Source organism: Bolinopsis microptera, chromosome 5, assembly GCF_026151205.1.
Source record: "Bolinopsis microptera isolate Bmic1 chromosome 5, MBARI_Bmic_1.0, whole genome shotgun sequence".
NCBI lineage: Eukaryota > Metazoa > Ctenophora > Tentaculata > Lobata > Bolinopsidae > Bolinopsis > Bolinopsis microptera.
In genome coordinates this window covers 9,770,971-10,000,836 of record NC_087076.1, presented here as the reverse complement: position 1 = coordinate 10,000,836, position 229,866 = coordinate 9,770,971, and the positions used below count along the sequence as shown (strand labels likewise).

Here is a 229,866-nt window from a genome sequence, read left to right as displayed (position 1 = left end):
ACGCCCATTTTCCTTACCGAGAAGAGATTAAACAAAATACGTCTGGAACTTAATTTACTTTAACCAATTTATTCATCCCGGTAATATAAATATTGAATCCTACATTATATTTGGTATATAATATTGGTCTATGATCTAACTGCTATCCATGATGGGTCCCATGCTCGTCATGGTAACAGCAAAATAAATATTCATAATCTTTCAGCTTAGTTTAAAACAAGGCGATCGAGCAAACGTTAAAACGAGAACATGCAAATTAGGTTGAGATGGCACAGTAATATCGGAGGATTTTGGTCAAATTATCAAACGGCCCGTCAAGCAAACACTGACTGGATGCGTAAAGGAGGAAATACATCGCTGTAAATGAAATGGGATTAAACTGATTAAGTGAGCCACATGACAAGGAGTTATCCAACCGGACGTCATCCGACCAGTCACGTGAGTTCAACCAACCAATTATCCAATCATACTCCAGATAGATCCACCATCAGCCAATGGGAATCCAGGAATAGCATCACAGGAAGACATAACTAATCAAAGACAATATAAATCATACACATCTATGATTGCAACTGTGACCGTATAATGAGGATGGGTGATGGCAAGCGCCCGATCACATTTAGATGTGGAGAAAATAGCGAGTTACACTTGTAATTGAGAGATGACATATTTGTGTGTGTGGTGAGGAATCCTGAATTAGAGTCAGTGCAGGTCATTTGAGGAAAAAAAACATGATATATTGTGTTAGGTATGTTGGCAGGCAAACGGATAAAAATTATGATTTTTCAACAAAAAAACTCGACAGCAAACTCACTAGAGGAAGCCATTGTGAACATATCAACGGTAAGAGCGAATAAATGGCTGAAACCATCCAGACAAAGCGCCCAGTCTACAGTATACAGACACAGAATCAGACCATGGAGATTGTTATTTCGGTGATGAGTCAGATGAGTCTAACCATCTGTCAAACTAATCTGTCTGCCAAAACATGTAACAGTATTACTGAGTCTGGCAGTGTTAGTAACAGTGTTACTTACACTGTTACTAACACAACATGTAACAGTGTTACTGATAGTGTAAGGAACACTATACAGTATACATGCATTTGTAACACTTATTACTCCCGATGTAGTAGTATTAAGATACATTATGATATCATTATTAGATTAATAAGTGCAACATAATCGTAGACGATCCACGCTTTGACATCAGAAGTAGTCAGAACAACAGATCGAGTTAAAGAGTATACATCAAGGTATACAAGGTATACAAGGTATACAAGGTATACAAGGTATACAAGGTATACAAGGTATACAAGGTCTTATATATTATGTAGCTATACGAAAGTAAAGGGAAACTAAGAAGACGCCCGTGTGAACTGTGACAGTGCCACTTTAATAAGGGTAGGATGTACCTCATAAAACTACTTGAACTTAGTTAAACGGGGGGCTTGGTAACTGCAACTGGAACTCTAAATGCTTAATAAATACACTTGCAGGTACCACCCGTATTTCCACTCGGAATTGAGTTTAGTCATTTTCCAATACGAGATTGGGGACGGGTTCTATGGACAAACAGACAAACAAACAAACAACTGCAACTGGAAGGACTTGGTAAATCGAGGAACCTGGTAACTGCAACTGGAAGGACTTTGTAACTACAAGTCGAAGGACTTGATAACTGGATGCACGGGTAATAAAGTTTGACTTTAATAAGAACAAGCTGAAAAAAAAACCAGAAAAAAGCAGCATACACACAGTACACACGCTACAAGATTAAAATAGACCATACATAATGACTAGCGATCATAACGTACAATTTGCATCAAAACTATATACAACAAACTGAAAAAACACACCACCAAAAGGGAATTGTAAAACCCAGCAGCGCCAACACACACACACACACACACGTACATGTAAAAGCAGACCGGAGAGGTTTGAACTTGTCGTGTAGTTAATACCTTTCGTCAACTACTGCTTCGTATTTCAGCACTATAGGTTCAACATCACACTCACTCCCAGAGCTAGAACGGTACCTCCACCAATACCCGACCAATTATATACAGGTCCGGGTTTCTGAACGTGCGGGCTGGCTACCGGGGGAGGTTAGGAACTGAGGAGTGTTAAAACTGATCTTAACCCTTCTAGGTCGAACTCGGATTGTATTGATAGCTGCATTTGGGTTGTTAGAATATTGAATATTTTGCTAAAAATATGAATGTTGCGTTATTCCATAATATTTTCATAATATGTACCCAGTACCGAACATATCGTCATGTTAAAACTTTGCCAGTTTTTAACTGAGTTGACGCTTAAAGATCTCTGCAGTTTACGGGGAGGGCTTGTAGTAATTAGAGCCTGGCAGAAGGAGAATTATATTTCAGTCAAAAGTGCGCCGGATTGGCTGTCGCCTGATCATTTAATTGCTTGATTGTTTATTTACAAGAATGTAATTTTCTAACAATTTGTTGTGTAATTTTTAATTTAGAACTAAAGATTATCTTTACGAAAAGCTTTGACCTGTGTTCTTTACCGCAACGTGTCATGATCGTAATGAGCTGTTATATCATTAAAGTTGAAGTAAGAACAATAAAAGAAACAGAATTGGCAAATTCGTAATATATTATAGAACGATATTTCATGAATTTGATCATCAATAAATTATAAAACGTGATCATCATAAAACGTTTAAAGTATATAAATATGAAAAGCATGACCTGAAAATTAACAGGCAAATTCCGGTAGATACGGTATATAGTGTCAATACCTTCGTGCAAAATGTACACTTGGGGAAACCTTAGTAACATTACAATGTTATCCACAAAATATAACGTTTTTTTATATTGCTGAATTCCTAACAGCTTAAAAAATGTACCTTGGATAACGGCACATCAAATGGTCAGTGAAATAACCGCAATTGCGAGGAATGCAAAAAGGTGCACAAGAACGACAACAACTCATGGCGTAGAAAAACTACCCTCGTAAAAATGTTAAAGTTTCGAGCAAAATTAACATTCATTATCACCTCTTCTGAGGTGATATGTCAATTGATAATAGTCCGGCACTCTACGCAGGATAACAAATAACCCCTCCTCTGAGAAGCAGCACAGCCTATCTGTGTCTATCTGGCGGGCTGACCCCGTGGCGCTGGTACAGCTCCGTCACTGACCTCGTCAGTTGGCTCTCTATCTTGGTGCAGATGGTGGCGTTAGCGGCGTTTTGAGCTCGTTCATAGCTCCCCAGCATGCCCTCCAACCGGTCTAGATGCGCTGAGATCTCAGCTTCGGAGGAACCACGTGCCTGGTACGGAGGGGTGAGTTTAGCTTGCTGTAGTGAAAACTTCCCCAGCCGTCCTACCCACGCGGAGTAGGGTGATGAAAGAATCTTTTGGTAAAATTCCGGTTATTAGGGGGTACTTGCAGTTTGCACTATATTTCTGACATTCAATCAGGGGTTACTAAAACTTTGATGTGACTTTCGGAAGCAGTCATTGATTGAGGCAGTTTTGCGGAGACACCGACGTAGAATTTCATATTCATTATTCACTGTCACCGCGCTGTACGCAGCAAATTTAACAACTAGTATTGGAAACGATGAGAAATACAGTACAGCTGGATCTTTTGAGACAAGTTAAATTTAACATATTCCAAAGTATAAAACCTAATATTCAGGTATCTGTAAAGATAAAAAGTAAGATAACTGATTCAGATAATATCTATATCTCGTACCTGGCTAGCTGCCAGGGAGTTGTGTTGGAGTTCCCTCTGCAAAGTATCCGTAAAACCACGATACACCAAATCCAGCTGCTGCTGGAAGCTGGGCAGCAACGTTACTTGGATCATGTTCTTCAGGGTCTCGTCAGAGGCGAGCCGTTCTGCCACTGAGCTTTGGACCTCATCGTTCACAGCCTGGAGCAGGCGAGTTTTAGATAAAATCTCCGGGGTGAGTGAAATTATTTTATATATTGTGCAACTTATAACGTAGATCAAACCATATAGTTGGATTATATATGTACATATTATATAGACTAATGTTATTAGATTAAACCCAAAAATCATACGTGAAATCGTTCAACATTTTATTAACTGCCGAGGGTAAATTACCTTGACGATATGGGTCACATTTTTCTGGACAGATTTCTTCATTTTATCGGTAACTACAAAGTTCATCTGGTTTTGCTTGTCTAGTATTTCGTCTAGATGGTGTTGAAGTTTCTTGACAACTTCCTCTCTGAGATAAATTGATTATTAGAAAAAATCTTAACCTGGTAACTGCACACTGCACCTATGACCTAGTGCACATCCACATATCTTGTGAACAAACTGATATGAATCCTATCAGTACAAAAAACTAACTTTTCTCAAGGCATGGATCATTGAGAATTAATTTTGTATCCGAAAGTGCCGTAACGTTAGAGTAGAACCTGTCCGGAACCTAGCAGTGTTCCTTAAGGAACTGTGTTTACTTTTTAGCAAGAACGTTCAATAAATGTAGTAGAACAAGTAAATAGTCCCCTCCACAACCCAGTGTCTACCTTGTCTAATACCCATACTAGCTTCATTATTAAGATGTTTTGTATTCAACCCAAGTCCTGAATTTTTAAGAAACAAAATCAGATGCTTTATTACTTTTGTTAAAGCATCAATCAAGTTGTTCGATATGTTTTGTTAGTATGCAATTTTATGCATTTAAAACGTTCTCTAGTCAAGATTTACCAGCAAATCCATCTCATTATAAAGTTATAACGTGAAAAATGAATGGAAATAATATGTTTGCATGTCAGTGCAGAAGCTTTATTGACGAATCCAAGTAGGCAATGAACCGGGCTATTGATTGATGTGAAGTTCGTACTTTAGTTGCTCTTGCGGCACCGGGCACACTAACATTCATATTTACAGCAAGGATCATACTATGCTGGCAGATTATTAGCACAATCTGGCGGAATATCAAGATGCAGCAGAGAGAGAGACTGAGTAAACTTGAGTAATCAAAGTATATTAATTAAAGCATGCGCGCACACAGGGATAACGAGTACAAATAATAATGAATCCTATCGTGTTTAGGAAACATTGGTGTTTGTAGCTTGGTCAGCTTCTCTCTTTTCAGCTTTCGAGTTTTTGATTCAAGAATCAAGCCTCTTCAACCGTCTTTTATCATGCCGCTGGACACTGTTGCCCCTATATTAGAAGCAGCAGTAGTAGTACAGGAACCCAGACCCCTGTCAAACAGGAGGGCTGTCCCGTTGTTATTTGGGATACAATCAGACCCTACAACTACTGAGCAAGTACTGAGCAAGGTAAACTACATGCTTACAGCAATCCCAATCTCTCAGCACAAATACTACAAGACGTTATTGGAACATCTTAAACGAGGGCTGGTAGAGGAGGAGGAACAACCCCTTAATTCGCAAAAAACCCAGGTGAGTTGGGAGATTATTATGTTGTGGAAGGTTTCATCATAATTTTGAATTTTCGTACATTTTTGGGGAAAGAACGACAATATAATGGGGGGGATGCAACGTCAATTAATGTCAATTAATGTCAATTAATGTCAATTAATGTCAATTAATGTCAATTAATGTCAATTAATGTCAATGTCAGTTTTGCAAAATTTTGGAATACTGACATTAATTGACACGATATTTTTCGACCAGAGATTATGTAGTTCTACCATATTTTTAGCACTTTAGAACGTTTATATCATCAATTTATTCACTACTATCACATATGGAAATGTGAAATGTGAAAAAATTCAGATCATTAAACAATAAAACTAAAATAATACGGTTTTCCGAAATTTAATTTTCTTAAATGGGCGTGGCCATCCAAGGGCGTGGTTCTCAACATCATCAGAACTTAAAACCCACATTAAACGAAATGCCTTCATGACATTTATATTTGAATAACGAATCTGAAACAGCTAACATTACTCCTTCATACTAAAAAAGCCGATTCTAGATATTTTACCTGTATAAGAAACCAATAAAATATGGGCGTGGCCGGTGGGGACCGAAGATGGAAGAGTTGGAAGCTGAAATTTTTGTGGTGGTCTTTGAACCTAAGGATCAACAGATAAGAACATACTCATAATTATTCAAGGACATTTTGTTTTTTTGAACCGGTCTAACTTACATAGACGTGAATATCTTGAATATTTATCGAATAATGATAATCTCAAATTTCAAGACAAATTAATGTCAATTAATGTCAATTAATGTCAATTAATGTCAATTAATGTCAATTAATGTCAATGTCAGTTTGGGGTTTTTATGGAATACTGACATTAATTGACGTTGCATCCCCCCCAATATAATATGTCTAACAGTAACTGTTAATTCTCTCTACAATGCCAATTTCAAAACTTCAGAGAACTCAGAGCAGTTACCCTAAGAAAGAAAACCACAGAGTAGAGAAAGGCCGAGCGTACACTGCACACGTGACCCGACTATCAGACTCCTGCCCATCACCTGCCCCACTGAGCCGCATAACCAGTGCCCCAACCACCCTCCAGGAGAGACGGCAACTTTACAGTAGGAACCAGGAGTACCGTCCCCGCAGCAACAACAATAACCAGAGGATTGGGAGACCTAAATATGGTGGCATCATGGAAAGTGATTGTGAATATCTGATGAAATTGAAGTCTGACTTCTGCCAATTAACAGTTTTGTCCCGGATCAAGGAGGCGGTCGCTTTGACAGAGTTCAGACTTTATAACGCCGCGCTGGAGCGACTACAACATTTATATCTTATCAAGGATAACATTGTACGTTTTCTGATTGGGAAAGTGAGCTACAAGCTGGGTAAGAGTAACGTTAGAACTGACTTGTCAGCCTGGTATTTGGACCAATCAGCGAGGTGCTTACAGGCGGTACTGGCATCTCAGCCTGACTATCTGGCGGCAAGGATATACCGGACCAAGTCAATTAACCGGCTCTACGTTCTCAAGCAAAAGCTTGTCCATTTGATCACGAAGAAGTACACCAAGACTTCTTTACAGTTACGGGACCTGAAGAGGTCCGAGTCTAAGTTTAAAAACGCTGTGGCAGTTGTATTGGAGTTAAATCGACAGTCGTTTCCGAGTTGCATAGATGAAAACTACTCCAACTTCAAACTGAAGACAGTTCCAGAAAGAATGGTGAGGACTTCCATCTGGGCCGTAATGAAAACCGCTGGAGAGTTAGTGAAGTATCAGCGATATCTAAAGGGACTGGAGATGGTGACATGTGCTCTTAAACTGTGTACAAACCATTCACTCTACTTCTTGAAGGCGAAGTGTTTGGTGGGGATAAGAAGTCATCAGTTGGTCGAAAAGATTCCGACTCTGCACAACGTCCAAGCGACAAATATTTGTGATGTTATAGCAAGCAATTTGACTATGTCCTGTAGATTGAGCAAGAATTGTAACTTTAAGGTGCTGTTCGAATTGGGAAGATTTCTGGGGACGACCAGCAAAGTTATCGAGGGAGTTAATCAACTGAAGGTAAGGATCACTGTACTGTCGAGCCATCTCATGTCGTAAGCTGAAAACTAAGTTCCCCCAATTTTTACGTCCAATTTCAATAACATTTTTCGTCGATCCTAACTTGATCCCGATAAAAACACAATTTTGGGCCAGGATTCGTGAGTAGAACAATGATCACCAAACTCAATATTTAAATCATATTGGGACCTTCATTAGCCTTACCATATCGAAACCCGATTCAAACCAACTTATTTCAGAATTACAGCTGCCCCTACTGCAGTATATATAATCGATAAATACAACAATATTATGAATAAAACTTGTTAACTTTCAGTCGGCACTGCAAACGGAGGAAAAGCACCTAAAACAAGATATCTACGTAGAGCTAATAAAACTGCTGCTCCGGTACGATGTAACAGAAGCTGCCAAGACCTTACAAAACTTCGCGACCGACACCAAACCAAAGCCCGAGCAGATCCTCTACCATCTGAAAAGAATCAACGAGAGGTTTATCGCCAAGGGGTTGCGGAGCGAAGCTGTTTACTGGAGCAATGTGTTTGTCAGTGCCGGGATTGTTGCAGCTGAGGATCTCAAGAAGCATAACCCCAACCCGGCTGCTTTGTTCCAGAAATTTCGCAAATCCAGTCTGGACGCGTCTACCCAGACGGACTCAGTGTTTGGGAGTTTGCGGGGGAGTGACCTGCTCAAGGCGCTCACTTTGACTGAGGTTAATAAGATTGGGGGTAGGAAGAGAATGCTGAGTAGAGGGGTCTCCAGGACAATGTTTAGCGCGGAACATTAGAACCAACAGTAGGGGTCTCCAGGCCAATGTTTAGTGCGGAACAGTATAATCAACCGTTCACATGCGCCGTGTTTCCATCATCCATAAGGTGAATCAAATAAATTTGAGGCTCACATTATCCAGTTTGTTATCTAGTTTGAAAGTTGACATGAATTATCAATTTATTGAATGAACTTTGTGATCGAATAAGGCATACCAATTAGATGTTGCCACTTGCCACTTAATATGTGAACAAATCATTTCGACTTCTGAGTTTTGATTTTCGTAAAACTAGACGGCATTACCCGAGGGAGACGGATGGCGCCGCTCAATAATCTTCGACTCGTTTTACTGTTTGCATCGTGAGAAGCTGATGATGATACAATTTGCTGCTCTCCTACTCCTTGTAGGTTCTGTTGTAGCCCTCACTGATGATCGAGGGAATCTTACTGACAGACTAGCAAGTTTCCATGCAATTCTGGAGAAGCTACCTGGAGACATGTTCGAGATTGAGTTAGATCTGGAAACATACAAAGAGGAGGATCAGGACGAGCTTGTCGCAGAAGCAGACGAACAGGCTAGTGCGATCAGGAAGAAATTAGGTGAAGCCTCGAACGAGGTATATGAGTTAAGGCTCCTAGCGGAACTACTGATACGGAGAAAAGAAAAGAAGCCGGAGGAAAAAGAAAAAGAAGAGAAGGAAGAAGAAGATAGAAGATGTGGGACCTGGAACCTAGGAATGAACCTAAACCCCAGTGACGGCCACGTGATGGGTTACGAGACAGGATGGTCAGACGACAGCTCTATCGGCTCACTAAAGGAGGCCCTGATAAAGGATTATCTCAACCAAACTGTCTGGGATACACCTGCAAATCACATTGCTATAGTGCGACACCACCAGGGTGCCCTAGATGCTGTTAAAGTCTTCACATTCAAACACTGGGGGCTGTCTCTGTCCCACAGGTTTAAAGACATGGACCCAGGACGGAACGTGGTCTCAGAGGGAGGACCAGTACAATTTTACACGACCCCTGGTGCTCATAACCTGGTAGATGATCCTATCTTCTCTGTTGGAGGAGATCTTGCCTCAACTGGGGCTACTCAAGAAATGGAGCTAGACTGGTGCTAACTGGAGGACATCTTAGCGGTGCTGATGTTGATGACGACAACACTCATGGATTTGGTAATAACTTCGCGGTCAGGCCAAAGATGATAGAAGACCCAGAAGCGTATCCAGGTTGGGCACACGAGATCTCAAACATTCAAGATTGTCCATATCCGAGCTGCACACAAGTGACAGGTGTGAAAATACAAGGCACAGACCACGGTTCCGGTTCTACCCTGAAAGGCGGACTGGTCTATGGAAACTACGCACTGTACGTCTCTGACAGGGACAAAAGGAAATCGCGGCATGTACGGAATCGCGATTTTTCCCATTATTTGCGACAAATTTTATGTATAGTTTAATGTATAGTCTGTTAAAAATCGCGGTATCGCGATTTTTGGCCAAAATAATCGCGAAATCCTTTTGTCCCTGGTCTCTGATGACGTTACTTCCTTCCCAACTGATGGTCTGAAATTGGGAACCACCGTGATTGTGTGTGAAAATGAGGACTAAAACTCATATGGAGAGTTCGGCATCATTGTAGAATTCTTGTCAAATATTAACCTTTTTACGAATAAAGATGTTGCATGTTTAATGTTTATTGTTTGCTGAGACGTACTTTTGAAAGTGATTAGAGAAATATTCATCTTTGGTAGAGAAATATTCAATAAATTCATTGTGTTCATTAAATTTTTTAATCTTCACCTTGCATGTGCTTGTGACGTGGACTGTGGTAACTAACTACGACTGACAGACTGAGGCTAGGCGGTACGGGAATCAGAACCGTCCAATTACATAAAGCTGCCACAAACTTTCCAGTAAAGTAAGTTTTTGATAATGGAACCTGAACCAAAACGGTTAGGGGGATTCTCAGCGCTGACCAGCCTAGAGCTAGTCGACAAGCTAGATGAAGACCAGATAATGAGGGAGAGCAACCTCATTTTGAATCCTGAATTTATCAAGAATCTGCCACGTAAAACCCGTAGCAAAAAGAACATTGACGAAGCTCGTGTGGCCCTAAGAGAACATTTCCAACAATTTATTGGCGAAGAACAAGATTCTTTATTTAACTTGTTATCTAATTGCGTTGATAATTTAACTGAAATCATTACGAGGCACGCGGAGGACGCTAGTAAGCAGTTGAAAGGACTTCAAAAAGACATTGGCCAAACTCTCAGTTCAACAACTACCACAGCTATTCAACCACCCTGCAGCCCTCAGCAGACGCCTACCCCCCCACCGCCCAGCCAACGACTACACAGCCCAGGATTACACGGTAACTCGACAAACTCAGGTACACTACCGTTTGAGACACTTGATGGTGCGCATTTTGACACATTTTCGAGTTCTGCGCTGAACGATGACGTAACTTATGACCGTACTTTTCCTAATAGACGTGTTGCCTACTATGGTCAGTTCTCATATCGCTATTCCGGCGGTTCCCATCATGCTAGAGACATTTCAAAATCGTCATATTTGAGTGAAATTGCTAATGTTCTTAAGACCGAATATCCAGATCTTAATTTCAACTCAGCCATGGTCACCTCATACGATTCTCCCCGCTCTTGCATTCCACCCCACTCAGACAACGAACCCAGTATCAGTAGGGATAGTAACATCATCACTCTGTCACTCGGCTGTCCCAGAGAAGTGGTATTTCGGAGGAAGATCCCTGGAGAATACAAGAAGGAGACATTCACAGCTACTCATGGTTCTCTCTATACCATGTCCAGACAAAGCCAGGATGAATGGGATCACTCCGTTCCAGGAATCCCTGAAGAGAAATTTGAGGGGCCCCGATTGAGCATTACCTTCAGACTGCTAGAGGACCCCGGTACAGTCAAGAAGAGCAGACGTCCCCAACGAGGCTCCTTGTCGTCAGGCCTATCATCACCACACAAGGACCACCCAACATCGAAACGACTTCGGCGAGTTCTTATACTGTCTGACTCCAAGAACCGTACATTCGACTGCTCTCTCCTCAAAGAGCCGATCATTGCGTTCAGAGAAGATCTCTTCCATCTGAGAGACTTAGCACAACACCAAGCCTCAATAGAACAATCTGATCTAGTCCTCATCAGTGCCGGAGTGAACGACCTCAGATTCGGTCATGCTGATCCTATGACCTTGCATGACCACCTAAAACATTTCACCTAAATTTGTATTTTCTCCGACTAACGATAATTCATCACAAAGAAATTCCCGTCAAAGATTCCACGATTCATAGTAAAATAAACTAAATCAAAGTAAAAATGATTTTAAACTAATAAGAAACAAAAAGTTAAAGTTAAAAATCTATAAATGTACTAACTTGTAAAAGTTCTCGATATTCTCCTTGAAGATTCCATACGCCCTATCAACCATAAGGGTAGCACATTCTGCTAGATCATCTTGAAGGTTTACCCCACGCTGGAATCCTCTGCCTCTGCTTCCGCCTACTTCTTGTAGTAACTTGTCTACCTTCTTTTCCATATCCTCTAAAGGCAATAGTAGTTTAGTTTTATGTCAAGTATTCAAAAAAGGTGTCAAATATGAAGGAAGTATTACCTTATTAAATTTTAAAACATGTAGTTTATTGGTATGCGCATTTAGTTTCGTTTCCGCCTCATCCACCGTCCTTTAAGGGGGCATACCCCAAATCTGTCCAGACCAAATGACCTCATAGGCAGTTCAGTGACCTTCTAGCGCACCGTTTCCACACCAAAAAAAATCATTTTGAGAATTCCCATTTTTGTAATCGACCAAAAAATTAGTAAATATTAAAAACGAAAAATGTGCCTAAATTTGTTCTTTGGCTTTGAGGTCCAATAGATCAGAAGGTGAATGAGTAAAACCATTTTTGAGGGCATCAAAAACTGCGCCAGAATTTAGAGAAAAATTTGATGTCAAGCATCAAATCAATCCGATCTTCCCTGACTGACTTTTTGTTAAAATTAGCCTGAAAAGGACAATTTTAGCTTTTTGACTTTAAAAATTCATAACACACCAGCCTTTTTAGATACGATATCAAGATTTTACACACACCTTGACATGATGTGAATAAACGGCGATTAACTTATAGCGCCTCAACCAAAAAATAATTTTTTCCGAAAATTGAACTCTTAACCAGGAAATGGTCGATTACAAAAATGGGAATTCTCAAAATGATTTTTTTGGTGTGGAAACGGTGCGCTAGAAGGTCACTGAACTGCCTATGAGGTCATTTGGTCTGGACGGCACAAACCACTGTTTTGGGGTATGCCCCCTTAAGGCTCAATAAAACACAATTTGGTTGTTGCATTATCAACTGACCTTTGTTTTTCTCTACTTGTTTGATGCTCCGTTCCAGTTTCACAATGATGCTCTTCAACTCTGAGCCACTGTCATCAGCTACCTGAACTCGTGGTGGTAGCTGCTCTGGTTCTCTCTCCTGATGATGCTGGGCAGTAAAGGTTTTACATTTTAATACTATTTTTTTTTAAGAACAAGTTAAGTTATTTGTTAACAATAATTAAAATCTGTTAGTGCGAAAAATCATGAGTTGAAAATCATGCTAGGATTCATGAAGATAAAAGAAACCCCACCTTTTCTCGGATATCCAATGATCGGAATTGAGGTATGATCATGTTCTGTAGCTCTGAGGGGGGCTGAGGTTTGGGTGAGTGAGGTTTGGAGGAGGCTACACTGGAACCAGTCGACTGGGGTCGGGAGTGTAAGTTGATTTGTTCTGATATCGGCTCCTGAGAGAGTATCTTCATTAAACGATATGTACGTAGTTGGGAGGTGGGTCACCCATCTTATTAGTTTGTCGACTATTTCTATAACAGGTCTGGTTAAGGAAAGGGCATAAAATAGTTGCAGGTAAATAAGTGGTAGGTGGTTGACACGGTAGTCATGACAACAAGACAATGTAGAGTGTAGACGTGCCTGGGCTGTAGCGAACTGAGCGGAAAGTGGGAGAGTTTCCACGGTGGGGGAGGACGGTATGGGTGGAGAGGCGGAGTCGGGGGAGGAGATGGGGGCGATACTGTTACTCGTGGAGGGAGAGGTCAGCTTCTGATCTGGAACATCTTCGTCGGGAGTTTCTAAAAGAGAGGATATTTAGAGTTTTAGTAAGGATTCAACAAGTTGTACAATTTAAACAAGTTGATTATTATTCATTGAATTTTAACGAAGAAGAACAAGATTGTGATCTAAGTTACGATAAGAAACTCGAAAAATGTTTGGACGCGTGACAATCACGTGCGGAAATAATTAATAAATAGCTCCTCCCAAATGAATTATCATGAAAAAATTGATCCTGAATTCAATTTAGTCTGAGATTTAACCAACCAAACATGTGTACAGCAATTGAATCAGCTATAATCTTCAGTTCCTTTTGATTAGGAATATCGTTAGTACCACGGACGTTACTTAGGTAGAAGAGACCAGGATCGAGCTGTCCGTTGAACCCCATGAACCCTTTCTTACGGTCGAGATAAGAAACACGATCATTAACAAACGACTTTAAAATAGTGTTGAAGATTTCAAGTCGGTGCTTTTTGTTCACTGGTACAAGTGTTTCACCCAGCAGAGTTATTTGACATTTTTGAAACTGTAAAAATACAGTATCTATCATCAAACTAACTCTTTCCCTAAACTCATTCCAATTGATATCTGGAGTAAAATCCAAGGAGATAAGAATCTGTTGAACATTCCCCCGGAGGCTATCAATTATCTGCTCCTTCTTCAATGTTTCAATAACTTTGCACGGTTCCACCGGTCTAGACATATCTGCTTTGTTGATAACAAGAATATCACCATTATTGGTGCCTATCCTTGCAGATATCTTTGTGGCAAGACCATGGAGATGATATCCCCCGTAGACAAGAACAAAACTTTGTGTAAAAGTTGAAGATTTAGGGCGAGTAATGTGGCTTCTCCTTCTGTTACTCGGACGAAACTGTGAGGAGAAGTGTCCATTAAATGATGTTACACTTGAGGGTGTAACATTTGAGGGGGGTGTGGTGTTGGCATAGTACGGTGTTTTACGAGGGTGACATTGCCTGGACACTCTTCTTTCATAGTCCAAAATTTCAAACTCTGTCTTTTTGATCGTCAATCTTTGGTAGTAAGATTCATCTTTACAGTTGTTGTGCATTTCGTATAGGCTGCTTCAAAGAAATTGGATATAAGAAAATATCGAAAAATCCTTACTGCATAATCAGAAGCACATGATAGTAATTGAGCATAATTAGAAATAAAGAAGTCATTAAAATGACAAGGAAATAGCACTTAGCATTCCTTATAGTTTGAGTAAACAGCAAGGGTTGGGTCAAGCTTGAAATATCATTTTAAACGTTTTAAATTAGTGTCCAGTAGATCGGAAAGGAACTACTTTCATAAATTGTAACAGGAAATGATGAACAACAATTTGAAAATAGAATCGCCGTGTTTTGTTTACGTAATGACGTCTCGTATTGTTTAAATAGAAAATGAAGAACTGGAAGCTCTTAGGAAAGGCCGAATTCCTGAAAACACCTGAAAAGCTACTCAATTCGCGGTAAATCTGTACAATACATGGAGAGAAGAGCACGCCCGTTTGGGGCATAGATATGCCCCGCTGGACTGTGGTGTTCCTTCAATGATAAACAGTATGGTGGCCAAGTTCATAGTTGAGATAAAAAGAAAGGACGGATACCACTATGCACCTGAAAGCCTAATAAGCATTTTTTCATGGAATAAACAGATACTTAGTCGAGCAGGATGCTATAATGAACTTAAGCCTTGCTCCAGAGTTTCTCACTTGCAGGGAGAAAGTCTACGGTTATATCAAACATCTGCAGAAAGAGGGATAAGTGTTTGTCTTAAGATAACCAATGAGACACTTAGCCACACGACGAGGTAGCCACAGCAAGTAAAGCGTCTGAGGTGCTCCCAGGTCCAAGTTCAAGCACGACTGCTCATTCTACGAATATCATTGAGACACAAAAAACATCACGCGTGAATACTAAGAGAAAGGTGGATAAGTGTGTGTCCCCTAAAGAACAAATTGAAGATCAAGATGTAGGGTCAGTAAATAATTAGTCTTAAATTCTTAAAAATTGTTCGGGCAATTAAATTTTATCTTAGATTGTAATCTAAGATAAAATTTGTATGTAAACATACTATTTCGTAGACTAAAATATTTTAAAGATACCTTAGTATTACTGTAAATTAATTGAAACGTTCTCGCCTACTAATTTGCCTGGGAAACAGGCTAGGACTGTCATCGAACTGAGGGCGAAACGGCCGTTTTAGTGGAGTGTAAATACTGAAACATGCCGTGAAATGGTACAAAAACTAAGGTTTTTGTTTTCTGTTTCGACCCTGCCGTCTAAAAGCTCGTTGACAGTCTCAGCTATTTTTTGTTTCACGTGAAAGTTGTACTCGTTAAATATCCGTGTAGTGGAGCATTTGGACAGGGCCATTTACTTTGTACTCAGGTCACAACAGAGATATTTTAGTGGTTCATCGGCTCATCTCTTGAGTGTCGTTCATGTAGAATCATATTATAGACCAGCTAGTGTTTTGGTCGAATCTATGAATCTGAGTGCACGTATTTCCATAATACTCTCGAGACCTTTAATTCGAGGGGATTTCCCTCCCGCTCAAATGGGCGCTACAAAGAAGCAAAGAAATCTATATTGGATAAAGAACTCGCCGAAGCATTTACTTGGCTAAAAACATCTGAAGGTTCACAACACGTTACAGACTTTGACGACTTTGAAGTAACCAAGTACAATCAAAATGGATGGAAACGGCTTCAATATATACAAACACTCTGCTTACTTTGCCTAACCAGATAGGACACGTCGAAATAAGTATGAGATTTAACAGAAACAATATGTTTATTGGAAAGCTGCCAAATAAAATTAAAGAAAATGATAAAAATGTAGGAACTGAGCTGTATTTTCCTGCGAGAGCGGAAGTTCATTTTACTGTGAACTATTAAAATATCAATGCATACTAAACTATTTTATTCTTTGTAACATAATATCTTACTCCTATTAGAACGCAAGTGTCTTTTTTGACATCGATACTTATTTAGTACTGTACTCCATAAATTTGATTTATAAAAATACAGTACTAAATAAATATCAATAACCAAACCGTCGATTTGGTAGCAGCATGGCAGGATGCTCATTAGACAATGAACACTCTTCGGCACTGGTTTGGTCAGGAGTTCTATAACTTACCTTAGTCCGTATCTGGCGGAATTGTAAACATTCCAATTACAACAGTCGGTGCCTATCGATAGTATTCGATCATTTCCCATATCTATTTGATAGAGCAGTTTCTTCTGTCATATCAACGTAAACAAATATCTAAACTATAGAGTTTGAAGCGGCACTTGACAATGAGTGACCTACTCGACGAACAGTAAAAGGACGCCCTCTATAAAAATACCAATTTGGCTCTGAATATCTTTACGATTAAACGGTCAAACGTTAATATTAATAACCTTCCAGTTTTACGGTTTTGGAACTATGGATTTTGTTACAAGTGGGGTGGCGAAGCATTGCTTATTGTTGCATTATATATTTTCTTCCCTTTTCAGTTTTCAACGATCAAGGGGATCAAATGAAAATCAAAAAATCAAACAACCACGACGATTAAACAGATGCTTAAGATTTCAAGCCTCTATAAGAGTATAACCCCAAACAACATATTGTTGTAAACTAAGTAAAGATTACGATGCGGATCGGGTATCAAACTGACTTGATCAGTAAGCGAACCCTAACAAAATGACTCTTGTAATCATGGTTACTAATTGAAATACGTTGATTTAGTAATTATTACACCAGGTGTTTGGTTTTGGAGCAAATAATTCCAGGATCGAGATCAGAGTATACAGAGTGGCCCAAAGAAATTAACCACCCTGCATACCGGACAATTAGGCAGATTGCTAGTATATGGGACACACTCAACTACGGCCGCCCCTATTCCTAAGAAAACTAGAATCCATAAATCTTCTTAGAGAGATTTCAAGAGAGTGTGAACCATTGAAGCCTGACTGAAATGTGGAGATAGTACACATTCTTTGGAATAAACTCCCTTATGAATTAAGGAAAATCTCAAGGCCACCTGTGTTTAAAACTCATTTAATTCAGCACCTCTGGACAGTTCTAAACGACCTTATAACATCTTCTGACAATTGAACAATTATGTCGTCCTCGTTTCACTCAAATTAAACAATATACATATACATTACTTCTCTACCAATACCCAGGATTCCTAATATCAACCTAAAACCATGATGCCCTATATCTACTTAAACTTTCACGATGATCCGACATACAAACTTTGATAATAATAGGGGGGGGGGGGATAACGTATTTTTTTGTTTTTTTTTGTTTTTTGTTTTTTTCAAAAAACCAATTCTACCTAATAAACAAAAAAAAACAAAAAAAAACAAAGAATTGTTTTTGGCTATTTCACATGAGATAAGGGTTAGATAAGGTTGACAGCACTGTAACACAAATAGACACGATAGTAATGAAACTTGAAGCGACAGTAAAATTAACAATTAAAGAATACGGTCTGTTGTTTTCACGAATTCCGAAATACAAATTCAGTAATATGAGGATTCTTCAGTTTTTGAAATTTTAGATAAGAAGGCGGAACATAATTTCAATTACTGCATCCACAGAACAGTCAATTCAACTATAATAAGGTCACATTAATGCCTCAAAACAAACACCGTACATATTGCTTGGTTTTAAGATCGAAGATCCACACTGTGACACCTTCACTGTTGTGGATTCGGCAAGCACAAGAAACTGGTGTCAGATTCTTAGACATAAACCGGACAGTACCTCGTACACGGATATTTGTCGCACGTCCTCTAACGCACTTCTTCGGGACTGTAACATCTCCTCGATTGAGGGCCTCATTACAGCATTTGGTCGGGTCCAAATATTCTGAAAAAGCAGTATCTTCAAAAAGACGCCTTCTTGATTTGGTCGCAACTCTACCCTTTCTAGATTGATTATTGAAGCGGATTCCACCAGCATTCAAATATAGTCAAGGCAGCTGGCCTAATGGGGTATTAGCAGTAGTTGTGGAATCTTCCTCATGCACCGGGTCGTCATGAGACATATCCTCTTCCTCACTGAAGTCATCCTCCTCCCCGTCATCCTCCTCCCCGTCATTCTCCTCCTCCTCCTCGTCGATTCTTCTCCGTTTTCTCTGTGGGGCGTCGGAAACATCGTGATTAAAAAAGGGAAGTCCTGCTTTTTTGATGTCTGCCAAGCAGTCCCTGGTTCCCTGGTTCAATGCATTAAGGAGGATGAGTAGGAGGACTGAGGAGGGTAAGAAGGAGGAGGAGAAAGCATTTAAATGTTATTTCCGTAACAGTTTTTGTCCGTTTATGTCCGTTCTAATTTTTGTCTGTTTTGAAAATATAGGGTACCAAACGGACAAAAACGGACACAAAACCTTTTTTGGTTTTTTTTGTTTTTTTTGTTTTTTTTGTTTTTTTAGGTTTTTTTGCTTTTTTTCCCTTTTTTGTTTTTTTGTTTTTTTTGTTTTTTTGTTTTTTGTTTTTTCCAAAAAATTAATTCCACCTAAACAAAAAAAACAAAAATACGTTATCCCCCCCCCCCCCCCCCCCCCCCAATAATAACGAAACAATACTTTACTATCAAAACGAATTATGATTAACCTCGAGCGGCTTTACAACTAAACACCTCTGCACAATTTCACTGTCATTTTACTGATTAAAGATCTGTGCGCATTCCTGGCATTAATCTCGCGAATTATGTATTTTTTTGTACTCTACAATCCCGTACAAATGCCACAAATCCTTAATCAGTAATTATAATCTCTTGTTATAATAGATAACGATATTATATATTTTGATAATTGAAAGTCTTTGTTATCTTTAAATTAACTATATCTAAATATCAAATAAATATAATATGTAATTAATAAAATATGTTTTATAAATTGTGTTTATAATTATGGTACATTGTTATTATATTTATATTTTAGGCTGTAACCTTATTAGTCCAATGGAATAAACCTAGCATGCCTTGGTTGCAGCATCGCTTCACTTATAATAGGTGCATATAGGCCCCGATGTAATTGCTATGACCAGTTTACTGGTCAACTGGTGTTTCGCAGTTTCGATGTCCCTAATTTTGTTTACACTCGGTCACTTGTCAAGGCATGTAAGGTCATTCGGCGAATTTTCTTTGAAATAAAATGATGTATTTGTAAACATTTTGAAAGTTTATTGATACAAAAATGTATTGCTTTGACGTCTGATAGCGATGAGTGAATTTAAGTGTTCGCTGCTGTTAGCTGATTGGTTAACCGGTGCCATTTGACAAAATAAAACTTTTAAATTTGTGCTTTAATGAAATGTCCGGAACAGTTGACTAAAAGATAAATTAATTCGCTTTGAAACACTCAATTAAAGCGTTTTGCATGTTCGATGAAAGGTTCAATGTACATGATCTGAACTTCAGTTCAAGAGACCAAACACTAACAAGTCCCAAAGTAAGTCAAAATAATTGCTAAATTGAGTTATGATCGACTGTACTAACCATCAGATTCTTCAACTCCGAGAACTCTCCGTGCCTGAGGGAACGGATCTTTCATTATTTTGTAAACAATTTCTAAAATGTAACCTTAAGAAGAAGAACCTTTTTGAAATGTAACCTTAAGAAGAAGAACCTTTCTAAAATGTAACCTTAAGAAGAAGAACCTTTCTAAAATGTAACCTTAAAAAGAAGAACCTTTTTGAAATGTATCCTTAAGAAGAAGAACGTTTCTAAAATGTAACATTAAGAAGAAGAACGTTTCTAAAATCTAACCTTAAGAAGAAGAACGTCTCGAACTTCAGGAGGAAGCTCACTGCCACGATATTTCTGGACGGCCTTTACAGTATCAACAAGGTGAAGATGGTGTACTTGTAGCAGTGATTCATCTTGGATCGTGAGTAGGGGATCTGACAGAAAATAGCAGGTGTTAACAATGGGATATTAGTATTCAGTATTCAGTATTGATATCCAGTAGTGATAGTCGTAGTCGTCCCGAATATTAACTAAGGATTTTGTATAAGTTTGACAGATAATGTGCCGAGAGATAATTGAAATTAATGCAGTATGATATCGGTACGAGTAACCTGGGGAGAAGGGTTTCTCCGCTGAAAGAGGATTAGTCTCAAAAGGATCGCTGAGGTCTTCAGTCCAAGCTACATGACCACGCAAACTCAGAACCTCGGCCAAGTCTTTACCATCGGACAACCTAACCCACACGGGAGTGAACCCATCTTGATGTTCCCCTGGAACAACCCTCAACTCCTCATCTCGGAGAATGTTCTCGAAATCCTGCATAACCCGATCTGAGTGCTCCTCTGGACAGGAGACGCTCTGGAGACGGACCTGAAAATAAATTTTAGTATCGCACCTAGTGGACCACTCTTTTAGTGACATTTTAGTAAGCTTTCGGAATAAACGTTTCCCATGGTAATTAAGTTCCGCTAACATATAATTACAAAACTAAGCGATAGGAAATGTCAATGACTTATCTCTCAAGTAGGAACTAGATTAAAATATTAATAATGAACTGAAGAACAAACCCTTCAACTTGGCAATTGTAAATTATTAAACTGGACTTTAACAAATAAACTTGCTTATCACCCTAATTACTTGCTAATCACCTGGTGTGCTTTACCCGGTACACCGTGGAAAGTGGGCAGGGCTCTCAAACAGGCCCGGTTAGTGGCGATCACCTCACCATAATCCACCAGTTTTACCCGGACATCCTCATCTCCGTGCACGGACACCACCTCCCCTCTCCTCCACTCCTGGTAACCCTGGTAACATGCCACCAGACCCCCCACATAGGGCACCACCCCTACGGTACCAGGTGACAAGGGTCCGGAGTTTCCCTGAGCTGGTTCTCCTAGCAGAGCTGCCAGGGTTGTGTTGATGAGGGTTAGGAGGGGCTCTTGTTGGGTACTTCGGATGTAGAATTCTAGGGGGCTGGTTCCCGAGGAATATTTGTAGAGAGCAGGGGTTAGATGTGGTTGCAGGGGTAGCTTCTTGTCTGCGGAAAAGTGAGGCTTAGTGGTGTGGGATTTTCTGATTTATTTAAAACTCAATCCAAATACTGGACACTGAGGTTAAAATTAAATGCGATTTTATGAACAACTTTTCTGATCGACAGGTACTTACTTTTATTCATAGATTCATTCTGGTAAGATGAAATCCATTGAAAGATTTTGTCGGTGAGACTTTCTATCAGGACTTCTTTCATTCGTGGCATACTTCCGCACAACTCGTCAATAACATCTTTATACCAGTCTGAGAAGAATGGAAATAAGCGGAAAATTGTCACAAAACTTAGTGAGGGGCGGTTCGTGAATAAAAAGAGTTAAACATATTGGAATTTGGATCTAAAGAGGATAGCTCCAGAACAAACATGACCCATCTTTAGGGTAGTGATTGTTGAGAATAAAACCCACTTTCAGGGTAATGATTTTTAACAATAACACCTTGAATTACCTTTAGGGTAATAGTTATTGACAATAGCTCCAGCCAGACTGCCCATACCATCCTGATCAGCAGTCCCAGTAACCTGGTCCACCAGCCTGCACACCTCCTTCAGAGACACCTGCTCCGTGTTATCCAGGTAGGACAGCAGGGTCATCAAGGTGGTGTTGTAGGTGGGCTGGTAGGTGGTGGTGGCACCCTCACTTTCTGAGGACGGTTCTGGGGTTTTACCAAGAGGTAGAGATAGGTTAAACACTTTTAATGTGGTATTCATTCAGTGCTTATCATAGAATAGTAGCTTAATATCGGTTGTTGTGCAGTGGTGCCTTCTAATGAACAATTGATTTACTGCCAAAAATCATACATTCTACACACTTCAGTCCTAATAGTAACACCGATAATGATTTTACCATGCCAGCTGTTTCACCTAAAAATATCTTAAATAGCAATTAGTAATTACCAGGAACTATCCTAGAACTTTCCATGAGCATTCTCAGTTTGTTCTGTCCCTCGGGTCCCTTGAGAGAACCGTACTCTTTAGGGAGCAGGTCCTTGAGCGGCTCAATGATGTCACGTAGCTTGATAAGGAACTCGGAGTTTGTGCTGTCTTTCTCTATCACGAAATCTCTCAATATACCGATCTGAAACAAGAGTGGGTGTTAAGTTTACAAGAGTGGGTGTTAATGTTTTGAAAAGGGGGGATTTTATCGCCATTTTTGTCTTATCGATCGACAAAACGTCGATACATCTCTGTACCAATAATGGTAGGATTCATTAATTGGGCTGAAGCTCCCTGATCCCCACCTTGCTTTCGTTCTCATCTCCAAAAAAATTGTGCATACCGTACTCAGCCATTCTCCTTACACTACAGTCATCTTCTACTGCCAACTCATGATTGTTAATTACTTTTGCCAACTAATCAAGGTAAGCCACGTGATAGTTCCACTTTTATATGATTCACAGCTAATTTGCCTTTAATCAGCGCGACAATAGCGGTGAAAATTAACTGAAGCTAAAGTATTTATATTGAAATTAGTCTTCGCAGAGCTTAAACAGTAGGCGGAGGTTATTTTGTTCTTTGGTAGACTGGCGTGCCATATTAAACACCAAACTGATTGTACTCACTGTTCTGTTGGTCGAATCCGCATGAAATGGAAGGATTTCTATCGATCTTACGAAAGTGCTCTCCTACTATTGCTTGAAATCTTACAAAGGCGCTCTCCTGTTGTTTCTTGAAATTAAATTAAAATATTCTCACACGTCTCCAACCATTAATTGGGCAACCCTCAGCATTGTTTTACAAATTGTACTGACTGTTTATTTATAGATAAGACAGAATGTTGAAACCCACAAAACAATTCGTCGATAAAATATGTCGACAATTCGACTTGCTTGAGTGATCAGTTTGTCATTTACCGAGCAATTTTTTGTAACTTTCCCAAAATTTTGACCTTGATCTTTGACGTGCAATGAAGCATTTTGCTTGTAACTGTAAGTAACTTGTTATCATTTTTGGCTATATCATCTTTTAGTATAGGAGATACGTTTGAGTCGCATGTCCGATTGTCAATTTACTCTAGGCCTACGCTACTCTTTTATATGTTCCTCATTTTAATCTTATCTAAAGTAAATATGATTACTGTCACTGTTATGTTTAATAACAACATAATATGACATGCATATAATTCTATGCAACTTAAAGCGTTATAATGTTCTGTCTGTGGATAGCAGGTCTGTTTTGCCTATTGATATAAACATTAAACAGTGCTGTAATAACACGGTTCCACCAAGCTTCCTGGCTTCACGTCTTGTTAGAATAGTCTTAAAAGTTAAAACTCTCCAGTAAGTTTTACTCTTTTGGGCCTGTTACTTCTATAATATCATTTCTATGGTTGCACCAATTTAAACATCAGACACACATAGTTACTGTCTTAGAGTCTTCGGAAACAGTTTGGAGAATGCAATACAATGCTATAAATAGTTACTGTTTTAGGACTCTGATTTGAATGCCGTAGAACGTGCCGTAGAATGCCGTACAACGTGCAAGACCACTCCTGTTCTGGAAATAACGGGACGGAAAGCTGCTACTTCAGATATATCAATGTGAGTAAACATCATGTTTCATTAGATCACATGTGGCAACAATACAATCAGCGTGGCAACAATACAATCAGTATGTCCCTATTTAATATTTCCCTTAGATTTATAAAACTTGCCAGCCCTAATATCTAATCTTCATCTTGATGTGAATTAAATTCTTTATCAAACTGTTAAACAGTAAACTTAACTCAAACAGGGCGGAGTCTTAACCGGGATAAGTGTCATAGGTTTCCTTCTAAATGCAGCAGAGATATACTTCCTGAGCTACAATATGGTGGCTCTGTGTAAAACCCAGGTATTGTTTTAATTATTCAGGCTACCAGTGGTGGCTTTTAAAGTCACAGTCATCATAACAACTATCAGGTATCAATTGTTGACAATCAAAACTATCAATATAACGATTATTGAGATATCTCTTTTCTGGTATATACCAAGCATATCGTCTGTTCACACTTGTACGCAGCTAGATATTGAATATCCCTCAGAAAATATTCCTGCTTAACGTGGCTGTAAATGATCTGCTCATGTCAGTTGCTGGAATGTTCAGAGGTCTTGGTGTCATAAGTCCTGTTTTCCTGGACAACTCAGAGGATGGTGTCAATGCTTTCTGTCATACCTATGCGATATTCATGAACTCGGTCACGTGAGTTCATTCAATGAACTCAGAATTTTGATTCCTGCAGTTAAACTGTTCGACTGCAGAAAACACAGTTCTGCACAGCAAAATTGATGATTGTTAGTAAAAGTGTTCTTTGTATAACAGATGTTGAAGTTGTTCCGCTACATTGTCTTAAATATTGTATTTTTGAAGTACTAAGCGATAATAAATACCAAGGCAATATTTAAAAGAAACTGACACACTCCTTAAACGATGTTGTTGTTGTTGTTGTTGTTGTTGTATTTAAAAGACACCAATACACTCCTCCTCCTCCTGCAGGTCTGCGTGTATGCTTGTCCTCCTACCACTAACAATTGACCGCTTCCTTGCTATAGTGTTCCCCTTGCATCACAGATACCTTATAACTAACGAGAGGAGCAGAGTCCTTGTCATGGCAACATGGCTTCTTCCCGTCTTCTTACTGATTTTTGACACTTTCACTTTCCTGCTCGGACAAAAGAAGGTAACCTTCTACTTTAAATTCAGTGTTTCTATCATACTTTTATCTTAGTCATATTTTCAGTGTTTCTATCATACTTTTATCTTAGTCATACTTTTAAAATCGTTCTGGTAACAAAATGTGGAATTTGAGCTAATTCAAGTTATAACCTTTTAACAATTGGAATATGTATCCGTTTCAGATTGTCTTCGACCCAAAATACCACCGCTGTGTAAGCAAAGACAAGGTGGAATCTGCCGTGGTACAGGTTCTAGCAATCATCCTCCCACTTATCATAATTCCCTGTATGTACACCATAATGCTGGGTACCATTTGTCACCACAAAGTTAAGTGCAAGAGGTTCTTCTTAACTGCCACTGCTATTGTGGTTACTGGCCTTATAGCCTACCTACCCTCAGCACTTGCCAGCATGTTCGATATTCCAATGAGCTACGAGTTTTCTCAGGTGGCTACTGTCACGTTATACTATTCCAGTTCCAGTGTTAATCCGCTTGTTTACTTCTTTTTTCACCCTAAAACTAAGGACGCTATTACTGTAGCATCAGCAGGAAATGGACTTGTAGTACCGTCTAGAAGTTGTGCAGCAAGTCCAGCACATAGTCCAGCCATGGGGAGGGCAATAAGACTTGAAACTTTAGCGTGTAAAGAGGCAATATCAGTGTTTGATAAAGTTTAATGGACACTATCATGAAACAGTCTGACAGTTAATCATGCAGTTCATAACTTTATGTAGAATGATAGAGTTCAGAAAAGCAGGATATAACAGAGATGATATGTAAGATGTAAATCCTCATTTTGAGGGATTATCATTTATCTAAGTATATTTTATGATATATCATTACAATTTGATACGTTATTTGCAAGGTCAAACGAGATATTCTTTTAGGTACTGCTCTTTTAATTTTTGCTCAGCCAACCACAGTAAAACTCCGCTTTACCGCGGAGTTTGGGGAAAGGAAACAGCCGCTGTAAATCGGGGTTTGCGGTAAATCGGAATTTTGTTTATTCGCATTATGCAATATGCATGTTAAATGTTAATAATGATTGTTAAACCATATTTGTGGAAAGGAAATGGCCGCGGTATATCGGGGTTTGCAGTAAATTGAGGTATTATTGTATGTAAACGCCACCGCCAATTATTACTACTAACTCATCTGTAATCATGTGTTCATCAAACCTTTCAATCTCTTAATCAAATCGGTGTGTTTCCTTGTATGCACTTAATGCTATTTAAGTTCAGAGAGGGGGTTCACCCTGATTTTTTTGTGAAACTTGGTTTCGAGATAGCAGTTGACCAACAAACTATGACCAGTGACCAAACTTTTGAGGGGGTTCCGGACCCCAACCGCCAAACGGTGCCCGCGGGGCAGCCACGCCCATATTTGGTCCAAATCAGGCCCAATTTAGCCAAATACCCTGAACATGCCCAAAACCCAGATTTTAGGTGCTCTACTTGTAGCTAGTGGTCCCCTGAACTCGTATATGAATTTTCATCAAGATTGGACAAAAAAATGACTGAGTTATGAGCTAAAAACTATATGCCCATATTTGGGCATACGCACGAAATTTGATCGATTTTGGCCCATAAATTGGTCAAATATCAATATTTTTGAATGAAATTAACTTTATATGAAAGGTAAGCCTAAACTACACATTCTCTATGATTATCAGCTCAATATCTACCTAACTGTGGATTCTGTGTTCAAATAATCGCAAAAAATGAACAAAATCGCCCATATTTCAGTTCGCGATATTTGCAAAAGTGACTTCGCTCAAAACAATAGAACTCAATAGGGTTTCAATATTTTTTCATGAAATTTTCAGAATCAACGTAGAATCGCCTCATGACCTTAAGTTTTGTATTAGAATTTTGAGTTAGGCCTTTAAAAAAATTTGGCGGCCAAATTCTGAAAAATGCCCGGCAAATTTTGGAATTTGGCCGCCAAATTTTTTTAAAGGCCTAACTCAAAATTCTAATACAAAACTTAAGGTCATGAGGCAATTCTACGTTGATTCTGAAAATTTCATGAAAAAATATTGAAACCCTATTGAGTTCTATTGTTTTGAGCGAAGTCACTTTTGCAAATATCGCGAACTGAGATATGGGCGATTTTGTTCATTTTTTGCGATTATTTGAACACAGAATCCACAGTTAGGTAGATATTGAGCTGATAATCATAGAGAATGTGTAGTTTAGGCTTACCTTTCATATAAAGTTAATTTCATTCAAAAATATTGATATTTGACCAATTTATGGGCCAAAATCGATCAAATTTAGTGCGTATGCCCAAATATGGGCATATAGTTTTTAGCTCATAACTCAGTCATTGTTTGTCCAATCTTGATGAAAATTCATATACGAGTTCAGGGGACCACTAGCTACAAGTAGAGCACCTAAAATCTGGGTTTTGGGCATGTTCAGGGTATTTGGCTAAATTGGGCCTGATTTGGACCAAATATGGGTGTGGCTGCCCCGCGGGCACCGTTTGGCGGTTGGGGTCCGGAACCCCCTCAAAAGTTTGGTCACTGGTCATAGTTTGTTGGTCAACTGCTATCTCGAAACCAAGTTTCACAAAAAAACCAAGTTTCACTTAAAATAAGTCTGAAAAGGACAATTTCAGCTTTTTTAATTTTTTTGACTTTAAAAATTTATAACACACCAGCCTTTTTAGATACGATATCAAAATTTTACACATACCTTGAAATAGATGTGAATAAACAGCGAGCAAAATTTCAACCCGATACCGCAAGAAATGGTTAACTTATAGCCTCTCCACGAAACAAATTGTGTTTTTCAGAAAATTCCACTCTAACCAGGAAATGCTCGATTACAAAAATGTATATTCTCAAAATAATTTTTTTAAATGTGGAAACGGTGCGCTAGAGGGTCACTGAACTGCCTATGAGGTCATTTGGGTTGGACGGCACTAACCACTGTTTTGGTGTATGCCCCCTTAACATGTTACCTGCTTAACTTAAGAGCAGGAAACGTTGTATTCATAGCCTTCTGTGTGTATTGTGGCCAATATTAAAACAGGCAGTGCAAGTTTAACATAATTTTATTATGTAGTTTTGAGTTTAAATCGCTGCCGCCGCCTACAACATATTTCCAATTTTAATCAGGCATTAGAACTATCTGTATCTTGCAGATAGATAATAAATTTAACCAAAGACCTATCAAAAGTCAGACGTTTTCACTACAACGCATTTCTCCATGCGGTGGAACTATTGTAGTATTGTGCGTTAGTGTTACTGTAATGCTGTAATACCATCTACAACGATGGTTCAATGACATTCCAGAACGTTCTCCGCTGTGAAGCTCTGGACGTTACCCTTGGCAACCCTTCGGCCTGTGATCTCATCTCATCCTGGCACATCTCAGATAGCCCGTCTCTTTCCGACCACTCCCTTATAAACTTTACCATAAACCTTCATCGTACTCCCTTTTCTCCCTCTCCCTCTCCCCCAAGAAGACGAGTTATAAAACAAAACACCACTGATGCAGCTTCCTTTCAAGAACACCTAGCGGACCTGATTACCTCCTTCTCTAAACACCTCTCTGCAGAATGCACAACAGTCAAGGAACTCAATGATAAGACGGAACTTATTAACACCATTATTCACAAAGCCGCTAAACTCTCACAATCGCATTACTTCATTTCCTCATCAGCAACAGCAAAGAATTTGAAATCTCCTTGGTGGACCAAAGAACTAAGGATTGCTCGAAACAGGGTTAGGCGATGCTGGAACAGATGGAAAAGATCAGGTGCGCTGACCGATCTAGCGTCTTATAAAAAACACAATAACAAGTACGTCAAACTAATAAAGAAAGCCAAAAGTACTAGTTGGCAAAAACACTGCTCCAATACATCGTCCTCTCGCCAAAAGTCAGCTAACCTCATCAAACGATTGAAACAGAGCAAAACCTCCTTGTCATCTATAAAAAAGGACAACGGCTCCTTCACTCAAACTCCCCTAGAAACATTATCTGCTATCACCAGCAAGGACACTATGTCGAGTAACCCCTCATCCCAGTCCTCTCGAACGTTATACTGTCCTAATGTATCTCAGTCCTCCAATCAACCCTCTCCTTCCGAACTTGCTTCTCTTATCTGTACAAAGAAGAGAATCGATAAAGCCTTCTCCTTCCTCACTAATAAGAAAGCCCCCGGTCCTGATAACATCTCTAATAACTTGATAATCCTCTCCTGGCCTCAGCTTAATACATTTTTCTATGATCTTTTTAAGGACAGCCTACGCTTGGGTTTTATCCCCCACTCATGGAATACATCTTCAGGTATCTTTTTGCCTAAACCTGGCAAGAAATTACACTTTCTCGCCCAAAACTGGCGAACTATTAATCTTTGCTCCAGTCTCCTCAAACTTCTAGAGAGAACTGTGCTTCTTTACCTCAACGATGAACTTGACATAGACAAGTCTCTTAGCGACAACCAGTTAGGATTCAGAAAAGGGAGATCTACGGACGAAGCGCTCCACCAGATAGTCTCATTCATTGAAGGCTCACTCTCCAAAGGCCACTTTGCACTAACGTGTTTCGTCGACATTAAGGCAGCCTTTGACTCTATTTCCTTCAGAAGCATCATCACTGCCCTTGAGAGATCAGACATAAACAATCACCTTATCAAATAGATCATTAACCTTTTGGGAAATCGTAAGGTCCTCTTTACATTGAAAGGGGTTTCCCTCATCAAATACATGCTAAAAGGAACTCCTCAAGGCGGGGTACTCTCGCCCCTTCTCTGGAACCTCGTTATCGACTCCCTCCTCGTGTCTCTTACCACATCACTCCACAAACCTGACTTCACACAGGGTTTTGCGGATGACCTAGTCACAGCAGTCACAGGTGACCACCTCCCCACTCTTATTGAACGGATGCAACTCTAGTTAACATTATCAACAACTGGTGTAAAGCCAACGACTTGGAACTGTCTCCCCTCAAGACCTCATTAGTACTCTTTACATGGAAACGGAAGTTTGTCGTAGATACCCCGATAACGATCGATGACCATCCTATCGAATACTCCTCAGATGTACGTTATTTAGGATTGATCCTGGATCAAAAACTGAACTGGAGTAAACACGTCGACCAAATCATCAAAAAAGCTACCTGGTCCCTCCTCGCAACTAGTAGAACTATTGGCAAAAACTGGGGTTACACAACAAACACAGCACGGTGGATCTATAATTCAGTTGTAGTACCAGCTGTGACCTACGGATGTCACGTTTGGGGAATTAACCCTAAATCACACATTAACGCAAAACTGTCCAAAGTCCAGTCCCTTGCTTGTCGCACAATAGTCCACTGCCCTATTTATACGTCTAGAAGAACCATGGAAGTTACCACAGGTATCCTGCCACTCCAAAGCGAGATTAAAAAGACTGCCTGCTCGACCCTTTTCCGTCTGCAAGGTCACCAAAGGTTCAACCTAGTCCACAACCCCAGAACAAAATTCCAACCGCATTCATCTACCTACTCCGATTGCCTCACACCTAGTATCGAACATTGGGACATCACCCGTCCAGTGAGATTTAAGACTCCGATGTTCATCGCAAATTTGGCCTCCGAACAACAATTGAACGAACTCATCTCCTCCCACAAGACGGTAACAGATCGATACCACTTCTGCTGCTTTACTGATGGATCCCGCCTCAATAACAAAACAGGCTCAGCACTTGTGGTATACTCCATGCATGACGTAGACCCCTTAGCTACATTCAAATGGAGACTGGATGACCACAACACCGTTTTCCAAGCCGAAATGATGGCCATTAGAGAAGCTTGCGCTTGCCTTCGCTCCCTGCCCTGTCAGAACGCATCAGTAGCCATCTTCACAGACTCACTTTCTGCAGTTCATGCCCTATCTGCCGACGCCTCGTCTAGCCCATTATGCATCGAAACAAGAAAAGAACTAGATATGCTCACATCATTTTGCTCTTCTGTTTCCCTAACATGGATAAGAGGACACTCAGGTATAAGAGGAAACGATCTGGCTGACACTCTTGCGAAGGAAGGGACCACCTGCAGCTCCATTAAAACAGTACCTCTTCCCGTAAGCCATTACAAGACGACACTGCGTGATAACAGCTTTACCTCCAGAGTCAACAACTGGTCTGACTCCACTTCCTCTAACCCTCTACTCTCCCTACTTACCCACTACTCCTTACCACAGCACATTAAATTCTTCAGGTCTCTTAACAGGCGTAACTCTCGCATTATTACTGCTTTTCTGGATAACCGTGCACCACTTCAAGCCTTTCTGAACAAAATAGACGACACGATCAACCCTAATTGTTCGTACTGTTTCTCTGGACGCCAAGACAATTACCACGTTCTCTTTTTCTGCCCAGCCCTGGAGTTCGATCGGCTACAACACCTTGGCTCCTCTCCTCACCTAGCAGATTTTAACAGCATCTCACCCCATTCTTTACTCAAGTTCCTCCTTAGCATTCCCCTTTACCTGAGATTCGCAGAGTGACAATGTTTTGACATTACTTATGTTTACCTTGTGTTCATTTATATTATTACTCACTAAACCATTAGATACCCCACAACTATCACTTGCTAAACCTCATCTCTTATCCATCATGTAATTGCGCCTATGATCCTACCACCTCCCACAACAAGAGTTTGTAACCAGCAACGTGGTCAAAGGACTCACAGAATCTCAACAACACGGAAGATACTCTCTTCTATTCTCAAACCACAGGTAAGTCAGGCAGTGGTTCACACTCTGTTGATATCTCACTAGTGAGATTTATGGTTTCTCACCTTTCTTAAAGTCGAGTGTGTCCCACAACCAAGCACTCTGCCTAGAAGTCCTACATTATGTAATTTTATATAATGATCTGGACATAAGTGGCAAGTAGCTCTTGAAAACAAACAAACAAACAAACAAACAAATACTGTAATGCTCTGATAATTCGTTTATAATTATAATTATACCGTTTATTTGTGAGTTCGCGTCTAAGTCGACCGTTTTGGCCTTATTGTGTTTGTTAAAGCAACACTTCTCTTAGCTATAAACTCTCTAAAATGATGACTATTTCCATTGCTTAAAATAATTTGTATTTTGTAATCACTGTTTAAACTTAATTAATTTACCCAACTATTGTATTTATCACTAGATATGTGGAACAACTCTGACTTCTCCAACAGTACCCTATTCGGGGACCACAACAAGGGTGGACGCTACATCTGGACTGTCTTCCTAACATTCGCTCTTCTCTCATCCCTAATCGGAGACACAACAATCTGATAGCGTCCATCAAGTACAAGGCCTTCAAGTTGCACAAGCTCATAGTTGTGATTATCCAACACATTGCAGTGGCAGATCTCCTGGTGTCCACTACGTTTCTCTTCCCCAAGGTGGTGTCCCAGATAGCTGGAAGGTGGGTGTTTGGTGGGCTCCAGTGCAATATATCCCCCTATCAGACTTACTACGCTGCTGGGCTGGGTATACAACTGATATGTGCTATGACCACTAGTAAGGTCTTCATCCTTAAGTTTCCGCTCAGGTGCCTGTCGTTTTCGGGAAGGAGAGCTCATGTTGTGTGTGCTGTTTTGTGGGTTTTAGCTGCAAATGTTCCTGTTTCATTTTTACTCGTTCAAAAGAGTGATGTGTTTTTTGACTACAGGATTTATACATGCGATTATGGTTTCTCGGCCGACTCATGGACCTGGTTAAAACCACTGACCTTTATCCTCTTCATGGTCCTCCCCAACGTTGTGGTTGTAACAACCACAATATACTTACTGGTATTTGCCCGGTCAGTGGCTAAAAGAGGCAGGAAAAGTCTGAAATGGCAAGGAATAACCACAACCGCCTTAACAGGAACTGTATACTGCGTCTCTACACTACCATACGCTATCTTTCGTATAGGAGAAACTATGATCAACACAGATAGCAAGGCAGAGAGCTTCTTCCATACTCACTATCTTAGTCTGGCTAATGACTTTCTCTTTCTAAACACTATCAGTAACATTTATATTTACTCTTTGACTGTGGCTAGTTTTAGGAGGTTTATTATGTCCTGTATTCGGCCTGCCAACAAGCGGGTACCTTTAAGGAGACTTCCCACAAGAACTACTATTCTTTTCGGTAAATTTACTCTGTTTTTAATAAGTTGTGGTGCACCTTCCCCTGCTTTTTTTCTTTTTTTAAAAACTTTAAAATGTTTTTAAACCGCGAAAATCAATAGAAATACACAAAAAATGACGTCAAAACTACCTGCAGGAGCTCACACAAACGAGGAAGAAATAGAGATAAAGCAAGAAAACACAGATACTCGACAGTTTTCAGTGTAAAGTTCACAATCAAGAATGGAAATTTGCTGCTCATCTACCAGCGGACCAGCAAGATATCCATCATTTATATTGGTATATAATATTAGATATACCTATATATATAGGTATTGGGCCTTTCCAATGAAGACCAGCAATTAAATGTAATTGGACATCAGAATAAATTTATAACACGAGAAATTTTATTCATGTTTATTAAATATTTTCAGCCTGTATAAACCCTATTACTAACTTATGTTAATTTGTATAATTGTCTTCTTAAGGGGCACGTCATTATTACGTCACTATTACGTCACTATTTATACTCCAAATATTGTAACAAGATAAAAAATACTCACGTTTGACCGAATAAAGTCATCCCAGTCAGCTTCCAACTCAGGCTCTCCTTCGTCCATTACGTCGAAATGGCTCTTAACAAGCTTCTCAAACAGCTGCAACATCATGTCTCTTGTGGTGAGAGCGGTGGGTATTGAGTGCCGGTACAGCTCGTACACCATGTCCCGTACAACTGAATGGGAGCTGGATACTATCTAATATCTGGATACTATCTAATATCTGGATACTATCTAATATCTGGATACTATCTAATATCTAAATAAACAATTTTATATGCAGTGCATTGTTGATCAGATTAGGAATAACTGTATAAGCGAGGATGTATGAGCAAAATATAAACAAAATATGACATTAAAAATTTGTCACGAAGTCTCTAAGTCCATATAAAAACTTTGACGATGCAGGACAGCAATATCATCATAGTTGTTGAGTGCCAATGGATCTACCAGAAGTCCAAGTCTCTAAGTCCAAATATATGTAAACTTAAGCCACAATTTACCGGTGAACTGGTTGATTGTGATCCTCCAGGAGGGTGTTGAGAACATGCTGCTAACTAGATTCATCAGCAGGATGCACAGGTCCTCTCCAAGACTCTGTAGCCTTTCGCATACTGCTCCGATGAAGGCTGAATAACGGGAACAAAGAGTTTTAGCAGAGTAACAGGAACTTAAAACTAAGGTTAACACTATTTAACATACTATCTAGTCACTGGGAGTACTTTGCAAGTGAGAACACTGAGTTTATTCTTGGCCACTCGGTATTTTAATAGTTAGTCGAGACAAATTTATTGTTTACTGTAGGATCTGGAAGAGCTTATGAAATCGAAAGAGAAACTCCACAGCAGTTAAAATGTATTTTAAAGTTTTAATTAGTAAGTATACATACCTGGATCTGAATTAGCCATGATGATGTGTTTGGACAGTATCTGGTTAATAACAGAGGGATGAATATCCGGCCACCCCACCATCGCCTCACTATAAAAGTTAGCTAACTTCTCCAGATACTGTGCATCACCTGTAACTGCCCGGAACAGCGGGCTACCGTACAGTGTGGCATCGAAATCTTCCACCAAGACCGAATCTGAATGTTTTGTATGTTAGGACAAGGTTTTTGGAATTTTTTATTGGTTTTGGGTAAGGTTTCTTTCGTGCGATATCTTATATTTTACAAAAATGTACATCTATATTACAATGTAGATAATGTCAGATTAGCGACATACTAAAAGTAAATGAAATCCAAAGAAAAATTGATAACCAGTGAAGGAGTTCAAAACAAAAATTATCAATACCGGTTATTAAGAAGAGTGAAAAAGGATCATGCCAATAGCTTCCATAAAATAGAAAGCTTTTATAAACTTATCAAGTTTTTCCAAGAAAATATTACTCTATGTTTTGTATGATTCGATCACCCATATTATTATTAATGCCCTCTCACAATAAGTAATATTACAGGTTATTTCGTTTAGTTTCTGAAGATGTGTTTATTACAAAGATTCTATCCCACTGTGCTGGCAAGTGAACATTTTTGTGGGATTCGTGATGTTTTATGCTTATTCATGACTATGAGCAATAACAACCTTTTGTTCAATTACATTTTTATTTTGTATGTTCCGTCACCTGGCCTAAAGACTGAGATATAGCTACGTAATCAATTTAGGATTGTCGTTAAGGAGGTGCAATTAATTAACGCTTTATTTGATAATTATTCGCTAGCTGCTTTTACTGTATGAATGCAGATTTATGGCTTAGTCCAATAAAATGCGCCTGCAAACGAATTTGCGAGGTGTCTGCAATATTTCTAATAGCAACGCTTCCAGTTAATTTCGCAGCAGGAAAAAATACCAAAATTACTTATTTTAAATTGAATTGTGCAATAGGTTGTAATATTTAAAATTTGTTTTCATATGTAATAATATTTTGATAGTTAATCCATGATATGATGGCGAGTCTTTAGTCAAGGTACATTCTTATAAGTTTTATAAGCTTATAATAATAACATTCTTAGAAGTAAGATGTATAAATAAAGTACGACAAGAACGTTTTGAGCCAACAACAAATTCTAATTCCACCAGCCCATCAGTAGTTATTGTAACAGTAGTAATGGGTGGGCGACAATTGACCCCCCAACAATTAACCCCCCGACAATTGACCCCCCGACAATATAATTTAATACTATTAACCCTGACCCTGACCCCGACCCCGACCCCGACCCCGACCCGGACCCGGACCCTGACCCTGACCCTGACCCTGACCCTGACCCTGACCCTGACCCTGACCCTGACTCTGACCCTGACCCTGACCCTGACCCTGACCCTGACCCTGACCCTGACCCTGACCCTGACCCTGACCCTGACCCTGACCCTGACCCTGACCCTGACCCTGACCCTGACCCTGACCCTGACCCTGACCCTGACCCTGACCCTGACCCTGACCCTGACCCTGACCCTGCCCTGACCCTGACCCTGACCCTGACCCTGACCCTGACATTACCCTTATAACCCTCCAAAAGGAAAGCCAACCTTGTCACGTACCAAATTCAATATTTTTAGTTTTCTTTTCTTTCCGCGTGAGTCTTGTATTATAATTGTCTGAATTATTTCGGTAATGTGGATACATAGTCTTTTATTGCTGTAAAATCTATTAAGGTAATTATACAAATCATGTATCAAAGTAAAATCCCGATTTACCGCTGATATTGCCGTCTATAATACCCAGTGACTCTATCTAATGGTAATCAAGTTTAATGATATCGAATCCTCATTTTGAATCGTAATAATGAAATGAAAAACGTAAATATCTAACTCGATACTGTACCATGGCATAATGCCGAGGACTCTCCTTAAAAACTTCATAGCTCGAGTTTCAGAAAATCTGTTTATCTCGAATAAAGTAGTAAAATCCAAACCGAGCTCGGGTAGAATCATTAAGGGTTCTAGCAGTTACCGTACGTGTAAAAGCGTCCGCTCTTAGATTAAATTTTCCGATTTACAGATATAATGTCTACTTTTATTAGTTTGTAATCAGTTAAGTAATTAAAAGACATATCACGCGATACACACAGCCCTCCTTAGTTGTTTATAAATTTGGAGTTTAAATGATTTGTGTTTTTTTTTGCGGCTTGTTTCGTCAACTTGTCCACTATCCCTACTTCAATCTTTACGTCATGTCTCAGTCTATGCCAGACATTCAGCACTATATTTTTTCCATAGTTTTAGTCAATTTTAATTTTAGCTACTCGACTTTTGATAGATATGGTTTATTTTTACCACAACCTATTTTGTTCAGAAGATGCCGTTGACATCAAGACTGCTTGGACTATGGCTGTTATTTATGTTAACTGTTCAGAATACTCTATCACGACCATCCAGAAAATTGCGACACCGAATCATCGAACGTAAACAGAATCCTGACTTCGACATCATCAACGACAGACTACGAGTGGAGGGGATGCCTCTATTCCAAGGTGACATGGTCATGGACGAAAACATGATCGCTAGAATCCTGGAGGATAAGTCAGTTCCAAGGAGAGAAAAAAGGAAATTAAACCAACTTTGGCAAGCCTCAGAAAAGCGTCAAGGTAGAAGCAAACGAGCGGCTGTTAAAAGCGAGTACAGGATTTGGGGAGACGGGGAGTTGAAGAAGTTCGAGGACGAGGACCTCACAGGAATGAGTTACGGTGTTATACCCTACGTGTACGATCCACACATGTCAGACTGGAAGCTGGAGATGATCGGCAATGCTCTGAAACAGTGGGAGGACAGAACCAAGGATCCCGACAGTGACAGGTACTGTTTGAAGTTTGTGCCCTGGGCAGGCGAAAAGAACTATATCAGCTTTACAAGCACCAAGGGTTGTTGGTCTAAAGTCGGTAAAAGTGTATCACGTGGGGCACAGACCGTGGCTCTGGGACCCCAGTGTGGTTCTGTGGGTCTCATGGCTCACGAGATTGGGCATGCTCTAGGCTTCTTCCACGAGCAGAGCAGACCGGACCGGGATGATTGGATCCGGATTATTGATGAAAATGTGAGACCGGGGAGAAATTACAACTTTGTGAAGTATGGAGATTATCTGGTTGATACCCGAAACGTAGAGTACGACTACAGCTCGATAATGCACTACAAGACAGATGCGTTCTCCTGGAATGGTAAGGACACAATGGAGCCAGTGAAGGAGCTGGAGGAGGGTGTTGTGATCGGACAGAGGGACGGAGCAAGTGAGAAGGATGTGGAGCAGATCAGGAGGATGTATGGGTGTCCGGGTGTTGTAATGCCAGTCACACAAGCACCTACTACTACACCACCAGAGGTTCTGGATGAGATAGTGGCCCAGGGGAGCTGGACTTGGGACTGGAGAAATGCAGAGTGGATCTGGGTCGTGGAGTGAAGATACTGGGTGAGTCTGGGTCGTGGAGTCAAGAGACTGGGTGATTCTGAGTTTGCACTTGGGTTATCATTACTTGGAGAATCGCGTGATTTTGAGGGAGTGCTGGGAACACTCAAAATTAAGAAATTGAATAACAATGTTATCATTATGATTAACAATTGAATTACAACTTTATACATTTATAATTGTTAATGACACGTATTTTGATAATATTTGATAATGATATAGCTGTAGCAACTATATTTGATTTGATCATTCCCAAATATCTAAATCTCTCGCTATTTCTGTTAAATGAACATAATGAAAGTAAAAATACGGGTATCGAATGAATAACTTAAATTTTCATCGGATAAATAAAATCGTTAGTTTGACCGTTGGTTAGACGTGATGCATGAAGTGATTATCAGCTCAGAGGGTAACATGACTCCTGTCCGACAGCGACTCTTGTCCGACAGCACTATTTTCTTGTGTTTGAAGTGATAACTCAAATTTGGCACATTGAAATTCACCCAAACTTGCACAGATTATTCGTCTTAAAACTATCTTACTATCTGGAAAGTTTTAAGAAAATCGTAAAATGGGATCTCCAGATAGTAGATACCACTGCAAACCACTGATTTAGAGATATTTTTAATTTTTTGTGTTTAAGCCTTAAGGTGATATCTTAAATTTGGCACATAGATATTCGCCCAAACTTACACATATTATCCGTCCTATTATAACCATCATACTTTATGGAAAGTTTCAAGAAAATCGTATGGTAGGATCTGACATAAACTATTGTCCGAAAACCCTATTTTCGGAGTCGGACAGGAGTCGCTGTCAGACAGGAGTCGCCCAATCGTAAAATACTTGATATCTAGACTCGTTTTAAATATAGCTGGTTGCTCTTTCATAGATTGTTTTACAGATGTTTCGTGAACACTCTTTAGTTATCGGCCCAACGTATAATCAGGCTATAAAAAAAAGTTGCGCTGTTGCATTATTGTACCAAAAGGATAAAAATGGATGTGTTTGTTTTAATTTAAAACTTGATCACTCTCATCGATTGGGCGACTCCCGACTCCCGATAATCTATGAAAGAGCAACCAGCTATATTTAAAACGAGTATAGATATCAAATATTTTATTTAGCTCTCAAAATTTCGTATATTTTGCTGCAAGGCTCTTCAGATATGCTATTGTAAAATTTTCAGAGTCAATATAGAATCGTATTTTTATACTCTTGATTAGATTTTGACACTCTTGATTAGATTTTAGATGATTTGATTTGAAACTTTTACAAAATAGCAAATATACAAATGTACAGCAAGTCGAACAAACATATAAAATGGGCCGAAATGTATAAATGCTATAAAGCGTGGGTCAGTGAAACAAGTACAGAGGACAACTTTCAAAACAGGAGTTTTATGGCCGCCCAAAGTCTCAATAACATCACCTCCACCTAGTAATAAAATTATGAAATATGAAAAGTGTGAAACAATCAAATAATAAAATATTCAAAATATATAGTTGTTATCTGTATTGATAACGTCTGAAAATTCTTAAAATAATCATCACTCCTTCATATACTGATCAGTGTCCGAGAGTGTAACTCATGATGACTTCTTATCACGGCTACATACCTTCCCGTACCGGATGTAGTGGTCGAGATGAGTCTGTTCCGCCCTCTTCTTCTTCAGGTCAGTGACCAGATGCTTCCTTGTTGCTCGTTCTTCGCTGGATCTGTCTGGACATATCCATACATCTTTGTGCGTCTCCCTCATGTCAGTCTCCCTGTTTTCATCAGAATCTGATGAACCGCTGTTGAGCTTGGGACGGTGATCTTGACTGGTCGGATAGCCGTACTACCTGGCCTCTTCCAACCGACTCTAGTCGCTTCGAAGTGAGGTTTCTCCCCGATCTCCTCCAAAACTGCGGTAACTAGCGCTGGAAGCTGTTCTTCCTCCTCTTCTTTCAGCCCAAACACGATCAGGTTCTTGCTCCTGTCCTCCTCTGCAGCCACACTCTTCATCACCTTCTTCAGGATTTTACTGTTGCAGACCGTACCACTTGCACTGTTCTGTTGAACAGCTGCACTATAGTTCTGAATCCCTGACTCCGCCGTTGTTTGGACTGTCTCCTCAACAGACGTCTTAAGCAACTGTAGTTGTTCGTCCTTCTGCATCAGCAGCTGGCCCTGCAGTCTGATCACCTTTTCTTTGTCTGCTAGTGCTTCCGTCTTGAAGCACTCGATGATCTCCTTCAAGAGATACATCTGACTACTCTGCCGACGAACAAGGTCCACTGCATCCACAATCCAGCCAGACAGAGTCTGTTTATCCTAAGTCTTGATCTTTTCACGACTTTCGTAGTCAATTTCACGGTAGTCCATATGCAGGTCTTTTTCTAACTGAATGGACCAGCGTGCAACACAGCCTTCCACATCTTACTGTTGATCATAGTTGAACTCCTTAATCAACTCCTGGGATCGGGGCAAAGTTGGGTCATCCCCCATAGTGTACTTGTATAGTAATGTACAAGTACACACGCAAAGGTAAACTACGCGGTAGCAGCAAACTGAACTTGAATAATATAATAATACCAAATTTAGCGGATTTATGATTTACAAGTACAACCCCCATTCCTAAGTGTTTTTTGAGTTTCCGTTTATTTAATTAATTGCTGGGCGGTCGAACTATTCGATGACCCAGTAGAGGAATCTACGAATCTCTCCAAAGTATATAAAGTAGGTAATTTTTTAATTTGTAAATACTTTCGTTAGGTAAAGTTTAAGGTGAGCGTTTTCGGAATTCTATCAGGTTATTAGTCGTATTTATTTTCTATCGATAAATTTCTTTAGGGTTGAAACATTTTTGCAAAGAATTCATAATGAGGTTTTTGTTCCTTTGTGTGTCGTTACAAATTATATTACTTACTTTACTTTATGTATGGTGATTTTAATATCCGCACGGTATCAAAAGTGGTATATAACTGTTTCTATTGTCCAGCTCTTTGCGTATAACAAAATTCTAAAGCTCTACAGATTAAACACGAAATGTGAAAACTAGATAGGTATTTATAAGTAGTAAGCTACACAGCAGTACACAGGACAAGTCACATTTGTAACAAGTGAAGCCGGATACGGGACCACTAATTGAGTAGAAAACTTTGGAAATTTAATAGTACAATCATCTTAAATAATCTTTCAATCGACAGTTTCAATCCGAGATGTAGATGTAATGAGTAGGTTAAGATATGGCATTCTGATAGTGATAAGTGAAACCTTGTTGAAACGGTCTTGTTAAACACATCGACCGTATCAGGAGTCTAAGTAAGTGCTTGGGAATCTGCCAAGCTATATCTATCATCATGGGATTCACTGACGAATCATGAAACCTACAATGTCCTAAAGTCTAAAAGAACACGGACCTCATTCCTCCACATGACACGTCATAGCTCACTTCCTCCCCAGTGTCATGATGATAGTACAGCGTAGGGTTTCCAGCACTCCCCTCGACCAGACTTCAAATATGCGGGCCGCTTATCTTACCAGTCACTCATAGTCATACATAATTAATTGTTTATATGCAGCCACGGAATAATCTTCTTCTGTTGATTTAGCTGCCTGATCCTAGATTTGCGGCAGGTATTTGTTAATTCGAATTTCTATCACACTTAGACTTAATCTTTTCGATATCATTTTCCGCGTTGATAATATTTTCTGCAAGATTACCTTACTCGGGATTATTATGACCGGGATAAAGTGGTGGGTTTAGGGTAATTTCGCCATATTTTTCCAGAACCACATTTTCACCGGTCGTTAATAAACCCGCCTACTCAGCTTTTAGGGTTCCCAAGGGGTATGGGTGCTCATATTTTAATCGTTGTCTTATATTCACTAAAGAAGACTATTGGGACACTTGTTGTAGGTTTTTCGACTTCATTTGGCTAAAATTGCAAAAAATTCACCCTTTTGCCCAATTCTTGTCATATATCCTTATTGTCAAATTTGATTTAAATAGGCCAATTTTTAATTTCTTATGTATTGACTATCTCTACATAATGAAATAGGACTCAAAGTAAAAGTAACAGTTAAATTAAAACTTGAATTAATTAAAACTGATGAAAGGGATGATCCAGATGAAGATAACGAAGATGATTACAACTTATTGGAAGACTAAACAGCTCTCCCTTTATCTTAATATCGATCTGGTTGTTACGCTTCAAATGTTAAAAATTATTTTCCATCTAGTTTGATTAACCACGAGTCATTATTTCTGTCTACTTTCAACAATTATTGATAATTCGACTTGTTTCACAAGTTTTAGCAATGCGAAAATTTCTAAACTTGCTTATCTCTAATAAGGAAATTTACATCTGAGACAAAACTTTTGAATCTAAAATTGAAAGGTTGGACACCGGTAAAATGGCGACCGGGAAAATGTGGTGGGTTTTGAGCAATTTCGCCATATTTTTCCCGAACCATATTTTAACCGGTCGTTAATAAACCCGTCGTAATAATCCCGAGTAAGGTAGTTACCAAATACACCACTGTGAAATTTGTCAATTTGTAATCAAACGTGTTATCTCTATCATCAAATCTGTTCAGGAAACAATGACACAGAACCTTCTCGTCTTTTGCCCCCTGTTCCTCAGTTTTATTTATATGGGCCTTTGCAGACCAAGTAAAGGCCGACAATCTATCAGAAAAAAATGGGATAACGACTTTGATTCCATTAACGACAAGTTAAGGATTGAAGGGCTTCCCCTCTTCCAGGGAGACATGGTAATGGATGAGAACATGATAGCAGAAATTCTAGCCGATGATTCCGTTCCCAGTAGAGAAAAGAGGAGAATAAGTAGACTTTGGGAAGCCTCAGAAAAGAGAGAGGGAAGAAGCAAGCGAGCAGCCGTTAAGAGCGAGTACAAGATCTGGGGAGACAAAACGTTGCAGAAGTTCGAGGAAGATGGGGTTTCTGGATCTTCCTACGGGATAGTTCCTTACGTCTACGACCCCTACCTGGAAGATTGGAAGATGGACCTGATCAAGAAAACCATGAAACATTGGGAAGAGAAAACCAAAATACGCGGAAGCGAGAGTCACTGCATTAAGTTCGTACCATGGACTGGCCAGGACCACTACATCAACTACGAGAACATCGACGGCTGTTGGTCTAAAGTTGGAAAACGGCACAAGCCTGGCCCACAGACCGTGGCTCTGGGACCCCAGTGTGGTTCTGTAGGTCTCATGGCTCACGAAATTGGGCATGCTCTAGGTTTCTTCCACGAGCAAAGTAGACCAGACCGGGACAACTTTATCAAAATCAAGGATGAGAACGTGCGACACGGCAGAAGTTACAACTTTATCAAGTACACTGATTGGTTTGTAGACGCCCGTGATGTGGAATACGACTACAGCTCGATAATGCACTACAAGACAGATGCATTCTCCTGGAATGGTAAGGACACAATAGAGCCAGTGAAGGAGCTGGAGGAGGGTGTTGTGATCGGACAGAGGGACGGAGCAAGTGAGAAGGATGTGGAGCAGATCAGGAGAATGTATGGGTGTGAGTTGATCACAGAACCAACAACACCGGCACCAACTGTGGCAGCAGGATACTGGAGTTGGAACGGGAGGAGAGGGAGAAGAAGCAAGTGGACCTGGGTCAAGGGTTGAGCACTGAGCAATGTGATCTGTGCTTCAGTTAGATGCAAGTCTGGTAACAAGTTTTAAGCAACGATCGAGTTTAAAATTAGGTTTAAAATTTAAGAAAGACTAACGATAGAGGCGGAATATGTCAATGTACTTTATGCAGCGAGGATTTTTTATAATGTTTGAATTTTAAGTGAGATAAAGATTGTTTGTCTTCATGTTTTTATGATAATTTTATGACAAAAATAATTTTCAATACTTAATTCATCTTTATTCGTTCTGTCATCTGTACCAGAATGACAGAGCAGATTTTACTTACGAAACGAAACACTGTATTTACTACCCCACTATTGAAATTATAATGTAAAAAGCATGAGATTGTTGTTAATTTTCTAATTTTCCTCACATCACGATTTTTTAAACTTTTAAAGAATATTTTTCCAATTTATAAAGCTACTGACAGTGAGTATTAATTTTTAAGATATAACTATAATATCTTATAATTATAATATTTCTGGGCGGTAGTAATCTAACAAACCTTGAATAATTACTCTCTGTATAAGATCCAAAAACTCATGATTCACCGTAGGTCGAACAACTTCACCCTCGTCAGTATGGTCACGACCTTGAATTAGTGTTGTTTGTGCCAGTTAAGTCTAGCATACGAAGCATCAACTAAACATATAATATGCTATTATCTCAAATGAACCGACTTAATTAATAACTTATAAAACAGACAGGGTATATTTCAAAGGAATTTGCGGGAGTATTTTTCAGCACTGGTGAGTATTTTTAGCACTAACTAAATACAAAACTGCAAATTTTCGCCAAATTGGGTAATCATGGGCTCACAATGGAGCCATATTTGTTCGTTAAGATTTGTGGGATTTTTTCTTTCCTCTAATAGTCTTGTTATGAGTGCCAAAATTTCCCGGCTGCAAATACTCCTGCAATGTTCTCTGTCTGTCCCCAAACATTAAAGACTTAATCACAAAATCATCTTGGTTAAATTTCAAGGGTTCGGATCTATTTCTCATCAAAAGTTTCGATTCTCCCTTTTCGATTACATGCTAAGCATACCACAGAGCTGAGGTGAATGGAACACAGCAGTGAAAAACAAACAAACTGTTAACTGACAATACAAGTTACAATTACCAGCTGGAGTAGGAAGCGGAGTGGGAACTAGCTCATCATCCTGGTCAGGAGCGCTCTGATAGCTGCTGGATCTGGGAACCTGTTTGGGCAGATCATGACTGAGGGAGACTAGGGTAGGAGCAGCCGGGGCCGAGGTAGGGATAGAGGGGAGGAGTTTGGATATGGGGAGGGGAGTTGCGGTGAAGGAGTTAGGGGAGAGAAGCATGGGGTGTGACGGGGAAGACCGGGAGATGGGTGATGAGGAGAGGAGAGACTGTACCGCTGGAGCCATTGAGGATTGATCAGGCTGGGAGGGTGGCTCTACGGGCTGTCTCGGAGATGACTGCAACTCTGCTGAAAGGTTTAGGGTGAAACTTCTTGTAATAAGGGCGTTAACAGGGGGTCAGCTGAAGCAAATGAGTTGAAAAGAAAGAAGTGATTTATTTTCTTAACTGAACAATTTACTGACCGATAGTGTGTGTAGTAGTATAACTAGTCTCAAACTTCACGTTACATTTGAGCATCCCACCATTATTCACGGCTATCAGAACTAGCATGCACGTCCCAGAGTTAACCTGGAACAAATTTAAAATAATTACAACAATCCAAATCAATAACATCGATTTAGGATGTTACAGAAGAAGTATATTTAATTTTGTTCGAAGAATTTTAATCTTCTTCTCTTCCAAGAGTGACTTTTCTCGTCTCTAATACACAGTACACACCTTCAGCAGGGTGTTGGACCAGTGAATTTAATTGAGTCAGAAGTATAAATTGTCTGGAGGCTACAAGTTGAGCCTCGTGGAACTACTGTCTACTCGATATGTTTTCCTATATTATGCGGTAGTGTTTTAATGTCCTCATCTTACTATATATAAAGCGAGACGATATATATATGGATCCGTGCCATTTTACTGACACCACGGCATCAACTTTAACGCGACTTTCTGCCAAAACCGTAAAAGATATACAACTGAAACTTTTTTGACTGGGTCAAATGCTTTTATGCTTTTCAAATCAGCATGAAAAAAAAAGAAATTGGCCAAGGAATAAGAATTTTAGTGCCCAAAATTTGGACCCCCAAGTGGTGTCAAAAACGCGAATTAAATAGGTACTAATTATTTTAGTCTCTTGAGTCTTGACACCACATTAGAGTTAGACGGGTTCCTGCTAGTAGTATTAAATCAGGAGGGGATGACGTTTATAAATAAATATCAAGAATATAGCTGCTAATCGATTTATGTCATATGAATTATGAATGTATGTGATTAGATACATTTTTCAACGTTTCAATTATTTATTTTTAACGGGAAAGTTGTCTTTGGATAATTATTCCTTAAATGGAAGATTAATAAACCATATTAACCTCGTATCGGCCTTGGATGTGTTCCTCCTCTTCAACTACATGGCTTATTGAAAGATCAAATAGTCCACTTTTCATCGGGTAGCAAAACATTCTGGAGAAAGCATCAGGGGCTAAATGACCTTGAGTGGTGGTCAGCTCCAAGACGTATAGATAGTTAGAGCCCGGAGAAGAAATAACAAGGAACCTTCCCCGATCATCTAAACTGTATATCATTCTTCCTGATAGATCCTGAAATTGAACTCATGAGACGACCCAGATTTATCAATTTGGCAAAATGTTTCGTGCAGAGAACAGCCTTACAAAGTAACACGTGTTATTTTCCGGATTAAATATTTCGAATGTTTTACCTGGTCCTCAGGGAGAACCAAGTCAAGCCGGTATGTTATAGTCCAGTGTGTAAGGGATAGTATGAGAATACTGGTGTCTGTTGCCGCAACCAAATTCGTCCACACACGTGAGCTATCAGATTCTTCGCACGACCCGTCTTCGCAATCGTCTGATTCAAAATTAATGTTCATTACTGTTAATTAATTAATTGGATTAAGGCTTAAATAGCGATTCAAACCCCAACCTAAGGCTCTTGTCTGAATCGCTGAGAGCCTTTATGGCTGAGGTTGGACTTGGATTTCCTGAAAGTGTTCGCTATTGTCACCCTAAAGTGAGAACACTTTCAGCTAGGAACTTCAAAGTTTCTAGACATATTTGGTTTTATAATTGAAGTGCTTTCCCAGAATTCCAATTTGTTTGTTCACAATTTAATCGAGTCTCGGCACTTAGGCAGTGATTTCGTCACCCAATCAGCATAATAAATAGTAATATAGCGCGCAGGTGGTTCAGCGTGCGCGCGCGCGCGCGTACCACATAAATGTTATAGATTGTTTACTACCTTTCGAAATAATAAATGGCAACCGCGCCTTCCTGCAACTTATCGGTTTACTGGCAACTTGACGCAGAATTTTAACCAGAGAAGCTGACTGTGAAGTCATTTATAAACCAAAGCTTCGACCATACCTTCGATGCCTTGCAGCATGACATCACCCTAATGTACACAATGGATATCGACATTTATTCAGAAATACACTCTATCTATGCGTATGTAGACGATTAATCAATTAAAAGGAACAGACTTACCAGGGAACCCGATCCAATTGACACAACCAGTTTCATCTTCATCACCCAACAGTTTAAAGGGACCATCAGGATCTGCCATCTTATCTTCCACTGAAATTCAACCTTTTGTTAAATGGTATCCAGGCCAACAGACATCATGTCCATAAGTCAGATATCAGTGAGTTTCTATATATTATTTCAAACACTGTTATTGGGATATTATTTATGTTCTCTAAATTAGTTAATTATCATTAAACTTTCACGGATATGATAAAGATAAGCGGGTCGGGTCAGAACTCTAAATAAGGGGTAAACTAGTACAGGTGGTAATATCTAATTGTATAGACTCCAGCCACCATAACCGGTGGGTAATTAAAATTATTCTTGTCATTCCTTTTTTAATGTTTGTATAGCTAGGCTGTCTGTAAATTGGACAATTTATAACATTATTTTCAGAACAGTTGCCAGTCTAAGTAGAACAAGTTTTCCTTTCTAAACCAACACAAGTCACAAGCCGAACAAATAATTTGAGGACAACATGACACTACAAAACTTTGAACATAACACGAGGAAATATGGACAGAACTGAACAAGAAAAAAAACACATTCAAAGGCTGAGGAATCAAGAGGACTCTGCAACCCAGGAATCAACTACTTAGCTATCATCGCTCAATAATCGGTTTGGTATCGACGTTAAATACTTTGGTTTTCTGACTTTAAAGCTGACTAAAGAAACCAGGGAATTAATTTAACTTCTGTATCACTTTTCTTTAAAAAACATTCCAGTACATTGCATTGTGCAGAAAGTTGGTGATTTAAATTTTGGAAATATGTAGGGATCGAGATCTGATATCGATCGCAAATACCAAAAATACTCTAGCACAATAATTGTAACTGCAGATTTACAGAACTCTAAATGCTTAATGAATACACTTGCAGGTACCACCCGTATTCACACTCAGAATTGAGTTTAGTCATTTTCCAATACGAGATTGGGGACGGGTTCTATAAACAAACAAACAAACAAACATGTGTTAAACTATAAAGCAATACGGTACGCATTCAAGCCAAATTTCAAAACATCCCATTCCTACTTGGATTGTAGAAGACCAGGGTACCGTCCCTAGCACAGGCACATAATGTAGCTGACTCGTCAACAGCAATGTGGAGTGTGACTATGGGGAGGTCAACTGGCAGGGTGAAGTTGCTGACACATTTGTAACATCCACTCTCTATCGTAACTGTAAGGGGTCATTAATTAAGAAGTATCAAGTGGTCGGAATATATTTTGAGAAGCTCGAATTTATCACAAACACAGCATTATTCAATAGTCCTCCTTTCGAGAAATCATTAAAAATCAAATTGATTTAATATAAAGCCAGTTTCAACGGCCAGGTAGCGCAGTTGGTTAGAACGCCTGTCTTACAATCGTTAGGTTGCGAGTTCGAAACCCACTGACTGCCTGGTCGTGGGGTGAGCGTCGTCGACGTTCAGCTAAGGATCATGAGTGGTCTATGCAGCCCCCCGGTCTACTCAGCCGAATACTCGAGAAATCGGGTGTGAGGGTTAAATGAGGAGCTGCACATTGCAGCAAAGTCTCGGACGAAGAAAGTATGGTACACACTACCTTAACCGTCACTGGCCAAAAAGATCCTTCGGCTTCCTGTAATTGGCTGGTTGCACTTGTGTAACATTGTGGCTGTTGGAATACACCGAAGTAAAATAAGTGTCTAGATAAAAAAAAAAAAGCAAATGAGGAACTACCTCAGTACTCACCGAAATACACTTTATCAAAGACCGCCACTCCAATGTAGCAGTCAGGGGTAGAGGGCTGGATGGCTAGGACGGGTGTGATGCCCGCCCTGCCTTGTGGCACGTTAGTACTCAACAGCAACTCTGTTACTTTAGTGTTACTGAGCTTCCGAGTCAAGGAAATATGTATTTTAACGAAAATGGAATGTTTATATCTTAATCATGTGATTCTGTATGTTAAGTAGTTACTAAACAACTATGTAACTTACTATAGCAGAAATGTTAAAAACCGTATAAACTTTAAGACAACAAACAAACAAAGAAACAGAACGCTACAAAAGGATACTCCAAAGCGCCCTTATCATTGAGTAGAATCTCATAAACCGTCAGCCACAACTTCCCCGTCTCCTCCTCCACAGAGATAACAGCAAACAGCTCATCAGGCCGCTCCTCGCTCTCTGAAGACGGGGAAACATTCCTGAACATCATGTTAACCACCTGACCCTGCACGTTTTTAATTTTAGTGCTGTTGCCGATGTTCTCCTTCTCTATTATCTTGATGATAAAGCCAGTTCTGATTGCTATTAGGGAGGCTATATAGTGGAGGGAGGTACAGAGTATGCGCTGGTTTGGGGCGGGTTCTGGGCGTTTACCACTTATCATCTTGTCCATACACACCTACAAAATAGGAGTTAGAGCAGGTTTATCTAAATGGAAGATTCAGAATATTATATAGATTAAACTTGAAGCATTGTTATCAATCAATAATATGTTACGTGGGTTCTACACGGTTATATTAGTAGTTCAACTCGCGAAAATATGCTACAAGTCCTTGGATCTAAGTTGTGTAACTGATCAAAAAACTAATTAGTTCAGTGCTAATAAACTAAACAGAAGACAAGCCACTGAAGAGAGTTAAATAAACTAACCAGTTTGCTGGTAGCTGAAGATATCTCTGGTAGTTTGACTGAAGCTCGTCTCACATCATGAGAGACAGGTAGCACTAGTAACTCATCCTCCCCCCTAAACCGTCTGCAAGGTTATCCACTTAAATTAAATAAGTAAGCAAAATCAAGTTATATCATAAAGCACATTTTCGTTAATTTATGGAGCGGGTAATCATGCGCTCCTATTAAAGATCTTCATTTATCTAGAATCTGGATAATGATTAATGATCGCTATCTAAATTCATATCTTATAACTAAATATCTCTATCTTGATCTTTAAAAATTACAGTTTTTACTCAGGGGAAGTTGGGAAACCTTCACAAGCGATTAAAAGATGTAGACTTACTGCGTTTGTATGACTGTCATGGCTCCTAAGTTACATCCACATTTGCTACAAAGATAAGCCATGTTAAATATTTAAATTTGATCGTATTTTTTGGTTTGACTGCCAAATTTGGCAATGGCAGTTACAATTAAATGTTTGCTTTCTTGTGCAACGATTTCAAAATGTTCGCTTCCTTGTGCAACATAAGTAAGTCACAAATACTACGTATCATTACTTCATTACCGTAAAAATAACTTCAAACCGATAATAAATTATAACGCATATTAAATTAATGCACACAAAAAATACAGATAAACGTGAACTCTCAGTCTAGACTCTTAAACTAAAATATCAAAACCATACAAAGTACAAACCCTAAATTTTCCTAAAAACAGTCTTGGGTATTTTGACGACAGCTTTCTCTTTGAGTTTCCTCTTACCTTCCCGTTGTCGAGCTAACAGTTTCATAGCCCTAGTCTTGTCTCCACCGTACAAATCCTTTGTTACGTCCTTTCGGAGCTGAAAATATGATTTAATGGAAACTGGTACCTGCAAATTTGATATTTTAATACATGGGTATAACGACAGCAAATATACATTTAGAAATAAAACAAAATTCAGATATTATAATGAAAGTGACTAGCAGTTGAGTAACTTACTGGTGTAACCTCTGCTCGAGCCTGGACTTTCCCTCCCGCCACACACTGGATAATAATCTTAAACAGTTCCCTGGGCATCAACTTAGCAATATCCTTAACAGTCCTCAAACAAACATCTTTAACAACATCCGACCTTACAATCATTGACAAACCATCAACTATATCACCATTAACCACAACATCAACCTTGGAGATGTCAGTCTCCCAGTAGCCCGCATCCTCAAAATCACAAGTAGCATACCCGCTACTCAGCTTCTTGATCGAACTGTAGAAATCAGTTACTGTCTCTATCAGGGGTATCTCGTATTTCAACAGAAACCTTCCCTCTCCCAGGGTTGAGTTCTCCTTCTGATTACCACGACATGACATGCAGTGGGAGATAACAGGGGAGAGGTGTGTGCCTGGTACGATAAGGGTGGTTTCAACAACTGGTTCCTCCCATTTTATCACGTGGTAACTGTCGGGCATATCCTTAGCACAGTTGAACTCTGTTATTTCGTTGTTGCGGAGAAAAGCTCGGTAGGTGATGCTAGGTGGGGTCATGATGATGCTGGTACCAAATTCTTGATAGAGTCGTTGAGCAAATACCTCTCTATGGAGAGTGCCAAGAAATCCCAGATTCCAGCCTTGTCCTAAAATTTGATTAGAATCTAACTGCATGGATACTGAAGTGTCATATCTAACTAACTTTTCCAGGGACTCTTTCATTGACCTGAAAGCAGTATCTTCGTCAGGAAAAACACCAGAAAAGATTGACGGCTTGGGTTTTGGAATAGTCTGAAGTGGCTCAACATTAGAATCAGGCATACAGATAGTGTCACCAATTATAACATCCTCAACACCCTTCACTTTCAAAATGAAATATCCCATTTGCCCAGCAGACAGACTGTTGGTGGGTTGTAACCCAGGTAGAAATACACCCATCTCACGGACAGGGAATGTCTTGCCAGACCTCAGCAGACACACTGAATCTCTGGTGTTCACTGTTCCTTCTTTGACAAAGACAGTTAAGATAACGCTACCAGGAGAAGATAGATATTGGCAGTCATGTAAGATAGCAACAAAATCTGAATCAAGCTTCCCCTGAGGGGCTGGCACCTGTTCTATCACTTGTGGAATTAGCTTTTCTACGTTTTCACCTGTCTTAGCAGAAATTTCTGTAATGTCAGTTTCCTCAAGATCAAACATGCTGGACATCTCCAACTTACACGAACTCACTTTCGCATTGGGCATATCAATTTTATTCAGCGTTCCCAGGATGACAAGCTCATTTTCGAACGCAGTGTAAAAGTTGCTAACAGTTTGTGCCTGTACCCCCTGGGTCGCATCAACCAACAAGATAGCTCCATCACTGAGAAAAAGAGACCTCCCCACTTCGTGTGTAAAATCAGCATGACCCGGGGTGTCGATCAAGTTGAGCAGGTATTCAGTGCCTTTGTGAGTGTAACGTAAGGAAGCGCACTGTGCTTTTACGGTTATCCCCCTTTCTCGCTCCACTTGTAGACTGTCAAGTTGTTGAGGTTGGGATGTGTTGACTTCTCCTCCTCCTCCTCCTCCTATCTCTATGAGTCTGTCTGCTAGAGTACTTTTGCCGTGATCGACATGAGCTATAATCGAGAAGTTTCTGATTTTATCAGGACGAAATTTAGGGAAGCTGTCGTTGCCATCTGATAGTGAACGATGTAGAACGTTTGGTAGTCTATGTATAAACCGTTTTGAGTGTCGCCATGCGTTCATCAAACTGAAATAGCTACAGGTTACCTATATGAGAATAGTCAATAGGGAGAAAAATCATTTCGATTGCGAAATTGGTTTCGCTTTCGAATAATTGTGAATATAACTTTCTACGGTAGTAGGTGCTGATTAAAAATTAATTTTTGTGATTTTGGTTTAGTTAAATAAATTTTTGTAATCTTCGTACATAATGATGTGATATTGCATTAATTCATGTTATTTTACACTGAGCCTTTTCACAGTGTCATCTGATAACAGGTGTCTTATTCTCAGCTGAATCAGTCCGTTTAGTTATTTGGAATAGTCGAGACAATGGGTTCTCCGTACACAATAGAATTACTTGATTGATTGTAATCCGGACAGTTTAATTCTTACTTACGTTATGTCACATGTAGGTTTGGCATGGATCACTTCTGGACAACAGTGCAGTATCAATACGTCATCCAATCAGACCAAAATTAAAATTCTTCTGTGGGCTAACATGAGCGAACTTTTTTGTTTTAATCAAAACATTGTTTGTCCTTGTAGATATTAGTTTGAGTGATTTTCAAGCATGTGTCTGTCATCGGTTTATCTAGAATGATCACCATGGTTACCAGACTGGAGCTCTTGCTTGTAACTATAGTACATTGCGCACTTTCATCATTCCAGAGTGCCGGATCTTATCATGAATCAGGTGAGACTAAGTTCACAACAGAGATACCGGAGATAAGAAAGTCGTTCGGTATCCCAAAAAGTGCAGCACATCTTTATGCACAGAAGGACGAAGCTGACTGGACAACAGTAAAACTACCAACATATCCACTTCAAAGAACAGGGCAAAGACTTAAAGACGGACCAACTAAACATAATAGATTACTAATAATACCAGTCAATCAGATTAAGGAGACACAAGCTACAGAAGGCAGCTACATTCCAGTTGCTACAAAAGGCAACAATATTCCAGTTGCAACACAGGCAACTACCAGTCTCACTGATAATTATTCTAGTTCTTCCAGTTCTCATAGGGTACACTCTATAGGGTGCTATTTCGGCACCTTTTTCCCTTATCTGCTCACCAGTAATCATATTCCACATATTCAATTAGTGAAAGACTCTGACAAAGTCAGCTTGATCACTCTGACAACAGTCAATATATTGGTCTCCATCTGTTGTATTGTCCTCAGCATCATCATAGCATACTTCAGATTTATTAAATCACGTGCCAAACTGGGGCTGATACAAGCCCTCTATCTCCGAAATGGCCTGGCTGACTTCTTCGTAGGATTAGGAGTTCTTCTTCAGAGTCCCCTCTTGTACCTACTGATCTTAAAAGGAGATGGAATATCTGATGTGGTGGTGCCTGTCTATATCATGATCAGCTATTCTTTGACCGCCATAGCTGTAAAGATGAGTGTCTTCATGAACTGTGTCTTGGGAATAGTCCGGTGCATTAACATTGCTCAACCGTTCTACCAGATCAAAAGATCAGCCGTTACTGTGTGTACCCTTATGTACATGTTCATTTGGATGATCATTCTTGGGATTGACCTGTGGCAGTTTGCTGAAAAAAGAGGGACGAAAAACCAAGTTCTTATGGTGAAGACGATGATTATGAAGGGTCAGCCTGGATTTGGGTTGGTTCTTCTGACCATGGAGAAGGAAGATAGTGGTCCAAGCTATCTTGCCTACCAACTTGGCAACCTGGTTCAGTTCATTGTACCCACCGCTTTGCCTATATTGTTTTGTTTTGTGTTGATGATAGTGCAGCTGTGTTCCCTTCACAGAACACGTGCTCGCCGTGGATTGAACCACCTCAATGCGACAAGGCAGTCTAAGGAAGTGGTTGATACTGTTTCAAAGGCCAGCTTGACCATTTTTCTATTGACCAGCATCTACGTGAGCACATCGGCAGTGTCCTTAATTACATGGTTGATAGCTGATGGCCAAAAAGGATACCTTGGCTCACAGTCCAACTACGAAGCCTTGCTGAAAAATAAAAGAACGGCAGAGTCCTGGAGTAATTTGACTGCAATATACTTCTCCCTGTCGACCTGTGCGCTGATCTGTTCCACACTCACCCCTCTCACTCTTCTACTGAGAGGAACTGGGGAGACATTTGGCGCTGCCAGGCAGTTTTTTACCGGGATATCTTCTACTAGTTTATATAGTATGTCAGGGACAATCAGATCAGCTGGTAGATTGATAAATCGAAGAAGAGAAGTTTTCACAGACTTGTAAGCCCACGATGTGACATCTTGATGGTCTAACGGTTGGACCAGCAGTACTTGATACCTTCCAGCCTTTTAGGGCTAATTTCTTTTTTAATGCTGTACAGTTCAAGGCTACCTCAGTAATGAACTCTTTAAATATTATGGTCTCTTACCATGGAAAGGCAAATTAATAGTGTCAAACAGAAATGCAGCTGGACAATGATGAATCTAAGGACGATTGGGCGCTATCTGGATGAAGGAGTGAAACTAATGATGGTAACACAGTTTGTAATATCGAAGCCTGACTAATGTAATTTTTGTAATATCGAAGCTTGACTACTGTAATTTTTTCACATGAACCTACCAAAGACACGACTAAACAAGCTAAAATCAACATTCAACCCTTAATGGTGCCATTCGGTTCATCTACAATATCAAAGACCGATCAGAAGACCTACTTCCCTACTACAATAGAGCGCATATCCTTCCTCTTGACTGATTTTCTTTAAAGTCTGCCTCCTTACTTATAAAGCTGTACATGGAATTTCACCTGACTACATAACAAAACTTGTACAGATTGAAAAACCACTGAAAAATACAAGATCGAAGATAGGAGATTGCTACAGGTTAAAGATCCCCAAAAATGACGAAGAACAAGATTGATAGACGGCGTTTTACAAACTACACACCAACTGCATGGAATTCACTTCCTTGGGAGATACGATCACTACGTATAAATGTAGACAGTTTCGAACATTATTTATATGACCGTATTTGATTAGTGCTGTTGTTTTTTGTTCTTATTATTTCTCTTTCTCTGGATCCTTGAGTCGTTGGTGATAGGGAGTTTTGTAGATCCTCGGGTAAGTCAGTGTATTCTCTTGGTGACTTGCTTGAAAAGTGGTGGGGATCCGTCTCCTGCTCCGGTATGTTTCAGACATATGGCCAAGGTTCTGTCCCTTTGTGTCGAGACGGTGGTGGGCTTGAAGGGATAAGTTTCAACCTGGATTCGCTTCACTAGAGAATTCAGAGAGTACTGAGTTATACCACTGGTACCCAGTCTGGTGGCCTAACTAGACGCTTGGTACTGGACTAGTGGCTTACCAAGGTATACTTTTAAAAACGGTCGGATGGCCTAATCCTAATTTAGAACAGATTTTAGGCCAACAGCCAATTTAGGTCGCTTGGCCTAACTGGACTGACAGAGCATGCTATCCGAGCCCGATGACGTGGACCAAATTAACGTGCTGATAGGCCAAGAGAACTAGAATCACTTAGGCTTGAAGATAGAAATTTGTCAAGGATCTCTAGGGGGAGGCATATCTCTCCTGTTACCGATGGCCCACTGCATGTGCATCGATCCTTTTTGGTGGTGTATCTTTATTTTTATTGTGTAATATATCAACGTGGTTAGTACCTGACACTTGTGTAAGTTACTTATCATATGGGCGGTATGCAAGTACATTATTTCATTTCATCTCATTTCATATGTCATGAAGTACGGAAAGAATAGTTAATCTTTTAGTTAGTTTTTACTTAATAATGACTTTTAAAACTGAAAGAACTTCCTGCTGTGAGATATAGATAGTATTTGTTTTTATGCTGATTGAAGAGTTTTAAGGCTATGATTGAACCCTAACAGTTACTAATACGTTTACATCTATTATTATATATATCATCTAAAAAATGTTGATTGAAATGGATATTGAGTTTTGTTTTACAGTAACTATGATATTATACATTCAATACATACTAGAAAGCTACTTGTATTGTTAAAACGGAGCTTTGTTCGAGGAATTTCAAAATCAGTACTGTCGTGATTTCTTAATTTCTAATATCACTACTGTTTTATTTCTATTTATTTCGCATACAAAAAAGTACCAAGTATTTCCAAATCAGCACTTTATACGACACGTATAAAAGTTGAGAGCTTTGAACAGCTAAACTTTGTGAGAGGTGTCTTTATTTACGGCAGGTATCCTAGATTTAGTAGACACAGTACGGTAATACATCAAAATTTAGCACAGAAACCTGCATCAAATTTATGTTGATAAAAGGACACAGTAAGATTCAGTAGCGATGACGAAGCTCTGCCTTGACAATCAATTAACTTTTAAAAGAAACCAAACCAATTAACGATTAAAAAAAAGACAAATATCTTCAAAAATTACGTTAATTTTTTAGCAAACAGGTTATTTTGTATCCAAAATATACGGTGAAAGCATCGTGAATCCAACAAATACCTAAAAACTTTAAAAAAGGAAACACCCTGTCAGCTCGTATCGTCCTCATATCCCTCTGTCTTCATATCCGATATCCCGAGATCATCATTATCTTCTGCTGTTCTTTCAAACTCCTCCACCGTCAAATTGGGGTCTTCATCCGGTGCATAAACGTTTTGAATGTAGCTGTTTCCAGCTGGATCCTTAACGATCAGCTCAACAAGTATTTTGTGGTCGATGATATCCTGGATTCCTTGGATAACACTGGACATCGCGCCACCAGATTTTTTGTCACTTGGAGTTTTGCTGTCTCCAAAAGAAAATGGATTAATGGACTCTAGTTGGTCTTTAATTTGGTGGAGTAAACCCTCAATTGTAGTGAACCTGCCGCCCAACGAACCACACGTTAACTCAACCTCTAGCTCCGGAATGTTGACAGTGGCAGTTTCTGATTTAAGGATGTCCCGATCTAGATCCATGTCTGAGTCTGTCATCTTTAAAGTTATTCTCTGCCCCTTTTCAGAGATTCCACCTGCACTCTTTACTTCTGAATCTCTGTAACCACAGTGGTCACAAACGTTAGCCATTAGAAGAATCTTCTTGAAAAATGGTATCTGGACTTCCTTCATGTTGCAAACTGCTTCTTTTCCACAGGCATTACACATGGCCTCGAATGTGATAACTTCAGATTCTTCATTTTGCACTACTTGTGATTTTTCCTCTTCGTTTTCCTCTTCGTTTTCCTCCTGGGCATTTTCCTTCATTTCTGTGATCCCAAGTACATCCTCATCGTCTTTTGAGCGAATGTAATGCTCCATTTTTAGATGAGGATCTGGTTTTGGAGCGTTAGGGTTCTCGATAAAACTGTTCCCGGTCGGATCCTCGAGAATGAAAGTAAATTGTTTTTCAACAAGCAGCAGATCGTCTAAACGACTACAAAACTTGTCGATTTGTTCGGCTAATTCAGGGCAAATTTCCTTCCGTTCTGGTTGCTTGTCTAAAAGTCCATCCCTGGTCTTGGTCAAGAAACCCTCTACCGTACTGGACGACCCCTTCTGTGCTTCTCGTGGGATCTCCAGGTCTATCTCCGGTACGGTGATGGTAGCAAACTCTGACTTTATGACCTGTCTGTTTAGTTCCTTTATATTTGTAACAGTGAGAGTGTACTTGACTCCTTTTTCTGCAAGAGAAGACGCCGGCTGGACTGAACTGTTAAAATTGTGACAATGCTCACAAGAGAACGAACTTATGATGATCTCTTTGAAGTATGGTATTTTAGTGAGCATGAGACGGGTCATACCTTCACTGAAACAGGACATACATGCGCTTGGCATTTCGAACACTGGGTTCTCTGGTGTCAGGTCTACAACAATGGGATCCATCCTGGAGAGATATTGGTTAAATACATGGCAACCCAGGATTAACAACATTTCAGTTTTCATAATATTTCGGATATTGTGATCATTATTTTTGAAGAATGTATAATCATGTTGTGAAAGTATCATGGCTTTACTTCAGTAATGGTATAAAGTAATACACGATCCACCACTCAATAAAATAGAAATTCATAAAATATAACTATAAGATATAAAGTCACATCCAAATAATATAGTAAAATTGTTATCGAATTTCATAAACTTCAAGTCGAAATGACAGACCCAGTTCGTTACATAAAACAGCTTCATAATATCATATTATTTTTAAACTATGGCTATTATTAATCTTATTTGATCGTCCAAAACAACACTATAACTTAGTGATACATAATAACACGATATAAACAAAAATTAAGGTTAACCATCTTTGTTTTAATATTAAGAATACAAAAAATATCATAAAAATAAGATACTGTAAACAATGTAAATTGAATGCATAATACTATTATATAATAATGATAATAATTGTCGATAATGTCATTCTTAAAATCAACGTACCCTTGATAAAACTTATAGCAGTAAATACTAAATATACTAGCATCTAAATTCTAAAAGTTCAACCTGAATTCCACTGATTATCCCATATTATACCGTCATATTAACAATTACATAATACTCCACAAGTCTCACAATCCCATAGCTGCACTGCCTGCGTTCTTTCCCATCATATCGGAGTAGTTTAGCATGTTTGAGAGATCATCCACATCGTCTTTGACTGGGTTTGTTGTGTCCCATATGTTTACCAGACCATCTTCTCCCGCAGTGGCTAAGAACCTGCTGCAGGGAGAAAAAGAAACGCTGTTTATTCGCCCTCTGTGTCCACTGGTGTGTGTGAGTTGTTGACCCTAAAATTTTAATTTATGAACAAAAATATACACATGATATAAATAGGAAGCAATATAATTGAACAAGACGTATAGAGTACAATAACTGAACGTTCTATTAGACCCACTAGATTTGAGGGGTGTCTGAGAGTAATATTAGATCTGGAACCAGCAGATACCAGATACTCTCCATTGGGGGAGAAAGTGACACAGTTCATTTTAACAGATCCGTCCGACAGTGTCGCAACCCTTCCTGAACATAATGTTGAGATTTTAGAAGCAATACTACATTTTATCCTGAACTTATGATCCACACCAACATCTATCTCAGTTTAAAGCATAAACAACATCAAAACACTATCAGCTCCACACAAAATAATACAGTTAAAACAACTACGTGACAAACTAACGTGACTATTGACTAACCTCCCATTCTAGTGTCCCAAATGGAAGTGGTACTGTCCCTACTGACGGAGGCTAAGACGTGTGCGTTAGTGGGACTGTAAGCTACACCCCACACTACATCTATGTGTCCCGACATAGGACATGACACTCCTTTGCTGATGTCCCAGATTCGTATCATCTTATCCCACGAGGAGGTAGCCTATATGATAGGTGAATGATACATTCATTTCAGTCAGGAAATGTATGTAACTATGTGGCCTGCTATCAAATTGTAATGATAAAACGAGAGAGTTGTCATGTTGTCGTAACAATTGATATTATCAAGATTCATAATATGACAAACCAACTGGCCAGAGATGCTGAAATCAGCTGAAGTGACAGGGTTTCTGTGGCCCAGTAAATTTCCAACAAATCGTCCAGTTTCAGCACAAGAAAGAGCAATGCTATTATCCCAGCTGCATGTGCACAAAACTGCACTGTCTGGCGAGAAGGTGCACCAGCTCACTCCAAAGTTGTGATGTGTGATCTGGCTGACTGCCTGAATCATTGAAATTTAGAATGATGATGATTTTTATAATTCTCATTATTCTGCAAGGCCTAAGTTGCATATAATATTATAATGTACAATAATAGATAGTATTTATTGGTTTGTAAAGAAAATTAATAAAACAAAAACTTAGTAATACTAATAGTTAAACAAAAACTGTATTTACAGTATGTTTAAAATCAATAATTATCGTACATATAAAATTTAAAAATAGGATCATTTAATTTTCGATGTCTTTGATCAACAAGTATTGCATATATTTTCATTTTAAATAATATAAGCTCAACCACGTTAGCGGGATGAAGCAGCAATACTCACATTTTACTAAAACTTCCAACATACCTTACCAGTTTCAAGAGAGTACACTATTGCAGTTTTGTCATTGGAGCATGTGGCAAACTTTTTTCCATCATAACTGAAATCGCCATGATTGATGTAACCCCTGTGATCGTGAAAACTGCATGCCTCTTTCAATTCCTGAAAAAATGAGGCTGATCAGTGGTTGATGTGATATTTTATAGAGAGACTATGATTAAGGTAGGTTGAAGTCAATTTAGAAATTTCTTAAAGAAAATGATGAAATGTGGAACAGAGGCACATATTAGGTGCGATGGGTGCGGGATCGCGTGCAATTTACCGTTTTCCGCACATTTCCGCATAATTTATTGTTTTCCGCACATTTCCGCACATTTTGTAATTTTCTGCATATTTCTGCATAATGTAGAATTTTCCGCGTAATTTCGGATAATTTTGAAATTTTCGCGTTAAGATTTTCGAGTGTAAAAACCAAAATATTTTAAAAGTCGGGCTCTTTTATGACCGTGACTCAGGCCCTTTCGGGACCCTGACCCAGGCCCTTTCGGGACCCTGACCCAGGCCCTTTCGGGACCCTGACCCAGGCCCTTTCGGGACCCTGACCCAGGCCCTTTCGGGACCGTGACCCAGGCCCTTTTGGAACTCATACCTAGGCCACGTGACCCAGGCCCTTTTGGGACCCTGCCCCAGGCCCTTTCGGGACCCTGACCCAGGCCCTTTCGGGACCCTGACCCAGGCCCTTTCGGGACCCTGACCCAGGCCCTTTCGGGACCGTGACCCAGGCCCTTTTGGAACTCATGCCTAGGCCACGTGACCTGGTTACCACGTGACCCAGGCCTTTTCGGGACCGTGACCCAGGCCCTTTCGGGACCGTTACCCAGGCCCTTTCGGGACCGTGATCCAGGCCGTTATGGAACCCTCGTCGTTACCGTACTTCGATTATAGTGTATCAGTTATCATTCGTAACTTCACCACATCATCTGATTACTCTATATCACATCACAACGTCATGGACCGTTTCCTAAAGAAACGAACAGCTATAACAGACAGTGACCCATCATCAAGCTCACCACACAAGAAACAGAAGATACCTGCATGGGATCTGATCAACTCTATCAAGAGGCGTCTTCAAATAACTGTCTCCTGATCTCTACCAGATCAAGTCACTGTTCTCAGATAACTGAATCTCAATATTAGGTTCAATCATGGTCTTAGTAAAAAACTACACCCTCAGTAACACATAAACAGACCTATTTTTGATAAGAGCGGCGGTTATACGTTTAGAATTTCCAAAGTCCTTGAGAAAATGCAAAAGAAAACCGCACAATTCCCGCACAAATTTCGAAAAAAATCGCCGCACATTTGCCGCATAATTGGTAAAAATTTACCGCACCTTACCGCACATTTAACCTTTATAGTCGGGTGCGGTACCGCATAATTTCGATTTTTTTACCGCACCTAATATGTGCCTCTGATGTGGAAAAATTACATTCTAAACCAGATGAAGATGCAAGCTAAGACTTACCTCATGGTCAATGGATAACAGCTTTGAAGACTCATCATCACTTCCAATCAAAATAAAAGATGATCCAGCAGTGGAAAATTTAGCAAATGAGCACCCATTGGGATGGCCACAAAATTGCTTTACATTACTGATCCCTTTCATTCATCATACACCTTGAAATTTGTTTTTAAGTTATGATCAAACCACAAATTACCGAGCTTCCCTTTACCAGGTTCCCTTGATTTCCTTTTCTCCCAGCACTGGTTTAAACTTAAGAGTTAGGATTAGAGTTAGGGTAAGGGTAAGGAGTATAGTTAGGGTTAGGGTTTAGGTTAGGATGTTGGTAAAGGTAGGATTAAGGTTTGACCATTAATTGTACACAAAGCTTAACCGTTGAAACCGAAATCATTAGGAAGAATTTTGTCATTACTGACAGTTTAGATGCAAGGATAATTGTATATCAATAATTGTAGCAGCCCGAGCAGTAAATCTTTAATCAAGCTATCGCATTGCTTTTTTTTCTTTTCTTTTTTAAAACGGGGGACCCCCAACCCATGTAGCTGAGACACCTCACAGCAAGTAGACCAAAGTGCCTCTTGCTTGTGAAAGGTGCATCAACTACCCGTCAAAGCAGTGGGTTGGGAGTCCCTCCTGGGAACATTTTCTTTGTAAAATGTTACACAATATAAAAGCTGTACAATAAATTATCTTAAAAATTTACATAAACAAATTTAGGAGACCTCATAGCTCGTCTTCTGAGGGATGAGATTGAAAAATACGTCATTCATTCCAAGATGCTGGGCTGTTTGTCTTCCTCTGATTCCCCTGAGTGCTTTGAGTGTGCTTCATAGCAAATCAAACCTTAATAGTGTTCTGATGTGATTTTTGACCTGGCTGTTAGCTTTTTTTTTTGTGGTCAGCTTTCATCTGACATCTCAGAGATACAATCTACAAACACAGTGGAGAGTGGTATTTATATTATACCTCCAGATGTTGTAATGACTAATGGGACAAAGGACCCTTTCTCTGACTGAAGTACTCTCTCCTCAAGAAAGAGATCTTTCTTCTCTTTCTCATGTGCACTGTAAATTTTATCTAGTGGCTTAAACTTATTTGAGTCGCAATTAGGATGGGTGACCCTGTTGTCAAAGAATCTTCTTTCAAAGCCCAGCTCAAGATTTATGCGAGATTGCGAGCCTGACTCATCGCACAAAATTTGTAAATAAATGAGGAAACAGAAAAAGTTTAACTTAAACGTTGAGGGAATTAGGAACTTAACATGTATTTTATACTCTTAACGTGTATTTTATCACTTGTTTATAGCGTGAAAACTTCGACGTAACGCGCGCAAGATTTTGCGAGTTTCGTTTAAATCTCATAGCTAGGCTCACAATATCGTGAGATTCTCTGCGAGATTTCGGCACCCTCTTTCAGCACTACATATTCGGTCGCGCGCTTGCATTTTCATCGCTTTTCAGCGTGTTTATTCACTGTACTGTCTAAGTCTTAAAGGATACTAGTTGTTATAAGATCAAGATTCACAGTGGTTAGTACTATAGTTACCATGGTTACCATTAAACGGTCTAAATCTCAAGGTACTATTCCTGGCTACAGTCATAGGCATAGTGAATATTTCTTCATTAAAAGTTTGAGAAAGGGTCTCTTCAACTGGAGAACTGACTTATTAATCCTAGCAGGTAATTAACTCTGGATCCTCATCACATTGATTCCATTCTAAATTCTAGCCATAAACAAAACAAGCATTACCAGATAACTCCGTTTACAATAATTTGACATGTTCCAGTGTGAACGAGGCCTTCCCCGGACAAATCCTTAAATGCCAGTCTTCTCTAGATGAAGTACGAACAGTATAATCTATCGGATAACGTATATTACAAGGTGCTCTGATGATAATTTTAGTAAAATAATTAATAATTGCCAAAAGAATGACCTCTGACGAGACTCGAACCCGGGTCAACTGCTTAGGAATCGCGCTCTGAACTGGGGCGCTACTTGAGGCTTATCACATTTACAATATGTAACATTATATACTTCATAAAAATACGCACGTAAATTTTTCGTTATTTATGGATCCAATAACAGTGACATACTTACAATTCTGAGAAATAAACATCGAGCGACATAAAGCGACATACTTACAATTTCGCTTACAAAGGGACTCGCGAAATCTTTTTAAATAGAAAATAATTTGTGGGGCAAGAAATCTTGCAGGCTGGGGGGGGGGGGGGGGGTGGGGAGTACATTTCGCCACTGCACGTGACACGTGAAAATCGCACTTTTAGTGTCAAAATCCAATCTCATCGCACTTTTTTTAGAATCTTGATAGGGGTTTCAAAGGAGCCCAAACCTCTCTTACAGAACGAAGAAAATTAATGTTTCATTATTATAGACAGGTGCGAGTCTCTCCCGGACACAGCAAACCTTGAAACGGAAACTGAGTTTCCGGTGCAGTATGATGTTGTGGTGACAGTGATCTGTGAGACTGGATACTATCTATCAGGAGCTGATACCATCACTTGTATCAAGGGTAGGATCTACAAGTCACATCGCGATCCTGGTTGTATTGCAAGTAAGTCGTTAGTCGAAAATATTGTGATTCATCAATCAATATAATGACAAAAACAAAAACGTTACCTAAATACAAAATATAAAAGATACAAAATAACATCTAATAAACTAAAATGATTATCTGATGAGAGACCTGCACGGGGTTGCCCCCGGAGATTACACACCTACAGACGGACGAGCAGTTCCCGGTGAGTTACGGCACCATAATACCAGTGCAGTGTTCAGAGGATAGGCACCTTAGGGGAAACGTTGTGATCACTTGTGACGAGGACACTGTGTTCCTCTTCCAGGACAAACCTCGCTGCAATGATTAAGGTACGTGAGATGATCCTCTCAGCTTCAAATGGTTTACTTTTTTAGCACGTTTAAACAAGCTTGCTGGAATTTGTCTTATTAACATTGTATTTCAACGTCAGCTAATATTAACTCCGCTGTTCATGATCATGCTCAGAATTACCGCCAGACAGTAACCTCTACATCGGCTCCCAGTTCCCTGTGAAGAAGGGGACACCGGACAATAGTAGATGTGAACTGTGTGGCTGGGTACTCCTTAGCTGGAGACAGAACCATCACCTGTGTCCAGGACACAAAGTTCAGCTCAGCCAGAAACTTCCCTAGCTGCTCCGTTGATAAGTGCACTGGATTGCCGGATGAAATCTTCGACATGAAGACAAACATCCCACTTCCAGTGGACCACGGAAAAAGAGTGGAGCTGGACTGTATCCAGGGATACAGTCTGTCTGGTAGCAGTCTCATAACCTGTATCAAGGGAAACAACTGGGAGTACAAGGATACACCTCACTGTGTTTTAGGTGAGATCCCAGGAAACTGGCGATAATATGTTTGAATTTACTGGGCCGCGCTCAGCCTGTCATTCCGCCTAATCTCTATTCTAATGAACATAATAGCCTGGGGTCCCCAGGTAACTTCGGCAAGAGTAGGGAAAATAATTAGTTAATCAGTTGACCAATAATAAGTTATGTCTGATTTTGTTGAGACTTTAACGTGAACGTCTAACAGACATGACAACGACCAGCACCTTCCCCTATATAGTAGTAGTAGGAACAGTGGTGGAAGTTTCCTGTAAGCCGGGTCACACTTTGGCTGGGGACAATACTATCACATGTGAGAGGGGAGTAGTCTTCACTATGGAGCAACGTCCTACTTGCACCATAGGTTTGTTAATTCTTTAATTAGTCATAATGAATGTAGATGTTTAGGCACCATTATAGATAATTTACAGGAATAATAAGTACACTTCTTGTTACTTTCAATTATAGAAATCCCAATCCCAGAATATGAGTAATTTCAGTCACTTTATTTTTAACTTTAACCTTCATTATGGCACTCAGATCAGTGCACAAGATTGTTGACAGAAAACTATCTCATCACTGACTCCAGTTTCCATGTCGTATACGGAACCATGATCTCAGTGTCCTGTGAGTCAGGCTACTCTGTGTTGGGGAGTGAGGAGATCACCTGCGAAAAGGGAATATTGTTCTCTCACCAATCATACCGTCCTAAGTGTGCCAACCCAGGTGAGACTTAATTCATCACTGTCTGTTAATCACTGTGAAAGTTTAATAGTTATATTGTAATTTATGATTCCGACTTCCGAGCAATTACCGCTCAAAACTTAACGACAGATATGCTAAAGTTCAGCGAGGGAATTGGGAGGAATTCATAAATGGCAAATTAACAAACTTTGATGAGACTGAGGTTGGTGTTGAAAATGTAAACAATAATGAAGCCAACACAACCAACAGCTTGTTTCTATTATATATATAATAGTCTGTTCTAGGAACCGACCGGATATCCGGCTGAATCTGGTTCCGTGAAACTTCCTAGCCGCGATGCCAAGCACCTTGATAAGTAACGTTTTATTTCGCGAGCTAAACGCGACGATACTCCTTGTAAACGCGTAATCTTCTAAAACAATGCGTAAAATACTGCGCTACTAGGAAACGATGGCAATTGGGTAATCGGGCTGGGCACACTTGGGGCACAAAATTGTATTTCCTGGGGCACAGTTGGGGCAAAAAGTTACTTGGGGCACACTTGGGGCACACTTGGGGCAGAATCAGCTGGGGCACACTTGGGGCACAGTTGGGGCAAAAAAGTGACCTGAAGCACAGTTTTTGTAAAGTAAACACACTTGGGGCACACTTGAGGCACACTTGGGGCACACTTGGGGCACACTTGGGGTTACTGGGCCGCGCTCCGCCTGTCATTCCGCCTAATCTCTATTCGGTTGTTTACTAACATTAAAGCCTGGGGTTGTTTACCAACATTAAAGCCTGGGGTCCTCAGGTAAACTTGGGGCACAAAGTTGCTTGGGGCACACTTGGGGCACACTTGTGAAACAAGCGCGCCAGCAGTGTTGCGCAAGCACTACATGGTTATAGTAGAGGCTCTTACGGGCAAAAAGACGTGTTTTCTGCTACGAGTTTAGAGACATAACCGCTAATTGGACACAATAGTATGATGTCTAAGGATCGATAATATGTTAAGAAGTATACATTTGGCCTTATTAGTCACGTGCTATACCAATGCGCGTTTTAAACTTTGACAGTCTATTACTCTAAGGCAAATAGAGTAATTATATTCATATTTTGTCAGCAATAAGATCACATTATTTTCTATTTGGTGTAAATTTACATTATATTTATTTTAAAATATGAGCTAGAACGGACATAATCTCGCTGAGTTATAGCTGTTTGAAATTTATGATGAACGCGCGGGTGCCAATTGATAACAACTAAATACTTTTGCGCGTAGTGCGCGTCGAAAATTTGGCAAAAACGCTTGCGGAGTGACAATATTCAAACTTCGATAAAGTATATGAAGTGGGTACTTCTCGGAAAGGAAAAATTTAGGCAAACACGATGTGACTATTTTTGAGTTGATTTAATACAACTGCAAAAAATTATTCAAACTTCAAGCAAAAAAGTCAAAATTTTTACCACTTTTTTGGATTTTTACCCGCGTAAAAACAGAGGGATTTTAAAAATTTTTAAACCAACTTGTGCGGCTGTGTTTTAGCTATTTCCATGCAAGTTTTGCCGACATGCCAACAAAATTAACTTGTTCAAAATATCAAAAAACATGGTTTTTTGGCCTATTTTTGGCCCAAAAACCGGTTTTTTGCAATTTTACCCGCGTAAACTCAGTCCAATCATCTCGAAACCACTTTTAATCAATTCTACGGTCAAAAATACGTCTAGAAAGGTGTATCTGGGGTCCCTAGCGTATCGAGCAGACAATGCCCGTAAGAGCCTCTACTATTAGGTGAACTACTCGCACGCGTTTTACACTTTTACAATTTGAATTCAGCCGCCATGAAGTCATGACAACCAAATTAATTTGCAAAGTTATATAGCTGCGACCTTTTATTAGTAGGTTTATAACCTACCAGGACGCGCGCCGAGTATCACTCGTTAACCTTTTATTTGGCCCAATTAAATCATACTTTTCGGGATAACTCAAAATTTACAATGTCCCTAATTTTCCTCCTGGGCCGGGGAGGTAACGCTACTTTTACAAGGCGACCATTTTGCAAAAACCGCGGACGCGGAAGTCTCTTGACCATTGTTATTGATTTGGCCCGGCGCGCTACTTCGTAGCTCGTGCCATTTCGAGAAGAAAGCGGCGCGCGCTACTTCGAAGAAATTTAGACGAGTAACATCCGTCAAGGAAGTCTCTAGCTCTTTTACTTTCGAAGTTATGCCCCAGATCCGGTAAGGTTTCCTGGAATAGCTCCCCGATAGTTCAAACTTTGATTACTTCGAGTTCGACATGACGGTCGAACTATCATTCTCGTTTCGCTTTACTGTTACCTATATATATAGCTTTCACATAGCCATGTTGCATGTGTATACGCCGTTACGCGTACTGCGTGACGCGCTACTGCAAGCGAGAGGCCTCTGGTTATAGCAATATATAGCTCGCTAAGCCTAATTAGTCATTTATTTTGCTTGCTGGTCCGATTACAAATTAGATTTTGACCGTTCTATGTATATTTGTAAATGCGGATTTCGAATTTAATTGACGGGTGATACTCGTAAAATATCTGTTCCATATATTGGACCGTCGACGAGTCCAACTCGGCGCGTGTCCTGGTAGGTTGTAAACCTACAAGAATTTAATTACTGGGCCGCGCTCAGCCTGTCATTCCGCCTAATCTCTATTCGGTTTATAAATTCATGATAGCCTGAGGTCCCCAGGTAAGAATTTAATGGTAAGTATTTAAAGTTAAGGTGCACACATGCATGACATTTTTACTTCAAATTTGTTTCTTATATTCAGGATTACTTTATATTATAATAACCTAAACTATAAACTTGAGAGAAGAAAGCAGCACGCGCTACTTCAAAGAAATTTAGTTTAGTAACATCTTAATTGACGATGTCAATTCACCGCGCAGCTCGCAGCACGGCACAGTACGTCAGTAGCGCATCTGATCTCGCGGCCGATCTACGGTGTATTTTTGGACGCTGATTCCGAATCACCCCCCATGACGTAGGGTTAAAATGCTTCCCTGGAGAGTTATGGGCAAAAAACCGTTTTGGTCACGTGACAGGCTAGTAAAACGTGAATTCGATTATTTAGGTGTTAGGGCTCGGGTTAGGGTTGTGGTTAAGATTATGGATAGCTTCGGGGTTATGGTTAGGGTTAGGGTTGGGATTAGGGTTTATGTAAAACCGTTTTGTACGGCTGCAAAACCAAAAAACCAAAGTCACGTGAAGTTTTTGGGCGAGCGATTTAGTAAGAGCCACTTCTTATTCTAGCGGCACAGTTGTAGCGCGATGCACTACTGGGTCGCGCGCGCATCAAATAATGCTTCTCGCAACCACAAATGCAGATCGGCGAGATGCGAAGGATTGATTGCATTGACATCGTGAATCAAGCGGCACAGTAACTAAATGCATCGCGCTACAAAGTAACATCCGTCAAAGTGATTTATCAGATCATCCGATTACCTCTTTACTCTTGACGTATGTTAACTAAATCATATATCATTTCAAGTCCAAGTTAACAGTTATGAGTTAGACACATTCCTCATTTCGAAGTGATGAGATAATTGGTTTACAGCTCTCCCAGACCGATTATAAAAGTCTAATATTTTTAGTCAGGATGGAATGGAGTGACGCCCCCCGCTAGCAGAATGGCAGTTGTAACAGACGTGCTCGCTAGAAGTCTACCTTTGCTCACCTTACTTCTCCTTATGCCGATGTCTTCGACTCTGAACATTTCAAGTTGGAACCTCAATGGTATTAAAAGTAACATTCTTAGGAGAGAACATTTAGTAAGTGACGCTAAACGTTATCATTTTGATGTAGTGTGTCTCCAAGAGACAAAATGCCGAGACTTCGAGGAAACAATTATTGACGGTCACAAACTTGTAACACTAGCCCAATCAGACAATTGGTATCATTATGGTCTCGGTTTTCTAATCTGCCCAGCCCTTGTACCTTCTATTGTTGCATGGAGATCACTTAGTAACAGAGTGGCTTTCATTGATATAAGACTCACAGAACACAACGGATCTCATCGTATGATCAGGATCGTTAACGTGTACGGACCAACCAAGAAGATTGTCGATGATGACATCAGTAGGGTCACAGGTAACTCCCCATTGTTACAATCATATTTCAATGATCTGAAAACTGCTATCAATATCCCAGCTCGATTCGATTTGTTTGTTGCTGGAGATTTTAACGCCCGTCTTGGGAGATGCAGTAGGAAAGAGTATGATGCTGGCCTTAATAATCATATTGGTCAGTTCGGTAATGGTCTGAGAAACAGGAACGGTGAGTTCCTACTGGACTTTATTGTTGATAATGGTCTGTTTGCGTGCAATACTGCATTCCAACACAGAGCGAAGCATATTACCACCTGGAAGGCTAGATGTGTTCCCAAGGGTAGACCCAAGGGTTCAAAAGACACTGTGAACTATTTTAAACAAATTGATTATATTTTATGTCGTACTAACTTTAAAGTCTGTTTAACAGACTCCCGCTCTTTTTGCGGTGATTTTGTGAAATCTGACCATAAACCTGTGGTCGCACGTTTTAAACTTGGTTGTGAATACATTGTACATAAGCGGCCCAGGTCTGACAAAATAAGGTTTGATGTCAATCGCCTTAATGATTCTGATATTAAGTCTAAATTTTTTGATTCCTTTAAAAGTAATATTGATTGTAGAGTTTTAACTAATAATGCTATTTCTGAAAATTCTGATATATTTGGTATATTGAGTAAATGTGCCGTCCAGGTGGTTGGTAAAGTGCCCCCGGGGAAGCCTCATCAGTACAGCGACGATCCAACTGTCGTTAAACTTTCAGCAGAGAGAAAGTCCCTTCAGCAAGAATGTAGTCTCACAGGGATAAGCGACAGGAGTGACCTCAGAAAAAGAATCAACCATCTCAAACGTACCATCAAAAAGAGGTTGAAATCCATCAACGAGGCCACTGCTAACGCCCTAGTAGATGTCATCAACAACACCGACAGCTGCAGAAGCATGTTTGAAGCGAATAGAACTTTGGCCCAGTGTAGGATGAAGAAAGACGGAGTGACTGTCCACGATGCAGACGGGAACACCTTAGGTTCTGACTCATTAAAAGCAGAAGCTATTAAAGAATACTTTAATAATGAGTTCAATGACAAAGATGAACCCCACCTCCCAGCATTCATAGACCCTCCTGGAAGCCTCCTCTGTCCCATAACACCTGAAGAAGTTGGCTGTGCTGTTATGAAGCTGAAATCCGGTAGAGCGTGTGGCCCTGACGGTATACCTAATGAGCTAATGAAAGCTGCTGGATATCCCCTCCACTGTGAGTTGGCTAGGATCTATAATCTCTCCTTTGAGACCAACACATACATCCCAGCTATTGGAGAAGGTATCCTGACACCCCTTCAGAAGCCAGGAAAACCCCGAGGTCCGATAAAGTCTATCCGGCCCCTCACATTGCTAAATGGAACTAGAAAAGTCCTATCCCTCGTAGCCTTGAACAGAATCAATTACCACGTTGATATGTACACTGGACCTTGGCAGGCGGCATACAAGCAGGGTCGCAGTTGTGCTGACCTGGTATGGTCTCAGAGAATGTTGACATCAGTGGTTACCAGGCGCGAGTTTGAGTATAGTAAAATCAACATTGACATGACCGCTGCGTTTAATACTATCCGCAGACAGACCATCATCAACCTCCTCATTGATGCAGGATGCTCTAGAGACGACATTCGCCTAGTTCAGTACCTCCTCTCAAATACAAAGCTCAAGGTGACGGTCAACAGATCTGAGTCTGGTGAATTTGTGATTAATATTGGCGCTTACCAGGGAGACAGTCTGGCAGGTAAAGTGTTTACATTGACCCTTGCCGGTGCCCTGAATCACATCAGAGCCGTGATCAGTGTCACGATTCCTAGACCGAACCCCCCAGTCTCTGATAGAGGCCTCCCGTTAGAGTCCGCCTATGCTGACGATGCTGAGCTTCTGAGTGAAGATAGTCAGAGCCTGGTGAAGATACTAGAGATTGCCAGTGATATACTAAAGGACTGGAGTCTCTTTGTTAACGAATCAAAAACGGTGTTTACAAGAGTGTATTTGGCAGATACAGATGCTTTAGATGCCCATGGCAATAAAATTAGAGGAGATGAAGAGTGGCGAGAGTCAGTGCTATTAGGATCAAAGCTCTGTTCAGAAAGAGATATTGTCAACAGACGCAACAAAGCCAATGTTGCCTTCTACACCTACAAGAAAGTCTGGTTGAATAGTTCTGTTCAGATCAGTGAGAGTAGAAAGCTGAAGCTGTACGAAGCTCTTGTCACTTCAGTGTTGTTGTATAACTGTAGCAGCTGGGCTGCTCCTGAAACCGTAATGGCATCTGTCGACGTTCTTCAAAGGAAGCATCTGAGACAGATAATCAACACCTATTGGCCTACGGTTATCAGTAACGAGAACTTATATAAGAGATGTAATGTCAGTCCCCTTACTGAAAGGATCAAGAAAGCACGATGGAAGATGCTTGGGCACGTTCTCAGAAGCGGTGATGACACTCCCGCCTTCTTATCATTCAGATTTGCATGTTTAGGATGTTTTGACTACAAAGGAAGGAGGGGCAGACCTCGTTCAAATTTATTTGATTTATTATTAAAAGACATTATGACAAAACAAATTATTGTGATTGTAAATAAAAGATTTAATTTAAGTAATTTCAACGATTTAGTGTACAAAGCTCATGATAGACGTCTTTGGAGAAGTTATGGGTGAGTCGAGACTACTCGGCCACTCGATTTTATGATTTAATTTCTATTATCTTGTGTTTGCTGTATTTAGTTGATTAATAATAATAATATTTCCGTCGACGAGTCCAACTCGGCGCGCGTCCTGGTAGGTTGTAAACCTACAACAATTCCGTTACAAGTCTCCAAAGGGGCAAAGGTGTGTCTTATTCAATTATAGTTGCTAGCTCTTCGTTGGGTATTATATATCCTTGTTGTTGCTATTGTGGTACTGAGACGTCTTATAGAGGGTGTCAAGAGTCGGAAACTGCCAGCTGTTCTGACATTTATAGACTTTAAGAAGGCTTTCGACAGTGTACATCGTGGGAAAATGCTAAAGATTCTAGAAGCTTACGGCATTCCAGTCAAAATCGTGCAGCTTATACGGCTCATGTACGAGAAGACAATGGCCAAAGTCCTAACTCCAGACGGAGAAACTGAATTGTTCGAGATACTTGCAGGTGTGTTACAGGGTGATACCTTAGCACCTTACCTCTTTGCAATAGTCATCGACTACTGTATGAGGCAAGCCATAGGCGATGATGCGGAGCGACTTGGACTCACCCTCGAACGTAGAAAAAGCAGAAGAGTGGGGCCCAAGATCATCACCGATGTGGACTTTGCAGATGATATAGCACTTATATCTGAGGACATGGACAAGGCTAACGAGTTCCTGCTCAGAGTAGAATCGGCGGCAGCAAGCGTGGGACTACACATAAACGAAGGCAAGACCAAGGTCATGACACTGAATATGGAGGATCGATCTAGCGACCTACAAAGTCGATCCGGGGAAGCCATAGAAAATGTAGATGATTTCATCTACTTAGGCTCCTGGATTGAGAGCACAGATAGGGAGATAAGGGTTAGAAAGGGAAAAGCGTGGGGTGCCCTACATAGACTGAAGGATATCTGGAAATCCAAACTCTCAAAGAGCCTAAAGATTAGATTGTTCATAGCGGCTTGTGAATCAGTACTGCTCTACGGATCAGAAACCTGGACACTGACAAAGGCTCAAGAGAAAAGTTTGGACGGGACATACACAAAGATGTTGCGTATGGTGCTGGGTATCTCATGGAAGGACAAGGTCAGCAATATAACTTTGTATGGTAGCCTCCCAAGGCTGTCAAACAAGTTACGAAGCAGGAGATTAAAAATGGCGGGACACTGCATCCGACATCCTGAGCTACTTGCCAGTGATTTAGTCTTATGGGAACCTACGCACGGTAGAGCACAGCAAGGCCGACCAAGACAAAGCTACTTGTCTATGTTACTGAAGGAAGTTGGGACAAACTCTAAAGAGGAACTGCGAACCCTGATGCGGGACAGGGATATATGGAGGGGGTTTTCTGGCGTAGATCGGACTTAGCTCCGACATAGTAGTAGTAGTAGTAGTGCTATTGTGTATTGGTGACGTGTCTTTAGTGATAATAAAATATTTAGATATGAGAGCGAGCGCTAAAAGTAAATCATAAATACGGTTTTTACTCATTCGATCCTTGATCTTAAATTCTATTGATCACCGTTCAATTTTGGTATAAACATGACGTCAACTTAGTGCAGATTGCAGAATAAAGCAAGTTATATACAACTATTTCATACGTATCAAATTGGATGTGCTTTCGGTGGAGATATAGCACGGGCCGTTTAGTTATGGTTAGAGTTTTACTTTTAGCATATAACTATAACTATAAGTATATACTTCAGATAAGAATCTGGCTCGGCACATGATTGGGGTCAGATCAGTAGAGGGTGTGGATCTGAATAATCCCTCGCATGAGGGCCATTTATTTCTAAAGAACGCGTTAAAGTAAGTCACAATATTTAATATAATCTTGTGTGAGGTTTTGACTTTTAATAATAATAATTATTATATAATATATATATTGTTGAGCAAAAATTGCACATTGGCTGGTTTACTAATACTGGGCGGCGCTCAGCCTATAATCATCCCGCCGAATCTCTATTCGCGGCGGGTATTTATGAACAATATAGCCTGGTGTCTTCAGGTAATGACTGGTACTTTGGGCCGGTCCCTAACAAAAAACTTGATAGTTGAGTGTAATTACTTAAAGTGATTCATCAGGTCATCCGATTACCTTTTGACATATCTTAACTACTTCATATATCATTTCAAGCCCCAGTAAACATCTAGACACATTCCTCATTTCGAGGTGATTAGATAATTGGTTTACAGCTCCCAATCCAATTATAAAGTCTAATATTTCCGATCGCTTCAATTACCAGTCTATACTGATACAGCTGTCTTATATACTTATAGTTGCTAGCTCTTCTTTGGGTATTATATATCCTTGTTATTGCGATTGGTGACGTGTTTTTAGTGATAATAAGACTTTTAGATATGAGAGCGAGCGCTAAAAGTAAATACGGTTTTTACTCATATCATAGTCATTCGATCCTTGATCCTTTCATAATTTTGATTATAATTTCTTTCACATTTAATTATAATTATATATACACAGTATAACAGGTTGCATTGAGCAATCCCACATGTTCCTTAATTTTAAAAATGAATAACGTGATCCATGATCAGTTATTTCAAATTTTTCCCTAGACGGTTATACTTATATAATATATGTATTATATTAATGTCTTTTATTAGTATCCTTTAATGAGATATTTTTTATTAATATATTTGATTGGTTGTTACTATCATTATATACATCTGACGTGTACCGTGTCTCAGTAGCAGAGGTTAAGAAGATGAAGATAATATTAGCTATAATAGCTGCAAGTTGTATTGTGGTTTGTACCAAGGCTACCAGCTGTTATCAGTGTGACTAGGCAGCCTTAAAATACGACTCCGATGCCACGAAGGAATATATGGAAACGAATGGTGGATTGTTTGAGCCTGAGGACAAACCTGCGGGCTGTAACCCAACCCACATGATGGCTTGTGATGGCGAATCGGACTGCGGAACTATAAGCTTAAGTGTAAGAGGTGAATCCATGTCAGCTGACATGGGCGTCAGGTTGTGTGTGCCGGGCGGCAGCACTGCGGAAACCATGGAGAATACATATTGTGAATCGTTTAAAAAACCTTTGGACCAAAGAGACTTCGATATCACTTCCTGCAAATTGGATGTCTGCAGTACTGATAACTGCAACATGATCCAGGACGCGGACGACGGAGAAAGGGAGAACTATGTATCCTCGGAAAGTAAACTAACGTTCTCCTTCCTTCTCATCCAGCTTGTCTCTTTCCTTGCAGTCACTCTATTTTAAGTTCAAAAAGACTGTAATGTGACATAAATGATTATAACTATCGTTACGAATTATAAGGCCTACGAATTATAAGGCCTACAAATTAAGGGTAATATGTAGAATTAGAGTTAGATTATTCTATGCATGTAATGATAACGATAAGATCTTTATTCTTCACGTCCTGCAATTTTAGTTTTAGGTCTTTAAAAAATCAGCACAACACGTTTACTATCATGGTGGTCGATTGAATCGGAATTTTTATATGTTTTGGGTGCTCATAGTCATAGCAAAATATGTTTTCTTTTTCTCACAACCCGACTTTGTTATAAATATAACTATATTAAAATTAAATTTTGCGGAATGGAAAGTAACAATGGTAACCAATTGTACTGAAGATTTACTTATGTAGAACTTGTGAAAATGGTAAGATTTGTAGACTTCCGAAGCTTTTAAAACCTGTATGCTATATTTACGAATTTCAATTTGTTATAAAATACTTCGAAACACGAAAGCATGTCAAAATGCTGTGTCATAGTGCATAGCTTGATCATGACGGGCCATTTTGGCATAATATGTTGCTTCAATATATATCTGTGGAGTGTGGCGGTGTTACTGTTGTCTAAGTCTAACTTGTCCGGTAGTTGATAAAATAAGTGCTCCTCCATAAATGTAATTAAAATCGTATTCATGGGCTTCTCAGTCTGTGCTGGAGCTCAATTTAATAGCTGTCAACCGCCCGAAAACAGGCATTTTTGAATCATGTAAAATCGATGTTATGGTCCAGAGGCAAAATTATGGTTAAATTAAAATTATTGGTTTAACACTGTGTTTGTTAAGAGCCAATATTCATAGCTCATACGAATCACAAGAGATGATCGGAGGTATTCAGTTTTGCTGACGCGAATTACGTCTTGTCTATTAAAATAACTCGTTATAATTTTTATGATCAACAGCGTTACGCCACTGTGATCAACACTTTTTATGGTGCACGATTTAAGAGTAAGACTTTGTCTTTAGGGGGGGAGCCAAGTGGATATTTGTAGATATTTGTAGATTAATGTAGAATGGATAATCCACGAAAAAAGTGGATGACATTCTACAAATTTATACATTTATCTCCAAAAATTCAGTAGAATTTCTGGGCACATATTTGAGATTACATTTTTTGTAGATAAATGTAGATATTTGTAGATTATTGTCAATGGATAATTCACGAAAATTCTACAAATTCTACAAATTTATACATTTATCTCCAAAAATTCAGTAGAATTTCTGGGCACATGTTTGAGATATACATTTTTTGTAGATAAATGTAGATATTTGTAGATTATTGTAATGGATAATTCACGAAAAAAGTGGATGACATTATCCAAATATCTACAAATATCCACTTGGCTCCCCCCCTCTTTAGTACAATTAATAGTAGCTAGTAGCTAAAAGTTGACTACCTTACTCGGGATTATTATAACCGGGATAAAGTGGTGGGTTTTGGAAGATTCCGCCATATTTTTCCCGGTCAAAAATTTTACCAGTCATAAGAAAACCCGCCGACTCAGATTATGGGGTTCCAAGGGGGTGGTGATCATCATATTTTACCTGAAGTCTCATATGTGCTAGAGAAGACTTTTGAAGCAGTGGATGGAGGGCTGTAACTTTATTGGCGGTTGCTACCATAATTTCGTTATAAAAATCACAATTTGGTTATGGAAATCAGATTTCAGGGTGGACCGTGATTCTCACTTTTCTTGCCCATGAAGTGAGTAAACTGTGCCACTATTTCATGGTCCACGGTGGATTGATTACTGGAGCAGTTGAAGATGCAAAGCCAAGACGTTCCCCAATTGCGGGGGGGGGGGGGGGCCAATGGCATAAAATGGCATAAAATGGCATAAAATGGAGACTTTTTCTATGGAGAAAATGGAAAAACCCATGAGTAATTCTCCATTTTCTCCATTTTATGCCATGAATTTTGTCTTCGAAATTTCATCTTTAACACCATTTGACACCTAAATTGGACATCCTAACATGTTTATTTACGCTTACTAGGGGCGTAACAAGCTTATGAAAGCTCATAGTAGGCTACTAGATGCTTATACTAGGTTGGTAGAGGCACACTTCAGGCAAACTCATAATTACTCAAGCCTAGTGTAAAGTTATTTCTACAGGCTATATACTACAGCAGGAGTAATAGGGGAGAGTAATAGGCACTGAGAAGTGAGACCTACATCCTCGACAGTCGAAACAAGCTCGCACTGCAAAGGGGAGCCCTGTCTTCCGAGATCGCATTACCAGGGGGAAGCCTCGAGTCCAAATTTGTGTATCGAGGGGTAGGTGCAGACTTCGATAAACCGAAAAACCAAAAAAATATTTTCGGCTTATAATGAAGAGGGTAGCATGAAACGTGGAGAAAAGTGGTTTTGAGAAAAACTTTGAAAAATTTTGACTTAGAAAATTTTCGGCCCGAGTCATTCTCGATACGTACCTCTCGTATCGAGAGCTCCCGATTCCGAGCTCGTGTTGCAAAGGGGAGGCCTGCCTTCCGAGATCGCATTACCAGGGGGAAGCCTCGAGTCCAAAATTGTGTACCGAGCGAGGGGTAATTTTCTAAGTCAAAATTTTTCAGTTTTTCTGAAAAACACTTTTCTCCACGTTTCATGCTACCTTGTTCATTATAAGCCGAAAATATTTTTCGGTCAAAATTTTTCAAATTTTTTCTGAAAACCGCTTTTTTCCACGTTTCATGCTACTCTGTTCATTATTTGCCGAAAATATTTTTTCGGTTTTTCGAAGTCCACACCTTCCCCTCGATACACAATTTTGGACTCGAGGTAATGCGATCTCGGAAGGCAGGCCTCCCCTTTGCAACACGAGCTCGGAATCGGGAGCTCTCGATACGGGAGGTACGTATCGAAAATGACTCGGACCGAACATTTTCTAAGTCAACATTTTTCAAAGTTTTTCTGAAAACCACTTTTCTCCATGTTTCATGATACTCTGTTCATTATTGGCCGAAAATATTTTTTTCGGTTTTTCGAAGTCCACACCTTCCCCTCGATACACAATTTTGGACTCGAAGTAATGCGATCACGGAAGGCAGGCCTCCCCTTTGCAACACGAGCTCGGAATCGGGAGCTCTCGATACGGGAGGTACGTATCGAAAATGACTCGGACCGAACATTTTCTAAGTCAACATTTTTCAAAGTTTTTCTGAAAACCACTTTTCTCCATGTTTCATGATACTCTGTTCATTATTACGAAAATATCTTTTTTTTAAAATAATTTTTCTCGAAATTCTAAATTTTTCAGGTTTTCCATGGCATAAAATGGCATAAAATGGCATAAAATGGAGACTATTTCTATGGAGAAAATGGAAAAACCCATGAGTAATTCTCCATTTTCTCCATTTATGCCATTGGCCCCCCCCCCCCCAATTGCCAATACCAAGCGGTGGGCAGGAAATTAAGCTCCGGCTGACCTTCAGAGCAGTAGCCCCATTAGCGGACAAAATGAAAGTCTTGTTAAGACAACAATACAACTTCGAATTTGACGGTCAGCAGCAGGGGGATATCAATAATGATAATGGAGGGGACATTAGCGATAATGAGAATGAGAATACGCTTTAATGAAGATTTGACTTATTATTGCTATAGATTTATTTTCCTTTAAATACTAGACGTGTCTTTAATTTTCTATTTCTGAGTAATATCAGTAACTGTAAATTGAAATAACTTCTTTAACAAGTAACAAAAACAGAAATTTCGGTTGAAAATTTGTTGACCTCTGAAAAAAAACTTGAACGGTCGGCCACCGGTAAATACATGACCGGGATAATTTGGCGGGTTTTGGGAAATTCCGCCATATTTTTCCCGGTTATTAATTTTCCCAGTCATAAATTAACCCGCTATAATATTCTCGAGTAAGGTAAGACCAATAAACGCCGCCGAGGTTTAGGATTTATAAACCATAAACTCGATCGACCCAATTTTACTACGTATGCACTTGCAGTCGCAGTATTTGATTCATTGGTCTGGATTATCGAAGGGAACATTTAACTTCCTGTAGGTGTTCTTAGATCACTGATCAGGAAATCCAAAGGAAATGTAGGAAAGGAATGTGTCGTCGATTCTGCTCACAACTTTCCGGCTCTTACTTATAATTCGATTGCCCAAAAATTATCACGTGATTTTGGTTTTCCAGCCGAAGAAAATGGTTTTACATAGACCCTAATCCCAACCCTAACCATAACTCCGAAGCTATCCATAAACCTAACAACAACCCTAACCCGAGCCCTAAACAATCGAATTCGTGTTTTACTAGCCACGTGGCCATAACAGTTTTTTGTCCATAACTTTCCAAGGAAGAATTTTTACCCTACGTAATGGCGGGGATTCGGAATCAGCGTCCAAAAAGTACCCCGAATTAAATCACTTACCTACTATACCCTCAGGGCCTCTTCAAAAGAAAATACTTAAAAGTTGGGCGAGCGATTTAGTGCCAGTCAGGAGGTGACCGGGACATGATTTCAGGCCTGACCGGGACCGGGACTGAGATTATCAATTTACCGGGACCGGGACCAATAATTTCCATCTTACCGGGACCGGGACCAACAATCCAATTTGACCGGGATGACCGGGATTTGACCGGGACCAAAACTGGTATTCTCATATTGAAAGCTGCAACTTTCATTTACATTATATAATTGAACAATTTGAATAAGTAATAACTAGAATATTAAATTTGAAAAAACTAGAAAAAACCCGTCAATATGGGGTATGGGCCTAATGTACTACACCAATAATGTTCATGTACTGATTACTCAAGTTCACCCTCATTCCTCATTCCTCAATCAATGATCCCTCAAATTATTCAACAGTTTCATTCTCCAATTCCAATTGACAATTATACTTAATTCATGATCATAATTTATTACTCAAACTTGTTTAGCAATTTTAAACATTGTTTTATTTGGCTCAGAGGTTGTTTAAAGATGAAATTCACAATGAATGAAAGTAAAAACTTAAAATCACAGTGAATGAAATTATGTAAAAGATCCCGGTCAAAATCCCGGCAAATTTGAGTGATTGACCGGGACCGGGAATCCTGAATTAACCGGGACCGGGATCATAAATCAGCATTTGACCGGGACCGGGATGAAAACTGTGACTTGACCGGGACCGGGATAGCTCAAAATTGCCAATCCCGGTCACCTCCTGGTGCCAGTACAGTGGGAGCGCAACTTTCCTGCACACAGGAGCATATGGAAGATCAGTTCCCAGATAATTTTAATATCCCGTGATTTAAGTGATTTATTGGGCAGGCAATAGGAATATCGGAATATGTGATCTCAAGTCTGCTAAGAGTAAGGTCGACGGTCGCTGTTTTATATTCGCCGTGTTTTATCATTTATATTGGAGAGTTGTTGCTTTGCAGAATTTTATAACAGGTACCCCTCCTCATTTTTAAACCCTCAGTTAAGTTTCCTATCATTCGGCTGAGTCGACCGAGGAGATCGCATAGATTCAATGGATTCTTAGCTACCCCCTAGTCTAGGTGACACTGGGATTCGAACCCTGAACCTTCGGAAGGCGGATGCTCTAACCACTAGGCCACCAAGTGGATACTAAACGGGTAGCTGATTTTGATAAAATAACATCGCGATCCGGCGCGATCAATCATTTTAATTGAAGTACAACAGCTGCACCCCTGACTTTTTAACTTAATAAGAGACGTATATATTAGGACATTTGTAATTTGATAAAATTTAAAGTTTTGGTGTGTGAATTAAAGGTCTTTAAACAAAACATATTACATGTCAGGATTCATCAGAAGTTTAGAAGCCTAGCGAGGATAAAATTCGGATAACATTACTGATTACTTTTTTATGCCGTGGGAGTAAATTAGCAGGACACAGTTTGCCCCTTGTAGTCCAAATTTACATTAACTCATTGATAGAATTCATTCCTTAAAACAAATTTTCCAAGAATTGTTCCAGTTTCTCCCTTCTTGCATGTTGTACCCTCTTAGAGAGTGAGACATATTACTGTAAGAATATTTTTCAAAATTTGCAGGACTTTTCCTTTGACCCTTAAATTAATTAAATAGGCACAATAAAATCTTTCTGGATTTATCATTTCACATTGCTAGATTTCAATTCTGGGAGCAAATTTCCTGAAATTCTTTTCGAGAGAATGCAATATGCATCCCTTTTTCGAACTACACTTATTTCGCAAGAGCTGCTTGCAGGCCCTAATAATTAATATGCATTTAAAATCGTATTATTTTAATCGTTCTTGAAACTATGTTTGAAAATGATTGCCAAATTGCTCAGCTAGGCCTTTTACATGTTTTGCTGTTTTTGAAATTCAGACTGTGGCCAAAGCGCGTGTTAAATTTGAAAAACTCTAAGATTTTGGCCCCCTCATGAAGAAAATCATTCCTACACCCCTGCCGCCCCCCCCCCCCCCTGTATACATATATCGTCTCGCTTTATACATATTAATATAGAAATAGACTTATCAAGAAGCAGTATTCACAAGATAATTGTTAAAGCTATTAGTAATAGTATTACAACATCACCTAAATTTATAATACCAACTGGCAATATATACATTAACTTTTCAGCAAAAATATTCATCGAATAAGAGTTGGGCACTTTGCACATTGTGATTATATTGCCGTTTCGAATCTTTAGAGTTGAAGAATCTGATCTTTCAAATACACATTTGAAAACTCTTGGTCCGGTCTGCAGACACACAAAACCAAACATTTAGACTCTTAACAGTTTTCATGGAATAGTCTAATATAAACGTTAAACACACACTGCACGTATCATCTAAAATCAACCCGAGAATATACTTAACGCGTAACTTAAACAGTTTTTAAGTACTTATAAATAGATGAGCAGACGCTACCACTTAGAATATTTCCATTGGGATCACGACACAAGAAATAGATTGCATTGTAAGCTTCCTCAATCTTAAACACAGGCGAAACCAAAAAATCATATCCAATATCGCTCAAAACCGCGCCCATGAGAAGTGACCGCGCGCACAGCGACTGCAATTCACCGAGCCACGACACTTTTAGTACTAGACTGCTAATAAATATCACTAACTAAACCTATCAAAAGCAAGCCCCATATATACCATAATATACTGCTCGATAAATTTCCCCAGCAATCAATATACCATGGCACGTGTTACTATTATGGTTCAAAACAGCTCGAATTAAACTGAATTAGACAACTTTAGTGCTCCTTAAACGTTTACAGCTACGCTCCTGAACTTATCTATCTCATATAATTTGTCGATAAACTAACTTTATTGACACTATCACAAAGTGTAACAAGCTCAAGCCTCACTAATCAGTTTTAAGGGAAAAAAGCTCCACAGAGAATATCAAGGGAATTAAGCTCGTATCTCATAAATAGATTAAAACATCCAGAAAGTTAATGGAAATACCACAGAGTCTGACAGCTGACTGTCACCGGAATTTAATTTCCGTAGTGTGGATTTTTCCATTAACATTTCTTTTGTTTACGAAAACACATATTCTTAAAGTTAAGTTTAAACAAATGGAAGAAAATCACACTCCTCATTTTAAAACCATATTCAACCCAAAATCACGATAATCAATATCAAATATACCATGACCATTAACCGGAACTATTTATCCACACACCGTTTAAACAATTTCACTTATAAAGATACACCACACAATTTACACAATAATAAATATACGAGTTGTTAACTCGAGAGTCTGAGGTTACATTGTGCACTATGCACTATGCACTATGCACTATGCATTATGCATTATGCATTATGCACTATGCACTATGCACTATGCATTATGCACTATGCACTATGCTCGACAACTTTGATCGTTTAAGTCGAGACGATCTTCTTTTCCTGCCAACTGGTTTAGTAGTACGCTCGTCGTGGGTTTTTCTGAAATTATTGAAATTAGAGGGTTTTTTGTTGTAAAACGATAAGATATCAGAACAAGTAAGTGACAGCTACTATAGCGAGTGTTTACCATTTATAAGCCAATTTTAAGAGTTTATTGGATTATCTGGCTTATAAATAGCATTTAGTTAGGCGGTCAATCTGGTATATATACCTTCTTACCATAATGTGACCATTTCATTGTCATTTTGCACTCCCTATGGAGTATGGAGTGACCAACTCTATAATTGAAATGAGATAAATTCGGGAATCCGGTAAATCGCTAAAGATCGTAAAGATCAAGAAAATGTAGAAACTCCGATGCCATCATGTTTTGCAAAGTGAAATGCAAAAATTCTCATACTTAATGTTCTTTAGAGCAACAAATATCCTTCGATAATAGCGATCGAGAATAACTTGTGGAGGATTCTCATTAGATTGGAATGTAGATATAAAATAATTTCGTGAGTAGTTCACTTATAGTGCAGATCACGCGATTACACAGCACTGTGAAGCAGATAAGTATCATGATACTGCGTTTTTAGCTCAGTTTTGTTTTTCCTCTGGTAATTGGTATGGCTAACAAATACACTTTTTTGCTTGATGTACATTTCAATATAGATTCGTCCGGGTTTTTGAGTGAGAATTAGCGGGGTGACCCGGGTTGTCACGTGACTGAAAAATACTCTCATTTATAATTCATATACACTTCTCATAAACTATCTATTTGAGTGTAAACACTCGCTGCGTGTTTACACAAAGATATACACCTCGGGCCCGCGGGGTCCATCTGAAATGGATACGTTTGCGTGCTGTGTCTATATAATTATAAGTATATACATTGTAGATTGCAGGCTATATATTTTGCTTTAATTGCAAGTCAAATCCTAAATGAGCGAAGATTCCTACTATCGTCAAATTCCGTACATACCATGGGGTTGGGGCGGTATTTGTAGGCGAGCATCATCCTCTTCCTGTAAACATCAAATTCGTCGTCACCGGGCAGAGGCTCATCCGGCTTTGTGGCTCCAAGTCCAGCGTTCCCAGGTTTTATCATTCCCCTGGAAAACACAAATAGTTTAGTTATGTAAATATCTCGACCTATTATTTCTAAGCTAACTAAAATTACCTCTCCCCATATTTAATTAGGAATTTTAATCAACTAACCAGTCCCGACCTATAGTGCTAAACTGAGATCCCCATTAATTGAACTCTTTGGGTATTCGCCGGGACCTTATGTTACTTTCTAGTTGACTATTTTACTTCCACTTAATTTCCAGTCATGACGTTACACCAGGGGAGGGTCTTGTTTGTGCGAGCATAGTATTAACAAGGTGGTGCGTTACACTACAGTAGTGTTACACTACAGCTCAGTAGTGTTACACTACTGTAGTGATTGAACATACGATAGACAGAGACCTCATCAAGCTACAGGAAAGAAAACAGCCGCGGTAAATGAATTTTTGTAGAATTTGGGGCGTTCACAAATTACGTAATCAGCCGACCCCAAACAAATCAAATCCTGGACAGTAGACTGGGGGGGGGGGGAGGGGCAATGGCATAAAATGGCATAAATCGGAGACTTTTCTATGGAGAAATACCAGATAATAGATATACCAGGCTACTAGTCCGAGACGAAAGGGAAACTCGTTAGCTTTTTGTGAAAAAACGGATTTTTGCCGAGCAAACAATGACAATACTCAGTCATGAGCAACATAGCTTTGTATATCGAAATAGTCTCTACTAGGCGGAAGTGCCAAAAATCACGGAAATTATGAACTGCGTCGGGCTAAAAACCGTTTTTCGGCCATATTTCCGAAAATAAGCATTTTAAGGTGCTATTAGGCACATTTTGGTGTATCGGAATAGTATCTACTATGTTCCTGGGCTGAAATACAACAATTCGAGTGACCGTGAAACCCTGAAAAAGGGTGTGGCCGAAAACGCCCCTATGCTCAAAAAATGTAGGAGAAGATAGATTTTAAGACTCGATTTTCAGGGCGCGCGATTGAAAATCGTTCGCGCAATACAATTACACACGAGCGCTGACCTTTGACCGGCAATAATTTCGGCTAGGAACAAAATTTTTCCATGGGACCAAAAACATCTGGTAGATATCACTCCCCTCTATCAGAAACAACTATAAAATCAATTTCGAGAGAAATTTCATAAAGACCCCCCCCCCCCCTGCCCCTTAATGCACATTAATGCCCATTTATGCCCATTAATGCACATAAATGACCACGAACTACTACAAAATTTGCAAAAAAACCTGGTCATTAATGTCAGTATTATAGAATTTTATGTATATGTTAATTTTATAGAAATATACATATAATACATTAATGCACATTAATGCCCATTTATGCCCCATTAATGCACATAAATGACCACGAACTACTACAAAATTTGCAAAAACAACCTGGTCATTAATGTCAGTATTATAGAATTTTGCTGAAATATACATATACATTAATGCCCATTTATGCCCATTAATGCACATTAATGACCGTTGTATGGCCCCCGTTGTTTCTGATAGAGGGGAGTGATATCTACCAGTTGCTTTTGGTCACATGGAAAAATTTTGTTCCTAGCCGAAATTATCGCCGGTCTAAGGTCAGCGCTTATGTGTAATTGTATTGCACCAGCGATTTTCAATCGAGAGTTCTGAAAATCGAGAGTTCTGAAAATCGAGTCTAAAAATCTAACTTCTCCTACATTTTTTGAGCGATCACCCTAAAACTTTCAGGATATGTTCTAGGGACTATTTATCGCTCATGCAAAATTTTGAGATAGGCTTTTAAAAATTTGCTACTCAATTTTGAAAATCTTGGACCTCGTTTTTTACGATTTCTTGATTAGCCGAAAATATTTTTTCGATTTTCGAAGTCCGCACCTATCCTTCGATATACGATTTTGGACTCGAGGGTGAGGAATTCGAAAAACCAAATAATATTTTCGGCTCATATCTTACTGGGCCGCGCTCAGCCTGTCATTCCGCCGAATCTCTAATCTCTATTTGGCGGAATATATATGTTAATGAACATGATAGCCTGAGGTCCCCCCCCCCCCCAGTAGACTTTATTTTAGTGATTAGTTTAAATTTGTGTAAGGTATGGGCTCTAGAGCTGTACTGTACTTAATGAAATCACTTACGCAAATCACGAACCGAGATTTGGACAATTTTGTTGATTGTTTTGTTGATTGTTGTCGGGGGAGATGAATGTTACGTGATTTATACGTCGTACACCCTTAAAACAAATACGCTATGATTTCTTAAAAGCGCCATTCATACAATTTAACTGGCTCATGTTTTACGAGTCACCGACATAACTCGTGTATTACTTCAAGAATCAAATGGAGTTGCCTCTTCAGTCTAGAGTAGTTCTCAAGATCCTGATAGCACCTTCCTCAACTAAGCTATGTAAACCAACATCACACTATGTGGATTGAGGATTAATAATAGATGTAGCAAGCAGTTCCACCTATATTTCTCTTCTTCCAGCTCTCTCTTTTGTATTGTAGGTACTTTGAACATCCGCAAGTGTACCGTTATATTTACCGTCTATATCTGTAACATGTTTTCATTTTTCAGGCTCTTCATCTTTATTGTTAGATTAATTGTTGAACTTCATATATGTATATATCACACATTTTATATCGTGTTAAACACAACAATCGAAATCGTGTTAGGCAACGTTATATACTAGGCTGTTGAATAATCCAACCTGAGGGTACTTAAAAGCTTAAAGGCTACAAAGTGGCGAATTGTTAAGCTTAATTGCGGTGTTTTCTGTCTCAAAGTTTGCTGCACATATAAGAGTTTTAAGCAGGTGTGGAATCGCACTATTTACAAAATATTACCACACCTACCAGTTTCCTCTGTACCCTAGCTAGCTGAAAAGCTCGATGATACTGATAGGTATCCTATCACCAATAACAAAGTTTTTGAAGATATCACTCTTCCCATTCGTCGTGAATGCTGCCAATCCGACACGCTCAGTGCTCACCATCGAGATCAATATGGTAAAAGCTTTCGGACAGTCTTTTCTGTTACCGTTATGAAACATATTAGGGTATATAAGTAATAAGGATATGCGAAAGTGTCAGGAAGATATAAGTTGAGCTGATCGATGGAGTTCGCATTTTGATTTTCGAGTAGTTGCCGTTGTTTCATTTTGGATAAATTTCCAAACGTATAATACTTTGAGAGCAGACAAATCTCCCTTCTAGATCACCAATGGCACAACAAAGCAACATGAACAAAGCAGTGGAGGAAGCGCTGGAGGGTCTACAGAAGAACGGAGGGCCCTTTGGGTGTGTTATTGTGAAGAACGGTAAAGTAGTGGGGAAAGGACATAACATGGTAACATCTACTAATGACCCGACCGCTCATGCTGAGGTCCTGGCCATCAGAGACGCTTGTAAAAAATTAAGTACGTATTTGTAGGACCAGTATTTATCCCTATAGATGTGAATTCTGGTGGAGAGGTGAGGTATGTTTTTGATACGTGATTAACGGTCAATAGTCAAAGCTGATTGGTCAATTTCTGCCACGTGTTAACAATACGCCTCGCCTCTCCACCAGACTCCAAATCTATTGAGCTGTAAAAAGTTTTGCTGATTACAATTAACGATTGTATAACGGTACTCACAATACTGATTTCAGATACCTTTATATTAACGGACTGTGACCTCTACACAACGTGCGAACCGTGCCCCATGTGTTTTGGAGCGATCTACTGGTCACGGGTTAAAACAGTGTACTACGGAGCTGAGAGGAGCGATGCAGCTGAAGTAGGTTTCGACGATAGCATCATATATGAAGAGATCAAGCAGGGTGTGCATGATAACAGACTGATTCCGTTTAAACAAGTGGCCAGAGTGACAGCTTTGAAGGTGTTTGAAACGTGGTCCAGCGACCAGGATAAAATCATGTACTGATTTGGGGTTTTGGTATTTCTTGGAGTTGTGAAGGTTAAACCGGACAAAGGGTGGACAGTAGAAAACGGAAAAGCCCCGAAATCATAAACAAGTTAAAGAACTTGTTTATAGTTATAATAGAGAAAATTCAAAGTTGGGGTTAGGTATGCAGTCACCAAAACGGACATGTAAATGATCAGATCATCACTATTCATATCACTAGCAATTATAATACTTCTAAATTATATTAGGTATAATGCAATAGACATTCTATCAGTGTTTTAATGTTTCATTTGATTTCAGAATTATATTTCGTTTGGATAGACATATCAAGCAGTGAGCTTGTCACCACTTGCATGATTAGAATATTGACATTGTTTAATTGTAAAGTAAAAAATAAACAATCGTTTAATTTTTCATTATGTCGGGTTTGACTGCTTTTCTACTCCTTCTGGCAAGACTTCACGCAGCTGAAGTGTTGCTACATATCTTTATTGTTGCTACAAAAATACAACACCTTCGGTGAAAACATGCCCTCTTTTCAACACTTAGTATCAACTATCGTGCAGCAGAGGTCAATTTCAAAGGACACAATGCAAAGGGTGAGCTAATGTTCAATTTTATGTATCCGTTGAGAGCAAGAAATTACTGAAGCTGCAATTGATCAACGTGTCACATGTGACCTGTCACGTACAGGCGGATACCTGAAAAATTCAGACTTTTCCCAGCTTCATTATATATAAATCAAGAGGCTTGCATATAATGAACATATTGACACGGGTGCAGAGTTGAGTCTGTACGGAACCTAGTAGTTTCAGATCCTTGTTTAACTTGCCGTACAGCAAGGTCATCCACTACTTATGGCATGCATAGCCATAAGCCTTCATCTGCGCGCACGCATGCATTGACTCGATCGAGCGCATGCAATACACGCGAGTTCCTGTCACGCTTGATGGTATGGCGCCTCAGATTTTAATACAAATTTGTCATTCGCGCGTTACGTTAGGTGATGTTTCCGCGTCTTTGTCTTCAAGCCTTTTTACGGATAAAGTAGCTCGTCCATAAACGACCCCATTACCAAATGACGACATTCTGGTGGTACTGAAAGTAACCATAAAACGTATGCCGCTTTAAAATCAATGAACACGTCAATATATTTCTCGGAATACTTTCTTTAGTTCTTGGTGACCTAAATGGACATTCAAGTTGCATTAGTGCTATTTTTCTATTTTTCTTGCACTATTACACGCTCCATCGACTGGGCAAGGTGGACGGCGACTCTACCTGTCCATTAGTGACCTTGATTAACAACAATATTGAAAAGTATTGCAATCTAAGAAAGTGATATTGCCCTGACTTAGGGGTGTGAGTGCTAAAGTGACCGTACAGTGCACACGGTATAATATCATATTATACTGGCGACAGTTTATATTATATTATACACGTCGGGTATATCAATGAAATCCTCAATATTTAATATGCAGAGAGGACACTCCGGTGACCGTATTACATTCGGGAACATTCGCGAAAGTTACGTTGGCGCGTCTGGGACGGACCGTTTTACTGCGAATCCGGACAAAACGCAACTACTCCTATAATTCAGAGTAATTTTATCATGCCTTCACTTGCTCATCAAATGTCACCTATCGGATATTGTCTTATTCACGACATTACGTAGTGTTTACAATATTTACTGCTCGGTCCTATTGACCGTTTAGTAGTGGACACCACAGGTACCGTGCAGCATATAAAGGATGCTTGCACAATTCAATGCACATAGGATATATACTGGCACGTTGTCAAGACCACTTATATTTCAATTAATGTCAACATCTCCAACGCCTGAAACCGACTAATTTCTTCGCAAAATTTCTCTAAATGTATGACATTCAGCTTGAAGGGTTCTCTTATATGTCTGTGATGGGTTTAACCCGGAAGTCTACATTTTGGGGTTAACTGTAATGACTTTGTATTGCATGTCATCTTGCTTTTACACTGTACACATGAGATTATAATTAAAGAAGATTAACTTAGTGAAGACGACGAAATTAGCCTCAGTCCTTCCCATGAATTTATAATGTTTCAGGAATCAGTCAAGGAATGATGTACATTCCTAGGACATTTTCATTAACAAATTGATTTATTGGGATTCTTTATCAGCTTTGGTCCTAGGAGCAGGGTAGGCCAAGCTGGAAGTCTATTTATGGGCAAAAAACGTCTCTCACAAGTCACATTCCATAACACAGAGCTCTGTAAAATTACAAGTTTGACAGCGGGTTAGGTGCTTTGTAACAGAGGGAATATTCGGCATAGTTAGACTCTAGGTATTTTAAACACCTCCCCACTTCCGGGAACACTGTAGGGCAATTATTAAAGCTTTTGTTTATTTCCAAGTTTTATAATTTGAAGTTAAAACAAGCGACTTATCGTATGATAATTCAAAGAAATGTTTGAAACTTAAACAAAAATAAACCCGGCCGTGTAAACGTACTTAATGTCTGGCGGAATAATTTAGCCAAACAGGTACAAATATTTGACAATTTGTTGAGACCTAGTGGGCGGCTAGCTGCATGACCCTAACTCACAAACCTTGAAACTAAAGAAAGTGTCACAAGTTTTTGTCTAGACGTTAGAGCTTCATTACACGTGTTACCACCATCTAGAAGTTTTGATACTTGTCGTAAGCACTTAGCAGTTTTCTCGATATTATATAGCTTTCACGTGTGATAATCGTGGCAAATACGCTGCCTTCTATAATCTATATCACTGAGTCTCGCTTTAAAAGCTAATAGGTTGCAATATATACTATATAATATATATCAGTTATATTAACATGTCTGGGATCTCCCTACGACTTACAGAGGTTCTTGCCAGGAAAATTTACAACTCGATTTTGAAATACCTTTTTGGTTATATCATAAAGTTTACTTGGTCGAACTCGACCGGAGCGTAACTTTCAGATGAACAACTTAACTGTTTAATAGTGTAACAGCAGGGTAGCCAGGAGAACGCCAGATATTGAGAAACACCAAATCTCAAATGCATTTAAAAGACAGACAGTATGATTTGTTGTACTCAAGCTTAGGATTCTTGCTGTAATTAATGCTATATTCTAGTTATACTCGGTACTGATATTCGAAAGACCGTATCTTAGTGCAGATTACCAACCAAACCCCCTACCCTGACAGGTTTGCACCATCCCTCAGAGGTAGATGTGAAATTAGAAATATTTCATTGCCGTCAGTTCAGAACGGAATAACTTCAGAAAACCTGAAAAGTTCTCTCACGAAAATAGATAATCTCAAGTATTGAAAAAAGTAGCTTTCTAACATAATATTTTAAAAGAAAGTTACCTGTCAATAGGCTGAACTATCCCAGAACTGGAAGCTCCCAGTCCAGTTCCTTCCTTCCACCCAGCTTTCTGCAGCATCTTGAACCCAATATTATCCTCAGTCAGGGCATCGGAGTTGTCGGGTAGGAATGGAGGTGGAGTTTTACCCGCTTTTATCGCAGTTGCCTGGGAAATAGGTCGTCAAGTGTGAAGGGCTAATTCTGGGAAATTAGGTGGTGTGGTTAAGTGATCGTGGAAATTTGAGAAGCCGTTCTTAAGTTTGTGTTGAAGATAACTACTTAAGGTAGCCGCTAGTAGAGTCTAAGTGTGGTTTAGGTTTACGAGAAGATCTCATGTAAATCATACACAGTTCCTCAAGGTCGAGACATGAGCCATATAACTTTAAGTTTAAGGTTGCCGAGGCAGGTAAATCAGCCTCAAGCTCCACATTAGTAAATTTCACTAGTGGAATCAGCAGGAAAGTGGTTTCCGGTTCTCACCGTTATGTGTCTGATAAAGCTCAGTCGAACGCAGGGTAACAACAATGTTATTACACCGACTGAATTCAATTTGACACATTTCATAAAACCACAGAATTATGAATAATATTCAAACTTTGCTTTTCAATTACCCCGATACACAGACCGTGTAGACTGTTATTCCAACATTCTCCCTTACCCTCAATACCAACGACTCCCTAATACACACGTCCAGGACCCAGGTAAGCAGTCAATCCCCCGGAACTGCAATATACACCCGAATTCCGATCTGACTGACTTCGTAGAGCATGCCCGGTGATTTGTCAAAGCGGTTATTCAATCTCGCGGTATCTTTATATAGAGCTAAATATAAAGCTTACTTTAGGTGGTGCTTGAAGAGTCGTATTACACCTTTCTTTACACCCGATCTAACATTACATGTTCCAAAAAAAGATGTGAAATTTTGTGTTATACGTGATTTGTTAACGGTGTGTGTCAAGGTACATGATGTTCAACTTCCAATTTGATTGATTCTAGTGTTGTAGAGTACGTTTTAATGTAAATGTCTGAACTGCCAAGAATTAAACATGACATGTACAGAAGGTCATACATCAGTATTCCGACGGCAGTACGGCGGCAGTACGGCGGCAGTACGGCGGCAGTCCCGCGGCAGTACGGCGGCAGTCCCGCGGCAGTACGGCGGCAGTACGGCGGCAGTACGGCGGCAGTCCCGCGGCAGTACGGCGGCAGTACGGCGGCAGTGCCACGGCAGTATAGTGACAACACTTATATCAGACTTTTGATCCAATTATTTCATGAGTTTGATGATTAGTTCACATTGATTTGTCAATTAAAGAGACGATTTTAATGATTTGTCAATTAATATATTTGGATAAATCAATATTAGTTGTATAAATAAGTTCATACAATATCACTATAACTTTAAATCAGTAACTGTCACCCTGGAGCAATAAAATAATTTACATTTAGAGAATCTTTCCAGCAGCAATTGCGAGTTGTTTCTTCTCCAGAAAGTCACTCTGCTTGAGGATAGCCCCACATCGGTCAGAGAGAATCTGCTGGTTGATCCTGTCAGTCCGCTCCTCCATGAGAATCTGTTTGATGAGACTGCCGAATCGTGGTCTATCAAGGATAATCAGCTCTGCTATCTTCTTCTTGCGGTAGAAGGATCTTTCAGGGATTCGTTTCTGTTTCAGGAACTTTGAGAGGCTGATGGAGGTATCAGGACGGTTGGCAAAGTCTCTGTGCACTCTGTTGTAGGAGGATAAGGCTTCGCCAGCTACAGAGGAGCGGGAGTAGGTTTCATCAGAGTTCAGACGGCGTCTACTAGGTGGTGGTGAGGAACTGGAAGAGGGTCGGGTAGGTGTAACCACAGGTCTTACTAGGCGAGCATTATCAGTATCTGGCGGAGTAGCTCCTCCTCGTCTAGAAGGTATAACAGCTTGAGTGGCACCAGGAAGGATAGTAGGATCTTTGGTAGGACTAGGAGAGAGGGGACGAGATCTACTAGCCAGTAGTGTCGTTCGATGTAAACTGCAGAGGGATATGTTCAGCTGTAGTTCTCCACAAGGTAGTCGAGTGTAGTCCTCCGTCCTGCAATCTTTACAATCTCTGAGTTTGATTTCTGAAAAGTAGACGGACTAGGGATACTTGGGGATGATGTAGTAGAGCTGAGAGAGGAATCCATTCTTCAAGATTTAGGTGTTCAGATGTTGACGATAATCAGATCAGAGAAATACAAAAGATACCAGAAGTACTTGCAATGAATCTGAATTATTTTAATATTTTATTGCTCCAGGGTGACAGTTACTGATTTAAAGTTATAATGATATTGTATGAACTTATTTACAACTTATTGATTTTTCGAAATATATTTTTAATTCACAAATCAATGTGAACAAATCATCAAAATCATGGAATAATTGGATCAAAATTCTGATATAAGTGTTGTCACTATACTGCCGCCGTACTGCCGCGGGACTGCCGCCGTACTGCCGCCGTACTGCCGCCGTACTGCCGCCGTACTGCCGCAGGACTGCCGCCGTACTGCCGCCGTACTGCCGCCGTGTTGCCGCCGTACTGCCGTCGGAATACTGATGGGGGGGGATCATGTTATTTTTTGTCCGTTTTTGTCCGTTTTTGTCCGTTAATTTTTGTCCGTTTTGAAAATATAGCTGCCAAACGGACAAAAACGGACAAAAACGGACAAAAATTGTAACTTTTGATTTAAATTTTCTCCACAATTTGTAACAGGCTATCTGCAGAAATGGGTAGCCCGGTTAATGACCATGGTCCTTTCTCAAACTTTTAATCTTCAATTAGGCACAAAGAATAGTCTACACATTTTTTAATAACATAAAAAGGGATGAAAAGTTTTATTACTGGAGAGTAAAACTTTGTTAAACACAAAGATTCTTGAGCACATTTTGAGTCAGACTCAAATGCGCTTAAAAACATTTTAGTATACGGTATAACAATAAATTATGTTAACAATAACACCAACAATAATTATAAATTGAACAAATTATTGAGAGATGAAAGAGAGGAAAAGGAGGAGGGGGGACTGAGGAGGGAGAGGAGGGGGGCTGAGGAGGAGTGAGACTGAGAAAGAGAACTGAGGAGGAGGAATGAATAGGAGGAGGAGAAGAAGGACTCAAGAGGAGGAGGACCCAAGAGGAGGAGGACCCAGGAAAAGGCCCCATGAGGAGGACTGGGGAGGAGGAGGACCGATGAGGACTGATGAGGACTGATAAAGAGGACTAAGGACGAGGAGGAGGAGGAGGAGGAGAAGGACTGAGGAGTGAGGAGGAGGACTGATGAGGAGAAGGAGGTGTATGAGGAGGATGAGGAGGAGAAAGGAGATAAAGGATGAGGATAAGGAGGACTGAGGAGGAGGACTGGTGAAGAGGACTGATGAGGAGGAGGACTGAGAAGGGGAGGACTTAGGAGGACTGAGGAGGGGAGGACTTAGGAGGAAGAGGAGGATTGAGCAGGAGGAGGACTGAGGAGTAAAAGGAGGAAGAAGACTGAGGAGGATCAGGAGGACCCAGGAAGAGGAGGAAGAGGAGGAGGACTGAGGAGGAGAAGGAGGACCCAAGAGGAGGAACCAGGAAGAAGAGGAGGAGGAGGACTGAGAAGGAGGAGTGAGACTGAGAAGGAGAACTGAGGAGGAGGAATGAATAGGAGGAGGAGGAGAAGAAGGACTCAAGAGGAGGACTGAGGAGGAGGAGGACTAAGGAGAAGGATGAGGACCCAAGAGGAGGAGGACCCAAAAGGAGGAGGACCCAGGAGGAGGACCCAGGAAAAGGCCCCAAAAGGAGGACTGGGGAGGAGGAGGACTGATGAGGACTGATGAGGACTGATAAAGAGGACTAAGGACGAGGAGGAGGAGGAGGAGGAGGAGAAGGAGTGAGCAGTGAGGAGGAGGACTGATGAGGAGGAGGTGTATGAGGAGGATGAGGAGGAGAAAGGAGATGAAGGAAGGAGATGAAGGATGAGGATAAGGAGGACTGAGGAGGAGGACTGGTGAAGAGGACTGATGAGGAGGAGGACTGAGAATGGGAGGACTTAGGAGGACTGAGGAGGGGGAGGAGGAGGAGGAGTGAATAGGAGGAGGAGGAGGGGGACTGGGCAGGACTGAGGAGGAGGACTGAGGAAAAGGATGAGGAGGAGGACTGAGAAGGAGGACTGAGCTGAGGAGGAGAACTGAGGACTGAGGAGGAAGAGGAGGAGTAGAAGGAGAAAGAAGATTGAGGAGGATCAGGAGGACCCAGGAGGAGGAGGAAGAGGAGGAGGACTGAGGAGGAGAAGGAGGACCCAGGAGGAGGAACCAGGAAGAAGAGGAGGAGGAGGACTGAGAAGGAGGACTGAGAAGGAGAAGGAGGACTGATGAGGAGGATGAGGATGAGGAGGAGGGTGACTGGGGAAAGGATTGAGGAGGAGGAAGACTGAGGAGGAGGAAGAGGAGAAGGACTGAGGAGGAGAAGGACTGAGGAGAAGGAAGAGGAGGAGGACTGAGGAGGAGGACCCAGGAGGAGGAGGACACAGGAAAAGGCCCCAGGAGGAGGAGGATGACTTGGGAGGAGGAGGACTGATGAGGACTGATGAGGAGGAGAAGTAAGTGGATGAAGAGGATGAGGAGGACTGAGGAGGAGGACTGGTGAGCAGAAGGAGGAGGACCCAGGAGGAGAAGGAGGAGGAGGAGGATAACTGAGGAGGAGGAGAAGGACTGAGGAGGAGAAGAGGGATCCAGGAGGAGAACCCAGGAGGAGGAGGAGGAGGACTGAGGAGGAGGACTAAGGAGAAGGAGGACTGATGAGGAGGATGAGGAGGAGGAGGGTGACTGGGGGAGGACTGAGGAGGAGGGTGACTGGGGGAGGACTGAGGAATATGAGGAAGACTGAGGAGGAGGAGGAAGAGGAGAAGGACTGAGGAGGAGAAGGACTGAGGAGGATGACTGAGGAGGAGGAGGACTGAGGAGGAGGAGGAGGACTGAGAAGGAGGAGGACTGAGGAGGAGGAGGACTGAGGAGGAGGAGGAGGAGGAGGAGGAGGAGGAGGAGTGAATAGGAGGAGGAGGGGGACTGGGCAGGACTGAGGAGGAGGACTGAGGAAAAGGATGAGGAGGACTGAGAAGGAGGACTGAGCTGAGGAGGAGAACTGAGGACTGAGGAGGAAGAGGAGGAGGATGAAGAGGAGGTGGACCCAAGAGGAGGAGGTCCCAGGAGGAGGACCCAGGAGGAGGACTCAGGAGGAGGAGGAGGATGACTGAGGAAGACTGAGGAGGAGGAGGAAGCATCTAAATATTATTTCCATTTTTGTTATTTTTTGTCCGTTTTTGTCCGTTTTTGTCCGCTCTATTTTTTGTCCGTTTTGATAATATAGGGTTCCGAACGGAAAAAAAGGATAAAAAACAGGATCCCCCCTGGAGGAGGAGGAGGAGAAGGATGACTGAGGAGGAGGACTGAGGAGGACTGAGAAGGAGGAGGACTGAGGAGTACTGAGGAGGATCGCTGAAGAGGATGGCTGAGGAGGATGGCTGAGGAGGATGACTGAGGAGGATGACTGAGAGGGAGGAGGAGGAGGAGGACTGAGGAGGAGGAGTACTGACGAAAAGGATGAGGAGGAGGACTGAGGAGAAGGACTGAGGACTGAGGAGGAAGAGGAGGAGGAGGACCCAGGAGGAGGAGGACTGAGGAGGATGATGAGGACTGCAGAGGAGGAGGACTGAGGAGGACTGAGGAGGATGGCTGAGGAGGAGGAGGAGGAGAAGGTGGAAGAGGAGGAGGACTGAGGAGGACTGAGGAGGATGGCTGAGGAGGATGGCTGAGGAGGAGGAGGAGGAGAAGGTGGAAGAGGAGGAGGAGGAGGAGGAGGAGGAGGAGGAGGAGGAGGAGGAGGAGGAGGAGGAGGAGGAGGAGGAGGAAGCATCTAAATGTTATTTCAATTTTTGTTATTTTTTGTCCGTTTTTGTCCGTTTTTGTCCGCTTTATTTTTTGTCCGTTTTGAAAATATAGCTGCCAAACGGACAAAAACGGACAAAAAAACATGAGCCCCCCCCCCTACTGATGTATGACCGTACAGAACGATAATTATCTAATCAGTTATAACTAGATTAAGTAATGGGTCTGTTTGGTGAGGGAACTAAAAAGTGTGAAGGATACGAGATTGCGAATTTACCATTCTTGACATACCATCTAGATTCCTCCTACCCCGAAGCTTTAAATTATGAACTCTAGAGGTTAAAATATGCAGTATGCACCGGAATGTTCGCATGAATACAGCGCATATAATGTGCATTTCTTAATTAAAAAGAAGAGATGGTAAGTGGAACTGTATAACAATATGAACAGACTAGTCTAAATTGGGCGTCTTGCTCGTTTCTGTGCAACGCTCCCCACTTACTGCCGTAAATTAAGCCATACAGCAGGGCGGTAATTGGCTTGGCAATATTTTGTCCGATCCAACCGTTTACATCGATTTCAGAGACAGGCAAAGCAGAAATTTGAGATTTCAGTTACGGTGGCATGTTAGGCGCGACATTGACGAACAGGTACTGAAATTGGGCGTAATGTGATCACGTGATACCGATATAGGAGATAATAATCGATTTCTTAGCAGTTATGTTATGACACATGTTCACTTGCATAAGCAAGGAAATTTGCAGAGAGTATGGTCAAATTTACAGATATTTAAGGTTAAACTTACCCTCAGCATGAATCGTTCCAGTTCTTCAGTGGGTAAGAAATCTCCCAAGTGGTGCTTTCCCTCGTTCAGCGTATTTATCTGTTCAACTTGAGCTGAAAATGTAACGATTTAGTCTTCAGTAAATGGTACTATTTATAGTGGCCGTGTGGCTATGTCTAATCTTCATTGTTCATGACAACTGGTTTCGCAGACTCTAAGTTCTTCCTAAATTTTGTAAGTGATGTTTCAGTTGGTATACAAAGGCTACAATACAGAGATTCAGCCATTACAAGCTATTGTGTCATCATCATCCTGGTGTGAATTAGACAGTGTGATTTTATAATCAGCAACGCTGCAAGGACTTAGCAAGCCTTCGTGCGTCCAAATTCTGGCCACAATTACAAATAGTGTAAATTTACTATATTCATATAACTTGCTGGAGGAAATCAAGGATAGTTCAGATTCCATTTCTCCAACCTTGAATTGGTTAAAAGAAATGAAAGTATAGTTAGAGGGCATGATTTTATTCTATTATACGCCACTATCTCATATAATTGTTCGTGTTACAGGTAAACATTAGCATATGCAATATGCATTATGCAATATAATGCAATATGCAATATGCATTCTGCATCCATTACTCTCCAAGTGGCTCTTCAATTTCATCATACATTTTAAGCTCGCTGAACGTTTACTCAATAAAGATATGAGTGATTAATCACTCTAAATAGATATACTCACATCTACCAGAACGAACAGGTCTGACTTAATTGACAATTTTAGGATACGAATCATGGCATGCACATGGTCACTAATTTTACGTGAAATCTTTAAAGAAAGGCAGTGTTTGATTGCACGAAATTTGAAGAAGCCCGGACAGCTAAAGAAACCCAACAATGAATCAAGGTATTAGATAGATTTTCAGTCCAGACAGACAATACATATGTCTGACAGCGGCATTGTTAGATGCATTATTCTCCAACCTCCATTGGCTCAGATAAGATCAGAAAATTGGACTTGTGGTTTAGTTGACATTGTTGCAGTGCTGCTCAACATTACTGCATCGCTGATGATGTCTGGTAAATCTATTAGCTATTGTATGTCGACCTCTTACAGCCAAGAAAAGCAGTTGCTGTCGGGATCTGCAGCGAATTAACCCAAACCCATGATAGGCAGCGGCATGCTGTAGTTCCAGTGTATTTGTCAGGGAGACGTCAGCCTTGACGAAGTTACGGAGAAAAAACAAAACAAAAAGGAGATAAAATAAGTGCAGCTAGAGAGATAATTGTAACCAATGTTCCAAATATTCAGATCTTAAATCTGCGGTCGGTACGGCTCTAGTAATTGTACTCGCCTACTGATGAAGATCACCAGCAAATCGAATCGGACCGCTCAGAAATCAAAGACGAAAGACTCAAGCTCCTCGAACAACACATGATACACAAGACTGCAACATAACATCCCTACTAGAGACTACTTAACAAGTTCCTGTCATTTGTCACAGTAACAACATGATCCTATCACGTCTAACCAACAACAACAGAGAACAGCAGCAGTTAGAGAGCTGTCTGTCCGGTAAGGTGATCTGAAGAGATGACAGGTTGTAGGGATATAATGTAATAGAGTGCCGAATAGCAGGTGGCGTGTTAGCAGCGCTGACCAGGGCACACCCCCGCTACAGACATAATACGGTTACTCTACCCGGCTAGCTGCACATTAGTGGACTTTAATTTCTAAATCTGTTAACCGTGTAGCGGGGAGGGTTAGGTGTGTTTGGCTGGCCATGTTTTTGTTGGATGTGAGCTGCTGGATTTTATGTTTAGGGGAGCGGGTTGTTTTGATGTTTTAAATGATAGCGTTCGGCTTGAAGCGAAATCATGGTAAGTCACTAGCTAAACTAATATATCAGTTTCTACTTAGTTTAAGTTTCTACTATAGAAATATCTCACTAACGATCCTGTACTAAGAACTACGAGCTTTAAATAACATGACCACGTACTTAGCACTACTGGTAACACACCTCTTCTATTTGATTACTCCTGGGAGTTGTGCAGTATTTAACACACCATCTACCCAATTTCACGAACACCACCAATATAATATATGCGCATAATACCTGCACTTCACACACACTCATAAATCATAATATGCCAATATTTTAACACGTGACACATGGTAACACACGTGACTGATTATCAGTAGGTAGAGATGATGACCATGTAGCCGTGACACTTGCACCTGTTCAAGCAGCTGGTCAACTGTGATTGCTGTGAATAGTAACCAACTCAACTGCTAGGAGTTACACCGGGAACAGCCAACAGTGACCTGTGACAGTGTCATGACTCATGATCTTGTAGATTAGACTGTATCACGTTTAAAAGCGTGTTATAGCTAATTTTTATACTGATATTAAACAATCAGTCTGGATAATTTAATATGTAAGTTCGATAAATTCTATTGAATGTGGAGACGTGATTCTCAAAACAAAGCCAATCTCGTGTTTTCAGCGCAGTATTCCTCATGATGATTTGACTGAAAAGCATAATTTGACGAATAGCGTGCTGTAGCATATTACGTTTTCATCAGAAATGTCATGTGAAGCTCTTGAGTATCAGATAATTATAATGTATTATCTGTGAAGCTGTGAGATCAGTCGACAAACGTGCGCTAACCTTGGAAAATGGAAATGACACGTACCAGTCAGTTACTCTCACCTAGACTCTATTGACACACATTGTTGAGGAACAATCCATGAGCTGCACAATTACGCTAATTCACAAGGTTTTAACCAGGTTTAATTAACTACACTATCTGGCTCACAACTCAACCCGGCTAACTGGGGTTGCGCTGTACGTACCACGTGACAGGAACATTCTAGAATAGTACAGCAACATTCTAGAAATAGTAATGGTATTTACCCGGTACCTCCGGTACCATTGCCGGTTTCAGCACCAACTTCAGATGTTAATCAGGGCTGGTTTAATATTATTTTTCTGATTCTGAGCTCAGAGCATGTTGTTAAAAACTGCAACACATACGTACGTACCTATCAGAGTAAACATATATCTTATATAATATACTGTATCTTAACATCAGACTCAAACTAAGCTGCATTTCAATTCTGATTTGTGGCATTCCTATTAGTTACTATCGGGTATATCAAAGAAAATGCCTCTCAATATCAAAGGAGGACAGAAGATTCCTCATTAAACCTTAATAATTTAATCGTTACCATGGCCGTAGTCTCGATATTAGATAGTGGTGGGGGGGGGGGGGGGCCAACAGCTAGGGAAGCGAGCTGATATCTTATCCAATCTGTTCGCAAAAACGGCATACATTACTGCATACAATATAACGTACCCTCCTACGATATTGTTTAGACTTTATATTATCTTATCAAAGAATTACCGTATCAATTCCTACATTATGTCTAACAGCTTCAAGACAATAACCTTAGATCAGCGACTATAGAGCGAATACTTTATGTGCCTTTTCCTTAAATGATCTGAACATTTCGTATTTCTGTAGAACAACAAGATGTACGGTCGGGGTACAGCCGAACAGGGCCATCGTCTTCTGACAGCCCTAATATCATGACATCTAGATTCTAGCTGAGTCCTGTCTGGAGCAATAGAATATTTTATGGTAGCCAAATGACAAAGCGAAAGTGTACCGGTCACCAGAAGTGACGTAACCCTCTCTCAAAGGGACTCCTTACTCCTTACCCCCTAATCCCGAGCCGTCTGATATTATATATCTGTCTGTCTGGCGTACAAAGAGAAGGCGTGCCTGTATATGAGCTTGTTAGTGGGTAGTGAGGCCGAGAAGGAGGGTCTCTGTCTTGAACCAGTACAATATAATACACTGTGTAAGTGTTCTGAGGACTGCAGTTGGAATTGTATTGATTCACTGTAAGTACCGGGGAAGAGGCCAGTGTGCGAACTGCGACACCGACTTTATTCAGACTGTACAGTGTACAGTGTACAGTGTACAGTGTACAGTGTACAGTGTACAGTGTACAGTGTACAGTTGATAGTGATACACCTCTTCTTAGTCAGTAAAGTAAGGTATCTAGGTCAGTAACCGGGGGAAAGAAGGAAGAATGTAAAGCTAGTATCGGGGGAAAGGAAGAATGTAACGTTTTGTAAGTCAGCGAATGATAACCTCTCTCTGATTAGGTACAGGAATTAGGGAAGTATCTACTACGACGAGATAAAGTATAAATCCAGCTCTCTCTCTCCAGCTCTTTTGTCCAGTCGGACAATTCAGATTAGACAGATAAGGAAAGGTATTAGCAAGGTACTATTAACGAGACATGTGACTATAATGAGACACGTGACACGATTATCGAACAAAGTAATCGGGCAGCTCTTGACAAAGGACCATCGTAACACCCTCCTGCTGACTGCTGAGTGCTATATTCATATATTGATTCTTGATACCGGGCAATTGGGAGGCTCAGAATGAGCCTTTCTGTTATACTCCGGACTACAAAATATATCGTATCTTAGTTACAGTAAGAATTGTTGGAGTGAAACTTGTATCAGTGTTTTGTCCTCACGTCCTCAAGTTAAAAGTTTTCAAGACTAACCCAACTTAACTCGACCACAACTTTGCGATTTTCCATGCGTCACATCATCATAAAAAATGTAACTTTATTGACAACATGAAATATGCAGAAACCCGGCGCCGTAACACTTTACGGGTATCTAGATGGTGTTAACATTACCAGATAAATAGGAGAAGTGTAGTTAATGTTATAGTCCACTACGTAATGTGCCACTCGCGCCAGGCACCTCAGATCTAATTGTATTGACCCACACTTTAACTAGCTTCCACCTCAAACCTGCACTGTATTATATCTAGTGTGCACCTCAAACCTGCACTGTATTATCTAGTGTGCACCTCAAACCTGCACTGTATTATCTAGTGTGCACCTCAAACCTGCACTGTATTATCTAGTGTGCACCTCAAACCTGCACTGTATTATCTAGTGTGCACCTCAAACCTGCACTGTATTATCTAGTGTGCACCTCAAACCTGCACTGTATTATCTAGTGTGCACCTCAAACCTGCACTGTATTATCTAGTGTGCACCTCAAACCTGCACTGTATTATCTAGTGTGCATCTCAAACCTGCACTGTATTATATCTAGTGTGCACCTCAAACCTGCACTGTATTATCTAGTGTGCATCTCAAACCTGCACTGTATTATCTAGTGTGCACCTCAAACCTGCACTGTATTATCTAGTGTGCACCTCAAACCTGCACTGTATTATCTAGTGTGCACCTCAAACCTGCACTGTATTATATCTAGTGTGCACCTCAAACCTGCACTGTATTATATCTAGTGTGCACCTCAAAGTACGTTATGTTATGTAAACTTGACAGGAGATCAGATCGCTAGATGTGCTGTTCAGTGAACCCTTAGCAGTGCTACAAAAACTATTTAGTGCGTCAAAATGAATATGCCTGCTCATTGGATTATTAGCTTGGTTTTTAACAGAGGTGTTATTGCTTCAACTTTCAAACATTTCTTCTGGACAAGTTGTGGAGACTGAGATATCAGATTGATTTGAGCCCCCCCCCCCCTCTTCAGGTTTGATAATAAACTATTAAAGACCTCCCTCTCTCTCTCTCTCTCTCTCTCTCTCTCTCTCTCTCTCTCTCTCTCTCTCTCTCTCTCTCTCTCTCTCTCTCTCTCTCTCTCTCTCCTCTCTCTCTCTCTCTCTCTCTCTCTCTCTCTCTCTCTCTCTCTCTCTCTCTCTCTCTCTCTCTCTCTCTCTCTCTCTCTCTCTCTCTCTCTCTCTCTCTCTCTCTCTCTCTCTCTCTCTCTCTCTCTCTCTCTCTCTCTCTCTCTCTCTCTCTCTCTCTCTCGGTGAGTGTGGTATGATAGGCATGTCGAGCAAACCTTGGTGGGGGGTAACCGACCTCCCGGCCAGCACAGTTCAACTTAGAGCTCATTAATCTACATTGCTTGAGTCATGATCAGCTCTCCTACGGCCTCTCGCTTCATCAAATAAACACGGAGCCACAGAAATCATGTGCTCAATCGAATAAACAGGGAGTATACTCAAGTAGAGGGAGATTATAATGTGCACCAGATAATATGGCTGGCTAAGATTGAGCGAGTCTGGACGTTATTGTTAACTGAGTTGGAAAGGAGAGCTCCTTTTGCTGGGATATACAGATTTAGATCTGGTATTCGAACTGAGGGGAATTGTGTTATGGAATGAAGGAAATATTTCACGATAAATCGTCTCATTGTCTCTGTTCACGTGGTGAGTATCACATTCCTTGTCCAAATATTATCACAAATATTGAATATTGTTTAATAAGGGTAGAACTATTCCTGAGTGAGCTGAACAGCTAGACAATAAATATTTGCTATCGTATTGTATAAAATAAATGGGATAAGAAATCTTGCATGTATAATATAATGTACACAAGCCTGAACTCATCCCATTTATTTTGAAGATTTGTTCGACTCACAGCTAGACTATATAATATTATAATGTATAAATTTGTTTGTTGCTTCAATAATATATAAGTTATAACATTTATGTTATTAAAATACAATGTTTTACAACATGTAACTAAAACAATGTGTTCTTCTTCTTTAACAATGTTCAATAGTTCTTTAACTACAATGACTTTAATTGTATGGTACAGTGCACACTGTGTAAAAAGTCTTTAATTTCCCAAGAGGCATAGCCAGACCAAACTAATGGTGGTAAAAGAGATAGCGTTATTTAAAATCATGAGGTTCACAGTACAAATAATAATAATATAGTTAATACTATATTACTAAAGATATACCGCATAGTTCAGTAAATGACAGCATTTTAAGCTAACTAACTAAACCTATTAATGCTTTTCAAACAAAGTTACAACGAATTCTTCATGTAGTGCATCCTGGGTTTAGCTGTTTAGACAGGATATGCCCGTTTAAAATTTCCATCACGTTACATTACATAATTCTCAATAAATGTAATAGATTTGCAGTGTTGTAATTAGTTTACAACACTAATTTATGATCTGAATCTCAGTAACTCATGAGCATACTTCTCATACTTCGCCAACATGTTCCACGACCCAGGCACTATTTCAACTTCCATGCGGTGAAATAAATGAGTTGGTGCAGCTAGTCAGTGATTTTATACTCCGACACAATATGATGAATATAGAGGCGGGCACTAGAGGATAGAGTATAGACTACTAAAGCTAAGGTTAAGGACGGATCAGAGTGATAGGTCAGCTTCCATTATGTGACAAACCCTCTGGTGGGGGGGGGGGGGTATACTCTGCACAACATTGTTATTACAGTACACAGGAGATGCAGTTTACAGTACACCGGTAACGGTCTAGCTACAGTTTCAATACATCTCAGGTGGGAGAGTGTATTTCATATAATAGGAATACCATACCTTTGATAGCTTTGTTCACGGCTATGTACCAGGAAACAAAGAGAGATTGTAATAAGACAATAGGTTAGGTATAAGGTAATAGAGTCCACACAACAAAGCGACCTCCTCAGTGTTTGTCAGTGTGTGGGTTGTTACAATTATTGCAGGTCTGAGGGGTGACTGGTGAGCTCAGGAGATGTTTTTATTGTCAGATGTATTTGTTAGAGTGAAATGAAGGGATTGTATTTAGCGCCCACCCATATATATTGTCAATGTGTCAAGGTGCAGTATGCTCATGTCAGAGCAGTTATTATTTTGAATTACTCACTAATAACATGAAGGTAAGATGATTGGGAGTATTAAGAACTATTATAATTTTAACTGTCAATTCTAGGACATCATGTTTATATTTTTATAAGCCTTCTGAAAATTCTCATAATTGAACTGGAAAACCAATTCTACAGTCACTAGATGGGGACCATCACCATTGTCACAATAAAATATTTGAGATCAATGGACAATTTTGACTTAACCCGATCGCGGATCGTGGCCCTAGAGAAAACTTTTTCGACATGTACAGACAAAATGCTTGATCTGTCTTAAATCTGGATGGCGAAATTCTGGAGAACACCATACTGCATCGTAGTAGCGTTGAAGTTGTGAAAACGGTCAGCATTGTGCACATTATATTATACTGCACTGCTACAAATCATACTTGTAATGTCATGCACAGCATCCAATATAATATTATACGTTTTCCGTGGGAAAAAGATGTCAAGTTTGGTTTGCTGTGAGCGATTTATGTTTGCAAGACATTACGTGAACCACTTATTATACATGTGGTTATAGTACAGTGTTATATAGATACACTTACAGGGTGTGTTACAGGGGTGCAACAAACAAAAAAAACAAAAAAAAAAAAAAGGGGTGCTACAGGGGTGGTGTTACAGGGGTGGTGCTACAGGGGTGGTGTTACAGGGGTGGTGCTACAGGGGTGGTGCTACAGGGGTGGTGCTACAGGGGTGGTGTTACAGGGGTGGTGTTACAGGGGTGCAGGGTGGTGTTACATGGGTGGTGTTACAGGGGTGGTGTTACAGGGGTGGTGTTACAGGGGTGGTGTTACAGGGGTGGTGTTACAGGGGTGGTGTTACAGGGTGTATGGAAAACTTATTTTAATTGCGGTTCTATTGAAAATGCTGTCTACACCTTGGGAAAGAGACGGAGAATTAATTAAAACTAATTGAAATTAATAATGTGTTTATAGCGTACTATAGAACACACAAAGATCAGCCATCGTGTACTGATCTAGTAGTGCGGATCAATGGAAAAGTTGTATCTGTTGTTCGAAACGAAAAGTTTATTTTGAGTCTAGAAAATCTGCACATGGCACAATTTGTACCATACTTATTCAGAGTCAGAGTCAGAGTCAGAGTCAGAGTCAGAGTCAGAGTCATGTCAGAGTCAGAGTCAGAGTCAGAGTCAGAGTCAGAGTCAGAGTCAGAGTCTGAGAGTCAGAGTCAGAGTCAGAGTCAGAGTCTGAGAGTCAGAGTCAGAGTCAGAGTCAGAGTCAGAGTCAGAGTCAGAGTCAGAGTCAGAGTCAGAGTCAGTTGAACAGTACTCCCGTACCAAATCACCACTTAGTAAGTAGATAATGAAATATAGCACAATCAATAATTATAATTAATAACTGTATCACCCTTGACAAATACATCCGTTTATCAGGTAATATTTATTAGATATTCAAATTTACTAAATTTGAAAAGTATTTAATTAAAAAAAACACGTATCCTCAGTCCTATAAATTCTGCAAATTCCACTGGAATGACACAATGCATTCAGTAATAAGGACCATTTATGTGATTAGGGGTCTGAAACATGACCGGTGATACCAGTGATAAGGGACAGTGACACTGGGTGTGAAGTTACTAGTACTTATACAATTGAGTATGTGTTTCACACTGTTCCACTGATTAGGCTGAGCTAAAGCTTCACGATCTTAGAGGATACATCTGAGTTTCCTTCGTGTGTAAATTCTAACGGACATTGTGATATGTTCAATTACAACCATGTTTTTCTCGGAGTTCTCGTATCGAACCTTCTAGCTCAATTTAAAGATTTACGAAAGTTGCTTCATTCACTTATGACTCAAAACTGAAATCGTGCGTATTTCTAAGGCTAAATACTCTCAGTAACCGCTTCCTTTCCTCATTTTCTATAATTTACCCTCTTGAGATTCCTGTTCTCTACCGTGAAGCTAACCTAAACTTACAGGACAGAATATGTAACAATAATACCGACAATTTGAGATACAGAGAGGTAGCTGCTGCACTGAGCACAACAACGTACGTCCAACAATTAGGCCTTGTTACAAAACTTAGTTCATACCTCACTTCACCCTCACATACAATACAAGTATTAAGTATACAATATCATCAGGCTATATCTATACTTCACTTAGATATATTATTATGCTCCTCTCATCATTTTCTATGTTTACTTATCGCTCAACAGTCAACAACTCAGATAAGGTATAATGAGCATCATAATATTCAGGTCAAATGTTGCAGTTCATGACCTCTAAATGTATTGCTGTTGCGACTGAGAAACTGAGAAACGCAGTGTGGTCACAGATAATGTGGTGCACTGGTATTGTACCATATAATCTTGTTAAATACGGTCCCCCGGCCCCCCCCCCCCCCCCCCCCTACAGTAAACCGACGGTGTACACCCAAATAGTCAAGTTATAAGTGGTGAGAACGGTACACCACCCCGGCTTATATAAATACTGGTGATCCAACCTTACAGTCACCAGGAGGAAAACTCTTACTTCTCAAATTCCTCCAAGAACCCTCACATTTCTTGAATTCCTCACATTTGTGTGGTTTAATGATTATAAATATAATTTAAGCAGTCTATCACTATCCCGCCACATCAGTACCACCTTTCCTCCGCCTATGTGCCGTTCTGGCTTCTGCTCACGTACTACTGATCTAACGGAAGCCGTATATAAAAGACCACAATTTCTCTGGAGCCCTCTAACATGTACTATATGTTCAGTGATATCACTATAGTAATAGTATATTATTATGGTAATATATTACCTGCTCATATTAGCCCACGTGATATAATCATAATAGCCAGAATGGATCTACTTTACTTATTTGAAGAGAGGGAAATTAAGTGGTACTTGAAGGTGATGATATTCATTATAATAGTGTGGTCTCCGTCTCACATACCGCAAATTGTTGAGATATAATTTCAGGTCTAACAACATTATGATCTGAATATAATACCACTTTTATATGGTGGTCTAACTTTCACAGTCTACTCACATACACGTCACATATTATTATGGCGTTAAAGACATTAATCTGCACCAGACCAGGTAAATAGACATTATAGACATTATGACTATAAATTCTCCCTTTCTTTAGCGGAGTATTAATCATGATAATAACGTATAACTTAGTGAGGCTTTATAGCGGGCTCGGTAACCTAACAATATTGCCTTTTTTTCGAAATTTGAGATGATAATTGTTAGGATATGTTTGCAGCACAACTTGAATACATGTATTACATTATGATATATATTTGTGTATAAGAGCGAGAAAACGGTTCATTGCATTCAGCGTGCAAACTTTGCACTGATCAGGACGTCACGTGACTGCAATTCATGTGACACGTGATCATGGTACGATATTGAACTGTAACCTGAATTTAACAATTTTAAAGGACCAGTTAACTGAACAATTTGTAGTCTCCAATTTGGCTAAGATTTAAATCAGCTGTGACAAACTGGTAAAGAATCGTATCGCCGAAAGAACCAACTCTCTAGCGTACGTATAACGCGTGTTATTGCAATAATAAGCTGTGGCCGCGTGACGTCATAAAGTCCCTCAGTGCGCGCTTGCATAGCGTAATACAATGCACAAATGTTTATCATCGTCAATAAAACACGTGTAACTCACTCAAATTTTAGAGTTATGACTATTTCCCTAGTTCTACAAAATCCTTATAGTTTTGGCTATCACCCTAACTATATGAATAGCTGATTGGATGTACAGTGCTCACGTCAGGATTTTAAACAGTGACATAAGTTCTTGAACAGTGGCGGGTGAATGTACGGTTAGAAAGTCTCTGCTATTACAAGTTATGTCATATGTGATAATTTTGGATTGTTTTCATTGCTTCATTACAAACGAAGGGAGACTGTACCGATTATTTTTCCCCAGTACATGAAACTAATACACAAAATAATGTGCTATATATTAAATATAGCTGATAAGAGTGTAACTCTGTAATATAATATTACAGTTGTTTGGAAGAATGCGAGCAGTCGAATGGTTCGCTGTCCTAAAAGACATAGTTCCGAGAGCAATTATATTTTTAGCATAGCGAAATTTCTTACTATACTTTAATCCACACGTGCCAGACAGTACTGAGTACAGGAGACAAGAAGTCTGGCTATTTAACGGCCGTTCCCATGGGACCATTAGTAGAAGTAGCTCCTATCAGAACGGTGCCGTGGGAACCGAAAAATACCCGGTCTACTAAATACTGATTGGACTGTACAGTGTGCGGAGTGTTTTGAATTTGACTTACCTAGTTATCGTCCTACTTGTATGATCATAAAATTAAATACCAAGTGCAAACGTGTTCAGTCAATCGACCCACTGAACAACTATAGAATTTCCAAGACCCTATTATTCTTTGGCCATATATATTACGGCACGATCGATTCTTAGATGGCTAAACGACAAACTTTAATCTATACAATTCTTAAACTATGAGATAGCAATTTAATCTAAAAATACACTTTTTATATTACTCCTGATTTTTACATTTCAATTTTCACGTAAAACATTGTAGCCATAGGTTGATCATGGACACTGACAGCTTAATTTTAGATAATAATGATTTATGAGTTTCTCTAAAGTTAACTCTAAACTTGTGTAGTCCAGTCATTTATGGACATTTATGGAATTGAACCTGCAAATTTTCGTATACTCCCGAAATTTTGCAAAGACCTTCCCAAAAGTATGAATAAACGATTTTCGGTTGGAGACATATTGACCACGCCGATATTGACCCAATAACGTAACCGACCCTTTGCTTCTGAAGGTCGTGGAGACTTCAAAATAGGCTTAAACGAAGCCGCATATGCAAGTTTATATAGGAGTTATTGAGCAACACATGGCCTAAAATCCTTACTTTTCGAGAAATTCGCCAAAAACCATTTTGGGCGTGGTGCTGAGCCCATTTTCGATAGGATCGTGATAGAGTCTTTAAACAGGGTGCAAAAGAACCGCATTTAGCATATTAATATATGACTTACGAAGAAACAGATGCCTTAAAGTGCTTACTTTTTCAGTTATTGGCGAAAAACTGATTTCCGGTTCCAGAAATCATGCAAAAATATGGGTGTCTCGTAAATTGGGCTATGAAGGCCCTACAGATTTTTGAATGGATGCAAATTGTGCAGAATGGCCATGTTTATATACAACTTATGAAGCAACATGTACCCTAAAACACTTACTTTTCGAGTTATTTGGGGGAGAAACATTGTATTATGTCCATTTTTACCTGTAAAATACAGTCTCACGAGCTGCTCTGTGCGCGCAAGGGACTTTATGACGTCATCGCCAAAATAATACAAACGCTAATTACACGCGTTAGAGAGCAGTTAGAGATTTAGGAATTTCGACTCGTTGCTCAGTTTGCTATTTGTCACAATCTGTCAAAATATGAGGATAACTTTTTTTTCAGTTAACTGGTCCTTTAACAACTCAGGAGTGTATTACCAATAGGAACGGTACTTCAGACTTTCAAAGCTTGGCCTTAGCTGAAGTGATATCACTTCAGCCCAAAACCGTAAAAGATATATTGTATATTAAACTTTTTTGACTGCTTTAAATGCTTTATTGGCCTTCAAATCAGCATAAAAAAATAAAAAATTGGCGAAGGAATAAGAATTTTAGTGCCCAAAATTTGAGTGGTGTCAAAAACGCAAATTAAATAGGTAATCATTTTTTTAGTCTCTTGAGTCTTGACACTACTTTAGGGTTAGACGGGTTCCTGCTAGTGTAAATAATGGTTATTTAGAATTATAATTGTGGCTCACCCGGGCTCACTGTAATTTATTCTTACATTATCTATATCGTAACCAGTTCAGCTGTTTGCGGGAACTGGCAGAACTGATCGCGGTTTTTATCAGTGGGAACTGGGAAGTGTATAATTAGTAATTAAGAACTCACTTAAACATGTTAAGAAGATTTTTTAATTGATCAATTAACCCAGTCATTGTTATCAGGAACTCCTAAATCTTAGACAACTCAAATCCGTTTTTCTCTAGCTATGGTTCATTAGTAATTACTAAAAGGAATCTCTCTGTCTCTCTCTTGCTCTCTCTCTCTCCCTCTCTCGCTCTCTGATTCTGAAACATGTCATCCAAGCTGTTCAGTATCCACTTAAAATGTTGGCACTAACTAGCTGTGTGTCCACGTAATCTAACTGGACACTTGCGTATCGAGAAACAATGATTTGTTGAAGGCTTGTTTGTCCAACACACAATTTAATTATTTAATTATCTAATTAAATGAGCATTTACTTTAAATCCGGGGGAGGTCACGTGCTTTTAAACGATCGCAAACACATCCACTCTCAACGATCATATATAATTATGAGCCAATCCCACAATCTTTAAATCTCAACGTTGGTGGTCCCCTAGCTTTAAACTCCATTATCTTCCGGATACATTAAACCATCCTCCAGTAAAGAGCCTACATGTCACCGTATATCTTTAAAACACCGCGTGTCTGCTTGAGAAGGAAATACTATGGTCGTCCAACGAGATTTGTGGAGCTCGCCTACATAGTTAAAACTGAGAATACGCAGGGTTCTGCAAACATTATTCTATTATTATATAGCTCAGCTAGGAGTTATCAGTAAATCCATAATGTGGGAAATTGGGGTGAAGAGAACCTCCAGACAGAGAATTCTGGCTAGTTCCAGCTTGAGTTCTAGTCTACTTCTATGATTATGTAATAAAGAATCCGGGCAGTAAATCGCCAGGTTGCAGTAAACATTATTACTACATAATTTCTTATCCAGTTGCAGATCTACAGTACGTGGTATAAAACTTACGGTGTAAAATAATTTACACGTCAAGATGTGTTAAAGTCATGCAAAGATCGCTGATAGGCTGTTACTGTTGGTGAGATGCTGGTGCTAGGTGGTCCCCGGACACCAACAACCAGCCAGGAGACACCACTCTACAGAGAACATGTTCCAAAACACCTCCCTCACCCTGCTCTAGGAAAGCAGCGGTGAGTGACGTCACACACCACGTGACATGACGTCACGCACCACCCCTGACCCTGCTCTCTCAGGTGATAATTCTCGCCACACTCTCTTAAGGAAAGCAGCGGTGAGTGAGGTTAATTTCCTATTATTGAATGAGATAAAAGTAAGTGACCACTATTTTTTGTGCGAGTGTAAAATAGGCTTACACGTTGTATTAGTTATCTAACACTAAATGTTGTTAGTATTAGTAGCAGTTTTGTTTAAATTATACATGAGCAGATTTTGAGGCTGACCAGTTTAAGTCATGGTGTAATCAGGATGCGTTACGTGCGTTCGTGCGGTAAAAGCAGGTTGTGACCTAGTTCGCATTGAAAAACACCGTACACAATAAGGTTACACATCGCGTCGGTACAGACTCTCCAGGACTAAGGACGTTTCATTTTGTTTCATATCTGGAGCACAATATGCACCCATTCATAATCATTATTCCCCATTCCTCATATCTTCAGAGTATACACTATACACACTCCTTGAAATATAGAATTCCTACACCAGGGTCATGGGTCTAGATAGTATGTTTACAACTAAATCAGATTGAAAAGCAGAACTGTTATGTAACGTAAGATCACACAACATTGCGTCTCATTCACTTAGCATTCACAATTCCTTTCTGATACATACTCACATACTTGTAACTAGTAATGGGAAACCAGCTCTCCTCTAAATATGAGACATTACGAGACACTACGGTAGTTAATCACAAAAAATAAAAGTATTTAGAAATAATTATTACCCACCCTTTTAGAAATCAGACACACATAATTATAATAATACCAAGCTCGACTGTTCTGCGGTCCAGCCATGAACTGAACAGAAATTCCCGAAATTCCGATGATCTGGGCAAAAAATGCTGATCCGTGTCCCTACCATACATATGGCCAGCTATTTCAGCTACTTATAAAACCAAATACCGACCACCTTATATATCAGAAGAACTGGCGGTGATATTATACTGATATATTGTTGCCATATAAAGACTAATGAAAAATACCTACCTTTTACGTGAGCATGCGCGCGGCAATATTTAGTGTGACCACCACCTTTTTCACAGTTACAGTAAGAATTTAAATCCCAAACAAATTTGTTGCCGGACCAAAAAATGTCCGGAAGATCTTGGTAGGGGTGGATACTGGATATTAGTTGTAATATATTGTTAATAACTTTATATTAGTTGACAGTCATTCCGGCCCTCTAGCGTGTCGGACCTTTTAAAGTTCCAGACCTATGAATAAATAAATTTGACCAGCAATATTATAATGTAACAATTTAAAGACCATTTGAATGACCGTTGGGCGTTGTCTCAGTTTTAACGAGACTAAATTAGAAGCTGTAATTGCGTCTTGAAGACTACGAGTTATTTGAATTGCAGAATGATGTTGATAAAATGAATATTGATTTTACGTATCGAAGATGGAGATTTGAAATATCGTCCTGACCCTGGGCGGGCTATCACCAAGCTTGGTTTCAATTGAACCACCGAGCAAGAGCTTCCCAGATTCACCAAGGTGACATGGCTAGAACAGCACGTCTCAAATTGCCAAATAAATGGTGTCTTTGTGGTCGTCTCTTGGCTCTCTATTTCAACACTACGTGCAGTACAAACTTTCTTGATGGGCACGAAGATAAGTGTACGTCCGCTACTACTAAATTTCGCACTAAAAAGGAAGTGCTCTTTCTTAAAAGTCTACCATATAGTAATAAACGAAAAAGAAGTAAAATTAGATACTAAGAAACAGTAGAAACTAACTTTCAGTAGATTCTATCTCAGCAGCCCGCTGTTTGTGCTCCCATGTTCCATTCTCGGTCTCCTCGTCACTGTCGTACTCGTACTTCACCTTGTTTGGGTCAGCTGTCTTGTTCTTCAGCAGGGTAGACAGCGCTTTTAACGTTACCTCTTGAGGTGTGTCCGCCTGATCGTGGTACAAACATTACAATTAATAATCAAGACGGAATGTAGATCATGATCAATAATTGATAATGAGAGTAGATTAATTATCATTAATTATTAATATTATAGGGCTTTTTAAGTGGTCTGATCTGCTCCACAAAGTTGGACAATGCACCTTATAATTGCATGTCACTGAGAGAACTCTTTAATTAAGATAATTATATAGACGGCCCCAGTCATGTTCCCAGCCATGTTCCCAGCCATGTTCCATTTTATTCATATGCTCAGTCAGTTTTACCACACATAATATAATGATTATAATTATGATAATTTTTGCTTCGCATAAGACCAGCACAAAAGTCATTGTTGGCCAATCACAAAATATTTTTCCGTTAAGCATGCGATATTGCTCGTAGAACTGTTCGTTTTTACAAGCACAGTGCACACAGGCAGTACGCACACATGCACATGACGCCCTGGTCACATGGTGGTCATGGCAACACACAATCAGGCTGCTCAGACAAGGTGGTCAATGGTGAGGGAGAAGAAAAAGAGAAGCTTCCAGAAGAACGTGTTACAGCAAGTGTGCATGTCAAGGATGCTTGTTAAAACGACCACACACACACACACTACATGAGTTATTATATTAGAGAGGTGCGGGTGGTGGGGGTCTTTATTAGCGAGAGAACTGGAGAGTAATAATGAGACTGTCAGGGTATGGGAGAAGAGAGAGAGGCTTCTCAATCTCAATGGGAAGTGTGGTGTGAGAAGTCGGAATGTAACAATACAAAATAGTATCGCTATGTGGAGGATTCGACGCACGGTGACATCGGTCTTAAGAACGGTAGAAAATGTTCACTGGCTGGGTTGAGAAAAGCCGTGCCACATAAACCACTAAAGATTGTGTTATGTAACCCTTCACGTTATCTTATTTATGCGAGACAAGTTTTAGAAACATGAATTCTTCAACTTTAAAGTGATCATAAAATCTCCTACAGAGACACAATGTTTAAAAAAGTGACATGCTGATTAGAATAGGGCACTCACAACAGTAGGAACTACAACAGGAACTCCGTTTATCATAGCAATGACTGGTTTGGTGGGGGTAGCTGGTGTCGTTGCAGCAACTACCTCCGCAGGCTTCTCACCCCACCGGGACTTTCTCTTCCTCTTCCTGGTTGTATCTGAAATGGTCTGTTTATTATAAGCTGAAGGTATTGCACAAATGAACTATCTATAATACCATTATACCTGACCAATGTAATATGTACTACTTCTAACGGATTTGTATTAGGAGTCGCATAATTTACCTGACGTGGTGGAAGTAGTGGGTGAAGCACTCCCCGTGCTGTGAGACTTCTCTGATGAATCAGGGGTTTTTTCTGAGGAGGAGGAATGCCTCTTCTCAGGAGACCTATCACTAGATTTCTTCTTCTCCCTTGCAGGCGACTTGTCGAATGAACATTTCCTTTCTTGCCCAGGCGACCTCTCTGAGTGTCGTTTCTTTTCTGAGCTTCTCGACCGTCGTCGATCCAAGGATTTTGACCGCCGTCTTTCAGGTGTTCTTGACCGCCGCCTATCTGTACTTCTAGACTGCCGCTTTTCTGGAGTTTTGGACCGCCGTCTCTCTGGGGAGTGGGTTTTCCTTTTCTCTGATCTTCTTTCGGGGGACCTGGCTGGACTACACGCCTTGGGTGACCGGGCTGGACTACGCGCCTTGGGGGGCAGTGCTGGACTACGCGCCTTGGGTCTCCATTCCTTGGAAAACCTGTGGTAGATATAATAATTGAAATGGAGAAAAGGTATCTTTTGTGAAAAGCATAATAGTTAACTCCACCTGTTAATACCCGATTGTGCCAAAATATAAATCCTTTTTAATTAATTACAATTTAATAATTTTAATTAATTACAACTTGGTGAAATTTATTTCAAACTATCCCATTGACTAATTTTAAAAAGTTACTTTATAAACAGCAGAGTAAAACCTAAAAAATGTAGGATATTTTATCTAAGTTACATTTTCAGGGGCTCTACAAACCATTATTATTGCACCATAATGCAATAGTGCAAAAGTGCATTGGTGCAATGTAAAACGCCTCATGACACGCAGTATAGGCCTAGGAATATTGATATAAACGAGTTATCAACATTTTACACAATCGCGTTTGCATCTGCTTCAAAAAGTTGACACTACCCGAACTAATTGATAAACAAAAGGAAAACTAATGACTAAATGAGGTGGAAAATGATATATACATAATATATATATTATATATATATATATATTATGTACATATAATGATTAATGATAATGGATCTATGCGATCTCCTCGGTCGACTCAGCCGAATGATAGGAAACTTAATTGAGGGTTAAATGAGAAGTTCAAGAAACTTCCTAGGATACCCCTTCAGTGCATACTGTAAACATAGTACTATCAACTATTAACTATGATACATATTAAATATAAAATATTATGATATATAAATATATATAATATATAATATAGATATATATACATATATATATTTGACGTGCGCCTGGTGCTGAATCAAGAGCAAAGATCAAATTTTCATGCCACCTGGTTATGAGATTATATCGTGTCTAGAGTGAAAGGGTTGCTGTGATAAAATCAATTCATGAGCCAAATACTACAGTCACATAATTGGAACTCGATGTAATTTGACAACTGTAATAAAATCATTTGATGATAAATTATAAGTTAGTAACCATGACACAATTTAGGACTTCCACACGACTAATATGAGAAAATTTCGTTGACTGTTGAGCATTATACATATATTATATTGTGATAATGTGCCGAGCGAATATTGCATTGGAACACACATGAATTGAAACTTTAAATGTACGAAATTTGAGAGTTTATTGTGCAATTATTATAGAATTTCTCCCAATTCAGGGTTGAGGTTAGCAGATTATGGCTAATGGAATCAGACATACGAATATTTAAAAACCCAACCAAGAGACTAATTATATTTTAATTTTAAGATAAGTATCAAGCAAATTGTACTGTCCCCACTGATATATTTTAAAAACTGATTTCAGAGGTAATTTTAGTTCAATTTGCAAATAATCTAACCTAGAAACAGGGTTCCCAGTGCAGGATCTGTCTTCAGTACCATTGATCAGCTCTCGTGCTTCCGGTTTCGTTTCTAAAGTACCTTAAGGACTGCCGTGAGAATTGGATTAGCTGGAACTTGTCATATCATAACAATGACAAAGTCTTGATCGTTTCAGCTCAGGTCACACGCAAATCTTTGTGTAGTTAGTGTAACCATAATATATTCAATTATGAATGTGAGAAATATTCCAGCTATCGTGATTGACTAGATTTGAAGTATCACACAATACTTACCCTTAACAGCTAAGTCGCTTTTAAGATGTTTCTTTAATGATGCTTTTAAGTTTATAGGTTTACATGCTGTCTTTGGTCGAAATCCTGGGCGCTGTTTCTGACAATTCGGGTTTTGAGGTAAGTTTGATGTCTTTGACTGGTAGGCCATTTTCTTTCTGAATTGGTCAAAAAAGCTTCCATCATTTGCAAAGATATTTGGAGGAGGGGAAGAAGCAGAAAGATTGTCCATTACCTATTCATCAAAATAAACAGATGTTAGTTAAAAGTTGTTTTTGGTTCAATTGTATTCAGCATTGAATACAGTGAAACATTGGAAAACATTAAAACTGGATGGTCAGCTAATGTTTTGAAAATACTGTCAACTGTATTCATTATTTTATAATTATCCTGTGAGGAGATCAACTTTGCAATTGTGGAGCAATGGTAGAATTTCACTCATGAGCACCACCGCGCCTGGGTCCTTTCACCAACTGTGCCAATGAGAGTGACAGTGTGGTCAGGTCGACTTTAACAGCTTGTGTATCATATATACCAGCTAGCTGCTAGCATACGCACTAACTCCACTAAATTAAATTTATAAAACAGGGTGGGCCAAAAGTCAGTGGGCATACGTTGGCCTTAATAGCTCAGTCACTGAGTGACCAATTGAAATAATTCTTTCTGGTACGAATTACTACCACCACTGGTTCGATGAATTTGTCAAATCGAAAATATTCGAGTTCATTTTTGCATTTATTTGATAGTTTGGATAGTCGGATCGAGCTAAATTTTATTGAATTGTGTTTGGCCATTCGAATTACGTTTGTCCTGAAAAAATTAGAGTTGTAACTTCTCAGATGGCCAAGATACGAAGCATAACGAGTTTATTCATTACGTGTGATCAGGTGATTGGCTTACCTGATCAGTGATCACCCCAGGTCAATATATCATTACATATTTCGCATATTAATACATATATTATACATAAAATGAGAACGCTTTAAGCTAAGAACTCAACATTTTTTGCACACATTTGGCTTGATAATTGAAAACTTTTCCAAAAGTTTCAAGTTCATTGGTTAAAATATGGCTGAGTTATGACCATTTTAAAATCCATCGGATATGTGATCCGAGCACTCAGTCAGTGATATTTGCACTCAATTAGTGATCTCGTCACCCAATCTGATCAAGAGTAAGGCGTTAGCGTGTATTAATGAGGTTCATTAGGCTTTGATTGGATACCGATGATGACTTTGCTAGAAAGGAAAACACAAATTTTTAGGATAAATCAATAAATGAAATCAACCTCAAAGTAGGGAACCACATTCTGCTTCGACAGGAATGTGTTGGCGAAATCTATCCTCGATTGGAAATCACGGTCCAAAAGTTTGTGTTTCTTTGTGATTCGGTAGGCCCGGTTAGAAAGGTCTTGCTTTAGGATTCGCTGAAGGGTTGTTCTGCTGATGTCTAAGGCAGGAGCTCGTTTTATCAAGCCAAATGTGTGCAAAAAAGTTTGAGTTCTTAGCTTAAAGCGTTCTCATTTTATGAAGACAATAGTGAAAAAGAGGGAGTGTCACGCCACGCCCACTGTAATTGGGCGTGGCTTACGAAACTTTCAGGAAATCTAAGTTTGACCCATATCTATAATCTCTGAAATTTTGGTGCAATTTGGAGACGAATTACGTGAGTTATTAAGAGGTTGCGTGTGGGTAGTCACTTATGGGCCACCCTGTATATACGACATATTTCGAAGGAAAACCACGACATAACAAAATTATTGTTACATTTTGTTACAAATTAATTTAATTTCAGAAATAGTTGATTACAGAATTCCTTTCTTTTTTTTTTCGAACAAATTTCTTGAAAAAATTTTGCGAATATTTTGATATTTTCATGACATCCAAAATCATGCGACATCCGAAATCTTGACATTTTGTCATGATTTACAATTATCTGAGAAAGTTAACGCATATTTTTACTTGTCTTTTACAGGCAAAACTTGACATGAAAAATGTTCCCGCATATTTGATCAGATGAACAAATATTTGACATATCTGACGGGGGATATCATATACAAAATATCCTTGTGTTTGAAAAATTATATCAAAATAGTTAAGAATTTTTCAATACATTTTTCTAGGACTCGCCTGTAGCAGGCTTTGTCCCCCTGGATCGGGTTCTGCCACTTTGGAGCATTGTGGGGCCCAAAAATACCCCATCGGGTGATAAAAACCATGACATATTTCACCCAGATATAATAATATACGACATATTTTTAATGATATTGACCTGGGCTGATCACGTGATAAGGTCACCCCGTTAAAAACTTTGGGAATCGTTAAGGCTGCCCAATTAAGGTGTCGTGGCGTGTCACACAATTACCCAGTCAATTTTGTTAACGAGATATGCAAAAAGCTTGATAACTTCGGCATTTCTTATCTATTTCACGTCATTTTTTCAGATCAGGTGCAACATTTAATAATATACCGTCTCTGAAAAAATCAGGCGTCCAGCATGTTCAGAGAGAACAAGATAGGTGCTTTAATTTTGAATGGGCGTGGTCTAAAATATTCGAATTTTCAAATTTTGACGACGGAATCCTCGAACCAGAAGGTACGGTATGCTATCTGCAAAGCAACAGCTCTCAAATATAAAACACGGCGGAGTTATTAAGGCCAACGTGTGCCCACTGACTTTTGGCCCACCCTGTAGTATAGTGTCTGCAGTATAGTGTCTGATGTTCTTATCTAGTGCCAAAATTTAGTTGGATATTATTTGTTCAGTATGTAAGGGTATACAGGGCCAGGGGGGGTGCAATAAGTCAGTACCCAATACCCATACGTTGAGTCTTATACCACAGTTGTGTTTTATACTTGAGAGTTGTTGCTTAGCAGATGGCATACTGTACCATACTGTTGGAGGATTCCGTCACCAAAATTTTAAAATTCGGTTTTTAGCGGCCACACCCAATCAATATTGAATTGCTTATACTCGTGTATGCGAACATGCTAGAAAATTCATTGTAACATATTACAATAGGTAATTAAATTCGGAATTTGATCTAAAAAGATGGCACCATACAGATTCAAAATGATGAAGTTATCAAGCAATTTGTTTATCTCGTTAGCAAAATTGATTGGGTAATCATGTGATTGACATAGTAATTAGGCTCTCTGCACAATTCCCTTAGTACCAACCCAATCACATGATCACATGTAGAATAACCTTGTTATGCTTCAAGGTCGTGGAGACCTTATTGAAGCTTTTATGGTAATTAATGGTTTGACTGATTACGGTTCAGACTTGTTCAGACCAAGCGGATCAGGTCTTAATCTGGTTTCATCCAATAGATGTAGTAAAAGTGTGACAAAGGTCAAGAATATCCGGAAGTCTTTTCTCCCGGAGCGAGTTATTCCATATTGGAACAAACTCCCTCCGGACGTCAAGAACTCTGTGACAGTTTTAAAATTAAATTATAAGGATTTAAGAAAGATATGATTTCTGAAAGTATGGGCCTAGACATGTCCAGTGCCTTCGATACTATCAGTAGGCAGACTGTGCTCAACCTCCTAGAGGACGCAGGGTGCACAAGAGATGAGATCAGACTAGTGAGATTCCTCCTGAGCAACACCAAGATCAAGGTGCGAGTCAACAACGCTACCTCCCTTGAATTCATCAGCACCAACGGAGGACCCCAAGGTGATAGTGTTTCAGGCCTCTGTTTCACAATCACTCTAGCTGGTGCCTGCTACCACCTGCGTGCCGTGACGCTGCGCCCAACCCCTCCTATTAACCCTAGCGGCATGCCTGAAGAAGATGCCTACTCTGATGACATCGACTATCTTGGTGAAGACAAAGATACTCTAGAAGCCCTTCTCCCTATCGCTACTAAGGTGTTCAAAGAGTGGAATCTGAATATTAATGAATCAAAGACAGAGTTTGTACACGTCTACATAGCTGGGAAAGATGAGGTCATGGATGATGGTAAACCCCTTAGAATGAATGAAGAATGGTGCAGTAGCAAGTTGTTGGGTTCTCTGCTAGAAAGTAGGAAAGATGTCACCAGAAGAATCATGTTAGCCAATGTAGCATTCCAGAACTTCAAGAAGGTCTGGTGCCAGAGTAAGATCCCCCTACAGAAGAAGCTGAAGGTCTATAAGGCCCAAGTAGTATCTATCCTCATGTATAACTCTAGTTGCTGGGGAATGCCTAAATCGTACTGGGACAAACTAGATGCATGTCACCGTAACCACCTCAGAAAGATCATGAATGTCAGCTGGCCACGCAGTATGATGTCCAAAGATACCCTATACAAACAGAGTAACTCTACCCCTATGTCCGAGCGTGCTGAGTTATCTAGGTGGAAGATGCTAGGACACATACTGAGGAGCGATGAAAGATCACCAGCTCAAGCTGCTCTGTGCTTTGCTGTCGAGATGTGTAGTGAAGTTGGTAGACTCGGGGCTCACAGACGTAACCTCCTACACCACCTGAAGCTGAAGGTTGACCTCTGGAAGCGTTTCATCCTGCTGGAGTTGTATGATGATATTCTTCATTTGAGAGAACTTGCTAGTAACCGTGGTTATTGGAGTAAATTATTCGATTTTATACTTGAGTACAAGTCAATTTGACTTTTGGGACATATAATCTTACAAAGGATCACGTTCAGGTTCTAAATTATTTTAGGATTGTTGACATTTGTAAGATTGACATGTTTGATAATATTCTAAAAGTATTACAAAAAAAAGAAAAAGGGGGGGACCCCCAACCCATGTAGCTGAGACACCTCACAGCAAGTAGACCAAAGTGGCTCTTGCTTGTGAAAGGTGCGTCAACTAACCGCCGAAGCGGCCCGGTGGGTTGGGAGTCCCCCCCCCCTGGGATCATTTCGTCCGTAAAATTATATACAACAAAAAATAGTACAGTAAAATATCAAAATTTACATAAACAAATCTAGGAGACCTCATATCAAAGCTCGTCTTCTGGGGGGATGATTGCTCTAACCAGAGCCCTCTCGCTTGCAGTAGCGCGCGACCGCCGGAGGCGGCAAAGACTACCTATCTACTTGTGAAACAAGCGCGTCACGCAGTACGCGTAGGCACATGGCTATGTGAAGGGGGATGAGGTTAAAGGAAATGTCTTGCAGTTCAAGATGCTGGGCCGTTGATCTTCCTTTGATTCCTCTTAGTGCAATGGGTGTACTTCTTAACAGATCAAAAATGTATTACAAATGATTGCTTTTTTAGAATGTTTCTAATGAAGTTTTAGTAAGAATTGAAGGAGCCAGTTATGTCAGTAATAAAGAGAAACATAACAATTATCTTTGGTTCCATCCTTATTGCTTATGTGGCAAAGAAGCGTTTTATAAATCTTTATTCCACTGGGAAGTCTTTAAAATGGGATAATGTTTTTGATAAAATTGTTTGTAAATATTGTATTTGATAAATAATTAATGTTGGTCGGGAAATATTTATTATATATTTTTTCACACAGTGCGATGATATTTTGTAGACATGTATGATGATGTGATGTCATGAATTTAACTTTACTTTTATTTTTACTTTATCTCGGTCATCTGAGTAGCTAAAAGAGAAGCTAAAACTCTAAATTTTTATCGCAAGCTCTCTAATAAATTATTCAAGTTGCATTTAATATCTTAATATCAAATCGCATGACATAATTAAAGACTGTAGTGAAGGTTTTCTGTCACAAGGCTGCAATCCATAACAACAACCGTCAACAAAACCCTTAATACCTATCAATAATTGTTATCTGGTTCAAATATGAGCCTTGCCTTGAAAAGCTGTCATGTGTCAGGCTTGTAGGTTTACAACCTACCAGGACGCGCGCCGAGTTAGACTCGTCGAGGGTCCTAATATATGGTAGTCATACGTTGTATGACCCGTCGTGCACGAGTGCGCGGCTAGGCTCCCCCTGTCTCGTAGAAACTCTACAGGGTGAAACGACCGTGGGGGTGAAACGACCGTGGGGGTCAAAACGTGATACAAATTTAATTGACGATGTCAATTTATCGCTGATCGCAGCTCGGCCCGGCGAGGCACAGTAGCGCATTTTGATTGACGGTGTCAACCCATCGAGATCGTAGCTCTGCGAAGCAAAGCTACGATCGATGCGAAGCAAGAATGCTAGTTTGCACGGCGCGTTGAAGCGGCGAAGTCCTCCAATAGTGCATTTCGCCGATCTAGCGATAAGAACCTCATTAAGTGCGCGGCGCGGCACAGTAACGCGCATCGCGCTACAAGATAAAAATATATGGAACAAATATTTTACGAGTATCACCCGTTAAGTGTCAGGCCCAAACAATTTTTGCCCCGTAAATTGTCTGTTCATCCACAATTAAATTAGCAATCAAGGCCAAGGACAAAAATTCATAAACCAAGTGGGTATCAGGGTTGTAGCGCGATGCGTTACTGTGCCGTGCCGCGCACTCAATGAGGCTCAGCTCAATGAGGCTTCTCACTGGCTAGATCGGCGAGATGCGCTACTGTGCCGCGCCGAGCTGCCATGAATTGACATCGTCAATTAAGTATCAGGGTATAATACATTTTGGAGTCTGAAAATCAACTCGACCAAGAAAGAATATAAATATTCTTAAAATAATCCTTAACACACCAAATAATCTAATCGAGCGTGCTAAATCACTCTACGGTCGATCTTCGAGATTGTTCTAAAAGGGTCCCCGACAGCTGAAACCAACTTCGATGTATTTTTGGACGCTGATTCCGAATCACCCCCCATGACATAGGGTTAAAATGCTCCCCTGACGAGATATTGGCGAAAAACTGTCTTGATCACGTGATATGACCGTATAAGGAAGTTAGTCTAATTTCTCGATAGGGTTAGAGTTTCAGCATATGCTTTTGTTAAGGATTGGGTTAGGGTTAGGGTTGGGATCAGATTACAGGGTTAAATTTTCGAATAGTCGTTCAGGACCAGCTAGAGAAGGGGTTGAAAAAGTCACGTGACAGTCGAGTGTAGAGTGATTAATCATCATCCTAATCTAATAACAAGCTTTTTAAAGGGTGCAGCAATTAGAAATGGACCACTTTGTAATTGTGTGCATACACCTTTGTATTTAAGCTGTAAACCTGAAATCTTCACCTAACCATGTGCTTAATTCGAGCTACTGCAAGCACAAGGGCTCTGGCTAGAGCCCAGCAACCTGAAATTTGACCATTGTTAATGGTCTGGCCCGGCGCGCGCTACTTCGTAGCACTTGCCATTTCGAGAAGAAAGCGGCGCGCGCTACTTCGAAGAAATTTAGACGAGTAACATCCGTCAACCTGAAATCCACGTGTACAGTGTGAATCTAGACAGCTACAAAGTCGAGCTTGCTAAATCTCTCTACTATACAGTCGATCTTCGAGATTTTTCTAAAAAGGCCAACTTGAATCGATGTATTTTTGGACGCTGATTCCGAATCACCTCCATGACATAGGGTTAAATTGTCATACATTGTATGATCCGCCGCGCACTAGTGCGCGGCTCCCCCTATATCGTAGAAACTCTACAGGGGAACACTGCACGTACCAGCATAGTGAAACGACCGTGGGGTCACGACGTGATACAAGGGTTAAAATGCTTCACTCATGGCAAGATATCGGCGAACAACTTTCTCAATCACGTGATATGAACGTATAAATGATAAGGAAGTTGGTCTAATTTCTCGTTTGGGTCAGGGTTAAATGCTTTTAATTTAGTCGCTTTAGAAAAACAAATTGAAGATATGACAGACTGACATAATGCAACGGAGGTTTTTCTAATACAACCTGGTTTTTAAATTTGTACCGTTTTATTACATATATTGTATTGGCCTTGGTTCATTTATTTTTGAGCGAGTCTAACCTTGTAGCTAGGCAATGACCATCCTTGAATTTATTTGTGTATTTTGATTGAATAATTTTTAGCTATTTAAGTCAATGAAACAATAAGTTTTCAATGAAACAACAAGTTTTATTTTACATTCCTTTAATCATAAATGAAATAAGAGCTTAAACCACGAATTAGTTAACTAGAAGTAAACTTGAGGAAATATTCTTTAGTGGTTGTATATAATTATTTAAAAAACTTTATTTGTTAGTATTTTTATTATGGAAAGTGGTTAAATTTAGTGAGACAAGGTCAGTTTCTCTATTGTCTCAGAAAAATGTCTACTTTATAGTAGGCAATACTTAATTAATTAATTAAAATTGAAATTTAAAAACACCACTATTAAGCGTACACTTTTACTCAGCAGTGTCACTACAACTAGTTTACAAAAATACTTTTAAAACTATATATCAAAAGCAAAATAAAGTTCTATGTATAAATTCGTTCATAAAACTTCCAAAAAGCTAATATAATTTAGATAAGTCAAAGAGAGGGTTAAAATTATTAATAAAACATTTTTGCTACCTCAGTGTCAGATAAAGTAAACAAATAAGTCTTCAGTGCGGACTTAAACGCCTCAACAGAATAACATTGTTTAACTGAGTCTGGTAGTGCATTAAAAACTCGTGGACCAACCACACTAAAACTACGATCACCAAAACCCTTGGTTGAACGATAAGGGACTATGAGCCTAACAGTGTGTCCATGGTGAGCATACTTAAACATATCTTGAAGGTACAGTGGCGCTATTCCATTAATAGCCTTAAAAGATAGGAGACATATTTTAAAAATCACTCTTTTAGGTATATTAAGCCAGTGCAATTTATCAAGATCGTCGCCTAGGTGATCAAATTTATATTTTCCAGTTACTGCTTTTGCACAGGCATTTTGAATAAGCTGTAGTTGATGTATGAGGTACTTGGAGATGCCGTAAAACATGGCGTTACAGTAGTCCAAACAAGAAACAACGAGGCTATTATCAATTGTCTTAAGCTGTTTTGTAGTCAGCAGAAACCTTATCTTAGTGAGGTTGCGTAGTGTATGAATTCCCAACAACTTTTATACTATTGCAAATGAGACACCTGTTTTCTTGAGAATTGTTGTTTTCTTGTAGGAGACCAAAGCGATTCTTGTATTCTACTCTTCTTATCTTCGTGACGCTTACTAACTTAACTTCTACCTATTTCTTCTCTCCTTCACACACTCAACTACAATACTATAAAACACCTGAAATATGATTCATAAATAATACAATAAATATGAATCATATACAACAAAGAAATACATAAACCTACAACTAACAAAGAAACTATATTTAAGATAAACCTAGACCTAGAACTAACCGGTGTTCTCCTGAACTATCACCAAAGGGCTTCACAGGCTGGTACACCTACTACACAGACCTGCTACTCCAACACACCTTCTGTTGCTCCTTTCTCCTTGGGATCTCTTGTTGTTCTTCTTCTTATCTCCTTATTACATCAGCTATAATATATATATAACAATTAATCATCTTATAACACATATATTATAACAGAAGGTACCCGCCGAAGTGGAGGGTTGGGAGTCCTCAGGGGATCATTTATTTCCGTAACATCTTACAGGGTTTACACTAATGAGCATTAATGTACTGGGCTGTTGATCTTCCTCTGTTACTGTTTATATTTTACTATCTTTTTAATATCACATATTTTATTAAACATTGTGTATCATTTTCCTATAAAAAATGTTGTTTTCGTTAATTCATATAATTTTCATCATTAACCTACTATTATATGCATTCTAGGTATAAAACTCCTCGCAATAATGGATAAAGATGCAGATTTTTTGATACAGAGTGATACAGAAGAAGATGGGGATGGTACATTTTATAGTTTAACTGCAGAAGAAGCAAATGCTTCAGTATACCTTGATTCTACAGTAAATATAGAGCCTGTGCCTTTGGACGAATCTGCCCTTGATTCATTAGACGAGCAAAATTCTCAATTGGACTATAAAGAGGATGGGTTGAGTGTTATGGATCCGGATCATATTGATATAAGCTTCATCGCCAAAGCTGGTAGTGAACTCACAGCTGACAATGACATTAAAAATGATGAGATTGAGGCCACTAGATATTCAATGCAGTCAATTAATTTGACTGACAGTGATAACATAAGTAAAGTGAGTGAAAGTCCTCCAGTTTGTGATGATGATATTCATGTCCCAGAAGACATATCCTCAGATGTTGTTGAAATGCCACAACCTGTTAAGCAACCTTTGGTACTAGATGCTAACATTCCATCGCCAACTGTAACAACGCCAACATCATACTTTGGTGCTGTAAATCAGCACCCCACTTTTGTGCATCAGACAACACCTGAAGTCACTGAAGTGGAAGAACAGACTGACCTGTCTATTGATAGTGAATTGTGGTTACCGTCTCAAGACACTCTCCAGCTGATCTCACAATCTACAGATGGGGCACTTGATCCTCAGTATCTGACTAAAGCCCGACCAAACAGCACTGTGGCATTTGTCAGCCCTGCTATTGAGCTCATGATGAAGTATCACGGTGAGGCTGCAGCTCAACGCCTACAAACTCCACTACCACCAGTGTCAGAGGCTAATCTGCAACAACTGGTAAAAGAGGGTATGTTATTGTCTGCTGTCAACATGTTGACTGAACTTCTCAATTCGGCTGAAATGAGCCCCAACACAATCAAGCTATGGACCTTAAGATTTACCCTCCTGATAAAGTTGAAATTATACTCAACTGCTGATGTAGAAATGGCTATGTTTGGCAATCTTGATAATTGTGATCTATATTATGAGTTTTACCACGGGGACCATCCTGGGAAGAAGGGTTCCATCGTTCCCTGGAGTTTGAGGTTGCTGTGGTCTATTTTACCTCTGCACTGTCCCTCAGCTGGAGGTTTATATGGTGCCCTCGATAGAATGTATGGTCTTGTTTATCATTTGGATCAAGCATTACTAGCTGGCCTGCCTTACTTGCAGGAACAACGGGTAATTAAATACAAGACAAGTTTACTGATACAGGTAGCTGGGGCACTTGCAGGCAGTGGAAGTATCCAGCCAGCTATAAAATTACTCATGCAAATCAAGAATGATCAACCAGACATGGCTGTACCAGTTTCAAATGCAATCATACGGCTGTACTACCAAGTTGGCAACATCCATAAGGGAGAAAATCTTCTGGCTGAGGTGCAGAATAAACTCTCTGAGGAGGAAAAGGAAATGAACAATGGATTCAAATGTATCGCTCATGGAGAGTATAATGAGGCATACCAACACTTTGCTAGAGTAGTTAATCTTAATCCCACTAATGCTGTTGCCAGTATTAATGGGGCTGTGTGTCTGCTATATTTGGGTAAACTGAGTGATAGTATTGTACAGTTTGAAGGTGCATCTAAAATATCCCTCCATCCCATGCTGTTGTTCAACTTGGTCTCTCTGTATGAACTGAAAACAATCGCTAATACCACAAAGAAATACCACCTATTGGACAGTATTACAAGTAAATCTGACTGGGAGGCTTTTCCGTTTGAATGTTTGAGATTATGAAATTTAAAACCAGACGATTAAATGCATGATTCAGAACTTGAACTGAAAATATAGTTGTAAATTTGAGTTCTTTTAAATCCCGATGTCTTGTTTTGTTCTCTAAGATAAGATTGCAGTAAAATGTGATGATTAATGATACATGCTAATATAGCATTGCTATATATTGAATTGGGGAGATTAAATTTTGTGATTTGAAGAAGTTGTGCTTTTTGTCTATGTTTTGTTTAGTACTTAATTTGAATTTGAATCTTTATTTTTCTCATTGTAACATTAATGTGTTACTACTATTTTATCCACTTGATTCAAATATGATAATCTGTGCTGTACATAATCTAGTAGCCTTATCTATTGATTTATTGAGTTTAACAGAGCATTAAATATGTTCACTGAGATAAATTTTGTGACCCTTGTTCTACCCCGGAAATTGTGCCCAAGTTTGTACTTTGTGCCCTTTTTGAGGATGTAACTGTTAGAACTTTGAGGTACTTATTTTTTAGAGAAAGTTTACATAGCGTCTTGGGGTGATGACGGAAACTACAATGATCCTTGAAATGACAAAATGATTTTGAATTTGGTTCATTATAAAATTGTATGTATTATACTTAATTTATCGATCTGAAACTAGCTATTTCATTGCAGGGAAATTATAATGGCCCCATCAAACATCAAGATTTGCATTCGAATAAGACCCGAGCAAGGGAACGAACGAAGTAAGTTAGATTTAAAAAACATGTTGAATGCCTTATGAAAGTATATTCATTTCAGCCAAATCGTGGCTACTTTAAATTACTAATATTAACATCACGAATCACAATTAATACCAGAACTGATTTGTGTTATAATATGTTTTATATAATATATGATAATAATACACAATTCCGTATAATCGGACGTGTGTAGTGTGCTGTGTGTAGTAGCGCATACTTTATTTTTAACAAGCAAACCCTCTAAACCTATAAATCACAAGTAACCCAACCTATTTCAGGCTCTAAGTTCAGAGAGATAGTGAAAGCTATCGGTGATAAAGTTGTTGTGTTTGATCCACCTGACGACCAGAACACTGGATTAAAGAAGATTTTCACATCGCAAAGAAACAAAGATCTCAAGTTTTCGTTCGATAACGTGTTTGGTCCAGAGTCGTCTCAGCTCGATGTGTACCGCTGTACCACCGCTACCATCTTAGATGATGTCTTGAATGGGTACGGATAGTTTGATCACTGATTTGTTCATGCAGGAATTCCGTGCCTTTTACTTTATTGTTTATTATTAAAATTCATTCGTTCATTATTTGTTTCACAACAATCAACATGACAAATGATACTCTGTTGTAGTTCACTTGTTTCAAACTTTCTTTTTAATAATTCAATTATTGTCGTTTAAAAGGACACGACACGATATATTGACAGAAATTACAGTGATCTTTTTACAATGTTTTATTTTGAAGGATGCTTTGAAACTGAATTTATTCTCCTTCAATCAAGTCCCATAAAGTTACTTATAGCGTACTGTTGGTTTTTACAGCCTGAATTTCTGAACATGGGATAAAATTACAATACAAGACAACAAATTTTCTCTCCCCAGGTTCAACTGTTGTGTGTTTGCGTACGGTGCCACAGGAGCGGGCAAAACATTTACAATGCTCGGCAACAAAGAGAACCCAGGGGTGATCTACAAAACTGTAAGTGTAAATTTAGAGGATACAATTTAGTTTTATCCAATTATAATTTGATGTAATTGTGTTGTAAGTTGTAAGACTTGTAACGATAAGCCATAGATAGCTTAATGATTTCACGCCACTGTGGAACCCTGCTTCACTAAGTTGTCCCAGAAAGTAGGAGGATAAGTGGAAGATATTACTGAGTTTCACAACCAATCACCTGTACCTCCATTAATCACCTCCACCGATCACCTCCACCTGTAACCTACATTCTAACACAGGTTATGATGTTGTACACAAAGATAGAGGCTCTGAGTGACGACTACAAGTACGATGTGGACGTCAGTTACGTTGAGATTTACAATGAGAACATGAAGGATTTGCTCAGCCCTGGTGAGACATTATAGATATTGATATATACTGGTAGGGAGGTTAACCAACCATATTAGAGATCTAGATACTGCACTTGCACTGGTTGGGAGGTGAACCATATAATATTTTGACAGCGAATAACCAATTAATTGATTGGTTTCTAAAGTTCAACGATGTGTCGATATGGTACAATATTCATCAGGTATTATAAGACAGAAAATGAGACTTTTATTAGGTATCACAGAATAAAATAAAATAACAAATTGACAAAGTCGCACTATTTTACTTTTACTTAGTCCATTGTTCTGAACAAATTTTCTTAACTGTTACTGTTAGCCGTTAGGTCCTTATAAATACTTCAAATATTATATCTATTTACAGCATGATGTAATGCCAAATTCTGCATCCCAGCTTGTATGTCGGCCACAGGGTCCATGACATCTCATGTAGCTGTCTCCAAAAGCAGCAACTTTAATGTAAGTAGGAGTATGGTCGTAGGTATTAAATGCTCTGATGTGGCCGGAGTACCTTGTAAAGCCTGCAGGACAGGAACCGCTTGCCAAAATGCAATAGGATCCTTTTGGCCAAGATACATCTCCAATTTGAGCTGTCAGTTCGCTCTGTCCCTCTTTCAAAGCATCGATCTTAGCAGAAAGATCGCTCTTTAGTCCCTCAATTTCCGATGTAGTTCCACTCAAGTTCTCGTTTTGTTCGATCTGTCCCTCTTCTAAAGCGTCGATCTTAGCAGAAATATTGCTCTTTAATTCCTCAATTTCCGATGTAGTTCCACTTAAGTTCTCGTTTTGTTCGATCTGTCCCTCTTCTAGCTTGTCAATCTTAGCAGAAAGATCGCTCTTTAGTCCCTCAATTTCGATGTAGTTCCACTCAAGTTCTCGTTTTGTTCGATCTGTCCCTCTTCTAAAGCATCGATCTTAGCAGAAAGATTGCTCTTTAGTCCCTCAATTTCCGATGTAGTTCCACTCAAGTTCTTGTTTTGTTCCTCCTCTAGCTTGTCGATCTTGCTTTTGAGCTGATCGATTCCATTTCTAGCTTCAATAAGTGAAGTTGTAATGGCACTGACTTTGGTAGCTTGTTGGGTTGCCAGTTCTGTCAAGGAGATTGTGTTTTGCATTGATGCAAGCAGAAGGTCCCTCAAATCGTCTACTGGCAGAGCATGTCCCTGAAAAAGCTTGATTTTGTCTCTTACATGATAAGAAAAATACTGATATTTACCGGTCAGTATTTTACTACTGTATTGTAATTTAAAACGATACGCTTCAAATGCCTATAATGCCATTATACAATATGATACATGCTGCGCCACTAATTAGGATTTCTAATTATAATTATGAAGTAGGAATATTAAAATAGCTTAGTAAAAGCAAGAAAACATAACAAATTTACCGATTCATCAGGACCAGAGGTGTTCCTTTTGCTTGAAGTCCTCCGCATAACAAAAGTGCGACACAACAGAACGCTCCATAACTGAAAACCATGGCTCAAAATCTTAAGAGACAAAACAAATGTGGGATGTGCTGTAAATGAATTTGTTTGTGTGGTGCACCTCTTAAATATTAAATCAAGTCGCGAAGCCAAGAAAGTTGAGAAATTTGTAGATAAGATAATCGGGGTGATTTTATCTCATCTACGTACGAACATACCTAATTTAGTTCGACAGTCAGTATCCTCCACCTTCCTCGAGCTCGCTATCACATTTGGTATATTTATCCTGCCACGCCCCAGGTTGTCACGACGGCGTGTGTTATCTAACTTTGTCACCCAAGCTAATTTCGACCAGGGGCAGCATTTAATCTGGGGTCGGTAACAATATTTTTTGAAACGAAGAACAAGAGTTGTAGAGTGAGATCAGAGATACAGAATCAGTGATACAGAATCAGTATACTATATTACAATAACATTGGTTTTCAGGATTTGTTCGGCTTAATTCGTCATAATTTATAGTTTCAAAGCAATTTAGATCAAATGCAATTTAGAATACATACTACATGCAATGGTACATACAATATTTTAGATTTGAATCTCAATATTATGTTATATTTATAACATAAGGGAAAGGAAGCAGTTCTAACGAGCTCTTCTCAAACACAAGAATATATCTTGTGAACTTGGCTAGTATATATTAAACATTTGACATGGAGTTGTAGAGTGAGTTATGTGCCTCGCCGGGCTAAAGTAGTCGATGTCCTTGCTGTACGGCAAGTTAAACAAGGAAGTGAAACTATTAGGTTCCGTACAGACTCAACTCTGCACCCATTTCAATATGTTCATTACATGCAAGCCTCTTGATTTATAATCATATTCAAATCTAAAAATTTAAATACGGTCAGTTTTGGCGTGTCTCATTGTCCTTAAAATATTTTCCGTTACCAAATACCATTAAAAAAAAGGAATGAACAGACTTAATGATATATGAACTCTGCTCTGGCTTTGAGTTCTACTTACAACACGACGTTAATATGTATGTATGATATCAGTGTTCCAGCCGGTAGTATCGTATGAACAGCGATTATTTTGCTGTCCCTAAATGTCACCGCTTGTTTGTACCCTCCTGCATTCTGGAATGTTTAAATAGCCGTGGTCCATCCCTGATATCTTGTGAATCCCTCTGGGCAATCTTCCCACTTCGTAGGGCGCAATAGGACCCCTCAATACTCAATACTCAACTTTCACCGTCAAGTCGTCTATTGTCGTCTTAAACTCAATCTCCAAACTTTCCACATTGCTTTGACACTTCACTCTTGAGACCTTCTACCCCTGTTTGGAACTCATTCTTATTGATTGCCATCTGCAACAGAGAGTCAGCAACATTTTCCGAAAAAATGTTTTATTATAATCAAATTTGACAGCCAAGTATAAAGTGTTCATCACAAAAACTATTTTTCGCCCCGCAACTGTCAACCCACTTCACTCTAGTAAAAGCTATTCAAAAATCCAAGGACCTAAAGACGGTTAATAAGTTTGTCAATTTGTCCCTCGACTGCAATATAAAGTGCTCAATTTATAAGAGTAATCAAAATTTTTAATTCATGTTTCGAACATGACATAACGTTGCCACTCTCATCTGACATTTCCCGTGTTTCAGGCAGGAAACTAGTTATGAACGAGGGCTCCGACGGTAAGATCACCCTGCGGGGCGTCAGCATGCACCGGCCCAAGAACGCAGACGACCTGCTGGACATGTTGCTGCGTGGCAACACTGAGCGTACCCAGAGCTGCACCGCTGCTAATGCTGAGTCCTCACGTTCCCACGCTATATTCCAGATATACATACGGGGCCGACACAAGGTATCGGGGACTACAGCTACCTGGAAACACTCAAAGTTTAGTCTGATAGACCTGGCCGGGTCGGAGAGGGGGAACGTGACCACGACTAACAAGCAGCAGAGGGAGGGTGCTAACATTAACAGGTCCCTGTTAGCGCTGGGCAACGTGATTAACGCCCTAGCTGAGAGAAAGAAGAATCCCAAGATATTCATCCCTTATAGGGACAGTAAGCTTACAAGGTAAGACAACTGATTGTTATTATGTCTATTAGTTTAGGGTCTAAGCTTACAAGGTAAGACAACTGATTGTTATTATGTCTATGAGTTTAGGGTCTTGTACAGAAAAACAAATTGAATAGTTAGTTTTTGTTCCTTATGTTTGAAAAGTGCTGATTATATTTAATACGAAATTTTGTTAAAATTATCGTTCTAGGTTAACAAACTATGCATATGCTATGAATTTGGTTCAAATCGGAATCGAAAATGAGCTTGTTGTGGGCAATATTAAACTGAAAAATGTCGCCTTAAAACAACACTCACAAACTGTTGGGCCAGGTTGTTAAAAGACTCTCTGGGAGGCTCGTGTCAGACTATCATGATAGCCAACCTAAGTCCGAGTAACAAGAGCTACGAGGATACCTACAACACCCTCAAATACGCCAACAGAGGTACTGAACATGCTTATAATAAAATATTCCGTTTTCATTTAATCCTAATATTTGTTCTAATATTGGTTCTCGCTTAGTCGACTACAGAAAATAAACTCGTTTAATTAGTTATAATCAAAACATGAGATACACTGTAACACTGTAACACTGTACACATCATGAGATAAACACTCCCTATGAACACTGATCATATCCCTTGTTGTCTCGTAATTAAGTAATTAAGTTAACGATACGTTAAGTGATTATTTAAGTGATTAGTGATTGTTTAATTGATCCTTATTTCCAGCTAAGAACATTAAGGTTGAACTCGTGAAGAATGAAGTCCAGGTGGAGACTCACTTTGGCGAATATAGCAAGCTTGTCGCTGATCTTAAAGATGAGGTGAGTAACCAATTACGAGTTACCTGTTACCAGTTCTCTGGTTGCCAGTGTAAGTTACCAGTTCTCTAGTTGCCAGTGTAAGTAACCTATTACCAGTTCACTAGTTGCCAGTATAAGTTACCTGTTACCAGTTCACTAGTTGCCAGTATAAGTTACCAGTTGCCAGTTAACCTGACCGATACAGCCCCTCTTTGTCCCTTCCCATTCCCGAATCCCGCCCACTAGCACCACCATTAACCAGTAACCACACATTCGCTTCTTCAGCTAAATCTCGGGGAATCATTTACTTCCCGTGATTTTATCATTTATGGTCTGTTTTTTTGCTCCTATTTTAATTTCTTATCATCGCCACGAGACCAGTTGCCGGTTGTAATAATATTTTTTTAGTAATATGCGTTAGATAAAACGGAGATAAACATTTTATCTCCGAAAAATCAAATTATCTAACCGCATTACTGACAATATTATTATATAATATTATGACGCAAATCAATTCCCAGATTTCTACCCTGAAAGCGAAACTCCTGGAGAAGAATGAAACAGCCGAGAAGTTGAAGATGCTAGAGGAATTTGACCTTGCTCATAAGGACTTTGATATGAAGTGTCGTGAGGTAAAATATACCCAGTATAGAATTATATTGTATAGCTATGAAGGAAAGGGGGATTTCTTTTTAGTGTATGTTTTACAACCAATTTAATTTTAAATTATTAAAGTCGGAAAAATTCCAGGCCACAAAGGGCAGTGACCAAGAGTGCCCAATGTCATGACAAGTTTACGACAATATGTGACAATATGTGCCAATATACGACAAGATTTGACAGGGAATTGACAATATACGACAAGATTTGACAGGGAATGACAATTTTTTACAGGGAATTGACAATAAACGACAAGATTTGACAGGGAATGACAATTTTTGACAGGGAATTGACAATATACGACTAGATTTGATAGGGAATGACAATTTTTGACAGGAAATGACAGGGAATGACAATTTATGACAGGGAATGACAATATATGACATTATTCGACAAACCGTGGGAAAAATGCCACTCTCGGTCACTGCCCCACAAAAAACCGTGAGTTCCTTTAAATATTAAGGCCATGAGGCATGATATTATTTGTTCTTAATTAACACTAATTAACACTAATTAATTGCCCAGGTTTTCCAAGAGAGGGCTCAACTAAAGAGGGAGCTGACTGTCCTGGAAGCGGAGGAGCACAACCTGGCCACCCAGATTAAACAGAACGAACTGTACATCCGGGTTATCAGCTCCTGTCATTCCGAGCCTCACTTACTCTCCCTAGTTCAGGTTGGTTGTGGTTGTTGAACTGTGATTATGAGTTTTAGGATATTATAATAATATGGTGATTCAAGACTCAAGTGATTTAACTCTGTTAATATTAAGACGTAATGAAACTATCGGACCACGATGTATTGGGACTTGCCACCCCATGGCAACATTAAAATATATCGACTCTGTTACACCGTTTGTTGATATAATCAGGAATAACTCTGGAAAAAACATCTTAAAACATGCCAGGTGAAGTAAAAACTATTAATTTAACCACAGGATGAGTTGAGCTTGTTATCGGAGAGCCAAGTTTCTACCAATCAGAAGATCAGCACTAAAAAGTCGTTCTTGGTGACGAACATGGAGCGCGCCAACAAGGTCCAAAGGGAGATTCATGAGTACATCCAAAATAACTCTGCTAGCATCCCTAAACCACTCGGTCCAGAAATCCTCGTCCAGCTTTGGGAATTCCATCTCGTTAAGGTATGATAAAACCCGGATTTACTAAGTTACTTACATGCCCAAGTGCAGCTGCACTTTACTTATTGGTGCACATTTTGAAACAAACCCTAGATTTTAAGACATCACCTGGAGAATCTTATTGTTGATCCACCACCACCACTAGTTTGTAGCCTTGTACAATGTCAGGTGCAGTCCTACTTTGCTGAGCACAGCGTGTCAGCTCTACAAGAGGCAGTTATAGGATCAGAGAGACAGCTCCAACACATGAATAACATCACAGAGGAGATATTCAGTATTGTGGCCTCTGATGAGAACGTTCCAGACTGTCTCAAAGCACAACTCGGAGGTAAGGATGTTTTTTGGTGTTTTTAAAATGGAATGTTTGATATGATCTTGTAAGTTTGGATGCGTGGTTTACATTGTTTTGGGATTCAAACCATCACGTCTTCAATCGAAATTAACATCAAATACTGATAGTAGTGTTATTAAATTGTTAAGAAATGTATTTTTATCGTTATCTTTTTGCTGAAAACCTTTTTAAATGAAACTGTTATATTCCACAGGATTGTGCATGAAATTGATAGAGAGCCAAAAGAAACGAAACGGAGTAGTTTGGGCGGACGATAAAACGGCATCAGATCATCCCACCTCCAACCTATTCCCCTCTCCAAAACTTGTTCAGCCCCAATCCCCCACCTTGTCCTTCACCCCGGGAAAGACCCTGGTGGGTTCAACTCCCCAGCTCAACAAGTTACAGGCAGCTCATGTTCGAGGCGAGGCGTTCGCTACACCGGCTCCTTCTAAACTGCAGGCTTGCTTTAACGCCAGGTTTACTGACCTAGAGGATCAAGCCAAACTTAACCTTATCGATAGGTTCAACACAATCACAAAGAAAGGACAAAAGCCCATACTGAAACTCAAGGACAGAAGTCAGAAATGTTCTGCTGATAAATCAGATGATTCTGTTAAAACTAATAGTTCAACAGAGGAAGGGGATTTAAACAGCACTTTCACTCTGGACGAGCCTAAAGTTCTATCCTCTGTTGTTCCCGCTAAAGCAGCTTTAAAGCGTAAGATGTCCATGATACCAGCACCGTCCCACGTGATCAAGAGGAATGCACTGGTTTCACCCTTCCCTAAACCAGTTACTATCAATGCTCGTGCTGTGTCCCCCGGTCCCACAGGCAGGTTACCCAGACCAACCAGTACCGCCCCCAGGAAAATGACACCGAGAGCTAGATCTGCTCCTAGATTAAAACAGGAAGGTAAACCTCCCAACCCCTCGGCGGGTAAGACTGGTGCGGCCAGCCAGTTGGTTAAACCGAAAGTAGTGTCTCGTAAGTGTGTGCCGAACACTGTAAAGAAGTGAATGGTTTTTAGTTGGCTGTAAGTTACACCTCAATCTTACAAAGAATTTTTAACCGAGTGCTCATGCTGCATTTAATACGATTTTACGTGCCCTAGAAAATTGTACATATTTGATGTATGAATCTGCCGAATTTAATTTCAGAATATGAAGGCATTTCCTTGTACATTTTTATCCAAATTTAAAATACTTATCAATAGCTTGACATTGTATTTTAATAAATATATTTGTATTGTTAGATAACATTAACTTTCCAATTACTAATGTTTTCCTACCGTACTGTTTAGTCCATGGTTAAGAACCGTTAGGATTGTAAATTCCCGCTTTCAAACAAACCTTGGCGCTTGCGCGTTTCATATTTCTCTATACAAACGACCTAAAATATGCGCGCGTAAACACTTTCAAATAATACAAATTCGATTTGAAGAAACTCCGAAGCAATTCAAGACCGATTCAAACCCAACAAATTGTGACATAATATTAAGGTCAATATAATTTTATGGACCGTCCACACATATCATAAGCCAGATCTCGGTCTCTCTAGGCCTGTCCTGCCACTTCACATAGCTATTGTGTAATGATCACACTTGACTGGCGCAAGCTTTTCAGATGATGAAACTATATCGTGTCCAATAGTATAACTGTGTTGTGTCTGCTGCATTTGTCACTGTAGTACATGTAACATGTAAAGGGCGTTCCCCTTTTTCGACTTATTTAGAGGCTGTTCTGGTGACTATCTGCTCCATCCCACCAATATCATAAATGACTTCATATTATGAAAGTATGTTATAGATAAAACAATAAGATTTTATACATTGAAAAAATTTTTTGAGAGTACGCTTTCGAGAAAAAAATAATTTTTGGAAAGTTTTTTCAATTTTGAGAAGTCTGTCACTGTAATACCGATATTTCAGTCATTTTAAAAGTTTTTTGGCTGATTTTTTTACTGAACATTATTTACAATCCGTACAAGAAGCCCTCTAAAGGATTTTATAATTAAACAATAGATGAAGAAGTTACAGACCAAACAAGGTCGAGACAAGCAAAATTGAAATTGTTGCCTACTACATACTATCAAAGTTGTATATTTTACCAATCACCCAGGCCATAAGATATCGCTTCAAAAATTCTTGTGAGTGTAGCTGATGATCATATCCATTATCCAACTTTTTGGGATAGGATATCTCGATTTCGAGCTTTAAGGTATGAAATCTGGCCTCAAAGGACTTGCCTATAACTCAAAAAGTATCAGTTTTTTAAAGATTCGTCTTATCAAGCTTTTTGGCCCTTTTTTACGATGAATTTTACCAAGAGTAAGTCCTTTGAGGCCAGATTTCATACTATTACTTTATAGTGAGCAATTATAGAAATGGTGAACATTTATCAATACTAATAGAGATTAGAGACTCAGACTTTAAGTCGCCACGAATTTTGTAACCATAGTAACAGTATGTCACGTGTTCAATATGAGCCAATCTTACCTGGGGACCCCCGGCTATTATGTTCATAAACATAATATGTAATATAATTCATAAACATATAAAGATTCGGCGGAATGACAGTGGACAGGCTGAGCGCCGCCCAGTAAAGCCAATCATGCGCCAGCTGCGTGATATATCCATAGGGGATAGGAGGTGAGCTCAGAGCTGATACGTTCTTTGTACTACTAATACTATATTGCCGTGGGAATTATTAAAGTGTAGTGTGGATCAACAATACTGTTCAGGTTTCATGTCATCTGCTCGCGAGCTGTATAATCAGCCCTACCGCGGGCACAAAAATAAAGTGAAACTCTTATCCACTACAGTACGTGAACCATAAAATATATATCCAGCGGACTATATTTGCTCCAGCGGGCCCGCTAGTTTAAGGGCGTGATATTTCTCAGCCCGCTGATATAGCCCGCATGAAACTTGACCAGTAGCGATAATGATATAGCCCGGGGACTGGATAAGAGTTTCACTTTATTTTTGTGCCCGCGTTAGGGCTGATTATACAGCTCGCGAGCAGATGGGTTCACGTACTCTACTTCTAGTGCGACACGTACTCTAGTGCGGAACCTCCAAGATCGACACTGTCGCACTAGAGTACGCTACCTGGATCGTAGTGCGACACGTACCCTAGTGCGACAGAGAATTTTCAAGGCCGACACTGTCGCACTACAGTGCGCTACTTGGACTGTAGTGCGACACGAACTAAAGTGCGACATTTTAAAGTTTTAATGACAAGAGTGTCATCTGAAAGTACTTCCGTACTGATGAGTTCTCTGCGTTGTATTCCGGGACTATGTCATGCATTGCTGCATCTTCCTCCAAAATGCTTGCTTGTGGTGGAAGAAGCATCCTCTCTTGGTGGTAGTGGGCCAGGTTGTCTCCACAGCGTTTATCAGGGCTCTCTCGCAGTCACTCATGACAGATTGAGGGTCGACTACAAATGCAAGGAGCTCATCCAAAAGGGCTTCATAATGAGCCAGTGTCTTTCCGGGGAGTAAGCCGAATGCAAGGGGAATTCAGTGCATCGCCAGTATAGGTCTTGTCGTCGCGCTTCTTATCCAGGCAGTATCGGTATCCGTCGTGGATTTGTCATACGTTGTATGACCCGCCGTGCACGAAGTGCGCGGCTCCCCCTGTATCGTCAGGACGATCAAGTTTCTTGAACCAGTAGTGCGTCCAGAAATGAAGATGATTGAAGAAGACATTTTGATGTTGTTCGAGCATATGAACTTGTTATCCCAATCGGAGATATACGATGCGTGTAATAGGAAAGAGGATCATATGCTGCTTACGAGTTACCCGGTGGATCACACACTGCATACGTGGCTTGAACTGACCCGAAGGAATTATGATCAGTGGATCACTTCGAAACACGTGATCGATGTAAACCGACGAATCGTATTCGCAAGATCACTTCAAAATAAGTGACGTGAACCGACCCGACAAATCCATAAAAAGGATAGGATGTGACCTGAACTTGGAAATAAGTCAGGATATTTTGTCGCACTAAAGTACGCTACCTCAACCTGGATCGTAGTGCGACACGCACTGTAGTGCGATAGAGGGTATTTTTGTCTGGCTTCGCACTAGAGTACGTGTCGCACTAGAGTACGTGTCGCACTACAGTACGATTACCATATTTTATATAAATGTTTATGGACACGTTCATTTGAGTTTGAGGATATTGGTAAACAAAAATAATAGCGTTTTTGACGATAGTGGCTTAATTTTGACATCTATTAACCTAGCACGTTCAGAAGTTCTGAACATTAGCCGCGTAACCCATACTCCCATATGCACTGCTCAGAAAGAAAATCTATTGTTGTTAGGCACTATAATGGTTCAAATGTCACATTTTGTGTGACTTATTTAACTGCAGTTGTCTAATTATCATTCCTTGGTCTGAAACATAGTAGATTAGGTCAATCTAACAATTATGATACAACATTGGTTAAAGGGCACGGATCGAACGGTTACAAGGCAATATTTAGGTAACTTTGTCACACTCAGAATACCATACCTCTATTCTACTGTGAGGTGTCCTCAAAACCCTTTTTACTCATTATTTGATGGTTGATCTACCAAGTACGGAGTACCAATCATAGCCCTAAAATATGTTGCTTTGAATAGTAAGCTAATACAGGCACAATGAGGTTAATTCTGTCACAATATATGGAATTTAAAATTTTGGGCGAATTATTTATATCTGATTTTGGTTTGAAAGGCGGGAAAACTTTACATGATGACAATGTAGTTGATGCAAGTTAAGATCAGTTGATGTTTACATTGTCACAAAAAATTATACGAAATCGTAACAATGATTATATAATGAAATAGTCTCTTATAATAAGTAATAACTCTTATAATAACTGATGTGACAAAGTAAACATGTCTTGCCCCTATTTTGAAGATCTATATATTCTATAACTCTATTAGAATTTAACATTCTTTCAGAAAAAATTGGTAGAATATTGTCCAGAACATCAGAGCTCAAGTTTAACAATTTTAGGTTAAATTTGTCAAAGTCACTAAAAATGTGACAAAATTAACTTTTCCTGCCCCAAAAATTTCAAGATAGTGTGTAAAAATTAGCATAGGCTGCCTTATCACCTGCTTATTACCTAAATAAATCAATCCAAACTACAAAAAAATATATGTTAATGTGATGACGATTACCTAACTGTAATAATAACTGATGTGACAAAGTAAACATGTCTTGCCCCTATTTTGAAGATCTATACCTCTATTAGAATACTATGTAATTTTATCATCAAAAAAATGTCGATAAACTAACTAGTTATTTTGCCAGCAAGGAGCTGACAGAGTTATAATAATTTTTTTGTGACGAAATTACCCTATTTTTGACCATGTTGTGGTAGTTTAATTGTGACACTGTTAACATATTACCACACGTTAATGATTTATGTGACTGGTGCATGGTACTAGCAGTGTTGTTTGATCCATAGTACGTAATACAAAGGGTTTAAGCTGGTATATCATTATTTGTTCAATTTCACACATGTTCAGATATCATCAAGATTATGTGACAAAGTAAACTTGTCTGTGCCTTCTGTGTTTTAATTCCTTGCGACTATATGATATAATAACAATTCCTAGCACTTCCAGACCATTAACTAAACCTACACTACTCAGCATTGCTTATCAGGGTTCCCTAAACATTGTTCACATATTTTCTTAAATGTGTGACAGAGTAAACCTGAGTGCACCATCTAACGAAAAAAGTCGTCAAATATGTAGGTAATGGTCATATGTACACATCCAATCAACTGGACACTCAAAATTTTGGTCGAAAACGGCAGCAAGGGGTCCATATTTACTCTGTCACATGTTTATAGTGTGACAATGTAACCATTTCCGTGCCGGCCGTATTTGAGCGATATCTTATCACCTGATTAAGATATCGTTATGTGACAAAGTTAGCCTAGAGGATGAGACGATTATCCTAACCATCCAGGGTTTGTGTAATTTCATAGTGTGACAAAGTCAACTACACTGTGCCTTTTAATAGGGTCACTTATATTTACCAATATCCTCAAACTCAAATGAACGTGTCCTTATATATTAAAGACACAGTGTTTACACTTACAGCGGATGTGCATCTTCCGGGTTACCAATACCAGATACATCACTCACTGGCCACTGCTCAGTATCTGGTATCTAATCAGTAGTCCTTGATGTGTGCACGTGATATGGATCGGCTAATGGCAGCTCAGTGATCTTTGCTACACAACAACAGAGTTGTTTCATACGGGTGGTTATCGGTATTTCCAGCAGTTTGGTACGTACTTTTCATATTTATTTGCGTATAGTTACAAAACATTATGAACTCTGTACTGCTTCAAAATTTTGCAACAATTTATTGAATGTCGGCAATTCTGTTCGTTAACTCTTTTCTAATACACAGATAAGAGATGGCTGATAAGCTAAAGACGATTCTGTTCCTCTCATCCTGTAGGAAAGGTGCTAGTTTCATGGGTGAGGGATCATGGGGCGACAGGTAATGATTGAGGGATAACAATTTACCATTGTGAGATCGTACCTAGTGTGTTGTTGTGACAGGATCGAGTTATTACTTATACTAATACTATTAATATTATAGTTAGGGGGGGGGGGGGGGGGGGGGCAAATGGCATAAATGGAGAAAGTAGAGAATTACTCATAGGTTTTTCCATTTTCTCCATAGAAATAGTCTCCATTTTATGCCATTTTATGCCATTTTATGCCATTGAAAACCTGTGACCTGAAAAATTTAGAATTTCGAGAAAAATTATTTTAAAAAAGATATTTTCGGCCAATAATGAACAGAGTATCATGAAACATGGAGAAAAGTGGTTTTCAGAAAAACTTTGAAAAATGTTGACTTAGAAAATGTTCGGTCCGAGTCATTTTCGATACGTACCTCCCGTATCGAGAGCTCCCGATTCCGAGCTCGTGTTGCAAAGCTGGGAGGCCTGCCTTCCGAGATCGCATTACCTCGAGTCCAAAATTGTGTATCGAGGGGAAGGTGTGGACTTCGAAAAACCGAAAAAATATTTTCGGCAAATAATGAACAGAGTAGCATGAAACGTGGAGAAAAGCGGTTTTTTTTAGAAAAAATTTGAAAAGTTTTGACCGAAAAAATATTTTCGGCTTAAAATGAACAAGGTAGCATGAAACGTAGGGAAAAGTGTTTTTCAGAAAAACTTTGAAAAAATTTGACTTAGAAATTACCCCTCGGTACAAAATTTTGGACTCGAGGCTTTCCCCTGGTAATGCGATCTCGGAAGGCAGGCCTCCCCTTTGCAACACGAGCTCGGAATCGGGAGCTCTCGATACGAGAGGTACGTATCGAGAATGACTCGGGCCGAAAATTTTCTAAGTCAAAATTTTTCAAAGTTTTTCTAAAAACCACTTTTCTCCACGTTTCATGCTACGTCCTCTTCAAAAATATTTTTTTGGTTTTTCGGTTTATCGAAGTCTGCACCTACCCCTCGATACACAAATTTGGACTCGTGGCTTCCCCCTGGTAATGCGATCTCGGAAGGCAGGCCTCCCCTTTGCAGTGCGAGCTTGTTTCGACTGTCGAGGATGTAGGTCTCACTTCTCAGTGCCTATTACTCTCCCCTATTACTCACTCCTGCTGTAGCCTGTAGAAATAACTTTACACTAGGCTTGGGTAATTATGAGTTTGCCTGAAGTGTGCCTCTACTAACCTAGTATAAGCATCTAGTAGCCTTCTATGAGCTTTCATAAGCTTGTTACGCCCCTAGTAAGCGTAAATAAACATGTTAGGATGTCCAAATTAGGTTTTAAATGGTGTTAAAGATGAAATTTCGAAGTCAAAATTGATGGCATAAAATGGAGAAAATGGAGAATTACTCATGGGTTTTTCCATTTTCTCCATAGAAAAAGTCTCCATTTTATGCCATTTTATGCCATTTTATGCCATTTTATGCCATTGGCCCCCCCCCCTATAGTTACACTTACAGATTATATAGTGGAAATAAATAATATCTGTTCCACATTAAAACCCTACAGGGTAGGAAAAGCAATGAAGGAGATTCTGGAGGAGGAAGGTCTTGAAGTGTCCCTGTGCAGTGGGACCCCAAAGATAGTCCCTACACAATCCTAGAACAAGCTTTACACCTTGTTCCAGATACCGTACGACAAATTTCCTTCAGGGCTTTAGTCATGATTTAGATGTATTCGATTTATTAATAATACACCATCAACCATTATCAACTAAAATGATAAGTTCGGAGTTTTGCATCTAGCTACTAGAAATTAATCTTAATATCTTAAATGCGAGTTATAAGATTTATTATTTTATCCGCAGTCCGGGTTTCCACAATGGATGCACGACAAGAAGAAAGAGCTGGAGGAAGCTGACAGTTTTATAATTTGTTCCGCTGAGTACAACTCAGCCCTGCCCCCCGCCCTCACTAACATGCTCGACCATACCCGCCTGCTGCTTACAAGGACAGACCTGTTGGTAAGTCATCAGTCATCACTGTAATGGTACCCAATTGACCCCTGATGAAGCAAAATCAGGTGTTAAATTAAAATATATCTAGCATATAATCTTTCCTATATATTTTATAAATAACTAATAGCATCTTCAGTCAAATTTTCCTCAGCTCTGTTAACGTACAGTGTGGGTCCTTTTGGAGGATGCCGGATTCAAATAAACCTGAAAGCTCATGTGACAGAACTGGGAATGGTACCGGTACCAGCGGCGTGTACCGTCATGTCGGTAGGCTCAATGTTTGATGAAGAAGGCAACTTAACAAACGACAGAGTGAAGGCCAACATGGTCAAGCAAGCTAAGGAGTTGAAGTGGTACGCTGAGGCTATGAAAAGCTACAAACAAATCAGGCCTGTTCCAATTGGTGCGCCCAACTATGATATATAAATATATGTATATATTTATAGACTATTGAAAATGTACGAATAAGCTATGTCTAGTATAAGCTGTTCTTTGAAATAATTTAATCAGACCATTTTAAACGTGAAAATGTCGGGATGGGAAATCATTCTGGAGTTTTGTTGGTCTTAGGGTAAATAAACTTTTCACTTACTGTCTTCAGTCTTTACTATTTATAGTTTGATAATGAAATCAGCTTTTTTATTTCTCTCAACTTCAGAGATCTGAGTCCTGACTCCTGAGAGCTCAGGACTCTAGGAATGATTATACACCCCTGTCAGTGTCATGTAAGAGCTACAGTACATTTCTTATGCATGTAATATGTACATAGTATGAGACTTAGGCTTTTCTTTTGCAAGAGAAATTTTACTCAACAAATGAAACGTTGTCTCAACTCAAAAATGATTTCAGATTTGAAAATATTTATTAATGTTAACAAAACTTATAAGTGTTACAATTTGATAGAATCAAAAGTATTCGCCAGAGTTGGTTTATGCCGGGTGTGGGCAATGCTGATACTGATGCAGATGCTGTGTCTGTTACTGCTGCTACTGGCACTGCTTTTGCTGCTGCTAATAGTAATACTGATGCCAATGCTAATGTTTATCATTATGCTAATACTTCACCTAGCCATGAGTCTACGCGTACTGCAAGCGAGAGGGCTCTGGATAGAGCAATGCTAATATTGCTGCTGTTTCTATTCCTACTGCTGCTGTTTCTGGAGATAATAACCTCAAATTCTAGTTGTATTATAATAAGCGTTGCGTTGATTTTAAAAATTAAATTATCTTGATTCTAGAATATTCAGTATGGAAAATTCTAGCTTCTGATTTTGATACCACTTCCACCCTCCTGCCACCGCTCATGGCTCACAACGTGAAGAACGTTATATTGCAATTTGCATATTGGGACAAGAAGAACTGTAATTGAAATTCTTGTGAAAAGGCCCTCTAAATCCGAAATCGGTGTATTTTTGGACGCTGATTCCGAATCACACCCTATGACGTAAAGTAAAAATGCTTCCTTGGAGAGTTATGGGCAAAAAAACTGTTTTGGTCACGTGACACTGAGAGGCTATTAAAACAAAAATTCGATTGTTTAGGGCTCGGGTTAGGGTTGTGGTAAGGGTTATGGATGATGGATAGCTTTGTCATACGTTGTATGACCCGCCGCGCACGAGTCACGAGTGCACGTGGCCCCCTGTATCGTAGAAACGCGACACTAAGTGAAACGACAATGCAATGGGGGTCACGACGTGATATAAGGATAGCTTCGGGGTTGGGGTTGGGATAAGGATTTATGCGCATTATGTAAAACCGTTTTCTACGGCTGAAAAACCAAAGTCTGAAGTCACGAGAAATATTTAGGCAAGCGAATAAATAAGAGCATGAGAAGTAAAAATGATAGTTTGCGCGAAGCGTCAAAATCCTCGGACATCCGAAGAATTTCGCCTGTCTGCTGTCATTCCGCGTTGTATCACGTGGTGACCCCACTGTCGCTTCACTATAGTAGAGTTTCTACGATACAGGGGGAGCCGCGCACTCGTGCGCGGCGGGTCATACAACGTATGACAAATTCCGCCTAATCTTTATGTCAAGATTGCTCTATCCAGAGCCTTTGCGCTTGTTGACCATTGTTAATGGTCTGGCCCGGCGCGCGCTACTTCGTAGCACTTGCTTCGAGAAGAACGCAGCGCGCGCTACTTCGAAGAAATTTAGACGAGTAACATCCGTCAATTGCGCTTGCAGTACACAGTAGCGCGCGACCACCGTCCCTTGTGAAAAAAGCGCACCCGCCGTGGCGCAAAAGCAAATGGTTAGGTAAAGATTACAGATAACGCGCGTCGGCTAATATTAAATACTAGTGGACTCTATGCAGCTCTCCCAGAGCCCCTAATTTTACTGATCTGGAGGTCACATTTTATTGAGCCAGTACAGGCTAATATTAAATACTAGTGGACTCTATGCAGGTCTCCCAGCGCCCCTAATTTTACTGATCTGGAGGTCACATTTTATTGAGCCAGTACAGGCTAATATTAAATACTAGTGGACTCTATGCAGGTCTCCCAGCGCCCCTAATTTTACTGATCTGGAGGTCACATTTTATTGAGCCAGTACAGGCTAATATTAAATACTAGTGGACTCTATGCAGGTCTCCCAGCGCCCCTAATTTTACTGATCTGGAGGTCACATTTTATCGAGCCAGTACAGGCTAACATTAAATACTAGTGGACTCTATGCAGGTCTCCCAGCGCCCCTAATTTTACTGATCTGGAGGTCACATTTTATTGAGCCAGTACAGGCTAATATTAAATACTAGTGGACTCTATGCAGCTCTCCCAGAGCCCCTAATTTTACTGATCTGGAGGTCACATTTTATTGAGCCAGTACAGGCTAATATTAAATACTAGTGGACTCTATGCAGCTCTCCCAGAGCCCCTAATTTTACTGATCTGGAGGTCACATTTTATTGAGCCAGTACAGGCTAACATTAAATACTAGTGGACTCTATGCAGGTCTCCCAGCGCCCCTAATTTTACTGATCTGGAGGTCACATTTTATCGAGCCAGTACAGGCTAATATTAAATACTAGTGGACTCTATGCAGCTCTCCCAGAGCCCCTAATTTTACTGATCTGGAGGTCACATTTTATTGAGCCTATGCAGTATATGCAATTCTGTTTTAGACATTGAAATTATTTAAAAAAGGTCTCACCCTCTAAAAAACTCCCGTTGGAAATGTTTCTATTAATTTCACATTGGAAAACTTTTCATTGTGTTTGACCTCAACTTAGATGTATTTGTTTTTTTTTGCTATTTTTAGCAACTCCAATTCTCTTTTGTAGAGCTGATTCTTGTTATATAATATAGAAGTACACTCGATACAGTTATCTTATATAAGAAAATATATTGGACTGCCAAACTACTGGTATATCATTATATTGGGAAGAAAAATAATACAAGTTAGTATTCTTTTAAAAATAACTGTTCATAACATTTACTTCATTTTAGGTATGTGTGTGAAACATCAGAACTGAATAATGGACCAGAGAATTCAGAGATCTTTGGTTACCTGTTTCCGGTTTCGTCGGTTCACATTGCTGCGTTCCTGACCTAGCTTCGCCTGCATCATTAGATCATATTATAATATGCATTATAGACTATAGTTATACAGCTTGAATTTGAAAGAGCTACATGGTCGTTGTTTCGAGTGCTTTTTCATCTGCTGTGACAGACAGCATCAACGGTTACCAACATAATAGGTGCATTGCAAGTTGTGCAATGCTGAATGCATACGTTTCGTCAGTGACTTCCTTCTGCCTCATTGATGCGAAACTGATAATAAACATGCAAGAGAATACAGCTATAGTTACTCTGGACTGCCATGATAGAAACATTGAAACAGATATTGACTGGCTTTAGGTATGTAAGACGTAAGTATTGAAACCTCAAATTGTTATGATCAGGTTCAACATACTTGCTATGATCCTTTATATAATAATATTAATATATTACATGAAATATAATATATTACATTGTATATTAATCTTGATATAAAATCCTCGCTTTTTGATGATTGTAACATGTTCTGTTTCGTTGTAACCTTGTCCCCTACATAATTATATAATACATCATTACTTCCATTTTTCAGGTTTTTATTGGTGTTGCAAACGATGAAACGATCACTAAATTCTGTGCCAGGCGTGCCTATGTGAGATTTGTTGGTTCATCGAATAACATCAAACTTACAGTGTGAGTAATTCAACAATCATGCACTTCATATTTTATGTCCCCCTACTCATTGTTCACTCTCTGTCTTCATCAGTGTTACTCTACATTTCTCTCAGTAATTACTCTCCCACTCAGTATTAACTCTCTGTCTTCATCAGTGTAACTCTACATTTCTCTCAGTAGTTATTCTCCCACTCAGTATCAACTCTCTGTCTTCATCAGTGTAACTCTACATTTCTCTCAGTAGTTATTCTCCCACTCAGTATTAACTCTCTGTCTTCGTCAGTGTTACTCTACATTTCGCTCAGTAGTTATTCTTCCGCTCAGTATCAACTCTCTGTCTTCATCAGTGTTATTCTACATTTCCCTCAGTAGGTATTCTCCCACTCAGTGTTAAATCTCTGTCTTCATCAATGTTACTCTAGACATTTCCCTCAGTAATTATTCTCCCACTCAGTATCAACTCTCTGTCTTCATCAGTGTAACTCTACATTTCTCTCAGTAGTTATTCTCCCACTCAGTATTAACTCTCTGTCTTCATCAGTGTTACTCTACATTTCTCTCAGCAGTTATTCTTCCACTCAGTATTAACTCTCTGCCTTCGTCAGTGTTACTCTATATTTCCCTCAGTAGTTATTCTCCCAATCAGTGTTAACTCTCTATCTTCATCAGTATTACTCTAGACATTTCCTTCAGAAGTTATTCTCCCACACAGTATTAAAGTATTAACTCTCTGTCTTCGTCAGTGTTACTCTATATTTCCCTCAGTAGTTACTTTTCCACTCAGTGTTAACTCTATATCTTCATCAGTGTTACTCTAGACATTCCTTCAGTAGTTATTCTCCCACTCAGTATTAACTCTCTGCCTTCATCAGTGTTAATCTACATTTCCCTCAGTAGTTACTCTCTCATTTAGTGGTAACTCTCTGTCTTCATCAGTGTTACTCTAGACATTTCCCTCAGTAATTATTCTCCGACTCAGTATCAACTCTCTGTCTTCATCAGTGTAACTCTACATTTCTCTCAGTAGTTATTCTCCCACTCAGTATTAACTCTCTGTCTTCATCAGTGTTACTCTACATTTCTCTCAGCAGTTATTCTCCCACTCAGTATCAACTCTCTGACAAGTGACAAGTAGTAACGCTCTAGTTCTCTTCAAAACAGTAGACCAAGGGTTTCCTTCTCCTGAGAACAGTAAGTACTCTCTGTCTTGTTACTCTATATTTAGCTCAGTAGTTATTCTCCTTACTACATTATATGTGCAAGGCAAATTTCTGGAGAATCGAGTATTTTTTTGTAGTAATAATTTGAATTATAAAGCGACAAAATATTATGTGTTCTCTCTTGGTTTGATTTTTTGAATAACAGCCAGTAATTTTAGAAGGTAAACGGTCAAGCAAAGTGTGCAAGGTCGTTGATGGAGTATTCCATGTGTAATCCTCTCACCAGTCTGAGCCCCACCAACTGAACATCAGAGGACCAACTTGCACCTGCAGAAACTTCAGCAGGACTCACATCCCCTGCAGACATATTTTTCAAGCTATCGATGATGGTTTAATGAAATGGGAGGACCTACCTGAAGATTACAGAAACATACCGTTCTTCGTAAAAGATAAAGGTCTGTTAAATTGATCTGTATGCATGTTTACATTCCAATTTGAATAGACAAGACAAAATTGAGGTTCATAACTCGTTCATGTGCTATGACCGTGCGTCCGCGTCGATGTAGGAGGTGTGGAGCCTGCTTGTAGAGAAAATATGAAGTTTCCTACAGTAAATATTATTATCAATATCAAAGGCAGGGCATTACTTCGACCTCCGAGGCGAGGTATCCGTGTGGACTCTGGTTGTTATCAGGGTTGGAAAGACAAAGATAATTTTGTCTGTTTAAGTGGGTTATCACTCTCTGCCATCAGAGTCATAAATCATATCTCCGCAGGGTTTGCAAGGTTTTCCCTATTGCTTTGCTTCCAATTCTTATAATAGTCAAAATATAAAATCCGATATTATTTTTGCAGGAAGTGATATTGGGATATGGCCAGCTGATGCAGATGTAAACAAATGCTGCGATTATCCAGCATCAGAAGACGAGGATGAAGAAGTAGAAGATGATGAGGTTGGAGGAAATGGGGATAAAGAAAGAAGAAACGGGACATAGACTATATAAAGGAGATTGGCGGGAGCTTTCAAACAGAATAACTTCCTTCGTTAATGATCCCGAGTTTGACGTGATGGACGATGATGTCCGTGCATTATTATATAAGAAACTGTCAGATACTGCCAATGATGTGGCATCCTATATTTACAAAAGAAACTAATATAGATAACATAGATAAGATTATGTTTGATAATCACAATGCTGGCAAGCATTACCGTCGCCCTTATATTCACAATACTATTTACCCCCTATACTAGTATATCCCCTTTATTGTTTTCCAGGCATTAAGACTCATCGAAAGTAGTTCAGCAGGCATATTTAAGTTCAAAACATTCTAATTCAATGTTAAAGATGACAGGAATAAGAAATAGTTATGTGGAGGTTTTTAAGAAATTTGCGCAAAATACGCGCCAGCATGTTATACGAAATTAGGTAAAAAACCCAAAATCGCCATATTCAGGTGCCTTAAAAACCATGTTAAAATTGAGTTAGAGATATGAAACTTTGCAGGGCGTCTAGACCTTGTCCAAATCGACTGTAAAAAAAGTTTCATGTTTCAGGAGTATCGGGAAGTGGGTTTTCTGGAACCCCTGTTTTACAACAGATTGTCGTGAAGTATATATATATATTATATATATATATATGTATGTATAGACGCTTTTGCAGTCAATTATAGCCTACATTTAAGTGTCCGTAGATTCAAAAGTATAAAAGATACAGTCATTTCGAACCACAGGTCTTGAAGATAATCGTTTACACTCCAGTTTCCATTATATTACAAAATAATTTAACGTCATCATCATCACTTGATGACGTCATCAAGTTAAGTGTTTTTAAAACTTGGTTTTTAACAAAATAACAACTTTTCAAATCGATTTTAAACCATTAAGGAGTAATTTTATTCAAAATCTGAGGACATTTTCATCTTAGATAATTGTTCAAGCATTCTGAAAATCTACCGGAAAATTTTCCTACCTTGCTCCTTCATAAAGATATTCGCTATTGAAGTTAGTGCTTTTTTGAAGAATAATTTTATAAAAATACAAAAGTTGTGAATTAGTATTCTCTGGTGTTGGGCCATCCCTTGGGTTGTGGAGCTCGATTGTGCTTTCTAAAGGTCTAAATTGTGTTATAGGCTAGTTTTAAAGTTGAAAATCGAAAAGTTGCACACGTGGGGACACGCCCAAATTGATAGAAAATTACTAAAATTACTGAAAATTGCTGTTTTCACCATTTTTATCAACTTTGGAGTCCCGTTGTGATCCAAGTTCTATATGAAATCTTCTGAAACTCTGCTTGCTTATTAAATTATATATAAAATACTGATATGCAAAAATTTACGGTGATTCAATATTGTATGCGCACGCAAAGTCCGCTCAAAGTTTGCACGTGCGAAAGGTGAGAATTTTGCGATTTCGAATAAATTCTGCTTTCCCGCGATATTTAAATGGAATTATATATGAATTTAATGCCAACTTGAATGAGTAAAAAGTGCCATATTCAGTCAGGTAAAATTTCGAAATCGATGAAATTACCTCCTAATTATTAATATAAATATTAATGAAGTTATGAGTTTACATTTCGGCTTTGTAAATTATCCTGACATTATAATCAAAAAGAGATGATATTTGACCAAAACCCATAATCATGGGTAGAGTGTACCGCTGCCAGTGTCTCTCTTTTCCAAACAAAAGGAAATGATATTAATTTGAATAACCGTCCGCAAATGCAAATTGATACCGAGAATGAAATCGGTCGCTCGCTTTTTCCATTCGATTACGGCTTACGAATTGTAATAAAGCTTATTGATTGGAAAAAGCGAGCGACCGATTTCATTCTCGGTATCAATTTGCATTTGCGGACGGTTATTCAAATTAATATCATTTCCTTTTGTTTGGAAAAGAGAGACACTGGCAGCGGTACACTCTACCCATGATTATGGGTTTTGGTCAAATATATTACTTTAAAAGCCGTGCAATCATTTTAGATATTAGATATTAAACTAACCATATTATGATATTCTCCGTCTAACTATTCGATCTGTCACCATCTCACTATTCAATCTGTCTCAACGTTCATTCTCTGTTTAACTATTCAATCTCTGTCTCAGTGTTCATTTTCTTGTTTAACTATTCAATCTTTGTCTCAGCGTTCATTCTCTGTCTCGACATTCATTTTCCGTCTGACTATTCAATCTGTCTCAATGTTCATTCTCTGTCTCGACGTTCATTCTGCGTCTCACTATTTAATCTGTCTCAATGTTCATTCTCTGTCTCGACGTTCATTCTCCGTCTCAATATTCAATCTGTCTCAACGTTCATTATGTGTTTAACTATTCAATCTCTTTCTCAGTGATCATTCTCTGTTTAACTATTAAATCACTGTTCATTCCTGTCTCGACGTTAATTCTCCGTCTCATTATTCAATCTCTGCATCAGTGTTCATTTTCTATTTTAGAGTTAATTCCCTGTCTTACCTTTCAATCTTTCTCGGTGTTCATTCTCTGTCTGACTGTTCAATTTCTGTCTCACTGTCCATTCTCTGTCTCGCTGTTCAATCTTCGTGTTTCTTTCAAAGTGTTACAGTGACAAGGAGACCGAATGATATTGTTGTAAAATAAAAAGCTTGTCCGCTTTAGTTATAGTGATATTAAAACATATACAACACCATGTATTATGAAATTTTAGATTTTGTTACAAAATATGGACAGTGAATTTGATGTTGTTGTCTAATAATACAAAGATACAAGACGTGAGGCGCGGCGACATTATAAATTTTAGAACTGCCCGCGCATTTTGCTACTTTGCCGCGGCTCCACTAGTTTTTAACGTCTACCACGCGCGTCTTGTATGAATTGTACCAAAAACGTTAATTTTAGCAACATGAGGATTAAAACTTAAAATATTTATTGTGAACATATTTTATAGTTCAATACACAATAAAAAACTTTTAATTCAAAACATTTTCAAAATAGTGATGCATGACACATAATATATATAGTTGTCTTTTTGCTTTTAATTTTGATCATACGATGTTTAATAAAAAAACGTATATGGGAGTAGTAATAATAAAATAAAATAAAATGAATATTGTATTTTGCTTGACCATTGTCAATTTTTAATGGTCTGGCCCGGGGCGCGCTACTTCGTAGCACGTGCCATCGGGCCACATTTCGAGAAGAAAGCGGTGTGCGCTACTTCGAAGAAATTTAGACGAGTAACATCCGTCAATATTTTGCATGATCGGATCGCAGTGCAGAGCAATAATCCGATCGTCTGTCGTCACGATGTCAATCCTTCGCAGCTCGGTGAGGCCCAGCATGCAGTGGTGCATTTTGCCGATCTACCGCGAGAAGAATTATTAGAGAAGAAATAACGCTTCTCGCAACCACTTTGCATTTGGTTACTGGGCCGCGCTCAGCCTGTCATACCGCCTAACATTACCAACATTAAAGCCTGGGGTCCTCAGGTAAACATTCAATTAAATCAGGTGATGTACGCTGGTGGTGCTGAGTGAGAACTACCCCTTTAAAAAAGTATATCTGTCAAGTTAAGATCCTACTGGGTTGTAGGTGAGCGCATACAAAAAAATGTTGTTTTTCTTAATTAACCAGCTACAGTAAGCTGGCCAGTAAGATGGAGTACCACACTGGCCAGAGGTACTCAGACGCTGTAGGATACATAAGAAAGCGCCTTCGCTTTGAAATCCTCAGAACAACAGTGATTTCTCTCCGTGGAGACAGAGGTGCGAGAAAAAACATTGTTGATATAAACAGTCTAGATCTTAACTTGGAGCCACAAGGCCAAGGGTAAAAAATTTTTGATTGTTAAGGGAATTTTTTGAATTCTTAAAGGGTTGATTTTATATAGGGTCATTGCTATATTATGTGTATATTGTTTGAATATTTTATAATATTTTATTAACCAGCTACAAAGTTAAACTCCAGGTCATATCCTTGAAATTGGATAGAAGAAAATGTATAATTATAAAATTTTACAGTTACTGTTTACTACTAATTAAATCTTTAGTATATGCTATGTCATTTGCTTATGTTAGTAAACGTCGTAAAACTGACGAGAAGGCATCACCAAGTGCCTGCAGTGAAAAAATTGAAAATGAGCTGTTCGTATGGAAAGAATTTGATTCTCATGGACTGAAAAATATATTAGGATCTCATGCTTCTACACTGTCTTGGTCCTCTGATGGCAGTTATCTTGCAGTTGGAACAGTCAAAGGACTAATATTGGTTATACATTTTCCTAACAAGATTGAGGGTGTGATGGTGATGAAAGTCAAACTTCTGTCATCTATACCACGTTGTATAGAATGGTCAAAAGATGATAGCTTTCACTCTTCTGCCCATAATGGATATTCTTTCAAGTTCAATATGTCTACTCAGTCAATTTCAGAGAAGCATGTGAAAAATATGGATGAATTTTACACATCTGCTTTCTGGAAAGACAACATTTTATTTGGAAAAAGGCATATATATCTTATATCAGATAATAAAATTATCAGAACATTTGGCCCAGGTGAAAATCTTACTTCATGCATGATAATTGTTAATGACACATTGTTTGTTACTTATGACTATAGCCACAACTCATCATCAGATAAAAGTATAATTGCTTTTTCATTGCCCTCCTGTGCTCCAGTTTCTAACCAGCTCACTAGTTGCTTGTTCAGTTACTCACATCTCTGCCACTCATCCCCATATGTTTATGGTCTGACTTCAGATGGGAAAATCACAAGATTCTTTGCTAAATCCCCCTACAAACCTGATAAACACTTTGGCATGAGCATAAAAGTTCCATATGGCTTCAAGGTGCAATTTGACATTAAAAGAAATTTGTTAGCTTATGGGGACGAAAGTGGAAAACTTGTAATGAATAAAATCAGCTCTTCCATCGAAAGCAGAATTAAAAATAAATCTCTGCATGGGTCTACCTTTCAGGATCATATCATACTGAAAGACTTTTGTGATAGTTCTGATCCCATCATTAATGTTAAGTTTCACCCTAAATTAAATTATATAGCATTTTCTAGGTGGAAGGGTGGATTTGATATAATACCTTATAACATATTCTAAAGAATTTAAATCCCATTCAGTTGTAAATGTTGAGAAACACATTTTCAATGTCACACTTTGCTTCTTTGTTTATGAGTGGTACACAATAATTTATGTCATATTAATATAAGATTTTGTTAATCATAATAGATCTATTTAAAATTATATATTATGTTAAAAATAAAAACACTTCAATAGAAACAATATTTTGCTGTATATTTAATTGCTTCAAGGATGTTATTCTAATATCACACAAATAATGAAATTATTAATTATATAATGGCAGATATTCATCATTCCATTGCTAGGTTGGCCGACCGAATCCCTAACATACCGAATCCCTAATGCTATTTTCAACTCTTACCATAACCCTAACTGTTACCCTAACCTTATCCTTATACCATACCAGAACCGTGACCCAAATTCTAACCATATACTGGTAGTTAATAAACGTTAGGGATTCAATCTGCCTACCCTATTGGTTGATGTTGATTTGTTTGTCCATCTAAACACCCGTTTCCAGTAGAATGCAGTGGACCTGAAAAAAAAATCCTGAAAAACAAACGCACAATGGTGAACCTGGCTGAGATGGATGTGTCCCTCTACCCAGCTGCAGTTAAAGCGCAACTCTTTGCTCTGGAGGCAGAATACAAAGAGGGTCAGTTTCTTCGGTTATTTCAAAAAGAACGTATAACCGATTAGTTGGTATCAAATTACATTAAATTAGCTCATCTTATTTTAATAATGATTATTACATTATTTTGCTGGAAAATTTGTTATAATCTCACAACTTTCCTTTCACTGTTCAGGGGACCTAACAAAACAGGGGTACGATAAAAGAAGATCAAAGATTATTGCTAGTTACCAGGCACTCTTAGATAAAGGTATGCAAGACAACTTTCCTGCTTCAACCACCTGCAGTATAGCGTTACTAGTTTGATTGAAATCCCCTCGTAATTTCTCAAATTTACAATCACATCATTTCTAAACACAATGGGTGGAAATTAACGGAAATGGATAAATGTGTACAAACAATTTAGTGAGCGATTTTTAGTTGTCTAAACAATATGCAGTCGATTTACCAATTTATATGAACATTTACAGTTGACTTCGAACATAATAGCTCTCATAGCTGCCAAAGTATGTAATAAGTAATTACTACTACTCAAAGTATGAGAAGCAACCCTTAATAATGTAGTATTTACGCTGCAGTAAAAGAAGTGTGTTCAGATTGGAGTCGGAGGAGAAGCAGTTCAGCAAGTCAATCGTCCGCATTCAGTGGGGTCAGCTCTCTTAGTCTCACCGGCACCGAGGGGAACTCAGGTTAGTCTAAATACCGTCCGCATTCAGTGGGGTCAGCTCTCTTAGTCTCACCGGCACCGAGGGGAACTCAGGTTAGTGGGGTCAGCTCTCTTAGTCTCACCGGCACCGAGGGGACTCAGGTTAGTGGGGTCAGCTCTCTTAGTCTCAACCGGCACCGAGGGACTCAGGTTTAGTGGGGTCAGCTCTCTTAGTCTCACCGGCACCGAGGGGGAACTCAGGTTAGTGGGGTCAGCTCTCTTAGTCTCACCGGCACCGAGGGGAACTCAGGTTAGTGGGGTCAGCTCTCTTAGTCTCACCGGCACCGAGGGGAACTCAGGTTAGTGGGGTCAGCTCTCTTAGTCTCACCGGCACCGAGGGGAACTCAGGTTAGTGGGGTCAGCTCTCTTAGTCTCACCGGCACCGAGGGGAACTCAGGTTAGTCTAAATACCGATCATTCTATATATATTATATTTCTTATTCATTCTGTTATCCTGTTTTTTACCGATGCTGTCTGGTCAGTCAGGAAGAATGTATTATCTAATCTGAAGGCATACGTTTCTCAAACTATAGAAGGGCTGAGTCATGAAAATCTAGAACTTTGTGTGGCCTGTTTTTACCCATTTTTCGCATAACTCTGTTGAAGGTCCGGAATGTGTCCAGTTGGCGGATAATCAACGGGAAACATGAAGGTCGTTGACTCAATTTGCTTACCATATCAGAGTCTGTCAAAACCGTTGCTGTTATATTAGTACTAGAGTATACTTTCCCTTCCTCTCTACGCTAGTTAGATTCTTGCTATGATATTGGGTCCAGTTAAATGGAGACTGTGCGGTGTTGTTTGCTGTTCTAATATTATAATATATTATATTCAGTAATATATTTTGGATAATTGTTATCCAAGTTGGTAGTTGGTGGGATATATCTGTTTGTTGATTGAGCCAACTTTTCTCAGTTATTTGGTTCCAAGGCAAATGTTTCTCAAATAAAAAAAGCAATATTAATCCCTTATCTGTATTATGTAATAATGATGTCATGTGACATTCCATGAATAAATGAATATGATGTAATTCTTATACCTCTCAGTTTCCCAAACTCAATAAAGGCGGGGGGCCCCCAAAGGCGCATCAACCAGACAGGCAGTATTCCATGCTGTTCAATAGTTATGACGAGTATAATATATACTAATAGTATTAGTACTATTAGCTACCACTCATCATTATAATACACAACATAGGTCTATCACGCTAGCTTACTGTGCTTACCTTTTACACTACCCCCTGCTTTTTAATTTCTTAATTTGTCCTACAAGAAAAACTACAAATTTCACGTAGCATAACGAAAGTAACTATCTGTGTTGTCTGGAACCGGAGCGTGTTGAGCTACTTTTAAGAGCGTGAATGTGACTAGTGATTATAGTGACTGTTCAGATGCGAGTATTATCTTGTGTTGCATTTCTGGGATACATTATTAGTTAATCGTTAGCCAACGTGTGAGACAGACAGTGGTAACTAATTTAGGCTTTTAGTGGCTGGAAATGAGGCTGCTTCAGTCCTTAAATAGTAGTGTCATGTTGTAAAGACTTCATTCTTGTTATTGTAGACTTTATAAGCACAGCATCAGCGAGGGTGACAGGATTTCAGGATTTAATAAAAGCTTCTGTTAGTTTATAAAGTTATAAGTTATAACACTATTGGTTTTCTAGGGTTTTCTATTTTTTTGGCTCAAGGTTAGACAAAATTTAATTAAATTGGGATCGAGTGATCTTATCAAATGAAGCTCAGGTAACATCTTTTCTACAACGTAATCTCAGCCATGTAATCTTACCCGATATTACCAATAACAGCTAGCTTTAATATAATTGTAGGGTTAGATCATTGAACCCTACTCCTAGATCATTGAACCCCCTAGTCGCTGATGGGAACCCTCACACCACATCGCCACAATGTAGTATACACACTGAGTACTATGTACATTGTTTACACTAAATTATACACTAAGTAAACTATTCACACTGAGTACACTATGTACACTATCTACACTGTTTTAGAATACACACTCTGTGTACTTTGAGTTGCACCCTTGCACACAGATCACTCGATACATGCCATGTACACTGATTGTACACTTCACCTGGGGTATATTATATAAGGCCAGGGTACATTCAGTCCCTCAGTCGCTCAGAACAGGGGTACCCGAGTGGACACTGGAGGCAGGAGGGGTGTCAGGTGTACTAGCTCTAAGGAGCTAGATAATATCGGGATATCATTGATTTGATCTAGATACTAGCTGATCAGGACCACGCCCGTATAAAGTAGTTGGATTCCTGCAACATGACACCCGTATCAACCAAGTTTCACAGTTCATATTGCTCACCGATTAGATATGGGGTGAACTTCATAATTTGTGCAACACAGTGCTGTGAATTTGACCTGAATGCTTTTAGGGTCTCTGGAAGTGAGCGGAGCGGTAATAATTTAAACAGAGAGCCTGCCTGCTGGGAGAAATCATCACCTCCCCACCGGTTACACACACACCAGCACCACGTGACCTCACGTCCAGGATCACGTGACTTCTAGTTTTGTCACGTGACCAAGATCTTGTTTCTGAGTGGTCGACTGTGAGAGTAATTGCTGGAATATCTCTGGGACCAGGGTTTAGAGGGGAAACTCGGCCTAGAGGGTACCAATGTCTGGTTATCGTTAAAAATAGGAATAAGTGTATAGCGCCCGTTTGTAATCGATAAAGTCGACTTTTATAAATCGATTGATTTCATGAAAATTAGATACATTGACATTAATTTACCAAATTCCAAAATCATAAAATCACGATATTTCAAATAATTAGTTACTTGAAATTTTGGCACCGTGAATATAATAAGCAGTTCAACTAAGAACTATCTTGGCTGGCTTGATGTGAGACCGGAGACGTATACAATAAAGTATTCATGAATCAAACTGACCCGTTCATTTCCAAATAACGAAATATGCTCACTGGTGATTGAGTGATCATACAATTCAACGGAAAATAACTGCACATCAAATTGCGCGGAAATTCGGGTAAAATTTCCTAGGCAATTAGTGAATTAACCATTCCAGTAATAGTCACGTGACAAGATTCGTTTACAAGGTTATAAACAAACACTCTCTACGACAACTGATATTCTGAGGTGTTGTGCCGTGTGTGTGTGTGTGTGTGTGATCACTGTATTTGTGTGTGTGTGTGTGTGTGTGTGTGTGTGTGTGCTCTTGTAAATGTTTTCGCTTTTTACTTTCAATCAAATTCGCTGAGCGCTGAATAAAGTCTCTTCTGTATTTTCTTGTAAATGACCAATGAGGTCATCATTATTATTAATTTATAGGTGTAGTTCTTCACCTCGAGAGACAAGATGTGATCCCGTAATTGTAGAACTTACTATTTTCTACAGGTTCACAGTTCGTGATGCAGATGTTTAACACTCAATTATATAATTATTATCGTATAGGAAGTAAACATTGAATAATCACTCCTTATACTCGGGGACACCTTCTCAACAGAAAGTTTGTTAAATCATGATTATTACCAAAAGTGATGACATAAAACTTAAAAGTTGTCAGCCTTCTTGATTCTACAACTCTTAACAGTACAACGCCCTGTAGAACGGAGAGATAACACCACTTAGTTAGGGATCTTTACGGTGCTGCTACACCTTCTACTACACCTTCTAATACACCTTATACTACACCTTTTCCTATCTTCCATTTGTTTTTCCCACAACTCTACACGGCTTCCCAACATAGCCCAAAGAGATATACAAATATTCCAAAATTCGGCAACCTTCTACGCTACGTTAATTACCACTGATAACAGCGATGACTCATTATTTCAGCTGATATTAGAGACCTGTATATTTGCAGTAGTGTCGTCATCCAATACCAGGAATATGGAAGCTTCTAGAAGTCTCTCCAGTGTCCAGCGGATTGTTCCACCTAATTTCACCTCCACGCCACCAACTTGTATTTACCTTGATAAATAACCCCTCGGAATGTCATTATCTTAATTGGTTTCCTGGGTTTTTATTACACGTGAAAACTTCAAGGTCAACTTACCCTTTGATAAACGGTGAATATCTCGAATTCCACGACTGTCAATAATCAGTGTATCAGCTTGAAAACCTGACGTCACAACACGCAGCGTTTGTTGGTCCTATCTGCGTGTTTGTTATAGGCGGAGCTGTTGCTCCAAGTTTTAACATCTCTGATTATACTCTGTGTGATATACATGTTGTAGATGTCGTGTGTTGAGGGGGACCGCATCATTCCTATTTTGGTTAGCCGCACTTTTTAACATGAAAATGAACCTTGTTAGTCTTTGTTGTTGATGTTGGGTCGTTCCTGCGGGAAGGTGTAAAGGTGGTAGTGTGTAGTTTGCTATAGTTTGCTATATTTTGCTGTAGTTTGCTATAGTTTGCTATATTTTGCTGTAGTTTGCTATAGCTTGCTATAGTTTGCTATAGTTTGCTATATTTTGCTGTAGTTTGCTATAGTTTGTTATAGTTTGCTGTAGTTTGCTATAGTTTGCTGTAGTTTGCTATAGTTTGCTGTAGTTTGCTATAGTTTGCTATAGTTTGCTGTAGTTTGATGTAGTTTGTTGTAGTTTGCTATAGTTTGCTATAGTTTGCTATAGTTTGCTATAGTTTGCTATAGTTTGCTATATTTGTTGTAGTTTGCTATAGTTTGCTATATTTTGATGTAGTTTGCTATAGTTTGCTATATTTTGCTGTAGTTTGCTATAGTTTGCTATAGTTTGCTATAGAGACTGCTGATTATTCGAATATAAATACCCTGGACCCATTTAAATACATGCGACCAGGTCGAACCATGCAATATTCAACTTTTGAATCCTTTTTTGGTCAAAATATGGTTCAATTTGATAGAGGTACTCGTTGTCATGAATCATGTCACGGATCCAATAAAATAGTGTGTGCACAGTTTAATAAATGGTCATGGAGTCGAGTCCGTCATCGGGAGAGGTTGAGAAACAGACGTTATGCGGAGTATTAATATTGCTGGGGAAACGAGAAAACGCCACGCTAAACTGTTAGTTATATTTTAAAATATAATGTCATGAAGTTCATGATTCTACTTTATATTGAGCTATTCTTGCGCTGCCCAGTACACTCGCACCTAAAAACCTACAAAGCACGTCCACCACACGATTTAGTGATTACGTAACAGGGCAGCTGAACCTTGTAAGTAATCCTCCACCACACCTTGGCACCCTAGCATTAAGATGTTTTAGTTGTGGCACATTTCAATTCTATTATCAGATAATGCAGTCTGTAATTGTCACTCCGACACTCTAGTGGAAGTGTTGTATCATATTATAGGGTTACCAATGAAACTGACAAATGAAACTAGGTGTAGATATTATATATACAGTATATATTATGTACAGGGGCACTGTGAAAGGTATTTTATCGGACTTATTTGTAGCTGATAATGTGTTAAAACTTTAACATTATAAAGCTTGTAGTGAGTACCTGAAATAGACTGTGACATTGTGTCACGGAGGGCTGGTTACAGTGTCGCCGTCCCACGACGGGTGTCAGTGTCACAATGTCGCCGTCCCACAACAAGTGTCTGTGTATATTATGATAATTCTCTTGTCTAAAAATACCGCTAATCCAGGAGGGGGACCAGTATAGAGTGTTATAAGTTTACACTGCTCGTGTGTGAGGGTGACCAGTTTGAGAGAGTGTGACGTCATCGTACTAGTGATCATATTCACAGACCCCTTTTCTGACTGATTAATTTAGTTACATGTACAGTTTGTAGTCCCACAATAAGACCTGGCTTTGTTCTCACTTCGTTGTATTTTGGGTTATTTGTCGTTCGCTCTCTTCACAATTGATTCGATTTCTTATCTTTAAAGTTAATACTTAAACAGTAATAATTTGCTACTTCGTTGCGAATTTGATTTTGTTTTGATACAGCTTAGAGTTGATGTGGTCCCTGTGGAAACATCACAGCTTGGCTACGTACCACGTTCCTTTATACCGTTGCATTAAAACCGAATTGTCGTTGCCTTGCGATATGATTTTTACAATTTACTTTTTATCCTCAATATTTTATATCTCATTTTTACCCGTGGTATGATTGCATGTTCTAATGTTTAGAAGGCTTTTAAAGTTGTAAAGGTGGAAGTAGGACGTGAAGTGATGCGGATACAGGTTGAAAACCTCCCCCACAACCTTAATGGTTAGTAGGCGACATCATCACAATTAACAAGTATAACAAATGAGCGGTAAATTTTAGTTATTACTTATACGTTATAAGTGAAGAAATACAGTTATAACTAATATGTTATAAGCGGGTAGATTTAGTAGAAGTAGCTGGTTCACTCGTCACAATTGTAACTCATGAAATAGTATACCAGGTAGACGTTTGGCGCTATACTAGTAGTGACTGTTTTGCTTGTTAGTAGTGACTACTTTGTGACTGTTTCGCAGTTGAACGTTGTACACCTTTAAGAAGCAGTACAGCTTCTCCGCAATTAGTTGTTAGTATATAAGTTATAGAGTTCAGGCAGGAGGTCGTTGTATTAGCAATACACATTATACAACTCATGATACAGTCCGATATCTAAAGTTGAACTGATTGATAATATCTAATTACTTAGACTGTTACGTAGTCTTTCATCATTTAAAGCATTTACTCAAATTATCCACTGTCATTAACTCCCTGCCAACACCTACTATCATGATCACCTACTCTCACCTACTATCACCTACCACCGTTACATTGAACCACTACTCATGTTTAATATAACTGAGAAATTTCTAGAAAACAATGTTAAACGTTGTCATCTCTCTCACTCTCTCTCTCTCTCTCTCTGTATGGTTTAAGGTTCTATATATTGACAAGATTCTAGAATTTTCCTTCGTCATTACGGTACATACATTTTTTATGTTTAAAAACAGTGCGTTATTTAATACATCCTTATTTTCTCATCGAAGAATCCTCGACTACACATTTTATCTGCTGTTAATCACTTAACTATTTCACTTATATTTCACTTTTATTTCACTTTCATTTCACTTTCATTTCACTTTCATTTCACTTCTATTTCACTTTTATTTCACTTTTATTTCACTTTATCATAAAACCACCCCACTCAGTTGGTCACCTGACCAACTGATAGTATATTAAAGTCACTATTGTGACGGTACATTAGAACCAGACAGAAACAAAGTGTGAAGGGCCTTTATAGTTTTAGCGATAGTACATATATTATACAGGGTGGCCCAAAAGTGACTACCCACACGCAACCTCTTAATAACTCACGTAATTCGTCTCCAAATTGCACCAAAATTTCAGAGATTATAGATATGGGTCAAACTTAGATTTCCTGAAAGTTTCGTAAGCCCAATTACAGTGGGCGTGGCGTGACACTCCCTCTTTTTCACTATTGTCTTCATAAAATGAGAACGCTTTAAGCTAAGAACTCCAAATTTTGTGCACACATTTGGCTTGATAATTTAAAACCTTTCCCAAAGTTTCAGGTTCATCGTTCAAAATTTGGCTGCGTTATGACCATTTCAAAATTCCTCGGATACGTGATCCAAGCACTCAGTCAGTGATCTCTGCACTCAATCAGGAATAGGAATACAAGGAATACAAGGAATACAAATTTAAAATCTTAAGCTACAATAGTAACTGTTAAGATAATAACAATATCATAAGATTTGAATTTATTATATTAATATAACTTAAACTAAAGTGAAACATAAATATTTTGACAAAAAATATTTTGTTTACAATCGCCTTGGTAATGCTCTAATGCTTGAGCCAGGCCACTTTGCACTCTTTGTTGCGCGAAAAGAAAAAAAGCGCTGGTACAGTGATTTTCAGTGTTCATGTACTGGCCAGAGAGTCGACGAATTTCTTGCGGTTGTTAAAACACGTAGTGGCAAATCTAGCAACGACTCTCGTGAGGTGGACTTGACTTTCATTCGTGATTAATTCAATGATTTCACTGTTGCTGCTGATGAATTTGAGGACGTTTGCTCCAGGGATGACAGTGTAAACAGAACAAGATGACGCAGATGGTTTGATTGAATTTGATATGATTGATTGGATCTTGTCTAGGACTTTTCGCCTTGATGCAGCGTTAAGATCACAATGGTTAAGGAAGTGATCTTCATTCTCAATAATACCCGAACCTAAGACTATATTGCACCAGGAGCATATTCGCTCATCGCGAGGAGTTTGATTGTATCGGCCAAGTTCAATTTCGAGTCGATGTGCACTGATCCGCAGTCTTGTGATATTAGCACGGTCTGCATATTTAATGACACTGTCTAGGTAATACTCTTTGTTAAATTTGGATTTTAGGTCACGATAGAATTCTAATTTCCGAGAAGTGTTGATATAGGACCCCCAATATTCTCTAAAGCTACTTTTCAAAGTTTTAGTAATGACGTGTGGTGTGAATATTTTACTCCCGATGGGTTGTGTTGATTGCGGAGGAATTCGTTTCTTGAAACCGTTGTGAATAAGAAAGTCCTCTTTTGGTGGTTTTGCGATACTCGGGTTTCTTTCGAAAATTGACTTGGAGTGATTGTTTTTGAGTGTGCGGTAGGCTGTGACATGATCGGTAGAGAAACATGGGTCTAGCGCGAGGACAGGCTCCAAACCCCTGTACCAGTCCAATTTCATGTTCATCTGTTCTTTGAAAGCTAAGGATACAAGGGAGTTATCTTTGAGATTTTTCAAGCGTTGGGTATATTTGAGAGTGAGGTTAATACATTCATAGATTAATGGGTAGCGGCCTGACTCACCCCAGACGCCTGCGTTGCTGGTTTTACGATTTACACCCAGTGACCATTTAAGAAAGTGAAGGTGAACTTTTTCGCTGTTCAGAAGACTAATTTTCTTGAGGATACTAGTTTGAAATTTTGTTTTTGTGTCGGGATCCATATTGAGATCGACTTGTTTTGTTATGTGTTTTATGATAGCCATATTAGGTGTGTAAATAGGCGCTCCGTAAAGAACGATAGGTTTAATAAGAGCGTCAAAGAGTGTTGTTAGAGAACGGAATGATAATTTGGATTTGTTTACTGAGCTTTTCATGCCATAAAGTGCACGCATGGCTTTCTTTTTGAGCTCAGTTCGGGCATTTGTGAATGTGCCAGATTTGTGTATTTCGATTCCTAGATAACAGTATGACTCGACTTCTTCTAACAAGTGATTACCTATTTTGAGGGGAACCGGCTGATAATTATCGAAGCGGGAATTAAATTTCGTGAGTTTAGTTTTATCTGCATTAATTTCGACGCCCCATTCCAAGCAGAAATTGTTCAAAGCATCGAGTTGCTTTTGGAGGGTTTTGGGGTCCAGTGCCAAGAGTATCAGATCATCTGCCCATAGTAAGTGACTGATAAGTTGGTTCATTAGTTTTGGACAGTTATCAAATTCTAGTCGAGGGGAAAGATCTCTAATGTATATTTTAAAAAGATCAGGGGAAAGTGGATGACCTGTTCAGTTCCTTTATTGATATCAAATTTTTCGCTGACAAATCCAGATAGCTTTATCTGGCCAGTGGAATTTTTATACATATGTTTAAGAACATTAAATGTTTTGCCAGTGATACCTAGTTTAGCTAACTTTAAGAAAAGAGCTTCACGACAAACAGAGTCGAAAGCTTTCCGGAAGTCCACGAAAACAGCATAGACGGGAACCTTGAGCTTTTTGTATTTAGACGTAATGGTGTTGAGTGTGAGTATGTGGTCATATGTTTGAGCTCCTTTAGCGAAGCCAAGTTGATTTATGGGGTCCGGGTTGTATTCATTTTTGAACTTGATTATCCTGTTTAGCATAATGGTCGAGAATAGTTTCCCGATTGTACTACTCACAGCAATTGCTCTGTAATTGTCGGGATTATCTTTGTCGCCTTTTTTGTGTAGGGGTGTTATAATGCTGTTGTTCAACGGGTAAGTTCCAGTGTCCAAACAGCGGTTAAATACTTTGCAAAGGAGTTGCGTATTTGTTGTGGACAAGGTCTTCAGTATTTCATTGCATATCATATCCTCCGAGGAACTTTTGCCGTTTTTGAGTGAAGAGAGCGCAGTAGATATTTCGTCCACAGAGATCTGGCCATTGAGTATTGATTGTGCAGGGGATGGTTGGCAATTATTGTTAATAGCCTCTGCATTTTGAAGCATTTCTTCCTTATTCTCTACAGTTATGGTGCTATGTGCATTGGCATAAAGTTTACCAAAGAATTTTTGAAAGTTGTCCATGTCATGGCAATCAAATTTGTCAACTCTTCCTTTAAATTTTTTCAGTTTTTTGAATTGTTTCCAGTTTAGAATTTTACCAGATTCGATATCTGTATTCAGTTTGTCAAGATATTTGTTTTTGGTACGGTCAATTAAACTTTTGTACGTATTTTTTACTTGGTAAAAATTTTTTCGAAGATAATCGCTATTGGGGAAATCAGAAACAATTTGAGCTGCACGAGTACAGGATATTTTAGCTTCTCTAGTGGCTTGTGTGAACCAGGGTTGTTTATTTATGGATCCCTTTTTGGTTATTTTGGGATGTTTGGTCTTTTGGAGACATTTGTCTGCTATTTTGTTCAAGTGAACTGTGATATCTTCGTTCAATTTGTATGTACCTAGGAGATCTTCGGGATAATCTGTTTCTAAGAGGGTTTTGGAACATTCTTCCACAAGTGGGTCCATCATTGTATCCCGTAAGCTTGAAAGGCTATCAGGAGTTATTTTGTAACGAAGTGGGGCTCGAGCGTAAGTTTCATGGAGTGCCTTTGTGTTTACAAGAATGTTGGAAGGAGAGAAGTTGAGTGCCAGGAGTAGTGGTTTATGATCAGAAAAGCAAGTGAACGGCTGGATTGTCATATGACATACATACTTACTGCAGTTTGGTGATATAATAAAGTAGTCAACAACGCTGGCACCGCTGGTCTGGATACAAGTGAAGTCACCATATGAGTCTCCTAAAGTTCTCCCATTGAGAATATGGAGTTCATTATTGACAAGCATTTCTAGAAAGGGTCTTTTGTAATTGTTCGACTTTTTGTCCTTTGAGTTCCTGGTTGGGAGTTCTTGGGGGGTGTAGTCTTCTGGCAGGGGAATGAAGCTCTCGTAGCCACATTTCTCTCCTTTGATGAAGTCAATGTCATGGCCGATACGCGAGTTGAAGTCACCACAGGTAATTACATCGCCTTTACTTAGAAGAACATTAAGAAATTGGTCCAGTTCACGGATGGTGTCAAAGCCCGAGATATCTGAGTTTTTAGAGGAAGTGTTAGCTGGCTTAATGTATGAGTTAACAATGAATATATCATTATCTACGCCAAAGTAATTTTTTTCAAGTTTACAGGCAACAACATCTTCAATTGTGGATTTTTCAAGTTTTACGCCTTTGACTATTTCGTTTTGGACCATGATGCATACGCCACCATGTTTTTTGTCCCGGCGGGTTTTATTGAAGGACCTGAAGCCCGAGTGTTTGACCGGTTGTCTTATTTCTTGAAGGCAGACAAAAGGAAACTTGTCAAAGACGGCACAAAATTGAGGGTCATCAAACTTAGAGCCAAAATTTGTATTTGTTGATTGGATGTTCCAGCTTATAATTTTGGATTGTAAATTCATAGTATTTTTCAAGAGGTTGGGTTGGTGGTTGAAGACTAAAATTTAGAATGGAAGCTCAAACTCTCTGAAGATCTTGTCGAGGGTGTCTCTCATGGTGTTGGTGATTGCATGCATTCCTCTGTCTGATAGATGGAGATTATCGCGGAAGTACATCGAGTTCTGCTTGGGAGTGGACTGCGTGTTAATGAAGAACTTATCATTTCTCTGAAGGAAAATCCTTTTTGTTTTAGGGTCCTCGTCTTGCTGCTGATTGACCAATAAGGACAGGGATCTCCTCAAGGAAAAGACGTGTCGGTTCTGATAGGTTTTTCCGTTTAGTAGGGGCAAGAGATGACCAGTCTGGTGGTGGGAGATACTAGTTCTAACATTTCATTAAAGATCTTGAAGTTGTCGACGATTTTGGGGATGTCCTCTCCTTTGTGTATATCATTGATGCCGAGATGTACATATATTAGTTGAGGCTTCTCTGTTGCTAGTGATCTCGTCACCCAATCTGATCAAGAGTAAGGTGTTAGCGTGTATTAATGAGGTTCATTAGGCTTTACCAAACATACTGAGGAGATGACGACCTGATCATGATTGATTGGATACCGATAATGACTTTGCTAGACAGGGAAACACCAAATTCTGAATGTAACAGTAAGGTCCTAGGATTCCACGAGAACTGATGGCGCACCAGATCGTGACTTTTTCAGGAAAATCAGGAATCACGGTCTAAAAGTTGGTGTTTCTTTGTGATCCGATATGCCCGGTTAGAAAGATCTCGCTTTAGGATTCGTTGAAGGGATGTTCTGCTGAGGTCTAATGCAGGAGCTCGTTTTCGGTTGCCAATTTTAGGTGTATCCATCACGTCACAAACAACCAAGGTGATGTTTTCTTCGTTCCTCGCAGTTCGTCTTCTGCCGACTCTTCGCCGATCGTTTGCAGAAAAAGTGAACTTTATATAAGACAACTGTATGATTTTAGAGAGAGAGAGATTTATCATTACTACTCATAACTGAAGGTGCCTTATTTTTAGGATAGATCAAGTGCTCAGTACCACAATACCCCGCTTATTGTATATATTATATAATCTCTACATACTACATAATCCCCGTGCCCCCCCCCCCCCCCGAAGGGTCTATGGGTATATTAAGTAGTATGTATAGCCCCTCTTCCACTAATTGCAGTGACTGAATCCCTCAGTAGTAAATCATTATTGAATATGCGTCATATTATAACGGGGGGACGGGGGACGGGGACGGGGACGGGGTGGGGGGGGGGGGGGGGGGTTGGCGGGGTGGCGGGGGATTGAGGGAGACCAGTCTGCTCCTCATTAAGTGTAAGGAGCACTGATTACTAAGAACTCCTCATCACACACACATGGCACACTTCAAAACACTGTTCTCTATTGTGTTCAGTATATTATAGAGAGTAATGAGTCTCCTCTAACCTAGTGACTCCACCAGCTGTAACCTCTTCAACAAATAAAGTTAATCCTAACTGGCAGTTTCTCGGTGATGTGAAATATGACCGATTAGAGTCGACAAATAATTGTGTCAGCGTTCCCTGTGTTATTAGTTCAGTGTGTTAACGATGCTCATTCATTACATTTCAAGAGACAGACGACATTTGGTAGTGTCTTGGTACTGTGAAATTAGCCGCGTAAATACAGCGAATACCTCTGTTAACTTTGTTAGGTAAGTAAACACTAACTATGTTTATGTTTCAGATTCATTAGATTCCAAGAGACAGACGACATTCCTAAAGGAGCGCACGACGTCCTGCGATGAGCACTCTTTCAATAACGGTCAGTACATTCCCCGGTCAGTACATTCCCAGTCAGTACATTCCCGGTCAGTACATTCCCCGGTCAGTACATTCCCCGGTCAGTACATTCCCCGGTCAGTACATTCCCTGTCAGTACATTCCCCGGTCAGTACATTCCCCGGTCAGTACATTCCCTGTAACTTGTAACTGTACAATGGTAGTTCTATCTAGCACAGGTAGTCGTAGTAGTGGACGCCAGCTGTGTTTCTGTAGGCTAAAGTTTCCCTCACATGATGTTTTGTTTTGTTATATATCATATTTGTATAATATTATATTATAATATTCCGGATCAATCCCTCTTTCCAGAGCTCTGTGATATTTTACTCTCTATATTTGGATTCTGGTGGGGAGGTCAGGCGTATTTTGTGACACGTGACAGTGATTTACCAATCAGCGTCCACTATTGACCAATCAAACCCCAGAATCACTGTCATGTGTCAAAAAAATATACCGCAGCTCTCCACCAGAGTACAAAGCTCAAGGTTCGTATATAAAGTTATTCTGCTGCTTCGGGACATTTTCGTGACGCTAAAATCTTTAAAAGCTTTAAAACCATTTTAGCCGAAAATAGCATTAAATGCCACACACGCAAGTCATTGACCATATCCACAATACCTGCGTCAGTATATGCACTACCACCGTGATTGGTCACTCAGATCATTTGTGGGGCATTTAAATCAGGATACTTAATATCAATTTGTCGGTTAAAACATTAAGATGTTATGATGACGTAACTACATTACCGTTATTACAGATATAATATTAAAGTAACGGCAAATTGACAATCAGTAATAGATTCAGTAAGTAGTCGATATAGTAGTTGTCGAGGTAAAGTTGCTTAAATGGTGACCTTCTTCTCTGTTAATGGTATACTTCTCATTCCGTTTTAGTGACTGGTTACTGGCTTGGTTACTGTTTTAGTGACTGGTTACTGTTTTGGTTACCCATATCACTGATTATCAGTTAATAAATTGGTCAATTAATCTCTTTTTATAGTTTATTATATTACCCCTTTTGTGTTTTGTGTTTCTTTTTAAGCTTGTATAATATATAGAGTGGGTATGTACGGTAGTAAAATCAGACTTCTGCAATTTATGGGCTGTTACAGAGAGCATGTTTTATAATCTGAAGAAAGATTATGCGATTGAAACTAAAATTTCTTACTTTACATAATAAACTCACTTGATGCTATTAAAAATCTGGAATATTGGCCATATATGCACTTACACAGGGAATGTTACAGAAATAACATCGCCTTGAATGGTTTTCTTAGGGTACATGGTTAACAAGCTATATGTGTCCTGCAATTTAATTTTAATATTATAAGCAGGTTAAGAGTTCAATAGAATATAATATCATGATGTATTTATAGATTAAGTAGCGTGGTGGTGGGTCTTAAGATGCAGAGTCAAAGCAAGTTTTGCCCGAATTTGGAGTTAATTGTGAGATCAATATTTATAAATAGTTCTATATATTTTATAGTTGTAGACCGGTACGCAGGCACGCAGAACTCGCAACCTATGGAAGAGTTAGTTAGATTTTGTTAGTCAGCTGGGGATATTTGTTGTGATATTATTTCCTCCGACCTTCAGTTCGTGTCGAGAGTTTGGCTGCTCCTCTGTCATGCTAGGTAATAATTAGTATAATAATTAAACTAATTAGTCTTAATTAATGATTGTAAGAATCCCCTTCTGATGTTGCTTGTTGTTGGGAGGTGATACCCACTAACCTTGTTAATTAAAAGTGCAACAATTTATCCTAGATTTGTGCATTGCCTCCCACCCCTAACATCCCACATGTTCTGTAGTTAAATATAATTCCCACCTACCACACTCGTCACTCTCAGGTGATCATCATTAATCTCTCAAACAAACATTAGTTGCAATTGAGTCCTACAGAAGGGCCTCATGGGGTTGAGAGTATTATGCGCCATTATGAGCCATTATACCATTTAGAGGCCTCTAATTGGAGGCTAATGAGGGATGATATTGAGATTATCTGTCTCTGAAGATCATGTCACGTACTCACCGTCACAAAGTAAATTCTAGCTCTGATAGTTAATAACACGTACTGTGCACGTGGTTCTCGTAATCCTCAAATCAGTTAGTGATAATTTGTCCTTTAGTTAATAAAAAGGGAGTTCGTTTTAATTACCCCGTCAGAAATGACGCACGAGTATTTCTTACAGTGAATGTCATTATGTTGCTGTCCGTGTATTCTCCTCCTAATAAAAGTACAGTTTATCTAGGGGCCCTGCCAAAAGATCAAGAATCTTCTTAGGATACCCCTTCAGTACATCTACATTGTACATTGTAGTGTACTGTACTAGTATACTATACATTCCTGAAATACTGCTGAACCTACTGTTAGTCCCGACCACATTTGATCATATGTTAACAGAGTGGACTTCATTCTAGGAATCCAGTGTGGTTCAGCCAGTGTGGTTCAGCCAGTGTGGTTCAGCCAGTGTGGTTCAGCTAGTGTGGTTCAGCCAGTGTGGTTCAGCCAGTGTGGTTGAGCCAGTGTGGTTGAGTCAGTGTGGTTCAGCCAGTGTGGTTCAGCCAGTGTGGTTCAGCCAGTGTGGTTCAGTCAGTGTGGTTCAGCCAGTGTGGTTCAGCCAGTGTGGTTGAGCCAGTGTGGTTCAGCCAGTGTGGTTCAGCCAGTGTGGTTCAGCCAGTGTGGTTCAGCCAGTGTGGTTCAGCTAGTGTGGTTCAGCCAGTGTGGTTCAGGCACTACTGCAGATCTCCAATATATAACTAACAAGCTATTTAGAACAAGCGTCAAGCTCCAGAGGAATTTGTTTCCCTTTGAATCAATCAAACTAGATGAATTGTTGTAAATACTGAGATCAAACTATCAATCTACAGGCTATCGTCAAACATGTTGCAAGGCGTCATCTTCAGTGACATAAGCCCTAGAAATTGTAAAAAGTTAGTAAAACCCAAAATTCCTTTAAAAATCTGAACACTCTTAAAACGGTTATAAAGTTAAAATTAAGATGTTAGGAGTAAAGGAAGGCCAAAAGGATTTATAGTGTTAATTCCCAAAGGTTTTAAAGTCTTGAGTAGTTGAATATATTTATGTTCACGGACATCCAAAGTTTTAGGACTAGAATTATCAATAATTGACACATTAAAAATTTTGTTAAAATCTTCCCTTTGTCTAAAACCATGATCCAACAAATGTAAACCCAAACTATATTCATCACTTGTTTCATCTACCTTATCACCATTTAAAAGTTTATAATATTTGACCCTATGTTCTCCAGTTCTAACCCGTAGAGATCGAGTTGTGCGACCGACGTAAGCCTTTCCACAGACACTACATTGGAATAGATAAATGATGTTGTAGCTCTGGCAGTTTCCAGGGGAAGCTTTCAAGCGTCAAGCTCATTTAGTTTCACATTTGTAGTTGGCGAATTTTACTTTAATGCCCATGATATCTACCGTTTTTTATTTATTAACCTTACATCATACTCCCTGGCCTAACTCCTAACAACACCACCAAACCTCACCACCAAAGTTCACTCTGTACCGTCCTAATATTTGTAACGTAAGCACGGCCAGAAATCTGAGATATTGATATAAGGACCCTTAAGAACGATTCTCAGTGGTCAACAGGACCGTTACAGAGTTTACACCCCAAATTAGAGTTAATCGCTTTGAGAATTGTTACGGCAACTTTTTCCCCTTTCTAATTTTCTTATGCTCCGTTTTATGTAACGTAAACGGTTACACTATTGGATCATATCGCAGAATTAATGACAGAGCAATATTTATCAACTCCTAACTAAGGCAATAAGAACTTGGTTTATATTATAAACTTGTTTATATTATAGCATATGTTATATGATTACAATATAAAGGTGTCACTGGCAGTGACATTAAATCAGAGCAGCTAGTTTTGAAAGAAATTTGTTATTTGTTATTTTTAATGACAATCATGTCAGTATGTATTCTGAGCTGAGTAACATTCGTTAAGGGGGGGGGGGGGGGGGGGGGGGGTTCACCCTGATTTTTTTGTGAAACTTGGTTTCGAGATAGCAGTTGACCAACAAACTAAGACCAGTGACCAAACTTTTGAGGGGGTCCCGGACCCCAACCGCCAAACGGTGCCCGCGGGGCTGCCACGCCCATATTTGGTCCAAATCAGGCCCAATTTAGCCAAATACCCTGAACATGCCCAAAACCCAGATTTTAGGTGCTTTACTTGTAGCTAGTGGTCCCCTGAACTCGTATATGAAGTTTCATCAAGATTGGACAAAAAATGACTGAGTTATGAGCTAAAAACTATATGCCCATATTTGGGCATACGCACTAAATTTGATCGATTTTGGCCCATAAATTGGTCAAATATCAATATTTTTGAATGAAACTAACTTTATATGAAAGGTAAGCCTAAACTACACATTCTCTATGATTATCAGCTCAATATCTACCTAACTGTGGATTCTGTGTCCAAATAATCGCAAAAAATGAACAAAATCGCCCATATCTCAGTTCGCGATATTTGCAAAACTGACTTCGCTCAAAACAATAGAACTCAATAGGGTTTCAATATTTTTTCATGAAATTTTCAGAATCAACGTAGAATTGTCTCATGACCTTAAGTTTTGGGACAGAATTTTAAGTTAGGCCTTTAAAAAAATTTGGCGGCCAAATTCTAAAATTTGCCGGGCATTTTTCAGAATTTGGCCGCCAAATTTTTTTAAAGGCCTAACTCAAAATTCTGTCCCAAAACTTAAGGTCATGAGACAATTCTACGTTGATTCTGAAAATTTCATGAAAAAATATTGAAACCCTATTGAGTTCTATTGTTTTGAGCGAAGTCAGTTTTGCAAATATCGCGAACTGAGATATGGGCGATTTTGTTCATTTTTTGCGATTATTTGGACACAGAATCCACAGTTAGGTAGATATTGAGCTGATAATCATAGAGAATGTGTAGTTTAGGCTTACCTTTCATATAAAGTTAGTTTCATTCAAAAATATTGATATTTGACCAATTTATGGGCCAAAATCGATCAAATTTAGTGCGTATGCCCAAATATGGGCATATAGTTTTTAGCTCATAACTCAGTCATTTTTTGTCCAATCTTGATGAAACTTCATATACGAGTTCAGGGGACCACTAGCTACAAGTAAAGCACCTAAAATCTGGGTTTTGGGCATGTTCAGGGTATTTGGCTAAATTGGGCCTGATTTGGACCAAATATGGGCGTGGCAGCCCCGCGGGCACCGTTTGGCGGTTGGGGTCCGGGACCCCCTCAAAAGTTTGGTCACTGGTCCTAGTTTGTTGGTCAACTGCTATCTCGAAACCAAGTTTCACAAAAAAATCAGGGTGAACCCCCCCCCTTAAGGATATACACATACTATACACATACCTGTGTAATGTACAAAGCAAGATTGCTTAGGGCTGCGGGACGCAGGTTTATCTCAAGTTTGGAATAAATTATCTGCATAATAATCGTAGTAGACATTGTGGCCTGGGGGGGGGGGGGGCCGGGGGGGGAGAAGAATAATTACCATAATTTCACATGATTGTTATCCAGTATATTGTGTTATATACCACGCCTCTATGCAACACTTGTATTGTTATTGTAGATAAAACTACATTAATTACAATACCACAACTCTACACTACACTACTACACCTCTACAGTCTACACTACACTACTACACCTCTACAGTCTACACTACACTACTACACCTCTACAGTCTACACTACACTACTACACCTCTACAGTCTACACTACACTACTACACCTCTACAGTCTACACTACACTACTACACCTCTACAGTCTACACTACACTACTACACCTCTACAGTCTACACTACACTACCACAACTCTACACTACACTAATACACCTGTACACTACACTAATACACCTCTAGTTACAGTCTAAACTACACCTCTACAGTCTACACTACACTACTACACCTCTACAGTCTACACTACACTACTACACCACTACAGTCTACACTACACTACCACAACTCTACAGTCTACACTACAGCTACCACAACTCTACACTACACTGATACACCTCTACACTACACTAATACACCTCTAGTTACAGTCTAAACTACACCTCTACAGTCTACACTACACTACTACACCTCTATACTTCACTACTACACAACACTTCACCACACCTCCCTACTACTTCAGTCCAATCTAGCCCAACACAGAAGTACAATGCCACACACAAAAGGGCCTTCCTGGTTCACAACACTATTGTTTATTAAAATTTAACCCGGTCATCACCAGCCAATTAGATACAGGTTATACCCGACAATAAATGGGAATTTTCAGTGCATTTAGCGCATCCAACACCAAACTATGGTTATTGAATATTATTCTAACCCGGTTATCACCAGCAAATTAGGAAACCAGCCGTTACCATGACAACATTACCTTATATGGTGGTGTTACCATCTTAATAATACCTTATTAGGCATATATAATTATATATAATACAGATCCTACAGTTGAACCTGATACAGCGCTTTTTGTTACAAATGTTATTACTTTCCGGTAATACGGTAGTAATGTGTGTGAGGCATCTCTGATAATATAGAAGTTGAAGAGTCACGTCGCCTCTGTAATAACCGGTGATGTAATGGTGGAGATGATTCTTAACAAAACATCACGATTCTGCGTAATGAATAAGAATTTTAAACTTTAAGTGAGGTGGCTTATAATAATTTGTCGCTGACTTTCTTTCTAATATTTAATGAGTTAGTATTAAATTTACTAGGTGCAGTAACTGAATTATACCGTTAACGGCAATAACATTTCGCTAACATGCCCATGGTTAGTCTGCTATAGCCTGTAAAATGTAAAATGTCTGCTTATGCAATATGCTATAACTTGTAAAGTCGTGTATTTATCTCGTCATCACCAACGAATCATGATCAGTAACCGTTTATTTGTTACCGTCGACAATATCAGAATAACACGCAGCAGAGAGTTACAATGTTCAAGTCTGTTAAAATAAAGGTGTGTGCATACTGGATAACAACACCACCCTGCATAATATCAAATATTATTATAATATTATGTAATGTAGCTTACAAGATGAACCTATTCTGACTGATGAGCTATCCCTTGTCTCTGAAGTGAGGAGACGTTGACAAGTGGTGACCTTCAAAGTTACTAGTTCTCATCTAATTGGAAACTTTAGAAAAGTTAACAAGTAACACCAACCTTGTTCTTGTTACACTATGTTGGTGACATGACTGTAACGCGGCCCGTGTAAGAGCTACTAAATAGGTGACATTATATGTGATGTTGTATGATTCATCTGTCTGTTGTTGACAGATAAGAGCGTGTGTTTGTGTGTGTGTGTGTGTGTGTGTGTGTGTGTGTGTGTGTGTGTGTGTGTGTGTGTGTGTGTGTGTGTGTGTGTGTGTGTGTGTGTGTGTGTGTGTGTGTGTGTGTGTGTGTGTGTGTGTGTGTGTGTGTGTGTGTGTGTGTGTGTGTGTGTGTGTGTGTGTGTGTGTGTGTGTGTGTGTGTGTGTGTGTGTGTGTGTGTGTGTGTGTGTGTGTGTGTGTGTGTGTGTGTGTGTGTGTGTGTGTGTGTGTGTGTGTGTGTGTGTGTGTGTGTGTGTGTGTGTGTGTGTGTGTGTGTGTGTGTGTGTGTGTGTGTGTGTGTGTGTGTGTGTGTGTGTGTGTGTGTGTGTGTGTGTGTGCTTTGTAGGCTGTTTAGTTTGTGTGTGTGCGATTTACGCTCTATTACACACATCACATATATATATATATATATAATATATATTTACACACCTTTGTAACAAAAAAAACAAACAATCTGCATAAAATGCGCATATTATGTGCTATTCATTATGAAATCAAGTTAGTGGCAGCAATAATTCAAGCAGGTTCCATGATCCAACACGTTACATTTAAGTATTAAGTTGAATAGTCCTGCTGGCTGGATTCTCGGTGTCTGCAAGTTATGCACAGTAATCTCGGTAATATCCCAACTTCGCACACCATAATGTCTCAACACACAGTAATAAAACATGAGTATTCTGACACCATAATGTGTAACACGTACGTGATAAATCTGGTTCACTGAATGAACTTGAACTGATCTTCGTGTTATTTCCTAGTTTATTATCCGGGTACTCAGGAGGACATGTCCTTAGTACTTTGTGAGTGGTAAGCAAAGTTTCAGTAAGATTTTAAAAAACATCTCCTACGGCTCCTTGATTCCTCCCCCTACATGGATAAAAAATATATAGATATAAAATATTGGCCATCTTAAAACACCTAAAAGTTTGACGAAGGAATAAAGAATCCGGTTATAGATTAAACCCAGCTGATGCAGAATTAAATATTGAATTTAAACATGTGATTTATGTAGAAGTCTTCTAAATACTACAGTTAAATATTAAATTTAAGATCTTCTATATTAGAGAACCGGTGTGTTTAATCTCAGTCGCATTTAAATTCAATCAAATTTGAACCGTTTCGTGCTGACATTGACGTTATTTTGGTGGCAGTATTATTGAGCATGCTCGCAGTGCTGGTACCCACTAAGTAGAGTCCTTCCTCAAACAGGTATCTGAAAGATGCTGATTAAATTCTGTCAAATATTAAAACAGTCAGGGACAGGAAACGAACTTCAATTGCTACAGTTCCCGGAGATATTTGAAATTAAATGGTATTTAAACGGGTTATTATTTTTAGCAAGAAAGATGCTTCGCAAGAACGACACGTGCGGATCTAATAAAATTTAAATTACAATTTTAACAGTCACAAGTTCACCAACGTATCGTTATCTTCAACACAAAAGAGACAGTGAAGTTGCCCTGTACTTCTCAACCTTGCACGTGCAGGGGTACTACTACTATAAACTAATAACACTACTTCTTATACTCTCTACTCAACCGGTTGAGTAAATACCCGGGGTTAATCTCTCACGGTCAAGCTAGAAACTACATTCTACACACCCCTCACACACACCCCCTCACACACATAAAACCTGTGTAATGTTGTTCTGTTGTTGTTGAGTGTGTAACATGACGTTGTTTTCCCTCCTAGTTAGCCGTATAGCGGCGGTGCAGCAGATTCTGGCCGCGCAGGAGGAAACGCCTAACTTGCACGTAGAAAAAAGAAGTTCAGCCGCTCCCAAGAAGATTCAGAAGAAAAGCAATCCGAGCTACGATACCGATGGGATTGAACTGCCAAGGCCAAGGTGAGGTTTATATTAGCATTTTTATTTGTTATCACTCGAAATTCTTAAAATCCTAATACACGTGATGGTTTTCTTTGATTAGGTCCAAAATGATTTAAAGTGATCACCCTAAACACTGATACTATTTGACCAAAGATTCTCACGTCTCAGTGATATAACTATATAAGATTTGAACTTTTTTGTAAGCCGTCGTCAGTTTTCATATAATTGGCATATTTTGATTTGAAGGAAGACACATTACCAGCTATTTCCACGTCTCTTGATATATTCGCGGCATTAACATTTAAGTAGTTTAATAAACACTAACCCTGCTGTTAAGTTGTTAAATAACTTAATTACGGAGTATTTTAACAACTACTTTACGCAATTTACTTAACCCTGCTGTTAAGTAAATTAATTGCATTTGCCCAGAAAACAGCCCCTGTAACTTTGCAAAGTAAGGAGCTGTTAATAATATTATGCAGGCATGTAAACTTTAATATGCACAATGCACATGTAATACATGATAACACGCAGTTAGATAAAAATAGATCTTAATCAAACGCTTCAAAACTTCCAACGTGCTTTCTTTTGTAATAATACAATATATTAAATCGTTTTGTATTTTAATGCGTATTGTTGTCAGCATTTTGTGCAGTTAAGTGGAAATTAAGCGGTAAACACAGGTGACTATTAGCTCGGTTACAGTTGATCTTGAAAACTTGACGATGTTCTGATAAACCTCCCGTTACATCTTACACATTGACTTTAGTATTTGACTGCCACTCTTTTTACTTCTAATAACAGTAATGTGTGTTATCGTAATTGCGACTTGAGAGAATATTAGATTACAAGTTTAACATATCATTGTAATCTTATGATTCAATGAGGACATTCTTGATTAATCCATGTGACTTGTTAGCGTTTACACTGAGAATTACAAATGACTTGCCACCTTTGTGTTAATCATGTAGTGTACGATTAGTCAGTTTAACGGGGTCTGGTAAATAATTATTCGTTTGTGAAGATGATGGCAGTGAGCCAAAACTATGAAAAACTTGACTATAATTGTGAAATGCAGTGAAACTTTGAACTTTGAACCAGTTAAACTCGATATTTAGATTATTGTGGGAGTGAGTTGGTCCGAACTCCAATACATATTAATACCATCGTTAGACATAAAAATTCAAAATGTTGCCCACTTTGCTCTGTTTTTATCTCGGATTAACCTGTCCAGATGTTGGTGTTTTACTGCTAATTGCTAATTCTTACTGTAGTTCCCCTTCTGAGTAACCTGGTACACCAGGTACACACATCATGCAAAACAATGATATGAATCTTGTCATGTACAATGTATAGTGTATATAATACAATAATAATTATTTCTCCAAATTTATGTTTCTTCTCTTTTTGTGCGCAGTTTTAAATAGACCAAAATATGTGTTAGACCTTAACAAACGTTTTCAATGTAAACATCGCCGTCACGTTTATCACGATCTGCAAAGTGTAATGTTTAACGGGCAAACAACAACTTTAACAAAACCCCTAATATATGAAACAGTTTGTGTATTTAAATCGTGTGTCACGTGATTTAAACGTGTGTCACGTGTTTCAGGCCGATGTTACTAATACCCCCTCCACCCACTGACGCCCCTCCTGATAGGTTGGTTCCCATGGAAACCTCCAGAACATGGCTTTTACATTTATTGTTTCATTAAACCGTGTAATTCTTATGCCCCATTAAATGTTGCATGGAAATTATATGGGTTTTGTCAGTGTTTATATAAGCTGTTAATGATGTATTCATGTAGATCAGTGTTATCTTGAGACTTGATTCTTGAATCAACGGGTTTGTCGATGTTATCGCTGGAAATGTATAAGATACAAATCCAACATCCATGTAAGAAACCAGAAATTATAAGTGAACAAACTTCACGGGTCGAATGTGTTACAGATGCCTGCAAGAATGTATGTATGATTAATACATGTGTATGTCTGAGTGTAGCATGATGTTAATCAATCAAATGTAATCTGTCAGGTATCCTTAACAACTTAGCATGTACGATTCAAGCAACTTTACAGCATTACACTAGTTGATTGGAATATTTAGTACACTCTGATGACAATTTGTCACCAAGTGAATTTGTCTAGACTTCAGAGCGGGAAAACGGTCAACAGCTCCGTTTCTTCCCCTCGACTTTAGGTAGAAAGGTTTTTCACACTGTTCCAAAACCTAGAGGTGTTATTTGTTTCAGTGATGACGGGGAACAGACCCCACTACCTCTCACGACGCCTGACACCTTGGAAAATATGAGAACTCATCTCAGTTCAGTTAGATATGGCAACAATCTAGGTTCGTGAACTCATGGCATAGGTTTCTTTTGTGTTTGAGATTACGGCATCCACAACAAAGGCATCAAACAGATCGTTTAGAGAAACATATATGTAGCGCGCGGCGACATAGTAACCATCCAACGTTGTCATCTTCACAGCGTGTCCTCGCGAGTATATTTTCCCATCATTGTAGAAATTAAGAAACGACATTTCAGCGCCGAACAGTCATAGCGGGCAAGTCTCCAACAAAATCCAAGCTCTCCTACACACGCTACAGGTTTGGAAATATTCAAAATAATTATGCATGCTAGAATAATATGTTTTGTATACTTAAACCCGGACCAATCAGCAAATTGTTCACACTCAACTTAAATAAAGCTTACCTCACTAATCACCATGTCATTAAATTCTATTTAAAAAGCGCTGCTGGAATGCGATATCGGCTCGGTACCAGCGAATATCTCTCGTTTACAACCTGCTTTTGTGCTGCTGAAAAATTATTTACTTTCAAGATTGAGTTTTTTAGTAAACGTCTCCCTGAGAGTGATAACTTTTTAAAATATAAAACATCTTCCAAAAGTACGAATAGATTTGCTGTTATATTTGCTTATTAAATTCTCGTTTGAAAACACCCACTGTTTACGAGTTACCAGAAACTTAACATGATCGGGTGATCGCTACTTGCTACTATATATATTAGCGCAGTAATTTAATATCAACATGAGTATGAGGGAGCTGTGTTGATGTATTCATTATTCATGATGCGGGTTCCATTACGTCAGCTACGAAGACGTTGGTACTCAGTATCCAATATTTACCTTACTTAACAACATTTCTTTGTATGCTACGACGCTACATTTCTTTGACTGGATTATATATAATCCTTGTACTACTTGCCTTGTACGTTTTAAACATCTAATTTCCCCCATTTCTTTACACTGAGGCCTCTATGCATACAAGTTACATAACCAACACCCCGGTGGCTTGTATCGGATAAAAGTACCGAGTACTGCCTGGTTACTAGTACTTCAGACACGACGGAGAATGAACACTGCTCCGGCTTCTACTGCTAATTTGTACACTATCCAGAGGATGCCTTTTGAAGTGCCTCTAAACTTGCACTCCTTCATTTCTCTCCCATTTTTAGTGTGAATTGAGGTGAAACATTTCGCTACCATAGTTTTATTCGCAAGTTTGGGCCGCACCTTTGATCGAGTAGATTTAGTAATATTTTGAAAGCAGTCTATTAGTTTTGAGAAGTCATTGTTACCTACTATTTTGTTATGTATTATCATACGAAAGCTCAAAGTCTACCGTAAGTTCCAGCAGCTGTATTACTTACCAAGCCTAGGAATATTTGAAGTCTTTTGACATCTTAAAATTTAATTAGTTGTCAAGAATCTGGCATTATTTCAAGATAACGACAATTGTTGTATGGTTTTACCAATTACATTTACTATTTTTAGACATGTACTTACGCATTTTCACTTTTCACATTGATATTTTCCGCAATATAAGCAGATTTAATTAACAAACTTGCGATCGTAGACTGAACATTGAGCAGAAGAAGATCCAGCACTTTCGCCAGATTAATGATTCGAAATCATCAAATCAGTAAAAGGATAATATCTATAGATAAAGATAGCATTTCCCAACTCGGAGGCATTTTCACTGGCACGCTAATTGGTTTATCCGGCTAAAATAGAATCCCGCGAATAATTCAATTCTGTCATTCAGGCCACATGCACCAGCTGTATGCATTAATCCCGCCAGGAATTTCATTTTTTCATTCGGCAGCATAAGTGATTAAGTGTCGGTGCGCTATTTTTGGTTGCTATTATTAAATTTATTTGCAGTTGCATGACAGGGTCAAATTTTTTTATATTCGTTTGTCTCGAAATATCGATATTGGTGCACATAGGCTGTTATTTTAAGGCATACAGTTTTAACGTAAGGCTGGCTCGTAAAATTCAATTTTTCCCAACCATTTCTAGTTTTTTTGTTGGCCCCATATTCTCCGTTAATCCTTTAGAGTATGTTAAATTATCACTGGAAATCTGGTTTTTAACCGTCTTCCCTACCCTATTGACTGTTATTTAGCCCGATTTTATCTAATATGTGCACATCTAATAGCTCGTTGGATTTTCCCAGCTATGGGGAGAATTGAAAAGATGAACTCTGCTGATCCCCGCTTCAACATAACAGTAATCGGAGCACCAGGCGTCGGTAAAAGTGCTCTCTCTCTACATTTCTTGTACCAAGAATTTGTGGAGGACTACGAACCAACCAAAGTGGACAGCTACCAAACGTATGTGACCCACCAGGGCAGTGAAGTAAACGTTCAGATCACGGACACAGCAGGACAGGAGGACTACGCGAGCGTGCGGGACACCTTCCTCCGTAACGGCGAGGGGTTCCTCTGCGTGTTCAGTCTGACTGACACGGACAGTTTCAGTCACGTACAGGAACTGTTCAGTCAGGTGAAGATAGCTAAAGGCACTGTACCACCTCTCCTTCCTTTTCTGATGGTGGGTAATAAGAGCGACATGACGGGCTCTCGTCAGATTGAGCGCGGCGCGGCAGAGCAGCTCGCTCAGAACCTGGGAGTACAGTACATGGAGACCTCTGCCAAGACGAATCACGACGTGACAGAAGCGTTCCTGAGACTGACGGGAATGGTGGTGAAGTCACGTGACCCTTTTCAAGAGATAGAGGAGGATCGGTGTAGGAAGAAGAAGTTTAGCGGCCGGCTCAAGAAGTACCTGTGTGGACTCGTGTAGAGGGTTAACACTTTTAGAGCATGTTAACTGCAAAGTTATTTAGGTGTTAAGGTGGTTTGTAGACATTGACCCGATCTACATTGTTTATCTGCGAAGTAGTTGTTAGTTAAGTTTATTAGTTTATTGTACAGATATTGTATTTAGGTCGTTTTAAAGCGTTAGCGTTAGGAATTTTAGGTTACCCTTATTACGTTATTGAAGAGGTATTCAAAGTATTTAAAGTACATTTTATATAGCATTTTTTAAGTATATTCTATTTAGTCAAACCCTATACCCCAGATATATTTCTAACATTTTTTATCAAATTTTAACAATTTTGTAACGATTTCATATTACATTTATTTTTTCGTCCTTTAATAAGTCCCTTAAAACGAATGTTTAACATAGTATGACGTTGATTTATATGCATACTGATCTAACGTATTAGTGCGAAGAGTAAAAAGTTACAGCTTCACACGCTGTTTGAGGGCCATGTCTCTTTTGTACACTTCAACTTCTTATCGTACTAACACTGATATATTCATCTGACGGATTATCTTTATTCTAAGATTCCTCGTAAAATGGCTATTTTCACTTTAGTTGTCGATTCGAGTTTTCTATAAATGACGGCTTTTTTATCGCATTCTTTCAGTTTGACTACAATCTAATAAACGTTTATATTTAGCATACTTAGTTAATTTGTATTACTGATGTAGCCTTTAATTTTTACCTGTTTCTCACCTCAGATATTTTAAAGAGTATTGTAAATATTAATAGAACATTAGGAACTTAGACAGTTTAGTAATTTCTGAAATATTTAGAAATGAGACGCTTTGAAGAGATTTGTGTGACATAATTTTGTTGGTTATCACCGACACCTGGGCCCGTTATTCTGAAAGTATTTCTAGATAACCAATAGTGGTTGTTCGTACAAGCCCTAGTTTTTATAATTCGTTTAAGATATTTAGTTCTTATTTGGACGTTTAATTTATTCGAAGATTTCTTATGCGTTGTGGATTTTCGTAGTAGATACTTGAAGACATTTCCCTTCATTAATACAACAATTAATTCTTAAGGTGTTTGTCATACAATTACGCCACTCGCGAGTTTCTAGTGCTCGAGTGTTTTTGTTAATTTTCATTAATTATCATCAATTATATCTCGATTAGCACGTTTAAAAAGTTCAAAATTCGTAAGCAATGCCCACTCTTTTCACTTTTCTACATATTATGATAAATTTAAAGTTCTCGGAGGATTATGTATTTATAGAAAATATTCGAGATATATATTTGTGTAGCAGACATACATATTTTGTAACTGTAGGCTAGCTTTAGTTTCTGCTTTTATATATCAAGCTTTGATACTGTAGTATGCCAGATCCAATTGATTTAATAATTATTATTTCCTGCTGTGCTTATTACGTGTCGGTTTGTTGAGGTTGTCGGTGGAAGAAGTGTATTTAAGTTGTTTGCCACCTTTATTGCCACCTTTATTGCCACCTTATTCTACTTTCTAACTGATTCATCATGGTCATGTGAGAGTGATTGAGGTTTATGCAACTAGTCCAGATAACAGTTATCATAAGAAATCACACGAATGACCGTCAGTTTACCATTTAAAGTACTGCGATACAGCTGTATCACTGTGTCTAATTAGTAGCTCTAATTACGCGCTGCTTGTCCGCATGCACTCTTACCCTCCTCCCATTGGCTATTTGCCGTCACGTGGTGTGAATACTGTGCTCTGATTGGTTGATTTGTGTCACGTGGTATGTTTGCCGTAATCCTATTGGCAGTGCCGCATGTTATGCCCAATGGCTGGTGTCAACTACAGACAGCTTGCGGTTCACTGTCTCGCATTAATAACCCTAAAATAGTCCTACGCTCGCTATTTTATTAGCGCCTCAGTTGAACACCGCTGTCAAACTTTCCGTCTTCTTCCGGGTAGGCCTAGAGGGGCCAAATAGTGGCTCAATCTCACAAAAATGGACATGTATTTGCATAATCTGTTGTTTAACTGTAGTCTGCACATCCTTATTCGTAACACACGGTAAATACATACACTAAATGCCCGCTCTACTCCGGTACAGTGTGTCTCTCTTTATCTTCCTCTCCAATGAGGGCGCTTTGTGAACTTATACCATCTGTACAACTACGTAATTTGTTTTATTTTATTAATTTCGCTGTTTGATTAATTCACGACATGATATCCTTCATCCTGCGCAGAATGTCATAGTTTAGGTTCCTCGGCACGGGGTGTAAGTTACATACAAGAACGGTGCACGTGCAACAAACCGCGCAGGTGCACGTGTGATGGATCAGTTCGCAGAAGATGAAGTGGAGTACGCCACGATAAACCGTTCCCACAATACCATCTCCCAACCAGTGATCACGGAACTGAAGAACAAGTTCCACTACGAAATCCAGGACTCTAGCAGCGAGGAGGAAACCTCAGAGGAGGAGGCCACAGAAACAGGGTCCAGTGAGAGTGGTAGCACGGTGGGGAGCCCCAGTACTATAGGGGAGGACCAGGATGAGGAGGAGAGTAGTGACGAGAACAATAACAAGGACGATGATGACGATGCAGATACACACAGTATCGGCTCTGCTGCCTCCCTGCTTGATTTCAGTGATGTTAACAGGGAGAGGCGGGTTACCCAGGCTCTCAATGAGGCTCTCAACCCGGACTCCCTGTCCGTGTGTTCCACAGACGTGGCGGACATTGTACAGCGTCAGTTAGCTGAGTTCAGCATGACGTTGAGGAGACAGATTGAGAATGACATGCAAAGTCTCATATCCAAGAAGATGAACTCCAGCGAGTATGGGTCCCAGCCCTGCCTGCCTCCTGCTACTCCCTCGCGTAAGAAGCACACCAGGACTAAGAGTGAGGATACTCTTAATAGCAGCACTAAACGGAAGGTACGGTATAATCCATATATGGGCATCACGTGGCAGTACTAAACGGAAGGTACGGTTTGAGCCCGGCCACGTGTCCTATCATGGGATTGAGCTTTAGAAATTAGATGATAAGCAGGACGATGAGAACTGAGATTATCATGTTGTTGCAACTAATGATAATTGCAGATAATAACAGATAATTTCAGTTCTCTTCGTCTTTTTTAATCATCAACGCCTTACGCCTACTATTAAGTCAGTAGAAAAAGTAGTGAACATTCAACTATTGATTGGGTTAATATCGGGTGTTTTTGGGAGGTTGTCAGTTAGCGGTGGGACTGCTTAGTGGATGTTCTCGAATTTACCGTCGGTGCCGCCAATACATTCAAACACAGAACATTTCAACTCTTTATTCATTTCACACCACAATAAGGTGACTTAATGTTAATGAAATTTTTATGAAATTTGTAAACATCATCAAGTATTAATTTCTATATTTTCAGCGACCAAAGAAAAAACAACACTACGTCTCAGATGATGAACTATTTGAAAGTAATTATTGCTGAATGTGTTATTATTTTTGTCATGTCATTGGTTGTGGAGTAATAATAAGTGATACTTGTGCTACTTACGGTACCATGATATGAGCTGCATCATCCTTTCCATTTGCGTCACCTTAGAAGCTCGTTATATTGGTATACAAGGATTTCATGAATATACATCATAGCGTGCGCTAACAACTCCAATTAATTAAATTTATGAGTTTAAATAATATCTCTTCAGTTCCCGCTCCCGAAGTGGACCCTAATGCTCCCAAACCAGAAGGTCCTTGTTCAGAAGTATTGAGTGGTCCTGACTTCGAGGTAAGGAACTTGCCAAATAACTTGATAATATGCTTGCTTAATTAACAATTCCGCCCGTGCCGTTTAATATTAACACTACACAGTCATGTTTGTGATGGAAAATAATGAGTATACTATCATTTGTTACTATTAATTCGATCGCCATTAATTTTCCAAAATCTCAAGTATCCGTTATCCGAATGATATATAGATACAAATCCGGATCTATATCCGTGTATTATATGTTTATTATATGTTTATATTATATAATCTGTTCAATGAAATGAGTTAAATTACCCCGTGTCCAGGAGGATGACTCACCGAGTTACTGGGATGACGTATGTCACATGACTTAGTGTCACTTTGTCTCTTAATTTGTCTTTTAAAACACCTTGTCTTCAAATACCTTGTCATCTTGAATGATTATTAACCTGGATTTCTGCGCTAAAACATATGGAATGCAACTTCTTAATTTCAGTGTCCTTATCACTAATGATTCCAATTATCACTACTCACTGTAAAGCTGTGTTTTAATACACAAACTTGCTGTGTTTTAATACACATACTTGCATGCTTTCTTGAGTTTAATCTCAATTATCTAATTAACTAATTACCTTACCTAATCTTAGTCTTGTCTGAAGAAGTTAACATTTTGCTAGCCTGCAGTTTCAGCAAAAATCTTTCCTCTGAAAAGCTAAAACGATTATTATTGATTTATTAAATCATTTCTTGAATCACCTCGATCGACAGATAAACATTAAACATTCATAATAAAGTTATTTGCATATTAATTAGGTTATAGGTATTTAATTAACCCATTTCTTCAGGAAGTAGAAGGACAAGCACGAAGTATAGAGGAAGCTTTACATAAACACGGCACCCAAACAGGGAAAGCTATTGCGTTCACCATCCTCGATAACAACGGAAAAGTTTCATCTCATGTATCATATGGTACGTTTGGAGATTTTAATATTCCCCACATAATTTTCTTATGTTAATTTTGTTTTATAAACATATTAAACCCAACTCTTGCCGAATCACCTATAACAACATCTTTCTTAAAACCATAATCTTTCAGCAAAGCTGCTAAGCAGAACACAGAAGATAGCTTACGGTATAATGTCCAAGTACATGATGAAAGAGAAAGGAGATGTTATCCTGAAAAAAGGAGACCGAGTAGCCCTGATCTACCCTTCGCAAGACCCTGGCGCCTTCGCTGCCGCTTTCTTTGCCTGCCTCTTTGCTAACCTTGTCCCAGTCCCTGTTGAGGCACCTATTTCCAACATGGTTAGTGTTTTATAACCAAGGAGTTTATTTTTTGTTTTTTAAATTTTATCAAATATTAATCAGTACAGTATAGAGATATTGCCCCAAATGTAAAAACTCTCATAAAATTCCTCTGTTTCCTCTGAAACAACCAGATAATAGAATATATTTCCCACCCCCTGATACCCATTATTTTCAGGAACCAGGAGCACAACAGCTAGGGTTCCTACTGGGTTCCTGTGGGGTCCAACTAGCCCTGACAAGCGAGACAGGGTACAAAGCCCTTCCCAAGGACCCCTCAGATCACAAGGTGGTCCAGCTGAAAGGGTGGCCCAAACTGGTGTGGTATCAGACTGATAGCTGTCCTAAACCTCCTAAAGAGTGGATACCACCCTCCCGACAGAGCCCTCACAGCACTGCTTATATCGAGGTTATTTTAATTTATATTATGAGACAAACGATAAGTTTGTATCCGGTAACAGGTGTTTCTTCCTGAAATAATTTTCCTACTTTAAAGGTTTCAACTTCCCGTTGTTAATAGAGTCCTCCTCAGTATACGACAGCTCGAAATGGTGAGGTAATGGGTGTAACCCTATCCCGAGCTGCTCTTGTCACCAACACAAAGGCAGTGTCACAAGCGTGCGGATACGACAGAGGAAAAATAATCGTCAGTCTTGTTGACCCTAAACGAGAGGTGAGACTTTACACTCGATATTCAAAAAGGAAAGGGAATATTAATTTATTAAATCAGAAAGTATTGGCTTCCATCTCCGATCTGTTTTCCTCCACAATGATCAAAACACGGTGACCAACAGCAATTTTTGAGCGTCCTCACTTCTGTAAACGTATCAACATTTTAAATAATTAGTAAACGTTTTTAAACAGTAATTTTAGTTAAATTAATTATAATCAGACATTTACCTGAGTATTTAGCTAACTCCTCGCTGCTACAGGTGGGATTAGCAATGTCCGTTCTTGGACCTATCTATTCTGGAGCTAACACGATATTCATCCCTCCTCTCCTGTCCCGCAATCACCCCGCTGCTTGGTTACAAGTTATCACTAAACACAAAGGTAGAGTGTATGGGAAATATACTGGGAATTATGGGTAATATACTGGGGAATATGGAAATTGTACTTGGAAATAAGGGAATTGTACTGGGAAATACGGGAATTGTACAAAATGAAAAATATGCAGGGAAATGTACATAACAAATAATAAAATGATAAGAAATGTATTTTCGATGTGGAGACTAAGAAATAATTGCGCTTCACAGACTTCACTATAGTCACTCTGGAGTTATTTTTTCGCTAAACTCAACCACTCTAAAATTGGCTTGTATAAATATTTTGTGTCTACAGTGTCACCAGTCACTGTCTACTCTCATTATTTCCTCTCTGAAGAAACCATAAAGCTCGCCGTTACTGGCTAATTTTAGCAAGAAATTTGCTCCACCGCCACTAATTAGATTTGTCAAGTTTATCAACTTTGCCTGCCAAGCAAACTGCGCGCATCTGAAGTGTCGAAAAACGGGCAACCTCCCGCTCCTGGCTTTCTCCAGCAACATTAACTACAAATTTGTAGTGTACGTCAATCGTGCATGTAATCGAGTTTTGTACTCGGATGAAATATCAGTATGTACTGTGTAGTTACTAGGAAATTGCATACAACTGAATAGAGTAGTGTGTGGTTGTGCAAAGTAACTGGTCAGTGTATTAAATGTAAGCATGTCAATGTGAGGCTAATGTTACGATAAACTGGTTTATTTCTGGATTAACTCGGTGCATTGTATAATTTGATAAAATAACGTAATAAATTAAATGATATGAAACTCCCAACTCTCCGGTTAATTATTATTGGTTAACTCAACAAATAGCGACAATTAACATTTGTCAATACTCAAACACAAGGAAATATTTTCTACCTTTCCTCCCTATATATCCAACTTTTGCGCGCACTGTGCTGGGTTGCTTTGTGTACTCTATGCATCCAACATTGATCGCTCGTCCCTGCGATAGGCAGATCTGTTACTACATGTCATAAGGTACCCACCAAAACCTCCAGATGCACCCCAGGTGGGGGTACGCACTGTTGAGGTGAACTCAAAACTACACAGGCCCAGTCCCTCCAGTTGCTGCAACCCATGGGCACTACCAAGTTGTAGTCTGCCATTCTTTTTATACAAAATATTACCAAGTTCCTGTCTTATGCTATGTTAATAACAGTGACGACATCAGAAAATTTAATTGATTTAATTAGCGGTTTAATTGATTATAATGATGTCCTTATTTCAGCTCAATTCGCGGTTACATCATCAAGAGCGATGTTGAACGCTCTGAAAGTTACACAAATGCCAAAAGATATCAACTTGGCTTGTCTTGAAATGATATTAGTATCGGATGGATACCAACCATGTGAGTTTTTGTGAATTTTTAGATTTTAAGTGAATTCATTATTGCTAAATCTATTTATTTATTTTTCTAAGGAGAGAATGGGTTCGAGTATATTAAGTTTCTAAGTTACATGTGCAGTAAGATTGATGTGTTCAATTTAAAGTTTTCAGTATATTCTAGCCGTACGTCAGAACTTAGTTATTTAATTAATTGCAACGTTAACATCAGCAATACATAACAAAATATTGCAATAGTTAGAGCATGACAACTTATCGCACTGCCCAAGAATTTGTGAATATTTGTTAATATTCACATACGATGAATACTAGTAATATTACATTACACGTTCTGATCCAGAACTTTGCACCTAACATAATACAATTTACAAAGGAACCTGGTCAAAAATGTGATCAGAAACCCAAAAACTACACAACACTGACCTTCAAGTGATCCCATGACACTGAATTTTCATCTATGTTATCTAAAAATTCGGATAATTTATCGCAACACCATATTAACATCTACGATGCTAACCCAGCCAAATTCAGGGACGGTTTACACGTGTGACAGTTTCCAGTCGAGTCTCCAAACTAAAGGCCTAGACCCAGCCGCCATGTGTCCCTGTGCTTACAGTCCTAACTCTCTTACATTCGCTCTGAGGAGGTAATGTGTGTTGTGGAGTTTTTACAGCTGTTTTATTTGAATATAATTATTACAAATTACACGAATAAAGGGGTTTGAAGCTAAACATTCGGGGGCAGAAGCCTACATAGTGTATAGCTGGGTTGCCATGTCCCATAAAGGTTCTCTAATCTCTATTCAACTGTTGTGTTCCTGCTTAAAAAAAGGAGGAATTATCATCGTTCGCTACACAGAACAGAGAGAAGCGAGTACGGAAGTGTACCCCTGAGTCCGGGTAGTGTGTACGAGACCAACATGTCACCTGGGAGTTACAGCAGGGGCAGACAGGTCAAGTACAGTACCAAGACTAAGAAACGACGGAGGAAGTCCGAGGTTGAGGAGTTGAGATTTGAGACCATGAAGGCGTCCAGGTCACTGAGGTACTGCTGCTACTAGGGCGAGGATATTGTCTGAAGGGTCTTTTTGTGTGTCCTGGTGGCACAATCAGCACTGCTGGTGACGTCATTAACGTGACGTCATCATGCTTCACTCATAACGTCATGAAGCATTAATACCTGCAATATTTAGATCGATAGTTCACGAGACTCCGTCTCCGATTTACTCGCCAATCATTGATCCGTCGGCGAGTCTGAGAAAGAAGAAGAAAAACGGGAAAATTGTTGAGGGCTGCTCAACCATTTCCCGCCGACAAAGCAGGTAGCCTGATTGTGTCACCAGTGAAGCATGGGGTTAGTTTGACAGGTGCCAGGAACCATTCTTCGTATGTTCTGAAAAGTCCACAGAACACAAGTGTAGCACCGCCTCCCCTTTCCAGTCAGGGTATCCTGGGTTTGGATCTTTCGTACAATGGTGTTTAAAGTGTATCGGGTTATACTTTTACTGTTAATAAAAGTTATATAATTTATTAAAGTATCGTGTAACGTAAAGTAAATCTTTATAAAAGTATCGTGTAAAGTTTTAAACTTTTAGTACTGATAAAACTTTAAAATGTTTATTAAAGTAGCGTGTAACGTTTGGTGTCGTGTACTGTTCTCTTTAAGAGCACTATATTTTGGGTACATACAGATTTTGAATTACAAAGGAAGCCATGAAAAAATGGTGCACCTGATAGGCTTTCACACTGGCCAAACCCATTATAAGATTGAATGGTAATGTACGAGAGTTTTACATCGAGCAAAACTAGCCTGGCTACTAGCCAGTCTGTGCCGCAATTCAACTAACATACTTAAAAAAAGAAACAACCCACAAATTATAATTAACAATTTAATTAGCTGTAAGTTAGTGTCCACCTCTATAAACAACTGTGTTCCCAGGCCGAGGAGCGATATAGGACACCGGGGAGTACTATCCCTATCAGCTCTAAGTTACAACGTTGTTAAGTACGACGAGGACGCCAATCTCACCAGTCTGAGTTTACAGGACTGTGGGAATGTTCTCCCTGGAGGTACGTTATTTAAGAGATGCGAGATTTGCAAGAAATGCTGGGTAGGGTCGGGATGAATAAGGCAAATCACCCGACTTTGCTATTTGTCTGTTTGAAATTACGCCTTTGGTGAGGTTTAAATTCTTTTAGCTTTCACAGTGTGATTTTTGAAAAAAATAATATCATAAAATTAGTAACCTTCTAGTGAACCTGGTCATCCTGAAACTGGAAGGATCTATGATGTGTAAAACAGACGAGATTGGTGAGATCTGTATCAGTAGCATCAGCTGTGGATCTGGCTACTTTGGGCTTTCTGGCAAATCTGAACAGTACTTTAAGGTTTGTTGAGCGAGTGTTCGATAGCGTTTGGTTTATTAGGCGTAGCTGTAAAAATACCACATGTTATATGTATTTAAATTACACTTTTTACTTCTTTAGTCCCGAACAAAGTATTATCTTGATAACATTGCTCCTTGCAGGTCATCCCACTCGACAAAGAAGGCAGGCCGGTTGGTAACCATGCCTACGCTAAAACAGGTCTCCTCGGTTTCGTGAACGCAGCCGGATCAGTCTTTGTGTCCGGGACAGTAGCGGGAATGATCAAACTGGGTGGGAGGGTCCACAACAGTGAGGACCTCCGAGCTACCGTTTTGGCGGTCGAACCTCCCAGCTTTGTTCACAGACTCAGAGTTGCCATATTTTCTGTGAGTTGTCGAGAGAAAAAATTGGAACAATTATAATTAAAAGTTTGAGATATTAACTTGATTTTAGTGACTAAATGAACATCCTCAGCTCCATGTTTATCTCCTTTATCATCTCCAGGTTCCCTTATTAAGAGAGGAGAGGATAGTGGTGGTGGCAGAACAAAGTAACAACTTTAGCGACGAACAGTCCTTCCAGTGGATGTCCCACGTTCAGCAAGCTATTGAGAGTATCCATCAAGTTGTTGTGTACGGCATCCTCTTGGTGGCTCCCTCCGGACTTCCGAAGGTTTGTTGATACTTGTCAAATTGTTTGGAATGGGGTGATTATTCTTGAATTTTTGGAGTTAAATAGAGAACTCAGATTTAGGTTATTTCTAAACACCCCTATTACAGTGCAGTGACGGAAGTCTGAACATAAAAGAAACGAAAGACAAATTTATGAAAGGACAACTCAACCCATCAAACATACTTATGTTCCCTTATCGATGTATAACCAACTTACCAAAACCCAAAAACTTGAACGGTAAGTTTATTTCTGTTCCCGATTGTTTACCGCTGTCATTTTAGCGTTGGCACTACAGGAAATGTCCTGATATTTTGCCGGAAAGTATAATGTTAGTTCTGATGATGATACATTTTCTCTTCAGAGCTGCCAGTTAACATGCACATGCACATGGCACTCAAGAGTGGAGGCAGGAGCGTGGAGGCGTCGGGGACACCCCTAGACATTAGTTTCGACGACCAGGACGCTGCCAAGAAGTTTGAGTTCCTGTCGGAGACGCTGAGGTTCCGCGCTCAGAAGACCCCTGAACACGTTCTCTTTTCTCTGCTAGACAGCAAGGTACGCGAGATATTTTAGTCATTACTTCATGGATAAGTATGGTGATAATATTGTTTTGATAGCTGGTGTTAGAAATATAAAAAGAAAGGAAATCTATCGACACAAACCACTTGTCAAGAAAACAGGAAAATTGTGTGATCGTCTGTTTGGAAATTGGGCTGCTAGTTTGGTCCATCTGTCCGAATCCACTTTGAAGTGAAATGGAGAGTTACACGTGTAGCTATATCTAACAGAACCCTTTCAGGCTCACGTAGGACACAAGTACACGTGCTCACAGCTGCACCGCAAAGCGGAACGGATAGCAGGGTTCACTCTGGAGAAAGCTAAACTTAACTCTGGAGATAACGTGGCACTTCTCTTTCCTGCAGGACTGGTTAGACTCATCTTCTCTTTTGTATTACCTTCCTTCTCTCTCAGAAATTCTGGCCAAGATTTAGATGAATTTGGGAATACAGAAGAAATGGTCCAGTAACCTTAACATTTGTAACTTTCTCAGGAGCTGATCTCCGCGTTTTACGGTTGCGTGTACGCGGGGCTAGTACCAGTGTGCATCAGACCACCCTCCGCTGACAATCTGTTGGCCGCACTGCCAACCCTGAAGATGATGATGGAGTGTTGTAATATCATGGCTATTTTGACCACGCATGGTGTTATGAAGTTGATGACCAGCAAGGTAAGACAGAATAATAACACATCTTCATTAATTACATAAGGGTGAACGGAAAAAATCAAATTTTTTATTTTGTAGAACTAACTATTTACCGGACATATAATTCTTTTTATGATTTAAAAAACTTGCTCCAAAACACGACAAATTTCAGGCAGGGTCACAAGTAGTGGACCCCAAGAAGTGGCCCATGTTTATCGAGACAGACGACGCAGTGAACAAGAAGAAAGTGACCATTTACAAACCTCCCACTCCAGAGATGATTGCTTACCTGGACTTTTCTGTTAACTCTAACGGTCTCCTCACTGGAGTCAAGGTTTGTTTGCCAGCTTCGCTCGTTAAATCTTACTTATTAAATCCTGCTATTTATCGAATCTTCTGACAAATTAAAAACATTTACAAAATCTCACTGAAATTCTATGATACACATCATTTCCCCCGTCCACCTAACCCCAATCTCCCAATCTCCCCAACTAACCCCCATTTCCCCAGATGTCCCACGCTGCCTGTAACGGATACTGTCGCGCACTAAAGAGCGCGTGTGAGCTCTACCCTTCACGGCATCTAGCCCTTTCTCTGGACCCCTTCAGTGGTATGGGCTTCGTCTTATGGTGCCTTGCTGGGTATGTTACTTATGTATTTATTGGATATGTTTCTAGACTTATTGTATCATGGATAGAGTATTAATAATTTACATTCTCTTTTCTGTTCTGCTGTGAGTATCAACCAGTTGTAAAATGATAGATTAAACATGGTCATCAATACCAAAAGCTATTGTTATAACAAAAAGATTATAGCTATAGGAAATTGAATAAACATTTAGTGGGAATAACAATAATAAAACGGGAATAATTAGCAAACTTTTTCTAAAATGTACTTCCATTTATTAGCACTGATAGTTGTATACTTTCTGTACAGTGGTTAAGTTCGATGATTATCTGGTGCTAGGGATAAGGAAGAGAAGAAGTGAAAATTGAGTGTTTAGTAGTTTTTGTGTAATGACCAGATGCTGGCGTTGCTCTACTACTCCTTTTTTCCCTTTTTTTAGAGAAGCTGGGCCTGGATGGCCCACGAGAGGATAGCATGAGGATGATCTGTCTGCATCTCACTGCTACTCCTTGTAAAACAGTCTGATATACACATTACTGATACCTCCACCAACACTACCATCCGTACCAACACTACCATCCGTACCAACACTACCATCAGTACCAACACTACCATCAGTACCAGCACTACCATCCGTACCAACACTACCATCCGTACCAACACTACCATCCGTACCAACACTATTATCCGTACCAACACTACCATCATGTCAGTAACGGTACACCGTCAGTACCGGTACACCGTCAGTACTAACACTACCATCAGTAACGGTACACCGTCAGTACCGGTACACCATCAGTACCAACACTACCATCCGTACCAACACTACCATCAGTACTGGTACACCGTCAGTAGCTACGAGTCTAACTCTCTCGGGGATCTGCTTCATTAGCTGATCTATTACTATACACAGAGTTCACACCAGTAGACTCATTACTAACAGTGTCCAGTTCCTTACCCAGGCTGTTTTCTCTGATGATAACACCATCAGGTGTAACAATACTGGGCAGGTCACATGACGGGATCACATGACTTTGCTCTGTTATCTTCCTCATCTTCATATCAGAGTAGGGGGTGTCGGTATAGTCCTTACTCAGTATCATAGAACACTTGTCAACACGAAAGTCGGAGCACCTCCTCACTTCCCTCACCTCCCTCTCACTCCCAACTCTATCAAACACCCCCCTCAACTTACCAACAATCCACCTCTGACAGTTAGGGAATCTCAGGAAGTAAATGATAGGGTTAACAGCAGCGTTCAGGCCCACAAACAAGACATCCGTCAGGTTCCAACAGTACATGTAGAGGAAGGTGTTTGTAGCGTATACAGGACCAGGCCACCCTCCGTAGTGGTTAACCGTTACAATCCACACCACCAGATTAGCTATCAGTGGAATGTTGAACAACAAGTAGGTTAGTGTCAGCATGATGACGGTGACGGTCGCGCGGCGCTTCATTACAGAGCCCGCCACGTCGCTGTGCGCGGAGAGGTGGTTGGAGTGACGCACGTGGTACACGGACACGATACAGCTAATAACTATAGGAATGAGAGGGAGCCCCAGGGTCGCCACGTGGAGGGAATCATTCAGTACTGATACTAGTCTGGGGTTGTCCTCCTCGTAGCAGTACACATCGATCCTGTCGTATGTTATGGTCTCCTCGCGCTCCAGGATGATATTCTCCAGGAGCAGGTAGGTCAGGTAGCCCACAATGGAGCCCAGGACGGTCTTCTTACGTACGTGGTGTAGTGGGATGACCAGAACGGTGGTACGGGAGATACTCAGGACCAGTACCAGGAATACTGAGAGTCGCTGTAGAGACTTGAATATGATCCTCCAGCCTATACAGAACCTGGAAGGGTGGTTTGTGAGGGATCTAACAGATTACTAATGCTATAAAACCATCGAGGGTATAATAGAGAGCTGAACAGGATAACGGCTGAAAAGATTGGGATACTCTTAATAAACTCACCAGGAATAGCCGAACAGCAGTGGACTTCTCTCGCTGAACAAATTAAAAGCAATGATAGAAGCAGTACCACAAAGCAGGACATCCACCCCGGTAATGACCAGGTACAAGCAGACACAGCAGGTAGAGGGTTCCCACAACGAAGTCTACTGAGATCACCTCCGTGAAGTTTGGAGTAGAGGTGGTGTTTTTAAGGTCCAGGGTCCAGGTCGGGATGGCTGGTAACCCAGTCATGAGATGCACATTTAGCTGGGATATATTGAGGATCAGTGAGGTTTGATCTTTTAAAAGTCTCACTTACAAATTACACTTGTAATTGCACTTGTAATTGTAACCATTGGGTTTGTATCAAGAAATAGCGACCATTATGTTTGTATTTTAAAGCTCCATGACGCATTTAAAGCAAGATATACTTATAGTTTTAAATCGTGGTAAAATAAAGTCAGGTTTTGGAATTTTTATCAATAACAATTGGGGACAACAAAACTTGATCATCCTATTCCATACATATAATAAATATATATGCATTAACATTCGAAAGTTTTAATATCTCACTAGTTCGTTGGAACACTGATGTCCTAACATTGAATTCAAACCCCACAAATACCACAACCTAGATTGAAACCTACGAAAGGTATCATCAGCGCCAGATATTATCATGATTATATGTATCTCATTTTATGTACTCTGATCCAGGACCTGCAACTATGTGTCTGGCTCGATATGATTACTTTGTACTGTAGCGGCTACCTTTGCACTGAACAATCAAATTAGCCTGAAAACAGCACGTATGAATGGTATGAATGGCCTTGTTATGATGATAATGGTGGGTGGACAGACCCTACCGCGACCTGGTCCTACAATTGATGTTGGTAGGTTTCAGGTTTACCATCTCCTGTTTCTAATTGCTCTATGGTCAAGTAGATGATGACTGCTGTATATTTGAGGGGGTATCTTGAGATATTATATCAGCTATTTGTAATCCATGTTAAATAATCAGTTCCTCGGATAGATGCAAAATTTAATGTTAACCGAAAGATCGGTTTTGAAAATGTTTTATAGCAAAACTTGAATAGATTATCACAACGAAAAGTGAAAATTAACTCTATGAGCAATTCGGAGGTATTCGTTTTTACCCAGAAAAAAAAACACTTATCAAGTTAAATATCAAATACATGGTGAGTCATAATTCGTTGAATGAAGTTCTCATGGATTATGATATCCAGCCAGCTACGAATTGAACAGTGTTCAAAGTGTTTACTGCACGAGCCACGAGGGTTGATCAGTTGTAATAATTTCAATTTGATATTTTTGGCATTAATTACCAACCTCTTACAATTAGCTGCTACAATTTGCCAATCATGGAGGCAACCGTATCTGCCCTAATCGTCGTCATGATATACTATTTTACTATGACGTGATTCTGCAGTTATGTGGTTAGATGACCGGCCAAATGGCTCCTCAGCTCAGAGAAGTGTACACTGAACAAGCTAGATGGCTTTGCAATCTTATTTACAACATCTTATGGGATTTACAAGACTTTGCAAGATCTGGTTAGCAACCAAAACGAAATATAGCTCTCTAGAGATATCACTGATAACGCAAGCGTCTTCTCGTGAAAACACGCCTCGAACTCAAAAGTTGCGTAGAAGCTAAAAAACATGCGTCCATCAAAGCACGGAGTGTCTTATAACTGGTTAGTAACCGGTTGTTACCGGTACGCTGGTTTCACTGGTGGTTGCCGGTGCTTACCGATCAGATAGGGGGAGACAAAATAATGAAATTAAAACCATGATCTCACTGAGCTAATCATGCAATATCAAACCTCTTGGATAGTTTAGTGGTCTACTTAGTGGTCCACCTACCTTCACCAGGTCAACTACCAGGCAACATCAGAGGTCGGTGCATCACTACTATCACAGCTAATAGCCGGGGTTAGTACGTTACTGTGAATTATCATTAACCGTAATCTGGTGCAATATACCATTGTGATCAGAGATTAGCAGTGGAAGTAATGAAACTAATCAAATTTGTTCATCAGTCACTACACGTACAAAAACAGAGGTTAGAACAGTGGGTACTGGGGTTGCTTTCATTTTATGGTTAAGACCCAAAGTAAAGCGACTGAGTGATTCAATCCTCATCAGGAACTTTTCCATCTGGCATATTGGTTTTTCCTCAAGCATGGGGCTTGATTGGATTACTTAAACAGCTTATGCCCATTGCTCAATCAGCACATGACACTCTCAATGAATTGATCATTACGCGACTCATGTGAGGTATTCGAGCAGTATCAAGGTCAGTCTAACATTATCTTCACTTGGAACCAAGCTCAAGCCGATAACATGAAAATTAGCCAGAAACATCATGTGACTGCCACGCCCTCATCGAATGAATGAATTTCACAGTCTCTGGAATCTGTGCAAATATGTTCAGACCTCTAATTCATTCAAGGGGGTTGCACACCACAGCTTATGTAAATTACATATAAATACTGACCACTTGGTCGCCATTTTTTGGACCATCCTGTGCTACTAAGTTGTGACATTACCTATTTTTGATAGCAAATAATAATTTTATGAACATTTTGGTGTGATAAGATACTCAAAAAACATAAACATTATCCTCAAAGGTGACTTTTCACACAGTAGTGACGCGGTAGTGTGTGATCATCATACATGAAGTATCTGTCCAGGTAAAAAGGTGTCAAGTTTTCTATTTTAGACTTTCTAACCGCACAGAGCACAAAAAATAGGGTGGGTATTATCAATTTTAACAGCTCAACCGTCAGTTTATATAACGAGTAGCTCGCTAGCAGTTGGTCCAGTCATATGACATTTCTTGATCGTGATCACGTGACTAGCAATACCACGTGGTGTGATCACGTGACTAGCAATACCACGTGGTGTGATCACGTGACTAGCAATACCACGTGGTGTGATCACGCGACTAGCAATACCACGTGGTGTAACGGTTTGTGACAACTGACACTGTTAATGATGGTTGCAGTACTGTTATAATGATAATAATGCTAAATAAAAAGCTGGATAAAAAGCTTGGATATAATAAATATTATAAAATATTGATCCATCTTGTACGATTATGACAGAGAGGAGTTGTTCTTCGGGTAAGGAATTGATAATATTACAAGGTGTCCCGAAAAAAAGGTGACCAAGTGGTTCTTCTAAAAAGTCATATCGCTATATCAATTATTGTTAAAAAGAATGTACCAGCTAGTAGGTAAATCAGTTTAATACGATAAAAATGATTGTTTGGGGACCAGCTTTTGGTACACTGGTTAATGTTTACTATGAGTATTGCTGAAAGCACAGTGTAAGGCCTACACGGACCGCCTCTAACTAGCCAATCCCTGTTTACATGCCGTGTAGCAGGGGACTAGAAAGAGCTAAACTAGTAAGCGGGGCATAGCCAATACACTGTACTTCCATCATTGAGTATATTACCAACCAAAAGGAAAACTTTCCTTGTGTTTGGAATCTACCAAGACGAAAGTTGTACAATATATATATAATATATATATATTATATATATTATATAATATATTATATAATATAATATTGAAATATTACATTAGAATTAGATAAATATAGATATCTGTAATAGAACATACCACTATATCCAAAAATTGAAACGCTGTACCGTAGCACACAACACAAAAAGTAAAACTACTGGCAAAGCGTCCTCAGAAAAAGAAAACCCTAGATATACCTAGCCTTGGTGAGACCTGCTTCGCGATTGCTATTCAGCGATGTGTGCTCCACAAGTCATCACATACCTGAGTTAAAATCACGGTTGCAGTTTTATAACTCACAATTAAACGTTCCTCGTTATCGGCCGAAATCAACAAATACACGCATGACGCATCAGCTATAAATAAGAGCCATACACACATTTAATTCAAAGTAATTATATAGATATCAAAAACACTGGATGTTACACCTTAACCTTATCTACACTGAAAATCTTGCCGTCTCTAATATTATGATACTTTGTTGGCTGAGCAGTGATCATTTCCTTTACTTTGACAACAAGTTTCTGATGAGCTGCTCTCTCCTCCTTGCTTCTGTCAGGTGTGATGTACCATGGTCCATGTGTGGTACCCTGTACATTTAGATTTCTTCAGATTTCTTGCTCGAGCAAGAACCATTTTTACTGATTCCGCACAAGGCCGATGTCACTTTTAACGGTCTCGGTTTACCACTGCCTGAAGTTGTTTTAGTCCCGATAGAATTTGCTGCCACAACTTTAGGATCACACCCTGATGATTCCCAAATCAATTCGATCACTTCTTCTGCCACTAAGTGTGGATCAGGGGAGTAATTCTCCGGTACACCGTAGATAATGAAATTTTTACTACGGATGTCATCTTCAACTACGGTTTTTACAGCTGTTTATATACTGTTGATCGACGGAGTACTTGTAGATGTCTCGCAGTTCTTCTTCACGATGTCGCTCCACGCTGTTTTCATCTCGGTATGAACAGTTGTTTTAAAAGAGTCGAGTGTTGCTGTTTAATCTGGTCTTTCTGATAGTTAAGCTGATCTGATTTAAGTTTGTCTATCGTACTGGCCGCACATTTACATAGTTCAAGATTACTAGTCATCAGCTTAGAAAGATTCTCAACTGCAGACTGCAGTAGCCAAGGGATCTTTATTTACGGCCATTAATCTCGAATGGTTCAGTTCTGTAACGATTTGTGCTTTTGACATCTTCAAAATCTCATTCATTGCTGACGATAACTCCTTTTCAAATCTGTTCAGATGTTCGACGAAAAATTCATTTTACAAAAGGTAAGGCGTACAGCACGACGTGTCGGTGTAACAGCAGATTGAGATAACACTACCGATAAGAGAGCAATTAAAGTGTTGCAAAAGCTAGAATAAAGATTGTTACTGTTAAAAGATTGTAACTGAATACAAGATTGTAACTGATAAAAGATTGTAAAAAGTCATATCGCTATATCGATTATTGTTAAAAGAAGGTACCAGCTAGTAGGTAAATCAGTTTAATACGATAAAAATGAAACATCGTGATCCGCCGCAGAGACCAATACAAGGAGTGAACATAAACCTTGTAACCATCGGAAGTGAAGAGTGAACACGAGCATAACTACCATGGTAGTGGGGAGAGAGCACGAGCACTCTAACCAGTATTAATCAGAGAGAGAGAGAGAGAGAGAGAGAGTTGTTACTTGGTAGATTAATGGAGTTCCTACGTTCTGTCTGGAACTAGGGCGACAGTGTCATTAAGCTGCCGTGAACTTTACCAGGAACACACGCCCAAATCAGGGATAATACAGTACAAGTATGGGGGAGCTGGTGTAGTAATCTCTTCTTGGGTGGAATTGGTTACTACTTAACCTGGTTACTATTTGGTTACTATTTGGTTACTATTTGGTTACTATTTGGTTACTATTTGGTTACTATTTGGTTACTATTTGGTTACTATTTGGTTACTATTTGGTTACTATTTGGTTACTATTTGGTTACTATTTGGTTACTATTTGGTTACTACTTTGTTACTTATTGGTTACTAGGAGAGTATAACAGACCCAACAGAAGCCTAAAATCTACGTTGCGAAATCACAAGATCTTAAAACTACAGTCTAACGGTAGACGCACGTGGAGGTAGGAATAGTTGCCGCAAATTTGCGTTTAACACGTGACACGTGAAAAGTATGAACCAATCATCTTGCGGGCTCTACCAACAATGTCCAAGTAGTCTCGTCCTGCGTCATGACCTCGCCATTGCATTACCCACGTCTATAGCTGGATAGTAGTAGTTAGAAAAAATATTATGCGTTAAGATCTACTGAAAGAACAGTGCTTTCCAACTGCAGCCTTAACGTGTCTATCTGACGTAACATAAAGCAGAGAATATTCGTAATAATATTCCGAACTAACGGAATCCAAACTTGACAAACAAATTCATTACTACCACAATTTCTTCAGTTGTACCAGTATCTTCAGGCATTCTTGAATATGAACACATGTTATAGCACAAGTAGGATTAGCTGCTTGCCAAGCGAAACTGTCTCTATTGGTCTACAACTAGATATCTGACAATAATCACTATATAGTGTGTCAGTTACACGATATAGCGCGTGAGTTACACGATATAGTGCGTGAGTTACACTCTCCAGCGACACGTCATTGTAAAGTGGTGTCACTAAAAGTACCGATTTGAGCACCATTTAATGACACCCTCTTCTTCAGGGTGTACGCAGGACACCACTCTATCTTGGTTCCTCCCTCCGAGTTGGAGACAAGTCCCTCACTTTGGTTACAAGCTGTGTCCCAGTACAAAGTCCGGGACAGTTTCATGTCTTATACTGTGTTGGAGCAGTGCACCAAGGAACTAGCCAGCAACATGGACGGCCTCAAGGTTTGTGCTTTATTCAATTTAAAGGGAGATTGTGTCACCCACTTAGTTGTCGTCATGACTGTCAATGACTGATGGTAGTGAAAACTGAAAACCCTATATTAAATACGAGCCACTATTTCATTTTTTCACTAATTCACTATTTAACTATTTCGCTATTTCACTATTTCACTATTTCAGTTAAAGGGTCTGGACCTTGGTTCTATCAGGACGTGTCTTATCGTAGCAGAGGAGCGACCCAAGAGCTCCCTTATCAATAACTTCTCAACTCTGGCCTCGGAACTGGGACTACCATCAGAGTGTATATCAACCACATTCGGGTGCAGAGCTAACATCGGCATGTGCTGCAGGGTAAGTGAAGTTGCTGGCTTCTAAACGGCTAATAGCCGGCTAATAGTCGGCTAAATGCTTATCCTTATTAATGATATGTGTTGCAGGGTAAGTGAGATTGTTAACGTTATTAATGGTTTGAAGTTAGGAAACATTAGATCGAACCCGAGTTACGAAACATTTAAACTCGGATAATGATGAGCTTTAATGAGCTTTTATTTAGCTTCTCTCGAACTTATTGCTTGAATGAAACAGGGACATACTAGTGATGTTAACGAAGTTAATATCTACTAATGAGAGTAGCTAACGTGATCATATCATGATTAACATTCTACTATAATTAATTAAACCTTGGCACGCTTCTTCTAGAAAAACCTACGAAGAATATTCTATAGCAGTAATTCACGCTTTTCAATTGGTCACTTAACCCAACAATTACAAAGAAATTGAGGAGAATAAACAAAAACAAAATTCATCTTATTATGCAGAATAAGTTGTGAAGTGATGATGTTACCAGCTTGAGATAAGTATTTGCTCTCACGCGTTGCTGATATCGTGGTTACTGGTCATAAGATGGTAATGTTTCCAGTTGAATTATCTTACGTGTAAGAATACGACGACCATATTTCAGCAAACTGCACATATAACGCTCTATATTCTATAACATAATAGAATAAAGTCACAAAGCAAGTACTGATTTACTATACAAATATCGTTAAAACTTGAATGATTCATCAGCTGCACGCAGTTCAATCATAATCTTGATGCAGCTCTATCTTCAAAACATCCTGCAATCAAATGTTTGGTGCTGATGGTACTCTAGTTCAACACGCACTGTAGGTCGACAGGGGTGATTTCTGGTAAACTTTAGTTATCGAACCAGAGTACATGTCGAACTAAAGTACGTTAATTATAAGCCTATAGGTAATACGAGAACAACAACAACAATAATAAGAGAGCTGTAAGAGTAATGAAGATTTTGAATCCTGTGCAATTGTGCACGTCAAACCACTTAGCACTTCCGGTATCCACCGAACCGTATAATTATGGTTTTGATGATTCTTAATTATGGAATTTAAATACTGTTCTTAAACAGAACTCTAGAACTTGCGGTAATGCTTATCGATTAATTACAGACGGCATTACTTGATTAGACAGTGACCTCCTAGGTTAATAGCAATCTCTGGTCGTAATGACCACAGACTGCCTAACTTCCACGATTGCTAGGCAGGTGTAAACAAAACAGTAGCTGAAGTGATTTGCACTGATTGCAGGCTAATGGGGCCTATATAATATTATCAGCCATTATTTTCCGATGTAAATGCTGCGTTCGCTAGCATCATTTCGTAGATCATCGGAGAATGAATTTACATCACTGCTTGGAGTGTGATAACATGAACATGTGTAACTCGTTTTATCCACCTCGTCGAACTCGTTGGATAAAACTATTTTCACAACTCAAAGTTGGGAAAATAATGTTATCACACTCCAAGCAGTGATGTAACTGCTTATTAGCCATTCAAATCTCGGATACTCGACATTTCGCAGGTGTATTCAGTAGTGTAAGTGCCAAGGAATAATAAATTGTATTTCTCTTTCTCTTTCTTCTGTATTTCTCTTTCTCTTTCTTTATTAACTCTTTCTCCACAGGGTGCGTCTCATGCTCCACCCTCGACTACCCACGTGGACCTACGCGCACTGCGCATGGACAAGATCGTGACAGTGGACAAGGGCTCCCCTCACTCAGTGGCGCTTATGCAGTCTGGTACTTTGTTGCCTGGCTGTAAACTTATAGCTGTGTCCTTGGACAAGAAGGAGCAGTGTCCACCTAACCAACTCGGAGAGGTGCGTACCTTTGTGAATGATGTGCAATTAGCAAGTTTAAACAGTTCACTAGTGAATTTAATTGATTAATGACAACTTACGGTAGACTACAAAAGTCTTAAATGACATTTGAATTAGAGACCTTGCCTGAGCTGAATAGAATGGAAGACATTACCAAGAGAAACAAATGATGGTAATATAATAAATATGTGGACCACGTGATAACAATTCCTTGTTTCAGCTGTGGATATCGAGTTTACACAACTGTAGCGGCTACTACTGTCTATCCAGTACAGCCACAGACCCCACCCCCGACCACTTCAACCTGTCCATACCCACAGCTAATGGTTCCTGGTCCAAGACAGGATATCTCGGCTTCATATCGCTAGCGCCCAAATCTACTATCGGATCAAAAAGTGAGTCTTGTAACTCAGTATTACAGGTCTTCTTCAAGTTTGAATTCCTCTTGAAGGTTCTAGAAGCTTCCAGAAGCTTCAAGGTGATTAATTAGAGATGCACATTTAATTAATCTATTTATTCTCGAACGTACAAATTGGTTCAGCTCATCGGCCGACGGCCATAATAAACGTGGCTTTAGCTGGAGTGAAAATAAAATGGACCCACAGATCAAAGGTGAACAGTTTAATAGCAACATCTGCCGGCAGAGTTTACTAAAATAATATTAATTAGTGATGAAAGTATAATAATTAACAGGCATCATGCTATGCTAATTACCGGATACGAAGTTGTAATTACAGTTCATGCCTAGATGCTATTTGATCCTGTCATGGTAATTCCTCTATGTCTAGTGTCTACACTGCACTCTACATCCTTGAGCGGATGGCTGGAAAGTAGATGGGTGGAAACAATGTTTACTGTTGTTTTTGTTTGTTATTTAGTTTACAATTTTAAAACTCAATATATGAGACAAGAGAAACGCCATCACAGAACGCGAAAAGGATTACATTAAATCAATTCCTTCTGTAACATCCTCAATAAACAAGTTTAATTGTAGTTGTGAAAATAGTTTATATAGCCGACCATTTTCTCTTTTGTTAGATTACTTATGACAAGATCAAGCTTTTATAGCCGTATATTGTAACTTAAATTTGTTTTTATATTATTTTACTTTTAAGTTTCTAAGAAAGCACATGGGATAAGGGCGGGGTATAAATACTGTTTTTCATTTCATTTCATATTACTATCAGAGTCTGGGATGTCATATTGTCTGAGTCTGTGACGATCTCCAAAGTAGCAATTACTCGGATTTCAGCTCAGTATTACACGTCTCCAAAGTAGCAATTACTCGGATTTCAGCTCAGTATTACACGTCTCCAAAGTAGCAATTACTCGGATCTCAGCTCAGTATTACACGTCTCACTTGATATCGGGCCTCCACCTTATTTTGGTCTGAGAAAACTTGTTAGGTTAATGACTTAACTTCAAATATAATTAGCATGCACATAATTAGATTGGGTATATTAAACACGCTTGAATTAATATTACATAATATTATGATTGATTTTGGACACGAAGGGAAACACACAAATTTGGCTTGGAAACTTCGTTTATTACATCGCTAGAGCCTACAAAAAAGAAATAAATTAGTCAGATAAAATCAATCATAATACTCAGTCAAAGAGATTCAAAAATTTATAAAAAGGTCATGATTAGAGAATATCATGAAAGTCGATCAGAAATTGGAATACGATAAAATTGTTTCACTGATAGCGTGGTAGATAAAATTTATAAAGAAAAATGACGCAAAATTGGCACAAAATTGTTAAAATTAATTAATTACAGATATTGGTAAAAACCACAAAAAAACTACCTTTTAATTTCCATCCTATTTAAACCCCAAACATTAGTTCTAAACTTTGCACAAAATCTAGCCTCTTCCCTATCTAATAGGGAAGGTTTAGTCTTTTTCACAATCCCGAATTTGAAACAGTCAAAACTGAAAGTGTCCTTGTGTACATCGTAACAATGCATTGATAAGGCTGAGTGCTCGTAGAGGGCACGGTCGTCAATGTTGAACTTGTTCCGGTGCCCATTGAGCCTAATGTGGAATGGAGTCAACGTCTGCCCAAAGTAAGTGTCCTCAGATCCCTCAATAGCCCTACACTGCTGGCATTGTGCAACGTAAATAATGTGCTTATCTTTGCACGTGAGGGATTCGTCTAGATTAAGCTCCATGCCGTTGACCATGATCTTAGAGTCAAGATCGAACAATACCGGGCAAGTCTTGCATCCAGGGGCTGAGCACTTCTGTGATGTTTTTTGGGGACATTCAGCCTTATTTCCAAGTTGTCGATTCTTCACTACCCTGTTTCCGATTGAAGGATGTTTTCGTGTGGCAAATATCACACGTATATCTCCACATATCCTCCTGATGTCCGGTCCAAGTTCGTGAATCAACTTCTTCAGCTGAATGTTGTCCGAAGAGTGTTGTACTGAAAAGACTAAGTTATCAGCGTTCTCACTCTCCTTAGACCTGTTGGCTCCGTGGGTGTTCTCCAGTACTCTGACAACTGCTCTCGGCTCGATCTCCTCTAACTTAACGCTGTTATGTCCGCTTTTAGATAAATCTGCTTTCAGCTCCATTAAGTCTTCTACACAGGTTGAGTCTTGCGAGTTCCTTTCTATGATTCGTATCATCTGGGAAAACGCCACAGATTCGAATACATGGTGAGGATGAAAGCTATCCGTTCGCAAGTAATTCCTAGCATCTGTCTCCTTTCTGTAGAGTCTATATTGGATCTGGTTGTAAGTATCCAAGGTTAGAGTGATGTCAAGGAAATTAACAGTTTTACCGATTTGTTGGTCAGCAAATCTGATTCCAAATGGTTCTGCCAGTTTGTTCAGTTGCTCCACGAATAGATTGAACTGTCGGACTGTTCCTAACCACACCCCAAGTACATCATCAATAAATCTCCTCCAGAGGTCTACCAAACTCCAGTTTTTCATCTTTCCTTTGATCTGTTTAAACAATAGCCAATGCATCGTCACATCTGCCACTTGTCTTGAGATACAATTTCCCGTCGGGATACCCTCCTTGTTAATGTATCCCTCTCCCTGATAAGTGACAAAGGACTCCCGGAAAATCAGGTCAGTGAACTCATGCAAAGCCGCTTTTAGCTCTTGTGAGAAGTTGGTATCACTATTGAGGGCATCCTCAAGAGCAGTAAGCGCTAGTTCAGGCCTGATGCTAGGATATAATGCTGCCACGTCTAGAGTAAAGAGCTGCAAGTTTCTAGAAGCGCCCTTTAGCGTCTCCTTGTTGTAGCTGTTGATCTGAGAAATAATGTCTGGGGTATCCAAGATGAACTCCTCCTCACAGTATTTTCTGCTGATCTGAGTGACGTACGGGCTCACAAACTTCTCTAAACGATAAAGGGGCCCTCCTTTAGTTGCGTGAACTAATCTGACAGGTGGTATAGTCTTTGCCTCGATTTGTTCTTGAGATAGTTTGTGAACCTTGTATAAAGGGTACGCATATGGTATTTCAGGGCGGATTTCAGGTGCGTGGACCATGTTCCCCTTGTCATTTATACCTGTGATTCGCTTCTTTACCTCCTCAGAGATGATGTTCAGATGATGATGTTTGAGGACTGCTTCCTTCACTTTCAATTGAGTCTGCTCCATTTTCACTCCTACACTTATCTCCAATTTTGTAAATTTTGTCTCCTTCTCCAGTTCAGATTTAACTGTATCCATCACGGTCCTATAGTCCAAAAGCAGCGTAGCTCCACCTTTGTCCGCACTCGTGACGAATATACTTTGATCCTCTATTGATTTCAAGACCCAGCCCTTTCCTCTCTGTTCGGCATCAGTAAGGTTTGAATGTGGTTCGTCAGGATTTGGGTTTGTGACGAATCCCGTCAATCTTGTTTTGATTTCATCGAACAGGGGATGACTGTAGTCTTGCGGATGCCTTCTAGACCGTAGTCGCAAATCCTTGTGGATATCTTCAGTATCACCGGCTGTATCTGTTTGGGTTTGCTCCAAGAGGTTCCCTAGCCTGGAGTACATAATATTACCACATAAAGGCTAGCTTATATAACATCTGAACCGAAAGTAAGAGTACTTTCTTGACGAAAGTCAAATACAAGGAAATACTTTCGAGAAAACCATAGTATATAGCTAACTTTAGCAGGGTAGTGTTGGTTATGTGCCTAACCTGGTGAGCACAGTGGATATCCTTGCTGTACGGCTAGTTAAACAAGGAATTGAAACTGTGGGGCTCCGTGCAGACCAACCTACCTGTGGCTAAAGCTCTAATATACAAAACCAATACATTATATTATTAATTAGTATCTGAATCAGCTAAAATCATAATCTATACATTCATAATATACATTCAAAACTCAGTGAACTTTTTCGACTTCGGCCAAGGAATGGTGATCTTTCTCCGGTCAGAACCCAGGAAAGCTAATTCGCATGAGGCCTCGGCGGAATAATTGCCTCCGACATGGACAGCCTCGGTCAATCCTAGCCTCGGTCAATCCTAGTTCGATTGACGGATTTCTTGAAACCAGTCATGGTTTCAGCTTGGTGATTTTGCTGCGTGCTCAGTCATGTCCACGTTTTCCTCAGAAATGTAAATTTCTTTCCAGCTCGGTCTGTGACAGGTCAAACTGGAACAACCCAACTCTAAATGACCGTCAACCCTGTATTTTGCGGCGCCTAATTGCCGTCAAGAGCCGGATTTAAGGGCCACGTAATTACAATTAGCGGGATTACCGACTTCTGCTGCGACTTGCTCTGATATGAGCTCAACTTGAACTCTTAGTAACTATCTTTAAATGTGATTATAAATGTTGTAACATAACAATGGTATTTTCCTCACAGCTGCGTTTGTGCGATGCTAAACTCGCATAATCGTCAGTTCATGTAATGTTAGAGGCTCGTTTTTAAGCTGAAAGCTTTTTTGTTTTAGTTTTACTTACTAATGGAATTATTTGAGCATTTGGAGACGCCGATAAGTATTTAAAACATGTTTTTTAAAGTAACGACCTGCCTATTCCTTTAATTTGAGGAATGTTGGGGAGTTACTCTTACTAAATCTCACATACTAACAGAGGTTAACTTGTTCTGCGCCAGATCGGCTCACTTTGCACATGTTTATTCATGAATTAACAATGTCTACCTGCGCTACAGGCTTGTTACCAATACCACTCTGTAATTGCTATCTGTATTGTTCTGTTTGCAGAACTTGCCACATTAGTGGTTTGTGCCAGTGCTTTGTAGTTACTTATATTTTAGAGATGAACCAAGTTGTCCGTTAAATGTCTATGCTAAGTTTAAACGGATAAACCAGATAAATTTATTCACGTACTACGTCTTAGAAATAGATACTACTGACTAGTGAAATGTTTTAATGCTACAAAATCTGCTAAATATGAACCTCCTTTTGCTCGATGCTGGACCATCGATTAGTTTATGTTGGGCTCAGTAAACGGTTCTTTACATTTTGAATAACTAGACAAGTTGTTTATTAGCCGCATATTATATGTATAATTCCATTCAACAAAGCAGTTGCTAGAAGAAATATTTAACTTTCAACATATTACTAGGTAACCTTTTGTAACTTTACTGACGTTTACGTTTGGTCAGTAGACTATGCAACTAAAAGATTGGACCGCCGCTCTGTTTATCTAGGCGTGACAACTTTCGGGGGTTTAATTTTGCGTATGGACTTATACCTCGAGGATTTAATTCGACGCGACGGTTATCTTTTGTGGTTGCAATTATGTGGTTAAATATAGAGGATTGGTTATTCGTCAATCCCCTTTGTGCCCCTTTGTTATTTATCTGCACACGATTAAAGGGCACTCTCACCATACCTACTACGGCAAAATAGTATGCGGCGAAGTTTACTTTGTAAGCTTCTGTTAAAGTAAGAGTTAAGGATAAGGGTTAGTGTTTCAGGGGTTCGCCCTGTTGAGTTTACATACACCTCGAGATCCTCATCCAAGAGGATTAGTCAGAGTGTTAAACAGATCTTCAAGGTTGAATTTATTCATCTTTTTTGTGGTCCGTAGCCCTTCTTCCGATGCGAATAATCATGAGTCCTCTTTGTATTCTTCCGGTCTCAACGTCCTTAATATACATATCAGATCATCATCGAGACTCAGCTCCTTGTTAGATCCCTGGAACGTTTTCTGTGCTAGGGTTTCCAATAGAGTGATCTTTTGGAAAATTGAGACTAACAGAGTTCTGGTTAAATCTAGGATAAGAGCTTGGATTTGGTTTAGGGTTGGGTTTTAAGTTTTCAGTCAGAAGGGAAGCATGAGACAAAATATAATATCGTGAACCACGTTTTTTAGTCGCCAATGTGCGTGCAAGTGTTCTTTGTATTCGCTCGTCTTTTTTACACAGCATTCCGTCTGAACAATGTTATCGTTGCCAGTCTGACATTTTGGATGCTGCATTGTGTTATTTCTATTGTTAAGAGCTTTGAAATTCTGGGAATGTCGAAAATTGTTCGACACAGAATTAACTTGGCTCGACCAAATAACGTTTGTTTATTAGCCTCCATTTAAGTTGGATTGGTAAAATATTTTTCTAATTTGAATTTAATTAAGATCTCGCTATCATTTGGTAGCGGATTTAATATTATTGGATGATTTACAATTTAATCTTTTAAGTAACGCTTGAATGGCTTGAACATATTTTTTTGTGTATGTTTTTTTTGTCGTAGCGTGTTATAAATATTTGAATTTATAAGCGTATTTGGCTAGAATTTGTCATCCGTTTTTATAAGCAGAGTGGACCAGAAAGGACTCAATTTTTACATACATAGTACATTAATCTGTTTTTGATCCTTTGGCATCCTCAAAATTGTTTAACGTTTTAGTTGAATCAAATTATCAACTCAGAGACATTGGCCAGGATGGAAACCTCAGAACCAATCAGCTCTCCTGCAATGATCCCAATGCACTTCAACCTCGTTCTGGACATCACCTACGGTATAATCTGTCTTGTCTGCTTTATCATTGGGACATCAGGCAACATAGCAAGTTTCCTCTACTTCTGGTCCAAAAAACGGGACATTTCCAGCACAGTTTACATGATGGTGACAGTGACAGACACTGTGATCAGTTTGATGGTGCTGCCGGTGGGCATATCCTACCTCTCGTACCGATCAGATGGACCTCTCTTCCGGAGTGAGTACACTTGCTCTGGCTGGGTCTTCCTCTGGGGTGTGGCTGTTAGATCTAGTATTTTCTTTGTGGTGTGTCTGTGTGTCACCAGGACTTACTCTCTGATGCTCCCCTTTGCCACACAGAAGATAAGGTATCTGGTGATGGTAGTTGTGGTGTATCTACTGGTACAGGTGGGTCAGTGGGCCGGGCTCAGTTTCATGGGGGTCCACTACAGGTTCTACACTGAGATAGCCAGCTGTGCCATGTTTGTGTCGGAATCATTTAACGGCGCCGTCTTCCTCCTGCTGGAAATCAGCCAAATAATAACGTTTGTGATCCCAACATTCGTGGTAGCAACAAGCTGCATCCTCTCCGCTCTCATGCTCACCAGAATACGGGGTGAAGGCTGCAATCTGAGCAGCAACAGTCTAAAAACAGAGCCACAAGAACCATCCTTCTGTTTGCCTTGCTGTACGGTGTTTGTAACGTTCCTCTCGTCGTCAGCTGTATCCTAGGAACCTACTCTAAATTCACGGATGGAGTCGATCATTACGATTTCTTCGCGTTTGACACGCAGTTTTACTACGAAACAGCAACTTCAACCCTACTTCTAGCAGCTAACTCTGCTATAAATCCTGTTCTTTACTTCTGGAGGATGCCTAATGTTAGGAAGTACTGTGTAGAGGGAATAAGGAGGTTTGTGACGTCACATCACCAGAGGACCGACATGATGAGAATGAGTAAGGGTAGTCATGTGTACGATACAATGAGAAGCACTGCAGAGTTGCACCAGGTTAAGGGGAATTGTTGTGATGTGGGACACGTTAAGAGGAGCAATCTTCATTTGGCTCAGAGAAAGATGAAATCTGATGCTAATTCTACGAGTACGAGATGTTAAGGCTTGTGTACTGGGCTAGGGATTTGCCTTCTGCCCGCCGTTAAGCTAATGTTTTCTTATGTTCATAGCGTATAAAGGTTCTGTCTTTTGCCAATTCTTTCCGGGATTTTCTTATGCGAAGAATTGTGTATGTCTTATAACTTGAAACAGTATTGAATATGCCTATCATGATTTGATTTGTTATTTGTAGATTTATATAGACCGCTGTATAGGAAATAGTTATTTGTTATTTTGCGACCATGATATTTAGTTGCTGCTTCGTTTTTATTCACTATCAGTATCTACCCGTTTAGATTTCATTCTCAAAACTGTCTATAATTATCGAGAACTATGTAGTATGTACATCGGGTGAACTATAGGCGAAGCACATCAGGACATAAATACCAATTTAATGCTATTCGAACGATGGTCAACAATTTAAACAAATAAAAATAAAATAAAATAATACCAAATGAATCAAATCAAGATTTAAAATACTACAAAAGATTGATTTAAATGGTTAAAATCTAAATCGTCTAGCCGGCAAATAGTTCTTGATTTTGTTGCTTGGTCGTTCCGGGTAGGTATCAAACGGTTTCATTACATAGAATTAGAATTATGAACAAAGTTGCTACCGAGAAAAATATTGTTTATAATGGTGTTCTCGACTACTATCAATCAAATTCATAAAAAGTTGAAAAGAATTAGTATTAATCATAATGAATACCAATTAGCGATTGCTAATTAAATATTCGTCATATTATTCTCCTTTATGAATTTGAACTATTACTATCTTAACCGGACGAACCAAATCCTGACCTGACCCCCATTTCAGGCACGGCGCAGAACGCGGAAGTGTACGTGCTGGGACTGATAGACGAGACTCTCCATCTCAGAGGAATGAGATACTATCCTATAGATATAGAGAGTACCATATCAAGGTGCACTCAGCGGATAACTAACAGGTTGGTTCTTAGATAACTGTAACACCGCAGTAATACATGGTTTATATAATTGATAATTGAGATATTCGCTGACGTAAACATGAAGTTAAATATATTTCCCTGATTAACATTCTTAATTTCAGCGCCGTCTTCACATGGCAGCAGCTGCTAGTAGCAGTAGTCGAATATTCAGGCCCCGAATCAGAGGCAATGAACGTGATACCCCTGGTGACATCAAGTGTAGCTGAAGAGCACCACTTAGTGGTCGGTGTGGTGGTAGTGGTTGATCCGGGAACCCTTCCCATCAACTCCAGAGGAGAGAAACAGCGCATGCACCTTAGAGACGGCTTCTTAGCGGACAGTCTGGACCCGATCTACATCACATATAATATGTAGCGTTCCAATGTCACGTGACATGTGTATAACGTGTGAATTGTATTATTAAAAACTAATAGGAGAGTTTTAACTCATGTGCCCGGATAGAGGACAACACGTGATGTGAAGACGTTTTGAATATGGTTGTTAGGATAGCTAACAGTCGATGTAGCACGCGTAGATCGAACTGATGTAGCGCGCGGACTGATGGATCTCTGGTGTGTTTGATCAAGCCTAGCCAGATTGGATGACTACAAAAACAGTAAGCGAGGGACCAGCACATTCCTCGGTAATGTGGAATGTAGGTCCCCGTCAGAGAACAGAAAATAAAGGTCAATTTTTATGACTGAAGCGACAGACTGTGGTATTGACGTATGTATAGCCCCATTTATATCGTATTTCTTTCTGAAGCTATAAAACTGTAAATAACGTCTTAGTGGACCTTTTTTTTCTTCTTTAGTTTTGTCCCTTTTGGACAATCTGTATAATATTGATTGTTTAGGGAGCAATTTATTTTAAGAAACGGTAAAAGAAAACCAAATAATATGATTTAAACTGACCGAAATAGTTTTTATAATTTTCGCAATACCAACTTAATCTGTTTACTTATTATAAAGACGAAGAACGACACGTGCTGTCCACAGAAGTGACTATGTTTACTTTCATATCTAAAGGGATTTAGACCAATGGTAATTGTTATCATATGCTTTTTAGCACTGCCATTACGTTTATGATTTGAGTCATTAATTTGATCTAGCACAGAATCTAGTTTTAAACTTTAAGTACGACTAAATAATTTCATCTGCTGAATTCAAAAGTTTTTCAGTTCTCAATAAACCAATCTTTTGCTTATCTATTTAATTAATTTTCTTCAGTTCTATCGTTAAAATTGGGTCTGTTAACCAATACTTTGATATCGTTTGATCACTGGAAGTGAATTTTCCCCGCTGCAGGCTAAGATTTATCTAGCGCCCTTGTACATTTATTATTGTGGGCTCCTGTCGCCGGAATCTGCGTCCAGTTCGGTGCTCCATCTTGGGCTGCCAGCTCGGCAGTTTTGTTTTGATGATCAAGAATTTTGTCTTTTTTAATGATAACTTTGTACTTATTTATTTTTGGTTTTGATGATAAGATATTATAATTTCAGTGATATTTGTGTTTACCTTGATGATATTAAAATGAACAACATCGATTTCTGCTGCAAAATAAACTTAAAACACAATCAATATTATCAAAATGTTACAAAAATAAAAAATCAGACATAATTATCAAAATTTAACTTCACAAATTCAAAATAAAACAGAAAGCATCAAGAAATTACTTCGTTTAACTCCTCGTCTTACAACAACTGTTAAAAAGAATAACTCAGTATCATTCAGGTTTAGCTTTAGATTTGTCCGATCTCTTCTTAACCCAGAACCCGAACCCAGCTAACATCACCACAATCCCTACTACAAACAACACGAGGAGCCAATTAACAGGTTTCTCAACTCTCGTGCTCCTGAGAAGGATGGACCCCAGGGGCCACACTTCCTCCAATTCTCCTCTATCGCAGGAACAGCCTCCTTGACCGCTCCAATTACACAGCGAGTTAATTGGGTCGTGGAACTTCCCCACTGGGCTGGACCTTCTTATCAGTTCCTGTTTGATAGAAGCGGGTAGTAGGAGGCACAGTACACGGTATAACACCACGTGTTCTTATTTAGATAACCAGTTCGGTTATACCGGCCGTGCAAATGAAAATAATCAATAGTTATTATTACTAATTATTATTAACTATTATTGATAAATTAAATAATTCTTAAAATACCGCTGATTGTGTGCCCTGTTTTCCCTCCTTTTTGATAGCCATGCAGCTTTTACCAGCACAATAACACGGTCCCATGTATTTGACAGGCCAGTTTATACAGTCAGTATCACTCATACACCCGGGTCTCAGCTAAAAAGAGTGATGTTGAAAAACATTTGAACAGTTACATAAACGAGTCTTAATACGTGGTTAGATGTTTAATTAAGTGGTGAATGAGGTGACTGCCGTACTATACATAAAAAATAAGAATATATTGGCAAGATACGGAACCTGTAAGCACTTGTAAATGGGGAATTCGTCGTCCCCCTCGTTAACGAAGACGGTGTGGTTCTGTTTCTCTACCACGTGGTGGTCACACCCAAACACGTGGTATCCCTTGTAGTAAGACAGCAGAGCGGTGGCTCGCTGGATCTCCCCATCCTCCGCGTCAAACATAGCTCGGTTCAGCAGCAGCTGTTGTAGATCGGGTTATGATTATTGCCACTAGCCACTAGGCCAGGGGTTTTGGTTTGGTTTTGGATTCGGATTCTGGTTTTGGATTCGAAAATCGAACTCTGAATTGACTCTAATTTGAAATTTGACGTGATTGGGAACAAAGCGTTGAAGCTCCTTTTCTTGTTTTTATTATAATTGGAATGTTTGAGTTTTACAAGTAAATTAAACCGGAATAGTATTATATAACTCTCACCTCAGGTAAGCTAAACCACTGGTGCTTTATCGGGGCCTGGTGCTCAGCTGCCTCTGCTGCCAACAAATCCAATACCTCCGGAGTGAACTGCCCTGCTCTCAACTTGTCTTGGGTTGGTATCGATCCTCCTGGTTTGGTTATGTTTTTATTAGTAATAGTATGGTATCCGGACATATCCTTTTGTTTCACTTTTATCTAAAAATATGGTTCGACATTTAAAACATACCCAAAAATATATATATCCGATAAGTGAGATCTTTGTATTAGATTACCTATCACAAACACTTCGTCTGATTCATCTGAGGTCTCTTTTTTGGTAGATGTCTTGGGCCCTGTATCCACACAACCATCTAAAGCTAGCTCAGGAAACTTGGCACACAGCTGCAAATATAAAGCTAAAGTTTGATCCTACTTTCAACTTTTCAAGTATCAATATAAAACACTGTTTAATTGTAAGATCAGAAGCTGAATTACCAAAGACAAAACTTTGAACATCACCAAAATGCTTTCCTGGACCGCAATTTCGCAGTTTTGGCTGATTTCTCTACAGCGACATTAGTGAGTTTAGTGTTAACTGTTATATACTGTTAATAGCACAAGACAGGATTACTTAGTTATACTATTGCAAACAGTCAATTGGGATCCCAAATTAGAAATTAATAATACTACTGCATACTTCAACTGCCAATATTGATAAAATAATGTATCACTTAATTTACAATTTAGGTATCTGTATAACTATTGCAATTTTTCAAATTTGTTTTCCTACCTTAATTTTCAATTCCATTTTGTCCGTTGTCGATTCCTTGGTTTTGGTTGTATGAAAGATAGCTTTTGCTCCAGAATCAGTTGATTTAAGAATATGACTTCCCCACCTATGGTTAGCCTATATCAGATCAATTCGCTAACGGTCGATATGAATGTTGCAATGGATCAGCTTTAAAGAGGATACCAGTAAATATCATTTAAATGCTTTAACCTATAACCAATAGAAGTTTATTAAAAGAACTAACTTGTGGATGAACGCATCATAAGGCAGCCATCGTGCTCGCTGGTGAGGTTTCCTGATCGGGTAAGGTAGCTTGTTAAGGTCATGTTTGATTTGGGAATCAAATGTGGACTCCTCGAGGCATTCGTCCGATATTGTTTCTCTTTCTCTCAAATATATCACCTGGTACAGTTAATTATCAACACGTTATGGTCAAAACAATGACCTTAAGCAACCACAACTCCAATAAAAATTCTATGAACATTTGACTCAGCTGTATGTTGATTCAGCCTTATCATAGTCAAAACATTTCAACCGAATTAGTAATCTACCGATCAGATATATGATTAAGACACATATGCATATGATAATCCTGTTTAATCCTGTTTAATCCTGTTTAATCCTGTATACTAATACATTAATAATAAAAACAAACCTCGACCACGGTTCCAGAAGTCTCTGTACTTCTTGACTTCAGGTACTTGGTGCTAATATCTCCTTTACCTCCGAGTTCTTTAGATGTCAGCCCTACGCTCAATGCTATCTCCTGTGTATATCGTTACTATTACTAACAAACAGTTGGTTTATAAACATTAATATCAGTGTAAAATAAAAGAGTGAAATGTACTTTAAACCCTCGGCGTACGTCTTACGACTGCATGATTTTGGGTGGTAATGACTAATAATTGAGAAATTCTTTGCGTTTTTTATAAATTACGGCCGTCCAAAATAAAATTTGTTGCAAATTCTTACGTGAACAAACTCTTGGTGATCGGTGTAGACTTTGTAGTTTTTAGTGGTCTCTTTCAGTTCTTCCTTATGGAAACAAGAGGGGGCCAGGTTGGTGAACACGCTTTTCCCTCCAGTTACAACCCCGTCTAATTCTATCTGGTGATAAGGATCATATAATTATAATCATACCTTGTATATATAATTATAATATATATATACATCACCTGGACTGAGTCACTGGAGAAGCTAGACCAGTTCCTACTTTGGCTCAATCAATACCATCCAAACCTCAAGTTTACAATGTCGACACCTTCTACAGAGGGGACTGAATTTCTAGACCTGTTTATTTACTCGAAAAATTGCAAGCTAGAAACTAGGACGTACTGCAAACCTAGTGATGCCCATAGCTATTTACTCCCACAATCCTGCCACCCTACACACATAGCAGAGAATATTCCATATGGAGTAGCACATCGAGTGTTCAAAAACTGTTCAGAGGAAGAAGAGTATTTGAAATGTAAAATTGAATTTAGTGAATATCTAGACGATAGGAATTACAATAAAGATCTTATCCATAAATCCTTTGAGAAAGTTGAGTTACTTAAACGGGATGATCTGATTTCAAAAAACCTTACAAGCTCTAATATTAAGAAGAGTGAAAGATGTTTTCCTTTAGTTTGTGATTTTGACCCTAACTTACCTCCAATTGGTAAAATAGTTAACAAGAATAAATTTATCCTTGGCCTAGACCCTCTTTTAAAGTCTGTGATCCAGCCTAGTAAAGTATTTGTTTCATATCGTGGTAATAAAACTATCAAAGAAACTTTAGTTCCGAGTAAACTTTCAGAAGATCGTAAGTATCATGAAGATAGTAATGTTATAGCTTTAAACTCTAACACTGAAAATGTGGCTCTGCCTACTAGTATAGAAGAGGGGGGATGTTATCATTGTAACTCCAGATGTAAAGCCTGTAGAATGTATATTTGTGAATCAAAAACAGCTCAGAGCTACCACTCGGGGTACACTGTTAACATCATTGGACAACTAGACTGCAACACAGTAGGGGTGTGCTATCTAGTAAGGGATAAAGTCTGCAGACGTGCTTCAGTAGGAAGCACAGTTAACAATTTTAAGACCAGATGGCAGAACCACAAATCACATATTAGGAAAGCGGTTAGGAGTTGTGAAATTTCTTGTCATTTTAACGATAACCAGTTCCATAATCTTACCAAAGAGCCCTTAAAAACGTTTGACAATGAGTTATCCGATCAGATAGAGGTTATTATTTTTGAAAAGCTAGATTTTATAAAATGTTTAATCTTAGAAGATAGAAGTAGGGTTGCTAAAGAAAGAGAATCATTTTGGCAAAACCAGCTTATGACCCTCAGTGATTTTGGAGGACTTAATAAACGTAGTGCTCTTAATGAAATAAAAAATTGACCTTTATATGATATGCTTTAATATTAATCTTTCCACAGACACTTGCATTTTGATGTTTACTTTCACCTCTGCATCTTTTGTTTATATCTTATGATTGAATGAGACTTACTCACAAATTTCCCATCTCAGTATTGATCTATTTTTGTCATGTTTTTAATTTACTTCATAGAACAGTTATTTTAATAAACTTGCTTTCAGAATGAGACATGTAAAGATTACACAATCGATAGCTCAATGTGAATTTCGTGTTTTACTGTTTCACTGAATGTCTCAAATATATATATATTATATATATATTATCGGATCTTATTTTCAATTTTGGCGGACATTTCCATGTGAACGGACATAATTTTGGGTAGTCTAGCATTATAAATATAATTAGGTCTTACTTTTTGAATTTCGAGTAAGTTCTTACTCTTAGTGTACAGAGTTATGCAGACTGAGTCGTGTAATGAGTTTCAGATTTTGCCAGAGATAAGCAGCTCAGGCATGTACAGGTAACACGAGCTGTACAAATGAATTACATTCGACCGGCCGGGGAAACAGGTCGCTGAGTAGCAAAATATTATGACACAAAATCCTGTACTAGAGTCTAGAGATTGTAAGCAGCTTATGGGGGAGGGGACGTGTTACGCTGGCATATAAAACGGTTAAAAGCTTTATGTGCAAAGTGGCGGTTGGAGGGGGAGGGGACATCAAAATTCAAACGGAAATAACAAAAAGGCAGATTATATTAAATATGCAAAATGATTGGCAGACTAACCGTTCCAATGTTGAATGCCTCCCCTAGCGACGTCACCGTATCACAGTCAGTTTTCTGTACCAGCAATACTCCTAGCACAAGCAAGACGAACAAGCTGTACATGGTGCACACCGCCTGATTTGGGTACATTTTGAGTACACAAGGAAAAACTAGATAATCATAAATAATACGCTCAAAATTTACACAACGCGACTCATCATTGAATTTGATCATAAACTTGTGCTATTTTCTCAGCGTACTGTTGCAGGATATGAATACTTTGCATAATATGCCATTCTTTCAGCACATTTATATTCATAGAACAAGTTATTGAAACACAGCAGGAAAATTTGTTGTGATCTAAAGATATCGGATATGTCATTGTCTTCATTATGTCATTGTCTACATCGGTTGCGATTGAAAGGTGGTTGAAAAGGCGATCAAAAGACGATTCCAGAATAACATGATTGGACTATACAAGTTGGGAATTGTACTTGTAGATTCTCTAATCCAGTAAAATCATAATAATAAATTTTAAAGTAAAACAAAAAATGAAACAAACTAAAATGCTGCCGACTCTCATGACTAAGTATACGTTAGAGAATGACATAGTATTACATCATCAATGTTCAGCTTTTGAAAATGCAAAAGGTAAATATTAACTTTTGCCTGACATTAGCATGGTAATGGCATCAAATTTCCGATAAGAGAAAACTGAGACGCACCGTTCGTGTAATAAAAGTCAAACTTTGCAGGCTACTACTAGTGGCAGTGCTACTACCAGTACCAGATAAAGTAATTGGTAAAAGCCCAATTTACTGCGGAGTAATTTGTAATTGTATCATGGGAGAAAGGTTATAAATATAGCCATAGGTAAAGGCCGCGCCGGTAAATCAATGTTTTAGTTTTTGCTCATTTACTGTATTATATATCTGATATACATATTATACAATGTAGGAAGCAAAAATAACGACTCAAAGTAGCAGTACAACATACAAGTACAACCACAGGCTGTCAATAACTTATTATTGTTTCAAAATACAAATAAATTTTACATCAATATCAAATATATTTGATCTTACAATTACATTTGCACAATACAACTACAAAACAAAATAATATCTACAATGAGGCAATGCAACTGCACATCATGCATCATGATTTAGGGGTCGATCACATATTACGTAATCAGCCGAGGGGGGGTTTCAAATGCTTACGGTTGATTACGGGGGGGGGGGGGGGGGGGGTTTGGTCGTTGATTACGTAATCAACATTTTAATTTTTTACCGATTTTCGAAATACCAATTGGACAATTTTCGTTAATTATGTAATCAAAATTTTCGTTTTTTAAACCAATTTCCGTTTAATAAGTGCTTTGCGATGGGGGGGGGGGGGGGGGTGTGTCTTTTTTTTATTTATCTAGACACTTATTTTACTTCGGTGTATTCCAACAGCCACAATGTTACACAAGTGCAACCAGCCAATTACAGGAAGCCGAAGGGTCTTTTCGGCCAGTGACGGTTAAGGTAGTGTGTACCATACTTTCTTCGTCCGAGACTTTGCTGCAATGTGCAGCTCCTCATTTAACCCTCACACCCGATTTCTCGAGTATTCGGCTGAGTAGACCGGGGGGCTGCATAGACCACTCATGATCCTTAGCTGAACGTCGACGACGCTCACCCCACGACCAGGCAATCAGTGGGTTTCGAACTCGCAACCTAACGATTGTAAGACAGGCGTTCTAACCAACTGCGCTACCTGGCCGTTATCTTGATTACGCCGTCTAATCTTGATTACGTAATATAGGAGGGGGGTTGGGTCTTGATTACGGGGGGGGGGGGGGGGTTTTGGTCGTTGATTACGTAATCAAAATTTTAATTTTGTACCGATTTTCGAAATACCAATTGGACAATTTTCGTTAATTATGTAATCAAAATTTTCGTTTTTTAAACCAATTTTCGTTTAATAAGTGCTTTGCGATCGCTCCTACTAAAATTCTTGTGAAAAGGCCCTTTAGGCATGATAGTGATCTAGATCGGTGTATTTTTGGACGCTGATTCCGAATCACCCCCCCCCCCCCCCCCCCCCCCCCCCCCCCCCATGACGTAGGGTTAAAATGCTTCCCTGGAGAGTTATGGGCAAAAAACTGTTTTGGTCACGTGACAGGCTAGTAAAACGTGAATTCGATTATTTAGGGCTCGGGTTAAGGTTAGGGTTGTGGTTAAGATTATGGATAGCTTCGGGGTTATGGTTAGGGTTAGGGTTGGGATTAGGGTTTATGTAAAACCGTTTTGTACGGCTGCAAAACCAAAAAAACCAAAGTCACGTGAAATTTTTGGGCGAGCGATTTAGTAAGAGCCCTTTGCGATGGGGGGGGTGTGTCTAATCTTGATTACGTAATATTGAATATAGGAGGGGGGTTGGGTCTTGATTACGGGGGGGGGGGGGGGTCAAACCTTGATTACGTAATTTTACCAAAACCCATAATCATGGGTAGAGTGGACCGCTGCCAGTGTCTCTCTTTCCCAAACAAAAGGAAATGATATTAATTTGATTGACCGTTCTCAAATGCAAAATGATACCGAGAATGAAATCGGTCGCTCGCTTTTCCCATTCAGTCACGGCTTAGAATTAGAAATTAGAAATTAGAATTAGAATTAGAATTAGAAATTAGAAAGATCATTACAAAATTACATGTGTCAGATCCCAATCAGTTAAATGAAAGTTATTCAACCAAACAATAAAAAGAACATAATATCTTAAATAAATAATTAAAAGGTTTGAAAGTGTGCACGAAATAAGGATACTAAGTCATAGCTTACTTTTAGGAAATCTTTCACGAAATAGATTATAAACAAAATTTCTGGTCTCCAAAATGTAATCCTCACGAATTGTAATAAGTTTCGATTGATTACATCAATCAGATGCTGTAAAAATCTCTTTGGGTTGCATTCGGGTCGATACCTAGTATTTCGGGGTAAGGGTGGTAGTTATTACTTATTATATTGAATTAGCTGAAGTTTATTGAATCTTTATTGCCGAGTACAGCTGCCTTTGGGTAGTTCTTCTTAATCTATTACAATTGTAAATGAATGGGAAAAGCGAGCGACCGATTTCATTCTCGGTATCATTTTGCATTTGAGAACGGTCAATCAAATTAATATCATTTCCTTTTGTTTGGGAAAGAGAGACACTGGCAGCGGTCCACTCTACCCATGATTATGGGTTTTGGTAAAATATCATCTCCTTTTGATTATA

At 39.3% G+C, this 229,866-nt stretch overlaps 12 protein-coding genes and 1 long non-coding RNA gene across 32 annotated transcripts; 7 read left to right on the top strand and 6 right to left on the bottom strand.

The window, feature by feature from the left end:
- Window positions 1-2,893: 2,893 nt before the first annotated feature.
- LOC134814959 (uncharacterized) lies at window positions 2,894-106,190 on the bottom strand. Of its 4 annotated transcripts, none has more exons than XM_063823326.1 (29): window positions 106,177-106,190; window positions 50,401-50,447; window positions 50,037-50,139; window positions 49,454-49,785; window positions 49,132-49,268; window positions 48,450-48,596; window positions 47,377-47,466; window positions 46,593-46,741; window positions 46,246-46,473; window positions 45,349-45,454; window positions 44,901-45,233; window positions 44,284-44,370; window positions 34,615-34,809; window positions 34,229-34,354; window positions 33,732-33,901; window positions 22,313-22,493; window positions 21,865-22,071; window positions 21,535-21,663; window positions 21,018-21,406; window positions 20,481-20,739; window positions 20,170-20,303; window positions 19,900-19,933; window positions 13,256-13,413; window positions 12,913-13,068; window positions 12,641-12,767; window positions 11,661-11,826; window positions 4,106-4,232; window positions 3,731-3,910; window positions 2,894-3,302 (listed from the first exon to the last, which is right to left on the bottom strand). In XM_063823326.1, the coding sequence occupies exons 2-29, from the start codon at window positions 50,418-50,420 to the stop codon at window positions 3,114-3,116; spliced, it is 4,659 nt and encodes a 1,552-aa protein (XP_063679396.1). In that variant the 5' UTR covers window positions 50,421-50,447; window positions 106,177-106,190; the 3' UTR covers window positions 2,894-3,113. The 4 variants fall into 4 exon arrangements, with proteins under 4 accessions (XP_063679396.1, XP_063679397.1, XP_063679398.1 ...); XM_063823327.1 differs by having other exon boundaries at window positions 12,641-12,758; XM_063823328.1 differs by having other exon boundaries at window positions 21,865-22,059.
- LOC134814692 (uncharacterized) lies at window positions 37,104-43,852 on the top strand. The gene is made up of 2 exons (XM_063822871.1): window positions 37,104-38,107; window positions 42,629-43,852. The coding sequence occupies exons 1-2, from the start codon at window positions 37,176-37,178 to the stop codon at window positions 43,767-43,769; spliced, it is 2,073 nt and encodes a 690-aa protein (XP_063678941.1). The 5' UTR covers window positions 37,104-37,175; the 3' UTR covers window positions 43,770-43,852.
- LOC134815067 (translation factor GUF1, mitochondrial-like) lies at window positions 50,616-52,784 on the bottom strand. Its single transcript, XM_063823528.1, has 2 exons — window positions 51,039-52,784; window positions 50,616-50,898 (listed from the first exon to the last, which is right to left on the bottom strand). Exons 1-2 carry the CDS (start codon window positions 52,773-52,775, stop codon window positions 50,755-50,757), a joined length of 1,881 nt encoding a protein of 626 aa, XP_063679598.1. The 5' UTR covers window positions 52,776-52,784; the 3' UTR covers window positions 50,616-50,754.
- On the bottom strand, window positions 57,034-58,587 carry LOC134815066 (zinc finger protein ZPR1-like). The gene has a single exon (XM_063823526.1). It carries the CDS (start codon window positions 58,566-58,568, stop codon window positions 57,237-57,239), a length of 1,332 nt encoding a protein of 443 aa, XP_063679596.1. The 5' UTR covers window positions 58,569-58,587; the 3' UTR covers window positions 57,034-57,236.
- On the bottom strand, window positions 58,730-62,402 carry LOC134815058 (uncharacterized WD repeat-containing protein all2124-like). The gene is made up of 6 exons (XM_063823517.1): window positions 62,239-62,402; window positions 60,741-60,875; window positions 60,195-60,389; window positions 59,873-60,050; window positions 59,575-59,699; window positions 58,730-59,467 (listed from the first exon to the last, which is right to left on the bottom strand). The coding sequence occupies exons 1-6, from the start codon at window positions 62,377-62,379 to the stop codon at window positions 59,249-59,251; spliced, it is 993 nt and encodes a 330-aa protein (XP_063679587.1). The 5' UTR covers window positions 62,380-62,402; the 3' UTR covers window positions 58,730-59,248.
- On the bottom strand, window positions 82,852-119,465 carry LOC134814964 (SURP and G-patch domain-containing protein 1-like). The gene is made up of 9 exons (XM_063823349.1): window positions 119,225-119,465; window positions 118,949-119,030; window positions 117,161-117,618; window positions 116,898-117,034; window positions 115,710-115,872; window positions 99,215-99,306; window positions 92,531-92,694; window positions 85,186-85,315; window positions 82,852-84,257 (listed from the first exon to the last, which is right to left on the bottom strand). Exons 1-9 carry the CDS (start codon window positions 119,451-119,453, stop codon window positions 84,231-84,233), a joined length of 1,482 nt encoding a protein of 493 aa, XP_063679419.1. The 5' UTR covers window positions 119,454-119,465; the 3' UTR covers window positions 82,852-84,230.
- On the top strand, window positions 88,492-89,489 carry LOC134815663 (guanine deaminase-like). Its single transcript, XM_063824219.1, has 2 exons — window positions 88,492-88,690; window positions 88,924-89,489. The coding sequence occupies exons 1-2, from the start codon at window positions 88,495-88,497 to the stop codon at window positions 89,196-89,198; spliced, it is 471 nt and encodes a 156-aa protein (XP_063680289.1). The 5' UTR covers window positions 88,492-88,494; the 3' UTR covers window positions 89,199-89,489.
- Window positions 119,466-122,712: 3,247 nt separating the features above from the next.
- On the top strand, window positions 122,713-123,834 carry LOC134815431 (uncharacterized). Its single transcript, XM_063823966.1, has one exon. It carries the CDS (start codon window positions 122,713-122,715, stop codon window positions 123,832-123,834), a length of 1,122 nt encoding a protein of 373 aa, XP_063680036.1.
- A 5,044-nt stretch (window positions 123,835-128,878) lies between these two features.
- LOC134814606 (trafficking protein particle complex subunit 12-like) lies at window positions 128,879-131,287 on the top strand. The gene has a single exon (XM_063822733.1). The coding sequence runs from the start codon at window positions 128,900-128,902 to the stop codon at window positions 130,655-130,657; it is 1,758 nt and encodes a 585-aa protein (XP_063678803.1). The 5' UTR covers window positions 128,879-128,899; the 3' UTR covers window positions 130,658-131,287.
- A 3-nt stretch (window positions 131,288-131,290) lies between these two features.
- LOC134814605 (kinesin-like protein KIF18B) lies at window positions 131,291-140,414 on the top strand. The gene is made up of 12 exons (XM_063822732.1): window positions 131,291-131,367; window positions 131,643-131,856; window positions 132,239-132,335; window positions 132,596-132,707; window positions 135,790-136,210; window positions 136,526-136,638; window positions 136,925-137,019; window positions 137,520-137,630; window positions 138,184-138,333; window positions 138,595-138,798; window positions 138,964-139,123; window positions 139,341-140,414. The coding sequence occupies exons 1-12, from the start codon at window positions 131,307-131,309 to the stop codon at window positions 140,144-140,146; spliced, it is 2,544 nt and encodes an 847-aa protein (XP_063678802.1). The 5' UTR covers window positions 131,291-131,306; the 3' UTR covers window positions 140,147-140,414.
- A 12,491-nt stretch (window positions 140,415-152,905) lies between these two features.
- Window positions 152,906-153,914, top strand: LOC134816050 (uncharacterized). Its single transcript, XR_010160346.1, has 3 exons — window positions 152,906-152,984; window positions 153,172-153,408; window positions 153,809-153,914. It is a non-coding gene; the product is annotated as an uncharacterized LOC134816050 (long non-coding RNA).
- Window positions 153,915-159,537: 5,623 nt separating this feature from the next.
- LOC134814960 (disco-interacting protein 2 homolog C-like) lies at window positions 159,538-221,358 on the top strand. Of its 17 annotated transcripts, XM_063823330.1 has the most exons (34): window positions 159,544-159,674; window positions 159,826-159,900; window positions 160,247-160,339; window positions 173,684-173,761; window positions 182,833-182,986; window positions 184,581-184,628; window positions 185,221-185,318; window positions 185,515-185,576; window positions 191,456-191,504; window positions 191,736-191,815; window positions 192,103-192,132; window positions 192,622-192,745; window positions 192,873-193,081; window positions 193,260-193,490; window positions 193,614-193,754; window positions 194,014-194,134; window positions 195,356-195,475; window positions 196,003-196,117; window positions 197,410-197,540; window positions 197,725-197,858; window positions 197,999-198,223; window positions 198,342-198,509; window positions 198,617-198,746; window positions 198,871-199,064; window positions 199,309-199,437; window positions 199,561-199,737; window positions 199,886-200,047; window positions 200,224-200,354; window positions 208,545-208,713; window positions 208,891-209,061; window positions 210,691-210,885; window positions 211,106-211,280; window positions 219,725-219,854; window positions 219,977-221,358. In XM_063823330.1, exons 1-34 carry the CDS (start codon window positions 159,587-159,589, stop codon window positions 220,227-220,229), a joined length of 4,590 nt encoding a protein of 1,529 aa, XP_063679400.1. In that variant the 5' UTR covers window positions 159,544-159,586; the 3' UTR covers window positions 220,230-221,358. The 17 variants fall into 17 exon arrangements, with proteins under 17 accessions (XP_063679415.1, XP_063679400.1, XP_063679405.1 ...); XM_063823345.1 differs by lacking the exon at window positions 192,103-192,132 and having other exon boundaries at window positions 159,538-159,674; window positions 160,247-160,410; XM_063823335.1 differs by lacking the exon at window positions 160,247-160,339.
- Window positions 221,359-221,496: 138 nt separating this feature from the next.
- On the bottom strand, window positions 221,497-226,806 carry LOC134814963 (uncharacterized). Its single transcript, XM_063823348.1, has 10 exons — window positions 226,630-226,806; window positions 224,448-224,582; window positions 224,131-224,241; window positions 223,720-223,877; window positions 223,476-223,581; window positions 222,979-223,087; window positions 222,707-222,834; window positions 222,289-222,471; window positions 222,019-222,147; window positions 221,497-221,849 (listed from the first exon to the last, which is right to left on the bottom strand). Exons 1-10 carry the CDS (start codon window positions 226,756-226,758, stop codon window positions 221,580-221,582), a joined length of 1,458 nt encoding a protein of 485 aa, XP_063679418.1. The 5' UTR covers window positions 226,759-226,806; the 3' UTR covers window positions 221,497-221,579.
- Between the last annotated feature and the right edge of the window lie 3,060 nt (window positions 226,807-229,866).

Coding starts and splice junctions, on each gene's coding strand:
- LOC134815058 (XM_063823517.1), bottom strand. CDS start 62,379: ATGAAAGGGATCAGTAATGTAAAGCAATTTTGTGGCCATCCCAATGGG. Junction 60,051..60,194: donor TCAGCATCTCTGGCCAGTTG/GTTTGTCATATT, acceptor CCTATCATATAG/GCTACCTCCTCGTGGGATAA. Junction 59,700..59,872: donor TTGGGACACTAGAATGGGAG/GTTAGTCAATAG, acceptor CATTATGTTCAG/GAAGGGTTGCGACACTGTCG.
- LOC134815431 (XM_063823966.1), top strand. CDS start 122,713: ATGGGCCTAGACATGTCCAGTGCCTTCGATACTATCAGTAGGCAGACT.
- LOC134815066 (XM_063823526.1), bottom strand. CDS start 58,568: ATGGATCCCATTGTTGTAGACCTGACACCAGAGAACCCAGTGTTCGAA.
- LOC134815663 (XM_063824219.1), top strand. CDS start 88,495: ATGGCACAACAAAGCAACATGAACAAAGCAGTGGAGGAAGCGCTGGAG. Junction 88,691..88,923: donor AGACGCTTGTAAAAAATTAA/GTACGTATTTGT, acceptor TACTGATTTCAG/ATACCTTTATATTAACGGAC.
- LOC134814960 (XM_063823330.1), top strand. CDS start 159,587: ATGGTGAACCTGGCTGAGATGGATGTGTCCCTCTACCCAGCTGCAGTT. Junction 192,746..192,872: donor TTCATCTCATGTATCATATG/GTACGTTTGGAG, acceptor ATAATCTTTCAG/CAAAGCTGCTAAGCAGAACA. Junction 211,281..219,724: donor ATCTACTATCGGATCAAAAA/GTGAGTCTTGTA, acceptor CCCCCATTTCAG/GCACGGCGCAGAACGCGGAA.
- LOC134814692 (XM_063822871.1), top strand. CDS start 37,176: ATGCCTCTATTCCAAGGTGACATGGTCATGGACGAAAACATGATCGCT. Junction 38,108..42,628: donor GAGTGGATCTGGGTCGTGGA/GTGAAGATACTG, acceptor CGAGTAAGGTAG/TTACCAAATACACCACTGTG.
- LOC134815067 (XM_063823528.1), bottom strand. CDS start 52,775: ATGAACGCATGGCGACACTCAAAACGGTTTATACATAGACTACCAAAC. Junction 50,899..51,038: donor CTCGAGCAGAGGTTACACCA/GTAAGTTACTCA, acceptor TCATATTTTCAG/CTCCGAAAGGACGTAACAAA.
- LOC134814964 (XM_063823349.1), bottom strand. CDS start 119,453: ATGGACAATCTTTCTGCTTCTTCCCCTCCTCCAAATATCTTTGCAAAT. Junction 115,873..116,897: donor CTGTTGTAGTTCCTACTGTT/GTGAGTGCCCTA, acceptor TACCACGATCAG/GCGGACACACCTCAAGAGGT. Junction 85,316..92,530: donor ATAGTTCAGCCTATTGACAG/GTAACTTTCTTT, acceptor TGTGTTTTCCAG/GGGAATGATAAAACCTGGGA.
- LOC134814606 (XM_063822733.1), top strand. CDS start 128,900: ATGGATAAAGATGCAGATTTTTTGATACAGAGTGATACAGAAGAAGAT.
- LOC134814605 (XM_063822732.1), top strand. CDS start 131,307: ATGGCCCCATCAAACATCAAGATTTGCATTCGAATAAGACCCGAGCAA. Junction 131,368..131,642: donor CGAGCAAGGGAACGAACGAA/GTAAGTTAGATT, acceptor AACCTATTTCAG/GCTCTAAGTTCAGAGAGATA. Junction 138,334..138,594: donor ACTTACTCTCCCTAGTTCAG/GTTGGTTGTGGT, acceptor ATTTAACCACAG/GATGAGTTGAGCTTGTTATC.
- LOC134814963 (XM_063823348.1), bottom strand. CDS start 226,758: ATGTACCCAAATCAGGCGGTGTGCACCATGTACAGCTTGTTCGTCTTG. Junction 222,148..222,288: donor CCATTTACAAGTGCTTACAG/GTTCCGTATCTT, acceptor CACTCTTTTTAG/CTGAGACCCGGGTGTATGAG. Junction 221,850..222,018: donor AACAGGGCACACAATCAGCG/GTATTTTAAGAA, acceptor TCTATCAAACAG/GAACTGATAAGAAGGTCCAG.
- LOC134814959 (XM_063823326.1), bottom strand. CDS start 50,420: ATGACAGTCATACAAACGCA. Junction 20,740..21,017: donor TACCGGGTAAAGCACACCAG/GTGATTAGCAAG, acceptor ATTTATTTTCAG/GTCCGTCTCCAGAGCGTCTC. Junction 13,414..19,899: donor CGGAGTTGAAGAATCTGATG/GTTAGTACAGTC, acceptor CCTCTCTTTTAG/AAACTCCCGACGAAGATGTT.